Below are 263,827 nucleotides of genomic sequence, written 5' to 3'. Positions count from 1 at the left end.
CCTGCGCGTCCGGAGCCTGTGCTCCGCTACGGGAGAGGCCGCAACAGGGAGAGGCCCCCACACAAAAAAAAAAAAAAAAAAAAAAAAAAAACTGTCAAAGAGAAAAGCTTGTCAGGGCTCTCAGAATATCATAAGGCAGACAATACAAGAAATTTCAAAATGTTGTTGGGGTTTTTTAATCAACTCTCTCCTCTCCCCTCCCTTGTCCTTTAGGACAATGGTGTTAGTGGTCCCCTAACCATTAATGCATAATTCTAACAAAGACTTGCACACCCCTTTGGCTAAAAAGTAGCCAAATATCAAAGAGCTACTAATCTTGGGGTCAGCCCTTTTTCCAAAACGAGTAAGGGCTTCTGAATCCTTTTGGGTAAAAATCTGGCAAAGATCACAGAGAATTTAGTAAAGGTTTCTGATACATCAGTGGAATATCCTATGAGGATTCCACCCATGAGACTAATCCAAGCATGCTCTAGTTTAGTCCAAAAACCTATAAAGTCATAAATGCATGAGCGGGTTTCTTTAGTGAAAGGCTGTGGCCTGTGGGGTAAATTCGCCAAGTGCAGCAATCAGCTGTGATCCTGTCTACAATCTCATCTTCATCATGCTCTTAAGTACTGTGTAATTTGGTCTTGGGACCACTTAGCTAATTACAGATTAGAAGGATGGAGCTTGAATGTTACTGAACAACTGACAGAATTATTTAGTATTCTGCAGTTCAGTGAAAAGAGTATAGATGTGCTTGAGTATTTATGGAGTTTTACCTTCTCTTTTTGTTATAGAGGTCTGACAACAAATTAAAACAGCGCCATAATGATCTAGATAGACTCTTAAGGATTGGCTAGCCAAGACTGAATTTTATTCAAGCACTATTTCATTTGTCATATTGATGTAACCGAGCAAGGGCTCGTGTGCCCACAGTGCAGAAAGCCAAACTCTGACAGTGGGTGTTTGTGGCAAAGTAAGGGTTTATGTCAGGGCTCCAAGCAAGGGAGTGGGTGACAAGCCTCAGATCCACTCCCACTTGGTCTTCGAGCTAGAGGTTTTCTTAAAGGGGAAGAGCAAAGAAGCTGGGGTTAATCATCGTCTTGTGACATTTCTTATTCATAGTTTCGGGAGTCAGGATGCCTATGTTTTATGTCTCTGGTCTGGTGGTCCATGACGGGGGCAGTGGGGACGGGGTGTGTCTGTTAGCTCATCTTGCCCTGGGGAAACAACCTGAGTGTGTACGTCAATGATGTTACTGACAACAGCAATTTTAGTCCTCTGACTCTGGTGGATTAGCGTGCAGTTAGCAGAGGATTGAGGTCAGAGGGCACAAGAAAGGGAATAAAGTTTTGGATAGAGAGGTTAATCATAAACTCAGCAGGGGAACTTGGTTTTAGGGAGACTCGGTTTCACTAATTTTAAGTATCTTAGCCTATTGTATGGCTGTGATTGGTACTATTTAAACTGCCAACGTCTGTGCGTCCCTTCTGTGCGCCCTGACAATGCATCAGTGGCACTAGCTTGGATTTGTCACAGCTCTGGGCACAGTGGCAGTCCCTGGGGGTGTCTGGAGCTCCTAGATAGACACGGTGCATCTGCCTGGAGCTTCAGTTTTACATGAAGCCTCGCGGAAAACAAAAGTAATCAATTTAACCATTTATTTAATGTGCTGCCAATTCTTTAGTTAATTTGCTGTGAAGCAAGCAGAATTATGCATTAACTATGTTATGATTAAAAAAACTAAATATTGGCTAATACTTGCAGTGAGAGAATAACAACTTGTAAACCAAGAAGTGTGTCTGTTTAGCTGGTGGAGTTCCAGCCAGAAAAGAATCAGTGACATGCAGAAAAAAATAATATGATGACAATTGTCCTAGGAGAGTGACGGGCCATAGTCCCACCTGGCCCAAAGGTGAGGCAGCCCAAAGCCTGCTGCTCTCATCTCCCATCAAAGTCCTCTGTCATTGGACAGGAACTCTAAGGACTACTGTTTCCAACCCGAGGAAACAGGACCCGTCCTGTTATGTGAAGTCCTGAAAAACCTGGACCAGCTGAGCGTGGGCAGAGCCATTAGAGAAGTTCCCTCCCACCTCATCCTGGCCTGCACTGGGCACAAGGACATCCTCCAAGAATTGTCCCCATTACTCTCCCAGACTGGCTATGGCACCTCCCAGCTCCTGTGCCTGAGGTGCCATGGATGGCACCTTGAATGGGGACCACCCTATAGCACACCCTCCTTGTACCCCTGCCCTCACTAGTCTACCCCACTCTGGGCAGCACAGCCCCGCTCACATCCAGTCCTTGTCCCTGGTCCAGGCTTTGAGTTCCTGTCTTTGTGTGGTCCATTCCCAGGAATAAGGACTGAATCATTTAAAGCCTGATTTTTCTGTGAAAATAAATATGACTGCAAAATTCATATGACCGTGAAGACCTCAAAGAAGACGGGTGCTGTTTGTGGCCCCTTCGAGCGGCCCCTGGGGGTGCATTCATCCTCCCCTGCTGTTAGAGTGCCGCCAGTGTGCACATCTGAGAGGCACGACTCCAGGGGACACCACAGCAAGGTGAAGGACGCATCTGTGATGTCCTACCCTCCCACCCCAAATTGGGGACAGTGCTCTCCAGAGGGTACCTGTCCTGCTGGAGTCAGGGAAAATTCCATACAGTTCCAGATATCCGGCCTCCTAACTGAACACCTGCAATGCCTTTGTCCCCTCCTGCCAATCTGTGCAAAATGTCAGGGAAATAAACCAGTTTTCCTTCTTCATGGGCTCACAAGTTGTGCCAATTTTGTGCAGACTGGTGCTTTTCTCTCGTTTTCTGTAAATTTGTTTTCAGAAGTATTTGAAGTTGTTTTGGTGAAATTCAGCTCTACGTTGCTTGTTTTTCATTTCAAGAAAGACAAAGGCAGCTTTGGCTGGTGCTGGGGAAGCTGAGCTCAGAGAGCTCAGGTAGGATCAAGGGCTGTTGTGGTTTCCTTGTGATGATTTGTGCATCAGGGCACGTGGCCTGGGCTCCATCCTCTTCCCTGCCCCTTAGAAACTTGGGGAGCCCAGGCAGGAATGAGAAGCCTTTCTGAGCATGTGACTGTTTCTGGATGGAGAGGTCCTGGGATGACCTTTTCCTGGACAAATGACTGCTGTCCCTTACCTGGCCTTTCCTCCTTTCTCCTGCCCTGAGGGCTTTCAGGATGCATTTTGGGTGGGAAGTAGTGTACCATGGGAGTCACTCATTGGAGATCTGATTGTGAGAGTCTTTGGTTCCAGCCAGGCTGGTTCCAGGCCTAATTCAGTTAATTCTGGATGAAGATTGAGGGTCTGACCCTTCTCAGAGAGCCCTTCCCTCACAACCTCTTAAAACATAATTTCCCAGAGACTGATCTTTGGTTTGTGTTTCCTAGAGAATAACTGGCAAATTTGGAGGATTGTACTTCCGTATTCATTTCTACTCTGGTGGCTAATTAGTACGTTGGTTAAGAAGGATCTTGCGCATTTATTAGAATGGTTGCCTTAGCAGTGTGTCTCCAGGGTCTGGCTCTGGGACAAACATCCCCACCCTCCCAGCTGCACAAGGTTTGTGTATCCCTTTTTGTCCTAAACCAGAGTTCTCTCTTGTACCATAAGCATGAAGGCTTTGCAAATGGAAATTCATCCCTGAGACGGGGGCAGAGCATCTGCCTTCCCCCAGATGGCTTAGGAAGGGCAAAGAAAGATTCAGAGGAACGAAGGTAAGAAAGCGAGAACCACAGAATTGGGTCAGCTTAATTCTAGGGAAGAACTGGGAAGCAGGTTTGGGGAACGAGAGGTTACTGTCAGAGACTGAGGGAGATGCACCAGGGAGCTGCCTAGGAATGTGGAAAAGGGCCCTGGTATCAGGGTAGAAAGACCCATGACTTCAAGGAAGAGAGGCTGAAGAAAATCCTGGCTGGCTGTGAGCAGGGAGAGGGTGAAGGTGTGGGCTGTGGGGAAATGGAGAAAGAAATTAGGGAGAAATTCAGACAAGCCAGGTAGTGCTGGCCTGTACAGGAACATGTGACTGGCCTGTGTTTATTGGGTCCTAAATTTTCTCACACATCAATAAAGTAACTCTTCCACCTGCATTAGAATGGGATGCATGTATACCCCTTCTCTCTCCCTGCCACCCCCAAGAAGATGATATAAGGACACTTGTTTGGGGACATAAATTCTAATATGTTTGATTTTTAAAAAATTAGTTTCATCACCCCAAAGTTATGCTTGGTGCATTCATGGTCTGCCTTTATGGTCTCTGAATTTGCCTTTTCAAAGCCAGTCTCTTCTCCAAAAATCCACTCTGGCAGGAGATCAAGGGTAGGGCCCAATGTTCTTCAGCTAATGATAAAATTCCACAGTGAAGCTTTCCCAGCATCACCCAGAAAGGCCCAGAACTAGCAATCTGGCTCTAAAAACCGCAGCATATGTCCCTATACAGGCTGTGCATCTCGTCTGAGCAGCATCCCTGTCCCCGGCCAACAGGAGGATGGCTCGGTCAGGTGGGGGCAGATGGTGCCCAGAACAGCATGCCCCCAGGCTCATCTCTGGTGTCCCTTCCGAGTCTTTCCCGCACCCCATAGCCACGGCCCTGCCCCTTGCCCCAGTGCCAGTGCTGTGGTTTGCTTATTTTGACGTATTCATCCCCGACATGTCAAGATGAAAGGCAGGAAATGGGCAGTTCCAGTCCCCAGAGCAGGAGTGGTTAGACCACATTGCATCACATCTCCAGGCCGGTCATGGGATCCTGGAGGCAAACTCGGCGCAGGTTGACCTCAGGCACTGCATTCACTGGGCGCCGAACCCCCCGCACGGAACCCCTTCTCACCACGGACTGCCGGCAGCCTTGCTCACTCCCACTACTGCCTGTGGCTGAAGCCACCTTCTCAGAAGGTCACTCGCACTGGGGCTCCCCACGGCCCTGAGGGGCGTGCCCCAGAGCCAGCCCACTTCTTGCCAGCCACTCCCAGGCCCGGATGGCCTGACTGTCTCTGAGCAATTAATGTGGAGCTTTCCCTGCGAACAGGAAGTGCCCCCAGATCTTCAGGGCAGAAGTTTGGAAACCCCCAGGATTCTAAAAAAGTGGCAGAAGTTGACCCACCAAGACTCAAGCAAAGGAAAGAAAAAAAAAAAAAAAAAAAGCCAAGGCTTTGTTGTTTTCCCTGAGTGACTACTGGCTTTTCCTGCAGCCACCCAGTCAGCTAGAAGATTCTTCTGTAAACACGTCATCTTTTCCATGAGACATAAGTAAGCATCGCTTCCACCCACACTCAGGATGTTAAAACATTTGAAAAATGATTTGTTCTGGGTCAGAAAAAACCTTACAGGAAGAATTCCATTCCTCTTCCACCAGGTGTATACCACGTGTCTGGGTTATGGGGACGGTGGGGACTGTAAGTGTACAGTTCCTGGCTTTGGTGCAGTTACACCAAGCCCTCGTCAACAGGCCACAGAAAGAGCATTTGTGCACTTCATTTCCTCGGGGATGATTTTTGAAAGTGGCTGTAATGCACCTGATCACATTCAGATGTGTTCCGTGGGAAGCGGGTGATTTGAAAATGCCATAAAGCCAGCTTGCAAGGTGCCCAGATAGAGCGCCACTTCTTGTTCAACAGAAGCCATTAAAGATGAATACTCAGGGATGATAATATCCTTTTGTGCCTTTGTCTGGGGCAGCTTATTAAGGTAGAGACCCCTCAGCGTTGACAGGACAACCCCTTCCTGTGTGTTCTAGGAGAACATAATTGGCTACAAAACCTTTTCTCAGTGTCACCACTGCCACATACAAACCCAATTAGCAGCAGTGAACTCCGATGACTCCTGGGAACATGGAAATCGCACGTTATACAGCTAATCAGACCCGTGGAATGGTGGCACATATCCCTGTCCTCAGGAAGGTGGGATCCGGGGACCACAGGGGGCTGGGTCCTCGCAGAGCCCCCCCTTTTGGGTGAATTACACGGTCTTCAGGGATTAACAGTCAGAGACCGGCTTCTGTCTGCTCAAGGTGTCTGGGTCTGGGAGCACCACAGTTTTACTGTGAGGCCAGAGATATTCAAAAGGAGTCATCTAGGTCTTAATGCAAGCACAGCCCCTCAGTCCTCTCCACAAGTCCCTCCCCACAAATCTGGATGGATTTAAGAAACCCTTTGTTTCTTGTGATCTGACCCTCCTCCCAAGGACTAAGGAATCGTACATTCTGACTCCTGAGAGACGAAACAAATACATAATTTCAAGGCATGGAAGGATGCTCTGGCCCACCCCTATCTCAGTTTAAACAAATAACTAATGCTGGCAAGCAGGTGCTAAAAGCACGTGCAGAGAGAAAAATATTAATGCAAAAGGGCAAGACCAAAGGAAATACTTGCCTAGTTTTGGAATCCTTATTATGACGGGACTCTGGTGATCGTTAATCATTGCCATGTGGGATCATAAGCTGGAAGAGGCACACTAGACTCCGGGCACCTTGCTCCTAGTAATAAAATTCCCATTTAGAAATAAGCTTCTGACTAGAGCAGCTGGGCTCAAATCGACTGGCCCAGCAGCCATGCAGGAGGCTGACACAGAGCCTCTCTGGAGGTCATGCTTTACCCTGATTGGTGGTCTGGTTGTTTCAGGCGCTCTCCACTGCCCATGGGACGGGTCACTCCTCTTTTTCCCACCCAGTGATTGATGGGAAGAGCCCACTGGGTGGGGGAAGCCCGGCTATTAGGGTAGGACTGCAGGGCTGGTACCAGATTTGGAGGCTTTCTCTTTTTTATTTGACATGTGCTGTGCTGGGTTCGCCTCCGTCGAGTTGGGTCTACTCTGGCCTCTGGCAGCAAAGAACATTTGGAAGGAAGTAGGGTGGGAGTCTCTGGAATCAGAGACCTGGGGAATCAGCTGGAACTCTCACCTGTAAGCAACGGAAGCCAACTCTTAAATGGCAGAAAAGGCAGAAAAGGACTCTTAAATGGTGATGGGATGGTCCAGGGTTACAGGGGGGCGGGAGAGTGAGCTTGGAAAAACAGAGGCCTGAGGGTTCAGCCACAGGCCCACAGGCAAAACGACTCCCAACCCCAGTCTTTCCGTGACTGCGCCCCCTGCTGGGGATATCGGGGCATCGCAGCCCCCCAGGCAGCGCTGGGACTGGACGCGGCCACTGTGGCTGAACAGCTGACTTCGGGCCGCAGACACAGGACCCCAGAACGCGGCCACAGGGCTCCTTCCTGGCTCCTGCCACCGTTCTGGCTCCTCACTCAAGTCCAGAGCTGCCCCAAACGGTCAAGACCGGCCACTTGCCTGTGCCTCACAGATGTTTATCGCGTTGCTTGTACGCCTGAGTTCTGATGCCGGTTCTCCCACTTTTATTGTCAATGGGCTTTAATGAAGACGAAAGGAGACATCTCCTGAGCCCTGGAGGTTCCTCTCCTGTCCCTACACCCAATCACCTCTGGTCCAAGCCTCGTATTCTACTTGGTGGATATCCATGCCCTTCCCTTCTCTTTCTCAGGCTGTTGTCATTTTTATTTTTCTCCCTAGAAACCGCATCGGGCGAGAGGGTGGGTTGTGGGCCAAGATCAAATGTGCCATTGCTCTGCAGAAAGTTTAGGGGGGCAGGGTGGAACCAGTGGCCAACTAGCGGCCAAGGCAAAGGGCGAGACCTGATTAGACAATGCGAAGCATCTGTCAGAATTCCCAGCACGTGGAACAAAGCTTCAGCTGGGGGCTTCAGCTGGGGTCTGCGGCTTCCACGGGGAGGGCGAGAATCTCCGCGAGCAAGGAGATGTCTCTAGCTGCAGGATGGAGTCGGAGCCAGGAGAGCTCGTCCCCCAGCCAGGTAGGAAGGAAACGGAGTGGGCTGGAGAACATTGGGAGGTTTTGAAAGAGTACAAGACTCTCTGTTTATCTTCTCCCTAGCTTCTGCAGCCGGTCTGCAGTTGGGATAAATTCAGCACAGGAGGAAGAGGCAGCATTTCCTCCCCCTCTCTCCTCCCATTTTAGGTGAGAGGAGGAGGTGGCATGGGGGATAGAGAAAGATCTGGCGAGCTCACCAGCTGGTGCTGCGGGGCTGAGCACAGCGAGCTTGCTCTGTGCACCCACAGAGAGGGGCCCAGACAGGAAGGAGAGGTGCCCCCTCTCTTTATCCCTTCCCCCATCTCCTTGAAATCAGGATGGAGGGAGTAGGTAGCCCCCGACACGGTGGGATCCAAGGGTCTCCACAGCCAGCACGCCCCAAGCAGAGCCCCACCAACCAAACCGGGCCATGTAGCTTCTGATGGGGGCCGTGAGTTTGGAGAACAGCATTGCTTCCCGCAGACCCAGGTGAAATGCAGTCCTGCTGCCTGGGGACGGTAATGACTAGCTCCATCCCCTCTGCAGAGCTGGTTACTGAGGGGTGGGTGAGAGATTTCGATGCTAGTGAAGGGGAGGGGGGGAGGGTACACAGTGGCAAGTGCTCTGGGCGTAGGGGTCACTGAGGCTCTTGGATAACAAGGGGCACCAGGGTGATTGGAATGAGCGAGCAACAAGGGATTGGGGACAGGATAATCAACTCGTGGCCTCATGGCCACTAAGATGCAGCCCCACCTCTCTGTAGCTTGAGGAAGAAGCTAGAAAGCTTTGCTCCAGCTTCCCTAAGCCCTGTTGAAGCCTCTCACGAGAGCCTGGGTCCGGACAACATGCCCAGATGCCCCTCGGGCTGAGTGTTGGCTGTGGAGATGGTGGAGGGAGCATAGAGGCCAGTTCACTTCGCAGGGAGAAGTAACTCTCCCAGCCGGCTCTAGGGACAGACTTAAGCAGGATTTCATTTATTGTTTCTATTTTCTAAATGGTTTGTTTTAAATCTGGTTCAAGGCCTTGTAGTTATGGAGACGAGATACCCGGTCTCCACTTGGCTCATCTTGTGTTTTTTTCAGGAACCGTACAAGGGGCTGCCACATCTGGTCTTGCTTTGAGCTGCAGTGTCTGTACTCTGAGAGCATCAATGCAGGTTATAAAATTATAACGTTGATGATAACAGTCTAGCTATAGTGTGAGCTACTATGGAAACATTCTTGTCATTGGTCTTTGCTGTGGATTGGGCTAAGCACCTCTATCTATATACTGCTTATCACCAGAAGTAATGGTCAGGTTTGGCTTTGGTTTGCTTCAGGTGTGTACTGGTGTTTATGGCCAAGCTGAGAAACACACTATTGCCATTCACCATTAACAAGTAAGGGCTGATCCTTTGGTCGTCTGGGCTCCTTATTAGGAAGTGTGATATTTGGTTATTACTGAGCCCTGCCTGGGTGGGAGCGTCATTTTGAGTGGGCCCAGCTTGGGACCTGGAAGCCAGCATTGCCAGAGGGTGGCTGGCCACTGGGCAGTCTAAAAACCTAGAAGGGAGCTAAGGGAGGTGGGTGAGAGCCGTGCCTTGTTATGCTGTTTTGATGAAGACATCACAAGTAGGCGAATGTTACATCATATGTATTATATAGACACATGTATGCTGATATGTTAAAAAGTAATCTTCTGGTGGTGGAATGTGGGTGAATTTTTTTCTTCATGTTCTGTGATTTCCAGGTTTCTGCTCTGAGAATAGCTTACTATTGTGATTAAAGGAAGAAGGCCACAAATATTAGTTTGTAAAGAGGAGGAACGAATTTTTATTTTCAAGTAACATGTACAGTAGGATATTTTTTCTAGAATTATATGTATAACTTGTGTGTCCATCTACCTGTCCATCCACCCATCCATCCATTTATCCGCCCACCTACCCACCCAACCATCTTTCATTCATCCATCCATCTATCCTTCCATCTGTGTATTTGCACAGAAAGATATCTGGAATTCCGTTGACCAAATGTTTGTGATGGTTATTTCTGGGTGGTGAAATTTCAAATGGCTTTGTGTTCTTCATACTTACCTCTGTTACTAATAATGAGGTACAGTTTTTAAAAAGAGCGTCTCTGTTCTATTCCTGGGTGAGGCCTGGTCACAGAGCCCAGGTGAGCGCTCCCAGCAGGCAAGGCCAAGCAAGACTCTGACCTCGGACCCCTGCTCTCTAGTGACACTGAGGCTGCCTGCTGAAGCCCTAGTATGGCAGGTGTGCAGCTCAGCAGGAAGAGAGCCAAGAGGGAGATGCAGGTGACACCTGAGCTCTGTTTAAAACCCACAGCCAGTGGCATCCTGAGCCTTTGATGTACGTTTTATGCCCGGCTGACTGGGTCTGTAGCTGGCTAGGGCTTGTGGTTCACAGCAGGGTGGCAGCTACAAGCCCCCGGGTCCCTCTGCCCCTAAGAGTCTCATTCTTGTGCGGTGTCTCTCTCACCCCAGTTACCCTGAAATTGGCATAGGGGCTCCTGTGGAGGGATCTCCAAGGGTCCCTGGGTTTGGAGTTTGCCAAAGTCAAGGATGTGTCTGTTAAATGTTTTTAGCTCCAGTAGAAGAGCCAGGCAGGTGCTCCTTGTATATGGGTTTGCAGAGCATTTTCTGAGTACTGGGGAGCTGGGAAGCAGCAGACACTTTCTCACCTGGGGTGAGGGTGAGAACGACAACCACTTAGGAAAGCAGGCTGGCATTTATTATCTAGTAGAGGGGAAGATATACAGACGCTGTGACCAGTGAATGCTGTGCTTCTGGAAATGTATAACGATGATCATTGGAGTGTTTTACATAAGATCCCCAAACTGGAAACAACCCACCGTCCATCAACATTGATAGCATACATGCCCTAAATAAACCGAGCTATGTTTGTACAGTTGAAGGCTATACATTTGTAAAGATCAACTAACTACAAATAGGTGCGATGACGTGGATGTAACTCACAGACATAAAGTTGAGTGAACGGAGCAAATTCAAGAATGTATACAGCCTTAGTCCTTTCATGCAGAATTCAAAAACAAGCAAAACTAAACCATCTTTTTAGGGATTGCAATATAAAAGTGGTGAACATATGAAAAAAAGTCAAGAAAAATTATTATAAAAGTTGGGATAGGGTTACCCCTGGAGGAAGGGAAGTTAGAATCGGCCAGGGTTTCCCAGGGTGGAGGGGGGGCTCCCGGGGTGCCTGGCAATGTTCTCCTTCTTCACTTCGGTGCTGGTGACAAGGATGTTTGCTTTACAATTATTCATTAAACCCATCAATTACATCTCACGTGCTTCTTTGAATATATGTTATATTTCACAACAAAAATAGAAGAAAAGAAAAGCAAAATGTAGCAAAGGGATCTTCCAGCCTCCATGGCCTTTTTTTTTTTTTTTTTACCTGTAGGCTCCCTTTATTTCAAGGACCTCAAGCAGCATGTTTGTCCAAGTCTCTGACCAGGGTCAGACATCAGTAGGCTCTTATTCCCCAAGTTCTTCTATGAGCTTAGCCTTGTGTCAGATACTGGTGGGAGTCAGCGTGGGGAATGCGCTGCCTCTAAGACGACAAAACATTATAAATAACAGTGAAAACATCAGACCAGGCTACAGTGACTTCCAGTGCCAGGGCAATTGTTAGGAGACGGAGCTCTGTGAAGGCTTGACCATCAGATTCTGCTGCTCCCAAGGATGGGTTGGCTGGTGACAGCAGTGGGTGTGGGGAGGGTGGGGAGTGAGAGAGGGTGTTGTGACGAAGGAAAGGATGTCACGAAAGATGCAGGAAGTTGTGGAGTGTCGGGGAGGCCAAAGAGGCCTGCCTGACCAGATAGCCAGGTCCCCATGGGTGTGTAAGGGAGGCCAAGTATTGCTGGATTGATGGGGTGGCTCAGGAGGGTTTAGAACACCAGGATGATGAATTTCCCCCGCATCCCCACCTTATTGCTAGTCTAGGTCAGTCAGTCAATCAATAGATCATCACTCTGCTGCCCCCAGGCACATTATAGTCTAAACAATCAGTAGAAGAGAATTGAACTGAGAAGACATGTAGAAACCCTCAGAGAAAAATAGGTGAGTGAATATGAGAGAATTAAAATATAAATACAATGATGCTCTTTGCCAAACTCCATTAGGAAAAATTCTCATCTGCCCCAGGAAATACATTGATCAAAAGTCCACAGGGACTGGAAAACAGCATGACACTTCTTCAAAAAAAACATAAGAGTTACTATATGGTTGAGCAATTTTATTTCCGGGTATATACCCAAAATAATTGAAAACAGAGACTCAAACAGATACTTTGTAAAGCGATGTTCATAGCAGCATTAGTCACAATAGCCAAAATGTGGAAAAAACCCAAGTGTCGATCAGTAGATGACTGGATAGACAAAGTGTGGAATATACATACAACAGAATATAATTCAGCCTTAAAAAAGGAATGAAGTACTGATACGTGCTATAACATGCATGAACCTTGATTGCATTAAGTGAAACAAGGCAGACACAAAAGGACAAATACTGTATGATTCCACTTATGTGTCATCGTTTAATGGGTAGAAAATTTCTGTTAGGCATGGTGGAAAAAGTTCTCGAAATAGAGAGTGGTGATGGTCGCACAACCTTGTGAATGTTCTTAATGCCACTGAATTGTACACTTAAAAATGGTTAAAGTGGGCTTCCCTGGTGGCGCAGTGGTTGAGAGTCCTCCTGCCGATGTAGGGGACACAGGTTCGTGCCCCGGTCCGGGAAGATCCCACATGCCGTGGAGCGGCTGGGCCCGTGAGCCATGGCCGCTGAGCCTGTGCGTCCGGAGCCTGTGCTCCGCAACGGGAGAGGCCGCAACAGTGAGAGGCCTGCGTACTGCAAAAAAAAAAAAAAAAAAAAAAAAGGTTAAAGTGGTGAATTGTGTTATGTATATTTTACCATGCACTTGGAAAAAAAGCCTATAGGGGCTGTTATGAATGGAGTGTGTCCCCCTAAATTCATATGTTGATATCCTAACAAACAGTGTGATGGTATTAGTAGGTGGGACCTTTGCGAGGTAATTAGGTCATGAGGATGAAACCTTCATGAATGGGATTCATGCTCTTACAGGATGAGACAGGAGAGCTTGCTTCCTCTCTCTGCTGTTAGCCATGTGAGGATACAGGAGGGCAGTCATCTGTCAACCAGGAAGCAGGACTTCACCAGACACTGGATCTGCTGGCACCTTGATCTAGGACTTCCAGCCTCTAGAATTGTGCGAAATAAATGTGTGCTGTTTAAGCCACCCCATTTGTGGTAATTTGTATGAGCAACCTCAACCAACTTAGAAAGGCTCAAAAAATTGTTCCTGCATGTTGAGATAGAGGAGAGAGACCGGGGCTGTGGAATCATTTCTGAATAGCAGGAAAGACAGAAAACAAGGTAAAGTTTCCTCGTTGAAGGCTGAAGAAGGAGAAGAAAACACTGTCCTTGGTGGGTTTCTGGAGCTCCTCCTGTAGCCCCGTCAACATCAGAGATGACCCAAATGACCAATGACTGGGTAGACTTGGCCATTTCTTGAAAAGTAGCCCAGCTCTCTCCTTCCTGCACTCATGCCTAAATAAAGGCCAACCCCAGCTACCCTCCAAGGAGCCATCCCTTGAAAAAGTACTTTTTAGAATTCTTCTTTTAGAAGAACAAAAAACCCCCCAAAGTTAGCAAAAGGAAAGAATCATAAAGACCAGATCAGAAATAAATGCAAAAGAAATGAAGGAAAGAATACCAAAGATCAATAAAACTAAAAGCTGGTTCTTTGAGAAGAGAAACAAAATTGATAAACCATTAGCCAGACTTAACAAGAAAAAAAGAGAGAAGACTCAAATCAACAGAATTAGAAATGAAAAAGAAGTAACAACTGACACTGCAAAAATACAAAGGATCATGAGAGATTACTACACACAGCCATATGCCAATGAAATGGACAAACTGGAAGAAATGGACAAATTCTTAGAAAAGCACAACCATCAAGACTGAACCAGGAAGGAATAGAAAATATAAACAGACCAATCACAAGCACTGAAATTGAAACTGTGATTAAAAATCTTCTAACAGGGGGCTTCCCTGGTGGCACAGTGGTTGAGAATCTGCCTGCCAATGCAGGGGACACGGGTTCGAGCCCTGGTCTGGAAAGATCCCATGTGCCGCAGAGCAACTGGGTCCGTGAGCCACAACTACTGAGCCTGTGCGTCTGGAGCCTGTGCTCCACAACAAGAGAAGCCGCGACAGTGAGAGGCCCACGCACCATGATGAAGAGTGGCCCCCGCTCACCGCAACTAGAGAAAGCCCTCGCACAGAAACGAAGACCCAACACAGCCAAAAATAGAGAAAGAAAGAAAAAAAAAATCTTCCATCAAACAAAAGCCCAGGACCAGATGGCTTCACAGGTCAATTCTATCAAACATTTAGAGAAGAGCTAACACCTATCCTTTTCAAACTCTTCCAAAATATAGCAGAGGGAGGAACACTCCCCAACTCATTCTACGAGGCCACCATCACCCTGATACCAAAACCAGACAAAGATGTCACAAAAAAAGAAAACCACAGGCCAATATCTCTGATGAACATAGATGCAGAAATCCTCAACAAAATACTAGCAAACAGAATCCAACAGCACATTAAATGGATCTTACACCATGATCAAGTGGAGTCCTTGCCAGGAAGGCAAGGATTCTTCAGTATACGCCAATCAATCAATGTGACACACCACATTAACAAATAGAAGGATAAAAACCATATGATAATCTCAACAGATGCAGAAAAAGCTTTGGACAAAATTCAACACTGATTTATGATAAAAACCCTCCAGAAAGTAGGCATAGAGGGAACTTACCTCAACATAATAAAGGCCATATATGACAAACCCACAGCCAACATCGTCCTCAATGGTGAAAAACTGAAACCATTTCCACTAAGATCAGGAACAAGAGAAGGTTGTCTACTCTCACCACTGTTATTCAACATAGTTTTGGAAGTTTTAGCCACAGCAATCAGAGAATGAAAAGAAATAAAAGGAATCCAGATCGGAAAAGAAGAAGGAAAACTGTCACTGTTTGCAGATGACATGATACTATACATAGAGAATCCTAAAGACGCTACCAGAAAACTACGAGAGCTAATCAATGAATCTGGTAGAGTAGCAGGATACAAAATTAATGCACAGAAATCTCTTGCATTCCTATACATTAATGATGAAAACTCTGAAAGAGAAATTAAGGAAACACTCCCATTTATCACTGCAACAAAAAGAATAAAATACCTAGGAATAAACCTACCTAAGGAGACAAAAGACCTGTATGCAGAAAACTATAAGACACTGATGAAAGAAATTAAAGATGATACAAACAGGTGGAGAGATATACCATGTTCTTGGATTGGAAGAATCAACATTGTGAAAATGACTATACTACCCAAAGCAATCTACAGATTCAGTGCAATCCCTATCAAACTACCAATGGCATTTTTCACAGAACGAGAACAAAAAATTGCACAATTTGTATGGAAACACAAAAGACCCCGAATAGCCAAAGTAATCTTGGGAAACAAAAATGGAGCTGGAGGAATCAGGATCCCAGACTTCAGACTATACTACGAAGCTACAGTAATCAAGACAGTATGGTACTGGCACAAAAACAGAAATATAGATCAATGGAACAGGATAGAAAGCCCAGAGATAAACCCATGCACATATGGTCACCTTATCTTTGATAAAGGAGGCAAGAGTATACAATGGAGAAAAGACAGCCTCTTGAATAAGTGGTGTTGGGAAAACTGGACAGCTACGTGTAAAAGAATGAAATTAGAACACTTGTAACACCATACACAGAAATAAACTCAAAATGGATTCAAGACCTAAATGTAAGGCCAGACACTATCAAACTCTTAGAGGAAAACATAGGCAGGACACTCTATGACATAAATCACAGCAAGATCCTTTTTGACCCACCTCCTAGAGAAATGGAAATAAAAACAAAAATAAACAAATGGGACCTGATGAAACTTAAAAGCTTTTGCACAGCAAAGGAAACCATAAACAGGATGAAAAGACAACCCTCAGAATGGTAGAAAAGATTTGCAAACGAAGCAACTGACAAAGGATTAATCTCCAAAATATACAAGCAGCTCATGCAGCTCAATATCAAAAAAACAACCCAATCCAAAAATGGGCAGAAGACCTAAATAGACATTTCTCCAAAGAAGATATACAGATTGCCAACCAACACGTGAAAGGATGTTCAACATGACTAATCATTAGAGAAATGCAAATCAAAACTACAGTGAGGTGTCACACTGGTCAGAATAGCCATCATCAAAAAATCTACAAATGATAAATGCTGGAGAGGGTGTGGAGAAAAGGGAACCCTCTTGCACTGTTGGTGGGAATGTAAATTGATACAGCCACTATGGAGAACAGTATGGAGGTTCCTTTAAAAGTAAAAATAGAACTACCATATGACCCAGCAATCCCACTGCTGAGCATATACCCCGAGAAAACCATAATTCAAAAAGAGTCATGTACCACAATGTTCATTGCAGCACTATTTACAATAGCCAGGACATGGAAGCAACCTAAGTGTCCACTGACAGATGAATGGTAAAGATGTGGCACATATATACAGTGGAATATTACTCAGCCATAAAAAGAAACCAAATTGAGTTATTTGTAGTGAGGTGGATGGACCTGGAATCTGTCATACAGAGTGAAGTAAGTCAGAAAGAGGAAAACAAATACCGTATGCTAACACATATATATGGAATCTAAAAAAAAAATGGTTCTGATGAACCTAGGGGCAGGACAGGACTAAAGACACAGACGTAGAGAATGGACTTGAGGACATGGGGAGGGGGAAGGGTAAGCTGGGACGAAGTGAGAGAGTAACATTGACTTATATACACTACCCAATGTAAAATAGATAGCTAGTGGGAAGCAGGTGCATAGCACAGGGGGATCAACTTGGTGCTTTGCGACCACCTAGAGGGGTGGGATAAGGAGGGTGGGAGGGAGACACAAGAGGGAGGAGATACGGGGATATACGTGTGCATATAGCTGGTTCACTATGTTATCCAGCAGAAACTGACAACACTGTGAAGCAATTATACTCAAAGATGTTAAAAAAAATTTTTTTTCTTTTATTGTGTGAGCCCACCCTGGACGCTACTTGAAAAAGAAAATAAATTTAAAGATGCTGCAACGTGTTTACATATACCCAATGGAAATTTTGCTTCTCAGACTGCTTGAGCAGAAAACCTCACATCCCCATGGCAACCACATTCCACCGTGACCGCGCATCTCTGCTAGGTCACCCACCCATTTGTAAGCCTCAGCTCTTCAAGCCCCTCCTGTCAAACACATGGGGCCCAAATGATACCACCCACTGCGGTGGCTCCACGCCTCCAGGATTGCTGGTGAGGGCTTGTTCTAATCTGTAAGGGACATTCCCAGAGACCCATCTAACTTGGGGCAGGGACCAGCTCTTCTTGGAAGTCATTAAGAGACAGAGAACTCTGGGGGAAGCTATCACCCTGTGGAAACGGAAGGCCCTTGCAGCCTACTCAGGGGTTTGGAGCGTGGGGATGAGGGGTGTGCTGCTGACCGGAAAATCAGCCCCTTGGTAATCACAGGAACTGCGAGTCCCACATTCAGTAAAGACTCAGCTGATAATTAGATCCTTAATGCTTTATTCCCTTGAACAGAAATCATGACCCCTTTATAGGGTCTCCATGTCATCTTCCCTTTGATGTTTCAGAACAAGTACTTTTTTCAAATGTATGTTCTCAGTACCATTTTCAAATAGCATTTCGGAATGGCTGACGATAAGGCCACCTTCCCCTTTCTCAGCGGGTAGCCGGGGGCCTGTCTTCCCCCACAGTCACCCTTCCCTGCTGACACAAGGAAACCTTTGCAGGGGGTTGTGGGTAGAAATGAAAGCCTGCGATTTTGATGTTTCAGGGTCCCCAGCCCCTGACTGGCCAGCATTCCCCTCATCTCTCAGTTTTTATAATCAGCGAGTTTTGAGATTCCAGGCCTGAAGTCTCTTTCCCCACAAAATTGCAGAAAGCTTTGGGCCCTCCGAGAACTGACTTGGTATGTTTGCCCTTTGGGTTATATTTGATTGGGTCAGACTTCCAGTATAAGGAAGACATACATGAAAGAAAGCAACTGTTCATGTTGTTGGTGGATCACAGGGTTTTTTTTGTTTGTTTGTTTTTCCTTTACTACTTTCCCTTGCCTTTGAGAAAGTACAAAGTAGGGGAGGGGGAAGTGCTTCCTAACAGGCAGAGTTTCTCTGCATCTTAGGCTAAAGCTGGGCTGGGCTAGTCCTCTGCTGGGCCTTCCCTGAGGCTCCGCAACACCCGCCATAGAGGCGGGCACTTGGCAGGTATTCCTTGCGCAATGTCCCCAGCTCCCGGCTCAGAGTGACCTTCCACCAAACCCTTTGCTTCCCGCACCATAAAGCTGGAAAAAGAAGAAAGAACAGTGGTTTATGGGGTGTAGGCAAGAAAAAAAATCTTTGACATAACCCATATTCTGCTCAGTAGACATGGAGTGGTATGGACTTTGCAGAATGAGAATCTGAAAAAAAAAAAAGTATAACTGAATAACTTTGTTATATTAACATAAACACACTGCTATATATAAAATAGATAACGAACCAGACCTACTGTATAGCACAGGGAACTATACTCAATATTTTGTAATAACTTATAAGGGAAAAGAATCTGATTTTGCAGAATGAAAAGCTCTGGCTTTCCTCTGTAGACAGCTATCAAATAGAAGTAAGCAGCAAGACAAAGAAGAAAGCATGGAGGGGAAAGAGAAGCTGGGAGAAAGAGGGAGAGAGGATCAGTGTCTCTGGCATCCAGGCCTGACGCCTAGCCCAAGCATTTTTTAGGTGACGCCTAGCCCAAGCATTTTTTAGGTAACGCCTGGCTTTTCCTCCCCTCCCCACCCCTCCCTTTCTTTCTTTCTTGACAAGATGAAGCTTCTTCCCTTTGGCAGCTCTGTTTTATCTTGCTACACCCAGCCAGAGCTATAAGGATTCAAGTCTGTCTTCACAGATGTTTCCTTTTAATCACTGTAATTAATATTAATGGTGATTAATTTTTAATGAGGACATATCAAGGAACACACTGGCAAAAATGCCCACTGGTAATTTGAATAACCTTGATTTTGCGAGGCCATCGTCCTTTTGGCTTGGCCACCTGTTTCACAGACAATGCATCGGATCCCAGAATTCTCTGATAATGTGTTAATTTCTCCTCCTAGATCTGGGACAAAACCAGGGTGTTTCCAGAGCAGAAACAGTGGGGAAGTGAGCTGCCCTGACTGATTTCTCCTCCCACCTCTGAGGAGGCTGTGAAGGGACTTGGTGGGGGGGAATCTCCTCTGATCTTTCAGCAGTGCCACCGGGGAAGAGGAATTGTTGTTACCTGGTGAGCATTCACTGAGGCTCATTCTGTGCAAAGTCAAGTGGCTTTGGGAATCCAAAGCCAGAGGGCATCCTGGTTCCTCCTGCTTTAAGTGGATGGATGCCTTATTCATGGGCCTCAGGGAACGGTCCTCTGTAGACAGGCTGGTGGATGCCAGTGAACTAATCATGTAGAAACCATTCATAATGTGCAAACTACCCTCACCCGGCAGCCAGCCCAGCACCGAGGTGCTTATGGTGGGTGAGGACGCTTCCGGGCAGGGAAGCCTGGTGTCAGCTCCCTCACCAGCAGCTTCAAGATGTCAGAGTTATATATTATTGATACGTGCCTAGTAGTTCTTAATTTCTCTCCAATCATTCATGACTTTACCTAAATCAATGTTTTGAAAACAGATGTTAAGGGAGAAAATGTTCTTAAAGAAGTTAGTAAGTTTGCAGAAAAACAAGGGTTTCCATGTACAAGTTGCCAGTTCACTTGATCTTGTTCTTTTTTTTTTAAGGCAAATCTTTTCAGACTCATTATGCTAACGTGATTGCAATCTTTATTTATTCTTGGCTGCGTTGGGTCTTCGTTGCTGCGTGTGGGCTTTCTCTAGCTGTGGCGAGCAGGGGCTACTCTTCGTTGCGGTGGCTTCTCATTGCGGTGGCCTCTCCTGTTGCGGAGCACGGGCTCCAGGCGCACAGGCCCTGTAGCTGTGGCTCGCGGGCTCTAGAGCGCAGACTCAGCAGTTGTGGCGCACGGGCTTAGTTGCTCCGCGGCATGTGGGATCTTCCCAGACCAGGGCTCGAACCCTTGTCTCCTGCATTGGCAGGCAGACTCCCAACCGCTGCGCCACCAGGGAAATCCCGTGATTGCGATCTTAATAAAGGTGGCGTTGATGCTTGAACTATGCGGAGATTGGGGGCACCAACTCTCTGGCACAGTCGAAAATTTGAGCGTAACTCATAGGTGGCGGTATCTGCGCTTCCTCCATTTTCATGGTTCTGCTTCTGCTGATTCAACCAACCGCGAATCCTGTAGTAAGTATTTATTGAAGTGGACCTGCAGAGTCCAGATCCCTGTTGTTCAAGGGTCAACCATATAGTATCTCCCAAACTTATTTGACTCTAGAGCCCTTTACTCTTGAAATAACTGTTGAGCTCCCCAGTGTATTATCAGACTGCTTTGGCTGCTAATAAAACCAAACTAAGCTAACTGGAATTGAAGGCAGTAAGCAGAGCACCACGGCAGCCGAGCAGTGCTACAGAAGGGGGACGTCAGAGGCGGGGCTTTGCAGGGTTTTGGGGGTCTGGGCTCAAGTGTTTAAGACATGTATTTCAAGGTGGGGGAATAGAGTCGTTTAAGACTGCTGAACATAGCAAGGGTCTTGAGAGGTAGGCTGTGGTTTGATAAGCAAGCTGTTTGCCCAGGTGAGGAGTCCGTTGTCTCGGGTAAAGTGATCTGCAGGAATTTCCTGAAGCAAAGACTTATCTTCCTCAGGCAAAGGTCTCTTGGAACAAAGAGCTAAGTCATGTTGACACAAGCTCTTAGGCCTTCTACCTCTGTGAGGTTGGTGCAGGTTGTCGTAGTTCTGAGAGCAATTTGTATTTCTTACATTTTGTGAAATGTTAGCCTCATCAAATGTGGTCTGAGAAATATGGAGTCTTTCTTAAAGTGGTTTAATATGGTTCCTGTTAGAACTCATCATCTTCTTCTGACTTAATATCTAATTGAGGTTAGGCTATGCGATTTTGAACAAAATTTGAGTAATAAAAATATTGAGGACAGAATCGGACTTAGGTCAGAAACTAGGAGGTGAGACTCTGAAGGAGAGCACATGAAGCCAACTACATGTTGGACTATTCTTTCTTATTTTCTATATTCTTTTTTTTTTTTTTTTTTTTTTTTTGCAGTACGTGGGCCTCTCACTCTTGTGGCCTCTCCCGTTGCAGAGTACAGGCTCTGGACGCGCAGGCTCAGCGGCCATGGCTCATGGGCCCAGCCGCTCCGCGGCATGTGGGATCCTCCCAGACCAGGGCACGAACCCGTGTCCCCTACATCGGCAGGCGGACTCCCAACCACTGCGCCACCAGGGAAGTCCAATTTTCTGTATTTTTGATGTTCTGGCATTTGAGGCCTTCATCCTGGAGGACTGGTCTCCCCTACTGCTCCTGACGGACCCTGGTCCATCCCCATGTGGCCTTGCATGTCTTCTGTTCCTAGGGATCATCATTTCCATGTCTGTGTGTCTTACCATACCGATTAAAACAAATCCCAGGCGCGTTTTAACATACCAACAGGAAATGCAACAGTCTGAACACCAGGGACACATTAGAATCACCAGAGAAGCTGTCTGCCCAGCGCTTGCGCACAGAGGGTTTGATTTAATTGGCCTTTAGTAGGGCCTCAGGTGACTCTAATGTGTAGCCAGGGCTGAGAAACACTGAGCCAGTGGTTCTCAAAGGGTGATCCTGGGACCAGCAGCATCAGTATCACCTGGGACCTTGTTAGAAATGCAAATTATGGGGCTCCACCCCAGATCTCCTAATTCAGAACCTCTGGCGGTAAGGCCTTTATCAAGTTCTCCAGGTAACTCTGAAAGACGCTAAAGTTTGAAAACCATTGCACTGGGCTAAAGCAGGGCAGAGTCAGAGAAGCAGGCCACCAGTGGGCTGAGGGCCTGGAGCCCTTACATTTATGACTACATTTAATGCCATCTCCTCGTGCCGATCAGCCACTTCTTCGCTTCCTAGAATCACGGCGCACCCTGTGAATTTTGGTATGTTGTATTTCCATTTTTGTTTGCCCCAAGGTATTTTTTAAATTTCACTTTTGATTTCTCCTTTGACCCATTGGTTGTTCAGTAGCATGTTTTTTTGTCTCGCCATATTTGTGTATTTTCCAGTTTTCTTCTTATAATTGATTTCTAGTTTTATACCATTGTGGTCAGAAAAGATGCTTGATATGATTTGTCTTCTTAAATGTATTGACTTGTTTTGTGGCTTAACATATGATCCTGGAGAATGTTCCATGTGTGCTTGAGAAGAATATGTATTCTGTTGCTTTTGGGTGAAATGTTCTATACATGTCTGTTAAGTCTGTCTGGTCTAACATGTCGTTTAAGGCCCATGTTTCCTTATGGATTTTGTCTGGAATCTATCCACTGATGAATTAAAGTCCCCTCCTATTATTGTATTGCTATTCTCCCTTCAGGCCTGTTAAAATTTGCTTTATATATTTAGGTGCTCTTAGATTAGGGGCATAAATATTTATAAATGTTATATCCTCTGGTTAGACTGACCCCTTTACTGTTATGTAATGGCTTTCTTTGTGTCTTATTATAGTCTTTGTCTTAAAGTCTATTTTGTCTGATATAACTATAGCTATCCCAGCTTTCTTTTGGTTTCTATTTGCATGGAATATCTTTTTCCATCCCTTCGTTTTCAGCCTGTGTGTATCCTTACTTCTGAAGTGAGTCACTTGTAGGCAGCATATAGGTGGGTCTTGTATTTTTTTATCCATTCAGCCACTTTATGCCTGTTGATTGGAGAAGTTAGTCCATTTACATTTGAAGTAATTTTTGATAATTGTGTACTTATTGCCATTTTGTTAATTGTTTTCTGGCTGTTTTTTATTTCCTCTGTTCCTTTCTTCTACTCCTGCTCTCTTCCTCTGTGACTGGATGATTTTCTGCAGTGGTATGATGAGATTCCTTTATCTTTTGTGTATTTACTATAGGTTTTTGCTTTGTAGTTACCATGAGGCTTACATAAAACAACTTATATTTATAAGCCTATTTTAAGATGATAACAAGTTTAAGTGCATTCTAAAGCTCTACATTTTTACTCCCTCCCATGTTTTCGATGTCACAGTGTTCCTAGAATCTTGGGACAGAGCTGGCACTGATGTAGTTGAACTTAACCTTTGTATGCCCATATCATCTCCTCTCTCATATAGTTTGGATATTTAAAAAAAAACTTGAGCAAATTATTCCTCAAAACTATGAATTTTCTTTGGTAAGAATAAAAACTGTCTTAGGAAAATGTTCATTCCTATGGAGAGGCATCCAAATATCAGGCCAGGCCTTGATTTTTTGCACAGACAAGCCCCAGCCTGTGGCCACATTTTACCTACAGACACATCAGAGGAAACTCACTGGTCTGCGATTGGTACAGTGAAAATCAAAAGATTTTTCTGTTTTCAGAACATTCCAAGTTTACAACATTTTACCTCTGGAGGGCCCTTCTTGCTAATATTCTTCATTTTAATCTCTAAACATTACCTCCTCTGCTTTTTGTGTTACCACAGTGACACGGGCAGTTAAGTAGTTATGTTTCAGAACTAGAAATGCATCTTGCTTCACATGCTGACGTTACCTGCTACAATTAATCGTGACTGTATCTGAACAATAATAAACACCCTAACACTTTCAGAGCTCCAAAAACTCGGTCAGCAACATGCTTATGCTTCTTGTTTTGTGCTATCCTGTGGAATAAGCAATAATGGAAAAAATTTACATTGTCAAATATGCTATTACTATATGAAAGTAGTCTCTCTTCAGCAAAGAACAAAAAAACCTCATAAACCAGGAGTTTTCTTACACTGTGTGTTGATGAATGAATCATATTTTTAGCTTAGCTCTTTTGATTTTTGGTTTCAACACATGAAGTATCAATTGATGCGAGATGCCTGTGTGATATGCCAGACTGGTGAAATAATTTTACTTTAAAAGTTATTTAAGCATTTGCTGAGAGGCCCCAATGACTTTGATAAGGTGGAAGAATGTGTTGAAATCAACAAATATTTGAATCTATAATAACATTATTAATACAACCTTTTCTAGTAAAATTGCTAATTGGTCTTAAATAGGATTTGGTATACTAGTTATAACCTAAGTCCTTGACTATACAAAATCTAGAGAAAACTTCAGTTTTTTCCCTTCATTACTATTTGGGAAATGCTAGGGCTGTCACAGTCTGTTTTGGATAAATGGTGACTCTGAGCTGTCAGGTTGAGACAGCTTTTTCCTGAAAGACTGCCAGCTGTGCGTGGAATTGGCCAAAATGAGCTAAGTGCACTCAGCTGCTGTGGACTGATGCCATCACTGCCGAGCTCTGTGTGATGCGGCGGAATTAGAGGCTAGTGGAGCCACAGCGGAGGATGGCATGACAGGGCCCTTTCATGCTCTGTTGTCCCATTCCAGACTGCACACCCTCTTCACAGGGATAGGCAGCTAGTGCCGAGGCCCATAGGAGATAAGACAGTGAGGAAAAGGACAGGATTCAAGTTTCCCTAGGCCAAAATGATCTGGTAAGTTCCTTGAGAACTGGAGCTGACCTTGTTCCCAGGCTAGCACAGTGCCTGGCCTGTGGGGAGGCAGCAGGCAGGAAATGGGTGTGGAATGAGGCGTGCGGATATATCGGGATGCATGTCTGGGCTTCACTTGTTGAGAGAATGCAAGTGAGAACTAGATTGCTAAAAATTGGAGACGCTGGCCGATCCCTGACAACGCTATACTACTCTCAGCCTTCTATATCCTCACACAACGCGTGCCAGTCAAGGGTCAGAGCCGCCCAGTGTCCAGTGGAGGTGTGATGTGCGGTAATGATGTGTGTAAAGAGCATGGCTACTTCCGCTCATAAGAGTAATGCCTCTCACTTAACACTAGGAGACAAATGAATGCTGTACAGTTGCTACAGGCACATGAAGTTAAGACGCTTTAAAGAGTTCCATAAGAAGTTATCCTCCCAATGACAAAAATATATAGTTGGGAGAAGAGTTTGGGGTATTCTGCTTTTCCAATGTGCATTAAAAACAAAAACACTTTTGGCTTTTTAGGTGGACTCCCCAATAATACATAATCAGGTTTGGGACTATAAACTCTAAAATATTTTGTTAAAAATGAATAGTGTTGGAGCCCTGAACCTAATTTATTCAGAGGCCTTCTATTTGAGCTCATTAAGTAACCAGAAACATTTTGATAAATATCCATTTTTCCACTTAGGGACACGTTTTTCATCTCAATTCAGTGAAGAACTACTTCCTCTGGCCAGCTGGTATAACTGGCATTAAAAACTAACAAAGAATGTAGAGAAGGGAATATCTTCTGTTTCTCAATAATTTCCTTAAAACTATATACAGGGAGTTGAGAAGAAATGGACTTTATGTTCAGGGCAGAGGATCGGCAGTGCTGCCAAATCTGTGGGTGATGGTGGAGTGGCTCACTGGTCCCTTCTCCCACTCCTGATGGGATGGAAGTTGAAGCCTCTGCCTCATTTTATAAAAGGTCACGATTTGAGAAATCTCCAAGTAGTCTTAGAAAGATATGTATAAAAGACTCTGGTAAATTATTGAGTAAGAGCCTCCCTAAGTGACTGAAAAATGTTCCTTCATTTCAAGAAGTGTCACCCGACAATCCAAAGGTGCTCACAGATGACGTAGCTGTGATTTGTATCCACACGTCCTGGGGGAATGAACTACACATCCATCTGTTTAAAAACATGCCCAGTGCACTTGTTCACAAACCTGGTAAATAGTAACCTTGTCTGAGGACTTACTCAGAACTTTATCTGAACATCTGCTTCTTATGTACTATGATCAGGCACTGCTCCTGTAATACAGATACACCTGTAATTCCAGTAAGTAGCTGCTCTAAAGTCAACCATGTCTGTTAGTTTCAGGAAAAAATTAGGGTGATTATATTCTAATAAGACAACTGAATTCTCCTTCAGAAGGACTTTGTACAAAATGAACTTCAGTCCTGAGCACGTAGCAGTAGTTCAACAGATGTACCTAACCCAGGGACAGACCCATGTGATCAGATTTCCCTGACAAATGTGTTTCATGAGTCAAAAGCATCCCCTTAGTGTTTAGTGCTTTTCAGTGACCTCCATTTTAAAGAAAATGTCTATATTATATAAAACAAATCTCTGTACTTTATTAATCTATATATCCCATGTTGCTTAGTGCTGTGACATTTTTCATATAGGCGGCTGTGGTTGAGGAGATAGCTGTAATGAACTGCACCACCACAGTTTTCTGAATATAGACATTAATAAAACATACGATCAACTTCCTACTATAGCCTAAGGGTAAAAATATGGAAAAACTCCATATTTCTGTCAGTTTCCGTTATCTTTTTTTTTTTTTTTTTTTTTGCGGTACGCGGGCCTCTCACTGTTGCGGCCTCTCCTGCTGCGGAGCACAGGCTCCGGACGCGCAAGCTCAGCCGCTCCGCGGCGTGTGGGATCTTCCCGGACCGGGACACGAACCCGCGTCCGCTGCATCCGCAGGCGGACTCTCAACCACTGCGCCACCAGGGAAGCCCAGTTTCCGTTATCTTTGAGACAGTCTTTTTTTTTTTTTTTCTGCGGCACACAGGCCTTTCACTGCTGTGGCCTCTCCCGTTGCGGAGCACAGGCTCCGGACGTGCAGGCTCAGCGGCCATGGCTCACGGGCCCAGCTGCTCCGCGGCATGTGGGATTTTCCCAGACTGGGGCACGAACTCGCGTCCCCTGCATCGGCAGCCGGACTCTCAACTACTGCACCACCAGGGAAGCCCTTTGAGACAGTCTTGAAAGCACTAAGGATCGAAATGGCAAACATGGAAATGTGTCTTGTATTACTTTTTCAGTTTTTTTTCCCAAATAAATTTACCTATTTTATTTATTTATTTTTGGCTGTGTTGGGTCTTCGTTGCTGCATGCGGGCTTTCTTTAGTTGCTTCGAGCCGGGGCTATTCTTTGTTGTGGTGCACAGGCTTCTCACTGCAGTGGCTTCTCTTGTTGCAGAGCAGGGGCTCTAGGCGTGCAGGCTTCAGTAGTTGTGGCATGTGGGCTCAGTAGTTGTGGCTTGCGGGCTCTAGAGTGCAGGCTCAATAGTTGTGGCACACGGGCTTAGTTGCTTAGTTTCACATGAGCGTTAAAAGTCATTCTTTTTAGTTAACCCTTTTTCTTTTTCTGATGGCTCTAGAAGGAACTCCTGCCTGTGCTCCCCACTGCCCCAAAAAGTTGAGAAAATATTCTAGATTTTTGCCAGAGTATGCAAGAAGAAAAATAAATTCAATGAACGGGTATTCTGTTTCTAAGCAGTTTTAAATTATTTTTTTAGGAGCTCAACGCAAAACTTTCAACAGTAAACAAAAGAGGTGAGAGGGTGTACTCAGTATTAAATAAATGGCCAAACACATTTTTCCAAATACTCTCAGTCATGAGAAAAAAGTGAGCTATCAATATTTTTGATTTCTAAAAGCCAAATTTAATAAATTAATAATTGCATGCCAGATAAAAACACAAAATTACAACTGAAAACCAATAATAATTTAACAGAAAATGCTCTGCGTTGTACTTTTTTATTGGTAGAGATAATTTACTAAAGTAACAAATCTGAAAACACATTTTGCTTTTGCTGGAAAGAAAGTACTATGCTAGAGAAGAACTAAGAGAAACCAGAAATAAAGCATTTGAGAAAAGCAGGCATATGTTATAGTCTATGGCGATGCGGCAGCCAGAGGTGCTGGTTTCTCCATTTGTGTGCATGTTTATGGAAGCATCAGAAACCAGTGACGCAGGACCCAAAAGCAAAGTCACGACAGAGTTACCCTGTGAAACATGCTGGACTACAACCACAGGCGACCCAGGACGAAGGGGTGGCGCAGGCTTGGTGTCTCCTTTGTGTGGGGTTCCCTTGCCAAACAGGGGGCTAATCATGCACTAGCTTGAGTTTCTCTTAACGTGATAAACACCCAGGACTACTAGAACTGGAAAGCATGTGTTCACTGTTTTACAAGGACAGCGGAGCAGTGCTATGAAAACAATGGGAAGTTCCTTCATTTTAATCTGGTTATATGCCCAAACTTCTAACCAAGAAATAATTCAGCTATAAGAGCCAATTAAATTACTATAAAACATTCCTTCATCAGTAAAACATTTCTTTTTTCCTTCAAACTAAAAATTTAAAATAAAATGTCTTCGTTTTTGATAAGCAGCTCCACCACCAGTCTCTGATATCGTATATCGTTCAGGGCAGCCATGGCGTCTAGTTCGGGAGATCTCATGAGGGTTGGGCCGAAAACAATCCCAAGGTTCTCTGCATTCATCAGATTCTCCTTTTCGTGAAGGGTCACTCTGAAAAATACAAGGAAGGGAGGGTGACTTCACGTAGGCTACGGGGGTCTTTGGCGTGCTAAGCACTAAAACAAAAGATTCACAGTAAAGGTTTGTGCCCACTGATCAGCTCTTTCGCGAGGTTATTTCTCTGCACTTCTCCTTAACTTCAAAGTACTGACTTTCCTTAACGTAAATGATGTTAGTAAATAATTTAAACGTCTGGTGATCACTGGAGCTGAAGCCTGAGTTGATGTGCTGGCCTGTGTGGAGTCAGTTCTATTTGTGGATTCGCCTGCCACAGCCTAGAGCTGCAGGGGTGTGTTTGTAAACAGAGAAGGGACAGGGTCATCTTGCTAATTCCATCAGCTCTCCCTCCACTTTGGCGAGAGCTTGTTTCCTATAGAGCATTTTTGCCAAGTTGAATGGTTTATTGAGTAGTTAGGGACAGAGTGGTAGCCATATTAATAGGAAATGGCTCAAGCTAAGCAACCTCGTCAGGGAGTGTATTTATATTCTTTTTACTGCTACAGAAAAGGCACAGAGACTATAATTTGAGAGTTATTCCTTTGTTTTAGTGTGGAGTTCTTAACTGCATCCACATACACAGCAAACTTGAATTTACAAGTGAAGCATGTGAAAAAAAGTTTTAACTCATGGTGCTTTTAAGGAGGGAAACCATGTAAATCCTTAAAAGCACCGTGAGTTAAATATTCACTTCTGGGTAACTTGCACCTAAAGGCATACAAAATAGATGTCAAGTTCTGCTGGGCTTTTTGGTTTCTGATTGGTACTATAGTTGGAAATCCTAAAGCCACTAAAACTTGGTCATATAATTTTAAAAACCTTGCTTCAACTGGGAGAGATGGAGGGTGACCAAGCGGGGAAATAAAGCTGTATCACCGTCAATCACTTTAAAACATTCAACCGGAAGTAACTGAAGTATTTTATTTTCCATTCTTCTCTTTACTCCTTATTTTACTCCATCACTTTTTACAGCAGGTTTCAATATTGGCAACATTAATTCAATATTCTAAAATGCCAAGTCTGAAGTGCCTATTTTGGAGCAAGACATAAGTGAGCTTCCTTGCAAGTTGCTTTATTATACTAACGCTAGTGTCTTTACAGCTGCAACCTTTTCCCTTTCCACAAAAATTAATGCATGTCCTTGGCAGAATATTGGTATTTCTAACATATTTGGAACATATATTTGAACTGCGAATACATTTACGTTGGAATCAAGTCTGCATTCAGTATTGTAGTGCATTTTTTTAGCATTCCTTCTCAATGTGTGCGATTTTACACAAGAAGACAAGATACCTATGTATTTACTCATTCATTCAATAGATCATTTGTCCTTTCTTTCACCTTTGCTTTCATTTGATTCTTAACATTTGGATGTGGTACAAGTATAAGCGTCCGAGTTGGGAACTTGCCTCTTTAGATGCGCCATGAGATACCGGAGGGTTTCGCAGTGAGCGGGCGGCAGCAGTTTCAGTGCTTCATGAAGGGTTTCTAATTGCTCATCAGGATCCATAATTTCTATGGTAGCAAGATGAATACCAAGGAGAGAAATTTTAATAGACAACTGGTATAAATGGCCCATTTAATTCTATTCTTGTGGTGATCTTCTAAAACTGACAAGAAGTGCTTTCTCACAGGTCCTTGCCCACAGCCTTGGAAAGTATTTTTAAGGCTCAAGTCTCAGATTTCCAAGTTTAGTGTCAATGTGGCAATATCATTTACTTGGACTTTTGGGGGGAGCACCTAGTGTTTTCACTTGAGGGTCCTAAAGTCTGATAAATATGAAAATTGGATATTGGATGTATAGGATGTAACTATAAAAAATTCAGACACATAATAACGTATGCAAGGATAAAAACATATATTCAAATAAGGTCATCTTAGAACATTACAGACATACTGAAACAATGTTGCACTGTTCAAAATATTTTGAAAATCTCCTTTCAGCAATGGTATACAAGCGATGCTAGCCCAGTGCCCACTGCAACCCCTGCCAAAGTTTTATTAATTGATATTCATGCTTTTTTCTTTGTAGACCAAGAAATGTATCATCAAATATTTACTTCCTTTATTCATTAGACTGTTTTAAATTATTTTGTTATACAAAAAAGTCAATTCTACGCTCAAAGCACAATTCTTCTACTTAAGATATTCAGAAGAATGCAGTACAGAATTTGAAGGCAATTCCAAACGTTCTGAGTGACAACAGGACCCCTGAAATAAATGTGACTCTTACAAAGGTGTAACTTTGAGGGGGACAATCTTCATTTGGATATTTTAGTTCTGTTTTGGCCAAAAAACCACATTCCTTTGAGGTCACAGACTGCGTTTAATTCATCAATCACTTACATATTCAGAAACAATAGACATCTTCAGAATTTCATGCTCTCAAAAAGAGGACCATAGCACGTTCCTGCTTCTACCCAAACGTCAAGAAGATGGGGTGCCTTTAAACTCTGGGCTTCAGGGCAATTGCCTTTAAGTGTTGGTTAGCAGCCTTGAGATGCTGGAAGGCCATATCTGACCAGAATACAACATTTTAGACACAAGACCAAGAATCCTACTCTTTCTAATTTATAAAACAAACCAACTCAACGGCAATGTACTGGAGTCAGGTAAAAACCGATATAAGATGAAAGTGAAAAGTTCCTAGCATTGGCAGAGCAGATGTGATAAATTTCAGAATGTGAACAGTGACTGAAGCTTTTTAATTCAAAGAAACTTTGGCCATTTTACAGTTTCTGCCCAAAGCTTCCCCAGAGTTCTTGGTTCATTTCTTAGCAATAAAGAATGTATTGTTTGCCTTCTGCTATGATAAATAATGCATAGTCTTTGAACCATGGGGCATTAAGGTTCAAAGTGCCAATTCATCACAGCAGTAACATCTCAGATACTGAAATCCAATCATTTACTTTCTAGAATGAACAGAAGAAAATTCCATTTACTATAGAAAACTACTATTTATTTTTTACTTAGCTATAGTTTTTATGATTGGACTAATTAATTTGAAACTACAGTATTCTGGAAATTGAAAAAAAGAGTAACTTAGTCTCCTTTTCACTTCTATAGTTAATCTTTATAAGGAGACTCTTGAGATAGTGTGAAATTAAGGACAGTGCACGTGGCCTAGCAAAGAAACAAAATTCCCTGTTCACAGAGAGCTTTCTACTGGAGGCAATAGACAATAAATATTCTATCTTACAGTTTATACTAGATTAGAATGAGCGCTACGCAGAAAACAGCAGGGTAAGAAACACTGGGAGGGCTGCGAGGGTGCAGTATTACATGGGATGGTCAGGATAGGCCTTAATGAGAAAGAAAGTCTCGTGTACAGACTTTGAGGGAGGGAGGGAATGAAACCCATGGAGATCTGGGTGAAGATGGTTCCAGGCAGAGGGACATCTGAGCCATGGTTCTGAGGGGAGGGTGTGCCTGTAATGTCTGAGGAGAAGCGAGGAGACAAGTGTGGCTGCAGGAGGCTGAGCCGAGAGGAGCAGACGGGGGTGAGGTCAGAGAGGTAACAGGGCACTTTATCACGGCAGGTGCTGCGGGCTAGTCTAAGAACACGGCATTTACGGAGAGAAATGGGAAGGTTCTGCATGAGGGAGGGTCAGGATCTGATGTACACTTTTCACAGTATTGCTCCTCTGGCTGCCATGTGGGAAACAGGCTACGAAAGGGCAAGAGTGAAAACAGAAAGACCACTCTGGTCATGATTACAAAAATCCAGGTGAGGAATGACGCTCGTTTAGACCAGGTGGTGGCAGTGAAGGTGGTAAGAAGTTGCTGGATTCTGGGTATATTTTGAGGGTAGAGTCCAGAGAGTTTCTTGATGAGGGATGTATGAAAAAGAGAATAATCAAGAACGAGCCAAGGTTTGGGCTTAGACAATTGAAAGGATGGAGCCTCAATCAACTGAGATGGGGAAGATCACGGACGGAGGAGGTCTGGGGGGAAGGTCAAGAGTTCTGTCTGAGATGTCCTTCAGGCGTCCAAGTGAACATACCGACTGTGGACTGATCTGGGGTTTGGGGAGAGGTCCAGACTGGAGCTATAAATTTGGGAACATATGACAAAATGCATTTGAATATATGGATGTTAAATTGACAAAAATTCTTCCCTGGAATTCATTTCTCCTTTTTCCCCACTTAGAAGAGTCTTGCCCATGATCAATTCTTCAGAGAACACAAATCTTTAGCCTTAAGAAAACCACAGCATAATTTAAGAGCGAGACAGACACAGTGGAAGGTACTCTGAGATGAATGGCCACCATCAGTTCAAGTATACGAAAGGCTTGCATGTGGGAGAGGGTGACACTGGTACTACTGCCAATGGGAGGGAGTTAAAAGCAGGCAGATTTCCCTGCGCATCTGTCAGTGGACATCTGTCTACCAGCGGACGGGCTGCCTAGAGAAGCAGTGATCTTGCAGTTACAGGGTATTTAAAAAAGAATTTGTTGTAGAAGAAAGTCCAGTTATGTGACCTCCTTAGAGTATCTAAAAACTCTAAGATTTTACGGTTCTTAATATAAAATTATGTTTACTCAACAAATATTTTTGAGCACCTATTACGTGACTGGGCACTGAGGGAAAACAAACAGGAGAGGACTCCTGCCTCTGGGGAAGTTACAGTCTACTAGGGAAGACCAGACATGACTATAACTTTGGCAGGAAGGAACAAGGCTGTGAAAGAAGCCCAGCCAAGCGCGATGGGAATCCAGGGGAGAAAGGTGGCCTATGGCTGCGAGGTCCAGGGAAGGTCTGGAGGATTTGGGGATGTGGACATTGTGAGGGCAGGAAATGAGCGCTCTGAATCTGCATCACATCTAGTTACAAGCTCTTTGAAAGAATGTATTGTCTAATTCTTTACAGAGAAACTCAAATACAAGAAGAATAAAACTTAGGCAAGCAAAAGGGGTGAATCAGTGGCAGAGCTGAGGGGAAACTCAGCAAGCTACCAGGCTTCTCTTCAGGACATTTTAAGTTGCTGAGGACAAAGAACTCTGGGTTTTCTCTCTGAGTTGATCCGACTCGCTCAAGATTACACACCGACTGAGTCATGTAGCTTTTCTAAGATCTTCTGGGAAGAGCTCTTAGACTCCTTGGCCAGAGGAAGGTTTCTCCATTCAGCCTGACCAGGAGCTCAACTGTGGCAGTGCTGTTTCCACGGAGGTTGGGAAGCCTCCGTGCATGCTGGGTTATTGAGCATGGCCTGTGAGAAGCATCTGTCTTCTGGGCCTTTGTACTGTAGGGCACCAATTTCTTCACTGGGGAGAGGGAATGAGGATGAAGTGCTGGGTAGGCCAAGGCTTCTAGGTGGTTCATTAAGTGAGTTTCCAGGGGATCATGAAGCTCTTCAAGATTTTGGTTGGGTTGCCCTGGCCTCCTCCACCCTTGAATCTTTTTCTTCATTTCTTGCCACCACTCCCTTCCAGCTTTCACCCAGCAGCTTCTCCAAGGGAGGCTGCAAGAGCAGAGCTCAAACAGCTTTTGCAGGAGAAAGCTTGAACACAAGCTCTGATTTTTTTGTTGGCAAGGGCTGCTAATAAATGCCAGACACCTGAGACCTGAAAAACACGGCCCCAGTTGTTTTAGTGGCTGAGATACAAAAAAGTTCTGAGATACAAAAAGCTCATCGGGAGGGGTGAGCTAGCCCTGTCCTTTGTTTGGAAAGGGTTCCGCCCCTGCCCTCCTATCTTCCTCCTCCGTTTAAGCCTTCTGTACCCTGTTCCATCAGGCGAGCCAGGCTGTGTGTAGAGTGGAGACAGTACGGCTTTGACAGATGTGGGTTTGATGCCAGGGCCACCTCCTCTCACCATGTGTCCCTGGACAATTTACTTATACCTGTAACATCTCATTTCTTCTAAAACAACATCATGGGTGTAAAGTGCCTAGCACCATTCCTGACACCTAGTATATGCTCTGTAAATCTTAGCTTCACTCATCTTCCTTATCTTCTTATACAGATAAGAGAATGGCTGTATCTATGCATCTAAAGAATAAAACAGACTCTACTACTAGGAAAGACATGTTACAAGGACACAATGCTCCACAAACTTTTTGATATCCGTATCAAACACGTACAGTAAACGTTTATATTGTGTGTAAGTATTATGCCAGGGTTTTTGATGTCACACATCAAAACAGTTTTATATTAGAAGGAAATGGAATTTCTACCTTGATTTAGGAAAGTTTCTTTCTTACGATGTGCTTTCAAGAGACTCTGAGGGGTGACATAAGGGGGCTTGCTGATTTCACACCGGAGGGCTGTTTCAGACACAAACCCAAGAACAGTGACAAATGCTTTGGAAGAATAATAAAGAGGGGAGATTGTCCTCAGCAACTCAGGTGGGTGTGGGGAAAGAAGGTGAGGTAGTTTGGGGGTGTGGGGCAAAAGGCCTTGAAATCCGTAAGGAGTGCTTAGATTTTTCTTCTAAGTAGATAAAGGGGTTGTGTAGCGTTCATACCCGGGGTTTGAATCCTGGCTCTGTCCTGTGCTAATCGGATGCCCTTGGGGTAGCCACAGAGCTGAGTTTCAATTTTACTAGCAAGGAACAGGGGGCAGGAACACCATCCAATGGAGCCCCCAGAGTTGTGCCAGGGGTCAGAGCAAACCGAGGTCTGAGCAGCCCTTTGCGATACAGGTGTATGTCAAGTGCCTTCCAGGTTAGTGGCGATCTGACTTATCTCTCTGGGGAGGAAACCTCTGCCCCACCAAAGAAGAACCCGTAAGCTCCCTCAGACAATTTTCATGATCTGCCCTGAATCCCCAATTCCCATGAAAGAGATCTAGAGTCTTGTATGTTTGTAAACGTACAAACGTTTTTACGTTTGTAAAAACCAGTGTAATTCTCACAGCTGTTCTCTACATGAGAGCTTGAGCTGACCCGTGAGAAATCAGGGCTCCATGGAACTAACCACAAAAATTCTCAACACAAGCTCTGAAGGAGAAACTGAAAGTTAGAACAAAGCAAGTTTGTACTTGTGAAATTTCAAAATCAGAAAGCAAATCAGAGTTACTCAGGAAGTGATGTTATTATTTAAAGATTAACACAGCATATGGTTTTTAAGAGAGAAAAGTAAATGACAGAAATAGCCTATCTTTTCTAAAAAATGGTAATGCCAACACTTAAAATCTGTTAAGAATTCCCTTCTTTAAAAAAACAAGTGTAAATTACAGGTATGATTTTTGCACCATAAATAAAATTTGGCAAAAGAGCCTTTGCTTTTTCTCATTTTCATCTTAACTAAAACTTAAAAAATAACTTTTTGATCTAAGAATAGTGCTCCTTAAAGTATAATCTATGAACCCGTGCCAGTCTGCAAACTGCTTATTAACGGCCTGTCACAGGATAAGGACAGAAATTGAGAGTAAGAATTTATATATTTTATAGCATTCTGACAGTAATCTTCACGCTTGCTGAATCTAATAACAAATAGTTGGTCTTGTTTTTTCAATTTTATTTTTCTAGTTATTTTTATCTTATTTTACAAAAGTACTGGTCCATATCTAGGAGAACTGGTATAAGCCTTACTTTGGAAAATACATTGCAAAGATGCTTCTGATGGTAAAAGTCATAAACAACCTATGTTAGAGAAGAGTTCAAAATTCTTGTGAGTGTATTAGCCATGGAGAGAGGCCAGGGAGAAATATTTCATAAAATGCATTCAAGATACTCAGCAGAAAAAACAGGAGATGTGATTACCAAGAAGACGCGATTTGTCAGGTTACAAATGCACGCCTTCATACTTACTGGCAGACTCTATAAACTTAGGGTAGGCATCGTATGTGATGAGTGGAATTGGTAAATCTCTGAAGTACAGTTTCAGGGCACCAGTGATAATGTTGATATCTTCATACATGTTCACAGAAATATCTGCTTTCTCACCATCTTTGAAGGATGTTAAAAGAAACAGAAGTAAGTATCTGGATTCATAGCACTTTTAACAAATAACGTTTTTTTGTATACTGTTTTTAAAGATGAGCAATGCTTCAGTGTTTAACATCAAATTCACTGTGCTGAAATATATATATATTTTTCTGTGAAAGACAATCTATTTTTTTGAATTTTATATTCTGAAGTTACTTATTTTTCCATGTTTAATGATGGAGGGGAAAAGTAGGAGATGACTGAGGTTAACAGAAATATTTTTAAATTTCATGAGTACTTGAGAATTCCTAGGGGAATAATGTGGGGTTACTTTTTTTTCCTTTTTAAAATAAACACAGAGAATGTGAAAAATAACAGCTGAGCTCCTCCCAACTTAAAAAAGACCCAGCACAAGAGGCCACCTTTGATTCACCCCAGGTTCCCACACCTAATGTTAGATCTTGCCTGAGCCCTGTGGGTAGGAGAGGTAGTGAGAAGTGAAAAAGCAAAACAAAACTTTAGAGTGTTGATATAACAAGAGAAAAAATTATAAAATAGAGGAAATTTTAGAGTTGCTGGGCCTTATGACTCTCAAGCAAAGCTGGCCTTCTTTCAGGGTGGCCCCTTCTGCCCTCCCCCTGCACTCAGTACTTTGTTAAAACAGCTGAATTTTCATCTACTAAAGACTTAATTAGCGTCTACTCTGAGCTAGATCTTATACTAGCTTTCTTTTATTCCATTTAGCTTATGAAAGATTTTTAATGATTAAAAAGCAGCCTCTTATATTTGGTAGTGTATATATGTCCATGCCACTCTCTCACTTTGTCCCAGCTTACCCTTCCCCCTCCCTGTGTCCTCAAGTCCATTCTCTACGTCTGAGTCTTTACTCCTCTCCTGCCCCTAGGTTCTTCAGAAATATATATATATATTTTTTTAGACTCCATATATATGTGTTAGCATACAGTATTTGTTTTTCTCTTTCTGACTTACTTCACTCTGTATGACAGTATCTGGGTCCATCCACCTCACTACAAATAACTCAATTTCATTTCTTTTTATGGCTGAGTAATATTCCATTGTATATATGTGCCACATCTTCTTTATCCATTCATCCAATGATGGACACTTAGGTTGCTTCCATGTCCTGGCTATTGTAAATAGAGCTGCAATGAACATTTTGGTACATGACTCTTTTTGAATTATGGTTTTCTCAGGGTATATGCCCAGTAGTGGGATTGCTGGGTCATATGGTAGTTCTATTTTTAGTTTTTTAAGGAACCTCCACACTGTTCTCCATAGTGGCTGTATCAATACACACTACCAAATGTAAAATAAATAGCTAGTGGGAAGCAGATGCACAGCACAGGGAGATCAGCTTGGTGCTCTGGGTCCATCTAGAGGGATGGGATAGGGAGGGTGGGAGGGAGATGCAAGAGGGAGGGGAGGGCTTCCCTGGTGGCATAGTGGTTGAGAGTCCGCCTGCCGATGCAGGGGACACAGGTTCGTGCCCCGGTCTGGGAAGATCCCACATGCCACAGAGCGGCTGGGCCCGTGAGCCATGGCCGCTGAGCCTGCGCGTCTGGAGCCTGTGCTCTGCAACAGGAGAGGTCACAACAGTGAGAGGCCCGCATATCACAAAAAAAAAAAAAAAAAAAAAGAGAGAGGGGATATGGGGATATATGTATATGTATAGCTGGTTCACTTTGTTATACAGCAGAAACTAACACACCATTGTAAAACAATTATACTCCAATAAAGATGTTAAAAAAAAAAGCAAACATGTATTCAGAAATAAAATAAACCATGATAAATGTCAAAAAAAAAAAAAAAGCAACTTCTTTCCTACACAGCTATTAGAATGGCTAGAATCCAGAACATTGATAACACCAAATGCTGGCAAGGATGTGGAGCCACAGGAACTCTCTTTGGTTGCTGGTGGGAATGCAAAGTAGAACTGCCACTTCGGAAGACAGACAGGTTCTTGCAAAGCTAAACAAACGCTTACCATATAATCCAGAAATCACACTCCTTGGTATTTACCCGAAGGAGCTGAAAACTTTTGTCCACACAAAAACCTGCACACAAATGTTTACAGCAGCTTTATTCATAACTGCCAAAAAAAATGGAAGCAAGATGGTCTTTCAATATGTGAACAGAGAGACTGTGGTACATCCAGACAAAGGAATATTATTCAGTGATAAAAACAAATGAGCTCTCAAGCCATGAAAGACACGGAGGAACTTTAAATATGCGTTGCCAAGTAAAAGAAGCCGGCCTGAAAAAATTACATACTGTATGATTCCAACTATATGATATTATGGAAACGGCAAAGCTATGGAGTCAGTAAAAAGATCAGTGGTTGCCAGGAGTTCAGGGGAGGAAGGGAAAGAACAGGTAGAACGTAGGGATTTTTATGGTAGTGAAAATTCTGTATGACACTGTGATGGTGGATACATGATGTTATGCCTTTGCCAAAAACCACAGAACTGTACAACATAAAAAGTGAACTTTAAACTATTGACTTTAGTCAATAATAAGGTATCAATGTTGGCTCATCAATTATAACAGATGTACTGTATGAATGAGAGATGTTAACAGAGGAAACTATGGGCAGGGGCAGGAGAGGAGGGATTATATGGAAAATCTCCCATGGCCAGTGGCTGGGAATGGACATGCTCAGTTGCTACCTTTCAGAGAAAAATGCCTAACATTCAATCTGGCATAGATTCAGGGTTGTTCCTGATGCCATTACTTCATGTCATTTCCTTCAATCTTATCAAATATGTGGGCTGACCTAGATTTCCTCCTACTGGGTTGGTAATAATATCTCATTTATTTTGTCTTCTGTCTCTGTTGGCTGTAAGAAGTCTGTGATGGGAGGGGAGTGTAATGGAACTAGAAATTTGTACTTGCAAAGGAAAGAGGCTCTTTACAATCACAACTCCTATTCTGTTTCACTTCCTGTATTCAAGTTTACAGTTCCTTGGTACCACCTACTCCAGTGCTCAAAACAAAGACAATCTGGAGAACCATGGCAACAAACCTTAATTTAAACGTTAGTTAAAAGAAAAGTCCCATTGAGCTCTTCTTTGGCTGGGTCCTTCCTCCCACAGTGGGAGGTCTGATGCCAGAAGGTCCCCAGTTCCTCTCAGATTCCTGCCCTGACATGAGCTCAGACTTTGATAACGAGATGCCGGGGAGGCATGCACGGCAGGCAGAGTTAGGTGGGCAACCGCAAACCTGGAAAATCTGAGATCTGCAATGACTTAGATTCCCTCCCCTACCATCAACCTCCACTGTTTTCTCCATGGTTCTTGGTAAATTTAACTGCTATGTATACATTTTGGTGAACGTGGACCAGGCTTGGACACTCAAATGTTGGTAATACAGTTAAATTTTATGCTTATTTCTCACCCTGAAATTTAACAGTTTAATACTTACAACTAATACAAAAAATAATAAAAATTATAAGCTAAGTCTTTTCATTTGGCATAATAATCATTAATGATTTAGAAAAATAATGGAAAGAATAACATAAGAAACTGTGCCTTTTTTTGGCAGAGAATTATTGTCCTAAGTTAATGAACCTGCTGGAAAACACACCTCTGTCAAAAGCCATCTTGACATCTTCAATTAGGTCACTAAATCCTGAGACTCGGTACAGTCCTTCAGAATTAAGACCTGTAGAAATAAAGCAGGGAAGCTAATTAGTTTCTTTGGGATTATGCCTTTTCTTCGAATTTTAACTTCTCATACTTTAGGCTGGGGAAGTAATGTGTCAGGAAGAATGATGAAATATACATGTTTAGAAACCTCTTCGCACTTTTCCCCTAAAATAAAACCATTTCACTCACAGTTCTTTAATTCTGACCTACTGTGACTTGAATATCTGTAATTTGGCTCATCATTTTGTATAACTAGATCAAATACCTTAGGTCTTAAGGGAAATTATTTCATCACCCCCTTTACACCATAAATTCTTTTACATAACGGAAGACTAAGATAAACTATATTAATAGGCATATAGCAGTTTTTCCCAAGTGGCAAAGAATAATTAGGGTGCATGCAGTTCTGGTTTTTGGTTTTTTGGCCTAGGATAGTTTTAAACAGAGCATTTATACCTTCGCTTTTTGGACCTAAGAAAAAATATAAAAACTGAAAAATGAATTGGTACCTACATATCAACTTTTACAGACAGGAAGCATCAACCATAAATATATTTTAAGCATATTTCTTATAACTGGTTAAATGTACCTTGAAATCATGCTGGTTGATTATCTGTTAACTGATTTCAGACTTTCAGATCATTTGTTATCTGAAATAATTCCCCCTAAACTTGCAAAAGAAAACCTGGTTGTGCAGTGAGTTATGACTGCTCCGAACCTTGCTGGAAACGCCTCACCTCGAGATTCAATCTCCCTGATGCACATGTCCACCACCATGGGCCGCTTAGTGATGTGGGCTTTCACGAGTGTTGTCAGGTCACAACTGTACACCTTCTTGACATGTTTCAAGTCTGGCTTACAGTCATTTGGGACCATCTTGGAACACTGCTTATGAACATTCAATCCACAATCTAAAGAATAAAGAAAGGAAAAATTCATTATTATTTTCAGAATTTTGAGCATTCTGGAGGTTTATTTTGGCAAGACACTCCAACTTGAATTAGGTTTAAAAGGGGACTAGCTTCCAGCCTGCAGAGTGGGGGAAACATTCTTCTCATTCTTTAGGAAAATTCTGATTTTAAGTTAGAAGACTAGAATTCTAGCTCATGTTCTGTCATTTACTTGCTGTATGGTCTCAGGAGAATACCAACCCAGGCCAAACAAAATTAGTAAGTGTTCAATTAAATGTCTACAAAATGTAACATTACACCAACTAGCCAACTAAAACTTTAAAGTTCCATTTCTTTAAAGTTATATAAAAAATTATATTCAATGTGGATATAACTGCATTTTAATAAATCTGATATGAGGTGGAATTGAACCTCCAAAAGTAAGAGTATCCCAGGGCCCTCTTAAGTTGATGCTGCTCATATATGTATCTACTCCTAACTCTTTATATATATGTATAAGATAATGAATATAGAATACATCTAGTAGCTAAAAATAGCCACAGTTATTATTTGTTACTACTATTATCAACAGCTTACTAATGCCAAGCACTATTCCAAGTGCTTTACATTATTTACAGAAAACTCTATAAACCAGGTACTTTTATTCTTCTCTTTCATAAACCTGATGAAACCAAGCACGTACGTGTTAAGTAACTTACCCATGGCATTTAGTACATTTGAGCTGAAATTCAAGGCTACAAAGATTGTAGAGTCCACGATTTTAACACCTATACCATATTGCCTCTACTGAAGTTGTTCCTTTGCTTTGTCATTTTGTTGGGTTATAGCTTCTAAGATGCCAGAACCCAAATATTTTCTAGTTAATATTTTGAGGTATTTTATTTTCAACAAGAAGAGCACAATGGCATTTTAGAAGAAATAGAGAGGGATACAAATATTTTGCTAAATTGGACCTAAGAGACATGGACCATACCTGAATAATTTAACTAAAAATAAATGTCACCTTTATGTTTGTTTAAAATATTACCCATTTGTTTTTAAGTTCATGAAAACTTGATGCTGACCTCCCATAAATCCAATCCAACTGAGGTACACACAATTTATAGCCAGGTCTTAATGGATTTGAAAACCATACAGTCCCACGACCACTGTCTGTGGTCCTTGGGCAAGCTTCAGTTTTGCTTGCTGTTTGGGCAGAAACGGGAGCATAACATTTACCTCACAGAATTGTTATGAGAATTAATAAGCCAATGCATTCGAGGTGATTTGCATATTATAAAATGTTAGACAAATACCGATGATCATCATCATTATTATGACTTTTGGTAAAGCTGAAATCTAGTTATATATATGGCAGTAACAGTTAACAAAGACAAGGAAAATTAGCCAAAACTTATAAATAGAATTGTTCTTTCATTAAATATGTAGATATTACCAACTTGAAAAAAGAACTTAAGGCTTGTGGTGACTCTAAGGGAAGAAGTCATGTGTACTGAGCACCTCCCATGTGCAAAAACAGGCTAGGTGTCGAGGGAAGCTGAGTCTTTGAACATGTGTGTGTACGTGAACAGCACTGGCGATGGCACAGCCCATGCTAATAGTGTCCAAACATCGTCATCACTAAAGAAGAACAGGTGCTTCTTTGAATATGTAAAGGCTGCCAGGGCAAGGAGCTGAATCTGTACCATCTGAAGAAATGACCCAACACTGTTCTGTGTAGTTAAATAATGTCCAAATGAATACATAACCCGAACCCCAAATTCCTCTTTATTCTATATTAGATATAAATAAGATTTCTGATTCAATCATAAGGCAACTCAGTGGCAATGGCCACTTAAAGGACCTCATTTCCCCTGAAATTTTAATGTTTTGTATAACTTCCGTAATTTAGAGTTAGATCTAGAATCTATTAGCTGTGTGATTTTGAGGGGGTTACTTAAACCTTCTGTGCCTCAGTTATATAAAATGGGAATAATAATAGTATTTATCCATTAATATTAGATCTATTTTAGGTTCTATTATTATGTTAATGTGAGGCTTTAATATTAATGCACATAAAATGCTTGCACATAGTAAATTATAATTGTTTACCATGACTCTGTTATTATTTAGAAGAATGAAACATTCTGAGAGGCCTTTCCTAGGTAGTGCCCCAGGGCTCACTGTAAGGCAATGTCATAATCAGCTTAAGGTCAGGAGCTAAGCTGACTTCTAGGCCAATTCTGTGTTCGTCAGATGTGAATGCCAGGTCCTGAAAAGGACTTGGATGCTGGGGTTATAGCTGCTTCCTCATCTACACTGTTCTTTATACACTTCATTTACATAAACGTACCTCCAAATAGGTACATCATTTTTCTCTGACTGCTTTCACCAAATCTGGGGAGTCTTCAGCCACCAGTTTTTCAAATATCTTCCACCCTCTCACTCTTTATCCTCTCCCAGGACTCCAACAACACAAATGCTAAATCTTCTGTTCTACAGGTCTCTGAAGCTCAGTTCACTTTTAAAAATCTATTTTTGCTCTCATTTGAATTGGATAATATCTACTGATCTATCTTCAGCTTCACAGATTCCTTCCTCTGACATATCGTATCTACCAGTGAGCCCATCCCGTGGGTTTATTTGTTAATAAAATTTTCAGTTCTAAAATTTACATTTAGTTCTTTCTTACATCTTTATTTCTTTTCTGATATTTCCTATTTTTTTCATTTGTTTCAAGAGTGTTTCTAATTGCTTCTTGGAACGTTTTCATGATAGCTGCTTTCCTTGTCTGATAATTCCAACATCTCTGTCATCTCAATATTGGCGACTGTTGATTTCTTTTTTCATCTGAGTTGAGATCTTCCTGGTACTTGGAGAACAGGGTTCTACCCACAGCCTTCTGCTGCAGCATCCAGCAGAAGTCCGTGGGTAGGGGTAGCAATGTGGCTTTATCATGGTGTTCACCTGGAGAATGGTAGATACGGCTAAAAGACTTCTGTCCGGCTTGGGTGCCCTTTTCCCAGGGCTTTGGCTAGGAAGAGCCAGCTTTTCTTGGGATTTGTCTGTGCCTATTGGCATTTATGGGTTGTGGGTATCTTTAATGCTCAGGCTGGGATACACAGGAGTTTCAAAAAACCCCAGAATCCAAAATACCACCAGGCAACTCGCTTCTGGGTTCCTTGAGTCCTGAGGTCCCTAATCAGCCTTCCTTCCTTTACCCAACTTTCAGTCTTTTGATAATTGATGTATATATTCTGTCCAGGGTCTTTCGTTATCATTATTGTGAGGAATAAAACATATTTATTCAACTCGTCTAGAACTGGAAGAACTCTTACATAATATTTTAAAAGTATAAAAGTCAGCAGAGCTTCATTATCTAAAAATAATGTTGATGTGCCTCATATTCTGTGTACACAGAAGTCACAGGTCCAGCTGGAAATGGCTGTTAGTAACAACCTACCCCAGTGTCTTCTTTTCACAAAGACAACGAAGCTCAGAGAGGCTAAATGACTTGTTCAAGTTGCTCAGCCAGAAACTGGTAGAACTGAGATTTAAACCTTGGCTTCCTAATTCCCAGCCTCTGCTCTTCCCACTGAGTGATATATATACCACTTTTCACCAGCAGTACACCGTGTACGCTGAGTCATTGTTTTCAGGGTTGAAGATGAATTTGCTATTTTCAACCTCTTATTCAATAACGTATGTTGTACCTATTATTTGTTGTATATACTTGAGTTTAAAAGGCTCTGCTGTATCTTACTGTTACAGAAATCTATATGTGATTTGGCAAGCACTTTTAAAAAGCAGCGATAAAACCTACCCATTATATTCTTGTTTTGTCACATTCTTTCCTAAGTAAGTGGAAATCCACTAGAAGGTAAAACAGTAAAATTTAGATGCATCCACAGAATATCAAAACATCTGAATGGCACTAATGGTCTGATACTAATATTAATGTTTTTCCTTTGAACGTTTGCAGTTACCTCCCATTTTACACATCAGCAAATGCCTAATTTATTTGTGACTCAGTGAAAACTGAATAAAGAGATGACTGACCTCAGATTTAGGTATTTAACAAGAAGGGAAATGTTTCCTAAACTCATATTCTTTCTTACATTTGGATAAGATTAAACTATGGGACAATATATTATGCTCAATTTTAGAAATAAATTTCACAGGTCAAATTTTTTGGCAGGATTGGATATGAAGTCCTTCAAAAGACCAAAGGATAGGGTAAAGGCATTAAAATGAAGTATCGTTATACCCTTAAGTTCACAGTGCAATATACCAGCTCTGCGCTTGCTCTGAAAATTGCTGCTTCAGGGACTAGCAGTATATCAATATTTCAGGTTGCTATTAAGACTTTATTTGGTTTTCATACTTATTTATTAAAGTCATATAACTTCTATAGAGTTCAATTTTTCCCAGGGAAGCTCTACAGTATAAGTGAAAAAAAAAGTCCATAAAAAATTATTTCATTTGTTGCATCTCTTGGTTTGGTAGGTTATTTTTATGTTACAATTAAATCACATTGCCCCCTCCCAATTCTTCAAGTTAATAAGCACAGAATAAACACATGAAAGGAGGAATGAGAAATTCAAATCATATTTCATTCTGTCCTTATTAATCAAGTATTTCTATTAGAATATTAACTTGAGGTTACTTTCAGGTTTTTCTGGGCTTGATTTCCCTAAAAAACATGCATGCTTTATATCTAAAAAGCACAGAAACCTATTTTTTGAAATAAATAGCCGATATTATTTATATTCTATTGATAGGATTAAGGGGTAATGTTAATGTGTGTTTTGAAAGGAAAGGTAATCATTCATTCTTTTCTATGAGTGTTCCTATTTTAAATTAATTGCAGGTAGAAGTTTTATTTTAAAACATGTCTCTTAGCTGTCCCTACCTCCACCTCCACGCCCACCCAGGAAAAGTGGGACTAGCCCATTTCTAACATGCATCAGAAGTCATTATTTTCAGAAGCAAAATTAAGAAGAATACTTTGTTCTTTGGGATATTTATGAAAACATTGTTTTCAATTAAAAGGAGCTACATGAAAGTCGTAAGCAAGTCTAACCAATTTCTCATTGGGTTACAAGGACAAACATAACTTTTTAGGTACAATCAAAGCAGTAATTAAAATCGAAGACATTACTTCCCCTTCTCCAACCTAAAAGTTAAGTGCTTGTATACGCAAAGCAATAAATACATTTTATTATTAGGAAAAATACTGCTGCCATTTCCTTTTGGGGGCCGGCAGCAATGACAATGATACACTGGAAAAATGAAGTCACTTTCATAAATAACCAACACTAAGTTGATGTGTCTGATTTACAATTATTATCCGGCTTAACTTCTTAGAATATTTTGGGAAGGCTAAAATGAAAACAATTCAGGAATGCTGGTAGAATAATGATCTTTTTCATGAGAGAGATGTTTGGTGATCTTATAATAGATTACTTTAACCTATAAGCTTAAATTTCATAAAGAAAGGAAAAATGGTCTGGGAAAATTATTCCATCTGAACAACAATGATCCTTTGCACTTAACTTTTGAAGGCCACTTACTTTGCTCGTAAAGGAGCACCACTCCCAAGCTGCAGTTAGATGGTCTCTTGCAACGTCATTTTACTCACTTTAAAGAAGGCTAACGTAAGGGAGACTGTGGTAGGTGAGACATTTAACGCCGACTGTGGAACCTCATGTTGTGGAGTTTTGGGAAGATCATGTCTGCAATGACTGCATCCCCATGACTGTCCCTGCTGCTCCCTCAGTTGTCCTTGTCAGCGGTGGGCGTTGAGCAAGCCTAGAGCTTTCAGTACTGAAGGGACAGCTTGCTTGCTATTAGCTGGATTCAGTCTGATTCCTTCAGCTACTCTGCCACCAGCCTGGTGACTGGAACATCACCCAACACTTCGCATAATGTTAAAAAAAAAAAAAAGAGGGGGGTGGTGGGATACAAAACTGCTGCTTTTGGCAAACATTCCTTTAAAAATTCCTGACAACCTCTCTTCTGCCTTGGTGGATTTTGAAAAAAGAAACCAGAACAAAGCAAGCTGTCTTAGGGGTCAAAAGCAGATAAATACATCTCTTTTCTGATAGGCAGTATTACTTCCATTTTTCTTTGGAAGTAAAAGCTTTAATGCTTAGTGGCTAATGTATTAGTCTCCTGTTGCCGCTGTAACAAATAACCATAAACTCAGTGGTTTAAAACAACATGAGTGTATCATCTAACAGTTCTGGAGGTCAGAAGCCCAAAATCAGTTTCACTGGACTGAAATCAAGGCCTTAGCAAGCCTAAGACCTTCTGGAGGTTCCAGGGGAGAATCTGTTTCTTGCCTTGCCTTTTCCAGCTTCCAGAGGCTGCCTGCATTCATTGGCTCATGGCCCCCTTCCCCCATCTTCAAAGCCAGCAGCATAGCATCTTTGCTCTTTTCTGACCTCTGTTTCTGTTCTTATACCTTTTATCTGACTCAGCCTCTTTTGCCTCCCTCTTACAGGGACGCTTTGATCGTGATTACACTGGGCCACTCTGACAGTCCACAGTAATCTCCCCATCTCAACTTCGTTAACTTAATCACAGACTCTTCTTTGCCATGAGAGGAAACAGTCACAGGTTCTAGGCATTAGGATGTAGACATCTTTGGGGAGCCAACGTTCACCCTACCACAGTTAGTTCTCTCTCTCGAAGTTCTTAATTCTTTGCATTGTTTTATATAAAGTAGATGGCTCAAAGGTCAGGATGAGCCACTTCAGATGAAAGAATCCCACCGTCAATCTAAATGTAATTAGTTGTCGTAGAAAACAGAAGTAATTCAAATCCTAACCTTCCGTATTTTAAAAAAATGGGTTGACTTCTTCTTGTATTGCTCAGTAATAGGGTTGCAATCACATAGAATATAATGCTTTTGAAGACAAGATATAACATAAAGTGAAAAGGCTTTTCTTTACACTGTTGACATTTACTCACAATAAAAAGTGGAGGCTATTCAAGTGGGTGGCTATGGGATGGGGTGAATCATTTTCTTTCTTCTTTTCCTTCACATTATCACTATCATAAACATTCCAAAACACTTCTTCTAAACATGATATGGGGTTGTAGCATATGGCCAAAGATTATTCACATGTGCTGTGCTAGTTCTCTGCTAATAGCTGACTCAGAATTTCCATGTAGATGGCCTTCACTCTTTCAAAATGTAAACGATAAACATCATCACTCTAGTAAAAGAAAAGCTTTTGCATTAGTGACAGTCTTAAAATGTGTAAGAAACCGTTGCAGTCTCAGCTGGTCAAGGCTATGTCATAAAGGCAAACCAGGCTTATGAAGACGACCATTCTTCGAGCAGGTGATTTGTGCTTTGGAAAGGGCACTCCATTTGCCTTTGAAACACCACAACGATGTGGATGTTCTTAACTACACGACTATGTTCCGTTCAAAGGCTCAACCACAACCTTCCTCCAGTTCAAAGGCTCAACCACAACCTTCCTAGTGATGGGTCCTCATCCTGACTCTGGGTAACCACCAGCCAGAAAGACAATGTTGTCCTCATTTATTCTCTGGGCAGAGAACTGCAAATGGGGCTGTCAGCCCTCTAGGATGTTGGAGGAATTAGACTGGCTCTGAGCTGAGGCTCTCCTTGACGGACACCTCTGCACAGTTCAAAGTCAAGACGTGAGGAATTCTTCCCCCTCCTCATGGCAGCGAGGTTCCTGAATGGATCTAGCTAGTGATACATGCCTGGAACCTTATCATGCCTTAGTGGTGCTAAGGGAGTTATAACTGAAGGAAGGGCGACTTGGAACGTTCACATGCAATGCATACCACACCTTGCTATTCAAAGAAAAGGCAATTTAGAAATAAGAAAAATCAAACCCCAGAAGTTTCTGCACATAATGGACAGCGAAAATATTCCATTAGGAATCATGTCACAAAAGAAATGTGGATTTTTACAGTGCTAAATTTGACAGAATTACTTCAGTTACCATTTTGAAATACTTTACTCTTCACATACATTTTTAGAGTTAAGCTTCAGGCAAAAGACATGTAAGAAGGTATTTTTTAGTTTTACAATTTAAATAGCAGAAAGAAACTTCTATGACCTAACATTACACATCTGAAATTTAAATAACTATTTTTAAGCCTACACCAGAATTTAGAGCAGTTTGAATAAATGGCCAGTGCTCAGTATAGCTCTATACAAATGAATTTCACACTATGCGAATAACTACTTATTTCATAAAGCATTTCAATAAATCCCTGAGTTGGTTATTTCTTTATGTGGAAACCTTCAAGTTTCTAAATTTAAATCTAAAATACTATGGTCATATTTTATAAAGAGGATATGGCATATTCAAGATTTTAAAATGTCAGAAACAAAATATTAGTGACTAAGTGGTTTTTCAGAATTTGGTAATCATCTTTTAAGATAAATTCACAGATTTTTAAAGCTTCAATTTGATTTCACAAAAGTTAGTAAGGACAATTCAGCTTCACAAGTTATCTTTAAAATTCAGTTTCTAAGGCAACAATCATAGGTCCCTGTACACTGCTTTAAAAAAATCATTCTTATAAATTTAGTTGCTGCAACATCAAAGGCAAGGCAAATATAACTGCCTTACTTTTATCTCCTTTTATCAGACTTTCTGAACAAGACAGCTTCTCTCTTTTTAAAGGACCAGACTGCTGCCCATTAAGTACAAGAAGGTGAAGGGCAGATAAAATATCAATAGTCAAATTGGCTGCCTGAGAAATCCAGCCTGTTGCATGTTAAGAGCAAACGGGGGTCTAGCCCATTATATGTGCAGAATAACAAAGCTCCTCATGAGTTACTCCTTATAGCTTCGTAACTTACACAATCAGGCGAAAAGGGAAGAGCTCTTACCTGCACATCTCACTCCCTGAGCAATGAGTCCCCACATGAAGTTGGCACAGTATTCACACCAGTGCGGCCCCCTGAACGTGTGGACCTGAAAAAGAGTAGTGACAAAGTGGCCCGAGGGGAGATTACAGATGAGGAGATTATTTCCCTTCCAAGCAGTCATACACAAGCCATAGTCAGTATCAAGAGGCACAATATGGTTACAGTTAGAAAAACCTTGGTTGAGTAGAACTGCCAAGCAGTTACAATTTCCTTCAGAGCTTGATTTCCTCTTTGTTTTAGAAATGGTGATAAATCAAACCAATATTCTGCTATTTACTTTTGAAAACAATTTCTACAGTGGAATTTTCCAACTGGTCCCCTCCAGCTGGAAGCAGTCTCATCTATGCGCTATACAAGTACGGGCATATTCTGAGCGCTACGGCATGCATGGGGATGAGGAGTGATGTAGATAGAATCTGTCTGTAAGGATTTTGTCAGATGATCCATCTCCTGTCCTCTGTGACCACAGTCAGGGCCACGGGTAGTGGCTGGTTACAACAGAATCATCAAAAAGGGCTAATATCTGTTCAGAACCATTTGATACTATGTTAGCAAAAGAAAATGAATATATTTTAGAAACTGCAGAAGCTACAGTTGATCAGAAACCCTGTTTGAATACAGTAATTATTCACTCATCATTCCAGCTCATAAAGGTTTTACTGCATCTGATTCTTTTATCCCTAAGAAAGGAACCTCCAAAGAAGAAGGATTCAAATGCCAAGATACCTATAGACTTTATGGATAGGAAAGAGAAGCCATTCTAGCTTAACCTAAATGAAAAAATATTGGTAGAATAGAGAAGCAATAAATCCAAACCCCAAACATTAAAGAATAATATCTTGAATATTATCAGTAACACTTTAAGACTTCTGAGCAAATATTGGCTAAAAATGTACTCAAGAAATAAGTCAGGGCTTCCCTGGTGGCGCAGCGGTTGAGAGTCCGCCTGCTGATGCAGGGGACACGGGTTCGTGCCCCGGTCCGGGAAGATCCCACATGCCGTGGAGCAGCTGGGCCCGTGAGCCATGGCCGCTGAGCCTGCGCGTCCGGAGCCTGTGCTCCACAACTGGAGAGGCCACAACAGTGAGAGGCCCGCGTACCGCAAAAAAAAAAAAAAAAAAAAAAGTCAAGAGAAAAGGGAGGGACAGGGAACAAGGAAGTTACTGATCTGTATCAAATTGCATTTACTAGAGATAATTTCTTACATATATATGATTTCCTCCATCAGAAAACAGTAATACAAGAGAGGGAAAATCACAAAGTGTGACGAATATCTACCAAACCAGCTACGGCAAATAATGAAATTCACAGCTAAGACTGTCATTTTTACTACTGTTCTATTTATATAAGTGATTTTTTGTTTGTTGGTTAGTTATCTATTTTATACACGGTAGTGTGTATATGTTAATCCCAGCCCCCTAATTTATCCCACCCCCTTTCCCCTTTCCTCTTTGGTAAACATTCTGTTTTGGAAATAAGTTCATCTGTGTCTTTTCCTTCCTTTTAGATTCCACATATAAACGATATCATATGGTATTTGTGTTTCTCTGTCTGGCTTACTTCACTCAGTATGATAATCTCTAGGTTCATCCATGTTACTGCAAGTGGCATTATTTCATTCTTCTTTATGGCTTAGTAGTATTCCATCATGTGTGTGTGTATGCGTATGTCTTCTTTATCCATTCATCTGCTGATGGACATTTAGGTTGCTTCCATGTTTTGGCTATTGTAAATAGTGATGCAATGAACTTTGGGGTTCTTGTATCTTTCCGAATTATGGTTTTCTTCAGATATACACCAAGGAGTGGGATTGCTGGATCATATGGTAGTTCTATTTTTAGATTTTTAGGGAACCACCATACTGTTCTCTATAGTGGCTGCACCAATTTACATTCCCACCAACAGTATAGGAGGGTTTCCTTTTCTCCACACCCTCTCCAGCATTTATTGTTTGTGGACTTTTTAAAGATGGCCATTCTGACCGGTGTGAGGTGATACCTCACTGTAGTTCTGATTTGCATTTCTCTAATAATTAGCAATGCTGAGCATCTTTTCATATGCCTTTTGGCTATCTGTATGTCTTCTTTGGAGAAATGTCTATTTAGGTCTTCTGCCCATTTTCTGATTGGATAGTTTGTTTGATATTGAGCTATACGAGCTGTTTGTATATTTTGTCAGTCACATAGTTGGCAAATATTTTCTCCCATTCTGTAGGTTGTCTTTTCATTTTGTTTATGGTTTCCTTTGCTGTGCAAAAGCTTTTAAGTTTAATTAGGTCTTATTTGTATATTAGTGATTTTTAATATATAAATAAATAAATAAACGTACTTCAAACTTAAGAGGCTACTGAACATAAGACTTACCCTGCATGTAAGATACATATATTCCATTTAGAAAAACCATGACAATTAATTTATGACATGCCACTGATTATAAGCTTAATCCCAATTTCAGAGATGTTAAAATGAAAAAAAAAAGCATATAGTAGAATCAATGAAATATGGTATATCAGAATTCGAAATACTAATACTGGCCAAAATATCCATATATGGTAGCAGTGAATAACCCCGGGTTCATTCCAAGCAGGTATGTGCTTGTGACTCTGATCACTGCCAAGTAAGCTCAAGTACAAAATGCTGTGTTGATTTTGAAAAGGCGGCCATAATCCCTTCTATGTCTTTTATGGAAAAGGGTCAGGAATGCAGATACAGTTGCTTCTGGATTGTTAATGATGTTCACAGCCTGTAAACTGAAAGCATTTCCTGGAGTTCCTGAAGCCGAGCTCAAGATCAGCTTTCAGATAGTCTGTGATGTCTTTATTTTCTTCTGTGTTCCCCTGAGTGAATAAAACTGGATAAAGTATGTAATCTTGCTTTTAATCTGAGGCGAATGAGTGAAATAGATAGCACTGACTCGTATTTTAAAAGTTATATAATCATGAAATAGCTAGAGAATTGTGAAGTTATTTTTAGGGGAAGTCTCAGGATAATCCAGTTTTACTTAACTTGGTAAGGTTAATAAATTGGATTAGAAGTGTGGAGGAAGTCTGGCTTTGTACCTGCCAGTTAACTCATGATAAAGGGTGTTAAAGTTCTACTGGTATGTAAACCACTGAAACAGAGAAGGGCTCTTGGCAAACACAACTGGGTATTGAGATGTTGTGATAGAACCAATTCCCTTCCTTCACCTTCACAAAGCAGTAATGAATGTGGCCTTTTGAAAACCTTGGGGCATTTCTTCATATTACATATGCTGAAGGAAGGGTTTCACTGTCCGAGCGGCCCAATGTTCTCTAATCAGAGGATCACACACGTATCTCAGAAAGTAAATCTTCAGGAAATTGTTCTTTATACATTTCCTTCTTGGACAGGTTTTTATAAAGGCATCTCGGGGGCTGGTTTTAGTGGTGGTGGTGTTTTTACTTTCGTTTTTTTAAACTGTTTGTAAGGCAGGTTATGTAGCTCTCCAGGAAATGGTTCTAGAAGTAGGCCTTGAAGCACTGGAAGCTTACTAAACTTGTATTTGTATAACAGGATTTAACTGGATTCCCTTTTGAATTTTTGTATCTAAAATTTGTTATTTCTTAAATTTTGTTTGTTTTGTGACTTTCATGACGCTGGATTGTATTTGTAAAAATGGAGTATTGTAGTCTTTTTGTCTTTTTTATTCCCCTAGAGGTCATCAAAACAAATAGACGTCACTCATTAATTATTTTTATTCATTCATAAACAGTTATTAGGTGATGACATATACAAAGATTAAAGCAAATATTGGCCCAAGGAATTCACCATAGGTTTCTCCTGTTAAATATAATGTGAAAAGCCTCTTCTGAAAGTGTCTGCAAAGTGTGAGGGTAGCTGGGGTGGGCACTGCTCGGGTATTATGTGTGAGCTGCGGCTTCCAGGATGAGCAGGGTCAGCCAGGTGAGCAGAACAGGCCTGAATGGGGGTAGGCGTGTTGGAGCGGGGTGCATTAGGTGACCCTAATGACCGGCGTGGCAGGAGTTGAGAGGCAGACAGGGCTTCTTCCATGCCTACAAATGTATACTTTGTTCAGTCAGCAATGCAGGGCCACTGAAGATTTTTAAGGAAAGTGACACAGTCGAGGGGACAAGGCTGGAGGAAGACAGACTAGGGTACTACAGCAGTAGTCCAGGTAACAGATGACACGGATCTGAACTCAGACAGCACTGATGGAGAACATGGGGCAGAATCAACAGCGCTTGGTGACTAACTGAATCAGAGGCAAAGGAGAGAGGAAGAACGAGGGCTAACTCTTAGGGGGAAGATGGCATTAACAGGGGGAAGAGAAGTAGCAGAACAGGTTTGGAAGTGAGGTGGGAGGGAAACAGTGGAAGAGATGGAAATGGCTGACTGAAGATTCCTGAGAAAGAGGAGATAACCCATGGAGTAAGGTTCCTGAGGGCAACCAATGGAGATGGGAGCCAGGGCAGAGGGATTAGTTTTGAATAAGAGAAAACTCAACTCTTCCCCTTCCCTGTGTTGGCAGGGCCAAGGGTAAGGGGGAGAGGATGGCTGTGCAGTGCAGGAGTGGTGGGGGCTGGGGGGCAGAAGGCTAAGGCAGTTCATACCCAATGGTCTAGTTTCTGTGTGTTAGGAAGTAAGTTCAGTCATGGAGCCAATGAAGAGTTTAGAAAAAGTGGGGAATAGGAACTGAAACTGGCCAGAAATTCAGAGAAGGGCTGTTGGACTTGAAAGCAAGCTTCTTTCCTGGATGTCATTACAATCATACTATAACAGTGTCAAGTGCATTAAAGAAAAAGTGACAAATACTTTCTTTTAAAAAGGGTGATTGTGTTATATTTGAGCTTTATCTAAATGTTTTATTTTATATGCAGTTTTAAGTTATCAGTGATGTTTTTATCACATATTTTACCAATTCAGAAAAAGGTATCTTTAACAAGTCAGTTGCACAAATTGTACAACTTAGAATAGCTGTGCATTTGTTCTCCTCTACCTAGCACGACGGAAACAGGGCGCTGTTCCTGCAGATGAGGCTCTAGGGCACTGACACCTGCAGATAATTCTGCTTCCTAGATATGGTTGTATTTTGATTACCCGTCTCAGAATGATCAAATCAGAATGTAACAGGCATTCAAAACGCAATAATTAAAAGGTCAAAAGTTGCATCTTGGGGGTTCTTTCTGCTTAGGAGAATGCTAAGAAAGAGCTAGGGTGGGACCTGGTAGAAAGGAGGCCTGAGTGGTTCACAAGGAGTGCAGGAGCTCGGGCCAAGCCCTGGTTTATAAGACAGAGTGACTTGTGCCTGTGATTCCCTGTAGTGTAGCAGACGCCCTTAGACATCTGCACAGGTCAACACCCAGGGAATCAAGGTTACTGACGTCTTCATAACAGAACACAATGAACACTCATTAAGTGACATTTTCCATTTTTAGGGGATTTCAATTCTAAATTGCCCCAGATTTTTATGTTTTCGTAAGTTTGTGTTTTAGTTTTCCTGCCTCTTCTTATTCTCCAAAGTTGTTGGCTCTTTTTCTTTCCTCCTAACCCTTCTCCCTTTTCCATCCACCAGTTCTTAGTTATGGACCAGGAAATCTGATAACTTTGCTAGCACTGGATATAAATCAAGAAAATGTGTCATCTGTCTTCCTCTTGAAGGTGTTAAGAAACCAAACCAAACGAAACCCACCGAATTTCTGGTTCCTTGTCTGTGTTTCTTGTAGCTGAGGCTGAGGGACGGTGGTCTTGTGAGAAAGGAGGTGTTAGCACCTTGCTTTTTATTCTGTGACATTATTTAGTCTCTAGTTACTGTTTCGTATAAGCAGAAGCCACCTCTGTTTCTGTTTACTGTATGACCATAATGACATACATTGGCTTTATAAGGTGGGAAAATAACCAGTTCCTTTATAAACAGGACTGTTTCTTCCTTAGAGTTATTTAAACAAATCACTTGATCATTTTATAAAAAAGGGATTCCTTTGGGGGATGTTTTGGTGTCAATCAGCATCATCATATAACAGTATCAGTGAGGTCAGAGATGGTCCTGAGAAAAGTAACCTCGTAAGTTGGCCACAAGTATGTTTTTTCTAGGCCACCTCCAAAGCTTTTGGTACATCTCAACAAATGAAAGTGACAGAGTACACGGCTTGAATTATACCTTCATGAACAAAGGGCATAGCAACTTATTTTAAAGACCTCTTCTCTTTTGCAACTGGAAAAAGGACAACTTTATTACCATGGCATCTGAGATTGCTCTCACCTGTGAATACCTCCTGTCACATCAATCACCTTAAAACTGGAGATGAAAGACTGGATTAACTAATGGACCCAAAAGAGTCTGTCACAGGGAGGGCAATGGTCAGAAGCAGGCTGAAAAGGACAGACAGCGAGGGAGATGGGTGGGCTACTGAGAGGCCCACGTGGCACAGGCCAAGGGTCCTGTATCTCTGGTGTACTGACCTAGGTAAAAACTGAAGCCATGCTCACTGGGCCTACTGACCCAAACCCTGGCTTCTATAAGAAAACCAGCATGTCTGCTCCTCATGTTTCTGATGTTCACATCTCCAGTTTGAATGTCAGTAACAGAAACAACGGAAAAGAATTCCATGCTATTAGAAGAGAAAGAAAAATTCAGCACATCTTCATTATCCCTTCCAGGCCATAACACTACCTGTAGAAATAAGCATGAATGCAAACAGCCAAGCAGCATGCCTGCAAAGCCTGCTGCAAATGTAAACTCTGTTGGACGCAGTAAGAACGTTGGGGGAAATGAAATTGTGCTTGAGAAGGTGGGAATGACATTTCAGCTGCTGCTCTTAATTTGGGAGGCCCTGATGAGTCAGTTCTCCAGCGCGGTATTGGGCAATGAAGGGAGAGAACAGATGATCCAAATCGAAACGAAAGGAACATAGGTAGGCAGGCAGCTGGGCAGGAAAGGCTTTCTCGCTCTCTTTTTTTTTTCTTTTCCATTTTTATCTTTAGGGCAACCAGAATGTACTCTTTTAAGTAACCAATTTTAGCCTCACCAAGATGGCTTGATTTTGATCCAAAAGATTTGGAATTTAGAATTTGGGTCCTAATTTGACCTCTTCAGTTAAAGTATATGTTGATTTATACTACATAATGAGAAGAGAATGTAGAACATTGGCTATGATCATTAACAACAAATATATAAAATTGTATAGAGGTTCCCTACAGGAAAAAAAGGTAGGGAGGGGGCACTTAAAAATAGGAGTATCTTTAGTATCAAAGCAATACCTTCTTGCCTTGTTATTTAAACTATTACTGGCCTTAACATTCTTCAGGAAAAACCTATAACAAACAGTAAGGTTTGGGTATGGTTAAGCCAGCAGCACTGATATCACGCTGACTATGCCTCCCCCTCTTGTCCTGATGGAATGGACATGAAAGGTGGTGCCCACAGCAGGAAAGGCAGAAGGAATGCCCGGAGCACTTGCTGAAACATGGCTTCGAGCAGTACTTGGGGCTGGTGAGTGCCTGGTATAGGAGGGGCACACCCTCTGGCCAGCGGCAGACAGAATCTAGGAGGTTCTGTGTGCCTGGGGGCACTGGACAGCTGGCGAAGGGGCGCAGGTGCTAATAACAGCTTCTACAACTGGCCAGTACACATGGTTGTGCAGGGACTCTGTGAGGCACACACTTCACCTCACAAGTAGTTAACACCATCAGAAGTATTACTGTGAAAAGCATGACAAATGATAGAAAACTCAGTGACCTAATGTTTCAAGAGTGAGAAAACTGTTCAAAATTGAGGGAGATAACTATAAAATCCTGCTGGACATACCATGGTCATACCACAAATAAGTGGTATCCCCTTAAATATGAGAAATAACTACAGGAAAAAGCTGATATAACATGGTCAGGCTATGACAACACTACTCCTACTTTACTAGTAGAGCAATTACTAGGACAACATTAATAATTTAACTCTTCTTCCACATGAAAAACAAAAATGGTTTTTATTAATTGGCATATAAAACAGTACTTTAAACATGCACAGAATAAATAATGAATTATTATCAATTCTACTCACACAGTCCATTCACCATAATCCTATACAGGGCTTTATTAACAAAGTTTAAATTTCTTTATGGCTTCCTTCATGATCTACATTTCCCTATCAACACTAGCCCAATGAAGGGGAAATATCTCTAAAAATTACAGCTGAGGGACTTCCCCTGGAGGTCCAGTGGTTAAGACTCTGTGCTTCCACTGCAGGGGGCACAAGTTCGATCCCTGGTCAGGATCCTGTGGTGCGGCCAAAAGTAAATAAATAAATAAGTTACAGCTGAGCTGATGTGGTGCAAATGAACTTGCTCAGAGTCGTACACAACCACATTAACGCCGGAACACGAACGCAGTTTCTGGTGTCAAGGTTCTGTTCTAAGCTGCAAGAGTGGCCCCTTGCACAAAGCCATCGACTTGAAATCCAGGCATCAGGCAGTGGAAACACCAAAGTAATCAAGGCATTTATTTTATTTATTTATCACATTACAAGGTACAGTTTGTATAATAAATGATATAACAATAAATATCACCCAGTAATTAAAAAACACTTTCCATTTCAAAATACGGGTGTTTAAAGTATTAAAAAAACTATAATTTAATGTTTAGCCATTTTCCAGGTTTCAGAAGCAAATTTCTTTCTAATTTCTTTTCATCGGAGCTCTAATGAGAGCTTTACCTCTAAAGTGAATAACGGTTAAAGTTTAAACATGTCACATGCCATACCTAAAACACTTCTACTTTCACAGTTTAGTTTCATTACTTGGAATAACGTTTGCATTAAAATACCAGTAGTAAAAAAATATAGACACAGTGAATCAATACTTCAAAATACCAATCTCCTAAAGTTGTATTATGAAGGTATTGATATAACAGGAAAATAAAATCAATGAATCAACTTGGTTGTGCAATAAAGTCCACTGTATAATACACAGCTGAGTGACAGATAATCTCTATACCACATTGCAGTATGTAAACTGAACACTGAGAGACAAAAAAAGCCTCAGACTAATCCACATTATCTTATGATCCATAATTCCACAAAGCCTCCAAGTCTGTACTAATATTAACATTTCCACAAAACCAGATTTCAATTTCTCTTTGGTTTGGTTGTAAAAATGTCATCTAAAGCAGTCTGCTGTTAAAACATATTATATTATGAATAAAGTATTTCTCTAATACACCTGGAAAAAGGTTTGATTAAAATGTGCCAAAAAATTATTAAACTATGTAGTTCAAACCCTTTTTAAAGCTCTAGTAAAAGAGATCCAGATTTTCTCCATTGTTTTTCTATTGGTTTAATTGGGTTTTTTTTCTAGTTTCCTAAGGTGGAAGCTAATTGATTTGACCTTTTTTTTCTTTCCCCAAATAAGCACTTAATGGTATAAATTTCACTTTAAGCACTACTTCGGCCACATTCCACAAATTTTGATGTGTTGTATTTTTCTTTTTATTCAGTTCAAAATATTTTCCAATGTCCCTGTGATTGCTTCTTTAATTCATGAGTTATTTAACAGTAAGTTGTTTAATTTCCAAATACGTGGGAACGTCTTCAGGTATCTGTTATTGATTTTGAATTTAATTCTGTCATGGTAAGAGGATATACTTCGTGTGATTTCAATCCTTTTACATTTATTGACACTTGTTTTATGGCCCAGAATATTGTCTATCTTGGTGAATCTTTCATGTTCACTTGAATGGTATGTGTATTCTGCTGTTGCCAAGTAGAATACAAATATCAGCTAGGTCAAATTGGTTGATACTGTTGTTCAAGTCTTCTAAGCCCTTACTAATTTTCCATTTGTTCTATTTGTCTGTTTGTCTATTTGTCCTATGTCTGAGAGAGAAGTGTAGAGACCTCCATCTATAATTGTGGATTTGTCCATTTCACTTTTCAGTTCAGTTGTTGCTTTACATATTTTGAATCTCTGTTTTTAGGTGCATATAAAATTTAAATTATGTCCTCTGAATGAATTTTATTTATTTATTTATTTTTGGCTGTGTTGGGTCTTCGTTGCTGCACGCGGGCTTTCTCTAGCTGCGCAAGTGGGGGCTACTCTTTGTTGCGGTGTGAGGGTGTCTCGTTGCGGTGGCTTCTCTTGTTGTGGAGCACGGGTTCTAGGTTCACAGGCTTCAGTAGTTGTGGCATGCGGGCTCAGTAGTTGTGGCACACAGGCTTAGTTGCTCTGCGGCATGTGGGATCTTCCCGGACCAGGTATTGAACCTGTGTCCCTTGCATTGGCAGGTGGATTCTTAACCACTGTGCCACCAGGGAAGTCCCCTCTTAATGAATTTTAATGTTTTTACTGCCAATAATATTTATTCTGAAAACTATGTTTAGTATAAATATAGCTATTCTAATTTTCTTTGAATTACTGTCTATATGGTATATCTTTTTCTTTTTACCTCTCTGTGTCTTTAAAGTGGGGTTCTTGTGGACAGAATATAGTTGGGTCTTGGTTTTTAAATCCAATCTGACAACAACCTCTATCTTTTAATGGAGTGTTTAGTCTAGTTCCATTTAATGTAACTATCAGTATAACTGGGTTTAAATCTGTTATCTTGCTTTTTCTTTCTATATATTCCATTTGTTCTTTTTTCTCTTTTCTTGCATAATTTTGGATAAATTACATACTTTTTATGAATCCATTTTGCCTCCTCTATTAGCTTATAACTATTTTATTCTTTAGACTTCTAAGGTTTACAGTACACATCTTGAACAGTATTATAGTCTACCCTCAATATTATACCACTTCACGTATACTGCATCTTACAACAGTACATTTCCACTCCTCCCACCCTGTAATTTATGGTATTGTTATTTGTTTTACTTGTACAAACTACATATTACTATTTTTGCTTTAAACAGTAAACTTATGTTTTAAAAAACACTAAAATGAAGGAAAAGAAACATCTTACACTTACCTATATGTTTACCATTTCTGGCATTCTTTATTGTTTTGTACAGATCTAAATTTCCATCTGAAATTATTTTCCTTCTGTCTGAAGAACTTCCTTTAATATTCTTATAGCATAGGTCTCTTGGTAATGGATTCACTCAGTTTTTCTTTGTTTAAAAAACAAATATTTTATTTTGTCTTCACTTTTGAAAGATAGTTTTGCTGGATATAGAATTCTAGGTTATAGTTTTTGTTGTTGTCGTTGCGTACTTTGAAAATATTATTCCATTGTCTTGCATAGTTGCTGATGAGAATTTTGCTGTCATTTTTTTTTTTTTTTTTTTTTGCGCTACGCGGGCCTCCCACTGTTGTGGCCTCTCCCGTTGCAGAGCACAGGCTCCGGATGCGCAGGCTCAGCGGCCATGGCTCACGGGCCCAGCCGCTCCATGACATGTGGGATCTTCCCAGACCGGGGCACGAACCCGTGTCCCCTGCATCGGCAGGCAGACTCTCAACCACTGCGCCACCAGGGAAGCCCTGCTGTCATTCTTTATTCATCTGTATGTAACAAGTATTCTTCCCACTTCCCCTGCTGCTTTTTAAAGAACTTTGTAAAATATGTAAGAGTACCAGTGACAAAGGAAAATAATCCATGTTTCTCTGTTGACATATTTTTCCTACATTGAAATAATCTTTACTTAAAGATGTTAATAAAAAAGTAGTGTAATTTTCTTCTTTTATAAAAATGTACTTCTGACTCCAAGTACACTGAAGTTAGATTGATTGGCATTGTCCCACTGGTCACTGATGCTGTGCCCCCCCCCCACCGTGAACTTTTGATTCTTTCTGTCTTCCATTTTGGTTATTTTTTATTGCTATGTCTTCTGGTTCACTAATCTTGTCTTCTGTGGTACCTAATATGCCATTAATACCATCCAATGTATTTTAAATTTCAGGTATATTTTTCATCTCTAGAGATTCCATTTGGATTGTTTTAAATAGTTTTCATTTCTTTCCTCACTGCAGCCTTTAGTCTACTGCTAATTCAGTCATGTTACTAAGATGATGATACCATTTTGAGGACTTTTAAACAATGCCTTATGTTTTATGATGTCTTTCTACTCTGACTTGTGGGCAAAACTATACGCAGCCCAGGGACAATTTCAGTAATTATTCAGCCTATTGCTTTCTGGTGGTTTTCTGATAGTTTTTTCTCATGCAGGTGTAGATAAGTACCAAAGACTCATGAAGACTCCTATGCAGATCTCCAGAGCTCTTTCTGTGTACATCTCTGTCCCCCAGGTACCCTGCCCCAGAAATTTTAGCTGCTTTGTCTTGCCAAACTCCAGTCTCTGCGTCCTCAACTTGGTTAGACCAGCAGGTCCTCTTTGGATTCCCGCTCCATGTGCTGTGGCCTAGAAACTGCCTCCAGGCAGTGAGAGCACTCTTAAGACTCATCTTGTTTGTGTTCCTTCTTTAGGTATCACAGAACTGTAACACCTGTTGTTCAATGTCTGACTGTTGTTTTATATACTTTTTATGGTTTGCTAGTTGTGTAAAATGGGAAGGTATATCTATTTCTTCTATCATGGCTGAAAGTGGGAGTTCAGATTATATTCTTGTTTCTAAAACTGATCTTTCATGTGAGCTTGAACCTGATGTTAACCTCATCAGCAATTCTCAATGCCCTTTATATAGGCTGAACAGCTTCAGGATTCTTTTACCCTCATGCTCTACAAGCATGCTTCTCTCAGCAAAATGTTACATTAACATTGTTGTATTCAATAGGCTGTACAGTAGGGTCTTGTAACTGGTGATTTCATTTGTCATTTAATGCTGTAGTGGGCATTTCTTATTTTTTAGCCATGCAGAATAGATGTTTTGTCTTTGGATAACGGTCCTCAATCCATGTGAACTGTATGGAGCTGATCCTACTCCAAGCTCCAGGGGAAGGTATGTAACCTAGATCTAAGCCAATAAGCACATTCCATTCTCCTAAACCATAGCTAATGGTTCACAGATGGGCATATAAGATAACTGTGTGAATGCCTACCAGGCCTAGACCTTTTGCTCAAATAGTCTCTTTTTTGGAGCTGACTAGAATCTGAGAACATACACAGCTGGAGCCTTTGCCAGCCATCTTGTCACCATAGGGAGCCTAAAAAATGAAGACAGAGCTGGGAGGCAGGATTCTGGTAGCATTTTAAGCCCCTGGGCTAAGGGATACCTTCAACTAACACTGAACTTTTCCTACTATGTGAGTTAATAATTTCCCATTTTGCCTCCATGAGCATGGGTTGGGCTTTCTGACACTTGCAATGTAAAGTTTCCCATCTGTTCCATCAAATGGTAAATATCAGTCATGGGTTCCAAGTGGATTTTTTAAAAAGACACACTGAAGCAATGTCATACAATTGTGGAGTAATGAGCTGTAATAGCAAACCATCAAAGCAAAATCACATACCTCCAAGAGATGGACCTTCTCTTTATGAATGCACTGTGCAAGCTTGTAAGGCAGAGCCACAAGCAGCCATCAGGGTGTGGAACATGTAAGGGCTAGAACTCCAAGAAAAGGGAGTTCTACAAAAGAGAAAGAACGAGCCTGACATTTCAGGCCTGATCTGGGCAAATCCATTCACATAGCCAAAAACGTCATCTCTACTACAACAGTCTGTAGGATATCATCTACCATGTCAAGAATCCTCTGGCTCCCATGACCTAAAAATGAATATATTCTTTTCTTTTAAATTTTTGTCTGGACAACACTTTAAAAAAAACATCCAGTTCTACTTTTGCTCCCCCCAAAATATAAACATGTAGAAAATAAGCAGTTGACAATGTTCTTCAGAAGTGTAACACCACTGGGCTATTTCCCCTTTTCTTTTTAGCTCTCCTATTTTGCAGCCAGAAGAATAGTAAGATAATTTAATATGAGAAGTTAGTAAACCTGAAAAAAAGCTATTGGTATGGTATTTATCAGGAAAATAATCTGTAGTGGTTTTCAGATACCAGCAGTGCTGTGGTAAAATATCTAAGAAAGAAAAATCAATATCTGCATGTGTTCTCTTCACTTAAAAAATTCTTTCCTAGATTTATGTTCCATTTCCTTTGGTGTTTATACATATGTCTTTTTTTCTCTGCCCTTTGGGCAATGATATATATATATTTTTTGCGGTATGCGGGCCTCTCCCGTTGCGGAGCACAGCCTCCGGACGTACAGGCCCAGTGGCCATGGCTCATGGGCCCAGCCGCTCCGTGGCACGTGGGATCCTCCCAGACCGGGGCACGAACCCGTGCCCCCTGCATCGGCAGGCGGATCCCCAACCACTGCGCCACCAGGGAAGCCCTGGGCAATGATATTTTTGTGTCAGATACTATTACATACGAATAATGAATGCTGACTAATAATGATAATAATTGTACTGAGATACAGGGAAGTAAGATGTTATGAAATGTACATAGTCAAAGCATGTGCTTGAGGAATATTTTATTAAAGCCACAATAGGCTTCACTATTAAGTAAGACTCTTTGTCCTCCGAGGAACTTTGATATAGTGTGTCACAAAGAAGATGAAGTATAAAAGTATAATTTGTTGAACAAGGTTTTGGAAAACAGAAATGAAATATTATACATGTATCTCTCCTATTAACTTACAAAATAAGCAGAATAGAATTAAGACTTAATCCTCAGTTAAATCTGGGGGGCGGATGGATATATGATACAAATGACTATAAAAAGTTGCCTTTAAAGTACTAACATGTCCCAAATCCTTGAAGGTTAGATTACTGTGTGGACAAAAACTAAAGTATTAAGAGAACAGAATTCTGGAGGAGGTGACTTTTTAAAATTGTGTGCTCTTCCTAAGGATTTATTTATATCCTTAGCTTGTTATTGTGTCAGGAGTCACATGCCAGGCTGATTCTCTACTTTGGGATAAATTTTGGAGAAACCAAATTTTCTAAAACATTAAATCAGCAGGATATACATACATGATGGAAATCATCAATACCACATTAGAGGCAGTTGTCTACCAAAGGGTTTCAAATTAGGATACTGGTTGAAAACAAGAACTAGGATAGGTGCTGGTGAGAGAGAGTGCCAGGCTCCTCCTTAAGGTGTTTAAAAGTGGCAACCCTAACATCTTAAAGGCTGGCCTCAGGTTTTGTTTTATTTTTAAATTGTTTGGTTTTTAATTTCATAAAAGACATGGTACACCTAGTATGTTCCACTAACAGTCTCCTAGTGAAAACAAACTTGCAAATCTCTCCCCAAATGTTAAATTACTCTGTAATATTTTTTGTTTCTTAATTCCATAAGAGAAATAGGACACCTAATAAGTTCCACTAACAGTCTCCAAGTAAGAAAAACTTCCAAACCTCCCTCCAAATTTGAAAGCAACAAAAACAAAAATAGGCGAGACTACATCTAACGATAAATCTTCCGCACAGCAAAGGAAATAATCAACAGAGTGAAAAGTCAACCCATTGCTGGATCATAATAAAGTTTTAACTTTTTGAGGAACCTCCATGTTTTCCATAACGGCTGTACCAATTTACATTGCCATCAACAGTGTACAAGAGTTCCCTTTTCTCCACATCCTCGCCTACACCAGTTATCTTTTGTCTTTTTGACAACAGCCATTCTAACAGGTGTGAGATGATATCTCATCTCACTGTGGTTTGATTTGCATTCCCCTGATGATCAGTGATGCTGAACACCTCTTCATACAGCTGTTGGCCATTTGTATATCTTCTTTTGAAAAAGGTCTATTCAGGTCCTTTGCTCATTTTTAAATCGAGTTTTTTGTTCGTTTTTGGTTTTTTTGCTATTGCGTTGTATGACTTCCCTATATACTTTGGATATTAAGCCCTTATCAGATATATGATTTGCAAATATTTTCTCTTATTCCATAGGTTGCCTTTTCACTCTGCTGACTGTTTCCTTTACTGTGCAGAAGTTTTTAGCTTGATGTAATCCCACTTGTCTATTTTTTCTTTTGCTGCCTATGCTTTGGTGCCATATCTAAATAATCATTGCCCAGACCACAGTTAAGAACGTTTTCTTCCCCTATGCTTTCATCTACTAGTTTTTTGGTTTCAGGGCTTATATTTAAGTCTTTAATCTGTTTTGAGTTGGTTTTTATAAATGCTGTGAGATAGGGGCCAATTTCATTCTTTTGCATGTGGATATTCAGTTTTCCTAACATCATTTATTGAACAGACTATCCTTTCCCCATTTAGTGTTCTTGGAACCCTTGTTGAAGTTCAGTTGACCGCAGATGTATGGATTTATTTCTGGGGTTTCTAGTTCATTCCATTGGTCTACAGGTCTGTTTTTATGCCAGTACCATACTGTCTTGATTATTGGAGATTTGTAATATATTTTGAAATCATTAAGTGTGGTGCCTTCAGTTTTGTTGTTTGTGCTCAAGATTGCTTTGGCTATTTAGGATATTTTGTGGTTCCACATGAATTTTAGGATGTCTTTTTCTATTTCTGTAAAGAATGTCATTGGGATTTTGATAGGCATTGCATTGAATATGTAGATCACTTTGGGTAGTATGGACATTTTAGCAATATTAGTTCTTCTAATCCATGGAACGATGAGTTTCTCTTAAGTACAATATTTAAAGTTCTCTAGCTCCATAAAGTGACTATGAAGAAGTATAAGCAACTATGTGCAAACCAACAAAAACCTTGTGAAATGTTTCCTTTTGGAGTATTAATGTTAGGCAGTAACCCTTCCAATGACCTTAACGATCTAGATCTACACTCAAGGTGTCATAACCAGTTCCCCAGCCAGCATTACAAAACACAAGAAGGATAGACAGGACTGAGGTCGAGAGGGCCACAGTGCTGGGGTGCAGTGTACAGGCCTGGATGGAAGTGCATGATGAGTCTCTGTGGTCCTACTCACCACGAGCAGCGGCAGAAGTAAAAAGTGGAGCAATGTGTGTTCATTTTTTTTTTTTGGCTTCCATATCATCTGGTAGGTACTGTACTGGATAGCAACAGAAACACAGTGCCTACAGGGACTTTACAGATGATCTTGTCTAATCTCTTAGTTTCTCTCCATCACCCTTTACAAGTCTGACTGCCCTAGACAGAGAGAACCCCCCACTATGCTCTGATATTTATTTTTATCTTCCCTTGCAATGGACCCACATTAAGAATCAGGAACTCTGTGTGTGTATACATATCCATATCCATGTATAATACAGAAATTTATAATATAATTCAGTTTAATCTCCTACTTGGAGAAAAACATTATGTATTCTTTTAAAATGTTTGTTGGGCACTCCATGTTCACATCCACGGGAGAAGCAATGGTGAGTGACATTATTGCTGAAGGTTAATTATGAGACATTCCAGGTTTACCATTTCCATTTTGTCATGTTGCATTTAACGTCTTTTAAATTACTATTAATTCAAAACAATATTCAAATTTCTGAGAACTTAAAATGTGAACACAGATTCTCCAGTCAAATATAACATGATATTTTGGGTTTTATTTCATTTTAAAAACTCACGTGAATTTGATTTAAAAGATTTTGTAACAATATAGGTTTTAAGGTCATTAGAAAAATCTATTTTTGTGTCAAAATTTCCTGCTGCATGAAAGTAGTTTCAAAATAACTACTACCACCACCACAACAAAGGTCCCCCATCTCACACTGTGTGCTCATCTATTTAGTGATTCAATGGATGCTTCTTGAGCATCTACAAGTCATTTTACTAGATATGGGGACAAGGGAAGGAAGAACAAAGGGAGAAAAGATGGCGGGAGGTGGTGTTATGATGGTTGGTGGAAATAATACAAAGGACATGATAGATAACGGTCCTGGAATATGACATTTCACTGACTGTTAATATAACTAGTTAAACTATATATGAAAGAATATTTTTTTAACAATGGAAAAGAGAATAATTACATTAACAAATCTAATACTTCTCAATATAATTTAATCAGAGAATTTAAGAGCTGTTAGAGAACTTATAGATCATGTAGTTTAACTCCACATTTTATACTAAATCTATTTTTGTTGTTTCATCTTGTATTTTTTTCTCAAATGTGAATCAAATGAAGACCATAGGGCTCAGATTTGTCTGTGTCCTTTGAAGGAAAGGAAGGACCACTTTCCACAGGAGTGCTTGCCATTTCTAACCTTCAGTTTATCAAATAGCAGAACATCTGGTCTGGTGGCCAGGACTGACAAGTTAACTATTACCACTATATCCCAAGTCCTGAATCAGTAATTTTTTAAATATTATAAGGTTCATGTTATAGAGTTAATTTAATTACATTATCAATTAATATTTCAGGATTCATTGCTTACCTATTATCTTGGCAACATTAAATCTATTAATATGTCACATCTTTCATTTCTGTGTAGAATGCAAGTGTCTGAAACTCTAAATTCAACCAGTCACCACATCAAGACTACCTTAGAAAAGAACTAAACTCATATTTTAAAGTATCTATAATTCTTCAGCAGCCTTTTTGCCTGAGGAACTCTGGTCTGAAGTGAAGCATGCAAAGCCTCTGCATGCCACCCCCAATGAGCAAGTGACACTAGACTCAGCAAAAAAAAAAAGAGGAGACAAGACAGCGGAGTAGAAGGATGTGAGCTCACCCCTTCTTATGGAAACACCAAAATCACAACTAACTGCTGAATAACCACCGACCAAAAAATGCTGGAACCTATCAAAAAAAAAGACAAAGAAGCAGCCACAAGGAGAGGGTAGGAGAGGCACACCATGATAAAAACAAATCTCATACATGCCGGGTGGGCGAACCACAAACTGGAAAATAATTATACCACAGAAGTTCTCCCACAGGAGCGAAAGTTCTGAGGCCTGTATCAGGCTCCCCAGCCTGGGGGTCTGGCAATGGGAGGAGGAGACCCCAGAGAATCTGGCACTGAAAGCCAGCAGTAGTGTGATCCCACAGGACTGGGGTAAACAGAAACTCCACTCTTGGAGGGTATACACAGGGTCTCGTGCACACCAGGACCCAGAAGCAAAAGCGGTAACCTCATAAGAGACTGGGCTAGACTTACCTGCTAGTATTGGAGGGTCTCCTGCGGAGGCTGTGGTTCACTGCAGGGACAAGGACACTGGTGGTGGCAGTTCTGGGGAGTACTCATTGGTGTGAGCCTTCTTGGAGGCTGCCATTTTCTCACCAAGACCTGGCCCCCACCCAACAGCCTGTAAGCTCCAGTGCTGGGATGCCTCAGGCCAAACAACCAACAAACAGGGCAGGAACATAGCCCCACCCATAAGCAGACAGGCTGCTTAAAGTCCTCCTGAGTAAACAGCTGCCTGATAAACACACCCCCTGACCCAGCCCTGCTCACCAAAGGGACAAGACCCAGCTCCACCCACTAGTGGGCAGGTACCAGCCCCTCTCACCAGGAAGCCTGCACAAGCCTCTTAGCCTCATCCACCTGGGGGCAGACAGCAGAGCAAGAAGAACTACAACACTGCAGCCTGTGGAACGGAAACCACAATCACAGAAAGTTAGACAAAATGAGATGGTAAGGGAATATGTCCCAGATGAAGAAACAAGATAAAACCCCAGAACACCAACTAAATGAAGTGGAGATAGGCAATCTACCTGAAAAAGAATTCCTAGTAATGATAGTAAAGATGATACAAGGTCTCAGAAAAAGAATGAAGGCACAGATCGAGAAGATATAAGGAAAGTTTAACTAAAGAACAGAGATGAACAATATAGTAACTGAAATGAAAAATATACTAGAAGAAATCAATAGCAGAATAACTGAGGGAGAAGAACAGATAAGTGAGCTGGAAGACAGAATGGTGGAAATCACTGCCACTGAACAGAAAAGAAAAAAGAATGAAAAGAAATGAGGACAGTCTAAGAGACCTCTGGGACAACATTAAATGCACCAACATTTGCATTATAGGGGTCCCAGAAGGAGAAGAGAGAGAGAGATGACCTGAGAAAATTTTTGAAGAGATAATAGCTGAAAATTTCCCTATCATGGGAAAGGAAACAGTCACCCAAGTCCAGAAAGCACAGAGAGTCCCAGGCAGAATAAACCCAAGGAGGAACACACCGATACACATAGTAATCAAACTGACAAAAATTAAAGACAACAAAAAAATATTAAAAGCAACAAGGGAAAAACAACAAATCATGTACAAGGAACTCCCATAAGGTTATCAGCTGAGTTTTCAGTAGAAACTCTGCAGGCCAGAAGGGAGTGGCACAATATATTTAAAGTGATGAAAGGGAAGAATCTACAACCAAGAATAATCTAGCAAGCAAGGCTCTCATTCAGATTCGACAGAGAAATCTTTACAGACAAGCCAAAGCTAACAGAATTCAGCACAACCAGACCAGCTTTGCAAGAAACACTAAAGGAACTTACTTCTCTAGGCAGAAAAGAAAAGGCCACAACTAGAAACAAAAAATTAAAATGGAAAAGTTCACCGATAAAGGCAAACATACAGTAAAGGTAGGAAATCATCTGTACACAGATATGACATCAAAATGACCAACTGAGAGAAGAGGAGAGAACAAATGCAGTATATTGGAAATGCATTTGAAATTAAAAGACCAACAACTTAAAACAATCTTGTTTTTATACAGACTGCTGTATCAAAACCTCATGGTAACCACAAACCAAAAATCTACAATAGATACACAAAAAGAAAAAGTAATACAAACACAACACTAAAGTTAGTCATCAAATCACAAGAGAACAAAAGAGGAAGGGAAGAAAAACAAAACAAATCCAAAACGATTAAGAAAATGGCACGAGGAAGACACATATCAATAATTACCTTAAACTTAAATCTATTAAATGCTCTAACCAAAAGACATAGATTGGCTGAATGGATACAGAAACAAGACCCGTATATATGCTGTCTATAAGAGAACCATTTCAGATCTAGGGACACATACAGACTGAAAGTAAGGGAATGGAGAAAGCTATTCCATGCAAATGGAAATCAAAAGATAGCTGGAGTAGCAATTCTCATATCAGACAAAATCGACTTTAAAATAAAGAATGTTACAAGAGACAAAGAAGGACGCTACATAAAGATCAAGGGACCAATCCAAGAAGATATAACAATTGTAAATATATATGCACCACATAGGAGCACCTCAATATATAAGGTAAATACTAAAAACCATAAAAGGAGAAATCAACAGTAACACAATAATAGTGGGGGACTTCAACACCCCACTTTCATCAATGGACAGATCATCCAGACAAAAAAATCAATAAGGAAACACAGGCCTTAAATGACACATTAGACCAGATGGACTTAATATTTATAATGCATTCTATCCAAAAGCAGCAGAATATACATTCTTCTCAAGTGCACATGGAACATTCTCCAGGACTGATTACATACTGGGCCACAAAGTGAGCCTTGGTAAATTTAAGATAATTGAAATCGTATCAAGCATCTTTTCCGATCACAACACTATGAGATTAGAAATCAACTACAAGAAAAAAATTGTAAAAAACACAAACATGCAAGCTAAACAATGTGCTACTAAACAACCAATGGATCACTGAAGAAATCAAAAAATACCTAGAGACAAATGAAAATGAAAGCAGGACAATACAAAACCTATGGGACACAGCAAAAGCAGTTCTAAGAGGGAAGTTTATAGCAATACAAACTCACCGCAGGAAACAAGAAGAATCTCAAATAAACAATCTAACCTTACACCTAAAGCAACCAGACAAAGAAGAACAAACAAAACCTAAAGTTAGTAGAAGAAAGAAAATCATAAATAAATGAAATAGAAATGAAAAAAACAACAGAAAAGATCAATGAAACTCCTTTGGTTCTTTGAAAAGATAAAATTGATAAACCTTTAGCCAGACTCATCAAGAAAAAAAGGGATAGGGATCAAATCAATAAAATTAGAAATGCAAAAGGAGGAGTTACAACAGACACCACAGAAATAAAAAGAGTCATAAGAGACTACTTCAAGCAACTATATGCCAATAAAATGGACAACCTGGAAGAAATGAACAAATTCTCAGAAAGGTACAATCTCCCAAGGCTGAGCCAGGAAGAAATAGAAAATATGAACAGACTAATTGCAAGTACTGAAATTGAAACTGTGATTTAAAAACTCCCAACAAACAAAAGTTCAGGACCAGATAGCTTCACAGGTGAATTCTATCAAACATTTAGAGAACAGTTAACACCTATCCTTCTCAAACTCTTCCCAAAAAATTGCAGAGGAAGGAATAGTCACAAACTCATTCTATGATATGAGGCCACCATCACCCTGATACCAAAACCAGACAAAGATACTACAAAAAAAGAAAATTACAGGCCACTAACTGATGAGGATAGACATAAAAATCCTCAGCAAAATACTAGCAAACTGAATCCAACAACACATTAGAAGGATCATACACCATGATCAAGTGGGATTTATCCCAGGGATGCAAGGATTTTCAATATCTGCAAAATCAATCAGTGTGATACACCACATCAACAAACTGCAGAATAAAAACCATATGATCACCTCAATAGATGCAGAAATAGCTTTTGACAAAATTCAACACACATCTGTGACAAAAACTCTCCAGAAAATGGGCAGAGAGGGAACATACCTCAACATAATAAAGGCCATATATGACAAACCTACAGCTAACATCATTCTCAATGGTGAAAAACTGGAAGCATTTCCTCTAAGATCAGGAACAAAACAAGGATGTCCACTCTCACCACTTTTATTCAACATAGCTTTGGAAGTCCTAGCCACAGCAATCAGAGAAGAAAAAGAAAGGGAATCCAAATTGTAAAAGAAGTAAAACTGTCACTGTTTGCAGATGACATGATACTATACATAGAAAATCCTGAAGATGCTACTAGAAAGCTACTTAGGCTCATCAATGAATTCACTAAAGTTGCAGGATACAAAATAAATACACAGAAATCTGTTGCACTTCTATACACTAACAACGAAAGATCAAAAAGAGAAATAATCCCATTTACCATCGCATCAAAAAGAATATCAAGGTATAAATCTACCTAGGGAGGCAAAAGATCTGTAACTCCAAAAACTGTAAGATGTTGATGAAAGAAACCGAAGATGACACAAACAGATGGAAAGATATACCATGTTCTTGGAATGGAAGAATCAACATTATCAAAATAAGTATATTACCCAAGGCAATCTACAGATTCAGTGCAATCCCTGTCAAATTACCAATGGCATTTTTTACAGAACTAGAACAAAAAAGTTTTTAATTTGTATGGAAACACAAAAGACCCCGAATAGCCAAAGCAATCTTGAGAAAGAAAAACAGAGCTGGAGGAATCGGGCTCCCTGACTTCAGACTATACTACAAAGCTACAGTCATCAAAAGAGTATGGTACTGGCACAAAAGTAGAAATATAGCTCAATGGAACAGGACAGAAAGCCCAGACATAAACCCATGCACCTATGGTTAATTAATCTTCAACAAAGGAGGCAATATTATACAATGGAGAAAAGACAGTCTCTTCAATAAATGGTGCTGGGAAAACTGGACAGCTACATGTAAGAAAATGAAATTAGAACATTCTTCAACACCATACACATACACAAAAATAAACTCAAAATGGATTAAAGACATAAATTTAAGACCAGATACTATAAAACGCTTAGAGGAAAATACAGGCAGAACAGTCTCTGACATAAATCGCAGCAATATCTTTTTTGATCTGTCTTATAGAGTAATGGAAATAAAAACAAAAATAAACAAATGGGACCTAATTAAACTCAAAAGCTTTTGCACAGTAAAGGAAACCATAAACAAAACAAAAAGACAACCTACAGAATGGGAGAAAATATTTGCAAATGATGTGACTGACAAGGGACTAATCTCCAAAATTTAAAAACAGCTCATGCGGCTCAATATCAAAAAAACAAACAACCCAATCAAAAAAATGGGCAGAAGACCTAAATAGACATTTCTCCAGTGAAGACATACAGATGGCCAAGAGACACATGAAGAGATGCTCAACATCACTAATTATTAGAGAAATGCAAATCAAAACTACAATGAGATATCACCTTACACCATTCAGAATGGCCATCATCAAAAAGTCTACCAACAATAAGTGCTGGATAGGGTGTGGAGAAAAGGGAACCCTCCTACACTGTTTGTGGCAATTTACATTGGTATAGCCACTATGGAGGCCAGTATGGAGGTTCCTTAAAAAACTAAAAATAGAACTACCATATAATCCTACAATCCCACTCCTGGGCATATATCTGGAGAAAAACGTGGTTTGAAAGGATACATGCACCCCAATGCTCACTGCAGCACTATTTACAATAGCCAAAACATGGAAGCAACCTAAATGTCCATCAACAGATGAATGGATAAAGAAGATGTGGTACATATATACAATGGAATATTACTCAGTCATTAAAAGGAATGAAATAATGCCATTTGCAGCAGCATGGATGGACCCGGAGATTATCATACTAAGTGAAGTAAGTCAGACAGAAAAAGACAAATATCATATGATATTTATATGTGGAATCTAAGAAAAGGATACAGATGAACCTATTTACGAGACAGAAACAGACTCACAGACTTAGAGAACGAACTTATGTTTACGGGTGTGGGGTGTTGGGGAGGGACAGATTGGCAGTTTGGGACTGACATGTACACTGCTGTATTTAAAACAGATAACCAACAAGGACCGACTGTATAGCACAGGTAACTCTGCTGAATACTCTGTAATAACCTAAATGGGAAAAGAATTTGAAAAAGAATAGATACATGTAAAATATATGTATGCAATATAACTGAATCACTTTGCTGTACACCTGAAACTAATACAACATTGTTGTTGATCAACTATACTCCAATATAAAATAAAAATTAAAAAAATAAAGTGTCTATAATTCATGTCTTTTAATTTGCCTAAGTAGCCAGGTTTCTATTATTATATTATACGTAATCTTGATTTTGTTTTATAGAGCTGTTTGAATTAAACATACCAAATGGAACACTGAATAATTTGAAGGGAGTAAAAGAAATACAGAGGATTTCACTGTATTCTGTGGTGCGTGAAAATGCACTGCTCTTACATAACATCTAACTGTGCCTGGGAGCTAAGAAAGAAGCAAGAGCTTTCTTTAGCACCACAATCATGCCAGGGTTCTCAACTGCATCATGCTCTCTGCTACTGGGCAAGAAACAGTCTTGACATGGATTCAGAAAAAATACCCACTTAGGGGTAATTTGTAATAACAAGAACCGTGGGTACCAAGTACCTACACATACCAGGAATTCAGTTTTTCTGATGCAGAACCAGAGGTTCAGAGAGATGAAGCAGTCTGCCCAAGGTCATACAAATAGCAAGCAAGTTCCTTAGGGCAAGGGCTGGGTCTTAGTTATCATCCTATCTGGAGAGCCTCAGATGTAGGATGCAATCACTGTTGGTGGGGTGCCTGTGTCTGACTTTTAATGGCAGAGGTTGTCTTGTTTTGCTTAGTTTTTAAGTTGGTTTAGTTTTTAAGTTCGTTTAAGAAATTAGCACTTGTGTGCTCACACTCTCTCTCTGTTGTGTTAGGATGGGGCAGTTCTTAAAATGAGAGGTTGATCCAGGAGACAGTTAAAATTACTTTTACTCTAAGTTACACTGACAACTTACAGGGTAATCATTTTTAAAGGATGTGGTACATTTATTTTTAAAATGATGACCTCCCTGAGAGAGACAACTATCTTTCTTGTGATAGATGCTTTATCAAATCCTTGTAAGTAACAATAGGGGGAAAAAAAAAAAGACTGTGTTATATAACACAGCAAAATGGGAAGACTTCCTGGTTTTTTTTCTCCTTCTATTAAAAACAAACAAAAACAACAAAAAACAAACACCTGCCTGGAGTCTGGAGTTAGGCCCAGTTGATTTTTTTTTTTTTTTTTTGGATTTCACCTTGGTGAATGCTTTCACCAAAGGTATATGACACTCATGGTTTCACCTTCTGAAATGAGACTTGACAGCTGTTCGACACCACAGAGCAACGTTATATAACAAGGCAGTTCAAGAGGCAAAAAAGAAAACCACATTGAAATGAGTTTGGTGAGTGGGTTGGTGGTTAGGCAGAGTACACTTTCACCAACATAGAAAATAGTCAATGGCAAGGCCACGTGAACAATTATCATTTTGTAAATGCTCCAGATTTTTCCTACAATAAATCTCTGAACTGGACATACTGACATATCACAGGCAGTGACCTTCTAAGTGAGCATTTGTGTGGGAGAGCACTGCTCCTGCCACAGAGTCTGAATTCTTTTAGGGATGTGCCCGGAAGTCAAGTATGACCCCTCCTTCTCTTTTTTATAATGCCACCCCACAGAAACCGTTTTTAAGAAACAAAGAGTAATTTCAATGGAAAGAGTCAAATCGTTTTGAGAGTCAAAGACTTTTGACCTTATTAGCAACTCTAAAAAAAATATGTAATGCAATTCACTGTCCAACATGAGCTCTTCCTGAGCATAAATATTTTACTTTTTTTTAAACAGTGAGCCCAAGCTCGTTTTAATATCTTAGCTCCAGAGAAGGAAGCAGGCTTCTACTGTTTCACACGCCTCTTTAAAAAAAAAAAAAAAAGTATCTTTAAAACAGTGTGGGTACCAAGCTATGAGTCACAATTGATCCCATAGTCAGTACTTTCTGGTTATACAAAATTTGCTCATGAAAGCCATGTGTTAAATTAAAATTGAGAAATTACTGGAAGACACAACCAAAAAAAATTAGAGAATGTGTTTGTTTATGCAAATCCTCGAACAGCTCTACCCTTTGCTTTTTATCAATATTGACAGAAAGCATGTACAATGAACTTAGCACTAAAATGGCATCCCTAATAGGTCAATCTGTTCCTGCTTAACATACCAGAGGGATATATTTAAAAATCTCAGCCATTTCTAAAAAGTTTGCAGTTTCCTGCTTAGGAACCTAAATGGCTATTTTTGAGTCCGAACATGCACATAACTTGATATTTGCAAAAGGATGTATTTGGGGTCATTTTCCTGATAAAAATCCTGTTAGACCAGGTTGTATATCATGCAAGAAGACACTGAGGACTAGTACCCGCATGGACTGTTTAGGTCCATAAATGGAAGAGGTGGTTGAGACTGGATGCACACACTGAATGGTCTCAATTTCATTTTACGTCAAAGATACTGGTTGAAAGATCCGGTCTTTAATAATATGTTTAGAGAGGGAAAAGAAAACTCTATTTGGTTTACCTTGAAATATTAGCAATCTTTACACAGCCCATACATTTTGGAATGTATCCTTTATCCTCAAATAATCGGAAGTTCATAAAAATCTTTTTCACTATGGAAAATGCAGAGCATATTGGGGGCTGGGTATTTAGCATCTGAGTAAAATTAATGCTAGTGTTAAAAATCAGGATAAATTGCAAATTTGGAATGAAATGTCTTACTACAGAGCCTGGTGCATTCTATCTGCTGAATAAATGTTGAATAAATTAATAAATAAAAGGAAGATCAGGGTTTCCAGCTTTATCATCTTTTGAAAACAGATACCCGCTAACATCAAAACTAATGCCATTTTGTCTACATTAACAATATTCATGTCTCAGGAACTTCATCATAAAGTTGTATAACTATTGGGAAGTTACTATAGAAATGCCAGTGCATCTACCCATGAAGTGTAACTGGATCTCCTTACGCACAACCTCACATTGTATGTTCTCTGAATTAGGTTGCAAAGGACTGAACTTCAAGGTCTTATATCATGCTATAAATACAGGCAAGATCTACACACAGCTTGAATCAACACACACACACACATCTTGATGAAAAATGATTAAAGTATAGTTGGTAAAACACAGTAACACAATGATTAAGAACTACACACACACATACACACACAGAGTGAAAGAAAATACTCAAAAAGTGAAGAGAAGCTGCTAGTGTCAGCAGCATAACGGTCCCATGGTAGCCATCCTCCTTTCATCATGGTCAATTCATTAGCAGAGGAGAAAAGACAGAAACTATGGGAAATGCACACCATCTGCTCAATCCAGATGCAACAGCACATGCCTCTTATAGCCAAAGCTTTTTACCAGAAACGGAAGGAGATAAGATCTAATCCTCTCACAAAATATCCCACGAAGGTAGTTAGACATATTTGCATCACAAATAAATATAACACCCAAATCATTATTAGATGAGATCTTTTAAATATCAGTCAAGACTTTTACCACTCAGTATACACTGATCAAACAGAATACTAAATCAGCATCAGAGAAAATGGGGTTGGATTCTATCACCTTTATTAAGCTGTTCCTTAAAAAAAATCTTGCTTAAAACATCTTCATTCCCTGAATAGCAAGAACATTTTAGTCCAGTCGTCCTAGTTTTAAAAAGACACACTTTAATATTGTATATTTCAAGAAATGTGCATTTCCTTTCTTATAACAAAAGGTTAAAAATAAATATTCTTACCTTGAAATTGTGAACCTTTTCATATTTTGGAATTTGCTCGTTTTCTTTCAGAGTTGCTCTTCTAACAAGTGATGTCAACTGCGAATAAGCAAAGAGTTTCAGAGGTTGCCAGATTGTCACAGACGACTTTTGAGAACCCAGTTTCATTCCCAAGGCTGCTATCAATAAATCTTGCTGACGGCCCTCTTGTTTTGATTTGTGAACTGTAGCTCTATTAGTTTTCCTACCCGACCAAGACTCTTTGGATGGCATTTTGGAATTCACAGGAAATAAGGAAAACCTATATTGATCTATGTCTGTCGATGAACTCTATTCAGCTAACAAATGAGCATTCTGCCAGCCAGCACAGAACCCTACCCTACAGAGAGCTGCAGAGAAACATCACGGAGAGGTGGAGGAGGATGATGAAGCACTTCTTAAAAAGAGGTCGACTAACCAGAAAAATTCTTCTTTCTTCCTTTTTTTTTTTTTTAAAGGGCTCTATATTTAAGCTTCTGAAAACTTAAGAGTCTGAACAGAAATAGAGTCGATGCTAACATACAAAACATTCAGCATTTCTCTATCCTTTTTAAAAAGCCATGCAATTTTGACAAATGACACATTTCTAAAAGCTTTCTTTTCTAGTCAATATATTAATGTCCATTCTAAATGAAAGATGCCTACATACTGCCTGCAGTCAGTTTCTAGCAACTGACACCCTGTGAAGCCCCTGGCAGAGGATGGGGGAGGGGAGGGATTTGACAAGGAAGTCTGGATTAGACTGGTCACCGTTAAGAAAGGAGATAACCAATGAAAATCAAGCAACAGTATTTAAGTACTGTATTCCTCAACTCACTGTCTGTTTCTCCCTCCTCTCATGTAAGATTTTCTTGCTGGCTCAAGGCAAAAAAAAAATATTAGTGGGAAGACAATGAACACTGAATGAGTCATGCATCATTACAAAATGGATTTTTTTTTTAACCTATTAAAAGTAAAGGAAAATTAACACATACAACAGTAGGTTTTAAAAAGAATGCACCACTGCCAGGTAAATTATGAAAGGCTGATCTATAATCTACCTCCGTGCATATGGACTGAGGTTAGTTAACTAAAACCCCATTTTATTAAAGATGAGCAAAAGCTGATAAGTATTTTGATGAAAAAGAAAAGTTTAACTAGTTATCATTCTATTTTCATGGAGAGCAAGAAGCATGTACATAATGCTGCCAACACCCTGGGGTGGTCAGTTCTGACTTCCTACCGTGAGTAGTTTTGTTGTGGATCTATGCTTAAATAGGTCCAACCACTATTTTCATTCTTAGTCTCAACATTCTTCATTCAAGGAGCTTCAAGCCAGGTCACAGTGCAAGCCGGTTGGGAATAATTCCTCATGTTCACAGGTCCCAGATGTAGTGTAACTGTGCTTGTTGGACCTTAGGTGTTTGTTTGCTGATGTAGAAAGGCGGGTGCAGGGCAAGAGACTCAAATCCAGCTTCATTTAAGAGCAATACCTATACAATACTTTTTTACTAAGGCGCTATATAAGCTTAAGTCTTCTCATATTGGTTCCTTAAACACCTCCCATCTGCTTCCTCATGCTATAGTAATTAAGTTTAACCCATTATGATTCTAAGGTTACACTGTATTTAAAGAATCTAAAACTCTATATTGAAATGAATTCAGTCTATTTGCGTAGATAATTGCAAAGATTTTATCTCAGATTTCATAATCTACAGGGGTTATGGGCCCAATGCAGATTCTAATTTAATCAGGGCATGAAGTGGTCCTTAAACCATGCTAGATATTGATGATACTGAATGACTGATTTTCTAAACACCCCCAAATATTTTGAGTATACAGTTCCAACTTTTAAAACGGTTTATTGTTTTAAAAACATTTCTAAGAAAATAGAAGGCAAAAGTTAATATATACATCTACAGATGTTTCATTTCCACAAATTTATATCCTAAAGTGATTAGTATGAGACAAAAATTTTTTTTTTCCCAAGAAGAAATACGATGGAAAGAACTTTCCTTGCCTAACCTAAATTACTCTTCAGCTTAGACTTAGTTTGTCACATGATGACTAAAAATATAAAGGCCAGCCAACTCTTTAGTCACATATAACCTAAAGTGAAGTTTATCTGATTCGCAGTGGGCCCAGAAAAAAACAGATTCTGAAGGCAAATTTAACAGTAATTTTTTTCTCCACAACATTTAACACTGAATGTTAAAGTGACTAAGTTAAAGAAAACAATCACCCATGTAACCCAACTAACTTTTTTTTCCTGAGTATTTCTGATCAAGGTCCTTTATTATAGATCACCCCAGTCCTTCAGCTGTAGTAACTAAAATTCAACCAAAGCATAAAAATATTCATGGTAGATTTATCCAGAAAATTCATGGCTGAGTAAAAGTGAACATTTTGTCACTGAGAGGCCAGGTCTACTGCAGACTCTGCAGAGTCATACTGTCTTTCCTGAGTAATTTTTCTACCTAAGCAAGAAATACTGGAATAATTACAACTTGGGCAACAATCTAGGGCACTAAGGAGACAGGAAACAATGGTTTAGGATGAAAAACTTCTTAGCTCCCCTCAGGTGGCTGGGGGTTTGGTCACTATTATGCCTTCCATAACTGCAGCTGCATTTCTGCATTAATTTTGAGGAGCTCTCAAGTCAGAACTGCTAACTCTCGAATTCAGAACCAGTATCAAAGTTCTGACATTCCAAACAAATGTATACCACATTTCCTTATTTTTTTTCTGGCCATATCTATCTACTTAGATAGATACAGCATCTATTAATTATGCCTATCGTTCATTGATTATTAGGCACTTATGCTCTAAGCACCCAGCTAATCACTTCACATACAGAATCCCGTTAATTCCACAGAAAAATGTCTGTGAGGCATATACTATCCTCATTTTATAGCTGGAAGAACTGAGGCCCACAGAAGTTAACTTCCCAAAATTGTACAGCTGTTACATTAGGTGGTGGATAGGAGTTAGGCTCTTCAACACTATGCTATATCCACTCATGAGAAAATGAGAGGAAACCATGCAGTCTGCGGGTAGTCTGATTCTATTCAAGGTGGTTTCTCTAGTTATCTTCTCCTTTCATATTGAAGAGTAGCAATAGATAGTAAGACACAGTAAGCAATGAGTAACAATGGATGGTAAGAAAAAGTAACAGGCACTAAGATATCTAGATCTCAAGTTTACCGCAGAACCTGCAGTAAGAAATGCAGCCCTCAGGCTCCATTCAGACACGCCCTCCTTCATGATGCCTTTGACCATTTGCGGCAATTAGACGTGACCTCATCCACCTGTGAACATTGGAGTCCTTCACTTGTTCATTGATTATGAGATGTATCACCTTCTACCTCATATCACAGTTGCCTGTGTAGCTGTTTATATAGAACTGGGTCTTATACATCTTAGTATAAAGCCTGAATCTAACACAGTAGCTTGTACAAATAAAGGTTCAATAAATAAAAATAAAACCAAATGAAGGCAGCTATTTTTATTGGGGGGCAGTGTGTAATAATAAAAAGTGAGATCTGAAATCACAGACACTGAAATCTGAATCCTGACCTTGGAAGATTTGTTTGTTGCCTTGGTTATTACCTCATTTACATACTACAGACAGTAACACTTATAGGTTACTACTGGGCAGTTTAGAGGGGATGATATGTAAAAGAGGAGAAGACAGTGGGCACTCAATAAATGGTATTATTCCAGGGCGCTGTATAGCTGCAGGGCACGCTGTGTAGTATAAGACATAGGCTCCTGTCCAAGGAGCTAGCAGACTAATCTGCTTTCGGTTTATACACACAAACATGCCTAGAAATGCCTGCCCTTCCCTTTACACTGTGGTCTCTACCAAATTCCCCCAATTCTAGTTCTGATCCTATGTTTTAAAAGGCATAGAATGACACCTAATGTTAGCTGAGGGAGCAGGGTTGGGACGGGGTGAAAAGGAAAGATTATCAGCATAGGAAACCAGGAACAATGTGCGCTACTTCATATCCTTGTTCTATTTCTTGGTCATGTATCCTGAGATGTGCTGTATAATGGACATTTTATAGACGAAGAAACACTCACAGAATGAACTGCTCAAGGTCCCAGTCAGGAAGTGGAAATTCTGTGGTCTGAATCCCTGTCTTTTGTCCCCAAAGCCTGGCAGCTCTTTCTGCTACCTTGTAATGAGAGTAGGAGATAAACCCGAGGTGTTACAGATAGAGCCCCCTCGTATTCTGGTTCTATAAAAGAGAAGAAAACGGCTTCAGTGGGTGGGGGTCTGAACTGGCAGGGTACATGTCCCACGAGGTCATTCTAGCTAGAAACACCAGCAGTATTTAGCTTTTTATTCTGACTGGGAATCTTTGGCCTGTCTTGGACCTGACTCTTGCCATCCTCCATATAGGTATCACTTCTGTATTGTTTGCCTGGATGAGGGTTAACTGGCCTGGAAAAAGAGATGGGGAAGGAGCAGATTTCACAACGCTCTCTGTTTCCACCTTCATCCATACCATCTGTAGTACAGAGAAGAGGACTGGGAAAATAATGGAGGGGAGGGGTGTCGTGTGAGGAATAAGGAAAAGAAGGGGGAAACAGGTGACCTTGGAAAGGAATGCATATGCTGTTTTTCGAATAAAGAAATTTCCACCACTGACCCTACTACCCTGTTGTCTGTCTAGTAATAATACTGGATTTGTGCTGAGTTAGCCTCTCATTTTCACCATGTGTAGCACAACAGGATCATGGGCACCAGGGCCAGACAAAATCTAAAATCACATCCTATTGGCTGTGGTATGTCCTTGGTCAAGCTACTAATTTGTGTGTTTCCTTATGTGTAAAATGGATTAGAAGTACTTACATTACAGAATTATTAAGAATTAAATAAGTATTTTGCATCATTCCCAGCACAGAAAGTAATCAATAAATAGAAGTTTCCCGTCCTTCCCTTCCAAGACCCCATCTTTCCAAGATCAGCGTTAGTATAACATGTGACAGTGATACACATTAAAGGCCCAAGGCCACTGTCCTAAGCAATGTGAGCTTCAGGTCAAATTCTAACTAGGTGGTTTAGGGACACATCATAGGCATCATCGTTCTGCAATTTTTAGCTTCCCCTGTCCTGGTAACCTAAACCCCTGGGCTCAAACTCTGAGTAATCCTTGTCCTCTCCTCCTTCCTGCCTCAAACCCTGCTTACAGGGAAGGGTCTTATCAACTCACTTACACTAAGGTGCAAATGACCGATTACACTTCCCTCTCCATGAATAACTGGTTTTTAGTATGGGACCAAGACTTAAGTCAAAAGAATAAATCTCCAATTATTGAATGTCAGGACACACTAATAGTAAGAGTGTTCTCTAACTGGAGGGACCTCAGGCAAACAGCCACCTCCTTTGTACCATCATGATGACATCGCAGACTCATGATCTCAATGCCCCAGTTAACTAAGCTAAATCAACATTCCATCCAAAAAGCACCATGAAGGATTGTTATAGCTGGCATGGCCCTGAGGCTCCGGGAGAAGAAGAGTAGCTGGATTTACTTACTACTAGGTGATCTGAGTCACTGGTTCAGGTTTAGCAAATCCTGCAATTTCCATAAAATGCTAAAATTGAGATATAAACCCAGCTCTTCCACTATCAAAATTTGTAGATCCAAGCAAATTCAGCTCACTCTAGATACACAGATTATTCATACATTTGTCCCCTGAATTATCATTTGTAACCTAGTTTCTCACCATTAGAGCCAAAAGTAGAATATAGTCAAGGTACTTAACAACAATATGTCAGCTTACATTTATTAACTGACAACTACATGGCACTATACTAGTAAATGCTATACATGTATGATGTAGTTTAGTTGTTAAAACAATAGGGCAGGTGTCACTTTATAGATAAAGAAACAAAAGCTCAGAGAGATTAAGGTCACCTAACTAATACGTGGTGAGAACAGGAGTTGAGCCCAGGTCTACGTGACTTCAAATTCTGTGTCTTTCCTCTAGACTCTCCTGCCCCTCATATTACCTATAGTTAACATGCAATTTTGAAAGGCTATCATTTGAATAAGTTTCTGGATCATTTATATTCTAATACCTCTCTGATCACTAGCCAATTTAGTACTGCTTATATTTAATTTATAGCATCTTCCAGATTCATCACCTCCTCAAAATTTTCAAATGCATTTTAAGTCAAACATTAGAGATTTCTATACAGAACTCTATAAATTCCTTAAGTTAACATTGGGATAAATAACTTTTTATGTGGCATAGGAAACTCTTAAATCCGGCCAGGGCTCTAAATTTTTATGCTCCTGGCATCAGTCACATCATAATTCCTAACTCAGTCTTCATTACATAGCTGCCCTAGCCTTAATGTAATGTCTCTCTAAATAGGTAACAATAAGGCACATCAATGCATTCACTTCAGTGTATAATAAATTTAAATTACTCTATATTAACACTCACACTACCAAACTCTGTACACTCTAACATGTTCCCTGACTTACATGCAATAATTATAAACAGAAAACATTTGAAAACACAATGCGAACAAAAAAGCACAGCCCCGCATTCCCTACCCTTTCAAGAAACAAAAGAAATGATCAACTTCTCCAAGCAACAGTTTGAGGAAGTGTTTTGCACACCAGGCCCAGAGAGGAGGGGGCAGAGTGGCACACAGCCCGGTTACCAAGCCTGGTTCTGACAGATACCAACGAAGTCACTGAACTTTTTGTAAGTCCCAGCTGGACTAAATGAACTCCATGGTCTTCTTTATATTTTTAACAGAAATTCAAAACAAAAAAGGAAGGTTCACACTCATTTAGCACATAGGGATGTGAAGATGTGAGTGTGTCTAAGTAGGAAAGGCCAGCTTGGCTATGAGTGAGTCCCTTCAAGGTAGCTCTGGCTAATTTACTACAGGCTTTTGTGTGGTACGCAGTTTTGCAGGCTCAGAAACTTAATTTGTCAGCAAGGAGATCATGTCTATTTCTCAAGGGGAGAGAATGACATTATAATACCAAGCTCATGAAACTGATAAGTAAAAGCAGAATGATGGCTGTCTAGTTTATACTAAGATATGAGATATAATTATCATAAAGTGGGTGACCAACATGCCCTTTTTGGGGCAGCATATCTACACTGGAAACAAAAAATAATTAGGAAGCAAATGAGAATGGAATCAGACAAGTGGAGTGTGTTAGATGAACTGAATATTTAATGCATAGAATTAAGACATCCTTTGAGTCCTCTACAATTAGGATGGCCCTGCCACAGGACTAGAATGCTCAGTGCCCATTTAGTGAGAGGCACCTTCATTTTCAGTCAGTGCTTAGATGGGCATAGGCAGCTCTGAGCTCTTTGAGTCTCCTTTTTCCAGGTGTCTCTTTATGATGATTTTGCATATCTCTGTCCAAATATCTCAGGAGGTGATCTTAAAGTTAACTCATAGGACACAGTCTTATTTTTTCATTTACAAGTTCTTAATGGATACTAGATTGTAGCCCTGGTGTGCTAATAACAATTTATATAATAAGTGCTTTGGGAAGATAAAATAAAATAAATGGCAGATGTTTTCCTGCCCTGAATCATCTAACAAGTTAATATATACATGTAATTATATATAAAATTACATAATAAGAGTACAGTATTCTAGTCTAACACACTCCAGTATTTGGCCATTCGCAGTGATGGCTGTATGATCATGATCATAACATTCTTTCTCAGCTCTTCCGAATGAAAAGCTGAAACTGGCCCCCACAGGAACTTTTTCTCAATTTTCCCCCCTAAGTGAAGTTGAGGGCTAATTAGGGAAATGTCATTACCTTTTGGTTTTTGTTTTACCCAAAATTTTGATACCTATTACTTGCACGACTTAAAGAAACACTTTTATTGTTCTGTAACAATAGAGGAGATGAGATTAGAGAAGCTCTAACACTATATCAACAATTAGAGACTTTAAATCCAGTGCAAAACTCTGGGATCATAGATGTTTTCACTTTTTCGGAGAGCTTTTCACTGTAATATACATATGTATGTATATGTATACACATATGCATACATATACATATTAAAAAGCAGACTCAGACTGACATTAGGAGTATTTTCAGATTTTAAACTGCCATTAGAGGTTATTTCAAGTTATTGCAGTTCAGTGAACATATCACAATCACCAATTTAACAAAAGCAAGCCAGTGAATCAGAATAAAAGCCAGGCACTATATTTTCAGTTTTCTCATTCTACCACTGACTTCAACTGATTAGGATAAGATGAAGTCTGTGTGATGGGGTTATTTTAAAAAGGACCTGTTACCGAATTTCTTAAAACTTAAGTTATAAAAGCTATTTCCTATATGTGTAATTTGACTAGAATATTCCAAATGTAATTTATTTTAATATTTTAAGGCTCAATAAAGATAAACGTGGGCTCATGGTATAAAGTGTATTTGTGAAGTTCAACCATACTTTTGAAAGCCTATTTTTAATATTTGAAAATGGCAACGTGGGCTCACAGTATAAAGTGCACTTGTGAAGTTCAAACATACTTTTGAAAGCCTATTTTTAATGTTTGAAAATGGCAATAGTGGCCTGAAGGTAACAGATTTAACTTTCATAAATAATTTCCCCGAGAAGAAGTATAAGCATGAGAATTATTCATAGATGTGTTAATTGTTCACCTCACTGCCAAATATTGTCTTTTCTTTGTAATGACACTGCCACATGGAATGTTTTACATTAAGATAATGAGGTTGAAAAAGTAAAAATAGCTTGCATCTCGGCATTTTTCTAATATAAACTTTATATCGTGTCCATAGTATTTCATCTTACGAAATTCCTGTTAGTTCAAAGGTTCCTAATGAAATTGAAATTCCCCTAACTTGAATGTTCTTTTTCGTAGAAGAAATAATTAGATTCTTTCATATATATATCATACATATATATGATATATATGAAATCTATATATAATTAGATTCTTCCATATATATATACTGTGTTCCATTTGAACCTTGATATCTTATGAGTGATTTGAGGCATCTAGACCACCAGGCCCACAAATGATTAGCACATTAGAAAATAAGACACAGAAAGTCAGACTGCAATCAACTTCCTGTGAGAAGGAAGAAGGAAAGATTAAAGGATGATTTAACATCTATCTTTGAGTGACATTTTAATGTATTGAGAGGGATCTACCTTGCCATTTTCCTCCTTCACAAAGGATAGGTTAATGGGAGATAATTTAAGGAGCAACTGAAGATCTTCGGTTGATAAGGTCAAAAGTTATTTAAGGGGGCTTCCCTGGTGGCGCAGTGGTTGAGAGTCCACCTGCCGATGCGGGGGACAGGGGTTCGTGCCCCGGTCCGGGAAGATCCCACATGCCGCGGAGCGGCTGGGCCCGTGAGCCATGGCCTCTGAGCCTGCGCATCCGGAGCCTGTGCTCCGCAACGGGAGAGGCCGCAACAGTGAGAGGCCCGCGTACCGCAAAAAAAAAAAAGAAGTTATTTAAGGCTATCTGGCCAGCTTCAGCTAGTGCTTTACTACCCTTTCTACCAAAATGTCCCCAGTAGCAACCAACAGTGAACAGGGGTGTGCAGGGATCCAGGGGTGGCTCTTCAAGCTCCCCTAAATGTGCCCATATAAAATGTTTAAAATAAAAATGTTTTCGATCAATGACCACTGAGTAAGATCGATGCTCTGTGCAGATGGGTCACAGTTAATCTTTAGGTTTAGCATGTCCCTGCCTATTAGCAGGAAATTATCATCTAGTTTCAGGAAAGCAGGTTTGGGTGGCTGGGGGAGTCTTACAAAATCCCTTCCAGCAGCAGGCCTGATTCTGTCACCATGGTGCACAGCAAGAAGTAATCTGTGAGGTAAATGGCTTCATAATCCTGTTCCAGTCTTACAATAGCTTTAATTACTGTATTCTTCTGCTTGTTTTGTTTAAAAAAAAAACAAACCACCCAGGCCCAACTCTTTCACTGCCTCCAAATCAGGAGCACTTATTTAGTCAGAGTTTTAGATTCTACAAACTGCTTTGTCACATACACTATTTCACTGTATCCTCACATTCCCGTTTTTCAGAATGACAGTGCAAAGGTGTTAAGGTACTTGATCAGGGGCAGAAATCATTAAGCAAAGGAGCAATGGTGGGAACCCAGGCCTCCAGACTTCACACCTACTCCTCTGTCCACTCCACCTGCTTTCCTGGGACCTGGAGATAAGATTACTAGAAGTGTGAGGAAACTGACTCTAGTAAGGCCCGGGGCTGCAAACACCCAGGACCATCAGCAAGCAGAAATATTCGCAGTTGAAAATGACCTTCCCCAATTCACTGCTAAACCTGACAAATGGTTTACAACATCCAGAGAAGTGAGGTTAGCCTTGGTGATTAATTTCTGGCATTTTAAAAGCCTTTTTAATTATTTTGAGGGTAGTGGGTAAAATGATATGATGCTCTTTCTTAGATACATGCAGCTCCTTCATCAAATGCCTACCAGGGCTTCAAGGAAAGTTACTGAGCAGCATGCCTGGTTTTGTTTTTGCATTGACTTTTCCTTTTATATATATATTTTTAATTAAAAACAAATCAACAAAACTATCCTCCAAACATGAATTGAGAGAGGGGTCTCTTGAGCAACTAATTAAGCTGTCTTTAGAAACAGGTAATTAAACTTTCCATTAAAATTCACCAGACAAACATAATTTACAAGGTGGAAAGCCATTCCAATCTCATGGGTAAACAATCAACTAAGGCTTGTATTTATAACAGAGATTCCAGAATGGCCAATGCAGTAAGTAACTACATAATTAAGATGCATTTTATCTTTAAAAGAATTTGAGGTTCTGGACATGTGGTCTGAAAAAGTGTAAATACTTCATATAGCCCACAAATTCATTAAAATAAAGTACAGAAGGCTTCCCTGGTGGCACAGTGGTTGAGAGTCCGCCTGCGATGCAGGGGACATGGGTTCGTGCCCCGGTCCGGGAAGATCCCACATGCCCCAGAGCGGCTGGGCCCGTGAGCCATGGCTGCTGAGCCTGCGCATCCGGAGCCTGTGCTCCGCGACGGGAGAGGCCGCAACAGAGGCCCGTGTACCGCAAAAAAAAAAAAAAAAAAAGAAGAAAAGTACAGAAATGGTCAATGCATACGTGTACATTACAGACTCTCAAATAATTTTCATTCAATAAATATTTTATTGAGTATCTACTATGTTCCACACATTAGTGAAACTGGTGAACACCAGAGAATAGGGCACTATGCTATTTTCAACAGGACCTGTTATTAAACAAATAGATATATATTATTGAATTAATAATAATTAAGTGGTGGATGGGTGATGTATTTTTAATCTTAACAATCACATTTTCTTACAAAGGTGGAATTAATTCATGAAATTTATGTCTATGCCCTCTTTCCAAGCTATTTCCTGCTCTCATGGTCCTTCTGAGACTCTAACTGGTGACTTCTACACTCTCCATCCCAGCTCTCTCTTGCTCTCCTTCCCCTATGGATGTGCCTTCCTAAGCCTTCTAATGCCCAAACCACAGGGAATTTTGCTGAACACCTCATATAGTCTTTTTTATCAGAAATAATGCACACAGAGAGCTGCTGTTCTGTTTACAATAGCCAAAACATGGAAGCAGCCTAAATGTCCATCGACAGATAAATGGATCAAGAAGTTGTGGTATATATACACAATGGAATGTTACTCAGCCATAAAAAAGAATGAAATAATGCCATTTGCTGCAACATGGATGGAACTGGAGATCATCATATTAAGTGAAGTCAGAAAGAGAAAGACAAATACCATATGATATCACTTATATGTGAAATCTAAAATATGACACAAATGAACTTATCTATGAAACAGAAACAGACTCACAGACATAGAAAACAAACTTATGGTTCCCAAAGGGGAGAGTGGTGGGGGAGGGATAAATTAGGAGGTTGGGATGAACATACGCACACTACTATATATAAAATAGATAACCAACAAGGACCTACTATGTAGCACAAGAATCTCAAGGAACTATACTCAATATTTTATAATGACATATAAAAGAATCTGAAAAAGAATATATATATGTATCACTGAATCACTACGCTGTACACCTGAAACTAACACAACATTTTAAATCAACTATGCTTCAATAAAAAAATAAAAAAAGAGAGAGCTGTTGTTTATAAACTCTCCTCTTCAATCTGCCTAATCACCCTTTCCATAAAGCCTTAAAACAATTAAAAAAAACTTAAAGTTCATTGTTATCTATAGTTAGGTGGTTAAGAGCTTGTCTCCTCTGTAAAAGAATCTCAGCTTCACTTACTAGTTCCAGTATCCTAGGAGAAGTCTCAGTTTCTTCATCTGTAAAACTGGAATGGTAATAAAAACTACCTCATAGGGATGAGATAATGAATGGAATGTATGTAAACCCCTATCCTGAGTACCCAGCATAGAAAGCGCTCAAAGCTCTCAAAGACCAGGTGGTGGTAGTGATGTTGACACTGCTCACATCATTTGTTTTGCATCAGTCTTATCACCTAATACAATGCTTGGAACAAAGTAGGTGCTAAATGTTGAAGCAACCACCTCACAGTCATGGCGCATTTGCAATCCTTGCTGAATTCTTCAGACTCATAGACAAATGCCTGTCTGAATGGCTCCAGCTTCCTGCTCTTATGATATGGTCAGAATAGATTTAATATCAATACAAAGAAAATGGCCACTTTTAAAAATGTCTTAATGGTTTTAAAAAAAGTAATGGCTGGCCAGAGGTGCAAGGAAGCAGTGCATGTTAAATATTGTTTCCTCATTTGACGGCCAAAATGTATGCAAATATGAACTGAAAACATGTTAAAGAGAAAATGTGTGACAACGTAGGCATCTTAGCAACATAGCTGACTAAAGGATGAGACTGAATTGAAAGCATTTGTTGTGTGAAGAGAACAGGTGCCACCTGAAATACAAAGGATGCTTGGGATTCATGAATTGCAGTTTCCAATTCTAAAGACTGTTGAATCGTGGTTTAAATTAATATGCAGGACCAAAACAACTATTATGGGAGGAATAGTGCAAAGTGCCATGAAAATTTATGGATGAATAAAAACTCTCTGTATTGATGAGTTTCAAGAAAATGTTAGAAGGAAAAGGGAATTTGGTTATATCTACCATTTGTAAGCCTAAAGTTTGATTATTTTTCTTCCCATAAACTCAAAACATAACTTGCTGTAAAATTCCAAGATGAAACTATTTTCAAATGCATGAATTAATAAGGAAGACATTAAAATAAGAAGTATGATGTTAAAAAAATAACTTGCCTAAAATATCTCCTCCTGCAGGATCAGCTGTAGATTTTTTAAAGTGGATGCTCTGGTTGCATTTTTCAGCGTCAGAAATATTAAATCACATCATCAGTTGAACAGTGTTTCTCTTGTTTTCAGTTTCAAAAGAACATGGTCTTTCAGATACTAAGTATAGAATTTAATGCATTATTTTATACCAGTGGTACTGCTTTTAATGAACAATGGCATATTAAATTAGCTACTGTGGGTCACATATTTAGACAGTTTTTTCCTGTTTCCTCTGTTGTTTCTAATCTGGAGTACATTTAGAGATGTGCACCTCCACATTTGAAAAACTCTCCAAAAGAGGAAGAGTTAGCGTCACACCAAATGATGTAAAAGACATCTGGGATCCTTGTGGGGATCGTTTTCTTTAGGAGAAGTATTGTTTGAGGTGAAAGCTGAGCTGGCGGCTTTTCCCATGGAATACCATTTTTTTTTCTTGGAAGAACAACTAACATAAATTCTGGTTATTGAGACTGGGCATTTGCTCAAAAATGAACAAACTTGAGCCTGCCACCTGAAGGAAAATAACTGCCAGTGAGTGATAAAATCCAAACTTTCAAGTGAAAATAAGAATTTTGGAAATTCTGTATCTGCCACCCTGAACGCGACAGCTTCCCACTACTTAGATGAGTTTTCTGATGAAATTGATGATACTAACAAATGTGATTTTTTTCATCATTTACAGAAATGTTTCAATGTTTGAAAGACCTAAATAACTCACTGAACCAATATTTTCCAAATGACCAATGGATGATGTTACAGAATAATGCATAGTTGAAAGATCCATTCAGAGTTCAAGACAGACCAATGGATTTTAGTGTAACAGAATACGAAATGCTTATTTATAACATTTCAGATTCTACATTGCAAGTAGTATTTAAGAAACTACCACTTAACCAGTTTTGGTGTGATAGCAAAGAGAAATATCCAAATTATCTGTAAAGGGGCTTCCCTGGTGGCGCAGTGGTTGAGAGTCCGCCTGCCGATGCAGGGGACACGGGTTCGTGCCCCGGTCCAGGAAGATCCCACATGCCACGGAGCGGCTAGGCCCATGAGCCATGGCCGCTGAGCCTGCGCGTCCGGAGCCTGTGCTCCGCAATGGGAGAGGCCACAACAGTGAGAGGCCTGCATAACGCAAAAAAAACCCAAAAAACAAAATATCTGAAAAGTCTCTTAAGATACTCTTTACCAAATGTGTATTTGTATGAGGTCAGATTTTCTTCATATACTTCAACCAAAATAAGATACTACCAGAGATTGAATGCACGCAAGCATTTACAAGAATCCAGTTTTCTTAATATTAAGACATACATTAAAGAGATTTATAGAAATGTATAAATGCCACCCTTCTATATATGTTTCATAAAATATGGTTATCTTAATGCTAGTATGTTAACATGTAATGGGTTTATTATTGTTTTTAAAATGAATTAATAGGTATTTAAAAAAATCTTTTAATTTACAAGATAGTAAATATCACAGATATAACCCACATAAATAAAAGTTCTTTTGAGATCTTCAACAATTTTTTTTTTCTGGTACGCGGGCCTCTCACTGTTGTGGCCTCTCCCATTGTGGAGCAGAGGCTCCGGATGCGCAGGCTCAGTGGCCATGGCTCACGGGCCCAGCCGCTCCACGGCATGTGGGATCTTCCCGAACCGGGGCACGAATCCGTGTCCCCTGCATCGGCAGGCGGACTCTCAACCACTGTGCCACCAGGGAAGCCCTCTTCAACAATTTTTAAAGTGTAGAGCGATCTAAGTCCAAAAAGTTTGAGAATCATGGATCTAATCCATTAGTTGTAACCTTTACAACAGGATCTCACACATACACACAGAAAGACAATTATAGTAATAGATGTCTGGGCCCTGTGTTGATTCTACTGAATCAAAATTTCTGCAGGTATCTCTATTGTATATAAAGCATAATTGGTGAGTGCACTGATCTGACTTGGCCCTTTAATAAAAAAACTATTCATGACTGCATATTTTATTTTATTATTTTTTAAACATCTTTATTGGAGTATAATTGCTATACAATGGTGTGTTAGTTTCTGCTTTATAACAAAGTGAATCAGTTATACATATACATATGTTCCCATATCTCTTCCCTCTTGTATCTCCCTCCCTCCCACCCTCCCTATCCCACCCCTCTAGGTGGTCACAAAGCACCGAGCTGATCTCCCTGTGCTATGCGGCTGCTTCCCACTAGTTATCTATTTTACGTTTGGTAGTGTATATACATCCATGCCGCTATGACTGCATATTTTAGAACTTTCCCAAAAGTTTATTTTACATTAAAGTTATTTAAAAAAATTTTCTTCATTATTCTATTTCTCAAAAGTACTAACATTAGTAATAGTATCTTTGATTTTTTCCTTTTATAGTTCTGAAGCAAATCTTTATTCATTGTTATTGGTTTCCCTACTTCTGAGAGATACCATGAAAAATGGTAAACTTGAATTGCGTTAAAAAGCTGAGAGGGTTTTTGGTTTATTTCTCTTTTTGCCTCTAAATCATAATAAACTCTCTTCAGTAAGTTTTACATATAGTCTCTGGAGTACTGATTTGAAAGACACTTCAACTGCCTTCAAAATCTTGTTTATTTAGGAGATGACTGTCAACTCAGAGGTCTTTTGTCAGTTTCAAAGAGCTAACTAAGCTTCAACTTTGAAAATAAAATGCTAATAAGCACTCTGAAGACTGAAATGATGAAAACCTGAAGATGTCAACCTAAATTTAAGTCAACTATTGAAAATGTATAAGTGTGCTGACATCTTAAATATAATTCATTTATATTATTATAAATATGCTTTATATTATATACATATAAGCATATACATGCTTTATTATATTATAAATCTTAGTTACCATTATATATCATTAATACTCAGATAAATTACGTTAATCGTTTAATATGGTTCCACTGTAAAAACTTTAAAGAAATTAATCCAGATCTCATTCTATTAAGTGTACTGCGATTTAAAATACACATGCTCAAGTCCATTCTCTACGTCTGCGTCTTTATTCCTGTCCTGCCCCTAGGCACGGGGACAGGAGGACATGGTTGGGGGAAGGGTAAAATGGGATGAAGTGAGAGAGTGGCATGGACATATATACACCTCCAAATGTAAAATAGATAGCTAGTGGGAAGCAGCTGCATAGCACAGGGAGATCAGCTCGGTGCTTTGTGACCACCTAGAGGGGTGGGATAAGGGAGGGTGGGAGGGAGATGCAAGAGGGAGGGGATATGGGGATGTATGTATATGTATAGCTGATTCACTTTGTGATACAGTAGAAACTAACACACCATTGTAAAGCAATTATACTCCAATAAAGATGTTAAAAAAATAAAATAAAATAAAATAATTATTCACCCACATAAAAAAATAAATAAAATAAAATACACATGCTGTGGGGCTGTCTGGTGGCACAGTGGTTAAGAAGCCGCCTGCCAGTGCAAGGGACACGGGTTCGAGCCCTGGTCTGGAAAGATCCCACATGCTGTGGAGCAACTAAGCCCGTGCGCCACAACTGCTGAGCCCACGTGCCACAACTACCAAAGTCCATGCGCCTAGAGCCTGTTTTCCGCAACGAAAGGCCATTGCAATAAGAAGCCCGTGCACCGTGACAAAGAGTAGCCCTTACTTGCCACAACTAAAGAAAGCCCATATGTGGCAAGGAAGACCCAATGCAGCCAAAAATAAATAAACAAATAAATTTTTATAAAGAAGCCTACAGATAAAAAAGAAAGAAACAAAATATACATGCTGAATTATTGGCAGCTTTGCGCATTTATAATTTACACCATCGCATAAGTATAAATCCTTTCTTATTTATTTGTGTTGTTGTTGTCCCTATGAAAGGAACAAGACTATTTGGATTTGTACACTTCTGTGGTACTTAAAGAAGGGAGGGTAGCATTTGATACAAGCAACCATTAGAGAACTAAGCTACATTATAGGAAAAGATAGTTTTAGTTTTTTATATTTAAAATTTGAACATAGGCTTTCTTATTCTGTAATCTGGAATCTTCTTTTAATATTTGATAAGGGTTTATTTTAAACACTGAACATAAGAGTTGCAGTTCTAGAGTGGCATGCCTCAATGGGTGAAGGGCCCATCTGAACTATGCTGCAACTTCCTTTGGACAGATTCCAGGATGTTTTAACTTCTCTCTTTTGAGTAAGCCAATTACTCAAAATACAGTGATCCACTTAGTCTAAATACTAACACAGTCCAGTGTTCAGTCTCCACAATGACACCAAAGGGCATCTTGTGGAAGGGTCTGGTTGTCCTCCGTGATTTCATATTTAAAAATAAAGGACGCACTATTAAAACACACCCATAGAATCCCTTGATAACTCACCATAAACCTATCATCCCCAAAGATACCCATGTTACTATAATACCTACTCTCAAAAGGATTGTTACAAAGATTAAAGGAGATAATCCGGTAAAGTACTTAGCTGACTTTCTCACATAAAGAGGTTCAATAAATGTTAGTTACTACTGTTATTATTCTTAGTTTTACAACTTTTAGAGGATCTATACTGAGGAGCAAGAGGAGACCTTCAATCTCCTGAGGCCAAAAAAAATTATATGACCAGCTCAAAGACTTAAAATCCTAGTCAGCAGCAGAGTCAAGCCTATACTTAAATGTGCATGTTTAAACTTAAAAGCTTTTGCACAGCAAAGGAAACCATAAACAAAATGAAAAGAAAACCCACAGAATGGGATAAAATGTTTGCAAACGATGTGACCAACAAGGGATTAAATCCGAAATACACAAACAGCTCATGCAGAAAAAAAACAAACAACCCAGGCCTTCCACCGCCATCTTGAGCTGCAGTGTCAGGGCAGCGCTTCTGCACAGGGCTCAACCCACCGAGCTGAGGTGGCAGTGCAGCCATTTCTCACTAGGCACTCTAATCTGAACTGCTGGGTGCGAGGCCTCTGCATGAGGTACCCTGTGAACAAGTGAAACTAGACAAAGCACAAAGGAAAAGAAAAAAAAACCAAGTTGTAAACCCTCTGAAAAAATGCCTATGTACCTCTAGTTCTTGAGGGGGTTGGTGTCTTCAGTGGAGTTTCCTATTGTAGGGGGACCTTCAAGATGGCGGAGGGGTAAGACATCACCTTCCTCCCCATAAATACATCAAAAATACATCTACATGTGGAACAACTCCTGCAGAAGACCTACTGAATGCTGGCAGAAGACCTCAGACTTCCCAAAAGGCAAGACTTCCCAAAAGGCAAGAAAATCCCGGACCTGGCTGTGTGGCTGACAGGGTCTTGGTGTTCCGGCCTAGTGTCAGGCTTGAGCCTCCAAAGTGGAAGAGCCTAGTTCAGGAGACTGAACTACCAGAGACCTCCTAGCCCCACATAATATCAATCGGCGAAAGCTCTCCCAGAGATCTCCGTCACAACACTAAGACACAGCTCCACCCAACGGCCAACAAGCTCCAGTGCTGGACGCGCCATGCCAAATAACTAGCAAGACAGGAACACAACCCCACCTATTAGCAGAGTGGCTGCCTAAAATCAGACTAAGTTCACAGACTCCCCAAAACACACCGCTGGACACGGCCCTGCCCACCAGAAAGACAAGATCAAGCCCCAACCACCAGAACACAGGCACCAGTCCCCACCACCAGGAAGCCTACACTAGCCACTGAACCAACCTCATCCACTGGGGGCAGACACCAAAAACAATGGGAATTACGAACCTGTGAAAAAGAGACCCAAAACACAGTAAGTTAAACAAAATGAGAAGACAGAAATATGTGTCAGATGAAGGAGCAAGGTAAAAACCCACCAGACCAAACAAATGAAGAGGAAATAGTCTACCTGGAAAAGAATTCAGAGTAATGATAGTAAAGATAATCCAAAATCTTGGAAATAGAATGGAGAAAATACAAGAAACAATTAACAAGGACCTACAAGAACTAAAGAGTGAACAAATAATGATCAACAACACAATAAATGAAATTTAAAATTCTCTAGAAGGAATCAATAGCAGAATAACTGAGGCAGAAGAATGGAAAAGTGACCTGAAAGATAAAATAGTGGAAATAACTACCACAGAGAAGAATAAAGAAAAAAGAATGAAAAGAATTGAGGACAGTCTCAGAGACCTCTGGGACAACATTAAACGCACCAACATTCAAATCATAGGGGTCCCAGAAGAAGAGAAAAAGAAAGGGTCTGAGAAAATATTTAAAGAGATTATAGTTGAAAACTTCCCTAATATGGGAAAGGAAATAGTCAAGTCCAGGAAGCACAGAGAGTCCCATACAGGATAAATCCAGGGAGAAACACGCAAAGACACATATTAATCAAACTATCAAAAATTAAATACAAAGAAAAAATATTAAACGCAGCAAGGGAAAAGCAACAAATAACATACAAGGGAATCCCCAAAATGTTAACAGCTGATGTTTCAGCAGAAACTCTGCAAGCCAGAAGGGAGAGGCAGGACATATTGAAAGTGATGAAAGGGAAAAACCTACAACCAAGATTACTCTACCCAGCAAGGGTCTCATTCACATTCGACAGAGAAATTAAAACCTTTACAGACAAGCAAAAGCTAAGAGAATTTGGCACACCAAACCAGCTTTACAACAAATGCTAAAGGAACTTCTCTAACTGGGAAACACAAGTGAAGAAAAGGACCTACAAAAACAAACCCAAAACAATTAAGAAAATGGTAATAGGAACATACATATCAATAATTTCCTTAAATGTACATGGATTAAATGCTCCAACCAAAGGACACAGACTGGCTGAATGGATACGAAAACAAGACCTGTATGTATGCTGTCTACAAAAGACCCACTTAGCATCTTGGGACACATACAGACTGAAAGGGAGTGGATGGAAAAAGATATTCCATGCAAGTGGAAATCAAAAGAAAGCTGGAGTAGCAATTCTCATATTAGACAAAATAGACTTTAAAATAAAGACTATTACAAGAGACAAAAAAGGACACTACATAACGATCAAGGGATCAACCCAAGAAGAAGATATAACAATTGTAAATATGTATGCACCCAACACAGGAGCACCTCAATACATAAGGCAAATGCTAACAGCCTTAAAAGGGGAAATTGACAGTAACACAATAATAGTAGGGGACTTTAACACTCCACTTACACCAATGGACAGATCATCCAAAATGAAAATAAAAAAGGAAACACAAGCATTAAATGATACATTAAACAAGATGGACTTAATTGATATTTATAGCACATTCCATCCAAAAACGACAGAATACGCTTTCTTCTCAAGTGCTCACGGAACACTCTCCAGGATAGATCATATCTTGGGTCACAAATCAAGCCTTGGTAAATTTAAGAAAACTGAAATCATATCAAGTATCTTTTCCAACCACAATGCTATGAGACTAGATGTCAATTACAGGAAAAAAACTGTAAAAAATACAAACACATGGAGGCTAAACAATACACTACTAAATAACCAAGAGATCACTGAAGAAATCAAAGAGGAAATCAAAAAATACCTAGAAACAAATCACAATGAAAACACAACAAGCCAAAACCTATGGGATGCAGCAAAAGCAGTTCTAAGAGGGAAGTTTATAGCAATACAACCCTACCTCAAGAAACAAGAAACATCTCAAATAAACAACCTAACCTTACATCTAAAGCAATTAGAGAAAGAAGAAAAACACCCCAAAGTTCGCAGAAGGAAGGAAATAATAAAGATCAGATCAGAAATAAATGAAAAAGAAATGAAGGAAACAACAGCAAAGATCAATAAAACTAAAAGCTGGTTCTTTGAGAAGAGAAACAAAATTGATAAACCATTAGCTATACTCATCAAGAAGGGAGAAGATTCAAATCAATAGAATAAGAAATGAAAAAGGAGAAGAACAACTGACATTGCAGAAATACAAAGGATCATGAGAGATTACTACAAGCAACTATATGCTAATAAAATGGACAACCTGGAAGAAATGGACAAATTCTTAGAAAAGCACAACCTTCAAGATTGAACCAGGAAGATACAGAAAATATAAACAGACAGATCACAAGCACTGAAATTGAAACTGATTAAAAATCAGTTTAATCAGTGATTAAAAATCTTCTAACAAACAAAAGCTGAGGACCAGATGGCTTCACAGGTGAATTCTATCAAACATTTAGAGAAGAGCTAACACCTATCCTTTTCAAACTCTTCCAAAATATAGCAGAGGGAGGAACACCCCCAAACTCATTCTACAAGGCCACCATCACCCTGATACCAAAACCAGACAAAGATGTCACAAAAAAAGAAAACTACAGACCAATATTACTGATGAACATAGATGCAAAAATCGTCAACAAATACTAGCAAACAGAATCCAACAGCACATTAAAAGGATCATACACCATGATCAAGCGGGGTTTATCCCAGGAATGCAAGGAACTTCTGTATATGCAAATCAATCAATGTGATACACCATATTAACAAAATGAAGAATAAAAACCGTGTGATAATCTCAATAGATGCAGAAAAAACTTTCGACAAAATTCAACAAAACTCTCCAGAAAGTAGGCATAGAGTGAACCTACCTCTACATAATACAGGCCATATATGACAAACCCACAGCCAACATCGTTGTCAATGGTGAAAAACTGAAACCATTTCCTCTAAGATCAGGAACAAGACACGGTTGCCCACTCTTACCACTATTATTCAACGTAGTTTTGGAAGTTTTAGCCATGGCAATCAGAGAAGAAAAAGAAACAATAGGAATCCAAATTGGAAAAGAAGAAGTAAGACTGTTACTGTTTGCAGATGACATGATACTATACATAGAGAATCCTAAAGATGCTACCAGAAAACAACTACAGTTAATCAATGAATTTGGTAAAGTAGCAGGATACAAAATTAATGCACAGAAATCTCCTGCATTCCTATACACTAATGACAAAAAAAATCTGAAAGAGAAATTAAGGAAACACTCCCATTTACCACTGCAACAAAAATAATAAAATACCTAGGAATAAACCTTCCTAAGGAGACAAACTATAAGACACTGATGAAAGAAATTAAAGATGATACAAACAGATGGAGAGATATACCATGTTCTTGGATTGGAAGAATCAACATTGTGAAAACGACTATACTACCCAAAGCAATCTACAGATTCAGTGCAATCCCTATCAAACTACCAATGGCATTTTTCACAGAACTAGGACAAAAAATTTCACAATTTGTATGGAAACACAAAAGACCTCGAATAACCAAAGCAATCTTGAGAAAGAAAAAGGAGAAATATGTGTCAGATATATATTCCATGACTTGAGACTATACTATATAGTCTATATAATAATCTATATAGTCTACTATATAGTCTATATAATAATCTATATAGTCTACTATAATATATATATATATTCCGTGACTTGAGACTATATTACAAAGCTACAGTAATCAAGACAGTATGGTACTGGCACAAAAACAGAAATATAGATCAATGGAACAAGATAACAAGCCCAGAGATAAACCCATGCACATATGGTCACCTTATCTTTGATAAAGGAGGCAAGAGTATACAATGGAGAAAAGACAGCCTCTTCAATAAGTGGTGCTGGGAAAACTGGACTGCTCCATGTAAAAGAATGAAATTAGAACACTTCCTAACACCATACACAAAAATAAACTCAAAATGCATTCAAGACCTAAATGTAAGGCCAGACAACACAAAACTCTTAGAGGAAAACAAAGGCAGAACACTCTATGACATAAATCACAGCAAGATCCTTTTTGACCCACCTCCTAGAGAAATGGAAATAAACCCAAAAATAAACAAATGGGACCTAATGAAACTTAAAAGCTTTTTCACAGCAAAGGAAACCATAAACTAGACAAAAAGATAGCCCTCAGAATGGTAGAAAAGATTTACAAACGAAGCAACTGACAAAGGATTGATCTCGAAAATATACAAGCAGTTCATGCAGCTCAGTATCAAAAGAAACCCAAACAACCCAATACAAAAATGGGTAGAAGACCTAAATAGACATTTCTTGAAAGAAGATATACAGATTGCCAACAAACACATGAAAGGATGCTCAACATCACTAATCATTAGAGAAATGCAAATCAAAACTACAATGATATACCACCTCACACCATTCAGAATGGCTATCATCAAAAAAAAAATACAAACAATAAATTATGGAGAGGGTGTCGAGAAAAGGGAACCCTCTTGCACTGTTAGTGGGTATGTAAACTGATACAGCCACTATGGCGAACAGCATGGAGGTTCCTTAAAAAACGAAAAATAGAACTACCATATGACCCAGCAATCCCACTACTGGGCATATACCCTGAGAAAACCATAATTCAAAAAGAGACATGCACCACAATGCTCATTGCAGCTCTATTTACAATAGCCAGGACATGGAAGCAACCTAAGTGTCCACTGACAGATGAGTGGATAAAGAAGATGTGGCACATATATACAATGGAATATTACTCAGCCATAAAGAGAAACGAAATTGAACTATTTGTAGTGAGGTGGATGGATTTAGAGTCTGTCATACAGAGTGAAGTAAGTCAGAAAAACAAATACCACATGCTAACACATATATATGGAATAATAAAAACGAAACGGTTCTGATGAACCTAGGGGCAGGAATAAAGACGCAGACATAGAGAATGGACTTGAGGTCTGGGAGTGGGAAGGGTAAGATGGACGAAGTGAGCAAGTAGCACTGACATATATACACTACCAAATGTAAAACAGATAGCTAGGGGGAAGCAGCTACATAGCACAGGGAGATCAGCTCAGTGCTTTGTGACCACCTAGAGGGGTGGGATAGGGAGGGTGGGAGGGAGATGCAAGAGGGAGGGCATATGGGGATATATGTATACATATAGCTGATTCACTTTGTTATACAGCAGAAACTAACACAACATTGAAACGCAATTATACTCCAATAAAGATGTTAAAAAAAAAGCAAATAACCCAATAGAAAAATTTGCAGATCTAAATAGACATTTCTCCAAAGAAGACATACAGATGGCCAAAAAGCACGTGAAAAGATGCTCAACATTGATAATTATTAGAGAAATGCAAATCAAAACTACAATGAGGTATCACCTCACACCAGTCAGAATGTCCATAATCAAAAAGTCTACAAACAATAAATCCTGGAGAGGGTGTGGAGAAAAGGGAACCCTCCTACACTGTTGGTGGGAATGTAAATTGGTACAGCCACTATGAAGAACAGTATGGAGGTTCCTTAAAAAACTAAAAATAGAGTTACCATATGACCCAGCAATCCCACTTCTGGGCATATATCCGCAGAAAACCATACTTTGAAAAGATACACATACCCTAATGTTCATTACAGCACTATTTACAATAGCCAAGACATGGAAGCAACGTAAATGTCCATCAACAGATGAATGGATAAAGATGTGGTATATATATATATTTATATACACACACACACACACACACACACACACACACACACACACACACACGGAATATTACTCAGCCATAAAAAATGAAACAATGCCATTTGCAGCAACATGGATGGACCTAGAGGTTATCATACCTAGTGAAGTAAGTCAGACAGAGAAAGACAAATATTATGATGTCACTTGTATGTGGAATCTAAAAAATGATACAAATGAACTGATTTACAAACCAGAAATAGACTCACAGACTTAGAAAACAAACATGGTTACCAAAGGGTCAAGATGGGGGTAGGAATAAATTAGGAGGTTGGTATTAACATATGCACACTACTATATATAAAATAGATAATCAAGAAGGACCTAGTGTATAGCAAACTCTACTCAATACTCTGCAATAAACTATATGGGAAAAGAATCTGAAAAAGAATAGATATGTGTGTACGTATAACTAAATCACTTTGCTGTACACCTGAAACTAACACAACATTGTAAATCAACCATACTATAATATAAAATAAAATTTTTTAAAAATCTGCATGTTTTCAGTCTGTTCTACTTCTTAAATAATAAGTTCTCAGAAGTACAGAATCTTAAGTCTGAGAAACCTCTTGAGGGTTAACGAAAATTTATGGGTGACAGCTAGAAGGGACCTCAATGACATATGTGAAGCTGAGTCCTTCATTTCACAACTGAGGCTCAGAGAGGTTGATGACATGCTGAAAGTGACATCATTACTTAAAGTCATAAGATGAGGATTCTGATCTTTCCCAAGGAGATGCCCAATTAAAAAAAATTGTTTTGGGGGTGTGTGTGGTAATGACTGAATAAATAGGAGACAACATGTGATAATCAAAGCTCCTTTTGAAGTGCTTTTATTTGAGGAGTAAAGGTGGATCTTTGTGGAAAACAAATCTCAAAAAATAAGGAATTAAGAGAGAAAGGGAGTAGCCTAAAGAGAGCATTTGAACTAGATGCTGTGGACTGCTCCAAAGCTATGACCAAACACTAGCCCAGAGGGGTACAGAATTTCTTTTATGGTTTAAGACCAGATCAAATGTTAAAGATCCATTATTATTTACGCATTCTGTCCTAGAGCAAAAAAATTAATTTATCTTAAAAGTTTACAATATTTTTGTATGAAACTCAAAGTGAAAGATTAAAATCCTTTGTTTACAATCCAATATCACTATGAATTTAAAAATATGAAAAAAAATCAGCCCCTTTGCAATAACTATGAACACTGCTTCCAAATAAAAGTAGCTGTCATAATCGTTAATTAGGCAAACGCATTTTGGTGAGAGGGCTTTATCTAAAAGGAAACAGTGGAAATGTACTACTCACACTGAAAATAAGTGGTAATTAGAATGTTACGTCCACAAGATAGCAAAATAGCTCTGGTTTAAATAATAATTCCAACTAAGTCCCTCTGTGTACGCTGCAGATGGAACTTACGGAAATCCTTTCCTCTCAAAAAGCTTTGTTAATTTAGAACTGGGTAACTGTAAATGATACACAAGCTTGGTGTGCGCTCTTGCTCTCTCACATGTGTATGTGTGCGCGCGCACACACACACACACACACACTCTAGAAGGATAAACAGCAGAATATTATTGTTATGTTATCCGTCAATAGTAGGATTTGGTGGGATTTTTATGTTCTTATTATTTTCCACTGTTTTCTCATTCACTCACATTCCAATAGGCTTTTTTGAGGGAGACAGGAGAAAAGTTATAACCATTTCTCCAGGAATTTTATACGACCCATAGTCCTCCCATGGGAGCTTGTTACACAGAGAATGTCACTCTTCACCTCGGACTGGGCAGAGAACTCTGGTCTACAGGATTCTTGAGTGGCTTGCACCTGCATGCTTTCAAGGATTATAGGGAGAGAAATATAAATGCTTTAGTGGTCTCAATGAAGCTGAGAAAAAAAATGCTTTAGTGGTGTTCCACAGGAAATTCTGGAATCATATCATTGCCACAAGGAATGCCTTTTTCCCTTGGAGTAGACTGGGAGGATGAAGCAGAAATGGTAGCTTTTCTCATTGTGATACCTGGTACCATGTAGTAACAGTTCACATTCAGAGAGCAGGGGACACCCTTCTTTTCCATCAACTTGACCGCGACTAACACCGTGCCATGGGACCTAGCCCAGGTCAGAAAGGAATGGCAAGGAGAACAGCCAGTGATTAAAGGAGGGCTGACTGAGTTCTTCTGGCTCAGGTCCAAGACCCCAGCAGATCTCTCTCCCTGCACCTAAGAGCCCTCTTTCATTGTGCACCCAAATTTATTAAAGTCCTTATTACAGATTAAAAAGTGTAGAGTCCAGTGATAGGGCTTAACTTCAACAAGTTATAGTATTTTGCGAGCACTACTAGATACCAACAATTCCTTTGTTGCTCATATTTCCCTAAAAATACATGACCTGAGAAATTTTACGTCTAAAATCAGGGATAATGAAGATAGGTATTTAAAGATATTAAGATGATGTGTTTATAATAAATAAGGAGAAAAAAGATGGAGGTCAGAAGTGCTATAAATATAGAAAGTTAAAACATTAAATAGGATGTCACTTGTCATATCAACCATTAAACAAATTTCTTGTCAGATGGAAATCTAATCAGTAGTTGCCTTAGGCAGGGGGTAAGAGGTGGGATTTTCTACAAAGGGGCACTAGGGAACTTTCTGGAGTAATGAAATGTTTTATATTTGATTGTACGTGGTGGTTACACAGGTGCATACATTTGTCAAAGCTCATCAAACTGTACCTGTAACTGTATACATTTTACTGTATGTAAATTATACTCAATAAATTTCACTTATAAAGAATTCTCAGAAAACAAGCCTATAAACAGGTATGGGCTCATTTGTAGAGTTTTCCCCACTATATAGAAAAACAGAACTTTCTCAAGGGATAGGGCACCAGTTTCTTCCTTACTATGAACTTGGGCAGCAGCCCAAAATCATTCTAAAGTTATGAAGCAACCTATATCCACAATCAGGGATCCCTTCCTGCTGAGTGCGCAAAAGGAAGGGAGGTATAAATCTCTTAACAAGGTGCTAAACAATCTGCAGCTTATATAAAAGCTTCTGCTTTTGGAGGGAAATTTTACAGCGAAGGTGAACTTTTATCAAACACTGCTGGTAAATAAGTATAGTAACTTAGAAATTATCAAGGAAAATGTTTAAGCTGTATGAGATGTAAAATTTAATAATGTAAAATAGGTCATCAGCAAACCTACAGCATCAGTGGATTTTCACTGGATGGTTTCAGAAGCTAAGGAAATAGAGGATAACAGGGCTGATTCATCCAAGTTACTGAACAAACCACAGTGAAAATAATGTAGCAGCACTAAACTTAAAAGGAGACATATAAATAAGGGTACAAATAGTAGCCACTAGAGATGTCTATAATTTCTTACTGAAAGAATCTAATTATTGCAATATAAAGTTCAGGTTTGAACATTTTTGACCAGTTATAGTAACTTGAAGGAAACCCAAGAAGAGTTCAGGACTAACTTATGAGGCCAGATAAAACCATTAAGTTGGGCTTCCGTGGTGGCACAGTGGTTGAGAGTCCGCCTGCCGATGCAGGGGACACGGGTTCGTGCCCCGGTCCGGTCCGGGAGGATCCCACATGCCATGGAGCGGCTGGGCCCGTGAGCCATGGCCGCTGAGCCTGCGCGTCCGGAGCCTGTGCTCCGCAACGGGAGAGGCCACAACAGTGAGAGGCCCGCGTACCGCAAAAAAAAAAAGAAAAAAAAAATACCATTAAGTTTTCATAACTTACAAAAAGGCTCAGGGCATGGCTTTGACTTATCAGTCTCTGAGAGATCTAAATATTAGGGGGAAAGAGAAATGACTCCAAATATAAGGGGGAAATATGGAGCAAAAAGCAGAAGATGAAAATTATAGATCCAAGTCATTAAGCATAAGATCTAATGTAAGGATTTACTAAAACTAGAGAGCTGATTCTTTTAGAATTGCCCACAAAGTTAGTTTGTGAGCAACATGGAAGGCCAGATTATTGCTTGCTAGTCTCTACTTGCTTGGGACCCCAAAATGCTATTACCATCATAAAGCCACTAGAGTTTATTTCTGTTTCACAAAGTTAATGGATGGGGATCTTGCCATCAATGATTATTTTCCCACCAAAATGCTAAAGGCTCTGAAATAGCAACTATGAAAGAATTTCTAACAGCTTCCTTTTCCAACCCTCAAACCAGTAAATTAAGAGTTATTTATTTAATTGGTTTATATACAGAAATCTTCCAAAACTGTGGCTGGCTTGGAAAATTACGATTTGGTCTTCTGTTGGCCTGGTTCTTTGGAGCTAAGGAACTGATGTTTATCTTCCATCTTCCTCTTTCCATCTGGTTTTCCCTAATGGCTTTCAATTACTAATCCTTTTTGTGGGTGATAAGATGGAAGGACAGCTGAGATTCATGCAAACAATTTCCTGGGCCCCATTTGAGTCTTCATTAATCACTTCAAGTATGATTCTCTGATGGGGTCTAGGTTGTCCTGACACACGACTGACAATGTAAGTTTGGGGAGATGCCCTCTGCCACGTTGGGTTCTTTGAGCATATCCCTAAGGAGGTGCAGCTACCCACCACCCTTCACAAACTATTGCATATCACAAAGATAATTTCTCTGTAACTCAAATGGTATATCTGTGGAAAGAGGAATGGCCCTCCCTGCCTCACAGGGACATTCTAAAGATTCTTAGCTCTTAAAGGGAAAAATATAGAGTATCAAGTTGAATTAGTATACTTTTCTTTCTCAGTCTTAGGACTGAATTATATTAGGGCCTTGGATTTGGCTGAATTCATAAAATATAGTAATTTATTCATTTGTTCATTTAGTCAACAACTGTTTATGTAAAACTCAAGGTGCTGATTCAGAAGTGAAACGATATTGAGGGATTAGAGCCTTTGAAACCGGGGTAGATGCCAGAATGTCATATTAATTTCTGATTCATGATTCTGAAAAATTAGCATTCTTATCTACAAAAGTCTTTCCTGTGATCTGTTGGGCTATTATAGTAGCAAGCTCAAATCAGAGTAAGTCCAACTTAATATTTGATGAACACCTGTAATATTACATAGATTATACAGGTGGCTTGCCTCTTGCTATCAGGATGTCTGTGTTAAATAGGGCAGAAACAATGAAAACATTAAAATATAAGCTCTTTGAGGCAGGGCTTAAATCTTGTACATCTTTTCTTACTTCCAGAGCCTGGCCTGTTTCCTTACAAATAGGAGGTTGAATTAAATGCTATTAATTTTGACAGGAGATGACTTAGTTCATGGAAACCAAAGAAGAAATGGGGATGATATTCTGCTGTGCTCTTAACTTGCTTAAGTTCCAAGACAACTTTTGACTAACAGAATTTCTTTATATAGATAGCTCGTGAAAGACTACTTAGAAAATAAAGTGTGAAGACATTAAGGCAAAGGAAGGAGAGGGTTTACCCAGCTGGAGTTAAGAGAATAAGCAGATTTATAAGTTAGGGGAGATTTGAGAGATCCTAACAGTCTCAACAAGGAGTGCAGGTTCAATAATAGTTCACTGACAGGAAGAGGACCAGGCGGCTTTACTTGTCTTACAATTAGGGGAAGCAGAGTTAAAATACTGGTCAATACTAAAATGTAAATATGACAGGCAAATAACATATTTTAGCCTTAAAAGTCATTAGCACATTATTGGGCAAAGACACATGCTTCTTAATCGGACACAATTAGAGGTATCACAGTCTTTGTTAAGAGAAACTCCACTTTTTGATGAAGCAAGTAGGAACCTTTTGATGTTATCTTGTGAACTCAGAGGGCAACTGAAGCACTGAAAAGACAGATCTTGAAGAGAAACCTGAATATGCTGTTTCTAGCAAAGGCGGGGGAACAGTACTGAGACCCATGAAGGGACATCTGGTTGGTGATCGCTCTGAGCCTAGAGTGCAATAATGCATCACATACAAGGAAGGCCACTTTACAAAATCTCATTAATACTCATAACCACCAGTGCAATGGAATCCATAGACCTTATTTTAGAGATGAGGCAAACTGAGACCCAGGGTGGTTAAGGGCTTGCTAAGAACACAAAGACTAATATATACTTATGTACTGACCATGTAGGCTTTTCTTTTTTTTAAAACTGTATTTGATTTCTTAAGAAGGACAGTTACAGAGGAGGACAAACCCACTATTAGAAGCTCTGTATGGAAGTTGTAGTCTCCTCATAAATTACTAAGTTGATTTTTTAATACAAATAAGTGAACTTGGGCACATCTAGCAGTTCTCTAAGGGCCTGTTCACCCTGAACAACTGATCCTAACCTTGAACAAGCCACAGAGGAGCGAGACTTGGGCATGTAAATCTGACGAAGGGCAAGAGAGATGGATGTGGATAAAGGCAGAGTTAAGGAGAACAAGAGGAGCACAGCTTGGGGAGGAACAAGGAAGGAGAAAAAAAAGGCCCAAAAGACTGGGAAAACACAAAATCCAGAAACCAAACACAGTTCTCTTCAGACTGCTTCATGCTACCCACTCCTCTGGTATTGCTATTTTTATATTGATTAAATTTAAGTATTTTTCTTGGTGATTTCTACATTGAGATGATACAGAAACAGAAAATGTGTTATATGTATTTTTAAGCAAAGTAAAAACATTTAGAAGAGTGGCTTTGTGGGAGACTAAGACAATTAGCAGACAGACAGCCCGTGCTCCTTTGACAGGGATGAAGACTCCTGTCATTTTATGGAGGTAACCAAAGAATTCCAGTAGTTATGGCAGTTTTTGACAGGGCTTTCATTTCAACTTCAAGTTTCACAAGGCTTTTCAATACATATGCAGTCTGGTGATCCCCAAAGAAGTCTTTGATAAATGAAATTTAAATGTACAGGAAACTCCTTAAGAATAAATTAATATGAAAATATGCCAAGAATTGCATTCATTCCAAACTTCCAGGGCAACAAAACATATATACACACACACATAGACACACGTAGCTTATTTAGCTTGGTGAACTTCCATAAAACCAACAAGCTGATGTTGCCGCCCCTCGCCATCACAGGCCATTCTTACACGTGAGACAGGTTTGGAGCTTGGAGGACTAAGTCTGAAAGTAAAGAGGCTTTGGCTAGAGTCAGAGTTCTGACTCACAGTATGGTTTCTGAAATGCAAATTATATATTTTATTTGACAGTTTATATTGCTAACAGTCACGTGAGACATTTTCAAAAGCATGGTTTTGGCAGATTTAAAGTTACGTTACTAATAAGTGTAAAATTATCATAAAACCATTGCATCCTGCCATAGGTCCAGTATGTGTTGAAGCAAGTGTACTATATTCACTACTTGGAAGAAACTATTCAAATACAGTTCCAAGATAAATTTTTAAAAATTAACTAATAAAAGTTGGGCTCTTGGCCAATCTAGACTGCCAAAGGTAAGCTGTTCTAGAAGAGAAGGAAGTCTGGCTTTTCAACATGCTACAGCTTCATGATTAAAAAATATTTTCAAAAATGTTGAGAGACATTTAAAGTTCCTAATTGACTGTAGAGCAATTATACTCCAATAAAGATGTTAAAAAAAAAAAGAGAGAGAGGGATATCAAAGAAGGAATTTCAACATCAGAGGGTATGCTTAAATTGCTTCTGAAACATGGTAACCTTGAAGGCCCCTTCCAACTCCATGATTCTTTGATTTACGATTAGGAATCACAACAAATTTTATGAGTAAACAAGAGAAGAATGTTTTGAAAAAAGCATTCACACACACACACAAGTTTCTAATTGATATTGAAGCTGAAGAAGCAACTTTAATAGTTAATGAGAGGGACTTCCCTGGCGGTCCAGTGGTTAAGACTTCACTTTCCAATGCGGGGTGTGCAGGTTCGATCTCTGGTTGGGGAGCTAAGGTTGGGGAGCTAAGATACCATGCCTCGTGGCCAAAAAACCAAAACATAAAACAGAAGCAATATTGTAACAAATTCAATAAAGACTTTTAAAAAAATGGTCCACATCAAAAAAAAAAATCTTAAAAAAAACAGTTAATGAGAAAAATGACACAGATAACTCTTGGAAAAAATTTTTTTCCCCGCACAACAGGCCACCAGATTTCCTAGGGACAACAAAGAGTCTTCAGGATTCACTTTCTGTGGCAAAAAAACTTTATGGCCATAAAACCTGCCAACCTTCCACAAAAGCTCAGACACTCAACTTATACCTTAAGGACTGAAAAAAAAAAAATACGCGTAGAATTCTCATCCCTAGATTTTAGAACAAGGGAAGACCTTAAGAGATCATCTGGTTCAAAATTTCCCAAAGCTGGTTTCATGAAACATTATTTTCCCAAAATGTTCTGAATAGTGGCGAGGTGATTCAGATAAGTTTGGGAGCACTCTTGAGAGTCGTAATGCACATTAGGCATTAGCAAACCTGAGAAGCCTACAGAAAAGAAATGGTTACATTTTTTTAAAAAAACTTAATTTTTATCAAGCCTATTTGAGCACAGAACCCTTTTTGCAGTAAGTATTTATTAAAATCCTGTAAAATTAATGTTTTGTAGAAAACCCCTTGTCTTATATATGGAGGAAGTGAAGTCCAGACAGGCTAGGGGATTGTCCCAAGGTCATACATTTAGTAGATAAAAAAAAACAGATCTCTCCTTTCTAGACCCCACCTCAGTGCTCTTCCTCATGCTGTGTTCTCTCTCCTACAAAATCTGCACTCCCTGAAGGATCACAGACTATATAAACCAGACCTTGGATGTCATCTAGTCCAAAGCCCTCCTATTTAAAGGTGGGAAACAGTCTCCACAGAGAGACTGAAAAGTGACAGAGAAGTGAAAAAGAAAGTGACACAGAAAACTCAATGCCTGTAGTAGAACCTAGCTCTTAATTCCAACGCTACTATCCTTTCCACAACAGCATACTAGCTCCTGCAAAGCCAACACTTTTTGCCTCTGAGGAAAAGGACTGATGAATGAGAGGGGATTTAGCTATGCAGGACCCAGTAAAATATTTATTAAACCACACTTGTGTCAGTAGGTATCTTAAATCAGTTAAACATGATTGTCTTTACTTACAAATGTCATCCACTGTGACAGGGAATCAATGTTTCAAGCTGTTGAACAGGTCATCATCCCTGTCCTGTTGGATGACACCTGTAAATAAAATAAATCTAGTTTTGAGTGAGTAGATTTTAAGCCAACTAGATTTAAGATGCATGCAGTTTAAAGCAAAGAGTAGTTTTTAAGAGATGATTCTTAATCAAGGCTTGCTGAAGAGAAACACTTTCTGGGCTAGCTACTTCACTCTATGTCACTGGCCTTCAGCACAAAAAAATCCAGGTAATTTAACAGGTAATGTTGCCAGAATACATAGGGCATCATGGATCCCAGAGTTAAAAGCGTCCTCTAGGCACTAGCTACCTCAGTCTCTTGCCTCTGTGAATATTTATTTTCATTTTGTAGGAGGGACAACTAAGGCCCTGTGAGGTTAAATGACTAGCCCAATGTTAAATAGCTAAGTGTCTGTAGCTTGAGTCCCTTAATGTACAAAAATGTATACAGAACACATTAGCAAAGGTTATCATTAGATTGATCAAATTTGAAAGACTCACAGGTACGTATTTAAAAAAATATTTCACAGATGTTAACTTAGAATATTCAAGGCACATCTTCATAACATATAATATCAGTATTAATTATTTAAATACAAGCATTACTGAAAAATGCCATGAATGAAAAATAACCAAAAGTGAGAAAATGGAAACTAGAGTGAAAAGAACAATATTAAATACAGCATGCATTTAGGACTCTAAATTCTGTTTACTTCCAAAAAAGATGTGTAGTTCCTAACAACTTTAAGTGTATGAAAAACTATTTGCTACAGACTATAGTTTAAAATGTTGGTTTCTCTGCAGCCACAAAATGCCATTCTAAGTAAGATCTGTCAGAAACTAAAATTTGAAATGGACAATGAACATTTGAAATTTCCATTCTGTACCTAAATACTCCAAGATAATGGGAAGTATTTTAGGATGCTACCATGAGGTAATATGACTGTCACAGTAACATTACCACCAAACTCATATTGAGTGCTTACTTTGTGCCAAGCCCTCTTTGATTATTTTATACATACTAACTCATTCAGTCAATCCTCAGAAGTTGATTGTTATTACAATTTTACAAATAAGAACATTAAAGCACAGAGTCTCTGTAACTTGATGAAGTCACTCAACTGGTAAAATGATAGAATTTGAGCACAAATCTGTTTGGTGACAGAATCAAGCTCAAATGACTATATAATACTACATTTCTTTAATATGGCAACTTAAGATACTCGAGAATATAAGAATTAGCTAACACAATTACAATTAAAATACATAAAATTATCCCAACTAAATCCCACACAATATGAAACATGAGAAAATTCTCACTTTTTCTTGGGGGATGAAAGGGAGGCTCGGGACAATTTTCCAAGTAAAATTATCTTAATGCCAAGGAATTAAAACTTCTGATGTTAACCTTAAACACATTACAATTAAAATATGACAAATGAAAAACTTAAACTGTCTTTCATAATTAAAGAAAAGTATATCTTCCAGATTCAGTTACTTCATAAGTCCATAAAGAGATAAATTCTCCTGTTACTCAAGACTGACTGATTCTCAGAACAGTATAACAGTTATTGATAGACTGAATTTAATCATGTGTATTTGAGAATACATATTATCTATCAATTTGCTAAAGAACAGAACTTTCATAAAGTAAATTATCTTTAAGGGAAACAAAGTAAGTTTGATAGATAATGTGACCCCCTTAATTCTTTATGTAATATAGCTAGTGTAAGTTATGCTTCTGACCAAAACCCCTGAACTTCTTTACTAGGAGTCATTTTTCCAACAAATTTTTAAAACTGTGAAACTGATACAATAGGAAATAATCAGGAGTACAAAAATATACCTGACATATTTTAACTGAACAAGAATTAGATATATCAAAGCTCAGCATCACAGAAACTAGACATTAAGGAAAATGCATATCCTTTCCAAAGCACTGTGGAGAAGTCAATTTCTTCTGGCAATAATGGCTTTCTTATAAGAACCCCAAACAGAAGAAGACAAAGTGTGGTTTCATGGTAGCTTACCCTTTTCTCTGATACCCCATCCTGGCCTGTAGAATCTTTCTCATCAAGTGTCTCTTTCGGGACTGGCATATGTTTTTGGTATGCTGGCTCTCTGTTTAAGGTTGTGTATCCTATGTGCTCATAAATTGGGTTTATCGTCATCTTGGCAATGTATTCTGCTGCCTTGGTTTCAATATAGAGAGTAATCAATCCATCAGTCACCAGATCGTGGATGGACTCAAAGCGCTTCTCCCCAACAAAGTGCTTTCCATCGTAGTAGAGCCTGAAGTTTCTGGTTTGACTTCCAAATCTGCCTCAATGAAATGGGAAAGATGTTTTTAAGAAAAGTAAGCAAGTGAATTCTTTCTGAAAAAATATTTAAAACTATTGCTTTGTGTGTGTCTTCTTTGTTTAAATAAACTGTGGCTAATCTCTATGAGTCGTCTGGAATATGGAAAATTACACTTTTGAACACAAAGAATGAATCTGCAACAACTAGGGATAACTAGCCAAAAGCATGCCTACCCTAGAAGGAAAACCTTGCTCTTATTCATCTTTTTTAAGCCACTTCATTATGCTGTAGGAAAAACAGGGGAAAATAAACCTCATATACTATTAGAACACATTCAATAATCAACTGGTCAACTACATAATATATGAAATTTCTATATTAGCATGTTCTCTCCAAGTTGATCAATAAAAGTATTCAAGGTACTTCAGACCCCAACATTCATGTCTTTCAATGGGAAAGCTCCCTTTAGGGCTCATCTGAGTGTGATGCCAGCAATCATTTAAAGTAGAGCTGATTCCAGAACCTGAGTCATACAGTAGAGCAGGATGGCACAGAAACACACTTTTGCTATTTCTAGCCATGGGTCAAGGACTTGCTCTTCCCTCTTACATAGTCATTCTTCTGTCTGCTTGTTGAGTTTGGGCAAGATATGCTTGCAATATATATAGGGCATATAAGTTATCAACTATTAAACTCTAGAAATTCTGTTCTCACTTTCGAGTCATCTTTCAGTGACATTTTTAAAAACCTGAAGAATGATTTACTTTTATGATAATTTCAGTATTTTGCTTCCTGCGGCAAACCTTGGAAATGGATCCAAGTTGGCATGACTAGCATCAGCGTCCTTCCAAGATGACAAAGACAAGAACATGCACTGACTTTAATAAAAGCTGACGCCAAAAGGCACCAAGGGCCAAGTCACAGTCTCTGGAAGCTAGCTCCGAGTGAGCCTAATTTAAAACTAAACAAATCAGACAGGATATATTTAATTTCACTGTTAAAAATACACAGAACAGAGATGAACTAAAATACTAAATTAATAGCTGTTTAAGTAAAGTGTTTAAATAGAACTGCAAACTTATGCAACAATACTATTCTGGTATAGGTTACATTTCAGGAGGACAGGAGTTGGAACCTTCTTAAGATTTCACTTTAAATGTGCCGTAAAAAAGGGAAACAAAAAAAAATTTTTAATAGTGACCTGAGGTATCTCTGTTTCTGTCGTTCAAATTAGACTTTAATAGTTATTTAATCTAGAACCCAATATTCTATCCATGCTGGTTCTTCTTCTAAAATAAAATTGATCTACCTTTTGGTTCTTTAAAAGCAATTAAATTTTGATTTATACTCAAGTGAATGATCCATATAATTCCACTTTCCCATTCTCATTTTCCTCTAATGTTAAAGACATATTTCTCCTAAGTAAATTTTCATTATAATGCAGGTCTAAAAAGTTGGAAGGTAAAATTTCTACACCAAAGTTAAACATAAACTTTTTCTCAGTTTAATATACTACTATTTCCTTTTCACTGATTTTCCATCATCTGTTATTGAGAAATAAACATAGCCACTTCATAAATTTTATAAGGTTCATATAGCAATAAACACAACATTGTTTAACATTAAGTTCCTTTATATTTCAGTTGTATTCAGAGGCATTTCAGTAAGGGATTTAGACCATTTTACTCCTGCAGGGGCTTAAGATTTTACAATAAGCAGTTTCACAATGGGTATGGCACTTAAAGACTATCTAAGTAATGGTGGCAGGCATTTGTCACTCAACTGTCTTCTGAAATCTGAGAAGTATGGGAGCAGAGGGTGGAAGGGAAGATGGCTGAACTGGCCTACATGGGTTGGGATGGTTAATCAAAAGAGTGGAAATCTAAGGTTACATTTCTTGGCATTTGACAATGGAGCTGTTTCTAAGCCATCCAAGAAGACAGTTTCCTGGCTACCTCTAGGTTATTGGGCAAAAAAGTCTAAATAAGTTTGTCCGTTTCTCTTTCTCAACTCAGTGACTTTAAGAGACCCTATGCACAATTCCCAGTTCCTCTTCAGCCTGTACTTGAGCTCTAGACTTCCAGTCCAACCAAGCTTCCAGCCTTAAGGAAGCTGATCAGATAACTAAAATAACTCATAATATGGGTTGATTAAAACAATGTCAAAGGACAAGAAAATGAATTTCCATTTTGGAACTATGACAATTATGATTGAATTTTTAAGAAAAATTGCATTATTTTTACTAAAGGAACTATAAGCTTTGTATGCCTACTCTGAACATCCCTCTCTTTTATTTTGGAAGCTACATAAAAAACAGCATCGCCCTACAGACTGACAGAGAGATTTCTCCCCTTCCTTGATCTGAAAAGGCATGACAGAGAATCTTTGAGCAAGGTGGGGAATGAGTGTGTCTATTCTACAAAAAAGAGCCATAAAAAGGAGATGCCAAATCTAAGGGCAAATAAAGAATCCTTCCTTATATAACTTATCACTCACAGACTGTCATTTATACAACAAACATTTAACAAGACACCCAGGAACTCTTAAATGTTAGCTAGTTCATAATAAAGTTCCTGTTTCCTCGATAATCTCAATGGGAAATAAACAAACATAAAAACAAGTCAATACAAAGACAAGATGAAATTGCTGAATTTTAAAAAGTTCATCCTTAGATTGATTTCTAAAAAATGATTATAATAATGTGTATAACCTTGTTCATATACAGAAAAGTTACATTTCTCTACAGTAATACATGAAACCAAGTAGATCCAGTATCTCCCTCACATTAAGAAAACCAAGAAACTCACTGTTTAACTAGATCTGACATATTACACTTAAGCCTACATAAGATCTCAGAGCTACTGTTTATGTCCCAGTACAAAAGACCTTTGCAGTCTTGAAATACAGTTTGGACAGGGACAGGCAAGTCCTGGGTCCTATGTGTTTTAACAGAAAACCTCAGGCTTCAGCATCAGACAAATTAAGTTTAAATCCTGGATCTGCCACTTAGCTGCGTGATTTTGGGAAAATCATTCTTCAGATTCTGCATCTAGAAAAGAGGAATAACATTACCCTATACAGTAATAACATTACACGGCTGTGAAGATTACATAAGAATATTTAAGTTAAAGCTAAGTACAGCTGACCCTTGAACAACACAGGTTTGAACTGCACTGGTCCACTTAGAGACATGGGTTTTTTCAACAGTAAATCCTACAGCACTACACTATCTGTGGCTGGTTGAATCTGCAGATCTGGAACCATGGATACAGAGGGCCAACTATAAGTGATATGTGGATTTTCCAGTGTGCAGAGGGTAGGTGCCCCTAACCACCATACAGTTCAAGGGTCAACTGTATATAGTACGTTCAACAGTAGTCCCCTTTCTCCTCTGTTAGCTTAGACCCCTGCAGAGAATGACAGAATGATTACCAAACAATAAAGTAAAACAAAAGATGTTCGATAAATATGCACTGAAGGCAGCTGAATAAATAATTGGTAATGCTGGTTGTATAGGAACATCTCTGCGCGGGCTGACTTTACAGTCAATGAAAGACAAGGAGTTCTTTGTGACTTTTTTTTACTCAGGATACCCCTGAGTATGTTTATACTACGTGGTTAACTGAGTGGAAATACAACAGAGTGCAAAGAGGGGAGGAGAGAAGCTGGGAGAGTCCTTCCACAGGAGCTTGGGAGTCAGGTTTCTGATTTCAAGAAAGAAAGGTCAGTAAATATACTTGTATTAAAAGCGGGACATATTAAATGGATCTAGTGACGACTACTGAACTCTTGAAGGCAGAGTACTGATTTGTAAAAACTGTTAATGCTAAACCATTTTCCCTGCATTTTTATAGGAAAATATTCTTTTCACTTTTTCTTATATTTATTCCCTGCTTCTGCCCTTTTACATATCTGTTCATTTTTTTGATGAATATGTTTGAAGCTGTATAGGTATAGGTCCAACCCTCACCTAGATGGAGTTCAACAAGATGAAAATTCATTTTCTCCAAAGTGGTACTGTAGCTAACAAATAGAAAGACTGGGATAATCTGCTCTGAACTGCTACTGTTGTATATAATTACCACTTTCTACAAAGAATGTCTTTTTCTCCAGTGATTCCAGGTTTTGGTTTTCATGTTTTAAAAAATTGTTTAATGCTGTGCCCAGCTGCATTCAAATGAATTTCAAAATACATAATTCTAACAGCTAGCTTTAAAAAGTGAACAAAACCCTAAATACCATCTTTTCTATTTTTTAGCAAGTAAATCGCACTCATAAAAAACTCAATCTAGAGGTACAAAGTGATGAAAATATATACAGAGAATAACCTTTGGGATCTTACTTTACTTTTTCTAAAACCAAGAATTAGTTCTGATTTGAGACCAAAGTATTTGGAAGTATCTCCAAAGGAAAGCTCCAAGCTAACAGAGGTTTTCTGTTAACAAACTGAAAACAAAACATATACAACACACTTGTCTAAGTTAACAATAAAATGTTAGAACTATTTCCAGAAACCAACACAGGAAAACAATTTTATTTATCACAAATATGTATTTGTGTATTGTTTAGCAGAGTCAAAGAAGCTAACCTAGTGGTGAAAAAAAAATGTTTCATAAATTCTTCTAATCATAAACATACTCTCGGAACAAGGGTTAAAACAGAGACAAGAATATGATGAGGCATTCACTTAAATACTAAAAAATGAATTTAGATTGACTAAGAAAGGCTAAGGGAGACAGAACTTAGCTATATACAATTTCACAATATTTTCTCCATCTAAAATTTTGTTAGGATACTACTTTTTTCTATCTTGCTGTATAATTTTGGATGGCAAAATGGGGCAAAATATTAAAATATGTGAACTCATGATGATATTCCCTTGGCAAAATAAATCATCTTCAAGAAAGAAGCAAACCAATGTACCTAACTAAACGTTCAAAGGTGGCACCACAGGCAGCTCTGCAAGGTGGAACTGATACGGAAGAAGAGTTGAAGAAAGTCTGTTTAAGAAACAGTTAGACACCCCCCCACACTCCCTAATCCTGTCCCCAGTGCAACCCCTTCCCCATTCTGGTGGAAGACTTGAGCTCTATTCTCTGGATAGTAAATCAAGGAGATTTTGAACTGAGGAATGCCAGACAGAGTTGAAGGCAGAGATACCATCCTGAAAACTAAGTGAAAGTTTTAAATACTGAAGATTGAGACTTCATCTCTCTACACCACCAGGTTAGAAGGCTTGTACCTTTCCTTATAAGAGTGGAAGATTCTTCTCTGGGAAATCCTATCAGCTCAACTGAAAAGACTTAAGAATAGAGACATCGCCCTATAATTGGGAGGCTTCTCTCAAGCTCCCAGAACTACCAGTCAACTTTTTAGTTTTTATTTGCCTCAAGAAATTTTCTAATTTCCCTTGTGATTTCTTCTTTGATCCATTGGTTATTCAAGAGTTTATTGTTTAATTTCTATATATCTGTGAATTTTCCAGTTTTCCTACTGCTCTTGACTTCTAATTTTATTTCATTGTGATTGGTAAAGATATTTGATATGATTCAATCTTCTTAAATATATTAAGACTTGTTCTGTGACCAACGTGAATGCTCCCCTCTTCTCAATGCACACACACCAATGTGTGTGCTTGAGAAGAATGTGTATTCTGGGGCTGTTGGGTGAGTGTTCTGTATATGTTTGTTAGGTCCAACTGATGTATAACATTGTTCAAGTCCTTCTTTTCCTTATTGATCTGTCTAGTTCTATCCATTTAGTGCCAAATAAACTTAAATATGAGCAAGCAGCTAAGGACCACCTGACATCTGAGGAAAATCTCTCTCATGAAGGACAAAGATAGATAAACAAACAGAATTAAACCAAGCTGAAGGAAACAAACCATGCAAAGAGATGACAATATTTTTTTAAATTATCAATGTTTAAAGAAACAAAAATGGGATGTTTCCTATTTCCATTCTTGAATAGGATTCAGCAAGAAATGTTAGGATGCTATAAGAAAAGGAATAAATATAGAATACATAGAAAAATAAGTTAAAAAAAGGAAATATAACATAAGTGAAAATTTTAATGAAGAAATGAAAGATAAAGTTGAGAAAATATTTAAGAAGAGCAAAAAGATGAAAAATAGAGGAAAAAAAGAAGATAGAGAATCAATCCAGGAAGTCCAACATCTAGATAATAGGAGGTCTGGAAAGAGAAAACAGAAGGGGAAGAAATCTAAAAGGTAATTCAAGAAAATTTATCACAATTGAAGACTATAAGTTTATACAATAGACAAAAATAGGCCCACACCAAGAGGGTAAACATGAAAAGATGCTCAAAGAGTAGTCCAGTAAATAGAAATTATATCTTTAGAATGATGAAATTTTACAAGTCTGACAATACCAAGAACTGGCAAGGATACAGAACCACTAATATAACCAACACCAGGCATACTGTTTAACAAAATGGTTTTAAAATATCTAGTAAAATTTAATACATGCATACCTATGACATAGCAATCCTATTCCTAGATAATATTCCAGACAATATGAGTGATTATGTGGATAGATCACATCTTGGGTCACAAATCAAGCCTTGGTAAATTTAAGAAAACTGAAATCGTATCAAGCACCTTTTCAGACCACAACGCTATGAAATTAGAGATCAATTACAGGAAAAAAACTGTAAAAAACACAAACACATGGAGGCTAAACAATATGTTACTAAACAATCAATGGATCACTGAAGAACTCAAAGAGGAAGTCAAAAAATATCTAAAGATAAATGACAATGAAAACAGAACAATCCAAAACCTACAGGATGCAGCAAAAGCAGTTCTAAGAGGTAAGTTTATAGCAATACAATCCTACCTCAAGAAACAAGAAAAAAACCTCAAACAAACAACCTATCCTTACACCTAAAGCAACTAGAGAAAAAAGAACAAACAAAACCCTGTTTCACTCTCAGACATCCTTCAGTTTCCAAATCAAACTCTATTTTTTCAGAATAGCCTTCCCTGACTGTGATTCCTTGGATTTAAATCAGATTCTCCTTTACACAGTGATAGCACCTGTGCTTTCCCTCCACAGTGCTCACCTCAGTTTTTAATTCTATATTTGTGGGACAATTTCGTTAAAGTCTAACCCTCTCACCATCTGACAGACTCCTTAAGGCCAGGGATCTTGACTGTCCTGTTCATCCTTGTATCTCCAGCACCCAGAAGAGTATCATTACAATTTTTTTTAGAAACAAAACAATAACAAAATACATTTTTTTAAATGCCAAAAATGTTACCTATTTTGGGGGCAGTGAGACTATAGGTAATATTTTTCTTTTCTTACTTTTCTGCATTTTACATATTTTCTGTAGCGCACACGTTAATAAAAAACAAAAGTTTATGATGGACCTAAATTTAAATAAACAAATACAACTAGTGAAAACCAGAGTTTTAAAAAATCAGGAGGTGAAACCAGACCTTATGAAGAATTAATTCAAATAACAAACTTCTGACATATTTATTGACATGGAAAATGTTCATGATATACAACTAATTGAAAACATATGCCAGAAAATAGTGTACTTGGTATGAAACCATTTCTATTCAACCCAGAAAAGTACTAGAATTTCATACACTTCAATTTTAACAGTAATTAGCTCTGACTAGTGGGATTAGAGGTGATTTTTTGCTTTTCTTTCTGCTTTTCTGTTTTTTCCCAAATATTGTTTTCTGTATTATATATATATGTTATGGAAAACTAATCTCTTTAAACAGCTATGCACTCTTGTGGATTTACAATACGGTTCAATTTGCAACCCATTTTTAGGAATACACCTATTTTTTTCAAGTAAGGGATGCTTTATATTAAACTACCCATTCCCTACTGTGCCATATCAATTACTTTCTATAATTTGTTTTAATAAAGCCTACTTGGCCAGAGAGTCCTTGATAAGAATTATTACACCAATATTTTTTTAAAGCTTATGGCACTGACAACATGGTATTACATTTTAAAGTAAATCATGCTATTGTTTTCATCAATTTTAATTTTCTGACATTGCAGGACTACTAAATTCTATGGTTGTTATGTGTTTTGTCACCTACTCTTATATTCAGAAAATATCCCCAAAAGTGATTCACAAGCTTAACTAAGAGAAGCAGAAAAGCATTTTTGAAAAATTATTCTGCGGAACACTATTTTCCACTTATTCCAAATAGCACAACAAGGAGGCTTGCAGGAAATGAAATGAAACCATGGTAACCAACTAAACCTATCATGAGCTACCAGATCAAGAGAACACATAGTACATTACACGTCAACGCCTACCAGAAGCATAATCTTTCCCCAGTTCCTTTTGATCCTTCTTCCTAAATGTGAAAAAAGCTTTCAACTAATTTTCATATTTTAAAAATGTGAAAGCCCCTGTACCAATGACTTTACCCAGGAATTCTTTGGCTGGGTTCACTTTAAAAGTCAACCTAATGATCTGAGATTCAATTAGAAATTGTTTTTTTCAATCATTAGCAAATTACATTTCCTACTTCATAAAATGCTTATCATTTTCTAATACAGTAGCAATAGTTTCTTCATACTAAATTTCAGAGTTGCAAAGATTAAGTAACATTCTCTCAGGAGTTCCTTAATAGAATCTTACCAGCATTCTAAACTCAAAGCCATAATAAATTAAATCACAAATGCATTTACATAATAGGAAGGAGCCCATTTTATCATCTTGTTGCCCATTCTACTACCAATCATCAACCCCTATCATAGAAACTGAAGCTAAACTCACAGAATATAGCTCATCGTGTTCTTAAACTACCAACCATCAGCTAAGACTAAATAAAAAGGTATTGATGGCTTTTATTACATAATGATACAGCCAGGCAGACAACAGGGCAAAACTTCTGGAAAGACTAGAGATGATCTTTGCTGCTATGGTTAGCCACTACCAAATAACTGTCACATATAATAAAATACAATGTACATACATGCCATAAAAATATATGTATATTTTATGCACAACCAATTTCTGGAAGGATAGACAAATAATTGTGAATGGCATTATCTCTATGGAGTGGAACTAGAAGTATGTGGAGGGAAAGTAATGTAATTTATCATTATATACAATTCTCTTATTTGAAAAAAATATTTTTACAACAGCCATGAATTGTTTTCATAGTCATAACAGAGATGTGATAAATGACATGGATGCAAGTATACTATTATTTTTACAGATTATTATTGCTGTTTTTCTCTGAAAAGTTGTCCAAACTCACTACAAAATTATTTTTATAAGCACATATGATCACCAAATGATTTTATAATGTAATTTTAGCTTAAATAATTAAACTTTACATATACTTAATTTGGCTTTTCTCTTTTTGGGGAGAGAGGGGTGGAAAGTTAACCCTTGAGAATTAGTTGGAGTAAATTTCATCCTTAAAGGCTTTAAACCAAGGTTTATCTGCTTAAAAATGGTACTGTATTGATAACTTAAAAATCTTTTTAATAAACTCACTGACTTAAAAGCTAAGGGTTTACTCTTGTGCCACACCCCTTTTCAACTTACATAGTGCTACATGTTTTATTATTATTTTGGATGTTGTTTTTAACAGGTTATATTTTCTGTTTCTTAGCTTTTTCTTCTTGAGCAAGTTAAGCCTCAGTTTTCTTGTAAAACGCAGAAAATATAGTATCTACTCCATGGGCTTATTTTGTAGATAAAACTGAGTTTTCCAACCTGTTTGTCAGGAACAGAGGTTAGAGGCTACACAATATCAAATCTGTCAGCCCTTTCAGAGGCCGGGACGGTCTAATGCAGCTCAAGTCCTGGCACTGGCCACATTTGGCCACAGTCAGCCCCCTGCATTTACTCTCAGTGTGCCACGTAACAGCATAATTTTCAATGGGTGCCACACATGAAAAAGCATTAGAAAATACTGAAAGATAATCCACATAATGTATTTACCACAGTGCATGACACAGTAAATATTCACTAAACATTAACCATTATCATATGTATAAAACCAGTAGGCCCGGGCTTCCCTGGTGGCGCAGTGGTTGGGAGTCCACCTGCCGATGCAGGGGACGCGGGTTCGTGCCCTGGTCTGGGGGGATCCCACAAGCCGCGGAGCGGCTGGGCCCATGGGCCATGGCCGCTGGGCCTGCGCGTCCGGAGCCTGTGCTCCGCGGCGGGAGAGGCCACAGTGGTGAGAGGCCCACGTACCGCAAAAAAAAAAAAAAAAAAAAAAACCACTAGGCCCATTAATAAAATACGTGGGTACGCAACTCGTTCATAGGAAAGGAGGCACATTATCAACACATTCTGGAGCTGTCTCTGGTTACCAAGAAACAGACCTTACATTAAAAGAACCTGGTATGTCTCCTACTGCACCTTAAAGTAGATAGATATACAAGTCAGATTCCAGTTTCTCTTTCAGAGTAGACAGCCAGAGAGTTGGAATTTTATCTCCTATATCAAAGTTCCTGTTGATTAGCCAGAAAATGTACTTGAAACTCAATTCCACCCTAAAAGAACTGCTTGGTGGAATCTGCCTTATGCTGTGCCTTAAAAATGCAAAACCCAAAAATATCTTGAAATCCGCTTTTTTGATTTCTCTACCTTCTGCTTTAAACCCATTGCTATAGATGCATACTTTTTGAGAGGGAACTGAAGTTTGAATAGAAAGAACATCAGTTAATAAAAACCATGCTGTGCATAAAATCTGAAAAATGAAGTACCATTTGAGAGTAAAGTGCAAATCAAAACCACAGTGAGATACCACTTCACACCCACTAGGATGTCACACCCACTGTTTAAATCAAAGACATGATAACAGGTACTGGCGAAGAGTGGAGAAATTAGAACCCTCACACATTGCTGGTGGGATTATAAAATGGTAAAACCACTTTGGAAAAAAATTTGGCAGTTCCTCAAAATGTTAAACACAGAGTTACAATATGATCCAGCAATTTCACTCCTAGGTATATACCCATGAGAAATAAAAACATGTACACACAAAGCCTTGTACACAGTATTATTCATAGTAGCGTTATTCGTAATAGTCAAAAAGTGGAAACAACTCAAATGTCCATCAACTGATGAATGGATAAGCAAAATATGATATATATCCAAATACTGGAACCGTATTCAAATATTATTTATTAATAAAAAGAAATAAAGTACTGATATGTGCAACAACATGGATGAACCTTGGAAATATGCTAAGGGAAAGAAGCCACTCACAAAAGAACACATATTATACACAATTCCACTTTTATGAAACGTCCAGAATGTATAAATCTACAGAGATAAAAAAGTAGGTTAATGGTTACCTGAGGCTGGGAGGGTTGGGAGAAATGGGAAATGACTGTAAATGGGTATGCAGTTTCTTTTTAGGGTGATTAAATGTTCTAAGATTGATTATGTTGCATAACTTTGTGAATGCACTAAAAACCACTGATTTGTACACTTTAAATGGGTGAATTGGTACGTTATTTATAACTAAAAGAAGGGAAAAGTTAAAAAAAAAAGACTAAGATACAACACATGCAAAAGCCAAGCTTGGGAATAAAGTTAGAAAAAAAGAAAAAGGCTGAATTTTTGTTAATACATAGAAACAGTGCTTGGTTGCCATAAGTACATGTTTCAGAACACTCTTAGGAGAGGAGGTAAACCTTTTTTGGTACAGGGGAAAAAATCAGAAAACAGGAAGAAAAAGAACTGGTGAGGTAACTACGTCTTAAAATTTTTTTCCTCTATCAATTAAACACTTTAACAAGAAGTCTTTTAGGTTCATTTATCAAAAAGGGGCCTGAAAAAAAAAATGGGGAGGGTGTCTATCTGACTTACCAAACAGAAGAAACCTGGTAAATTTTTATCCTTCTTTTCTCCCCTTTACTCCCAACATTTAGTTCTAATTTATTAACTGAAAGTGAGAAATAACTCAAAGGCTCTTAAGAGTCAGCCTATACATTTTAAGTTTTTTCTCCCTGTAGATGAACCACATCAGAAGCCATTACTCAGAAAGTTAACATTCTATGAGGCCACCATCACCAATACCAAAACCAGGCAAGGATACCACAAAAAGAGAAAATTACAGGCTAACATCACTGATGACTACAGACGTAAAAATCCTCAACAAAATACTAGCAAACCAACTCCAACAGTACATTAAAAGGATCATACATCATGATCAAGTGGGATTTATCCCAGGGATACAAAGATTCTTCAGTATCCACAAATCAATCAGTGTGATACACCACATTAAAAAATTGAAGAATAAAAACCATATGATCATCTCAAAAGATTAGAAAAAGCTTTTGATAAAATTCAATATCCATTTATGATTAAAGAAAAACAAAACTCTTCAGAAAGTGGGCACACAGGAAACATACTTCAACATAATAAAGGCCATATATGACAAACCCACAGCTAACATCATAGCCAATAGTGAAAAGCTGAAAGCATTTCCTCTAAGATCAGAAACAAGATAAGGAGGCCCACTCTGGTCATTTATATTTAACATAGTTTTGGAAGTCCTAGCCACAGTGATCAGAGAGGAAAAAGATATAAAAGGAATCCAAATTGGAAAAGAAGTAAAAACTGTCACTGTTCACAGATGACATGATGCTATACACAGAAAATCCTAAAGATGCTACCAGAAAACTACTAGAGCTCATCAGTGAATTCAGTAAAGTTGGTGGACACAAAATTAATATACAGAAATCCTGCATCTATACACTAATGACAAAATATAAGGAAGAGAAATTAAGGAAACAATCCCATTTACCACTGTATCAAAAAGAATAAAATACCTAGGAATAAACCTAGCTAAGGAAGTAAAAGACCTGTACTCTGAAAATTGTAAGATACAATGAAAGAAATTAAAAATGACACAAACAGGGCTTCCCTGGTGGCACAGCGGTTGAGAGTCCACCTGCCAATGCAGGGGACACGGGTTCGTGCCCTGGTCCAGGAAAATCCCACATGCCGCAGAGAGGCTAGGCCTGTGAGCCATGGCCACTGAGCCTGCGCGTCTGGAGCCTGTGCTCCACAATGGGAGAGGCCACAACAGTGAGAGGCCTGCGTACCACAAAAAAAAAAAAATGACATAAACAGATGGAAAGGTATACCATGTTTTCGGATTAGAAGAATCAGCATTTTTAAAATGACCATACTACCCAAGGCAATCTACAGATTCAATACAATCCCTATCAAATTACCGATGGCATTTTTCATAGAACTAGAACAAAAAATTTTTAAATTTGTACAGAAACACAAAAGACCCCATATAGTCAAAGCAACCTTGAGAAAGAAGAATGGAGCTGTAGGAATCATGCTCCCTGACTTCAGACTATATTACAAAGCTACAGTAATTGAAACAGTATGGTACTGGCACAAAAACAGACATATAGATAATGGAACAGGATAGATTTGAAGTAAGTCAGACAGAGAAAGACTAATATCATATGATATCACTTATATGTGGAATCTAAAAAAATGATACAAATGAAATTATTTACAAAACAAAAATAGACTCACAGACATAGAAACAAACTTATGGTCACCAAAGGGGATAGTGGGGGCTGTGGGGGGAGATAAATTAGGAGTTTGGGATTAACATATACGCACTACTATATATAAAACAGATAAACAACAAGGACCTACTGTATTGCACAGGTAACTATATTCAATATCATGTAATAATTTATAATGGAAAAGAATCTGAAAAGGAATATATATATATGTATATATATAAAACTGACTCACTTTGCTGTCCACCTGAAACTAACACAACACTATAAATTAACTATACTTCAATTTTTAAAATAGTTTAAGAAGACCCTCAAAAAAAAAGAAAAGAAAAGAAGAGAAAAGAAAGTTACTTGGTGAACATGGAGTCCAGAGCAAGAGGAACTGAGTGAATCGAATGTTTAATAGACTATTTCTCAAAGAGTGTTTCACAGAGAGATTCCACAAAAAGAGGGTCTCATAATCAAATGAGTTTGGGAAATGCAGCATAGTTCTATTAAAAATACTCACAGGCTCTGAGAAATACTGCATCAAAGAAACCCAACTGATTATGGTTAGTGGCAGGGAGACTCACACAGCTCCTTTACGAGCATCTCCATACTAGAGATAGTACTGCCAATGTTGGTCAAGACTCCCCTCTCCCACAGACCCTGGACTCTAGAACACACCTCTGTGACTTCCCTTTCTATTGCCCCCAAGGCTGTCCTTCTCCTTCTGATCAATGATTTAAATAAGGTGACACACTTCACTTGGAGTCATATCTTCAAAGACTTAGGAGGTACTGTCTTTCACTTTGACCCAAGGTCGCAGCTAGTGTCTTCAATTTTTCCCAAAATGAAAATAACCCTATTGATTTTTTTTGTCTGGTTGTAAAAATGATACACATGGCATTGTGAAAAAAATCAGGCAACTCAGAAAGGTACAGAGAAGTAAAAATTACCTTTAAGTTCAAACTCAGAGACAACACTATGAACACTGGCAATCATTCTTTTAGACAGCTGTCTACTTACATATATACCCTATACATACAGACAGACACACACACACACACGTATATTAAATAGTATGATACTCTACATACTGTCCTGTATAATGAATTTTATTTTGTAGATTAACATAGGGTATACTTCAGAACTTATCAAATAAGAAATATTGTTTAAAGAACATATATGTCCAAACATCATGCTTTCTCAGTTTTTTAATTCTCATTTGTTTTCCAGTACCTAAAATTTTTCAAAATAATTCTTATTATGGTCAGCATAAAATCAACAGGAAGTTCCAAGCACTGTGGGTATGAAACATTCTCTGGAATATTTCCAAAATCTGTTCTGGAATATCTAGACACAGGACTTGGAGATTATCAAGACTCTTACACGTGTGTCATCTTGCTCTTCTCCAAGTTTAGAGAAGCTAAAATGAGTCAGACTCAACAGAAATGTCCCCAGGGTTGCCAAATTTGGAGTTAACATTTCTCCTCAAAGGGAACCCTTTAAAATCTATAAGGTATCTAGAATCTCTTTTGAAGATCACTTTTCCATTGCCCAAGGAAAACTACTTACTAAATTAATTATCAAATAATTCTGGTAAAACTTAATTCCCACCACCCTATCCACTTATTTATTCTTATTGCTCCCACAATGATCTTTTAAAATTACAAATGTTCAACCATTAGTCTCTTCTATTAAAAGTCTTCAGTGACTCCCATTTCCTACAGATAAAGTCCAAATTCTTAAGCATGAAATACCAGCCTTTCCTGGCATACTTACTGCTAAAACTTCCTGCACCCCCGAGTCCTAGCAGCCTGCCATACACCAAATGTTCCATGCTGTTCTATATATTCCTTCCTTGGCTTTTTCTTCTTCCCCAAATGCTCGTTTTTTTATAATCACATCCTATCCTCTACCTGGCAAACCTATATTCTACCTTTATGAGGCAGCTTAAATGTCTTCCTTTTTGACCCATTGGATAATATCTGGCAGAATTCAAAAGCTCAATAAAAGCTCCTAAATCATATGTAATATTATTTCTTATTGATGTTTTTAATCTGTATGGGTTCTCTTTTATAACAGGTTCTCTTTTATTTGATTTTGCTATGGTTTCTACCATGTGAAGAAAATTCCTATTTTCATAGTTACAAAGTAAATATTTTGGGATGATGTGCTGTTGTTTTTGATGATGCAGTTACCTGTGCTATACTGTGTAACTGGTATCCATTTTCCCTCCTCACTCCAACCTTCTTCCTTCTTTTAAAACAGGAAAAGAAAACCAGATTTTTATCTGATAAGAACCAGATTCTTATCAGGTACAGTGGTGGCAATGAGAAAACAGATACCAAATATTTAAAAGGTCATTTCACATGATCACTTACACTAGCTCTCCACTAGTCTTTTCACCTTCTTATTTCACTATTTCCAAGAATTCATGGGGTGCTTACGTAATTCTAACAGTTACTTATAGTGAACAACTGTTTTGATAGGTTATAGTTCAAGATTATATAGGAAAAGATGGAGAAAATGCAGGAAACGATTTCATCAGAGGATTAGAATCTTAAAAAAAAAAAAGTAAATGGAAATTCTGGAAATAAATAACACAGTATATGAAATTAGGAACTCAATGAATGGATTTACAGCTGATCAAAAAGAGCAGAATAAAGGACTAGTGGACTGGAAGACAGGTCAATAGAAAATGTCCAAATTGAAGTTCAGAGAGATGAAAGTCAGAAAGTGAGAAGCTCAGAGGAAAAAAAATTTGGAAAATTCAGGAAATAATTTATGATGAATAAACCTACAGTTATAGTATCATGATATTTAATAATTTTATATTTCTTATAACTATTCTTTTGTATACACTTAACATTTAATAAAAAGGATAATACAAAACATGCACAGTCCTATCTTTTTCACTTGTCACTCCATATGTACAACACTGAACAATTTTTCCTTCTAGTGAGAAAAATTACAGAACATAAAATTTTTTTAAAAAGAATTAGTTCTAAAACTATGAAAATCATACAAAGAAAAATGTTTTCTACAAAACTTCTTAAATTATTTTAGGTTACTTGCAGCTAATACATGCCATGATACCTCATTAAACTATAACTAATACAAATGTTGTCAAAATCAACATACAGAAAATCCCGAAGTCATAGGAAACACTTCATGCTTCATGAGGTATAATCTAGTGCCTGGGAGAGCATCTTATCTTCAACTGCACGCTCCAACTATGTGGGTGTCTGTCTAGTGTTTCATTGTATAAAAGACTTTGAGCGACAATCATTTTTTCTGAACCAAGGGGTCCCCGTGGGCAAGGCAGAAAAGCAGAACAAGGCCTTGCCAGAAATTCAGGCTGAGATGGCGTGTAAGAGAAGATGATGGTGAAGAAGAAAGTGAGATGTCAACCACAGACGACCTTCCATGCCATGCAATGAAAATCTCCTTGCTGACTGCAAAAAATTGATACTGTGACACCACATATACAATACATCCTTGCCGAACTGATACCTCACATTATACACAAAGATCATCAGTAAAGGTTAGGCTTCCCCAGGTATGGGGGAGATGCCAGTGACAGAGGGAGGTGTGGCCTTCGAAACCTTGTGTCCTACTCAACATTACGACTTTGCTGATCACTGCATCAGATTTTAAGATTGATCACTCATGATACCATGGAAGATACATTAGAGGGGATAAGGCTGGATACAGGTAACTTCCTCATGAAACTAATCCAGGAGGTGGCTTGATTGAAAAGAAGGGGAAATTTTTTTTTTTTTTTTTTTTTTGCGGTACGCAGGCCTCTCACTGTTGTGGCCTCTCCAGTTGTGGAGCACAGGCTCCGGACGTGCAGGCTCAGCGGCCATGGCTCACAGGCACAGCCGCTCCGCGTCATGTGGGATCTTCCCGGACCGGGGCACGAACCTGTGTCCCCTGCATCGGCAGGCGGACTCTCAACCACTGCGCCACCAGGGAAGCCCCAAGAAGGGGAAATTTTGAAAATTACTTAAGAAATAAAAGATTGTTGGGCTTGGCTGTGTGAGATGAGCAAGAAGAAAAAGTTCTTTTAACCATTAGATAATATAGGTACAGTACCTTGGGCTTTCCAGAGTCTATGAAAAGGTATAAAATATGAATAAAAAGGTGTGGCTCCAAAGCATAAAAGGAAATCTAAAGTTAATTTCAAAAGCAATTTATATTTAAAAAAACGAAGTTAACAGCAAAATATATATATTTGATATGGGATATAGTGTTTGATATGGTGTAAGATGGAGGCCTCGAAATGAATAAGGCCAGGCCTACAAACATCTTAAAACAGAACTGAGAGAAAAGAAAAATGATGTCTTGCTTTCGGTCTTGTGAACTGGCTAAATAACAGTGTCACCAGCTATTAAAGGGATACAGGTGTTACAGCGTATTTGGGAGGAAAACTGATCGAGTTCAGTTTTGGACATATTGTGAGGCTGAGGTGACTATGGAACAACTTGAAATCAAGGACTTATTCGTAATTTTAGGGCCTTTGTTTAACACAGCAAATGCATAATAAACAATGATGGCTGTAAATTCAAACTGCCTCCCTACCGCAGTGGATCATGAATTCTGTTAAAAACAGACTGATGTTAACTGGGAGAATCATTAGTTGAAATGGGGAATATCAGATAAGATGAAGAGATATATCAATACAACTTCTATTTCACATTCTGTTTAACACTTCCCTACCATACATCTAGTTCAAAACAAAGAAAATCATATTTCAGCATGTAAATTACTCACGCATACTCACAAATTCCCTACCTCCACTACAAGCCCTTTTACTCACTATTTCTTTTCCATGTAAAAACTTTATGATGCTTTTCAAAAACAAAAGGAAAGCTGCATGTTACCCCAGACCTATACATTAAAAGCACTGTCATCAATCCCATGTTGCTCTATTCTTCAATCCAATTCTAGGATTTCCTGGGCCAAAGTGGACAGTGAGTGATTATAAAGTCATGAGTAGCATGAGAGAGGGTGAGAGGGTGGGAATGAGGAAGAATTTGGAAGATCTGGGTGCTACTTTTCTCCACATTGAGTCCTTGGCCCTAGGGCGTTTGCTGGTGTTATTCAGTAAAAAACAGCGTGGTGACCACATTATGAAGCGATGTAGTATAATAGAAAGTACCTGAACTTTGCAATGAGGCGAAACTGAGTTAAAATTCCAGTGATCTCAGAAGAAGGTGGGGAGACGGCAACAAAGGGAAAAGGAAGAGAGTATACAGATTGCTTTGTTTCCTTTCACCCCACCTCCTTCTTGCTTATTTTGGCCCACTAGCCTGTACATCAAGGCTTATCTACCCCAGACACTCAGATGACCATCTATTTGGATATGTGGAATTGTAGAATCCTAGAATTATAAAATGTTAGGAACAGAAAGATGAAGCAGCTGGCTTCAAGAATACCTGTGATTTGCTCCAAATTAGTCGTCTAGCTCATTTAGTGGCAAAATGAATAGGTATTTAAATTCTCAGCCCAGATTTTTTCCCCTATATACCAAAATTTAAACCTGAAAAAGCAACATAATTAAGTAACTGAAGGGGGATTTATGCTTTATAATTTTCCATAAAAGCAGATTTCCATGAACTCCTGTTAACAAGCTCTGTTGTCCAAGTATGCTATTGATTCAGAATTCAGCATGAAGAAATACTGAATTATACCATTCTTTTGCCAGAAAGATTAATAATAAATCTGGTGGATGGGAGTAAGAACAGTCCCTGCTCACTCACCTAGGCATAAGTGATTGGAGAAGGAGTTGGACGTGGTCATATCAGAGTCCTAAGCAATAATATTACCTTTCTCTTCTCTCTCTGTGGCTACCAAAAGAAATGTTATTTCTTTGACCTCTTTCTTCAAAGTTTCTACTTTTAAATCTTTTCCAAACAATGCATAAATGAATGCATGAATTAACAAATGAAGGAATGAACAAAGACAATGGATAATTATTCCAAGCCTCTAGAGAGGCAGCAATGTAGAGTGATTAAGAGCATAGACTCTGAAGCCAAATTGTCTGGGTTCAAATACCAGCTACACGAATTATTAAATGTATAACCTTGGCCAAGTTACTCAACCTCTAGGTCCTCTGTTTCCTTATCTGTAAAGTGGAGACAGAAATTGTACACACATCCTAGACCTGTTGTAAAGATTAAATGAGGTTAGAGTCCTGGCAGGAGGTTAGCCCAATGGATAAGCGTGCTATTGTATTATTGCTCTGTTATTATTGCAGGGTTAATGGAAATACTTGTTTCTGGCCACTGTGTTGTAAGCTAAGAACAGCCAAAATGCTAGGCAAAGTTCAGTAGATAGGAAAGAGCCAGGAGTTCCCAAGGAAAGCTGCTTGAACCAAAAGCCAACCCAAGAGAAATGACATCGGCTTTAATTTTACGAGTTACAAAGGTCTTTTCTCTTTAGTTCCTTTCCTTATTCAAGAAATAGATGGGAGCTGATACACCAGGACAGATGGGAGGGAATGGGTAAGATGAAATAGAAGAAAGCAGCTACAATAAAAATGCCTTAAAAGTTTTTCAGTTCTTAATTACTGAGTCTACCATTCATGAGGAACTTTTTAAGAGTCTCAAAGCTATTAAAATGGTAATTAGGTCCCAAGAAAACAAGAACCAATTCAATTACATGCTGGATGCTTTTAAAATTGAAAGCCCTCTATTAAGAGGGTTTTAAATGAGGCACAGTTATAATTACAGGTCCATGACCAACCTTAAAGCCAAAGTGTAGGTTCCTGGCTGACGCTGGCTCTCCCGAATGAGGTAGCTCCCCTCAGCTACACTTAAGAGCTGGTCTGCTGCTTCTCGGGAGATCATGCCATGAAACCTAAGAAACAAAGTCAATTCAGAAGCTGCATGCTTTCCACCTTTTTCAATAAAACAAGATAAAACAAAACCTCCCACCTTCTCTTGTTGATTTCTAGACAAAGTACTGCCATAAAATTGAAGGGGAGCAGTTGGGTTTAACTATGCTTGTGTTTCTCTGGGCCTGGCCCGGGGCCAGCTTCTCTGTGGTGACAAGAACAGCACCGAAGTAGCTCTCCAATCCATTTAACAATCACGGAATCAAAATTCACATCCATCTACCGAAGACCAACCACCTGTCTCAAGAGGACAATTCCCTTCTTATGTAGCTGCCTGACCATATGGACATGCTAAAAAACACTCAGCAATGTGTCCCACTTCCTTTCTTCACACCAGTGGCATTGCTCCAAAAATTTTGGCTCAGAGTCTAAGTTGGCAATTTTCCAGGTACCCTGGGTTGCCCTTAATTGGCATGATTGCTCAATAATGTGCATAATCTGCACCACCGCATACTCAAGCCAAAAGCAAACAACTGTAATACTCGCTTTCACTCCCTGCTAAAACCCTATTTTTGATTAACAGAGAAAAAAGGAGGAAGAAGAGTAAACAAAAATAACACACTCCTTATACAAACACAGTAGATTCAACCTATAACATTCTGACATAAAACACTGAAAAATTAAAAAACAGCCGTGGTAACTAATGATTAATATTAAAAATATAAAACCACCTTATATTCGTATGATGATGTACAGTTTATAAAGAACTTACACAAATATTATGTCCTTTCATTAACTTAAAGAAAACTGAATTGAACAACTGCTCACATGAGACCGTAGCTTTTAAAGGTACAAAGAACCCAACAGTCCCTTGAATTTGGAATGATATTTTGAAAAGGCCCTGAAATAGCACCTTAATAATTTAAGAACTTTACGAGGGCTCAAGTGGCAACTTTTTGAAATTTTACTCATGGGAGAGGTTCGGTCTTTCTCAATTTAAGTCTTAAAGCAGTTTGTAGTACATACGCTCAAATCATGACAATTAGAACAAGGAGGTTTAACAATGGGCTCCTAGAATTTCTTATCTCCTTAAATTCCTCAATCTTTCAAAACCAGGTCCACTCTGATTCTGTAGGAGTAAGAAGACAGTAACCTATCTGTGGTAATAACACATATATTAGATTAGCATATTGGTATATTATTTTAAGTTTACATGACACCAACTAATAAAGTTAGTAAAATTTAATATCTCCTTGTTTTTAAAAACTCAATTAATTCAGAAGAAAATCTCATTCAAGGAAACAAATTTTGGAACACAACTTGATGATGGTATTTAAAGACTCTTAAAACTATTCATACCAGCTGACCCAAAATTTCCGCCCCAGAAAAAGATTAATGCACTAAGGTATTTCTTACCGTGTTACTTTTAATACTATCGTTTAAAGTCAACCTATATGCCAAAAGCAGAGAAATGACTAAATTATGGTATAACCATAAAGAACACCAGTGGCTCCCCTCAACTCCTAAGCACCTAGGTTCTACTCATAAGAGTCCTGAAAACTTAAACAGAATTTTAGATAATTTAAAAATATTTGTTATATACATTACTGTTTATCTGATATGATCTTCAGCCATGAAAAACAAATGATTTTATTTGGGGAATGATGGGATTATAGGTGATTTTTATTCTTTTCCTCGAAGGGTTATATTTCTATTTTTTTAAAATAATCAGAAGAATTAAGGACTTTAAAAATTATTACATTTTTCATAAAATAGAAAAATGCTCATTATTAATATTAAATGGAAAAGTCAGGCTATAAAAAGTATATGTATAATAACTCAATTTTGTAAAAACCATTAAGAAAACAGATCTTCAGAAGATAATACTTCAAACTGTTAACATTAGTTATTTCTGGGTAGCATGAATTTACTTACAGAAAATTTGGAAAATAAAAGTATAAATGTAGAATAAACCACCATACCTTACTACATGCATACATGTATGTATATGTATCTATATGCTTAATAAACACATACAATCAAATATATACTTTTCCTCATATATATACATCTAGCATTATTTATTTACATATATGGCTTGCATCTTTAACATTATCACGTACACATTTTCCCATGCTATTTTCTTCTCTACACTTATCTTTATTTTCTATATTTTCACCAACTACAACAATTACATTTACAATCAGAAAAATAATTTTACTCATTCAAACTTGAATACCTCCTTCCTCTTGCTTTTATTTTTTTACTAAAAGCATCCATTTACCTGTCTCTCTTATACATTCCAATCTACAAAATGTTTTCTGATAATCCATACTTACTCTCTTCCGTAATACTTTGGTCTATTTTCTACCTATTGGGAAAGAGAAAAAAGGATATTTGTGAAAATGGAAATGTTCAGAACATAACTCAACATTCTGAATATGTGACAAACTAAAGCATATATTAAGAAAAAGAATTAGAATAAGATTAGAAAAATCAGAGTCTGGGGTCCCAGTCCTATCAGCAGATTGACTGTGCCATTTGGACTGGTCACTTCATCTCTCAGACCTTTTTCTTATCTATAAAACACTGTGTGTGTAAAAAGAGTCAGACTAAATTATCTTTCATTTCTAGGATTTTATGAATCTGAAAAAATACTTACATCACTTTATCCAAAAGGTAAAATGAAACATCCAAAAACTTAATGCCATGATTGTGTCAGAACAGATTGTGGCTTTCTCTCCCATCCTCTCCCTTCCTGTTACACCATATTCTCCATTCTGTTAACATCTCCATATAATCTTGCCCTTCTGTTCTCCCATCAGCTCTTCCCTCACCACAGTTTATCTCCCCTAGCTTTTCATGGCTGGTGTGCTCATTGTACCTAAAGAAAGGTCCAGGAGAATAGATTCTAAGGAATTTTTACTAGGGTAGACTTAAAATATTTGCCCTGTTCATTCAAGAAACATTTATTTGGTGGCAAATAAGTGATAAGCATTGTCCTACCTGTAATATGACAAAAAGTCATTACTCTTCTGAGACTTTCTAATGATGACAGACAATAAATAAGTTTAAAGAAATAAAACAAACGAACACAAATAAGTGCTGTAATGAAAATAAGAATGAGTAACAGAAAAGTGAGGACTAACGAGGTATTTAAGTTGGATGGTCAGGAAAGACCTCTCTGAGACGACATTTAAACTGGGTCCTGACAGGAATGGAATAAGCTTTCCCGAGGAGGTACCTGGGTGACACCATGGACTACATTTATTGAGTTTGTGCTTTGTGCTATAATTACATTTGGAGATCACTTAATCCTCACAATGTATTCTACTGCATCCTCATTAAGATAGTATTATCATTCTCATTTTATTGATGAAGAAAACTGAGAATCAGAGAGGTTAGAGAACTTGTTCAAGGTTTCTTGGTAGAGCCTAAGGTAAAACTGGGATTCTTATTCAGGAATAGCAAGAAGGGCCCAAACCCTCTGTCTATTTGACACTGACTCATCTGAATTAGTTAAATATGGCAGTTCCCAAAGCTAAACTCAAAGTCTATCCTTTCAGTGACTGTCTTCCCTTCACCTCTACACAGAGCCTGACTACCAAGTCTAGGTTACCTATCCACAGGTCATCAAGGTCTGGTACTGCTTCAGCAAACCTGAGATATTTATTCGTCTTGAATAAATAAATTTTGTATTTCAATGAAATGCATGATATATAGCATACACTGCTGGCTTTTGTAGCCCAGATCATTGTCTTTGAGCTATTTTGGAACTCTGTAAGACGTAGGTAACTGATACACACACACACACACACACACACACACACACACACACACACACTTTTCCTGTGTGGTAGTGGTTTTACTGACTTCTTCCCTACCCCTTCTCAGGGGAAAACAGGTTTTGTCTTTAACTACAATTCATCTCAACATTCCTTGAATTCCTATAAATTCCTATTTTGACTTTTCCCTTTGAACTGATTATTAACATCTGCCTGGTTTCCTCATATCACATGAGAAAATACATTTTTATGGCGGGGGCGGCTGCGTCGAGTCTTCGTTGCAGCTCACGGGCTTCTCTCTTGTTGTGGTGAGAAAATACAGTTTTAACACATGTTCATCTTCATTTCTGTAGGAGAGACACGATTTTACCTCTTCCTGAACGTTATATTTAAATAATACTTTACCCTTCAGGAATCTTCTGTTGTCTGCTGAGGTTGTAGTCAGGTTATTTATATTCTCAAAGTAAATTCCACCTGATTTGGTCTTATTGCATAATTTCTCTGCTCATAAAACTCAGTGCACTAAAAATATACCAGTTGGTCCCTATAGCTACGGAGGATGGCTATTCTATTTTTAGGTCCAGAGCTTATTAGAATAGGGTCATGCATCTACTTTTGTTTGAAAGCAAACTTTTGCTTTTGAGAAAAAAATTCAATGTTTAGGTCATAAATAATTAATTTACGGTTCTACAGTATTATATGGTGAAATGTTATCCAGAAGAACAATTTTGCAGTGTCTATTCAAACTAAAAATGTGCAAACCCTCAGTATTTACTGTACAGGAACACTCGCACATGTACACATGAAAACATATATAAGAATGTTCACTGAAGCACTGTTCACAGTCATTTTAAAAATGGAAGTAAATATATACCAATAGGGGAATAACTAAACTGCTTTATAGTATAAATAACATGCATGGTTTTAAGGAATGATGTAGAACTACAGGAACTAACATGAAGAGGTCACCAAGACAAACTATTGAATAGTATAGTTATAAGCTATAAAAGAAGTAATACAGTATGACACCACTTAGGAAAAGCACATGCACATGCAATAATATATATTTATAGCATAGAGAGATATCTGGAAAAATATATACCAAATTCAAATGGTACCTATAGGAAGCTGGGAGGTAACTGAACTGAGGGGCCCAAGGGAATAGCAAAAAAGGGACTTTAGTAGTGTCTGTAAAAAAATTTTTTTAATAAAGAACGTCACCTTTAAAAAAACAGAAATCAAGATTAACTTCCATACAACCTAACAGTGGAGTCTCAGACACATTAGAATGGGGGCCCCCAACATTTTGAGAAGACGAGATCATGGCCTTTCCGTCAAATCACGAGATCTTTGCAGGTGGTTGAAGGTAAAATACTTTATCAGGCCTATGTGACTGAGGTAAAAAGAGGAAAGTTCTTGAATACACTCTACTCATTGATGAAAATCCTGGACAAGTAGTGAAGGCTGAGGGGCTGGTGGTGGCCCCAAGTGGTGTGGCAGTCCAATGGTGTTGAAACCGAGCAGGGCCCTCCCAGGTACAAAAGCTTCTCCATAACCCCCATTTCTTGTTTGTAGAAAAAGGCTTCAGTCTCCCAGGCCCTTTCCTGAGTTCCAAGGAACAGACTCAAACAGTTACTAATTAGGGATGTGAAGAAATGCAGAGGAAAAGCAGTCAACAAACATAGTTCAGCAATAGAGTCCTAGTTCCTCCTCAAAGGATATACACAACAATCTGACATATATTTTTGAGTTGTTCTGCAGGAACTAAGACCCATACACAGATGGAGGATGGTGACTATGTGCTGACCACAAGCATGCAGACCCTAGACTGACTGGAATCAGAGGGTTGATGATTAAAATTCTTGAAACACCACCCCATGACCTCACCACCAGCCAATCAGAAGAAAGCCATGCACCCTGCAGCACTCACCCAAAATGCTGCCTTTAAATTCCCTGAAAGCCATCAGCGAGTTCGGTTCTTTTGACCATGAGGTGCCCGTTCTATTTGCTTAGCCATGCAATAAACGTTGTACTTCTCTTTACCACAACCCAGTGTCAATAAGTTGGCTTTGCTATGTGGGTGAGTGGACCCAAGTTTGGTTCAGTAATAGTGTTACAACCCAAGACAAATACTGATTATTTATTTGATACTCCTGCATTAGTCCACAATGTTTCCATTGATTACCTAAGTAATCATCTTGATGACATAATTGATTTTGGCCTTATATTGCTGAATAATTATTTTCCTTTACACAAAAGAATCTTGAATTAAAAGAAATTAAGTAAACACTGTTGATTAATACAGTACTGTTACAATAAGCAGTAAGTCCAAAATAAAATTCACACACCAATTATACCTTTTCTGCATTTTTATAACGGGAATGTCAAATAAAACTCAAATTTAAAATAATTCTTCTTTCCTCATATCTAGATAGTGAAGGGGATCAGAATATGCCACCCCAAGATATGCCTCTTTAGCATAAGGATTATTTTGAGCTGAAGGCAATTAAGAAAGAGCAAACACAAGAGGAGCAATCTGCCCTCCACATTTCAGCCTAAAAGTAGGGCACAGATTTAATTTCCCCTTGTAAAGGTGTCCTCCTCTCCCAAAGCAGAAGGAGGAAAACAGAAGGACTTGAGAGACACCCAAGATGACTTGAATCTGCATAATAACCCTTACTAAACAACCCTTATTTACTATACATTTCCTAATCACCTTCCCACAATTTACCACCTCCCTCAGAAGCCTAGACTCCCTTTTCCTTTGTCTCTTGTGCACACTTTAACACCCTTTATTAAAATGGCATAAAAGCCCCTGGGTGTAACTGCCTCTTTGGGGCTTTTATTTACCTGCTGTGAGCCCCTCCTTACCCAAATGCATATGAAATAAATCTTTTCTCCTGTTAATGTCTCTTTTGTAAGTTTAATTTGTAGGCCCCAGCCACTAAACTTAAGAGGGTGGAGAAGTTTCTCCTCCCCACCTACAGCATTTGGATGTCTTAGATATCATTATTTAAGAACTGACTTGGAATAGTCTTTTCAAACTCACAGACAGTGCAGCATTACACTAATAATCAAAATAAAGGATTAGTCAGTAATATAACCACCTTACAACCAATTTGAAATTGATTCAATTGAAATCATACAAATAATGATTATGAATTATCACAAACGAGTTTACCTGCAAATAGATCAAACTAGGAATTTAAATGTTATATGCAATAATAAAACTATGCTATGTGCATATAAACATTAATACGCTTATTTCTAAGTTTTTAAAGTGCATAATAACAGTCAATGAACTTTTTTCAGACTAAAACTGGTTGAAGTCAATATGACTAAGTAAGACATGATTTTACATTAGTATTGTGCTGAATGATATGCTTTGCTTTCTCTAATTTTCTATATTTAGTAGGTAACATTTCTTTTATGATAGCATATCATGGGTAGAAAAAAATGGGAAATGAGGAGAACAAAAAATTCCTAAATAAAAATAAAAGGTGACAAGCCTCTCAGCCTAATCCACCAGAGGGCAGACAGCAGAAGAAAGAAGAACTACAATCCTGCAGCCTGTGGAACAAAAACCACATTCACAGAAAGAGAGACAAGATGAAAAGGCAGAGGGCTATGTAGCAGATGAAGGAACAAGATAAAACCCCACAAAAACAACTAAATGAAGTGGAGATAGGCAACCTTCCAGAAAAAGAAATCAGAATAATGATAGTGAAGATGATCCAGGACCTCGGAAAAAGAACAGAGGCAAAGGTCAAGGAGATGCAAGAAATGTTTAACAAAGACCTAGAAGAATTAAAGAACAAACAAACAGAGATAAACATTACAATAACTGAAATGAAAACTACACTAGAAGGAATCAATAGCAGAATAACTGAGGCAGAAGAACAGATAAGTGACCTGGAAGACAGAATGGTGGAATTCACTGCTGTGGAACAGAATAAAGAAAAAAGAATGAAAAGAAATGAAGACAGCCTAAGAGACCTCTGGGACAACATTAAACGCAACAACATTCGCATTATACGGGTCCCAGAAGAAGAGAGAGAGAAAGGACCCGAGAAAATATTTGAAGAGATTATAGTCAAAAACTTCCCTAACATGGAAAAGGAAATAGCCACCCAAGTCCAGGAAGCGCAGAGAGTCCCATACAGGATAAACCCAAGGAGAAACACGCTGAGACACATAGTAATCAAATTGGCAAAACTTAAAGACAAAGAAAAATTATTGAAAGCAGCAAGGGAAAAATGACAAATAACATACAAGGGAACTCCCATAAGGTTAACAGCTGATTTGTCAGCAGAAACTCTACAAGGCAGAAGGGACTGGCGTGATATACTTAAAGTGATGAAAGGGAAGAACCTACAACCAAGATAACTCTACCCGGCAAGGATCTCATTTAGAGTCGATGGAGAAATCAAAAGCTTTACAGACAAGCAAAAGCTAAGAGAATTCAGCACCACCAAACCAGCTCTACAACAAATGCTAAAGAAACTTCTCTAACTGGGAAACACAAGAGAAGAAAAGGACCTACAAAAACAAACCCAAAACAATTAAGAAAATGGTCAAAGGAACATACACATCAATAATTACCTTAAACGTGAATGGATTAAATGCTCCAACCAAAAGACACAGGCTTGCTGAATGGATACAAAAACAAGACCCATATATATGCTGTCTACAAGAGACCCACTTCAGACCTAGGGACACATACAGACTGAAAGTCCGGGGATGGAAAAAGATATTCCATGCAAATGGAAATCAAAAGAAAGCTGGAGTAGCAATACTCATATCAGATAAAATAAACTTGAAAATAAAGACTGTAAGGGCTTCCCTGGTGACACAGTGGTTGAGAGTCCGCCTGCCGATGCAGGGGACACAGGTTCGTGCCCTGGTCCGGGAAGATCCCACATGCCACGGAGCGGCTGGGCCCGTGAGCCCTGACCGCTGAGCCTGCGTGTCCGGAGCCTGTGCTCCGCAACGGGAGAGGCCACAAAAGTGAGAGGTCCGCATACTGCAAAAAAATAATAATAAAAATAAAGGCTGTTACAAGAGACAAGGAAGGACACTACATAATTATCAAGGGATCAATCCAAGAAGAAGATATAACAATTATAAATATATATGCACCCAACATAGGAGCACCTCAATACATAAGGCAACTGCTAACAGCTATAAAAGAGGAAATCAACAGTAACAATAATAGTGGGGGACTTTAACACCTCACTTACACCAATGGACAGATCACCCAAAATGCAAATAAATAAGGAAACAGAAGCTTTAAACGACACAGTAGACCAGATAGATTTAATTGATATTTATAGGACATTACATCCAAAAACAGCAGATTACACTTTCTTCTCAAGTGCGCATGGAACATTCTCCAGGATATGTCATATCTTGGGTCACAAATCAAGCCTCAGTAAATTTAAGAAAATTGCAATCACATCAAGCATCCTTTCTGACCACAACGTTATGAGATTAGAAATGAATTAAAAGGAAAAAAACGTAAAAAACACAAACACATGGAGGCTAAACAATACGTTACTAAATAATCAAGAGATCACTGAAGAAACCAAAGAGGAAATCAAAAAATACCTAGAGACAAATGACAATGAAAACACGACGATCCTAAACCTACGGGATGCAGCAAAAGCAGTTCTTGGGTGGGATAGGGAGGGTGGGATAGGGAAGGTGGGAGGGAGGGAGACGCAAGAGGGAAGAGATATGGGAACATATGTATATGTATAACTGATTCACTTTGTTATAAAGCAGAAACTAACACACCATTGTAAAGCAATTATACTCCAATAAAGATGTAAAAAAAAAAAAAACAGCAGTTCTAAGAGGGAAGTTTATAGCTGTACAAGCCTACCTCAAGAAAGAAGAAAAATCTCAAATAAACAATCTAACCTTACACCTAAAGGAACTAGAGAAAGAAAAACAAACAAAACCCAAAGTTAGCAGAAGGAAAGAAATCATAAAGATCAGAGCAGAAATAAATGAAATAGAAACAAAGAAAACAATAGCAAAAATCAATAAAACTAAAAGCTGGTTCTTTGAGAAGATAAACAAAATTGATAAAACATTTGCCAGACTCATCAAGAAAAAGAGGGAGAGGACTCAAATCAATAAAATTAGAAATGAAAAAGGAGAAGTTACAACAGACACTGCAGAAATATAAAGCATCTTAAGAGACTACTACAAGCAACTCTGTGCCAATAAAATGGACAACCTGGAAGAAATGGACAAATTCTTAGAAAGGCATAAGCTTCCAAGACTGAACCAGGAAGAAATAGAAAATATGAACAGACCAATCACGAGTAATGAAACTGAAACTGCGATTAAAAATCTTCCAACGAACAAAAGTCCAGGACCAGATGGCTTCACAGATGAATTCTATCAAACATTTAGAGAAGAGCTAACACCCATCCTTCTCAAACTCTTCCAAAAAATTGCAGAGGAAGGAACACTCACAAACTCATTCTAGGAGGCCACCATCACCCTGATACCAAAACCAGACAAAGACACTACCAAAAAAGAAAATTACAAACCAATATCACTCATGAATATAGATGCAAAAATCCTCAACAAAATACTAGCAAACAGAATCCAACAACACATTAAAAGGATCACACACCATGATCAAGTGGGATTTATCCTAGGGATGCAAGGATTCTTCAATATACACAAAGTCAATCAATGTGATACACGATATTTACAAATTGAAGAATAAAAACCATATGATCATCTCAATAGATGCAGAAAAAGCTTTTGACAAAATTCAACACCATTTATGATAAAAACTCTCCAGAAAGTGGGCATAGAGGGAACCTACCTCAACATAATAAAGGTCATATACGGCGAACCCACAGCAAACATCATTCTCAATGGTGAAAAACTCTGTCCACTAATGTGGACACTCTCACAACTATTATTCAACATAGTTTTGGAAGTCATAGCCACGGCAGTCAGAGAAGAAAAAGAAATAAAAGGAATAAAAATTGGAAAAGAAAAAGTAAAAGTGTCACTGTTTGAAGATGACATGATACTATACCTAGAGAATCTTAAAGATGCCACCAGAAAACTCCTAGAGCTAATCAATGAATTTGGTAAAGTTGCAGGATACAAAATTAATGCACAGAAATCTCTTGCATTCCTATACACTAATGATGAAAAATCTGAAAGTGAAATTAAGGAAACACTCCCATTTACCATTGCAACAAAAAGAATAAAATACCTAGGAATAAACCTACCTAGGAAGACAAAAGATCTGTATGCAGAAAACTATAAGACACTGATGAAAGAAATCAAAGATGATACCAACAGATGGAGAGATATACCATGTTCTTGGATTGGAAGAATCAATATTGTGAAACTGACTACACTACGCAAAACAATCTACAGATTCAATGCAATCCCTATCAAATTACCAATGGCATTTTTTACAGAACTAGAACAAAAAATCTTAAAATTTGTACGGAGACACTAAAGACCCCAAATAGCCAAAGTGGTCTTGAGGGAAAAAAACTGAGCTGGAGGAATCAGACTCCCTGACTTCAGACTATACTACAAAGCTACAGTAATCAAGATAATATGGTACTGGCACAAAAACAGAAACATACATCAATGGACCAAGATAGAAAGCTCAGAGATAAACCCACACACCTATGGTCAACTAATCTATGACAAAGGAGGCAAGGATATACAATGGAGAAAAGACAGCCTCTTCAATAAGTGGTGCTTGGAAAACTGGACAGCTACATGTAAAAGAATGAAATTAGAACACTCCCTAACAACATACACTAAAATAAACTCAAAATGGGTCGAGACCTAAATGTAAGACCAAATACTATAAAACTCTTAAAGGAAACCATAGGAAGAACACTCTTTGACATAAAATCACAGCAAGATCTGTTTTGATCCACCTCCTAGAGTAATGGAAATAAAAACAAAAATAAACAAATGAGACCTAATGAAACTTCAAAGCTTTTGCACAGCAAAGGAAACCATAAACAAGACGAAACGACAACCCTCAGAATGGGAGAAAATATTTGCAAAGGAATCAATGGACAGAAGATTAATCTCCAAAATACATAAACAGCTTATGTAGCTCAATATTAAAAAAACCAAACAACTCAATCCAAAAATGGGCAGAAGACCTAAACAGACATTTCTCCAGAGACATACAGATGGCCAAGAAGCATATGAAAAGCTGCTCAACATCACTAATTATTAGAGAAATGCAAATCAAAACTACAATAAGGTATCACCTCACACCAGTTAGAATGGGCATCATCAGAAAATCTACAAACAACAAATGCTGCAGAGGGTGTGGAGAAAAGGGAACCCTCTTGCACTGTTGGTGGGAATGTAATTTGATACAGCCACTATGGAGAACAGTATGGAGTTTCCTTAAAAAAACTAAAAATAGAATTACCATATGATCCAGCAATCCCACTACTGGGCATATACCCAGAGAAAACCATAATTCAAAAAGACACATGCACCCCAATGGTCACTGCAGCACTATTTACAACAGCCAGGACATGGAAGCAACCTAAATGCCCATCGACAGATGAATGGATAAAGAAGATGTGGTACATATATACAATGGAATATTACTCAGCCATAAAAAGGAACGAAATTGGGTCATTTGCTGAGACATGGATAGATCTAGAGACTGTCATACAGAATGAAGTAAGTCAGAAAGAGAAAAACAAATATCGTATATTAACGCATATATGCGGAACCTAGAAAAATGGTACAGATGAACCAGTTGGCAGGGCAGAAACTGAGACACAGATGTAGAGAACAAACGTATGGACACCAAGGGGGGAAAGCGGCAGGGGGGTGGGGGTGGGATGAATTGGGAGATTGGGATTAACATGTATACACTGATGTGTATAAAACTGATGACTAATAAGGACCTGCTGTATTTAAAAAAAAAAGTGACTTCTTGATAAAATGTTTAAAATAAAAATAATAAATTAAAAATAAAATTAGTAACATGAAACACTTTATAATTACTGAGACGAGACTGCCTACAAAAGCCTTTAGATTCAGAAAGATCTTTGATTTAAGAGCATTTTGAAGTGAACACAGATAACTTTTAATACAGAAACAAGATAAGGCAGAGATTATTTTAATGATGTAGTTTCATGATAGATTATCTTTCTGTAATACTAATCACAGAATTGCTTTAAAGCACTGCAAAAGTTATGGATCTCCCCAAATGCTTGGCAGGATGCCTTTGTGCACTCATTTACTAAAGGTGGCTTTTGGACCTTAAAGCGTCCTTCAGAAATATTAATTTCTAGTTATTTTAAATAACTCTCTTAGAAGATTCTGCTGTCTTTCACCAGTATTCTTATCAAATAAAATAAAATGTAAAGTTAAGTTTATCTAAGAGGCCAGGAACAGAACAGAATTAAATGAACTGGCACTAGAAGAGGGGAAAGGAAACAGGAAAAGACCCAGTTTCAGACAAGTGATTATGATTCAGGTCTTTGCCAACTCTCTCAATAACGTATTTGGTTGTGATTGGTATGTCTATTCTGGGAAACAGTGCTTACGAGTAACTCATTTTGTAGCTTGAGAAGAGAAATTTAGGTGCAGCATCAAGTTTCTAAAGGTTGAAGTTTAAGTTTCCTAAGGTTGTTATGTGGGGAAGGATTTGACTGATTCTGCAAAAGTCCAAGGACAAAACTAGAATTGAAACTAGAAGGTTCAGAGAGAGAGCATTTAATACAGCTGAAGAACAAACCTTCTTTCAGCTAGAGCTCTTTGAAGACAGAATGGCTACAACGAAGTCATTAATTCCCCTGGAAGGCACAAAGCTATCTCAGAGATACGGTATAGATGTTGGACTGGATGGTCTCTTAAAACATCCTATGATTCTACTGAAACAGGACCTTTGACAAACTATTGGTATTCAAGCTTCTAAACTTGTCCTATACAAATCACAGCCCTCAATACATGATAGTTGACAATTCTGACAGTTCTCTGAAACAGAGAAAATGGTGGATCATCATAGTGAACTAAGACATGATTAAGAAATGTAATGGAGGGCTTCCCTGGTGGCACAGTGGTTGAGAGTCCGCCTGCCGATGCAGGGGACACGGGTTCGTGTCCCGGTCTGGGAGGATCCCACATGCCGCGGAGCGGCTGGGCCCGTGAGCCATGGCCGCTGAGCCTGCACGTCCGGAGCCTGTGCTCCGCAACGGGAGAGGCCACAACGGTGAGAGGCCCGCGTACCGCAAAAACAAACAAACAAAAAAGAAATGTAATGGAAAAACACGAGTCCATTTCTACTAATCGTCTCTCTTTATGCCCATGAATAAAGAGCTCATCTTAGTTCAAAGATGAATATTTGAGAGGATGAGTAAAGTGAAGTCATCAGAACCTGTACAGGTGGAAAATGACAAGCATTTCTAGCAGACAAGGATAAATGAAGAAGAAAAACTTCAATTTGCTAATAAGCAGATAAAGTAGTAGCACAAGTAACTACCTAAAGCAAAATCAGCAATGTAGAAGCTTAGTTGAACAATCTCTCCTCAGAAACTCCTTGGAACTTTCTTTTTAACTCTCTCAGGAATAACTCAAAAGTCAAATTTATTTGTCAAAACATCTTCAAGATGTTATTTTTTGCAATATCATAACTAAAGACTTGCAGTGCTAAACATATACCAGTCTCAGCAGCAGTGGGCAACACAGCAGAATCTTCAAAGATGAGTAAAGGGCCAAATGGAGTCTGGTCTCTGTGCTGCCTCAGTACCTAGCTGGTGATGACTCACCTGTGGGAGGGCTGAGTGCTCCAGGTCTCCCTCCAGGAGATTACTCCATACCAGGGCATGCATGAAGTATCCTCTTTTTTCAAAGATTTAAAAGAAAAGTGTGCTGACTTAACATCTCTGTAGGTCAGAATCATTTGTGGGCTTCCTATACATACAGATTTCTGAGCTCCGTTACCAAAGATCATACTTCAAAAGGTCTGAGAAGGGGCCTGAACATACGTATGTTTTTAAAGGATCTAGAGGTGATTCTGATGCCCTTCCAGGATTGAGAAGGAGTGGTTAAGGAGGTAGGTGCGGGGGGGTGGAAACAAAAAAGGTAATCTCGGGACTTCCCTGGTGGCGCAGTGGTTAAGAATCTGCCTGCCAATGCAGGGGACATGGGTTTGAGCACTGGTCCGGGATGATCCCACATGCCTCGGAGCAACTAAGCCCATGTGCCACAACTACTGAGCCCGCATGCCACAACTACTGAGCCCTCGTGCTGAAACTACTGAAGCCTGCGTGCCTAGAGCCCGTGCTTCGCAACAAGAGAAGCCACCACAATGAGAAGCCCGCACACGGCAATGAACAGTAGCCTCTCGCTCACTGCAACTAGGGAAAGCCTGTACGCAGCAACGAAGACCCAATGCAGCCAAAAATAAATAAATAAAAGGTAATCTCATGAAATCCCTGCCTAATTTTGTAAATTCATTCCTTTGTGACTATGTGCTTTCAGAGTTATTTAATGTTTTTTTAAACCAGATGTCACAATAACAAAATCCATTTCAACATTTTTTTAAACAATGAAGACGCAATTCTTTTCAACAGTATATCATAAGAAAGTTACCACGACTTTATATTACCTAATATATAGTCCACATTCAAATTTCTCCAACTGTACCCAGAATGTGTAGCTTTAAAAAAAAAAATATATATATATATATATATGTATAAAACCAGGACTCTATCGAGGTGCATGCATTGCATTTGGTTGGCATGCCTCTTTGGTCTCCTTTACTTTAGAATGGTCCCACAACTGTTATTTCTTTTATGAAAATGAAATTATTTAAAAGCCCAGAACAGTTGTCTTACAGAATGTACACATTCTGGATTGGTCTGACTTATACTTCATAAACAGATTTAAGTTAAACATTTTAGGCAGAAATACTACATAAATGATGCTGTGTATGTTTCATTGCATCGTTTAGGAGACACGTGTCAGTCTGTCCCATTGCAGGTAATGCTAAATTTGATCACCTGACTAAAGGTGTGACTGTTAGACTTCTCCACTATAAAGATGAAAATATTTTTCTCTTTGCAGTTCATAAATAATCAAGACCATGTGATTATTCTGTTTACCTACAACCTTTTATTCAATGTTTTAACGTCTAGTGGTGATCCTTGCCTGACTCAATTATCAGTGCAAAATCATTATCATTCTTTCTACATTTTTAGGCACTAGTGCTGGAAAGAACAATTTTCTCCCCTTTCTTTTCCCTCTTTGTATTGGGATAGGTTTTTTTGTAAGTATCATTATAGACTTACGCATTCTTTTTTCATTCAATGTGTTGTAATTCATTACTATCATTATTCTTTTTGATGTCAAATGGTCCCAAATTTTGCTTTTGGGAACTCTTCAAGTGGGCTCCTATGTGTTTTTGACACATCCTCATCCATTTTTGAGCCCTTCTTGCTTTCTGACATAAGATGTTCCTGGACCTCTCTGCCCCATATTCTACAATCAGGAATTTCTCTAAGGAGCACTGGCTCCTTTTAGTAGCAAACAGTATTTGGAAACTAAAATTTGGACACTGGGTTTATTCGTTCTTACTGGGGCATCACTGCTTCTAAGCCCTTTCCATAAACTGAGATGGAAAATACATTTTAAAAAATCTATGATGTCATAGGTATTTATTAATACCTCCAATTCAAATTCAATACCACAGTGTGCCTCTCAATTTCCCCTATTCCATATTAATATCTCCTAAAAACCTTGGTTCCCTAAAATCCAATATAATTACTTATTTGCTCTATCCTATAACAAAATAACTGCAGAATTTCTAAACAAGTACCACTAAAACAACAAATCTAATAACTATAGTTAAAAGATCTTTTTGTAGGCTAGGGATCTTAGAATATTTCCCTCTATATTTGTATAGCCAAAATAATATGTTTTAAAACTACTTAAATTAATTTTGAGTGATTATGTTATGAATTTGTTAGGTTCATTTGTTTCTATTTGTATTCAATTTTAGGGTTTTTAAAATCATTTTTATTTAATTTGGATATTTGAATATGTGAAACACTTGCATAGTTCAAAAGTCAAAACTATATAAAAACACACCCTCAGAGGAATCTCACTTCCATCCTTATCCCCTCTACATTGATCCTCACCCACTCCTTATGGAAAACTATTTCACTCGTATCTGGGTTAACTCTCCTGTGTTTCTCTTTTGCAAAAATAAGCTTTTTCTCTTATTTTCCCTTCTTTATTACTAAAAAGGGACCATAATTACTATATATACATTTTGCATATGGAAATCATTCCATATCAGCTTGTAGAAATCTTCCTTCTTCTTTTTAGTATTATAATTTATTCTATCAGTCGCCTATGAGCATTTAGATTTTTTCCAATATTCTGCTATTACAAATAATCCTACAATGAAAAACTTTGAGTGCATGCTATTCCATATTTGTACAGGCAATTCATCAGAGTAAATCTCTAGAATTTGGACTGGTAGGTCAAAGGGTAAATGCAGATGTTAGATATTACAAAACTCTCGTAAAGTTGTAGCATTTCACATTCCCATCAGCAATACATGCGTGCCTATTTCCTCACAGGTTTACCAGCTAAGGGGTATATTCTATGTTTTTGAACTTTTGCCAATCTGAAAAGTGAAATTTTTCACTGTGTATTTTAATTTGCATTTCTATTATTAATGAAGTTGAACATCTTTTCATATACTGTCATGTCATATATGTCATATCTCTTTTGGTGAACTGTCCATGATTTTGCTTTTGACTTTTGCTTTTTAAAATGATTTAGATCTTTTTTTAATGGAAAAATTACTTCAATAATGCTACAATGATGCCTTCAAACTCTGTTTTAAAATGTAAAGAATAAAACACTAAAAAATGCAAGAATGTAAAAATTCACTGGAAAGAATACTAACGTCACTTAAAACTATACTGTCTTATTCTATCCTGTGTTCCAAACAGTCCATTAAAAAGTGGTAGTTATTTCAAGTGAGAAGAATGTTAAGAAAAATGCATTCAAGTTACAATTTTATGATGCTAAGTAGCATCAAAAGTTAATCCCACAAATAACCATGTCACTGAGGAAGGTCAAAGTTTGGGAAACAAATGATTGAGAGACATTTCGTTGTAATGGTTTCATTACACCCACCTCATTAGTACAGGTAATTCTCCGAGGATGAGGGGCTTCTTGTTGCAGTTGATATACTGGGAAGTTAGAAAATAAAACATGTCAGTTTCCCTTATGTAGAGCATCTGAATATATTAGGAATCAAAACCTGCCTGCTTTTTTATGTTCATAAGAAAACTGTGGTACAGTCCTATTTGTTATTAAATTAAATTTTGCTATGAAGCAAAGAAAGTAAACCAAACTAAATTTAGTGAAAGCCCAGGAGCAAACACAAATAAGAAAATCATAATCCACAGAAGTGTTATAACAAATCAGTATTGGATATTTGGCTCTGTTCTCCATAATCTGGTCATTTAGTTTCCCCAATTTTTGTGGATATATTACATAAAGCATGCCTCTGCTATAAACAAATACTAGTTGTATATTTTAAAAGTACATTATTAAGTGTCAAACTTGAAACTAAAATTAGGATTAATAGGCTAGATGTAACACATACACTGTTTTTCTCCCCTATTTATATTGCGAACATCTATCTTCAAAGATAATCTCCCCTAGAAACAAAATTTCTGAGCCAAAGTTACCACCACTTATTCAACTAGGGTAAATGCAGCAAAAGAGAGAATTCAGACACTTGAATAGCTTGCCAGAGGATAATTTTTAGGGTATCTGAAAATGGATTGGTGAAAATTATACCAATACCATGTCCTTCTAAGACCCACTTCAGGCTTCTTGACTTAAAATAAAGAAAAAATGAATAGAACGTGTAGTTATCAGAGAAAGTGTGTTTACGTAGGTCTGAGTTTATCTCTTGGAGAAAATCTGTTTTCTATTTCTACACATATAATCACATATAATTGAATTTAATGCTGTATTTAAATACATAGACATTTGGTCAATATAACATCAAACTACCCAGCATCTGGGGTTGTCAGACAATGTATGGCTCACATTTCAGCTGTCATTATATAGACTCCACCTCTGATCATATTCATTCATATATAGTATAGGGACATATATAAACATATACAATTAGACTATGTATATGTATATGTGTGTATACATACACTAAATATACTGAGAACATACACAGACACACATCGCTGTTCTGTATTGCTATGTAAAGGCAACAGAGTATTGCAGTTGCAAATCTGAATTCCTGAACTAGACCACCTGGGGTCTGAACACTGGGGCTCTGCCTCTAACAATGCATACTGAGCCTTGGCTTTCATCATTTGAAAATGGGGATAAAAATAGTTTCTACTTCATAGACTACTGAAAGGATTAAATACTATATGTGAAAGACTTAAAATAGTCCCCGGCACATGGTAAACACTCAATAAAGACTAGCTATTATTATATGTAGGTGACTAGCTATTATTATATGTAGGTGACTGATACTAATACATAAAATTCTTTACAATAATATTTGGGTACCAGCATGCATCCACAGTTCATCACCAAAACATAACAACATGGTAATGCTATAATTTAAAAGGTGCTAAGAAGATACAGCTTTACTGTTTAAGAAGCAAAAAATAAACAAAACACTTCTCATTTAATAATGTTTGAAATCTACTGAGAGAAATGTATTCCTTTGCCTTATCCCTGGTTGCAAAAATCCCTACGAGACGTAACATATCAAAATAGTTTTAGATACCCATATTTTACTGTGAGAGTTAGTTTTTCAAAAATACTACTGTGAATATATTTGTATGGATTAAAGAGATGATATGAAGGGAATAATTTTGAGATGGGGAAGGGAAGAAAGAAAGCACTGAAACTAAATTTGTCTGGCCCTGACTTTGAAAGCACATGTGTACCACTCAGAGGTATTTGTAAATCTCCATCCTCCCAAGAGAACCAAATCATGATATGCAAAAAGGTCCATGCTTCAGGTCCATTCCTCCCTGTTGGTAACTATAACTCTAAGATGTGAAAATTCAGTTCACATTTCTGTTTTGACCAGCAATTCTCAAAAGATCAATTGTTTCCCTTTGTCAAGCAAATGCTTTGGAAAGTAGGGTCACCTATAGAAACTGAATTACGAAAACTGAATGGTGGTCAAGAAGGACATTAAAAGTTACTACAGAAAGTAAAATGTTGATTTTGATTCAAAGCACAAATACTGTAGTATCTGGTTATCACCAATAATGCATTTACCTATTCAGCAAGCAAATATTAAGCCAGTATGAAAAAAAGAGCAAAATATCATCACATGAGAATTTCACCCTTTGTTTTCATCAGAGTTTCAACGAGTATAGTTCTATTTCATGGAGAGGAGTAATTTTTAGACAAATGCCTCCTTATTGGCTACCAATGGTTAGTCTATCTTTAAGACTCATTTTTAATAAAAATATATATAAAGGGAGGGCCTTTGGATATTGTATAACTGAATATAACATATGAATTCAGGGAATACCCATCAAAAGGATCATTAAAAAATCATACATTGTAATAAAGAGTAATTAATTCAGGCCCTTCTCAATTTATAGTTTTTTTGTCATTTAAACCAGAACTCAACTGAAAATTTAAATTGCACAATCATTAAATGATTCACCAAAAATTAATAGCTAACTTCAAGATGAGAAGACATATAATTAAAGTACTCAACATTTTTCAATCACCTTAGAAGTGTCAATGTTTATGCACTTATTAATGAAATTCTCAGTATCTAGAGACAATACATTGTTAATCAAGTTCAGAGATCACAAGTTGGTATCTTGAGGTCAAAACTGGCTCAGTTTTGTTTGGTTTGCTGTTTTCCAAATTCAAATTTGTTTTTAACATTTAAAAATTAAGAGATTTAACAACAACAACAAAAGCAAAAGAGAGTTCCAGCTTCTCTTGAAAACTTAGAAGATGTGACAACACTGGACTCAGAGTGTTAGATACCCACAGTAAAGGGGAGCTAACTATGAGCTACTCCCTACGTACAGGGCATCCTCTCTCTGCTTTCTCACAGTCCCCACCTGCCTCACTTGCCTCATTTATTACATGTTTGGCCCCTGGTTTAATTCAAGCAATACATATTGAAAAGCAACAAAACTGTACTTGTCTTAAGAGTTCTCAACTTAGAATCTTGCTAATTCTATTTAATTATTGGTTTGAACTTGTAAGGTTTTAGAATTATGTTTTCACAAGCTCAACTAAACCAAAATCAGAAAGCACAAGAGAGGCATGGGTAAAATAAATTTCTTATAGAATCACAGTGAAAATAAGTTTCTTATAGAATCACACTGTGAAAAGCTGTTCAGACCCCAACAAGCTAAAGACAGAAAAAAAAAAATCCTTAACATGCTGCAACTTTTGACATGAAAATGTAACTGTCCCCTTCAGTTTTACAGATGTAGTACAGAATAGAAGTGAACAATCAGAACATTCTGAATAGCTTTCATTCTGCTTGTATCTCCTTATGTGGACTGACATACCTGATTTTTTAAAAATCTCAATCCATTTAGATTTTATCACCATTTTGAGGAGTATTTTAATTACAAAAATTTAAGTCACAATACAGAGAAGATGACGAATGCATTATGGTTTGTCAGTCCCAAAGACGATCAAACAGAATTTGTTAACTATCAACTCTGATCAAGGCATATATAGGAATTAAACAAAATGTCATGGCTCAATTATAGAGGGTACTGGGCAGGGCCTACTACTCCAGTAACTTAAAATTTCAGTCACTATTGATGAAATACGGGTGTCACAGGTTTGTCAGTTTAAAAATTTTTTCCTATTAAAACGTACAGACTCTGGGACAGATGAACTTCATTAATAAAGATGAATTTTATTAATAAATACCTTACTGGAGATTATTTACAGCTAGCTAGACATAAAACTATAAAACTGACTGAGTGGTAAAGGCAAAACAAACAAACAAAAAGAAAAAAGAATTCAACCTACATCCCAATTTTTTCTAGGATCAGAATTTTGACAAATACATTTAACAATCTAAATGATCATCACAACAATTATTTCAATGTGACAATGTAACTTTTACATGTTTTCTCGTTAGTTAAAATTTGCACATATACAAATTCTTAGAAGACAACATCATGATTTCATAAGGAAATTTCACATGACCAGTTTTAAATATGGACCTTTCTGCGTGGCTTTAGCACAGTTTAATCATAAAATTTCATTGAACTGGAAGGTTTTGCATTTGATGGTCAGAAAATAAAGTCTATTCTAATAATTTCCTCCCTGTTTCTACTGTTAAAATGATGGGGGGGGTGGCAGTGTTCTTCAGGCACTGAAGTCACTGAAAGAAACTATAAAACTCAGTATTATCACACAAAAAAAGAAATATGCCATTTTTAAGACAAATGGTAGCTACTATAAGACATAGGAAGATACAGAAAATACAAATTGCATACACCACATTTAGTAATCAGTATTCTTCAGGGGAAAAATCACCACGATTCAATAACAGTCTGAGGTTTTATAAATGCTCTTACATTAAAATGTGCAAGGCACAAATCAGAGCAAAGAGAATAAAGATAAACTGAAAACCAGAAAATGCAGAGAAGAATTTTAAACAGGCTTCCCGCCAATGAGGTTATGAGACAAAATCTTTGAGAGGTAAAGATCATCAGTCATTTTTATACATTCTTTGAACTATACTCCCCAGAATCAAAACAGAAGCAGCAGGGGTGGGGGAAAACGCATCTATGGCAATATTTTTAGAGACTGTTCATATTTTGCTTACTATAATTAGCCCCCAGTGGCAACCTATTACAATAAACTATCTGTTGCTCTGGGAACATAAAAACAAGTAAGAATCTGAATTGCTGCTCTTTCAGTCAGCAAATTTCAGCAACTTACAAATATCAAAATTCAGAATAACTCAACATTTACAAAGATGCTAATAATCTGTATTTAAAGTACAGGTTTTTTAGGTTGCTTATTTGACTCTACAGACAACAAACAAAAGTTTACAGTACTGGTTTCTGCAACAGTGCATTCATGGATTTTTAAAAAACAACTCTGATTATATTAACCCTATTTCCATTTTTTAAAATTCTGAAGTAGCTTTTACTTGATGCAATAATATTCTCTAGGCAACAAGGAAGGGGAAATAAAGGACTAAGAACCTAGACTCTTCAGAAAAAATCTGTATTCTAATGCCAAGTTTAAAGAACAATATAGATTCAGTGTCTCTCTTTTATATTTCGGAAGGCAATTCCTAAAAAAGAAGATCACTTTTTACTCATTCTTACTAGCAAGATAGCCTCCTGACTTATCATTATTTATTTAATTCCTTTTTTAATATAAAAAACAGGATCTAAGAATATTAGATTCCTTGAATTCTTAGTTAGCTTCTCCTTGCATTAGTTTTATCAGCCACTGTCAACAAGTGGTCTCAAGTTCCATAATACGGAATTCCATGCGAGTTCAGAGGGATGAGATGCATTCCTGACATGCAAACCATGACAGACTTTGTGGAAATGCTCCTATTTCCCCAGTTTCTTTTTCTGTGCTATTCACAAATTCTGTTGTGAATTAATTTTTCAATAATGGACACAAAATGGAATGACTCTTCATATCTAATGTTCCTGATATTTTTATATTACTTATAAAGCACTATAACCCACCCAATTTATTTGTATACTTACAGTAAGATTTCCAAACAGGAGGTCTATATTCATCTGTATCTGAAAGAATAAACATCAAATTAACATTACTGAATAGTTATATTTTAAATGAGATATTTTAATCATTAATTCATTTAGTACATATTTGTTGAGGTTTATTTGTTCTAGGCATCGTGCTAGGCACTAAAGGGCATTCAAAGGCTTTTTAATTTTGGTCCTCCCTTCCTTGGAGGACAATTTCACAAAGATGTTCAAAGAAAGTTACTGTATTTATTCAACTGCTTATCACATAAAAACGTCACGCTTAATTTTTACTGCTTTTACAGTCACTGAGGTAATATCAACAAGGTCTTTGGGCTTAATTCTATGATCATTCCACTGAAAGATCCCTGAAATCATTGGAACTTTTCTATATTTCCCTCCATCACATTTGGGGGAGTCCAGTGAAACTTTTACTAACATCAAGAGAGAAGAACAGCAAGTACAGACCTTAGTCCTCATACATCCTGGACAATCAAAACCAGGAAATGAGCAACACTTCAATGTAGGACAGTGTATCTAGAGAGCCACAAAGAACATGAGGTGAACATGTGCTCTCCAGGTCCATTTCCCCTCACTCTGCTTGAATGTGAATTAGGAGACAGTGTGAAGAGGCAGTGGAGAGAGATGGAAATACAAGCACACGAGGGAGACGGGGGAAGTGGAGAAAGGAGAGGGGACAGTGTGGTCTGGCTTCTCATCTGTGAAGCACAGCTGAGGAATAATCTTGCCAGCACAAAGCCCTGCCTGCAAGGTCATGTAGCCAAACCAGCAGACACAGCATTTTGGTGTGGGGAGGTGTGGCCAGACACATCACCTGGCTCTGCTGGCATCCAACAGAAACCCACTAAGGAATCTGATCCTAAAAATCGTGGTCTCCAAGGAGGCAAGAAAACTGGGAAGTTTATTGAGGAGGGTGATTTCTTGTATAGGTAGCTCACATTAAAATGGTCACAGACTCGAAACATTCAGCGCCCAACTCCCAACCTTTAAAATGCAATCTCACACTTCATTTATGATGTGTTATCATAAACCACACAAATACTTTGAGTCAGAGGGCTACAGTAAGACTACTGATGATGGGCAAAAGAACATAAAAGGGAAATTCTAAGTCATGTAGAAATTGCTTGGCACCCAGGAGAAGTTTTCATATATGTTTTCTCAAAGAATGAATAAAAGATTACATGAATAAATGAATGAAGTAATGCAGCAAATACAGCTGACTCTCATTATTCTCAGTAGTTATATTCTACAACGTCACCATAAACACTGAATTAACCAATACTGAACCACTGCACCTGGGGAAACACAAGTTAGGTTCCTGTGAGCCTCTGGTCACAACATTTTCATCAACCAATCAATACATAACTTTGTTTTCTGTGTATTTTTGTTTAAACACACCTTATTTAGTATATATTGTTGATTCATAAACATTGAACTCACAGCCAACTGTACTATAACTCATGCCTCAGTGAAACTTATCTGACACATGTATTTTCCCTGCAAGATAACATTACTGTCTTCAAGATAACATTACTGTCTTCTTGCACTTAGAAGCACCAGACAGGATTTTGACATTATGCTTAGGGACCATTTTAAAAAGTAAAATCACCAATAAAAAGTCACAAAAATGCAAAAAATGTGGCACTAAATAGGCTATGAAAAGAACACTTGTTAACAGTATAAGAGCTAAAACAAAGAAGGCAGAGTGGCCTTGCTCAACCCCAGCCGGGAATATTCAGGTCATGCAACTCAATTTGCCACTCTATAAATGTTGGCGAATAACTATGAAAGTGTCACAGATATTTATTTTAAAAGGGTTACAAATAAATGCTAGCAAGTAAGCAAATCTGCAAACACAAACAGAATCAAGAATAATGAGGACTGTCGGTATATGAATGAGCAATTATTTAGGAAAACTACCAACTCAGGTAAACTCACATAGGAATGATATAACATTAGGATGAAATATGACCTCAGCACAGTGACATATAGATATATACATATTTACTTTACTAGGGGGTGGGGGTGGGGTGTGTGTATGTTTGGAGGGTTAATTATACTGACATTTATCTTAATAAGTTAATTGAATTATATATTTTTAATACGAGGAAAAATCTGCCTCTAAGCATTCAAGTCATTTAATGATTTCATTGATGCCATATGGGTGCTGTTATATTGCCATTCAATCCTAGGACAGTTCCAGGTTTAACAGAGAGTTCACTCTCCTGGCACTCACCCATATTCATGTGTGTGTCTCAGCCTCCTTGCCAGCGTCCAAACAGCATAAGCTGCAGTGACCAGGCACCTCGCGACCCACCACGCGGAAGATGGCACATGCGGCCAGGAAGAGGAAGGGCCCTCGACAAGGCTGAGCCCCAGTGTAGTAAAGAATTGAATCTTGCGCCCCAGAAGAGGTCTGACTTTTGCCTTCAGCTCCTAGGAGGTAATTTTCTTTGTCTGGGAGCCTTGGGCTAGCCAGAGAGTACCAACGTGACTTAGGGTGGGGTTTTGGGTCACAGTGTCAGTCAAGCTGGAGAATGAGATCAACCATGTGGGCCATCAATCATAAAGCCCTCATTAAAAACTCTGAACTCAGGACTGGGAGAGCTTCCTTGGTTGGAAATATTCCATGTGTATCACCACGCATCAATGCCGGAAGAGTATGCGTCCTGACTCCACAGAGGATAAGAGAAGCTCTGCATTTTGTACTTCTCCCGGACCCTGCCTTACGTGCTTTTCCCTTTGGCTGATTTTAATCTGTATCCTTTCCCTTTAATAAATCATGACTCTCAGTATAACGGTGTTTAGTGAGTTCTGTGAGTCCTTCTAGAGAATCATCGAACCCAAGCGTGATTTGAGGGAACCCCTTCCAACTTGCAATTGGTGTCAGAAGTGAAAGAAGTGTATAGGACTGTGCCCTCTCCCTTTGCAGTTGGCCCTAACTCCTTGCAAACTCTGCGCAAAGCCTGCACCTATGAGCAGGAGGCCCTGGAGATTGTTTTCACTTTGGAGATGGTAAGAGAGTAAGAGGCTAATAATCAAAGTTCTTTCTCTGGGGGATTGTTCATCTAGTCCTAGATAGGGCTTTCTTGGAGGAACATCAACCTTTACTTGCTGTGTGACTTTAGGAAATTTACTACCTCTCTTTTCTTTATCTATAAAATAGAGTAACAATATCATCTAAAATGGGAATAGTAACAACACAGGTGTGTTGTGAGGATTATATTAGGTATCATAAATTAAGCACCTTGCACTCAGGAGACCTTTAGTAAATGAGTACCCTCTCCTGCCTTCACCAAAAGCGAATTTAAAAACACAATGAGGGACTTCCCTGGTGGCGCAGTGGTTAAAAATCTGCCTGCCAATGCAGGGGACACGGGTTCGAGCCCTAGTCTGGGAAGATCCCACATGCCGTGGAACAACTAAGCTTGTGTGCCACAACTACTGAGCCTGTATGTCACAACTACTGAAGCCCACGCGCCTAGAGCCCGTGCTCCACAACAAGAGAAGCCACCACAATGAGAAGCCTGTGCACCACAGTGAAGAGTAGCCCCCGCTCGCCACAACTAGAGAAAGCCCACGCGCAGCAACGAAGACCCAACACAGCCATAAATAAATAAATAAATAACTGGCTGGCTGACTGACTGACTGACATTATTTGAGATGCTACAGATCACAATTCTGTGGCCAAATAAAATGAGTATCTGGCAAATAACCAAGAAATATTGGGATTTAAGTTTGTGTTTCCTTTAATATTAAAACAATTCTAATTATCAGTGACATTTAACAACACAGTTTGGGTTTTAAAAGTCTTTTCCTAGCAATCTATTTTTTTCTGGTGGAAGTGTAAACTGGTGCAACCTCTCTAGAGAACAACTGGCAATACATACCATAAGCCCTAAAAGTGTGTAACAGGCATCTGTTAAGGCAGAGATTAAATGAGATGCTCTTTGAAAGGGAACGTTTAAAAATTATGACAGTCTCTCTTATGTTTAGGGGTGGAGACCCGAGGTCACCTTGGTATGGGCCATTCTGTTGAACAAGTTAGGCAAAGGGTAGGCACCACCGTCCTCAGGGCTCAGGGAAAAGGGACTCACTGGGAGGGGGAAGTTGCATGGCTTAGAAAAACATACCTTACACTCTTGATGTGCAAAATTAATTGCTAGAGTTGCTGAGACCAATTTTCCAGTACCCTAAATCCTTCTGGAAGGGAAGAAACATTACCCCAATCTTTGATTCCTCAGATTCAAATTTAAGGAGTTCTATCATAGAAAAAACTTATAGCCCAAACCAAGTTCCACTGGCAAGAACAGGCAGAAACACTCCTGAAAGAAAATGACTTTGAAGATGGATTAATTGAAACTGGTGATCCAGGGTCATACAGAGGGCTTATGCGTTTATTAGGAAGGACAGATTCTGGCCCAGCATGAGGCAGAGGCCAGAAGTGTCTCTGACCTCAGCCTCCCTGGCACATGGAATCGTTGAGTATAAGCGTGTGAACTAATAAACTGCAATCTTAACCTCCAACTGGGGTCACTACTTTGACCTGGGCCAGGTCTGACCTAAACGGGTATCCTAGTAGCACTCAGACAAGCAACTATCGACAAAGGGCTGTTCTTCAACACTGACAGAAAGTGATAAAGAGAAGAAGGATAAACAGTGTAAAATTATACTTACTGCACTTTTCTTCTGGGTAGTTGTAAGAGAATGGGACCACTCTGGGACTGAGTAAGTCTCCTGAAGTTCAAACTTGGAGGAGGAGACTGCCTAAAGAGGAAGGTACTAAATTTCCTGCTAACTGGGGCAGTGATTAAGAGGAGAAAGCATGGGAGCATATTTGGCTCCTGCATTTATGTAACAGGTCTTCAGTTCCTTCTGCATACTTTTGACCCAGCAGCTCTATTTCTAGGAATTTATTGTAAAAATAATTAAGGATATTAGAAAAATATTAACATAGAAGAATACCACTGAAATATTTCTTTTTAAACTAAAAAACTGGATTCAACCTAAATGCCTAACAATTAGAAACTGATAGAATCAATGATGGTAGATTCCAGTTTGAAGACACCTTGACTACATCAAGAAGATTTCACCTTTTAATCTGTTAGAAAGTCTGATAGATATTTTAAATATTTTTAATCTTTTCAAACAGTGTCTCTCAAACTTTTTGGTTTCAAAAACATGGATTCTAAAGAGCTTTTAATATCTACTGATATTAACCATATTAGAAGTTAAAACAGAAATTTTAATAGTATATATTTGTTAATTTATTAAAAATAATAAACCGATTATATCTTAACATTTTTATGAAAAAATAACTTTAGCTTTCAAGACAAAACATGTTTTAAATTTTGTACATCTCTTTAATGTCCGGTATAAGTGAAGACAGCTGGATTTTCCTATCTGCTTCTGCATTCAATCTGTTGTGATATCACATGCCATGTACAGTCTGGAAGATCCAACTAGCCATTTGTGAGAGAATGAGAGTGAAAAAGGCAAAAAATGTCTTATTACTATTACTTAAAATAGTTCTGACTTCGTGGAAGCTCTGAAAAAACTTGGAGACTTCCAGGAGTCCCTAGAACATGCTGTGAGAACAACTGTTTCAAACCATGATTTCCTTGGCACACTTAGGGTATGGGGTAAGGTGGGATAAGATACATTTCATCTAATAGAAGAAATACAAAAGTTAACTAAGACAGGAAAAGAGAGGAAATCATGAATTCCTTTAGCAGAACAAAGTCCTTTCAGCTCGTTCAAAGGAAGTTAGCAAGAGCCTTCAGCTAGGGGTCTCAAGGACTCCCATCACTTCTTTTTGATTCTGTCAGAAAATCCACCCAAGCCAAGCATATCAACATGACAGACTTCCATCTCTAGAGCATGACTGAGAACGACAGCCTGACAACCTATAACTCAGTGACAGCTAATTTTAAAACCAACTTAAATTCAGGGACAGCTGCTTAAAATAATCTTCACGTGGTATAGATGAGTGCTTAAATTAAGTACATACCCACAAAATCCATTTTCTCCATTGCCTTTACGTGTCAGTAATACTTTTCATTCACTACACAAAAGAATTTTATATAAATATCAAAATTATGCTGCCATACAGAAACGTTAAAACAATCAGAAAGTTCCATTCATTCAATAAATATGTATTAAACACCTTCTATGGGTAAGAATGTCAGTTACAAGGTGGGTCCAGATGTAGTTTACGCCTTTAAGGGCGGTAAGAAAAATAAGATGGATATGATTACTTACTAACAAGGTAATATAATAAGAGTAATACATAAGAGTATAAGAGTAATACGTAATACTCTTCTACATAATGAGAGTTTCATAAAACATCATCTTGTCAAAATGCTTGACAAGAATAGGTCCCCAATAAGTATTTGCTGAGCTGATGAAAGAATGGAAGGGAAGAAGGAATCACTTTTGGCCAGAATGTCAAGAAAGACAAATCAGAGGTGATATCATCTGACAGTGGCTCTGAAGACGGATGATTTTTTGTGTGTGTGTGGCACGCGGGCCTCTCACTGTTGTGGCCTCTCCCGTTGCGGTGGAGCACAGGCTCCGGACACGCAGGCTCAGCAGCCATGGCTCACGGGCCCAGCTGCTCCGCAGCATGTGGGATCTTCCCGGACCGGGGCATGAACCCGTGTCCCCTGCATCGGCAGGCAGACTCTCAACCACTGTGCCACCAGGGAAGCCCAGGACGGATGATTTTTAAAGTACAGGGGCCAAGGGAAGAAGACTGGAAATAAAAGAGAGAACAACTTTCTAAACAGAGGGAACACAGTGAATAGGACACAGGAACAAGAAAGTTCAGAATGTGTTTGAGGAACAGTAAAAATGCAGAGTGGTTGAAATAGAAGACATGTTGAGGAAAGCTTGAGATTCAGGTCCTGGAGGGAACCTGGGCTGTGTTGTCCAGGAGGCATCCGTAAGTAATGCACCATGTGTTTTCCTCTGCTTTGTGTATTAAATGCTCAGATGTCTGAGAGGAATACTATGTTAGGCCCAGGTCAATTCTCATGACTCAGAGAAAACAAGCCAAGCAGCAGGAAGGCCAAAGGTAAGAGAAAAAATTGATGGAGCAAAGACTCGGAAGAGGAGAAGTAATGGACTCAAAAATCACAGGTGGTGGACAAGGCCTGGGAAGGTGGAGACATGGCTCTATGTCTAATCAACTGGGGAGGTAAAAAGGCGGGTTCTGTTTGAGACACTCTCTTCTGTGACTCTAAGTAAAAATCTAAACAAATAATTCAGGAAAACAAAAGAAAAAATGAGATTGTTAAACTATATGGAAAATAAATAACGGCCTAGTTGATTAGCACATATAGTATAATCTCATTTTTTTAAACAAAAGATATAAATGTGTATGTGAATGTGTACATTGGGAGGGGCACAGAGACAAGGAGAGAGAATATGAAAGATTCAGATGACATATGCTAATTTAAGTAATATTAGTGATCTCTAGGTTGGCCCTCCTCACCCAGGCTCCTCACCTGAACCACAGAGCACATAAAATGTTTTGAGTGGTATTTTCTCAGTTCTCCCTTGTATGGTAGATAACCAGAGTCTTTCTAGAAGCAGGAGAGAAGTTAACTTATTACATATAGTGGATGTGCTGGGCCACTGGGACATCATTCTCTCCCCAGAACCAGGAGAAAGCATTCTCTTGATGCTGATTTTTACTTTTCTTATATATCTGTGTATTTTAAAAAATTATATAATGCATATATTCATTTGTGCTAAGGAGGAAAAAAAAACTACTGAAAACAAACAGTATATAAACGAACCAATCAAAAGATCGGCAGGAGACCTAAATAGACATTTTTCCAAAGAAGACATACAGATGGCCAACAGACACATGAAAAGATGCTCAACATCACTAATTATTAGATAAATGCAAATCAAAACTACAATGAGATACCACCTCACACGGATCAGAATGGCCATTGTTAAAAAGTCTACAAATAACAAACGCAGGAGAGGGTGTGGAGAAAAGGGAACCCTCCTACACTGTTGGTGGGAATGTAAATTGGTGCAGCCACTATGGAAAACAGTATGGAGGTCCCTTAAAAAACTAAAAATAGAATTACCATATGACCCAGCAATCCCACTCCTGGGCATATATCTGGAAAAGATGAAAACTCTAATTCAAAAAGATATAAGCACCCCAATGTTCATAGTAGCACTATTTACAACAGCCAAGACATGGAAACAACCTAAGTGTCCTTCAACTTTATTCATGAATGGATAAAGAAGATGTGGTCACACATCTTCACACACACACACACACACACACACACAGAGGAATCTTATTCAGCCATAAAAAAGAATGAAATATTGCCATTTGCAGCAACATGGATGGACCTAGAGATTATCAGATTAAGTGAAGTAAATCAGACAGAGAAAGACAAATATATGATATCACTTGTATGTAGAATCTTAAAAATGATACAAATGAACTTATTTGCAAAACAGAAACAGACAGACATAGAAAATTAACTGTTACCAAAGGAGAAACGGTGCGGGGGGGATAAATTAGGAGTTTGGGATTAACAGATACACACTACTATATATAAAACAGATAAACCACAAGGACCTACTGTATAGCACAGGGAACTATACTCAGTATCTTGTAATAACCTATAATGGAAAAGAATCTGAAAAAGAATGTGTGTGTGTGTATAATTGAATCACTTTGCTGTACACCTGAAACTAACACAATATTGTAAATCACCTATAAATTTTTTTAAAAGTATAAGTTAACTATTTATAAGAAGAGAAAAACATGGAAACTGATTCAGATAGAGAAAAGCACCGTTTAACAAACTCCATAGGAAATTATAATTGTTTTGAATGGGCTCTTGAAATAAATACCTTACCAGAGAAATAATATCCCCAGTCTGAGAAGCTTAGAAATCAACTACAAGCTTTGTGGCAAACATATAAATAACACCACCTCTTCTAAAGTCCTCGAATTCCCCCTGAGAACCTCTGTGGAGGTCTTCATTTACCTCTTCTCCCTGTTCTAAATGAATTTGCTGAATGAGAACAGCTTCTTAATTAAATGTTTTTCACTACTGGTTAACTGCAAGAATTATGAGCCAAGAATATCATCAAAAAATCTACAAACAATAAATGCTGGAGAGGGTGTGGAGAAAAAGGGAACCCTCTTGCACTGTTGGTGGGAATGTAAATTGATACAGCCACTATGGAGAACAGTATGGAGGTTCCTTTAAAATTAAAAACAGAACTACCATATGACCCAGTAATCCCACTACTGGGCATATACCCTGAGAAAACCATAATTCAAAAAGAGTCATGTACCACAATGTTCATTGCAGCTCTATTTACAATAGCCAGGACAGGAAGCAACCTAAGTGTCCATCGACAGATGAATGGATAAAGAAGATGTGGCACATATATACAATGGAATATTACTCAGCCATAAAAAGAAACAAAATTGAGTTATTTGTAGTGAGGTGGATGGACCTAGAGTCTGTCATACAGAGTGCAGTAAGTCAGAGAGTGAAAAACAAATACTGTATGCTAACACATATATATGGAATCTAAAAAAACATGGTTCTGAAGAACCTAGGGGCAGGACAGGAATAAAGACAGACGTAGAGAATGGACTTGAGGACACGGGGAGAGGAAGGGTAAGCTGGGACGAAGTGAGAGAGTGGCATGGACATATAAACACTACCAAATGTAAAACAGGTAGCTAGTGGAACCAGCCACATAGCACAGGATCAGCTCGGTGCTTTGTGACCACCTGGAGGGGTGGGATAGGGAGGGTGGGAGGGAGATGTAAGAGGGAAGAGATAATGGGGATATATGTATATGTACAGCTGATTCACTCTGTTATACAGCAGAAACTAACACACCATTGTAAAGCAATTATACTCCAATAAAGATGTTAAAAAAAAAGAATTATGAGCCGAGAAAATCTTAGTTTTACATATTTTATCATGTTTATGAAAATGATTTCAATTTTTTCTTGCTTTTTTTTTTAAACTCAAAGATAAAGATTTTAAGCATGATTTAGTGTTAAACTTGTTTTTGCCTATAAGTTTCCCTTCTGCTACTTTTTTCTGTAAATACTAATATTTTCAGGACATTCATTTTTTCCTTGAATATTAAAAACTTCAAGACACTTATCTGTACCTTTAGGCAATGACTTTAAAAATTTTAGTAAAATATATCTAGGATAGTATCTTAGATATGATAGATTATAATGTATACTATTAGGACTATTTGGGAGGTACTCAAAGCATTCACTTATTGATTCACAAGGTTAAATCTGCTCATAAATACCCTAATGTTCTGAATTTTTAGATTAACTTAAAACATTATATGACTGAGTAAATGTTTACGCTTTCTCCAATTAGATCCTATTTAGGTCCAGTCTAGCTATGGATGTCACTGAAAACAACTGATCTCTGAAAACAGAAAAAATTTTATTTCCTTCTTTCTATTATACAGTTTTGTGTATCATTATATAGTTATGTCTTACAAATTCTTTGATTAGGATAATATTCCACTGATGAAGTTTAAACCTGCTTAACTTTTTATTTTAAAAAATAAATAGGGCTTCCCTAGTGGCACAGTGGTTAAGAATCTGCCTGCCAATGCAGGGGACATTGGTTCAAGCCCTGGTCCGGGATGATCCCACATGGCGCGGAGCAACTAAGCTCATGCGCCACAACTACTGAGCCTGCACTCTAGAGCCCGCGAGCCACAACTACTGAGCCCGTGTGCCCAACTACTGAAGCCCGCGTGCCTAGAGCCTGTGCTCCACAACAAGAGAAGCCACCACAGTGATAAGCCCACACACCACAACGATGAGTAGCCCCTACTCGCCACAACTAGAGAAAGCCCACACGCAGCAACGAAGACCCAACACAACCAAAAATAAATAAATAAATAAATTTATATTAAAAAATAATAGAAATAAATAAATAGTTCATTCTAGAACAGACTAGAATGTTACATTTAAGCTGTTTATTGTTTTAGGCTCAAAACAAAAAGGCTTTTACAACTTTTTAACAATATGAGTTTTCTTGAAAAGGATTATGTTGCATTTTAAATGAGGTTTAGACTAATGACATACACTCAAAAACTATGTGATTAATGTTTTAAAGCATGTTTCAGATTGCCTTTGGTTTGAAAATTAACAATTTAGAATTCTGTAAAAAATTGACATTTATTGATAAGAAAAAGCCATTTTTCCCTTGAAATGAAGACTCAACTTTCAACCTACTTGCATGAGATTCCCTGCCCTGCTTTAATCAGAAAATACAAGGCATTAATGATTAATCCCCACCTGTTGTGTACCAAATTTTGGCATACCAAAATAATGAGATGCTTGTGACCATAAAACTCTATTTTACTATAAAGTGATCTTCTAAAAGAACAAGGGCATAAAATTCACAATAAAAACCAAACAATTACTACAGTTAATATTTGCAAGAGTCATAAAGAAAACAACCCAACTCCTCACTCTAAAAAAAATACATTTCTTGGAAACCAAAAATTCACAGTAAAAATTAAAAGGCTCACATTCACAACTCTAAACTAAGGAGAAACCAAGTAAAAAAGAGCTTTGCTAGGTTTCTAGGTAACTCATATCTGTAAATTTCTTTCTTAGAAGATGCTTCAAAACACAGTGAATAAGCATTTTAACTAAGATAATTAATATTCACTCTGCAAAGTCATGGCCAAATCAGGTCAGTTAAGTTCAACCTTAGAAGAAACAAAGTCATTTAAAACTGCTCCAAATTGAAAAGTGATGTGTCATGATACAATTCTGACAGAAATAAACTATTTTTAAAACCAAAGATAATTATTTTTAATTCTTCAGAGAATAGTGACCCAGAACTGTTAATACATGGGAAAAAGAACTTCTGAGACTGTGCAACTAGAGTGCTCACATGTAACTTCATCAAAGATCTCCAAAAACAAATATTCTGCAAGTGCAGTGCTCAACTCTTCACCATGGACCCACAGCATAGGCCAACAAAGCCTCCTAAATTAAATGCGAGCCAAGCTTGGAAATCTCTTCTTTCGAAAACTCAAGCTTGGCCTTTAATTAAAGACCTAAGCAATGGTTCCTCTAACCAACTTGGCAGACCCAGCAAACAGACTACACAAACAAAGCCTTCTGCTTACTCAAATCTTTTCACAATACAGTACTCCTGGAACAAAAAGCTATACACAGGAACTGGGTCATTCAGCTCAATTCAAAGGTAAGGGCTGTCATTTTCCAACCTACTATTTCTCCTCTAGACAAGTCATATCTCTCTGAAGTTTTCTCTTTAAAAGGTTTGGTCATTTCTGATCATGTTTATCCTAACATGTTGGCATTTTTAAAAAATAAATTTTATTTATTTATTTTTGGCTGCGTTGGGTCTTCGTTGCTGCGTGTGGGCTTTCTCTAGTTGCCGTGAGCTGGGGCTACTCTTCGTTGTGGTGCGCGGGCTTCTCATTGTGGTGGCTTCTCTTCCAGCACAGCACAGGCTCTAGGTATGTGGGCTTCAGTAGTTGTGGCTCGCGGGCTCTAGAGCGCAGGCTCAGTAGTTGTGGTGCACGGGCTTTGCTGCTCCCCAGCATGTGGGATCTTCCTGGATCAGGGCTTGGACACGTGTCCCCTGCACTGGCAGGAGGATTCTTAACCACTGTGCCACCAGGGAAACCCAACATGTTGGCATATTAACAGAAAGCCCTCAGGCCCACTTAACACAAGGTTTCTAACAGAAAACTTCAAGAAGAGATTTAGCTCCTATAAAGCCTCTCAACATGCCCAAATGGCTCCCATTTGGATTTTGTTTAAGTGAAAATATTCAGCTTTACTAACATGATAGTTCCTAAAACCCTCTACCACAAAAAAACTAGAATACACAAAACTCAACGAATACAATAGAGTATATACCCTTCTACTTGATTTCTCTGCATCTCACATATCTAAAATTAAACTGCAATAAGTTAAGAAATCCTTATAATTCTACATCCTTAAAAGAGTATATCATGTGGTATATATATTTTACCACACACAAAACAAGAATACACCTGGGGAACACTTTTTCCAAATCCAACAACTCCAGTGCACTTGAAATTACAGATATTAAAAATGTAACCATGAAAACTCTTCACAGCAATTTTACTTTTTATAAATACAAGTTCTAGAAAATAATCAACTAAAACTACACTTTTAGTGGGGATCTTCTTAGTCAGTTATTTAAGAACTATAACTCAGTTGTATCAAATGCCCTCATCTCCTTCAGTATCCTCCTTGTTCTTTTCTTAAAGGAAAAGTTGCAAACAATGTTTTTTCTCCTTGTTATTCATCCTTTGGGACAAATTATTCCTAATCCATACATTTCCCATTACTACATAGTTTTATAGCAATGTCTCGCTTGGATACTTGCCCTTGGAAAAGGAATCTCAGGCTTCAGAGTATGCAGTAGAATGTGTTTATTAGAATGTGCATTATTTTTTGACGCAGATTCATAGAATAATTAGGATTCCCCCATGCCAACAAGCAACCTTTCAAAGTCTTGCCTTACATCAGCGTTTTCAAGCTTTATCAAGAGGACAGCTACTCAGAAAATAGGATATACTAACCCTAACATTTAACTCTATGGGGAAAAGAGGGATAATGTTCCTATTACTAATACTTTGACATCACAGGTAAGTGAGACAGGAAAAAAAGGTCACAGCATTCCTCATCTTATCATGATAATTTCCAAATGTGCTTCTTTTAAACTGGACTTCTCTGGGAAAACCAATCAAAGTCTGTCTCTGTCTCTGTCTCTCTCTCTCACACACAAGTAGATTCTGAAGAACACAAAAAAGTTTGCTTTAGATTACAAGATGTGAAGCCAAATGTGGAATAAGGCAGCTCACAGCTGTAGGAAGAAAACAGAGTCAGATATGGAAGTAATATTGTATAAACCACAAATGAGCAGAGTTGGGATAATTCTAAGCACATGCTAACTGTCCCAAGGTATAATAAAACGCTCAGCATGTTTTAATTAACTGTGCTTTGACTGCGCACATGACAGTATGGACTGCCAAGAGGCAAAAACTCTTTGGAAATGAGAACTTGTGTTCCAAATTGATAGGTTACCTATGTTTCTTCCTTTGAGAGCAGAACCCAGGGCATGAAAGATCTGGGGCTGTGGTGTCTCTTGCCAACAACTGCATCCAGCAATGCCTAAAATGAACATGTAATGGACTTCTTTGTTTTAAAGAAGTTCCTGCAGTGTGAGGACACAAGGAGCAACTAACTGAAAGTATGATAGCAACAAAGACCCACTTTTCTCAGTTCTCAAAATCTGAATGCTTTCAAGAGTAGAAGCATTTTTATAACTCATCTGGCAGCAAACTCTAGTCTGACCTGAACCTGAGAGTATTTTTATAGTTTTTTATAACTCATTTGATGGTAAAAACCTCACCTTAATGTATGTGAGAATATTTAGTCCTTATTAATTATATGGAATGTGACTTCATTTCACTGCAGAAATATTAATGTGTGATTATAAAGTGATGTGTCAGACACTGCTAGGGTGTTATACATATAAGTATATATGTATATATGAAACGTATTACCTTTCTAAAATCTGAAAAATTCTGAATTCTAACATACATTTGTTACCAAGGGTTTTGGATAAAGGATTCCAAACCCATTACTCTTATTAATATTATGGCTGATCATGTTACAACGTTAAGTCAGAACATAACAACACTCTCCTGCTAGATTCTCTCCAATGGCTTCCCATGTCACTCAGAATTAGAGTCAAGCTCTTTACAACAGTCTACAAAACTGCTATTCAAAGAGGACCACAACACTGACATCACCTGGTAATCATTAGAACTGCAGAACGGCAGGCCCCAACTCCCACCTGTGAATCAGAATCTGCAGTTGCACAAGATCCCCAGGTGATGTGCATGCACCTGATTTTCCAGAAGCACTGACCTCTAAGACCCTAGCTGATCTGTCCTTCTTACCTTGCTGAGTCCACCTCCTACTCCTCTCCCCTTCACCCATTCTGCCAGTCTCTTTGGTTTCCTTGCCATTCATGAGACACAAGAGAAACATTCTCACCTAGCTGTTCCCTGGGACTGGAATGTTCTCCCCGCAAGAATCTCTGTTGACTTGCTCCTTTACCTGCTTCAGTTCTTTACTCAAAATGAGGCCTTCCCTGTCACCCGAACTAAAATGCTCAAAACCCCCTGACAATTCATATTCTCCTCTGTTTTCATTAGTTGTCATTGTATTCTTTCTCTTTAGTACATATCACTGTCTAAAATACTAACATTTTGCCAAACTATGTTGGTTTTTGTTTGTCTCTTTCTGCTAGGATGTGAACTTCATGAGGGCAGGGATTCTTTTGTCTGTTTTTCACATTGCTGTATCCCTTGGTGTGGTTTGTGAACCTCTGTGCCTCACTGAGGCTCTTTCAGGGGGGTACACAAGGTCAAGCCTATCTTCATAATTAATACTAAGAAATCTGCCTTTTTCATTCCACTGACATTTGCTCTGGTAGTGCCAAAGCTCTGGTGGGTAAAACTGCTGGTGCTTCAGCACAGAAAGACGCAGTGGCACCAAACTGTATTAACTGTCATTAGCCAACATACATTTATAGTTTTTTTTAAAAATTCAGTTTCACTTAGGAATGTCCTTGATGAAGCAATTTAAAAAGTATTAATTGTGTTCAATATTTTTTTTTTTTTTTTTTGCGGTACGCGGGCCTCTCACTGTCGTGGCCTCTCCCATTGCGGAGCACAGGCTCCAGACACGCAGGCTCAGCGGCCATGGCTCACAGGCCCAGCCGCTCCGCGGCATGTGGGATCCTCCCAGACTGGGGCACGAACCCGTGTCCCCTGCATCGGCAGGCGGACTCTCAACCACTGCACCACCAGGGAAGCCCCTGAGCTTTCTTCTTTTAAGCTAGACATTAAAGAACTGTAAAAATGTAAAAGAATGCCACTTTTCTCACTACCCTTAAAAAATAGTTATTTTTCATAAAATACATTATTTATGCTAACATGCAATGGTTTATTCTTATTTTTAAATCAACGGATAGCTTTTTAATTTCTCAATTTTATTTTCAAATACAATAAACAGCAATATATATAACCCACATAAACAAATGCTCCTTAGGTTCCTCAATAATGTTTAAGAGTGTAAATGGGTCCTGAGATTAAAAAAGTCTGAGAACTGGGCTTCCCTGGTGGCGCAGTGGTTGAGAGTCCGCCTGCCGATGCAGGGGACACGGGTTCGTGCCCCGGTCTGGAAGGATCCCACATGCCGCGGAGCAGCTGGGCCCGTGAGCCATGGCCGCTGGGCCTGCGCGTCCGGAGTCTGTGCTCCGCAATGGGAGACGCCACAGCAGTGAGAGGCCCGCGTACCGCAAAAAAAAAAAAAAAGTCTGAGAACCACTGGCCTAAAACAATAACTAGTAAATAGTAGTAAATTTTGTCACCCTGAACACTTACCATGTGCTGGGCTCTTGTTAAACACTTTTACACTGATTTATGCCTCACAACAATCTTATAAAGTAGGTATTATTGCTATCACCATTGTACAGGTAAGTAAACTGGTACTTGAAAGAGATCAAGGCATTTGTTTAAAGTCACAAACAGCAGCTGAGATCAGGTGACTCCAGATCGCATGCTCCTAACCACTACTGACACTAGGATAAAGGCATGCTGGGTTAGAAACAAGGCAAACAGTGCAAAGCCAGGTGACTATTTTAAAACTTTCAAGGCATAAGAAGGAGCCAAAATACAAAGCCAAATGGTGTGAGGATTGAAGAAAGGCAATCTAAGAAGGTTCATGCGAGCAGAAGAAAGACCATAACAACTTCTCAGAGGCAGAATCAGATGTTTGAGGAAATATTTCAAGCACAGCTCACAAGGTTACAACAACCACCACTAGGCTGAAGAACAGACAATAAAAACCCTAAGATGTCTATTTAGCTTCAAGACCAGCTTCCAAGGATAGTACAGACAAGCTGATATCCCTTATGGTCAGGTTCATTCATGATGCTGTTAAAGTCTTCTTGCTGCTGTTGGTTTCCCTGTATCTCAAGCCTGAGTATAACCTTCAATGAAATTCTGCAGTTCCCATGTCCAAAGAGAGCTTCCGCCTCATTAAATCTACCCACTCTAAGAAGTGGCTCCTCTCTGGCCCACAGTAGGGTGATACCCTGAAGCTTCATCATCCTGACTGGATTAGTGACAAGAAGGGCATTAAGACATTAAGATGTCTGCATTTTACGAAGGAGTCCTATAAGGTCAAGAACAGTAATTCCTTTCTAATTTCAAATTTCCCTAAGCTAAAAATTCCTGCTAGAATATGCAGACATACCTCTCAAGCTTCTACATCCTGTAATATTTAAACCATGACTCACTCTTGTTGTTAAGGATGATTTAAAAATGAGTGATATGGGACTGGGGGAAAAAAAGGAGATGAAGTGGGTGGCAGAGCAGTAATCCTAGTTTTAGCAATGCACCATTCAGACAAATAATGGAAGTTAGGGCAAAGGAAATAAAGTGAGATCTTGGAACCGTTCTCCTCACGCTATTGAGAGGGAGGCCATAACGTCAGGTTAGAGTGTTCACCTATGTGTAATGTGTTCAGTGCTGAGACCATGAGGAATTAGGCTGTATAACCCTATCAGAGAAAAATTCTGACTCAGCTATGCATACAGAAGGTCAGAAATAGGAAAATATAACCTCTTGGTATGCATAATAACTGTGGCAATGGAAAAAATGAATTTATAAGCACAGTCTCAAAACTTGGGATGAGGGAAATCCTGAAAAGATTCTAATATACAAGGAATGATAAATGATTACGGACATTCTCTTTCTCTAGTCTTCTGTCTTCTTTTTCTATCAGTGAATATAAAAAGAAAACTATAAGGGCTTTCATAGCTTCACTAGTGATCCAGGATTACCCTAACGCTATTTTTGCCTGGAACCCTTAAGTTGCTCAACCACAAGTTCTCCTACACGGGGTCATCGAAGTAAAAGTCTAGGTTTTAGAAAGAGAATGCTAGGTGAGGATTATTATGCTCACCGGTAGGTTCCAGAGCTGAGCAGGCTGTCATCCGATCATCATGCCTCCTTCCCACCACAGCCCATGCTTTGACATATGGTATACCCAACTACAGTGACTCAACATTTTGCTAGATCATAAAATAGAAAACATGTATATGAAACACATTTATTTGTGTTTTAGGTTCCTCAGTGTTCTGTGGTCTTTCTGCATGACAGTAATGCACCAACTTAGACCACTCAAAGCCCGGAACACAATTTTCTTAAGAAGGGCAGAAACCTAGAGCAGAAGTTGACAATATATCCAACTGGGTCAGAAAAATTAATGATGGAAACAATGTTCTGGGATATGTCTCTGTAAACATATCAGACAAGTGAAAGAACGAGGATGCCCGAGTGCTTTACCCCTGGGTTCTTAGGAGGAAGATGAATGATACATTGTGTGCCAGGCTGGCATGAGTTTTAGGACTGACTGTGAGGACCTGCCCCACTCTGTGCTACCAGCTTTGGCAGTGCAGGGTAGTGGTTACAAGCGTGGGCTCTGGGGGTTTGGATACCTGCCTCTAGCAGCACTTACTAATTGTGAGTCTCACATTGGGCAAGTCAACTCACATAATAATCTGTTATTATTATTAGCAAAAAAAATTTTAACTTGATTCCTTAGGTACTTGACATTAAAGAAATTTCCAGGGAAAGAAATGTAGATATCACTAGTAAGACATTTCAAAGACATTCTTCAGAACATGTTATATGCCATAACCTAAGCCATTACAGAATGACATTCCTTTTTTGTCATTCCACAATGAGCATTTCCTATGCTACTAAGCATTTTCTGTAGAATGAATGGCAAACAGTTTAATAAAAGTGACTGATGTGGAGTCAAAGTTGTCTAATTTGATTCCAGCCAACATTTATCCTCCATGCACATAACAATTATATATAGATGATATATATATATATATATATATATAAAAAACAATACATGGCATATCTGACAATTTTACGTTTATGTATATACATATATATACACATATATATGTATAAAATATCAAGCATGGGATGGGGAACAGTGGGAAAAAAGGTACTGGTTAAAGCCTTATGAAGAAATATATGAGTTAAAGCAGTACAAGAGATCTCTCACATGAACATAGCTAGAGCTCTATGAAGTCCGACCAGCTCTAATGGGAAGTGAGGACTACCATGTAAACAGAATACGTAGAAGTCTCTCAAGAGACCATACTTTAAAGAATGTTCCAAAATATCCTTATTTAAAAGACATCAATTCTTTTTTTCCCCAATTCTACTTCAGTACTCAGAAAGAATGCTGTGCTAACGTCTAACATACTTCAGACATGAAATGTTACAGTCCAATAGTTCTACCAAAATAAAAAGGTAGATAATCAGTTTACTTAAGACATCTAAATGGAGTTTTCTTTTGTTTAACTCCAGACTTGATGCACCTTACTAATAAGCAATATTATTTGTTATTCAAAAAGCAGACTGAGTGATTTATGTCATGCAGCTGTGAACAAGCATTTTGTTTAAAGTACTGTCTGCATGCTTCACTGCACTAACACTGTTAGAATGCCCTCAAGGATGCTGAATACTACAATTGGAGAACAAAAGGTCATTGTCACTGGAAAATGAAAAAAGGCTTATCAAATTCAAACCAGCATCAACCACAGAGAAATGACAGCAATGGAAAAACATTTTCATGTGCCTTTATCAGTCAATAAGAGAGAATTATTTATCTCTAATCAGACTTAAAATTCTTATATATATCATAACAAAAATAAATGAATTTTTACAGTTCATGAGTAACAATTAGATCAAATTCTGTTTCCTCATAAATTTTTAAATATAGTGTACTCTTGAAAGTCAATGCAAATATGCTAGTAGTAAATGTTTTCCCAGCAACCATGAAATGCCAAAAACAGAGGTAAAGTAATATAATTTCATTCATCATTAATACCTACACATACATGAGACAGGTTTCTTTCATGCATATAATATATATATGGGAAGTAAACAATTTCAGAAAACTTGAGTTCTCAGTACAAAACATATGCCTGCAATTTTAGATAAAATTCTCTTGATTTTCTATGTAAACAGGCCATAAGAAATGATAAAAATGACACAGAACATACTGACGCAATCTGGATCACCCACTGGGGTTAACTGTTTTAACAAACTTGCCTAATACATAACAAAAATAATTTCTGCATTTTATTGGTAAATGTAATATTTTCTGAAAGCACGAGAAATTCTAAGAAAAGCCCTGGTGGCAAACAAATGCATATTATTAAATTCACCATTTTATTCCTTTATTGCTCAGCAGTAAAATGCTGATACAGTCAGAAGCAAGCTAAACTAACCATTAAAAAATAGGTATTTATAGTATAAATGCAAGTGTCCCCTCTAAAAGGAAAGTGTATTAAGGGGAAAATGTTCTTTTTTTCACCTATCTGGAAGCCAAATTTTCATTTCTGTGATTTTTTCTCTGTTTTTTTTATTTTGAAAATATCCAAACCTACAAAAAAGTTGAAAGAACAGTACAGGAACACCATTGTATCTTTAATCTAAACTGACTAATTGTTAACATTCTGCCCCTCTGTTACCTCCTTCTCCCTCTTCTCTCTATATAACAGCCCCAAAACAATTTCAGAGTAAGTTGCAGGTATCACAAAACTTCACTCATAAGTAGTTCAGCATGTGTCTCCTAAAAATAAAAACATTCCCCTACCCAACCACAAGATCATTATCACACCTGAGAAATTAACTCTCTGTGAGCCAGGAAAAAAGTCAACACCGTTTACTACCCAGGTCCATGAAACTTTATTTTTGTATATTTAAGTCACTGTATGAATAATTTATAGATGTAAGAATAAAAGGATGGTGGAAAAACAACATATTAGAAGTTTAATAAAAATTTAAACATGCAAGCCCAAATTTTACCCTGTATTTTTCTCTTTTGAAGATAATATGGCCAAAATAGGCAGCATTCTTTTGAATGCAACCAACTGCTCACCAACTGTCGTGCGTGAACCTGCGACATATCCATTTTGTGAGTACTGATTCCAGGTTTCAAAAACATCTCTAATGGATTCTAGCTTATCACTGCTCTGGTTCTTCTTGCACTTATACTGTCTAAGTGCAATAAATATTTCATATTTCAAAAACATTTTGTTAATGTCCTAGCTTATTGTTATTTCTGGTTTTTCGTCTTGCACCTGCATCTTCAAAACGTAACACTTGAAAACTTGGATGGCCCATACATTTTGTCAAAGAGAGGACAGCCATCTTCTTTGCTCCATAATTGCAAAACATTTTCATTTTTAGGTTTACAGAAACTAATTAAAATGGCCAAGCCAATAAATTTGTTCGCTTCTACATCACCTATTTCCTGCCTGTCACTTTTGTAAACATACCTGCCTTTGGCATTTGTCCACTTAAGAACTGTATCAGTCATATTTTGGTGCAAAAACATCACGAAAGACGGAAAAATAATGTCAATTATTTTAAAATTAGTAAAATAAGATGGTCCAGATTCTTGCTGCAAAATATGATGCCATGAAATCCTTCCTGTTGAATGACTAACTGAATTTAAATACATTATTCCCTTTTTTCCTTAGACATATTGTTCACTGTCAACTTTTCAGGTTGAGAAACTTCACCTAAGACATTAGCTGGCAAAGTTTTTCTGTAAGGAGTCAGTAAGTATTTTTCGCTTTACAAGCCAAACCACCTCTCTCAACTAGTTACCTCTGCCATTATAGTGGGAAAGTAGCCATAGACAATATGTACATGAGGGGGCACGGCTTTCAATAAAACTTCACTTATGAAAACAGGCGGTAAGCCAGCTCGCTGACCCTGGACCTATCATCATCTAATGATTTATATTGACTTCTTCTGTATGATAAATTTAACTGTCATCATTAGAGTCTAGAGTGCTGTTATCTGTTCATCTTCTGATTTAAATAATAATTGTGATACGTCTTCCTCTGGCAAAATAAAAAGATTTTGAAAACTCTTTGCCATTATAGGCTGAAAATAAAATATTCTAAACTTTCAACTGTGTTCAATGAAATGTGTGCAATGAAATTTTAATAAAACACAACTACAAAGATAGTGTCTCTGAGCTTCTTTTATACCTTCTTGAAGATGATGCAATACTGTTACCTAACCAAACTTGGGTCCACTCTCCTGCCACACAGCAAAGCCAGTCTACTGACAGTGGGTCGTGGTGAAGGAAAGCACAGCATTTACTGCAGGGCACCAAGCAAGGAGAACAGGCAGCTAGTGTTCAAAAGGCCTAAACTCCCCAGTGGCTTTCAGGGAAGGCTTTTTTTAAAGGCAATATTTGGGGTGGGGGCTGCTGCTTGTGGACTTTCTTCTGACTGGTTGGTGGTGAGGTTACAAGATGATGCTTCCAGAATCCTAATCATCAACCTCTGGTTCCAACCAGTCTGGGGTCTAGTGCTTGTGGTTAGCATGTAGTCACCATCCTCCACCTGGGTAGGAGTCTTAATCTATGCAAAACAACTCAAAGATATGTGTCAGATTGTTGTGTATGCCCTTTGAGAAGGAACTAGGACTCTGCTTTTCCTTTGTTCCTGCATTCCATCACTTCTCTAATTAGTAATTGCTTCAGTCTGCTCGTTGGAACTCTGGGAAGGCCTAGGAGACTAAAGCCTTTTTCTACAAATAAGAAATGGGGGACAAAGAGGGGCTTTTGTACCCAGGAGGGCCCTGCAGGATCCTGCTCAGTTTCAATACTTTGGACAATGCAATAAGAAAACTGAAGGATGACAAAATAGAGATCATGTATTTCACAACTGCAGCATTCTTCTGTTTTCTTATTATTTTAGTTTTTTTCTTTTAGCATAATTGGGAATAACTAATAAGTAATAATGAAATAATTCCCAGAATGATGAAGTGGCAAAACGTTTCAAGACACAGGAAAAGTAAGAACATAAAAATCCCTTAATGTACCTTAGATTTATAAAGAAACAAACTATATGATAATTGCAAGATATTGTTCTATTTAAAAAATTAGCTATCACAAATAGTTAGAACTGCTCAAAAAAGAGATTCAAAAATCAATAGTGAGTAAAAAAGGACCCTCATGGTATACCTAGGGTTAAACATGCTATCAAATATCCCCAATTATGTGGAAAATGTCCTTTTGTTTTGTTTTGTTTTGCTTTTTTGATGCAGGATGCAATTAAGGTTCATGCATCACGTTTGGTTGCCATCTCTGCTTAGTATTCTTTAACTGAGAACATTTCCTGCTCCTCTACCTTTTTAAAAAGCTTCCATGGGGGCTTCCCTGGTGGCGCAGTGGTTGGGAGTTCGCCTGCCGATGCAGGGGAAACGGGTTCGTGCCCCGGTCCGGGAGGATCCCACATGCCGCGGAGCGGCTAGGCCCGTGAGCCATGGCCGCTGAGCCTGTGCGTCTGGAGCCTGGCCCCGCAACAGGAGAGGCCACAACAGTGAGAGGCCCGTGTACCGCAAAGAAAGAAAAGAGAAAAAAAAAAAAAGCTTCCATGACAATGACATTAAAAAAAAAAATCAGGAGAATTTTTCTTACAGAATTTTGACATTCTGTATTTCTGTGATTATTTCCCCATGATTCAGGTCAGGACCTGCTACATAATTTTCAAGTCCCTCGTTAAAAAGTTATTAAGAATTTCAACATGGCAACAGCAGAACATTAAACTAAAAACAAGGTTTTTCTGACTGCAAATCCTGTGTGACCACATGGGTCACACCCCCATGAAGCCAGCCTTGATTCAGATTAAACATTTCTGCAAGCCTACTACATAGATGATGATTCATAACTCCCACTGCACCACATGAGGACACATACCATTTTGTAAATGCTAATTCCAGGCTTCAAATACATCTCTAATTAGTGCTAGTTTATCATTACCTCTGTTTCTTCTTGCATTTGCATTTGCCAAAATACAATAAAGAGTCTAGATTTCAAATATATCTCAAATAAATTCTAGCTAGTGGGAAATGTAGTTAATGATACACAATAATTCGAAACTGTTTCCAGAATACTATCTCCTATCCTTCCAGACTGGCTACAACAATAAAATGTTTTCAAAATACCCTGGAAATCAACATGGTATGTAAACTTTTAGTGACTCCAAAGATGAAAATCTATATTACCATCAGATAAAATCTCATCTATTCATCCACCCACCAAACATGTATCAAGTACCAACTATCGATGGGACCTTGGACTTCATTATATAGAAATAAACAGGCGTAAGACACTGTCCCTGTACTTGAGAATTCCATAGTTGAGGGCTGAAGAAAGACATTACAAAAATCATAAAGCAGTATGAGAAATGCTAGAATAGAGTTGCTAATGGATACCAGGAGAGCCAATTTCAAGCCCAGACTTTGCCATTTACTAAATTTTACAAACACCCACAGCACATTTCACAGAGGATTCAGTGGAGTTACAATGAAAGAGAAAGAGCTTTGGAAACAAAATTATTAAGTGATGTAGAAAAATGAGAGGTATTATTATCAACCATAATAACTTGTTCCTGATACACAGAGTAATTATTTCATTTGATAAAATACTCATGAGCAATGGGAGGTTTTGTGGATGATAAGCTAAGTATTTAAGTTAAAAGAAGGCAAGATCAACCTAATAATATCACTCAAGCCAAAATCTCAGTCCTCCATTCCTTTTTCCCTACAGTCAACCCAGGAAACCTGTCTAGTGGCAGGCTCTGGCCACCTGTAGCCCAAGGGGTACAAAGCAACACTTAGGATGCACACAGGATTAACACGGTGCATCCTTTCACAGCAATTTTATGCCAAGATTTAAAATTCTGGAATTTTTGTATTACCAGCTGACTCACGCTTTTCTCTGGGATGGGGAAGTTATGAAAGCCCTAAGAGTAGAAATGCTTCTACTCAAAAAAATAAAAAACAAAATTGGAACTGTTGGCTGTTATTAGCATAACATAACTTTTATGTTATTAGGGCATTATTCTTATTGTCAAGTCTAAATACACTTAATAAAAGTTAATGCTTTTTAGCTAATGCTCTGAGAAAAAGACAGGCTAGTAACACTGACCAACACAACTTCTGCAATCTTCATTTCACCCAGAAGGGAGAAACATCCAACATGAAGATTTAGAAGGAAAAAATAACTTTCACCCTAGGAACAAATGTTTGGTTTGTTTGCTTATTTACTTGATATGCAAAAAAAAAAAGGCCACAACCCCCCACATATCAGTTAAATTTCCTGCTGTAGTTGTATTTGATCACATTTGTAAGCACTACATTTAGTTCTGTTTCCTCTGACATTATGAGTCTCCATAACATAAAAATACCTGATGTCGTGTTCTTTCCATGTGAAATTTTACAGCCTTTATTTATTATGATTTTAAAACTGTTTTCAAATGGGAGCATGCATCATTGGCTTAAAAGAAAAGGGTTGAATAATCAAGCTTAAAGTACATTGGAAAGTACAAATGATTTAAAAAAAAGAAATTCACATGAGGTATACCTGGTTTCCTAAAAGTGATTAGGATGCTGTTTTTCCTCAACCACAACTAATGAATCAGTAACAATTAGCAGTCATCATCCAAAAAGCATATCATGTACTAAAATAATAATTTTTTTAATGGGTTAACTGTTGTGAACTAGCAAATGAACCTAAGCCTTTATATATATATATATATATATTTTTTTTTTTTTTTTGCGATATGTGGGCCTCTCACTGTTGTGGCCTCTCCCGTTGCGGAGCACAGACGCGCAGGCTCAATGGCCATGGCTCACGGGCCTAGCTGCTCCGCGGCATGTGGGATCTTCCCGGACCGGGGCACGAACCCGTGTCCCCTGCATCGGCAGGCGGATCTCAACCACTGCGCCACCAGGGAAGCCCCTATATTTTTTATATAAGAAATACCTGTAATGAAATTATCACTCTTCCAGTGATTTGTAATCATGTAAAATTTGAAGGAAAAGCCCCAAATACATTTTGCAACTAAAAAGAAGACACGTCCTAGGTGGGAACAGTAAAGTAAGCAGCTCGACTTCAAACTAATTTGCAAATTGAAAAAAAGCTTAAAACTTCCATGCAGGTTGGTTTGAGAATCACCTTGGAATGTGAAATTTGGCCGAATTTTGCACCTTGGATATAGGTTAATCCACATCCGGCAAGAGGAGAGACCCAATTGGAGAAAGGTGCCATCATCAAATGATATCTCTTAATGTGTTCTAAGATCTATTTAAGCAACTGACTGAGGAAGCTAATCTGGCTCTTTAACTTCAAGTTGGATAAGAATTCTAATAATTTGGTCTTTGTTCATATATTTATAATAATAACATCTATGTAGACATGTCATTTTGCAAAGTGATGATAAAGCAACAGTTCTGAGATAAACTAAAAAATTCCACAGGTGGGGCTTCCCTGGTGGCGCAGTGGTTGAGAGTCCGCCTGCTGATGCAGGGGACACGGGTTCGTGCCCCGGTCTGGGAAGATCCCACATGCCACAGAGCGGCTGGGCCCGTGAGCCATGGCCGCTAAGCCTGCACGTCCGGAGCCTGTGCTCTTCAACGGGAGAGGCCGCAACAGTGAGAGGCCTGCGTACTGCAAAAAAAAAAAAAAAAATCCACAGGCATATATCCAAGAGACTGGGCTAAAAAGAAGACAGGTAAAATTATGTGAAGGTTCTCAGCATCAGGGCTATAAAGCACTGCAGAAGCTACTGTATCATTCACAGGACCATTATCTTTGGTCACTGAAAACGTCCCTTTAACAAATATTTTCATATGACAAAGCAATTTAACTTCTCAATAAGGTCACACCTACTGAAACTCCCACTAAGTAAAGTACAAAAACATTGCCCAGGCTATTCAGCATCCTTTCTATGACTGCCTGAACATATCTCCCAAAGTAATAAAAAAAAATTCTTCCCATTTGTGTTAACGAATTTATGAGTCCGAACACTCCTTAATTCAACGCAGTTTTCCAAAAGTGACATCTCAGTTCATCAGCACTCTGTCCATTAACTAAGGAAAGCAGTAATAAATAATTTTTTCTCAGTTCAAAGAAATGCCACGCTTATGGTTGTATCAGTTTATGACCCTCAAATCTCCCCCAGCAATCCCTAACCCCACCTATTTATTCTCCTCTGCCTTTGGCAGCAAGTGTGAAAAACAAATGTGAGGTTGTGTTACCGTAGGTCCCTTTTTCTGCTGGCAACAGCACATACCTTCACCTGCCATTGACATCTTTCAGCAACTTAAAATAGATAGTGGGTTTCCCTGGTGGCGCAGTGGTTGGGAATCTCCCTGCCAATGCAGGGGACACGCGTTCGAGCCCTGGTCTGGGAGGATCCCACATGCCGCGGAGCAACTGGGCCCGTGAGCCACAACTACTGAGCCTGCGCGTCTGGAGCCTGTGCTCCGCAACAAGAGAGGCCTCGACAGTGAGAGGCCCGCGCACCGCGATGAAGAGTGGCCCACACTCACCGCAACTGGAGAAAGCCCTCGTACAGAAACGAAGACCCAACACAGTCAAAAATAAATAAATAAATTTAAAATAGATAGTTATATACCAGGAAATACCATGTTCATTTTTTAAATTTATAATTTAAAATGTATTTTTAAAATACAGTGTTTCCCCACATACACAATTCCCTCCCCTTCTATGAGATTCAGAAGCATTTTACCAGGTTGAATTGGACTCTACTAAAGACTCTAGTATGAAAAAGCATTTCATCCTCACCACCAAAAAGAAAAAATGCTGTTAAAAAAAAAAAAAACAGGCAAAATTAAATCTATAGTGTTAGACATTGGAATAGTAATAAACTTTGGGGAGGCTGGAGGGGATAGCGATTAGGAAGGGTTCCAAAGGGGACTATCTAGGATGCTGGCAATGTTGTATTTCTTGACCTGAGTAGTCGTTACACAGGTATGTTCACTTTGTAATAATTCATCAAGCTTATGACATCTATATTTTACTATTTTTATTTATTGATATTTGTGCATTTTACTTAAATATGCTTATGTATTGTACATTTTTCTGTATGTATATGACACTTTAAAATGAAAAATAATCCTTAGGGAATAAATAAATATGGCTCCTTACAGTTCCACTGTTATTAGGATAACGTCAGTAGTTCTACTGATCAAGTACAACTTGATCAGAGGGTGCAATAATTATCTCAAATAGTGTTTGTCATGGGCCAAAAAATCTCAGGGCCAAAAATCTCAAATTTAACAGGCCATTGTTAGAGATTAGAAGAAGAAATGAGTAAAATGTATCTAAGTCTAAATCAAGCTTTAGAACTCATGTGTTCTAGAAACAAAAAAAAAGTCAATCAGTCAACCAACTGAAAAGACAAATCCTTTCCTTGACAATTATGTCCATGTCTACATTTTCTAAAGATGTGATGGGAAAGACCCACAAAGAACACATTTCAGTTTGAGCTATTTCATTTTCACTTGGTCTCAAATGTGGACTGTGAATTTAAAGACATAAAGAAAGAAATTTTATTGCTTGATTTTTTTTCAGAACTTTTTTAGAATTCTAGGAAAAAACGTGGAAACAGGCACACTTGAAAGCACAATCTTCATTTTATCAATGGAAAAACAATCTAAGCACTTTAAAAATGAAATCTTAAGATCTCAGCATTCAAAGATGCCAATGGATGAATCAGCCCTGTGTGCTATGTGTACATCCCCTACATCTGTTCCCATGTTACATTTCTCTGACCAACGTTTCTCAGGAAGCCCCTTAGCTCAGAAACTAATTTAGCTTAGATTCAATGTTTACGTAAATTCAATGAAAACTACTGAATTTTAAAGAGATTGTGTTATATAAGCCTTTTTAAAGGAGATCCTGTGCAAAACAGTAAGATGTAAATGATGGCAACCTGAAACCGAACACTGAAGCCTTGATATAGGAAAGGGAAAGCTGACAAAGGAATGGTCTCAATGTGCAGCCTACCCACGGAACACATTCATTATGCAAGCTTAGCAGCCAGCACTTATGATAATTGTTTTTGAAAAGAAACCCTTAGTGATTCTTTCTCCATATATACAAGATTCTTTTTCCACAAACTTTCATAAGAATGGTGAAAAATGACTACTTTCCCAATCATCTAAAGTATTTGATTGTAAGCTTTAATTTAGATTTTCCAAGTTTGACCTCGTTTTCAACAGAAAATTCCTTTTACTGTTCTTATTTCATGACAGGCCTTTGATCCTACTGACGACTCTTCTGATTCTATTGACTACTTTTATGATGAGGCTAAAAAAAATCAGACTTATGGAATGCTACAGACCTAAACCTAATTTGCTCTAAATTTTACTGGATATACTTTCTTGTCTTAAGTTTTTTATGAATATAGCTCTTTTCTTTGAAATTATGCACAGGATTTCACAAAACAATAAACAAATATAAAACTTCCCTTACCAACCCCAACATAATTTTAATACGATTCCCTTCCCTAACAATGTTAATGTAAACAGTAAACATGTAAAACAGTATTAATTAAATGCTAAAGGCACAAGAGTAAAAATGAAGCCTAATGTAATCCATATTATGACTGGGTGGATTCCTGTTACCCTTCATTACTGTTCCACTTATTAAATCTCATTCATAATTAGAAATTCTAAACTATATTCCAACTACACCTTCCTGTTTATTTTAGAACAATTACTACTGGCCAGGTCATTATAAACATCAATCGCTTAAGATGTCTAGACTAGATGTCTCACAAATCACATATTAAAGAATCACATATTCTTTAAAAATAGGTGTGAATAAAAATAGAGGTGAATGGAGGCAGCCCTTGTATTATACAGATCCCAGTGTGTTTTCAAAATAAGCTTAAACTTTAGCAAAGACTCTTAGTTCCGATATTAGAAATGAGCACTTTTCAAAACGTTAAATTGAAGCTCATCAATTTTAAGGAATCAAGCTTTCTGGAAATCTAAGCTTTAGCATTTAAAATACATTAATATTTAGATATTCCTTCTTAAATTTTTGCCAAATTTCCTTAAGATAAGGAAAAACCAAGGAAACAGGTTGGCAAGCGCCATCTTGTGGACTCCCTAGAAAATGTTTTCACTCTATTCATCAGTACAGTTCCAGAAGCAAATCATTCTAATATTCAATACAATGTTCTCAATATTCAAAATGTTACTTTAATTTAAATCAAAGTATTCAGTTTTCCAGGGCCCAAATACCAATAACTGTAATAAGTACAGTTTGTGAATTTATGATCCTTCTTCTAAAGCACTTGGAATATTTATAGCCAAACCATCACATTTGATCTTAAGAGCATCCTCAGGAGTTAGGCTGGAAAGATATATTATGCAATTGTGAAGCCTGAGAATCTTATATACCAAAGGAATTTTATGAGCATTTAGTCAGTGGAGAAGTTAGAATAATTCTCCTAATTTTGTAATGTAGCAAACAGTCTTAGGATAGTACCTTGCAAAATAGAGGCCTTTTGTTGTTTATAAAAACTAAATCGCAAAAGTTAACAAGAATTCTAAAGTTTAGTGGAACTAATAAATAGATACATCCATAGATCCGCTGTGTGTGTGTCTTATAAGCAAAAGTTTACAAGTTGAGTTAGGAGTTAAGGTACATACTATGTGAAGATGCCCCCAGAGTCATGCTCATGTGATCCTCTTTAGACTTTAGAAACAGCATCGTTTTATTTTTTCATATAATATTAAAGATGAAATATTAATATTCTAAATTTACATAGTGGCCTAGAGTTGCTTCACCACCAACCCCAAAATATGTTTTCTTTGGCCCACCACGATGACTTTTTTCTTATTAGAGTTTTATAAATGACTATTTACAACATAACTACCATAATATTTTAGTTGCCTTGTGACAATATGATAGACAACATTATTTCTACAGCAGCTTTCTCAGGAGCTATGAATCTTTTTATAATAAGGCACTGGAAAATAAAACGTGAAGACTATTAAATTTCATCTTTGGTTTGCTTTCTTTAGAAAAGAGTATGTAAAATGATAATACAGTGTTAAATATACCAGTTCATTCAAGTTTTCAGCATTAACAGTGTATTTTTATAATTAGGAAAAAGTTTCAGATGGATATAACTTAAGGAAATAGATCGGAAATATAGAACATGAGAGTTTAAAGTGGTAGACTTCACTCATTTCAGTTTATATTACCATTTCTAAGTCTGCCTTAAAATCATAACGTAAGTTTGAAAAAGTGCTGAGAGAATTTATTATTAAAAGTGGCTGCATTTTCTCAATAAAAAAAATTTAGATATTATAAATTCTTGATCTCTCAATCTAGGGATTACTAATTAAATGGAGCTTAATTATATTTCCATAAGCCTTCTGTTTAAATTCTAAAATAAATAAAAATTGTACCTTGCCATCTAATTATGGCGGCTGAAAATACATAATAAGCAACATATTAAAAGTGCCCATTTTGAGCAGAGTTCCCTGTGCCATACAGTAGGTCCTTGCGGTTACCTATTTGAAATATAGCAGTGTGTACATGTCAATCCCAAACTCCCAATCTATCCCTCTGCTCAGTATTCTGTAAGAACCTAAATGGGAAAAGAATTTGAAAAAGAATAGATACATGTATATGTATAAGTGAATCACTCTGCTGTATACCTGGAACTAACACAGCATTGTTAATCAACTAACTATACTTCAATATAAAATAAAATTTTTAAAAATTTATTTCATCAAAGAGTTGTAGTTTACATTGTAAGATCTCTCTCATTCCCTGGTTAAAAAAAAAAAAGTGCCCATTTATTTTAAATGTAAGCTTACTAATGAAAAAGACTACTTGGGACAGATCTTTTGCAAATTATCTAACATTAATAAACGTAGCATATGTTAATGCTCCTTCTTCTCCTGGTAACGGAAAATGGCTTATTACAGGACCTGAAACGTTGGATATTTTCTGTAGAGACTTTTATTAACTTTTGATTAAGTGAAAATTACTTCAAAGTATCATTTTTAAGTTTTCAAACGCCTCTGTTTTCCCTAAGGTCAATTATGATAACTGAAAAACAAGATAAAATGAGAAAAGTTTTTTTGATTAGAGGAGTGAAATCAAAAGGCACCTGGAGCTGAATGAGGTCTCACCCCAGAGAAACAAGGAATCTGCGTGTGCAATCACTGCTCCTTCCCTCCCATCCTTCCCCAGGTTGTGTGAAAGACTGAGAAAAAAGAGAGAGCAAGAGCTCCTCTGTCTGGAGAGACGCAGAACAGCAGGTGGGGCAGGGGCGGCCCAAGAAAGAGGCTCTTGTCTCTCCAGAGAACTGCAGAGCCATCTGTCTGGAAAATTCAGGATGACAGGCCTCGACGTATTCTGCAAGTCTCCCTACTGTAGAGCAACGTCTGTTTCCTCCTTTCTTTTTATTACTGTATGATTAATCCATTTTGTTCTTTTTTCTTGTTCTTTAGAAATAATTTATCCTTTTAAGTTCAACTAAAAGAGTGAACTGACAAGTTGAGAATCATTTCTCATTCAAAAAATATAACTTAAAAGTCTCTGGTTCACTTTTCAACGTTATGATGAAGAAAAAGCACACGAACTTTGCTTTTATGGCTCTCATCTTTAACTACATATTTTGCACACATATATAATGAGCATTTTTATAACATCTAAATCTGAGAATATTAACAAATGTCATCCAAAGACTTCAATAGGTAGGCTCACCAAAAGCAACTTATAGGAGTGGCAAAATCATTTTCATAAAAAAATTTTTCACAATTAAATGAAGTATTACTGTCAATACATGAAATGTCCTATAAACCACAGACTTCATCTTTCTTTTTGGGTTTCAGCACATTCTGAAAAACAATCACTAGCATTAGCTTTTTGGTCCACTGCTTAGTGACTTCTATTCAGCAACTTTAGAAACACTTAATAAGCCAGTTTCCAAATAGCGGACTAATATACAAATGTCCTGTGAACTTGGCTAACCCACCGAGTCCTGAAAGGGAGCTTGAACAAGGTAGGGCTCTTCACCATCTCCTTGCTAATGGCCTGAGAAAGTCTAAAAGAGCAGAGAACATTTATGAAATCAGGAGAACCCATCATTTCTCTTACTTTTAGCACGGCCTCTCCACAAGGAGGGAGAGTATTCTGTTTTCAGGTGAATATTGGACACAATGCAACATTAAAGGAACCAGCAAAACAACCTAAATTAACAAGCCCTGTGTGTGTAGTATCTACTGTTTAGTGCCCCTTCTCCAGGATTAAGAGGATTTTTACAGAATAAAAAGCAGTATAAATTCAACCAGAATTTCACCAGAAACTTTTGGAAAAAGTCAAGCTAACAAAAGCAACCAATCACAAAGTAAATGACATATCTGCCCTTGACATGTATCAATACTGCAGGAATATATGCATTTCTTCCTTTAAAGACTGAAAATAAGATCATCAGACAACAAAAACAATATATGAGAGATTCTGAGATATGCTTACTATTGTTAACTTGTTTAAAGTATTATAAAGTTATAGAAAAAATTAGAGAATGCTTTATATTTCTACCCTGGAAACTGTTCAACTATGGAAGTACTGTGGTTTAATAACTCTTTTATTCACTTAAATATTTTTTGAGCACCTGCTATATGTGAAGCACTGTGCCAAGCATGGTAAGGAGTACAGAAATGAGAATGACTCTTCCCTTATAGGAACCATCAGCCTAGAAAACATATGATAAAGATACATTACTACTGTGAAAGGAACACATTGACAAATGTCACAGGAGATTCATGGATAAAATGATAAAGAATTCAGAAGATGAAGAGATTCCTTCTGAATGGGTGGCAGGAGGCGGAGGGTATGGATTGCGGTACTAAAACGAAAGGCAGAGCAAGAGCTGGAAATAGAGAAAGGAACAGAACGGAAGCTATTGCAGAGATCAAGCTGCAAGAGTTAGCAGCTGATTGGGTACTAGAGGCAAGGGGAGGGAGGACAGAAGGACAAAAGCTAAGGATTTGGGGCTGGGAATGTGTGGAGTCAGAAATGTCCGCAGGAAATCCTGATAGCGATTTGGAGGGTACGGAAGGGCAGAGCTGGAGATGGAGACTTGGGAATCACCCACACAGTACTCACTGCTGAAGTCTATATATTCCCAAGTGAGAAAGGAAGGTCCATTCCTGAAAAGCAGTAACAGGGGAGCAAACAAGAGAGAACTGAGGAACAGTGAAAGGGAAGAAAAGAATAGCTAGAGAATACAATGTCTGAAAGACGAGAGAAAAGTTTCAAGAAGAAAGAGGCAATCAAAAATAGCAAATAGTGCAAAAAGATCAAACATGACAACAATGGAGAAGCCACTGTTTACTGGCTATGAATTGATAAAGCACTTCCAAACAGAAGCAGAATGGAGGCTCTTCTTGACCAAACTTTAGTTAGGCTCCTCTAATCCCATTTCTAAAGGGCTCAACCTTGACCCCTGGCCTTGCCAGGCCTGCACTGCCCAGTTTTAGCAATTCTAAGTCACTTTAGAAAGAATCCCACACCCTTGATACCTGATCCCTCCTGATACCTAATCAAATTCCTCAACCCCCCCCCCCCCCCCGGGACTTCCCTGGTGGCGCAGTGGTTAAGAATCTGCCTGCCAATGGAGGGGACACAGGTTTGAGCCCTGGTCCGGGAAAATCCCACATGCCACGGAGCAACTAAGCCCATGCACCACAACTACTGAGCCTGCACTCTAGAGCCCATGTTCCACAACTACAGAAGCCACCATAATGAGAGTACCTCGCACCGCAACGCAAAGTAGCCTCCACTCAACACAAAGAGAGGGCTAGACTAGAGAAAGCCCATGCACAGTAACGAAGCCCCAACACAGCCATAAATAAATTAATTAATTAATTTTTAAAAAATCCCTCACCCCCGGCCCTTGATATTTGACCACCTGGCCTGCCCTCAGCAAGAATCCTGTTAGGTCAGTTTAACAAGAACTCCCCCTATCCTTGTCTCCTCTTAGTAATTTTCCATCCACTGATCACCCCCCCACCAATCTGCTCCTTGACTATAAATCCCCACTTGTTCTTATATTTGGAGTTAAGCCTGATCTCTCTCTCCTATTGTGATAGTCTTGACACCTATTGCAATAGTCTTGAAGAAAGTCTTCCTTATTTCAACAAACGTCAGAAAAGTTTCTCCTTTCACAGTTGTCTTTTTTTCACTAGGGATTAATGACATTCACAAATGTCTCATAACCAATAATGATAAAATATGGTGGCTGAGAAGAGAGAGTGGGGGGGGGTGTATACAGAATGCCATTACAACAAACCTCTGGTAAGAAGCGGGCCACTAATAACTCAGGATGGCATGAGAGGGTTCTAACGCCCTCATACAGAATAGGAAAGCATGGCTGTAATCAGAGGGAAATGATCCAGGATTCAGGGGAGAGGAAGGAACTAATGATACAAGACAGAGAAAAACGAATTCCCACACTTACTGTTTTTAATCCTCTTGCATTGTATCTTTTTGGAAACCACCTCAAATTCTTTCTGGGACAATGAGAGGTGTTAATAAGTAATAAGTAAAATTTTCCTTTTCTTTCCACTTAAAAATATGAATGCTGAAACAGTTGCTTTTATCTGCTCTTCTAATGAATATACGAAAACTAATAGGAATGCTCATGTAGCACACAAATTTATTATTATGAGAGAAGGATTATATTGTTTTTATTTTCTGACCTCTAAAAGGTTAAGTTAGCCATTTTCATACTGAATTCCTATTCAATTTGATTACGTTCGCTACTGTGAGGGTAAAGCACAAACAAACCAAGCTAATTTATGTGCAATTCCTTTGTACTATTGAAATGAAAAGGAACAATAGTTTAATGAAGCGGGATTTGTTATCTAATTACACCAAATAATTTAGAAACATCTGCGGATGCTTAGTAATACTATATTTAAACCTCAAAGAATCTGCTCCCAGAGAGATTTCCATTTTATTCAAGCCTTTGCGAGCTTCCAGTTGGGGGTTCCATATTAGAGTATGGAACCAAGGGATGGTATGATGGCACATTTACCAAATTTTTTTAAAAATGAAGAAATGAACAAAAGAATTATGATAAATAGAGAGTGTGTATCATATGGATTTGGGCCTTAAAATTAACTTCCAAATTTAAGGAATACAGTAGACTACTGTAACATCATACATTCATTGAAACCTTCATTGTTTAGCTATTGAGTGGCTGCATCACAGTGGCAGTTGTTAAGGACAGAAAGAAATCCATAGCTTTCCCATTAAAGAACTTCACCTAATGGGGAAGATAGGACAATATAAACTAACCATTATATCACCACATGAAAAGTGGCAGGGCAAAGACATATATACAGCACTATGGATGCAGAAAAGGTGTAACTAACTCACAAAGACCACATAGAAGAGATGACTATTCAAGCTGAGTTTTGCGAGATGTGTAGAGGGGAGTGGGGCAAAGAAGGGCTTGAGCAATGATGCCAAAGCCATGTTGGGTACAGTCCCTTCTGGAAACTTCAAGTCCTTCAGCATGCCTGAAGCACAGCCTCTGAGGAGGGGATAAGATATGAGGCCAAATAAGTAGGTAAGCAGCAGTCCTACCCTTTTTTGTGGCCTCACTGAGTGGCTTGTGGTTGGGATTGAACGCAGGCCACCGCAGTGAAAGCCCGGAATCCTAATCACTAGGCCACCAGGGAACTCCCAGCAGCAGTCCTATCTTGACAGCCTTATATGCAAACTAGGGAATTTGGACTTAATCTTAATGGTGATGGGGACTCGCTGGAAGATTTCAGGTAGGGAAGTGAATTGTTAGACTCATAAATTTCTAAGAGGCAGGTTTGAATTTCCAATTATGGACGCTAATACAATAAGCAAGAATAACCCAAAATAATAAAGGAAGAAAAAAGATAAGTGTTTAAACTGATTCAAGGTTGTTCACAGGATAAGTGTATAGAGTGACAGTCCACTGTCACACGTTTATTCTTCGCTCATTCACTTATTCACTCAATAAACTTGGATTGAGCACCTACTACGTGCCAGCCATTGAGCTCACAGTCCTTGATATACTTTAAGTGTCATGGGGGCTGGGGCTAGATCTGACTATATTCTGGATTACCTCCCAAGAGAGAAGTAAGCCTTGGCCAGTGTATTTTTTACATTTTCAGAGTGCACTAGAAAGTACCAAGTGCCCAGCACTATCAGAAATCTCTCTGCTCTTCCCTGTACCTCCCTGAACCAGATCTCTACCAGAGCATTCTCAAAGTCTACAGTGGCATGTGACATATATTTAGCCACACATACAAACAGAAATATTGCAGAACCACTTTTTCAAGTGGGTCAACAGACTTGTGAAAAAAACAGAGAAACTCTGTTGGTATCTTGGATCTTTGCTAATAGTTATCATAATAATATTAGTAACAATATTAGCTACTATGTATCTTCAACCACCATGTTAAGGGAATTAATAGCCCCTGTTTACATATAAGGAAAATGAGACTAGGATTTAGAGCTGACACTTGGCAGAGAAAGGACTAAACGTAGCTCTCTTACTCCAAAATCTAAGCCCTTTCCTCTGCACTTCATGCTATGGAAGTATCCTCCACGAGCTTCCCATCTCACTCAGAGTAAAATCTGAAGTCCTTACCATGCTTTACGGTCAGGGCCCTACATAATCTGTGACCCCAACACTCCTCCTCCCCCAGGTGTCTCTTTGCCTTCACCTCCTAGCACTTCCCCAGCTCACTCTGCTCCAGCCACGCTGCCCTTCTTCCTGTTTCTCAAAACTGTTGAGCACATCCCTGCCTTAAAGCCTGTTCCACGAGGTGATTCCCCATTTTCACAGGACTCTTTCTCTCACTTCCTTCTAGTCTCTGCTCAAAATCCACCTTTGCTGTGAGGCCTTCCCTGACCACTCTGCTGCATAGCTAGCCCCATCCTCTTCACCCTGCTTCATTTTTGTTCGCAGCATTAGCCCCCTGGCACATGATACATTTTTCTCTGTCACCATCCACTGCATATGTAAGTTCCTTGAGGACAGGAACTAATATATACCTCGCACATATTAGGCCCTCGATTCATCAAACAGATGAGTAAACGAATCACTAAATAGGAAAACACACCCCAGGCTACACAGCTACTCCTTAGGAAAATTATGAAAGAGTAGGCTTCTTGTTTCTGCTTCCTTCTCCCACTGCATCATCCCCTCCTTCACCCTCACCCCAGATGTCCTGAGCTTTTATACTGCTTTGCTTATTACACCGCCACCTACAACACACGTCCCTCTTAGTAGTGCCCCACCCTCCAAACAAACACTTCCACCACTTTCTTTTCTCTTACAGTGTAGCTCCCTCGGTCAAATCACTTGTTTGTCTTACTACTTTAAGATCTTCAGTCCATAAATTAAAATCATTCTTCCATGCTATATGAAGATAAGTATCTATATTTAGCATGTTATTCTTTACAGGTAATACGCTAAAAGAATCATGCTTTAATTTTAATATAATGGTGTAAAATTCATTCGCCATAAAAGGCCTGCAGGGGAAATATTTCAGTCAGGCAGATGTTTACATAACCCTCAAATGCACATCTACCCACATACCTGTTGTCTGTCCCACCTATTACAAGCTACTTCAAATCCTAAAATCATCTCTGACAAAGTAATCTCACAGCCATTAAGGAGCTGAAAAACATTCTGTATAAAAAGTATATGACAGAAAGAATAAAGGCTGAAGCTACGTGTTAATCGCAGAAATGGGAAAATCAGGAAAGATTAGCAGTTTAAACAGGACACATTCCGTTTCTGAAATGTCAAGTTTGTGGTCATAAAAATCTATTCCAGTGGAGATCATGTTTCTTGGACAACATCCTTTTTCTGCTTGCTTTACACCGTGAAATATACAAGGTCCAATGAAATACAAAGGTAAAATGTCCGAGTGGAAAGGGAAAGGAACCACTTTCAGCACAGCTGGATGAAACACAATGAGGTGGTCCCACGCCACCAAGCTGCTGGCCGCAGGCCTGGCCTGACTCATCTTCCCTTCTTCCCCAAACTACTCCATTGTCTGTCAATAAGTCTTTCCAAGAAGTGCTTGCTTTTCTAAATTTAAAACAACCGTTCAAAACAGGTAGGGGTATCTTAACGTATTAATTTTTAAGTTTGTTATTTGTTCCTTGGGGAATTAAAAAAAAAAAAAACTTTCTAAAAACATGGAGAGTTCTAAAGCTCCTGTATGTAAAACCACTCTTTTAAAAATAGTATTTTCTGAATGAAGCTTTTTCTATTTGCAATCCACGGTGTCTGGCTCTTTTAATCTAACGGTTTGGCGTCAGACATTATTTTATGGTTTTGAATATAATATAGAAAGTTACAAGAGAAACATTAATTCAATTTGGCAAGTATCTTTTGACTGCCTAATGTGTGCAAGATTCTGTGCAAAAGAAGATGCTGGAACAAAAGTGATCAGCTTATATCCTGAACAAATTAGCTGTTACTCAACAACAATAGCAACAAATTAAAAATAAATAAAAATAGTATTTTCTGTTTTTACAGTTTAAGTGAAGTAAATTTTCCTTCTATTCAACCTGATTTCCTACCCTCCCCCATCATTTTATTAATACAATCTTATATTGAGATGAAATCACATACCATAAAATTCAACCTTTCAGAGTACACAAAGCAGTGGTTTTAGTATGTTCACAAAGTACTCATCCTGCTTTTTAAATATAAGGAGCTAAATTAGGAATGTATATTTGTAACTTTATTTTGACAGACATGATTTTTTTAATATCAGTTTTCAGTATAAAATATGGTTACATCATTCTGCTTTCTTAGTTTCTCCTACTGTTTTTTAAGTACAGTAGGATATTAATAAATAAAAAAATCCAAGTTTATGGGAATCATTTTCCATGTAAGAATGACTTATGACCGGTAATTGGTTGGTAAGGCCAGACTCGAGAATTTGTCTTTCATCGGGTTTGCAAAGCAAGTTCACTGACTTCTTTTAGATTATATATTGCAGACAAAAAGTTCTTTAAGGGTGCTGTTACTGATACTTTATAAGAGTGAGAAAACATCAATTACCCATATCAAAGGATATTATCATTACTAGAGGGACTTTTGAGAAAAGCTGCACACAAACCCCAGCCCCAGCAAGGAACTCTGTGTCACGGCTGCTCTCAAGATGAACCAAACTGGGCTTCCGTGGTGGCGCAGTGGTTGAGAGTCCGCCTGCCGATGCAGGGGACACGGGTTCGTGCCCGGGTCCGGGAAGATCCCACATGCCACGGAGCGGCTGGGCCCGTGGGCCATGGCCACTGAGCCTGTGCGTCCGGAGCCTGTGCTCGGCAACGGGAGAGGCCACAACAGTGAGAGGTCCGCGTACCACAAAAAAAAAAAAAAAAAAAAAAGATGGACCAAACTGTTAATACTTAAGTTAAATCAATCTGGTGAAAAACATATAGCTTACTGTCCTTAAGTCATTCCTTCAGAACTGTTATTATATGACATATAAAGCACAACCAAACAGTATTTTTCTGCCTAACTAATTATCTTATGATTGCTTTAGATTAGTCTAAAACATGTATTCTCAATGGGGGTAAGATTGCCCTCAAGGGAGCAAAACTTAGCTTCTGGGAGTCAAAAAACTTTACTCTTTTTATGCATAAAGCAGACAAACATACAGTCCATAAACAGAGTCTCATGGAGAGAACAATTAAGAAAAAATTCTAAAAGGCTTCTTACAGAGGGTGATTTTAAAGAAAGGTTGAAAAATACTGATCTAAAAGAAACTGAAACTCTTCTTGACAACTGTGTCAAATATTTGTAATTACACATATCACTATCTTCTATCTTCAAAGATTAGAATGCTTGTAGGATGGTTATTTGCAGGGGCAGATGTGCCTCAAAAGACTGCATAACCAACATTCCTCTTACACTGTACACAGATGGTGACTATCAGAGATATAACAACTATAATTCTTTTATCTCTCTTACATAGTACCAAGTCTGCAAACATTAAAAGAAAAAAAATTTAAGCTGAGATGTTAACTTTTTGACACCAGTTAAAGAAGGAATATGCACAAGTACTTAAATAAGGATGGTGATTTTAATGACAGCTGAAAAGATGAAACATTCTAAAAAAAAAGTAGCTGGGCTCTCACCATCGGAGCACCCTGCTGCTTAGGTAACTCCCTCTCATATTCGTTGATGAGCAATGTCTGAAAAATTAAAATTTCAGCAGAGAGTGTATTCAAGTGGGAGTTTCCTATAAAATTAGCTTTTTGTCAAATAAATCATACTGAAAATATACAGCTGTCTTTTTAAAAATACATTTTAATGCCAGGACAGTAATGGAAATCAGAACATTTCCTAACTATACCACAAAGAATACTCCATTCCCATTTAACTGTTCCAAAGGATCTCTGCCAAGATGCCCATGGCAGGTGTGTCAGGATAGCGAAAGATGCCAAAAAGAGCAGCATAATGAAAGGTTTCCATGGCAGTATAAAAGTGTGAGGAAAGAATGTAAGAAATTACAGTGTAATCCTAAATATTAGAAGTGATCTATGGCAGTGATGACAGTAAATAAATGGTAAGAAGAAAAAAAGGCAGAGAGCAGGGGCAATGGCAGAGCCAATTCTACCCAGGTGGAGAAGAGAGTTATTCAGGTTTAGCTAGCCTAGCTGAAGTGCAACTGAGTTCCCAATCTCATCAGTTGGCTGGGCTATAAACCAGAGCTCTGTTTAGCTATAAATGACAGAAACTCCTGCCAAGGGATGACCCGACAGGATGCTTTTTCCTCAGCTCTGGCAGTAGTTACTTTGGGGAGGCTTAGGTAGAAACTCTATGGAGCTCTGACCTTGATGGCTGAAAAGTCACACCTGTCTAGTTTCTTGTTCCTACCTTCTCTTCACCACCTCTTAGAACTTTATTTCATTGTTCCTCGGTTCTAGGTTGGTTATTAAGAAGGGATATGAGGTACTTCTGACTAAGACCAATTAGTTAAATAGTAATATCTAAAACAAAATCTATTTCTTCTAACCCTTGGGGACTGCTCTTAACATATTCAAAAAGCTATTTTGAACTGAGCAAGTTTGAGCAAATCTAGTATTTATCATTAATATAATAGTCCTTAAACTTGAATGGGCCTTAGAATCACAGAGGAGTTCCTTTAAAATCCCCTTCCTCTAAAAATGCAGATTCGTGCTCACTTCAGCAGCACATATACTAAAATTGGAATGACACAGAGATGTTCATTGCTGCTCTATTTACAATAGCCAGGACATGGAAGCAACCTAAGTGTCCATCGACAGATGAATGGATAAAGATGTGGCACATATATACAATGGAATATTACTCAGCCATAAAAAGAAACGAAATTGAATTATTTGTAGGGAGGTGGATGGACCTAGTGTCTGTCATACAGAGTGAAGTCAGAGAAAAACAAATACCATATGCTAACACATATATATGGAATCTAAAAAAAAAAAGTTATGAAGAACCTAGGGGCAGGACAGGAATAAAGATGCAGACGTACAGAATGGACTTGAGGACATGGGGAGGGGGAAGGGTAAGCTGGGACGAAGTGAGAGAGTGGCATGGACATATATACATAGCTGCATAGCACAGGGAGATCAGCTCAGTGCCTTGTGACCACCTAGAGGGGTGGGACAGTGAGGGAGGGAGGGAGGGAGACACAAGAGGGAAGAGATATGGGGATATATGTATATGTATAGCTGATTCACTTTGTTATACAGTAGAAACTAATACACCATTGTAAAGCAATTATATTCCAATAAAGATGTTAAAATAAATAAAAATAATAAAAATGCAGATTCCGTAGGTCTCTGGGCAAAGGAATCTACATTTTTAACCGACATCTCAGATGACTGATGAGTGGTGTGCAGCCACACTCTTGAGATCAACTGCTGCTCTATCATTACTGAGAAAATAGCCTCTGCACACAGATATACTTTGCTTTACAACAGAGGAATGTTCTTAAAAATTGCAAATTGGATTTTGCAAACTAAATTCTATATTCCCACAAGATGACTTTAAAATTTTAAAGATATTTTATTCATCCTGAGGGGTGGGAGTGGTTTCTTATACCTTCTTCTAGAGGTCAAATTCCATGCTCTTCCATTCCTCACCTCTACCTCAGTAGTTAAAGATTTAATAATTTAGGAATCCATTTAAAAGAGCCTCATCACATACTCCATGTCTCCCCAATTTATCTGTTTTATTCATCGAGAATGTCAGTCTTTTAAAAGTCGTTGATTCGTAAATCTTATCTTTGAAAACAAACCTTGAAAATGCAGACTCTCTTTAGAAAGGAAAGTCAAAAACAGTTTTAAAGAGAATTTACTGCAGTAGATTTTACTACTATGTATTAGCTACAACAATGTAAGATAAATGCTTCTTCAAAAGAAAATATCAACTACGAGTAAAGCCATCATTTTTAACTTCTATACCAAAAAAGTCCACACTTAAGGAAATGCTTCTACTAAGCAATGCATATTTGATACAAGGTATTGAAAAACAAGAGATTTTTTATTTCTTTCAGAGAAAGAAGAAACATTTTTAAAACACTCATGGAGAACCACCAAATAAGAAATGTCATTTCTAGTACTGTGGGTATTTGGGCCAAGTAAGCATAGTCCCAGACTGAAGATTGACAGACTATGTCCTAGGCTCAGTTTTGCCACAAAAGGGCCATGTGACCTTGGGAAATAACCTCTCTGGGTCTAAATTTAATTTGAAAAATAAGATTGTTAACTAAAAGTAATTCTTTAATTTCAGCAGATTAATTCACTCTGAAGTATTTACATCAAAAAGCATTGTGGTATGTGATGCCTGTAAAGTGCTTGATCAAATGACATTATTAAAATGTAACTGGAAACTTGATATTGTGAGTAACTCACTAAGACTGTCCTTGTAGCTATCAGGTACATATCATTGGACTTTTCTCCTTTGAAAAACTGAATACTTTGATCATCTAAATTTTCACATACTGAGTTTTCTTAAAGCAAAGTACGTAAGTACCACAGTTTGTTTCTGTAAAAGAAAATAAAGTATTTTTTCAGTCCTTCTTTCCAACCCATTGTCATTACAGACTCTGGGGAAAAACAAAACAAAACAAAAAAACCTTTAAGTCTTAACCACTGAAATAATGTTACAGTAATTACACCACAGAAATAACACTTCCGTAAAATACTCAAAGATATTCACCTGAGACTACTTATCTTCAGTACCAACTTTCTTCTGTCTACTCTATTTGTTAGAGCAACATTTTCAATTTTAGCAAATATTAAAATAAATTCACCACTCATTCTTGTTTCCAAAGGAATATACCGAGTCCAAAAAATTCCCCCAAAATCCAACAGGAATCAACACAGGCATTTGACAATTCCAGGGAGGCTGGGATGCACAGACATCTTGTTCAAAATGAATAAACTTTCCAGGACCTTTATTTACAGACTTGAGAAACATAGGTTTGGAAACAACCAGCTAACTTCGCTCCCAAGTTGGCATCTTAGAGAATCCTCCGTTTACAAAACACCCAGGACCTCAGAGCCTCCCTGCCCAGAATTGGCAAGGGGAGCACACGCCCATCGGCCCTGCCTGGAGAGGAAACAATGGGAGAGGCGCGAGTGAGCGAGCCCGGCGCCCCGAGCGGCCCAAGTCCGCGGCCCCGGCCCGCGCCCGACACTGCCTGCGGCGTCCCCTCCCCAGGCGCCCCGGCCCCCGCCCTCGAGCCCCGCGGCGCAGCCCACCTGCGGCGGCGCGGCCAAAGGGCTGCACTTACCAAACAGGGTCAGGGCCATTGTAAAGGCGCTTGGCAACTGCTCGCCGCCGCCCGCCGGTCCACGCGCTCCTCCCAGGCCGGCCGAAGATCACCGCATCGGCCCGATGCGCTCACACCTCGGAGGGAGCGGGTAGTCGGAGGGGCGTGGTGGGGGTGCTGGCGCGCGAGGAGGCTGCAGGCCGGGAGGCAGGGCACCGCTGCAAGAAAAAGTTATTTACGCGTTATTGTCAGGCGCATCCGGACAAGGGGGGACCCGCTAGCCCTCGGCGAGCCGGCACTTGTCGCTGCCATCTGTGCACTACGCGGAGCGCGCGCGGGCGCCCATACCTGCGAGGCGGGGAAGCTTGGCCGCGGCGCAATGGCAGGAGGAGAGGCGGCGCCGCAGTGGCGGCGGCGGCGGCGGCGGCGGCGGCGGCGGCAGCGGCGGCGGCGGGGAGAGGAGCAGTCTCGCAGAGCCCCCGGCGGGGCGCGCTCACTCTGCATCCCGCGGCCTCGCAGACGCCATCTTGCGATAGCGTCTCCCACAGGATCTGCCGCCGCGCCTCCTCCCGTCTCCCCCTAGGGCGGCGTAGCCCTGTGCGTTCCCATGGCAACGGGCGCGCGCGGGCGCCGGGGACGCGCGCCCCTCCTGCCCTGTGCCGCTGGGAGCCGCCTGGGCCGCCCGGGAGGCGGCCTCCTGTAGCCAGGGAGGGGCGGGGCGGTGTGCGTTTTAGCCGAAATCCCCGGTTTTTTCTTGAATGGGATTTGTGGAGGCGCAGAGAGGAGCTGTTACTCGAAAGAAGAGTCACTGGAGGATGCTCCGTGAACACAAGGACCCAGCCAGGGTCATCTGGGGATCGGGTTCGTTTGAGGATATATCTCTCCCTCGGCGCCTCCGGGGTTAACGGAGAGTCTGGAGCCCTTGACGTGAAGCTATAGGACTCCAGGAAGGGAGCCTAGAGTCGAACAGAAGCACTGAATGTTGCTTTCCTCTCCATTGGGACTTAGGAGTCAGTAAGAATAGTTCTGGTCAGACTGTCGTCGGTTAAAAAGCATCTGAGAATACCTAAAATCATTTGTTTTAAGTGCTTAAACCTAATTTTCTTCTTTTTACTTTACACCTCTTTGATATTGCCTCAGCAAAAAAATCAACATTTCTCGCCGATTGGCACTTCTTTACCACAAAAGATTGTTCCCCTGAGCTTTTTGCATTTATCTGTTAATCACTGGCAGCATCCCTCTTTCTGTGATGTTCTCTGATCGCCTCTGTCCTTGCCTTAATTAAACGAGAAGCCATATAGCGCCTTGAGATTATCAGGCAAAAGATGTTACTGAAAAGCTCCGTTATGATGGTTTTTGTCGTTTTCATTGAATGTATTAAAAAATTCAGTATTCCCTAGTTGCTATGATTGTTTCCTGGGGGGTTTTGTTTTGCTTTTGTTTTTGTTTTTAACCCTCCTTTTTTCTTGTTTCTCTGCTTAGGGATTTGATACTATTTCAGCATCTAATCATGTAGATTTTCCCTTTGGTTCTCATTTCTTCCTGGCTGCATCTTTCCTCTTTCAGTTCCTCAGGTTCCCTAATGTCATTTTCCTCTTCTCTCTACTTTTCAACTAATTCTTTTAAGAATATTATATCAATATCTTCTATTTAATTTATCTTGAGGATCAAAATCGTTATAAAAATGAAAATTACTACTTCAAATAGAACCACAGTTAATTCATCATCCTTTCACAGCAGACTCAAAGATCAGAAGAAAAAGAAAAGCAGGTTGGAAGGAGGAGCCAGCCTTTTGTTTCACGTCAGTTACCTCAAGAGAAAAAGAAATAGTAAAATAATTCAACATCAGTGGGCAAATATTTAAGATGCTATATGTCTGAAATTTTCTGGTGTAGTAAATGGGCTCTCCTTTAGCCACTAATATCAGAATAAATCTTGAAATCCCCAGAATTTTAAATCTTTAATGAAAAGGACTCGATTTTGAACAGGCTTTCTGCTCGTGAAAAATTACAAACACACAGCTCATGAAGATAAATGAGACACTCAAGAAGGCTTTGTGGGACAGACTTTAGAACCGTGTAAAGCTTGCTGCTGATCTGCTCACAACTAGATAAAGCAAAAACTAAAAACACCATTTACTCTCTCAATCAGAGGTTCCCAAACTTTTGGGTACCTAATTTTCCTTTGAGGGTCAATGAAAATACTGTCTCTCTTCCTAGAAAAATGTTTATGTGTATACATACAGCCACCAAACTTTTTTCACACAATTTCAGGGGGATTATAGACTATTCAGGGACCTTAGGTTAGCTTCCAGATATCCTTTTTAATCTAGGAAAGTTTTTGCCTTTATAATTAAATTTTTTAAAAATTCCCCTTTCATATAGAAGCATGGAATTTTGAACAGAAAGGGACCAAACCCCTCAATATACAGGTAAGGAATCTGAGGGTGCAGTGGTCAAAAGAGTTTCCCAGGTGTGTACACCTATATAGTGGCAAAACTAATAGGAAAATCTTAGGCATCTGGTGTTCTCCCTGACCACCTCTCCCACTCTCCACCCCCCACCTATGTACAGGGTACATGGTTTGAATTTTAAAAGAAAAATCTGTTTAGTATTAGAAGCAGAGTTGCAAGGGGGGTGTTTTTTCCTCAGCCATTTTACATGTTTGGGTCTTCTTGTAGTTTGGGAAGTTGAATTTTGTCCAAAAGAATCTTTCTTCATGTGCTCTTCAACTCCCAACCATATGCCCAATCAGGCTAAGAGGCTCTTTTCTCCCTCTTTGTTAAGCTCTCTTTGAGAGGTAACAGAGCATCAGGGTTTTGATGCTACAGCTCAGCTTGTTGGTAATTCTCTCTATGCTTTGGAGAGATATCCTAGGGGTGAGTCAGAGGGAAATTAACAGTCCTGTGCTCAGACTTAGCCTCCCATCGTACAGCCAAGCTTTGGCTGGACCACCTTTGCACTCACTAGTTATGGCTGATCACAGCTGAATCCTAGTGACAGTCTCAGCTTGGGCTCAGGTGGGGACCATCTTCCCCTCCCCTTCCTCTTTTCCATACAAGTCTTATCACCCCCACACCCAACACACACACACACACACACACACACACACACACACCCCAAGATGTTTTTAGGATACTGTACTATTTAAAACAATACAGCTGAATGTTGCCGTGTTTCCCTTTTTAAGCATCTAGCTTTCCACAAGTCTTTCTTTCAATTGACTTCCTAATGGTTTTATCCTCTAACAAAATGCTTTCTATACTTGATCAAAGTGCTATGTCTTGAAAATAGTATTCATTTTTATAATATTGTATTATCCAATGAGGAATAGAGTGTGTTTCTTTTCTCACTTAGCTGGAAATTAAGGAGTAGGCTTTCTGCTACAGATTCAATGTAAGGAAGGGTGTTAACCACTTGGGGGTGATTATTATGGGTGGTGCCTTAGACTGTTTATTAACAGGGCAAAAAATGAATTGACTTTTCAAAACATTTATGTTTCCATTCAAAGATTTAATTTTGTGCTTAAAATGTAAGCACCTAGAAGGGCCAGATTTGTCTGCTCTGTTGCTAAATGGTTGTTCGATTTTCAGACCTATGTTATACTCTTTCTGGTTCTTACCTTCCTCATTTGTAAAATAAAGGAATGGGACTAAGTTACCTCTAATGTTCCTTTTAGGTTTGGCTGTCATTCTATGACATTTTAAAAATATATAAATCAACTGGATTATGGATAAAACAGAAGAGTTTTTTATTTGAATATTCAATATATTTCAGTGTTGGTATATCTAGTGAATTTAAGCATCTTATGTTACAGTTTCATAAATACCTAGTATGACTAAGAAGTTATATTTTATTAAAACACTGATACTGTGATTTCATCTGCACTGTGTTATACTGACGTTATATTTATTGTATAGAGAGCAACCTTTTTTTCAGGTTTAACAAGATTAAAATTAAAAAGATGCACCAAACAATCCATTTCAAATCTACTAAAAACGGTTTCTCATTTTTATTTAAGTTTTGTTGACTAAACAGAACTTAGACAACCCTTGAAAATTTTTTTCTACATTTTAAACTAATGACTTATCACAAGTGTTTTGGGTTTTCTTTTTGTTACTCATTTAGCTTCATTCCCATTGGTAAACATTGATTTGTTCCTCAGTTTTGAATGAAACAGAAATTAATTAGGCAGTTTCTGCCTCACAATAACAAGTTAAAATTATAGCACTTTATCATGTCAACACAGCTTTAAGCACTAGGAATACCAGTGCTATTAGCACAGTTCCCAAAATAGTGCAGAAGGTTTGCTGTTGAAAAAATCAGAGTGTATTTCTGCTGTGATAGAAAATTCTTCTATTCCTCCTCAGTTATACTGATTAAGGTTTAAATTATTTATTTAAAATATTCACTATAGGGACTAACCTGGCGGTCCGGTGGTCAAGACTCCAAGCTTCCACTACAGGGGGTACGGGTTCCATCCTTGGTCAGGGAACTAAGATCCCGCATGCCATGAGCCACGGCCAAAAACTTTAAAAAATAAAAAATTCACAATATGTGACATTCTCTCCTATGTTTATGTTACCAGTTGAAGTATTTATTTCCATAGTGTGGATTCATTTAGAGTAGATTTGGTCTGGGGTTTTTTTGTTTTGTTTTTTTGCGGTACGCAGGCCTCTCACTGTTGTGGCCTCTCCCGTTGCGGAGCACAGGCTCCGGACGCGCAGGCTCAGCGGCCATGGCTCACGGACCCAGCCGCTCCGGCATGTGGGATCTTCCCCGGACAGGGGCACGAACCCGTGTCGCCTGAGGCGGACTCTCAACCACTGCGCCACCAGGGAAGCCCTGGTCTGTTTTTAATAATGTTTTCCTTAAACACTTAATCTGGATGAATCCCCCTCCCTTTTATCTGAGGCTTACCTGATGTTTGCATGGAATTTCATGATTCATAAATAGCACTTTCACTGGGCAAGGCCATTTGCTTTGTAACAGAGGCAGCATTTACTCTGAATTTAAGGATTTAGACCATGAAGCTATTTAGGGAAAAAAAAGAATATTTATGTCATAAGCTGTAAAATTGGCCTTCAAGCTTAGATAATTCAAATTAATGTTTACGAGAGTTAATTGTGTTCTACTGACCACCAGAGGGTGTCTAAATTTTATCCATAAGAGTAATTTTGGATCTTAGAAATGAAGTAAAATTTGAAAAATACATAAGTTTCCTTACGAATTGAAAACTTTTTCAGTTCCCCTCCATAGTGCTTCTTATAGTAGCAGAAGATAATCCCACCAAAATTATGCTAAAAGGGGAGGTGGCTATTGGCCGGTGGGGCACCAGTTTGGAATTGCATATTACTGAAGAGTTGCACATTACAGAACAGTGTTTGCTCAGTCTTCATTATATCACTTCCAATGTTGTAGAAGGGCCGTGTGTGTGTGTGTGTGTGTGTGTGTGTGTGTGTGTGTGTGTAAGGGTATGAAGAGAGAGGAAATTGAAATTCAAAAGCAGAATGAAAAGGTTTTCTATCCCTAACCCAGGGTAATGGATTTCTTGTTAATTGCTCAGCTTGAAGAGGAAATTTTAGTTCAGTAGGTGATAGGACCACAGATATTACTATGAACCCTAGGTTAGAATCTTCTGAAAGCCACTGGTCCTATTTTTTAAATTTTGTGGTAGAATTTATTTTGACAGATCAAAGTGACCACTGGTTTCAAGTGATCAGGAAAAAAGAAAGGGTAAAAGAGGTCTGTTTTTAATTTGTTTTGAAAACACGTTTAAAAGAATACTTATTTCCTGGTAAATAGTATAGCAGAGCTTTTGGAAATTTTTTTATGGGTTTAAAATCAAATACGTTTTCCAATACACACCAGATAAAAAGTACAGCAATTATGGCTCCTCACAAGTAAAAGTTTTTGTTCTGAACTATAATCATGTTATAGTACTTCAAGCCAGCATTTCCATTTGTGTGTATTTTTCTGAGGTCACCAGGCATAACTAATGCACAGTGTAGCTAAAAGTCTATTTGACTTGAGCAGTTGGATTTCTGCCAGATTTTGTTTTCAAGGGGGTATAAGAAGATTCGGCTACAAATCAAATATCCCTAACATGGCCATGGTTTTTCGGGTTAATGTGGGTGTCCACAATAAGATGACTTATTCAAGTTGATTACATTGTGAGTTATAAATCAGCAAAATAGCTATGAACTCTGGGTGAGAATTACATAATCTCTAATTGAATAACAGAGCTGAAAAAGAGGGAAGTGTATTTCCATGATTAAAAACACAATCTGGGCTCAAACCTTGTCTACCCCAGTGATGGATATTTCGCAAAGCTCCTTTGTATACTATTGTAAAATAGGACTTGTATTAAACATTTAAGACAATGTACTGATTGGAATTTATCCATCCATCCTTCATCCAATCAACAAATATTTACTGAGTACTTGTGATATACCAGGCATTATGCTAGATTCTGGCAGAGGAGTCAACAATGTATCAAACATGTATCCAGATCTTTAAAAATTTGCAGCCCCTGGGGATGAGTCATAAATGGGACAATGACAGGGCCACAAGAGGTGTACAGATAAAATATCATGGGAGTTCAGAAGAGAGAAAGATTATTTCCAGCTGATGTGATAGATGAAGTCTTCGTGAGGAAAGCAGCTTTGAGGTATGGACAGGAATTAGGCAAACAGAAGAAAGAAAGGGAGAGGTGAGGTTTAGATAAGAGGAAAGAGGTAGGCGATCATAAGAGAAGAATGGCAGGCAGGACAGTTTAGCTGTAGCAAGGACTCACGGGAGAAGAGGCTAGGGACATATGTAGAAGGCCAAGCTGTTGCACTGATGCTTATTATGTTATCTGAACCCTGCCAGCTTTTTACAAGAACTTGAGGCAACAAGAAGTTTAAATGCATTATGTAAAACTCTGGTCTCAATTTTTTTTTTTTTTTTTTTTACACTTTTTGGTCGTGCTGCATGGCATGTGGGATCAGAATCTTAATTCCCCAACCAGGGATGGAACCCGTGTCCCCTGCAGTGGAAGCATGGAATCTTAACCGCTGGACCATCAGGGAAGTCCCTGGTCTCAAATTTTTTATTGCCTTATTTTCCAGTAACAAATGAGTACCCACCAATGTGTGTGTGTGTGTGTGTGTGTGTGTGTGATATTGCTGTAAGCTTACAACTTAAGGCGTAATAGCACAATATACTCTTAAGGTGAGGTTTATCATTAATGATATAAATCCATATTTTAAAGTCTTTTTGAGGGACTTCCCTGGTGGCGCAGTGGTTAAGAATCCCCCTGCCAGTGCAGGGGACACAGGTTTGAACCCTGGTCCAGGAGGATCCCACATGCCACAGAGCAACTAAGCCTGTGTGCCACAACTACTGAGCCTGCACTCTAGAGCCCACGAGCCACAACTACTGGGCCTCTGCTCTGAAACTACTGAAGCCCGCGTGCTCTAGGGCCCACGTACCACAACTACTGAGCCCATGCACCAAGACTACTGAAGCTCACGCGCCTAGACCCCGTGCTCTGCAGCAAGAGAAGCCACTGCAATGAGAAGCCCGCTCAACGCAACAAAGAGTAGGCCCCGCTCGCCACAACTAGAGAAAGCCCGCACGCAGCAATGAAGACCCAATGCAGCCAAAAATAAAAATTAAAAATAAATAAAGTCTTTTTGATAATTTCTGATTTTTTGGTCAACTTCCAGTGAGATCTTACTATGTCATCATTATTTTACTTCTGGCTGACAAAGGGCTTGCACCAAGTATAGGAGTCATGTAGGTTCTGCCATTTATTTTATGTTTACTTGTGTTAGTATTGTTAGTATGATTTTCAGAGCATGGTTTCTTTGAAAGGATTTTTTAAGACAGCTGTCCACTTGGTAAAGCTTAGTTAAAAAGCATATAACAAACCCATAAATCCAATTAACTTGGTCACGTAAATAGTAGTAAGTTGCAATGAGCCAAATGAGAAAAGATGAGTCAACTGCATTGTCAACCCCACCTCATCATGGAACTCCCTTTCCTCCCTCAGGATAAGTTGCACATAATGTATGTGATATGGGGTTTTCCAACATACAAACTGAGTAAGGGAATCTGTGTTACTCTGTACATAAAATACTAATAAAGCTTAATTTTCTCCTCATTTAGAAAAATAATACCTATACATAGAAGTTCTACTTTTTCTTTCCATGAGACAGTGGAAGTCTTGCATATCCCTTGGGGTATGCACACTCTACTTTGGAGATTGCTGGTATAGATACTGGGAAACCAGGGTAAATATCTGTGCAGTGCTATGGTCAGTGCTGACCTTCAGAAGGATGAATCTGAGCTCTGTGTGTAGAATAGGTTGAAGACAGAGAGAGGAGAGTGGCTCCTAGTTCAAGCTCTACCCACCTGATATTGCAATTGTCAATTCCAACTTCTAAGATTTCTGGTCTCAACTTTGAGCGAGCCTAGCTTTCAACAAGTTCCAGGAGATATCACTCAAAACCCCTAATATCCAGGGGAAATGAGGCTAAACTTTAGAGAGTTAGGCCTCAGAGAGAGGCCTTAGAGAATAGAGAGAGAACACTAGCCATAAAAAGATGAAAGACTAGCACTAGAGTGGACCCTTCCATAACTAAGGAACTAAGCATGGTAGAAGAAAGTGTTTTTTAAATATTTTGTTTACTCTTGATAATGAGTGGAAGCATAGCCTTATAAAACACATAGCTGTTTAATATGTATTTGGGGCAGACCAAATAAAAGAAATATTATTGAATTAGAGTGGGGTTAAATTTTTTAAATGCTGGAGGTGGGTGAACTTGTACTTCTTGCCATCAAATCTCTATGGGGAGACAGCTGGCTAAGCAGGAGAGAGAGGAAGAGGAAGGGGAAAAGGTCCTTAGAACTTTCCTGTCATGGGACCAATCAGTGCCACCACAGTGCCCAGACACTGCTCGCCCAGGAATTGCAAGGGGTCGAAATATAATAGGTTCTTCAGAAGATGAGTGCCAGGAAGAAATTTATTTTACTGACAAGATTTTAAAATTGCAACCTGAGGTAGAATAATTAACTTCCTGTTGAGTATTGATTGTAGCGATGAGTGACTTCGTTAATACTCCTTATTTTCTGGGCTTGGGTTAGCCTGATTCCTAGGCTTTAAAAACATTGGAAGTGCCCAGTACCTTTTAAGCTGTTAAGGGAAACCAGCTGTCTTAGGGTATGTCTTCCTGTGTTTCCTGTGTTTCTTCTGAGGAACAATGCAAATTGGAGAATGATAACCTCCAGAGACAGGGTGAAATAAAGTGCTAGTCCTAACAAAGAGAAGAAAACATCCAGAATGAGAAAAAGCCCTCATACCCGGTCTTCACTCACCTTGACCCTGCCTCTGTATTCTCCACCCCTTTCCAGTCTCAGAGCACTAAGGTAAATTTGTCCCTCCAATTTCAACTGAAGTCTCCCAAAGTCCAAAAAGCCTTTTCCCCAAAAACTATAATGGGAAACATTCGGCTTTCTACCATTCAACATACATTTTTATCCCATTACTTAATGTCACAAAATGACTAATTGACTTCTCCAGCTGTTTTTTCCTTTTTTTAACAATATAATCTCCTTCAGGGAAGGGGTGGTGTTTGCTCGTCTTACTGCAATCAGGGTCAGACTCAGGCACCTCTTAGAGTGAGGGGGTCGGGCTACACTGCATGTACATTCTATGGTCCTTCCCGGCCATCCAGACCTTCAGGGCCTTGAAACTGCACGCGTTCTTTTCCTCCCCCAAAATTGGGAGTTAGAGATTCATTTAATTGAACATATTTAATACCAGTTCTTCTTTAGGGCCTCCTATTAGTTTTCAAGTGTGTGTAGCCCATGGCAGTATAGGGATACGCTAATACAGATGCTTGGTGAAAGCAAAACCTGTGTGTGTGTGTGTGTGTGTGTGTGTGTGTATATATATAAATGTTAAAATATATAATGATACATTAAATACAATAATAATAATATATATATTTTATATATATATATAATGAAATTATTCAGCTGAGGTCTCAAAACAATCATTTAAACTGAAATTCTCTATGAAGTCATCCCAACCAGAAGTAACAATCCTTACTTCCAGAGAACTCTGTGCTTTAAGTTCAAGTGTGGGTCTAAAATCACTTTACATTTTATTATAATTATTTGAATATATATATGCAAATATATAAAATATGTACTTGTGAATATATATTTGAGAATAATACACACACACACATATTCTACCTTTCTACCCATTGGATCCTTAGTTCATTAAGAGTAGGGTTCTGTTGTGTTTTTCTTTATATTTCCCAGCACATAGATACTCAGCAAACGTCAGTTGCATATATTAATGTAAATATAAAAGCTAGTACAATGATTTCAAATAGGCTTCCTCCATGCTGGACCTCTTAGTGGGGAGCATGCTAGGATATTGATGACATTCTGGTCAATGGTGTACATTGCCCTGCTCCACGCTGTATCTTGGCAAAAGCAAATGGACGGTTTTGTTTAAAGTTTGCACTTACAGTATAGACTCATGATAGAGGATTAAGGAGCACCAGAAGGTAAGAAGGTTAATTGTAACTGCTGAATATTTGGCTTTTCCATGTTTCATTTGTTTGCAGTTCAGTGGAATAAGCTTTGCAAAGTCAAGCCAGATTTTCTTCATACCAGTTCTCGGAAAATCTTACTTTATATGAGGTCTTTCTATACCCTAAACCTAGTGGCCTTTTTTGTACAGAGGGCCAGAGACAGGTGCCTACTTTTTCCTTTTAAAAAATATTTCAGTTACAAAAATATTGTTTTTCTACATATAACAATTACAAAGATATATATGCAAAAAGAAAAAGAGGAAAGAGAAACCATTGTTAATTCCACTAGCAAAAAATAGCCACTAACATTTTAGTTTATATTCTTTGAAAATGTTTTTCTGTGGCTTTATAGATGCGGCACGTGCAAGCATGGATTTGCACCATTCTTTGCCTCCTCGAATGCAAATGGTTACAACATGTTAGTACCGTGTGACTTTACCCTCTACCATAACTGTTTGGTAGGTCTATGGATGAACACCAACCCAAGCTGGGTCATTCAGAATTACCCTCTCTCTGAGGATGAAGTTAAAATGTTTAAATTAGGGGCTGCTGGAAATAATCTTTGACTGTGTAGAATAAGAAACAGAAAACAGTACAGCATTTAAGAGTTGCATTAAAAAAAAAAAAGATAAGAGAGACCCTGACAGCATCCACGTGTCTGGTTCCAATTATTCTAAGTCTTGGAAGAACATAAACTTTCTTTAAATTCTGTAGGTAGAGTAGATGCTGTGGTGTGCTGACCAGATCCTTCCCATCAGGAGTGCAGTACCCATTCCCTCAGATGCCAGGAATGTCTGTTGCTGATGGCTCAGAGCTGAGTCAATCCCAGGACCTGTCCTTGGACTAAAAGAGCTGCTTGGACCAAGGTCACACACCTTCTCCACACAGGGGCAGCCTACATCCAATGATTGGTTGATATGTGGGTATAAAGGCCTGGGCTCCTTGCCTCAATATGGGACAACTCCAGAGCTCTCATGGCATTGACTGTGGCATTGATTATAACTTCACAGTTCAACTTTGCCCTCTGCCCAATCCTCCTTTCCTCACTCCCTTACAGGTATTGATTCAAAGAGCACCCTCTGCTGAACTTTCTGCATGCAAATCCCTATCTCCATCTGTTTCCTGGGGAGCCTAACTTAAGACAGTGGGTGTGGCAGAGATGTCTAAACATTCCACATAACACATTCTCCCTTTCATCCTTGTAATAAATCACTCCACCATTATTATTTGACCTAGAAGTGGTTTCTTGGTTTTTGTAACCAAAAGGGTTCTAACTAATATATTATTTCTTTATAATAAATTTCTAGAAGTAAAGTTAATATTACACAAGAGATACACATTTTTAAGACTTTTGATCCCTATTGCCACGTCATTCTTCAGAAACATTGCACCACTTACAGTTTCATCGATAGTATATGGAAGCAATCATTTCCCAGACTCTGCACAACACTGATATTCTCTTTTTATTCATTTATTCAACAGATGTTTATTGAGTGCCTGCTATGTGCCCTGCTATGTGCTGAGGGCTGAGGATAAATCCCTCATGAAGCTTGCATTCTAGGTATGAAAAGATAGCCAATTAACAAAATAAGTGAGTAAGTTGTATTGTATACCAGAAAGTGGTTAGGTGCTACAGAGACATAGAAAACAGGGGAAAGGGGAAGACAGTGCAGGGGGTAAGGTTGTCCATTTCAAGTACAGTGGTCAGGGAGGTCATCCACTGAGATGGTGACTTTTCAGCAAAGACTTGGAGGTGGTGAAGAAACAAGGCATGGGGACATCTGGAGGAAGAGCATTTTTGGCAGAGGGAACAGCAAGTTCTGGAGGTTGGATAATACTTGTATGTTCAAACAACCAGGTCAGAGGCTGGAGCAGGGAAGGTGGGAGGGGCAAAGAGGAGAGTGAGAGGAGATGTGGTTAATGAGGTAATGGGAGCTGCTATGTGGTCCTAGGGATTGTGGCTTCCTCTAGACAAGATGGAGAGCCACTGGAGAGATTGGAGGACAGGAGTGACACATTTCAACTTATGATTCAAAAGGCGCCCTCTGACTGCTGTGTAAAGAAAAGACTACAGTTCCCCACCCCCCGCTGGCCCCCTTTTCCGGCCAACCATCCTCAGGGGATATGGTCCAGGACCTGCAGTGAATACCTGGAACTGCGGATAGTACTGAACCCTATATATACTGGGTTTTCTCCTATACATGCATACATACCTAGGATAAAGTTTTATAAATTATGCACATTCAGAGATTAACAATAACCAATAATAAAATAGAACAATTATAACAATATACTGTAATAAAAGTTATGTGAATGTAGTCTCTCTCTTAAAATATCTTATTGTATGAATTTAATGCTTTTTCCATCTTATCTTAGCACCGATCACACACTGTGGCTGTAACTTTGCAGTCTGAGGTGCAACCGCAAAACTAGCATACATTTCTTGTTTTCCTTCTTACCATAGATCTTAGCAACCTCAGCATATGATTTTTTTTCTTTATTAAGTTGAGAACGTCTACCTTTTCACTTAAAGGAAGCATTTTATGGCTTCTCTTTGACATATCCAGATTGCCAGCATCCTTTGCACTTTGGGACCTTATTAAGGAAGATAAGGGAGACCTGGACACAAGCACTGCGATATCCCAACAGTTGATCTGATAAGTGAGCCAGCTCCTGAGTGACTAACAGGTGGGATATGCTGGACAAAGGGATGATTCCTGTCCCAGGCAGGACTGAGCAGCACGGAGCAGGATGGCGGAGATTTCATCACAATACACAGAAAGGCATGTATCTTCTCCAGACCTTGGTGGAGAAACAGTTGAATTCAGAAAGGCAGTCAAATGACTGCCACATCTTTCCCATGCTTTTTTTCTGTGAAATGGAGTGTCTCTAGATTGGATAAATCACAGATTATTGAAGAAGCAGAAACTAGCCAAACAAATGAAAACATCTGGCAAGATTAATGTTAGTATTTATTTTGAGGGGGATTATCATTTGCCCGGTAAGATAAATTTTAAATTAATTAATTGTATCATGATTTTTTAAACTAGACAAATAAGGCAAATTCTTTCTTCGAATCTGAATTTTTTCATTTACTAAACGTCACAGTTGAACTAGATGATTTCTAATGTTCCTACAAATCTAAAAATTATGATTTACTAATTTACTAGTTTCCTGTGTACAAATGTATTGGGCTGTATGAAACCATTAATAAAATGCTGTATTCCCCCAAGGCATTTCGCATCCACTATAACCAACACCGCCAAAGACTAACTTACCAAAGACACGTTAAGAAATTAGCGTACATTTAATAATTTATCCAATAGTGGTGATTGGGAGAGGAGAGGAATTATCATCTCTTTTCCAATCTTTAGTGGAGACTTTGTAGAGAACGTTGTTAACAGCTTTTTTGAGGTATAATTAACATATGACAAACTGTACAGATTTAAAATGTATAGTTTGCTACATTTAGAATATACCTGTGAAACCACCACGATCAAGATAATAAACATATCCATCATCCTCAAAAAGTTTTCTTCTTCTCCTTTGTAATTTCTTCTTCTAGCTCCTCCCTCTGGAAAACTACTGATATCCTTTCTGTCACTATAAATTTGTTTGCATTTTTTTAGAATTTTATATAAATTGAATAATACACAGTGTAACCCTTTTTGACTGCCCCCTTTTATTCAGCATAATTATTTTAGATTTATCCATGTCACGTGCATCAACAGCTTGTTCCTTTTCATTGCTGAGTAGCATCCATCGTATGAATACTCCAGTTTGTTTATCCATTCACTTTTTGATGGGTTTTGGGGTTGTTTCCAGTTTGGGGTGATTCTGAACAAAGTGCTAGGAACATTTGTATACAAGTCTTAGTAGACACACATGCTTCCATTTCTCTTGGGTAAATGCCTAGGAGTGGAGTGGTTGGATTAGATGATAGATGCATGTTTAACTTTTTAAAGAAATAACCAGACTCTTAGGGCTTCCCTGGTGACGCAGTGGTTAAGACTCTACCTGCCAATGCAGGGGACGTGGGTTCGAGCCCTGGTCCAGGAAGATTCCCACATGCCGGGGAGCAACTAAGCCCGTGCACCACAACTACTGAACCCGCGCTCTAGAGCCACAACTACTGAAGCTCACGGGCCTAGAGCCCGAGCTCCGCAGCAAGAGAAGCCACCGCAGTGAGAAGCCCGCACTCCAGAACGAAGAGCAGCCCCCGCTTACCGCAACTAGAGAAAGCCCGCACGCAGCAACGAAGACCCAACACAGTCAAAAATAAAAAGAATTAGGGCTTCCCTGGTGGCGCAGTGGTTGGGAGTCCGCCTGCCGATGCAGGGGACACGGGTTCGTGCCCCGGTCCGGGAAGATCCCATCATGCCATGGAGCGGCTGCGCCTGTGAGCCATGGCCGCTGAGCCTGCGCGTCCGGAGCCTGTGCTCTGCAACCTGAGAGGCCACAGCAGTGAGAGGCCCGCGTACCGCAAAAAAAAACAAAAAACAAGTTCTTTTGCAAAGTGGTTGTGCAATCTTACACTCCCACCAATAATGTATGAGAGTTCCTATCCCTCCACATGCTTATCAACACGTGGTACAATCTTTAATTTTAGCCATTGGTGTGCAGAGGTATCTCATTAATCTCATTAATCTTGAGTGGAGAGACATGAAGGGAAAAAAAAAGATTGGTGCAGATTCATCTAGGGAAGGTGCGTGTCAGTTAATCTCATGCTACTGGGATCCCTCGAGCTGCCCTAGTTCTTGTGTGTGGTGAGCCTGGATCTTCAGTTGATTTTATAATTTTAAAAGCTACCCCATGCCTTCTAAGACTTCCTTTGCCTTTGAGGTAGCTAGAATAGGCCTCTGTTGCTTGTAACCAAAGACCTCCATCTGCTACAGGTGGCTCTTGTTTACTTCTGCCTGGTTGGCTGCTTCTCATCTTCTATTGAGAACAAATCCTACCCATCCTCTAACCACTTTGCCTCTAGATTCTATCTCCTGTAAACCAAGATCTACTCCTCTTACACTTTGGATTTATGAGCCAATAGACCCTCCTTTTTGGCTGGCCTGAGCCAGCTTTCTGTCACTTATGACTGAAATCACCCTGTGCCCAACCTCCCCTTTGTCTGTTCTGTATATGCGTATCAAGTGTCAAGCATGAAGCCTGGGAGTCAGCAAGTGCTGAGTAAATAAATTACTACATTCTTAAAATCAAGACATTTTTATAAATCTGTAGATGACAGAAAAGTGGAAATGTTTCTTTGCACAGCACAGTGGTTAAGCACACCTCTCCTGAAGCCAGACTGCCTGAATGTGAATCCCAGCTCTGCCACGTATCAACTCTGTGACCTTGGGCAAGGTATTAATTTCTCTGTGTCGCAGCTTTTTCATCCATAAAACGTGGATGATAATAGGACCTATCTCATAAAGTGGTTATGAGGATTGAATTAGTTAATTTACAAAAAGCGTTTAAACAATGCCTGATACATGCAAGTGTTTTAAAAAATTTTTGTTTTGTTTTGATGCTGACAGTCTTTTGAATGATACAGTCAGGAATGAAAAAGATGTTGATGTGCTCTCAAAGAATAATATGCTAACACCTCAGTTACTAGTTGGAATCTTAGATGAAATGGCTACTTTCCCTGAGAATCCATTTTTAACTATTTAACCAGGCATATAGAAAGTCCCTTACTCTGGCTCAAATAATTAAACACAGGTGGTTTAACAGAAGTTCATATAATACAGACCCTGAGTTTGGGGAGTGGCATGGGGTTAGCTGACCACAAGCTCATTTTGAGCTAGGAGAAAGGCAAGGCTGTCATAAAACTTTCAAAGATTAGACAGCCTTGCTATCAGCAGTGTCAATTAAGGAAGTACAATGTTTGGGTCTTCGTTCAGCTTTCAAGTAGGAGTACAGATTCAGCACTTGAACAGGCTGGAGAGCGTCTGGTGGAGAGTGAGCCCGAAGTGAGGCATGTAGCAACCCGAGAATTTGAAGGACAGTTGAGAGCCTTCAAGATGCTTGTTCTGAAAAACAGGAGACTCAGAGAAAATGAAATAACAGAGACTTGAAGTGCTGTCCTGTGGTGGAGGGATGGGAGGGATGGGACTTCATCTGGCGTGCTCCGAAAGCCTGGGGGGCGGGGGAAGGCACCGGTGGCAGACCCCAGCTCAGAATGAGTACGCGCTCTTTACCCAGGAGAGCTGTCTAGTGATGGAGAGCGCCGCCTTGCAAAGCTACAAGCCCTTGACCCTGAGAAGAGCCGGGAGAACATGAGTTTAGGGACATATTAACAAAGAACCCAAGAAGGGATGGGTCATCCATAACTACGCTATTTCATTTCACATTCTGCAAAAACATGCCTTTTTTCTAAAGTTTAATTTTTAGATTTAAAGATCAAACACTCGACCGATGAGTTGCGACTTTGGAAAAGTAGAAGCAGCTGCATACATTGGTTGCCTTTTGCCCTAATGGGAGTGGGAAGAGCCACGCCTGCCCCCACGGCAGATTGCCCCCAGCTGGTCCTGTCTTCAGGCCCATGACGTGTGGTTAGCAAGGAGTCTGCTTTCCCCGCCGCTGACGCTTGTGGCCACAGCCTCGAAAGGACCCAGGGGAAGCCCCGCCCCAGTGTGATGTTAAGGTGAGGACTTGCGAATCCATCTGAGTGTAGTTTCTCACTTTGGTCACTTCCTTTTCAGCCCTGGAGGCCCGGAAGACAGGGTTGATTGTGCAGATCCTGTCTGCAAGTGCATTTCTTTCTAAAGAAAATGTTGCCAGAATGCTTGCTCACAGAACAACTACTGGCTGAAGCAGAGCCCACACTAAGTAAACACAGGGGATTAAAATGAATCAGGGGGACCAGAATTACTCCACAGTGAAAGTGGTGGTTTACTTTTTCTTTAAAAAAAAACACAAAAACTTTCATTCTATATCTAAACGCTGCTCTACCTCCATGCTGCTTTTTCAAAAAGAAAAATCTATAGAAAGATAGTATATTAAAAGACTAATCAACTCGGTGCTTTGTGACCACCTAGAGGGGTGGGATAGGGAGGGTGGGAGGGAGGCTCAAGAGGGAGGGGATATAGGGATGTATGTACACATATAGCTGATTCACTGTGTTATAGAGCAGAAACTAACACACCATTGTAAAGCAATTATACTCCAGTAAAGGTGTATTTTAAAAAACGACTATTGTTTAAAAACCTATTTCTTCTACATCGTAGATTCAAATAGCACTGAGAAACAGCCCGTGGACACTTTCATATATATGTGTTTGTAGGAAGAAAAGTAAATGTCTTGTAACATAGAAATTCTTAAATACAGCTGTTTATCCAAATAGAGGCAGCAAGAGGTGTCAGTCAGCGAATCATTTAAACTCCTGGGATCTCTATTGTTGCTTTCCCTGGAAATTTTTTATCTGGGAGTGATGAAATGAAATTTATATTTTAAGGCAGGACATGAAAAAAATTAAACATAAAATTCTCTCTGTGTGTTTGTTTGGGCCTCCTCTCTCCGTAATGTGCAGTGTGCATCTGCCTTACTCATTAACCAGAGCTCCTCAAAGATGGGAGTGTCTGCTCAACCATAAAGATCAATGTTTTTTCTTTGTTCTGAGGCTAGCAATGTAACTTCTTAAAAGAATAGTGTTCTTTCCCAGCTCTGTAGGGGGTCATGGTGACTTGCTTCTCACTTTTTACAAGCTTACCTGGACTATGTACCCTTGGTGACCTTTATGTAAGGTATCAGTGTGTCATTTTGATGTACTATCCTTTGTCTCAAAAATGTATATGACTGTGCCTTTGACTTCTAACAGGTGGAACAGTTTTCAGAGATTTCTGAGAATGTTTTCCAAGTCATAATTCTCAGTTTGGCTTGAATAAAATTCCCTTTTTTCTTCTTTATAGTTAATTGAATTTTTGTTGACAGGGTTTTTTTTCTGATTATAAAAGCAATATATAATCATTGTTTAAAAATCTGGAACATATGGAAAGTCCTGAAAAACTTTCTAGGTTCAGAAAAATGATAATGAAAACAAAACATGAGCATTTTAGGTGGTTGGTGTCACATTAAATGTGCTTGAGCTGTCCTTAATCACACTTTTCAAATTTTTTTTTAAGTTATTTATTTTTGGCTGTGTTGGGTCCTTGTTGCTGTGTGTGGGCTTTCTCCAGCTGCAGTGAGCAGGGGCTACTCCTCGTTGTGGCGTGAGGGCTTCTCATTGCGGTGGCCTCCCCTGTTGCAAAGCACGGGCTCTAGGCGTCCAGGCTTCAGGAGTTGTGGCTCATGGGCTCTAGAGCTCACGCTCAGTAGTTGTGGCACACGGGCTTAGTTTCTCTGCGGCATGTGGGATCTTCCCAGACCAGGGCTCGAACCCATGTCCCCTGCACTGGCAGGTGTATTCTTAACCACTGTGCCACCAGGGAAGCCTAATCACAACAGTTCTGACACCAGATGTGTTGGATGTTTCTCTACACCAATCTATTCTTCTGCTCTCCAGACACCAACTGGGTGTCCTACAATTCAATTCAGTTCTGACCCTAACTATTCAGAGTTAGCACGCAGACCCTATAGGACTGCCCAGGCAAAATCCCAGACTATCTGTCACCTGTACTTTTGACTAACCATCTGGCTATTAATACGGGATTCTCATGATACCCCCTCCTCAGGTTCAATAATTTGGCAGAATGGCTCACAGAACTCAGGAAAGCACTTTACTTACTATTATTGGTGTATTATAAGGATACAACTCAAGACCAGCCAAATGGAAGAGATGCATAGGGCAAGATCTTGCACAGAGCTTCCATGCCTTCTCTTTAGGTCACCCTCCCAGCACCTCAATGTTCTCCTCAACCAAGAAGCTCTCCAAACCCCTGGTTTAGGGATTTTTATGGAAGTTTAACTATGTAGGCATGATTGGTGAAATCACTGGCCACTGGTGAATGAATTCCATCTCCAGCCCCGCTCCAGTCATGGGTGGGGAGGTTGGTGGAACTAAAAGTTCCAACCCTCTACTCATGCCTTGGAGTTCCATCCAGAAGCCATCTAGGGGCCTCTAGGTACCAGTCATCTCATGGGCATACAAAAGATACTTATCCCTCTCCAGAGTTTCCAAGGGTTTTAGGAACTGTGTATCAGGAAATGGAGACGAAGACCAAATATTGATATATATTTCTTATTATGCCACAGTGCTCCTTTAAAAAATGTTTTAAATGCCCTAACAGTAGGTACTGACTGGTTAATCTCCTTCTAAGGATCTCAGAGCAATTTGTCAATACCCTTTCTCTGACTGTAAAAGGGTATAGTGAATCTTCTAGATTTTAAAAGCATATGATCCAGGCTTCCCTGGTGGTGCAGTGGTTAAGAATCTGCCTGCCAATGCAGGGGACACGGGTTCGAGCCCTGATCTGGGAAGATCCCACATGCCGTGGAGCAACTAACTCGTGCACCACCACTACTAAGCCTGCACTCTAGAGCCCGTTAGCCACAACTACTGAGCCCACATGCCACTACTACTGAAGCCCACGTGCCTAGAGCCTGTGCTCCACAACAAGAGAAACCACCACAATGAGAAGCCTCCGCACCACAAAGAAGAATAGCCCCTGCTCGCTGCAACTAGAGAAAGCCTGTGTGCAGCAACAAAGACCCAATGCAGCCAAAAGTAAATAAATAAAATAAATTAAAAAAAAAGAAAAAGCATACGATCCTTTGAGCTCTTTGGAGTGATTAATTCCCTGGTAAGTAGTCTCAAGAGGTAATGTGCTGATGCAATCTATGCTTATAACTTTGGTGACCCCTTTGCTGGAAACAAAGATTGGATCAAAGTGTTCTGGGCCAGACAACTGAATGCCAGAATTTAAAGACCACCTGCTAAGCACCTGGCTGATTCATTTTAATCAAAGTTATTCTGCTAATGGACTTTCCTTCTTTGTATGGTTAACTAACACTTACTGGCAATCCTTGATCCTGGCTTGGGGTGGTGTTCTCTAAGTGTGGCCTTGAAGAACGGCATCAGCAGCTTCTGGGAACTTGTTAGAGATGCAGATTCTCGGCCCACCTCACACCTGCTGAATCAGAAACTCTGGGGTGGGGCCCAGCAATCCGTGTTATAACAAGTCCTCCAGGTGATTCTGATGCATGTTAAAGTTTAAGAACCACTGCCTTAGGCGGCCCCATCCCCCAGTGGGGAATTGGCTCTGACTCACCCTCTCAAGTCCAATCACATGTGTATCTGGATCTGGGTGGCAGTTACACAGGGACATAAATTCATAAAAACTCTCCTGTACACTTAAGATTTGTGGATTTAATTAGGCCTAGATTTTTTTAACTCACAGCCAAACTGTATTTCTAAGAAGGCTGGTTGGGGCTGGGCTTGTCCCCATAAATGAGGGTGTCAGACCCAGGGACCGTGGCCACAGAAGCACTGTTCTCTAACCAGTGATCCCTAGATGGTACCCACAGCCAAGGAGGCCTGTTCACAGCAACCCCAAAGGGACTTATTGACATTGCTTAGCAGTGAATTAGTCCCCAGGCAACAATCTAAACTTGTTCCATATCATCCTGTGTATGTCTCCGAGATGTGTGGCACAGACACAGGAAGCCCTAACGTGACACCTGGCAGCAGGTGGGAGGAAGTTCTGGTCTTTCAATCTGGAGAAGGGAAGCAGGGGAAATCTAGGAAGCAGTGATAAAACTCAGCTGATCCGGGCTACATGTATATACAAGTCTTGGGCAAGAGAGAAGACATGGCCAAAAAGCCATGAGTCACACAAGTGGCGAGAACAGACCTGCTGAGAACAGCCTCTCTTCTGCTGACAGATGCTGGAGGAGCGTGAGAAAGCGGGAGGAAGAAGATGGGCCAGGAAGGGCCCTGCAGGGCCACAGCGTCTAGCAGGCATCTGTCCCCTGTCCTGGCCATCGGGGTAAGGGGCAGACTCCTGAGAGCTACAGTGTCAGCTCTGCACCCAGTCTCAGGACCACAGAAATTCTCTGCTTCAGCCCTGAGGTGTCTTGTGCATCCTGAAATGAAAAAACACCCAGCTTCCAGTCCCCATCCCGACCCACCAAGAACTGCGTTCTTGATTAACCACCCCTTCTCCACTCTTATTTGGGGAACCCACGCTAGACTTTGCAGCTGGGCCCACTTTTACCAATCCCCAGGCTGCTGGGCACTGTGAGCCCTGTGCACTGAAGGCTCAGCGAAAGGGAAGTTGGAGAAAATCCGCGCCAGCAGGGGGACCCCGAGTCCACGCCCCGCGGTACGCATGCGCACAGCCGCCTGCCCCTTCCCCGGCCGCGCGAGTTCTGAGAGCTGCGTCTGCTGTCCGGGGCCTCGGGAGCGTTGCCAAACCTGAAGTTTTTCATTCAAGTGCTCCCTACAAGGTATTGTTTAGTCCGCCCTTGCCCAGTGAAATGGAAACAAATTTACAGTCATTCCTATCTAAATCAATGAAGTTTCCCAGACCATTTCAGCTGAGAAGCAGACCTCCGCATTTCTGGTTCCAGCTCCTACTCGGTTTTGTTTCTGATGCTTCCATTGCATAGTTTCACTGTGGGGGCTGCTTGTTAGTTCCTTTGCCCACTCAGCATCCAAACTTTATTTCTATGTTGGGTGAGTCTTCCACTGCATAAGGCTGGGTGGGAAAAGGCCTCCCTCCCACGACAGAACCGGGAGCCGACAGGTAACCTCTCTCTCTCTCCATCCCTCAGGAGTTAGCATGGGCATCTGGGGACCTGGGCTCAGCCAGTCAGATGCTGCCACCTGCGGCTTTAACTCTTGTGCAATAATTCAAAGATGAAGGGACCACTGAGAAATTATTTACTGGGACAACAGTGCAGTGTTAAGTGTCCAGGGGTAGCAGAACCAGTGGCAGCTTCCTAGCCCCATTGTTCTAAAGTGTGATGTTGTCAGCTAACTAGCCAGGGCTAGTTTCTGTTCTTGGTCTCCTCTGGCCACTTTAGTGCTTTCTGTCCACTTTCCCCTTCTGTGAGACTTGGGCTCCTTTCCCCAGGTCCCAGGGACAGCAGTCCTCACTACTACAGCAGGCTCTGCACCCAGCACGTCGATCCTGCTGTGGGTGGCTGAGCCTGGTTGTGCAGGAGCTGGCTTTCCTGGTGACCCCTGCATGTCTGCTAAGAGTCAGCGTTCAGGTTACTTTTTGGCGATTTTATCCCAGGTATGACAGTTTTCAGCCAATTCAGAGGAGCTTCTGTTTGTGTGAATGCAGCACTTTTGGCCACACAGGTTGTGCGATAGGGCTGGCCTAACAAATTACTACAGACTGGGTGGTTTAAAACACAGAAATGTCTTCTGTCGCTGTTCTGGTGGCCAGAACTGAAACAAGGTATGAGCAGAGTTGCTTCCTTCTGGAGGCTCTGAGGGGGGAATCTGTTCCGTGCCTTTCTCCTGCCTTCTGGGGTTACTGCAGTCTTTGGCATTGTTTGACTTGTAGCTGCAACACTCCACTCTGGCTCGGCTTCCCATGGCCGCCCTCTCTGTTATCTCTATGTCTTCTCTTATAAAAAGGGAACATCTGGACACAGAGAAACACACAGAGGGAAAACAATGTGAAGACACAGGGAGAAAGCCATGTGAACATGAAGACGGCCATCTACAAGCCAAGGAGAGAAACCTGGAACAGATTGTCCCTCACAGCCCTAGGAAGGAACCAGACCTGCCGACATCTTGATTTCAGACTTCCAGCCTCCAGAACTGTGAGACAATATATTTTGTTACTTAAGCCACCCAGTCTGTGGTAATTTGTTACACCAGCCCTGGCAAATGAATAGATGCCCTTCCCAAACTCTCCCAGGACCTACTCAGCAGCCATTGCTTTCTGTATTATTGGAAAGAATTTAGTCCATCACTAAACTAATCACTGGCAAGAGGCCTGGGATTATAGGGATTGATTTAGCTAGGGACCAGAGTTCCCTGAAGCACACGTATGCGTGATTCCTGAACAAAGTCAGGACCGAAGGGACCAAGAAGAGGGTTGGAATGCGAGTGGGTAGAAAACCTTGGTGTCTACTGCACCACCTGAGGGGTCTGCTCCTTATGACGTGCTCAGTATGCTGGTTTCTGTGTTCTTATCACTCAGGTTCCACTGGGTCTTGAGGAATGCACACACACACAGATTACACACATTAATGAAAAATTTGGTGAGGGTACCCCAGAACATAACTAGAAGAGAAACTTCGTGTTTTAGGGAAGAACTCAATGGGCACTGAGGGAAGGAGCCTGTCCCTTCTACTTTATCCTGAGTTGTTTGATTATATCCAGAAATATTCAGCAAAGACAAACTCTCACAACCATGGTTTCAAATTAATTAGCTTTTAAACATTATTTCTTACTACTCCCCAAAGTATTTTTGACCCCCAATCTGCCAAACGAATAAAATGAGGAAAAAAGCAAAAATAATATGAGCAGCAGTGATGAGAGTCCCATTCCAACTACGTCCAGGCCGGTTGGCCACCAGGCTTGCTGTGACCAGTCGCTCCAAGGGACAAAGCAGAAAAACAGAGACAACTCCAGGGGACATGTGACATGGGGAACTTTTCCATGACTTGGCAGTTCTGTGCCTAGACTCTCACCTCACTCTTTCCTAAATTCCTCTCTCCTAAGCCCCAGTCTCCGCTAAGTTTACTAGGTTTCTTTGGTGTGAGTATTCCATCTTTCAGGGGATGTGCCTGCTTCCATTCTGTTTTTCCCAAGTGACATTTTGGCTCAGAGGGAACCTCAAATTACATAATAGCAATGAGGAAGGGTGGCCCAGACCCCAAGCTGTCATTCTGTCTTTGCTGGTATCCCTTGAAGTCTAGTCTCTCTAGTGGGCTAGAGCCACCTGGATTTTGATCGCTGTACACAGGCTTCGCTGCTGATGTCGGTGAGTCTTGCCTCCAGCTTTTTTGAGGCCCCATTGTCCTGACCCTATATCTCTTCCAGGCTCCCAAGTCTCTCAGTACTTCTGTGCCCCTCCTTTGGAGTCCAGGATCTCTTAGCTGCATTCCCTGTCCCATTCTGGAGGGTCCAGGCCTCTGTGAAGCTATCCTGGGACACATCCATCTAAACAGCTCTCACATCTACCGCTAATCCAGCTCCTGGGGTCATGTTGTTCTGGCACCATTCCAACACAGGACATCTCTGGGAGAATTGCAGACTTTCTTTGCCATGTACTAAAAAGCAGGAAACAAGCCCATCTGCTTTGAATTTCCCCACACCTGTCTCCTGGACATCATCACTCCCTTATATCAGAATGTTGGCCCCAAAGTGGGGTTCAAGGAACAGGCTCTCACATGTCTTAAGTACTCATCCCCCCAAATCTTCCCAAGTTCCTCCCCAACTCAGGAAGCCTGACCTGTATGTCACATTCTGCAGTTTCTCTTCTCGGTGGTTCTTGGTACATTCTGTAAATTTCCAAGCTTAATTCTCAGTGTTTGGAGGTATAGCAAGAATCCTTGTCTCATTCAAATGCTTAGTTCTTACAGTAGAAAGCCAGGCCTCTCATTACTTTTTTTTTTTCCTACCACAGGCTTTAGAAATGTCTGTTTTGATAGGCAAAATTGAGCTATAACTTCTTTGTTCTAGACTGTTTCCATAAGTCATGCACCTAGAAAACAATGACTGCTTAATGGTTGGGGTGAGAGGAGTAGGGTAAAGAAATAAAAATTGTATAATTTAATATTAAAATGTTACCCCATTGTAGAATCCTAGTTCTATTACTTTCTAACTGTATGACCTTGGAAGAATTATTTATCTGCTCAGAGCCTTGGTGTTTTAATTTGCAAAATAGATGAAAGAAGTAGAACCTGATTCATGAGTTTGCTGTGAGAATTAGATGAGATAAATCATTTAAAGCTGTTGGGCATAATACATAGCACATAGCTCTTGCTTTTATAGACACATAGTTACATTTCAATTCCATTTTGCAACAAGGCAGAGTATAAATGAACAATTAAAAGAATGTACTAAATACTTTGAACAACAATGAGGTAGGTGTTTGGGTGGCAGACTCCTTCAGTCCACCAGAAAATTAAGCCGAGGGAGTAGGTTAAACGCCCAGAGCTGAAGGCCATCTCCAGGGCACACCAACGTTTGAAGGGCAAGCAGATGAAGAGGAAAGTGGGAGGTGAGGGTGGAGGGGAAACCAGGAGAGTGCCATAGAAGCCAAGAGACAAAAATCACTTCAGTGAGGAAGGAATGACCACTGGAGGTCAATGCTGCAGAGAAGCCTTAAGTGCCCAGATTCCATTTGGTTAAGGAACAAATGGCAGATAAAGAATTGGGGACAGCAAAGGCAGATAACCTGTAAAGAAGGAAAATAGGACTAAAGGTAGAGGCAGTCACTGAATAAGTTTGAGGTTTGTCTGCTTATAGGATGGGAGAGACAGCCCATTTTAACGAAGCTGGGAATGAGTCAGCAGGGAGGGACCTGGACACGGCAGGAGGGAAGTGTGTAGCTTCAGTGGCAGGAAGTTGAGTGAGTTCCCATGTGACAACTCCCCTTTTCTCTGTGAAGTCGCAGGCAGAGGATCTCTTTCAGAGAGGTGGGCACATGGATAAAAGTTTTGAGAAGAGTGGAGGTGACTCTTGGGGCTACACAGAGAAGGGACACTGCAGGGCTCATTGGTACCTCCAGTGAAGCAAATTATCATCGCCTGCTAGTTTTGAAAATGAAAAGTTTGAAATGTGGGGAGGGTATTTTTCTGGGCTTCCAAGCAGAGACTGTGTCCCATTGGCTGTGTATACTGCACCGGAACACATGCATTAAGAAAGGAGTATTCAGGGATATTTGGTGCAACAGGAATTTATCTGCCCGACATTTTACAGTTATAGCCCCCCAAAACCCGAATTATGTAAGCCCTTTTTTAATATTTAACTAAAGTTACCTGGTAAAATAAGCTGATAGTGAATTGATTCCAAATTTTCTACAAGGAACTTATGTTCTCTTCACTTTTAAAATATTTTTGACTGCCCCAGGTGGTGTTTTGTTCAATTCATGCAAAAGTAAAATTCTTTTGATTCACCTTTTCAGAAGGAAATGTACTGTAAGGTAAACATGCTACCAGCTGCAGTTCAGTCCTAATATTTGCTTTCCAACTTATTCCAATTCTCTAGACCAGCTATGGTAAAATGAAAACTTCGCTTTTCTCGATTGTTACACAATGTCCTGCTTGTCCTGAAAGGAAATGGAGATGAGTAGGTCTTTCTTTTCTTCCCCTCAGAAGCACCCGGGGAAGGTAGTGATGCAGGAAGCAGGTCTTATGCGAGAGAGAAGTATGAATGTTTGCCTGACTGAGAAGTCACTTTGTATTTGCAATTCTTGCACCCTTTTTTAAAAAAATTAAAATTTCATATTTAAAAAATAATCAAATTCCCCTTTAAACTAAAGGTGCTTACTAGCCTTTTTTAGTCCCATTTAATAGTGCCTATCACTCCTATGCTAGACATACCAGGTCTTCTGCAAATTCATTACTAAAAACACTCTGTTAACAAACGAAATTATCAATCTCTTATGATACTCCAAGCTAGTAGAACAACTATTTAAGTAAAATAAATACATTTTTTCTTTCTCATTAGAAGCGGTAAGATAGGATTTTATGTATCAACCCAAAGCCTTCCTTTCGCTCTCTATGCATCTTGGGTTTGAACACTAATCCTGCTACTTATCACCTCTGTGACCTTGGGCACACCTCTTGACCTCTCTGAACCTTGGCTTTCTCACCTGTAATACCAGTATCTTCCCCCCACCCCTACCCCCAGGGTTGTTATGGCGAACAGAACATTTTTTTTTTTTAATGTTGTGAAGTTTTTGGTACAGAATGCTTGATAAATAGCAGAGATTAAGTACAAGTGCATTCTTTCAGGTTCATTGCTATTTCTGTTAGAAAACTAAATAACATACAGGAGTTGTGCAGGACATCTGCTGTTGGCTCTCCCTCCCCCAGCCCAGGCCCAATGTCCACCCGTCTCCATCTTGTTTTGTGCCCCGGGGGGTTGACTTGTGTAGATTGGATGGACAGTTTCCTTTGTCCTCTGGCTTCCGTTTGAGTCTGGCCAGTGGACAGGAGGTTGGAGGGAGGTGGAAAAAGAGGTTGGGATATTTGTTCATCCAGGTCCCTTCCTGTGGGGTCACTGGGGGCTGGCTGCAGCTCTCAACTGAATTTCCCAGGATCTGTCAGGCAGCCCTCACCACACAGCTGTCTCTTTCTCTGGGTTTCAGTAACTACTCACTGTCTTTGCCCTCGCAGTGACTAGCCCCAGTCACTGAACTTGCAGAACCTCCACACCCTGCTCTTTGTATATAATTCCTTTATTAAATGCTCCTCACATTACGTAATTTAAGTGTGCCGTCTTTTTCCTGCTGGGTCTCTGTGATCCAGGACCTCTGCTAATTTGGAGGCCACTACAAGAAATATCCTTAGACTCTTCATTGCTTGAGGCCTCTGTGTTTCTCCAGAAATCTTGATGAAACTTGGACCGAACCCAAATTCGGGAATCTGTGTGTACTTGAAAGCCTCCCCACTACTTCCACTATGTTCTCCTGCTGCTTTCTGTGCTCGTGAGTCCAGCTCTCCTTGGTTCAGGTGTGGATCAGACCCAGACGTGAAGCTCTAGCCCTCTGCATTGTCCTAAGAACTCCGAAAACATTCAGTATTGCGTGATGCTCTTTGACTTTGCTGAAGAGTGAGGGTGACACAGCAGGGACCCCATGGCATGCCACCCAGATTTCAGCCATCTGTACTGCCTCCCAACACCTGTCCTGCTCCCAAATGAGCCCCCATTAACTCTCATCGCACGTCATCCACCTCACCTGCTCCCAGTGTTTCTCTGATTGGAGCACCCATCACAGCTCAAAATCATCTCATCTTGTGACCCGTGGGAAAACAAACAGGCTCAACAAAGTCCTGAAATCACCCAGTGGGCTCCACATTTAGGCCAACTCCTTACCTAACCCCACTGACCATTATCCCCCTAAGATCCCATAGCAGACATTGGAGCAGGGGGCAATTTGGGATCAGTTGGCAAGAAACAAACCAAAGAACCTTGGGAACCAAGTGTTTAACCTAGGACTCTGCTTGATGACCACAGCTTGGTAGTCTTGGGGCTTTCCCTCCTGTGAACCCAATAGCCATTTTTACACAGTTTAAAGAGCTCCTCCAAATCAATGATTAAAGATTACCCTCCCCCACCTCCCTGCAAAACAAGCAAAGAACAAAATCTGGCTATAGGAGGAGCCCCAGCCCAGGACTGTGGGCACTTAGCCTGGGGGCTCTTCCTCTTGGAGTAGGAGGTGGGCTAGTAATGAGGTCCTGGGCCTGGAGCCTCGTTGGCCAGGGTGATGGCAGGCAACTGCAGACCCAGCGTACACAGGCCCAGCCAGCTGCCAGTGGCAACCACATCTGGTTAAGGAGCCCAAAGAGTGCTGAGGTGGTGTAGGAGCCGAGAGGCCGAACAGACACTCTGATGGTCACTGGCCACTAGCCTGCTGTGCTGGACTGTGCTCTCAGGCTGCTGATCTCCCTGCACCAGCTTTGCCTCAATCACCCACAGTGAAAGCTGAGGTCAGGGGGAACATTTAAAAAGACTCCAGACGTCCTGAAGGCCCACAGGGATCATGGAAAAAGTACCATACAGAAATAAAAAAGCACAAAGGAACAACAACAACTTCTAAATAGGCCAGATCTTCCCAGGGTCCCTAACCTGCTTCACTCTCAGACCACCTGAGCAAGGAGTAGCTCACACCAGGCATCTCCACACCCCAGATCACGGCCTCCTCTCTCCAACCCAAAGCCTTGTCTCTGCGTGGGCTGAGCTGTTCCCAGAATGACTGACAGTGAAAGTATCCATCCGATCAAGGGAAAACCCAATCTCCTCACAGAGGCTTCATAGGCTCAAATGAATAATTACCCGATAATTATGAACACATCTCTCAAATTCTGGACTGTTTTATCTAATATAAGAGTATGTTTCGAACATCAAAAGCTGAATTGAATTTGGGTTGTGTGACAACCTAAATCCAATTCCTTTGCAGTCTCTCTTCAAGAATTAAAAAATTCTTGGGATCCAGTTTAGTTTATCCATGGTTCACTTTGCTACAACATATTTTGGTGATGTGTTGTTCAGAATAGAAGCCTTATTTATATTTTAGATAAATTTTTACCATTTTAAATGTTTTTGTCTCATTTAATACTTTAGACTTTGAACATTCCTCAACCCCCAATTTTATTAGTTTGCTTTTCCCTAGCATACCTTTTTTTTCATGTCTTTATTGTCAACCTTCTCTCTTTTTGTTTTATATGCATCTCTTGTACAGAGAATAAAGTTGAAGGTTGGTTGCTATTTCACCCAACTTTCTGTCTATTATGTAGTATTATTTTTTTCCCTTTTCACTCAATTTCACGATTTCTGCCGAATTAACATTTTTCTGCGTTAATGTACTATGGCTCTGTGATTTCAGGGACTCAGCCCCTTTTAATTTATTACTCCACCACCTGTAAGTTGTTAACCTCATCTGCATGGTCATCATGGCTCACCTCCATGTGAACATCGCAGCCAGGGAAAAGGGAAAAAAGGAAGGGTGTGACCAAACAAATGCACATGTGATCTCCATTCATTCAGTGAACCAGAACGTCCTCACCTGCCCGCCCCAGTAGCAAGGGAGGCTGGGAAAAGCAATTGTGCGGCTGTTGAATGCTTGTCTCTCAGATCCATTTCCACCCTTCTAAATTCTGGGGTTTTTTTGTTTTTTTTTTTTTTTGCTGTACGCGGGCCTCTCACTGCTGTGGCCTCTCCCGTCGCGGAGCACAGGCTCCGAATGCGCAGGCTCAGCGGCCATGGCTAATGGGTGCAGCAGCTCCGCGGCACGTGGCATCCTCCCAGACCGGGGCACGAACCCGTGTCCCCTGCATCGGCAGGTGGACCTCCAACCACAGCGCCACCAGGGAGGCCCCTGGGGTTTTTGTTTGTTTGTTTGTTTTGTTTTGTTTTGCGGTACGCGGGCCTCTCACTGTTGTGGCCTCTCCCGTTGCGGAGCACAGGCTCCGGACGCGCAGGCTCAGCGGCCATGGCTCACGGGCCCAGCCGCTCTGTGGCATGTGGGATCTTCCCAGACCGGGGCACGAACCCGTGTCCCCTGCATCAGCAGGTGGACTCTCAACCACTGCGCCACCAGGGAAGCCCTAAATTCTGGTTTTTGATGCTGGGATTGGGACTCTGCACACTACGTTTCTTCTTTGTCAGCTGACTTTGTGATAAGTTCCATGAAGAGGATGCCGTGCAGGGACGCTGGAAGGTAGGAGAAGGGGAGAGGGGAGTGTTTCTTCCTTATTTGCTGGCTATCCTTTTCATGTTACTCTGGGAATGGTCATGCACCCCAGTAGCACCAATTGGTTCTAATCTCCAACTTCTTTTGCCACTCCCAGAACCAGCCTCATCGCCCTCACCTCAGAGGTCTGAGTCACAGCTCCAGGGGACCCTTTCTCTGAACGTTTAGGTTCTACAACTTCAATTTCTTCTCTTTGTTTCTCCAGCCCAAGGACTTGTAGCTGCTTCCTGGAGTTATTACCTCTGTTTTACTGCCACATTCCCTCTTTGACTTTACAGTCTTCCAACATCTGTTAAACTAATTCCCTATATTAAATTCTCTTTGTTTAAATACCTAGTATGGTTTCAGCTTTCCTGAATGGACCCTGCCTGATATATTAATCGGTAGCTTAATGGCCAAATGCCACTAAAAATTCTAATGCTATTTAAGTCGGGGAGAATGGATATTGGGGAGAACTATCAGTCTTCAGAACAAAACAAGAATTTTAGTACAATTTCATTCTTGTGGGTGCATAACCCCACTGTAGCTTTCAAGATTTGTTGAAACCATGTTGAGCTTTTGTTCCAGTTGATTAATTTTTTTTGTAGTTTATGCCTATAACATTTAAAGACTTCTTTAAACAGTTCTACTTAAATTCACAGACATAGTATCAATATTTGGACTTAACACATTTTATTGGTTTTATTTTTCATAACTCTTTGATATAACAGATCTTCATGTTTTGTAAGTTATTTATTCTGATTCTTTTTCCTTCCCTAGGTAATATTTTTTTAGAAAAAAATGTATGTGTGTAGCATACGTTCTGGATTCCTGGGTATTCAAAAATGTGTCTTACAGTGAATGGGTCCACATGTCACTAGTGTCATGTAATATAGATTTAAGATTATTTTATTGAGAAAAACTTACAGAGAAGTAGCACAGGGCACCAGTGCCCTGAACACTCATTACTCCACAGAAGGGTGATTACTCCACAGAAAGGTGGACTGCATGCATATGGACCAGTTTTCAGGAAGGGAGGCCCCAAAGTACTTTATATATTTATAGGGAAGATGGGAGGAAGTGAGGAACACTTAGTGGGTATAACAGTGGGGTTTCCTGGTTGAGGAGGCTGATAAAAAGCCTCCAGAGCTCAGCCTTTGGTTTTAACTTGTTCTACTGGGCTCACTTAAGCCTGCTGAATAGACTTTTTTTTTTTTAATTTTATTTTTTTACACAGCAAGTTCTTATTAGTTATCTATTTTATACATATTAGTGTGTATATGTCAATCCTAGTCTCCCAATTCATCCCACCACCACCACCACCCCCGCCACTTTCCCCCCTTGGTGTCCATACGTTTGTTCTCTACATTTGTGTCTCAGTTTCTGCCCTACAAACCAGTTCATCTGTACCATTTTTCTAGGTTCCACATATATGCATTAATATATGATATTTGTTTTTCTCTTTCTGACTTACTTCACTCTGTATGACAGTCTCTAGATCCATTCATGTCTCTACAGATGACTCAATTTTGTTCCTTTTTATGGCTGAGTAATATTCCATTGTATATATGTATATATGTGTATATATGTGCCACATCTTCTTTATCCATTCGTCTGTCGATAGGCATTTAGGTTGCTTCCTTGTCCTGGCTATTGTAAATAGTGCTGCAGTGAACATTGGGGTGCATGTGTCTTTTTGAATTATGGTTTTCTCAGGGTATATGCCCAGTAGTGGGATTGCTGGGTAATATGGTAGTTCTATTTTTAGTTTTTAAAGGAACCTCCATACTCTTCTCCACAGTGGGTGTATCAATTTACATTCCCACCAACAGTGCAAGAGGGTTCCCTTTTCTCCACACCCTCTCCAGCATTTGTTGTTTGTAGATTTTCTGATGATGCCCATTCTAACTGGTGTGAGGTGATACCTCATTGTAGTTTTGATTTGCATTTCTCTAATAATTAGTGATGTTGAGCAGCTTTTCATGTGCTTCTTGGCTATCTGTATGTCTTCTTTGGAGAAATGTCTATTTAGGTCTTCTGCCCATTTTTGGATTGGGTTGTTTGTTTTTTTAATATTGAGCTGCATGAGCTGTTTTTGTATTTTGGAGATTAATCCTTTGTCCGTTGATTCGTTTGCAAATATTTTCTCCCATTCTGAGGGTTGTCTTTTTGTCTTGTTTGTAGTTTCCTTTGCTGTGGAAAAACTTTTTTTTTTTTTTTTTTTTTTGCGGTACGCGGGCCTGTCACTGTTGTGGTCTCTCCTGTTGCGGAGCAGCAGGCTCCGGACGCGCAGGCTCAGCGGCCATGGCTCACGGGCACAGCCGCTCCGCGGCATGTGGGATCCTCCCGGAAAGGGGCACGAACCCGTGTCCCCTGCATCGGCAGGAGGACTCTCAACCACTGCGCCACCAGGGAAGCCCTGCTGTGGAAAAACTTTTAAGTTTCATTAGGTCCCATCTGTTTATTTTTGTTTTTATTTCCATTACTTTAGGAGGTAGATCAAAAAAGATCTTGCTGTGATTTATGTCAAAGCGTGTTCTTCCTATGTTTTCCTCTAAGAGTTTTATAGTGTCTGGTCTTGCATTTAGGTCTCTAATCCATTTTGAGTTTATTTTTGTGTATGGTGTTAGGGAGTGTTCTAATTTCATTCTTTTACATGTAGCTGTCCAGTTTTCCCAGCACCACTTACTGAAGAGACTGTCTTTTCTCCATTGTATATCCTTGCCTCCTTTGTCATAGATTAGTTGACATAGGTGCATGGGTTTACCTCTGAGCTTTCTGTCCTGTCCCATTGATCTATATTTCCGTTTTTGTGCCAGTACCATATTGTCCTGATTACTGTAGCTTTGTAGTACAGTCTGAAGTCAGGGAGTCTGATTCCTCCAGCTCAGTTTTTTTCCCTCAAGACCACTTTGGCTATTTGGGGTCTTTTGTATCTCCTTACAAATTATAAGATTTTTTTTGTTCTAGTTCTGTAAAAAATGCCATTGGTACTTTGATAGGGATTGCGTTGAATCTGTAGATTGCTTTGGGTAGTATAGTCATTTTCACAATATTGATTCTTCCAATCCAAGAACATGGTATATCTCTCCATCTGTTGGTATCATCTTTAATTTCTTTTATCACTGTCTTGTAGTTTTCTGCATACAGGTCTTTTGTCTCCTTAGGTAGGTTTATTCCTAGGTATTTTATTCTGTTTGTTGCAATGGTAAATGGGAGTGTTGCCTTAATTTCTCTTTCAGATTTTTCATCATTAGTGTATAGGAATGCAAGAGATTACTGTGCATAATTACTGTGCAACTTTACCAAATTCATTGATTAGCTCTAGGAGTTTTCTGGTGGCATCTTTGAGATTCTCTAGGTATAGTATCATGTCATCTTCAAACAGTGACACTTTTACTTCTTCTTTTCCAATTTGTATTCCTTTTATTTCTTTTTCTTCTCTGATTGCCGTGGCTAGGACTTCCAAAACTATGTTGAATAATAGTGGTGAGAGTGGACCACTAGAGTGTCTTGTTCCTGATCTTAGAGGAAATGCTTTCAGTTTTTCACCATTGAGAATGATGTTTGCTGTGGGTTCGCTGTATATGGCCTTTATTATGTTGAGGTAGGTTCCCTCTATGCCCACTTTCTGGAGAGTTTTTATCATAAATGGGTGTTGAATTTTGTCAAAAGCTTTTTCTGCATCTATTGAGGTGATCATATGGTTTTTATTCTTCAATTTGTTAATATGGTGTATCACATTGATTGACTTTGCGTATATTGAAGAATCTTTGCATCCCTGGGATAAATCCCACTTGATCGTAGTGTATGATCCTTTTAATGTGTTGTTGAATTCTGTTTGCTAGTATTTTGTTGAGGATTTTTGCATCTCTATTCATGAGTGATATTGGTCTGTAATTTTCTTTTTTTGTAGTATCTTTGTCTGGTTTTAGTATCAGGGTGATGGTGGCCTCGTAGAATGAGTTTGGGAGTGCTCCTCTGTAATTTTTTGGAAGAGTTTGAGAAGGATGGGTGTTAGCTCTTCTCTAAATATTTGATAGAATTCACCTGTGAAGCCATCTGGTCCTGGACTTTTGTTTGTTGGAAGATTTTTAATCGCAGTTTCAGTTTCATTACTCGTGATTGGTCTGTTCATATTTTCTATTTCTTCCTGGTTCAGTCTTGGAAGCTTATACCTTTCCTAGAATTTGTCCATTTCTTCCAGGTTGTCCATTTTATTGGCATAGAGTTGATTGTAGTAGTCTCTTAGGATGCTTTGTACTTCTGCCGTGTCTGTTGTAACTTCTCCTTTTTCATTTCTAATTTTATTGATTTGAGTCCTCTCCTTCTTTTTCTTAATGAGTCTGGCTAATGGTTTATCAATTTTGTTTATCTTCTCAAAGAACCAGCTTTTAGTTTTATTGATCTTTGCTATTGTTTTCTTTGTTTCTATTTCATTTATTTCTGCTCTGATCTTTATGATTTCTTTCCTTCTAATAACTTTGCGTTTTGTTTGTTCTTCTTTCTCTAGTTCCTTTAGGTGTGAGGTTAGATTGTTTATTTGAGATGTTTGTTGTTTTTTGAGTTAAGCTTGTATTGCTATAAACTTCTGTCTTAGAACTCCTTTTGCTGCATCCCATGGTTTTGGATCATTGTGTTTTCATTGTCATTTGTCTCTAGGAATTTTTTGATTTCCTCTTTGATTTCTTCAGTGATCTCTTGGTTATTTAGTAGTGTATTGTTTAGCCTCCATGTGTTTGTGCTTTTTACGTTCTTTTCCCTGTAACTGATTTCTAATTTCATAGTGTTGTGGTCAGAAAGGATGCTTGATATCATTTCAATTGTCTTAAATTTACTGAGGCTTGATTTGTGACCCAAGATGTGATCTGTCCTGGACAATGTTCCGTGTGCACTTGAGATGAAAGTGTAATCTGCTGTTTTTGGATGGAATGTCCTATAAATATCAATTAAATCTATCTGGTCTATTGTGTCGTTTAAAGCTTGTGTTTCCTTATCAATTTTCTGTTTGGATGATCTGTCCTTTGGTGTAAGTGAGGTGTTAAAGTCCCCCACTATTACTGTGTTACTGTCGATTTCCTCTTTTATAGCTGTTAGCAGTTGCCTTATGTATTCAGGTGCTCCTATGTTGGGTGCATATATATTTATAATTGTTATCTTCTTCTTGGATTGATCCCTTGATCATTATGTAGTGTCCTTCCTTGTCTCTTGTAACATTCTTTATTTTAAAGTCTATTTTATCTGATATGAGTATTGCTACTCCAGTTTTCTTTTGATTTCCATTTGCATGGAATATCTTTTTCCATTCCCTCGCTTTCAGTCTGTATGTGTCCCTAGGTCTGAAGTGGGTCTCCTATAGACAGCATATATGTGGGTCTTGTTTTTGTATCCATTCAGCAACCCTGTGTCTTTTGGTTGGAGCATTTAATCCATTCACGCTTAAGGTAATTATTGATGTATGTTCCTATTACCATTTTTTAAATTGTTATGGGTTTGTTTTGGTAGGTCTTTTTCTTCTCTTGTGTTTCCCAGTTAGAGAAGTTCCTTTAGCATTTGTTGTAGAGCTGGTTTTGTGGTGCTGAATTCTCTTAGCTTTTGCTTGTCTGTAAAGCTTTTGATTTCTCCATCAAATGTAAACGAGATCCTTGCCAGGTAGAGTAATCTTGGTTGTAGGTTCTTCCCTTTCATCACTTTAAATATGTCATTCCACTCCCTTCTGGCTTGTAGAATTTCTGCTGAGAAATCAGCTGTTAACCTTATGGGAGTTCCCTTGTATGTTATTTGTCGTTTTTCCCTTGCTGCTTTCAATAATTTTTCTTTGTCTTTAATTTTTGCCAATTTGATTACTATGTGTCTCAGCGTGTTTCTCCTTGGGTTTATCCTGTATGGGACTCTGTGCTTCCTGGACTTGGGTGGCTATTTCCTTTTCCATGTTAGGGAAGTTTTCGACTATAATCTTTTCAAATATTTTCTCTGGTCCTTTCTCTGTCTCTTCTCTTTCTGGGACCCCTGTAATGTGAATGTTGGCGTGTTTAATGTTGTCCCAGAGGTCTCTTAGGCTGTCTTCATCTCTTTTCATTCTTTTTTCTTTATTCTGTTCCGCAGCAGTGAATTCCACCATTCTGTCTTCCAGGTCACTTATCTGTTCTTCTGCCTCCATTATTCTGCTATTGATTCCTTCTACTGTAGTTTTCATTTCAGTTATTGTATTGTTCATCTCTGTTTGTTTGTTCTTTAATTCTTCTAGGTGTTTGTTACACATTTCTTGCACCTTTTTAGTCTTTGCCTCCATTCTTTTTCCGAAGTCCTGGATCATCTTCACTTCAATCAGTATTCTGATTTCTTTTTCTGGAAGGTTGCCTATCTCCACTTCATTTAGTTGTTTTTCTGTGGTTTTATCTTGTTTCTTCATCTGGTACATAGCCCTCTGCCTTTTCATCTTGTCTGTCTTTCTGTGCATGTGGTTTTTGTTCCATAGGCTGCAGGATTGTAGTTCTTCTTGCTTCTGCTGTCTGCCCTCTGGTGGATGAGGCTATCTAAGAGGCTTGTGCAATTTTCCTGATGGGAGGGACTGGTGCTGGGTAGAGCTGGCTGTTGCTCTGGTGGGCAGAGCTCAGTAGAACTTTAATCTGCCTGACTGCTGATGGGTGGGGCTGGGTTCCCTCCCTGTTGGTTGTTTGGCCTGAGGCGACCCAACACTGGAGCCTACCTGGGCTCTTTGGTGGGGCTAATTGTGGACTCTGGGAGGGCTCACGCCAAGGAGTATTTCCTGAACTTCTGCTGCCAGTGTCCTTGTTCTCACAGTGAGACACAGCCACCCCCCACTGCCTTTGCAGGAGACCCTGCAACACTAGCAGGTAGGTCTGGTTCAGTCTCCTGTGGGGTCACTGCTCCTTCCCCTGGGTCCTGATGCGCACACGACTTTGTGTGTGCCCTCCAAGAGTGGAGTCTCTGTTTCCCCCACTCCTGTCGAAGTCCTGCAATCAAATCCCGCTAGCCTTCAAAGTCTGATTCTCTAGGATTCCTCCTCCTGTTGCCGGATCCCCAAGTTGGGAAGCCTGACATGGGGCTCAGAACCTTCACTCCAGTGGGTTGACTTCTGTGGTATAAGTGTTGTCGAGTTTGTGCGTCACCCACCCAGCAGTTATAGAATTTGATTTTATTGTGATTGCGCCCCTCCTACCGTCTCATTGCGGCTTCTCCTTTGTCTTTGGATGTGGGGTGTCTTTTTTGGTGAGTTCCAGTGTCTTCCTGCCGATGATTGTTCAGCAGTTAGTTGTGATTCTGGTGCTCTTGTAGGAGGGAGTGAGAGCACGTCCTTCTACTCCGCCATCTTGAACCAATGTGATGGTGAGTTTTTTATGGTAAATTTGGCTAGGCTATGGTGCCCAGTTGTTTGGTCAAACACCAGTCTAGATGTTGCTGCTGTGAAGGTATTTTGTAGATGTGATTACTGTTTGAATGGACTTCTTGTTAAGCTACTGAGAGAGGTGAGGGAATGAACCTCCAGAGCCCTTGGATGTTTATCCTCTTGGTAATGTTGGCACTAACACCTATAAAAGATAATTTGGCTGGGTGTGCAGTTCTAGGGTGAGAATACTCTTAGATATCAGCTAGGTTTCTTGCGTCCTTGAGATCAACTTGAACCCTGATTTCACATCTTGTGCATGTCCAGAGCAGTACCCAAGATTTCTTCAGATTCCCAGGGGATTCATGCAGTGTTTAAGAGAACAGGCTCACGACCTAAACTGCCTGTGTTTAAATTCTGACTCTGTTGCTTGTGTAACCATGTGACCTTGGTTTCTTAAACTTTCATTGCCTCATCTGTAAAATGGGAAAATAACACATCAGTTGTGCTGACCACATCTTTCCAGTTCTCCAGCTTTGGTCCCCTTGTGCCTGGGTTAAGCTAGGTGACTAGTTCTTGGTTGTGAGTAGAAATGACATTTGTGATATCTGGAATTGCTGGTTTGAGACCCTCAAGAGTTCTCTCCCCCGACCTCCCCACTTTGGCATGGTGATAAGCAATGTATAAGATGATAAGAGTTGTCCAGTTTGCACACATAAATGAAAGGGAATAGAAAGCATCTGAAATTTGAGGCCTTGTGGGTAGGCCTGCCCATAACATTTCTGAGGTCTGGAGCCAGAGCACAAAGGAGGTGTGTATACAGTTGTCTAGATATTTGAAAGTTATAAACTGAGATAAAATATTAAATAAAATCTGTTCTACCCTCCTGCCTTGACAAATATATTTCCATAACAAAAAAATTAAAATAATGTAAAGCTATTTTTATGACTGAGAATCAACAAAATATCACAGATGACTGTATTAATAATTACTGCACATATTTTAGGTGGTCTTTGGTGGGTCAGTAATATTTACATGAGTAAGAAAATTAAGAAACAAAATTTATGACATTTGATATAATTTTATTTTAATGAAATCACTAATTATGTGAATATAAGAATTTACATTATTTCTGTTCTCTTGACATTAGTGGTATTAAGTGTTAAAAGCAAAGTAATTATTCAAAGTATACAAAATTTAAATAGAATTTTATCAAAATGGAAAATTTTATAGATGCAAAATCAAAAATTAAAATTATTTTATTTTCAAAAAACATTTTCTCCCATAATAGTAAAATTATCTATGAAAAGGTAAAATAAAATTATAATTAATGAATATCAAACTTATACATCAAAATTAAGTAAGCATAAATTTAATATTTCAAAACTTTAATATTATTGATACTTTATACTTTTTATTGCAATTTTAGTGTTCAGTTTCCATCTAGTTGCCAATATAAAGGATATTGGTATCACTTTATGCATGCATCTAGACCTTATATTTACAAATTCAAGAGTAATATGAATTATTAATATTGTAAAATGTTTCTCTGACAGTATGTGCAACTTTTGACAATACTACAAATTGGAACAGGAAAAAAAATGGGCATTTGACATTACTGGGAAATGATACTTTGTTGTGCAAGAATCTACTGCATTCATGTTGAGAGAAAAGATTTGACAAATTAGTCTTTTTTCTTTCACTTCAATTACTCCAGTCTTCTATCCACTACAAATTAGTGTTCATCTCTGACATCAGCAGTGACAGCCCGTGGGCTATGAAGGTACATTACACTCCAGTGTAGTTACTTTGTTCTTTCGTTGGTTGGTTTGTTTTGGCTGTGCTGCACAGCTGCGGGATCTTAGTTCCCTGGCCAGGAATTGAACCCAGGCCCTCGGCAGTGAAAATGTGGAGTCCTAACCACTGGATTGCCAGGGAGTTCCCTAGTTATTTTGTTTTGATGACATATGAAAGAGATATAGAGAAGTGTATTCCTGGGGCCTGAATGGTGTAAGATATGAGAGCAGCTGTTTGTGTTGTGCCAGGGCTGAGTATCAGATCTTGAGTGACACAGAGGCTCTCTAAAATATGGAGCTAAGGGCAGTAGCTCCTTCTGTCTAGGTCTGGGGGAACTAGAGTGGCAGAGTTGGAGAAGCCACCTGCTCCTAAACTTTAAAGAGTAAGAGAATTAAGAAAAGGTTTGAATATCAAAGGCCAATCAGTAATAAACCCAGCAATAAAGGATTGAGTTCTTCTCATTTAAGTCTGATGGCTTCAAACTGCCAGTGATTAGAGAGAGAGAGGGAGGCCTGGGAATGAGACATTAATATAGTAAACTAGACTTGATGTCTTTGGAAAGATATGAATAGTAATGAAAGTTGAGTGTGCCTACAGGCTCATGACACTAAAGAAACAAATAGATCATAAGCCAATTGAGATTTTGAGAAAGTTATATTGCAGAAGAGTCTGTGAGCCTAGACTAAAATGCTTTTAACAGGTTGAAACAATCTCTGGCCCCCAAACTTTCATAGGCAGGAAGTAGGCTGTGAAATCTTGAGGCTCCCAAGGAGGACATAATCTCTAACACACACCACAATGTGGCCAAGGAGGATAATGGACGTGGAAGAACCTCCAGAAAGGTGATGCAGGGGCCACAAAGAATCGAGAAATTCTTCAACAAGTGGAATCAGGTCTAATCAAGGAAATTCCCCAACTGGCAGAAAAGAGAATCCTCATAATGCCTGTCCCATCAGATTTCATAATTGCTACAGACCAATGATTGCTGTGTGTCCTCCATCAGGCCTTCTTCTGGAGGGAAGTTTCTGTCATAGTTATCCTCTCCTTGATCTGCAGTGGTACAGTGGGAGTGTTAGGGTCTGAGGGAAGATAGCATGTCCATTAGTTCATGTGTTGTGAGGTCCCACAGAGGCACATCCACATCTAAAGAGGTCTGTGCCTCATCAGCCCTGGACTTTGAACTGGATGCAGTAACTTGATGGGACTTTGGTTTTTCTTCCTTTGGGAGATGACAGCATGTTCAGTGTGGGAAGGAGAGTGTGCCCAATATCTGGTAGCCAAAGGGGTGGACTGCTGTAGAGATGGCCACCTCCCATTGAAAATTGTGCTCTGATTCCATAGTGTAGAGATATTGCTGGAAAGACATAGAATCAGTTCTTCTGCCAGGCATGAGTTTTACTGGGGTTATGCTTTCCTGGCTCTGGCTTTATAAAAGAAGCCCAGGGCAGCCTCTCACTGCCAAGGAAATCTAACTTCAAATCCAACTCTGCTGTGGGTGTCCTCTTTATTTATGGCACTCCTCTTGCTTTATACCTCAGCTATATATTAAAATATTTCAAATATTATATATAGCATTTTTATGTGTTTGGAGGAAGTAGGGTTGCATTCCACATTAGCTCTGTCTGCCATCCTGAAGTTCTCCCAAACAACAGCAAACATCCAAAAAATAAATTCCAAAGTTCCAAAAATGTTGAATTAAATCATTGAGGAAGGAGAAGCATTAATTTTATTTATTATTCTTTAAAATATATTTATTTCATCTTATCCTATGCATCTCTTTACATTGTTGTAATTACTGTATAAATCATGATCTTAATGTTTGCATAACATTCATTAGGTTCCATACAATATTTTTGTAGTGAATTTCTTAGTGGCCTCTGCTTGCTATTCATCAAGTAGAACATAAATATAATATACTAATTTACCGTCAGATACATCTGATGGTAAGATCTTAAAAATTTTTTTTAAATTCTTAACTATGACTTTTCTTCTAAATACAATTTTCTTAATAGACTTTCCATTTGGGGAGATACAATATTCTTTTAGTTTCAGAAAGAGGTTCTGGTATATATTGAAGATGAATTGCTTAAATTGGGTCCATTTTGGTTTGTCTTGAAGGAGTTTATCAATATCTTTTCTCTATCCAAAAGAGTATTTCATGCAAATGTATGACCTAGAATCTCAGAAGCATAATGGATATGCGAAAAACTGGTCAGCAGTGGCATTTTAGGGTATAAATCACTGGCTACTTGTTTCAAATACTGGTCAACTAAATCTGCTCTTGGTGTAAATATTTGCCTATATTTAAGATTCTGAATAGCCTCAAGAGAAGTAACACACAGGGACTGGGATTTGATCACGGTATTTTAAAAAGCAGGTTGTGGGCGCTCCTGGTGGCGCAGTGGTTGAGAGTCTGCCTGCCGATGTAGGGGACACGGGTTCGTGCCCCGGTCTGGGAAGATCCCACATGCTGCGGAGCGGCTGTGCCCGTGAGCCATGGCCGCTGAGCCTGCGCGTCCGGGGCCTGTTGCTCCGCAATGGGAGAGGCCACAACAGTGAGAGGCCCGCGTGCCACAAAAAAAAAAGCAGGTTGTTATGAGAAAAACTGGCAATGAGCTACTCCAAAAAATTCAGTGCAATTTTAGTAAAATTGTTTTTATGCAATATTTTATTTACATTATGAAACATTTATAGAAAATTAGACAAGACAAGTGAAATTGCTGAGCAGTAGGATGTCAGCTTTATAAAGTGTTATCAAATTGCTCTTCAAAGTCATGGTACCAATTATGCTTCCACCAGCAATGTGCGGGGGTTCCAGTGTTCTCACATGCTCCCTCAATACTTGGTCACATCTGATTTATTTTTCCAATCTGATGAGAAATTTTTATATCATTGTTTTTATTTACATTTCCCTGGTTATTATTGGGTTGAATCTTTTAAAACATACTGTATTTGTTTGCTGTTTGGATTTCCTTTTGTCTTTTTTTGTCCTTGTCTACTTTTTGTTGTAACATTTGTTTTTTCCTATTAATTTATAGTTTATAGAAGTTACTTAAAGAGGATTTTACACATTTTTTTTAGTAGTTGCCCTAGGATTTACAACATTTGTCTTTATGTAGTCACACTGTATCTTTAAACAGTGTCATCCTACTTCATATACAGTATAAGAACCTTACAACATATTATTTCAATTTCTCCTTCCATCTTTTGTGCTGTTGCGGTCATATATATTATTTTTGCATATGTTATAAACCTAACAATACATTGCTATTATTTTTGCTTTAGACAGCCAATGATCTTTTAGAGTGATTAGACATAAGAAAAAATGTCTTTTATATTTACCTTCATTTTAACCATTTCTGGAAAACTTTGTTTCTTTTTGTCAATACAAGTTTCTGTCTGTCATCATATTTCTTCTTCTTGAAGGACTTCCTTTGACCTTTCTTGCAGTGCAGTTCTGAAGTTAATAAATTCTCTCAGTACTTGCTTGTCTAAAAAAGCCTTTATTTTTCCTCCAACTTTGAAAAATATTTTCGTTGAATATAGAAATCTAGATTCATCAGTTTTCTCTGCAGCAGGTTAAGGAGACACTAAGGAGGCTTGCTTAGTTGTGGACAAGAAGTCTGCTGTGATTCTTATCATTTTCCTCTGTATGAAATTTTTCAATTGAATTTGTTTGCTTGTTTTTTGCTGTTGAATTGTATGCGTTCTTTATATAGTTTGAATATTAATCTCCTATCAGGTATATGATTTGCAGATATCTGCTCCCACTTGTTATGTTGCCTTTTCATTTTGTTGTGCAGAACCTTTGTAGTTTGATGTAGTCTCACTTGTTTATTTTTGCTTTTGTTGCGTTTACTTTTGGTATCAAATTCAAAAAATTGTTGGCAAGACCAATTTCAAGGAGTTTACCACCTATGTTTTCTTCTAGGAGTTTTATGGTTTCAGGTCTTACGTTCAAGTCTTTAATCCATTTTGAGTTAATTTTTGTGTATGGTATAAGATGGTGGTCCAGTTTCATTCTTTCACATGTGGCTATCTAGTTTTCCAATGCTGTTTATTGAAGAGACTATCCTTTCTCCATTATATGTTCTTTTTTTAAAAAAAATTTTTATTGGCATATAGTTGATTTACAATGTTGTGTTAGCTTCAGGTGTACAGCAAAGTGAATCAGTTATACACATGCATGTATCTGTTCTTTTTTAGATTCTTTTCCCATATGGGTTATTACAGAATGTTGAGTAGAGTTCCCTGTACTATACAGTGGGTCCTTATCTATTTTATTTACAGTTAATCCCAATCTCCTAATTTATCCCTCCCCCCTCCCTTCCCCTTTGGTAATCATAAATTTGTTTTCTACGTCTGTGACTCTATTTCTGTTCTGTAAATAAGTTCATTTGTACCATTATTTTAGATTCCACATCTAAGCGATACCATATAATATTTGTCTTTCTCTGTCTGACTTAGTATGATAATCTCTAGGTCCATCCATGTTGCTGCAGTTGGCATTATTTCATTCTTTTTTATGGCTAAGTAAGTTCCATTGTATATATGTACCACATCTTCTTTATCTACTCCTCTGTTGATGGACATTTAGGTTGCTTCCATGTCCTCTCTTTTGTAAACAGTGCTGCAGTGAACATAGGGGTGCATGTATCTTTTCAAATTATGGTTTTCTCCGGATATATGCCCAGGAGTGGGATTGCTGGATCATATGGTAGCTCTATTTTTAGTTTTTTTAAGGAAACTCTGTACTGTTCTCCATAGTGGCTGTACCAATTTACATTCCCACCAACAGTGTTGGAGGTTTCCCTTTTCTCCACACTCTCTCCAGCATTTATTGTCTATAGATTTTTTGATGATGGCCATTCTGACCAGTGTGAGGAGATACCTCATTGTAGTTTCTTTTTAATTTTATTGGAGTATAATTCATTTACAATGTTGTGTTAGTTTCAAGTGTACAGCAAAGTGAATCTGTTATAGAAATACATATATCCACTTTTTTAGACTCTTTTCCCATATAGGCCATTACAGAGTATTGAGTAGAGTTCCCTGCGCTATACAGTAGGTCCTTATTAGTTATCTATTTTATATATAGTAGTGTGTATGTGTCAATCGCAATCTTCCAATTTATCCCTCCCCACTTTACTCCCTGGTAACCATAAGTTTATTTTCTACATCTGTAACTCTATTTCGTGTAGATAAGTTCATTTGTAGGCTTTTTTTTTAGATTCCACATATAAGTGATGTATGATATTTGTCTTTCTCTGTCTGACTTACTTCACTCAGTATGAGAATCTCTGGGTCCATCCATGTTGCTGCAAATGCATTATTTTGTTCTTTTTTATGGCTGAGTAATACTCCATTGTATATATGTACCACATCTTCTTTATCCATTCCTTTGTTGATGGACATTTAGGCTGCTTCCATGTTCTGGCTATTGTGAATAGTGCTGCAATGAACATTGGGATACACATTGGGATTTTTTCAGATTATGGTTTTTTTCTGAATATATGCCCAGGAGTGGGATTTCTGGATCATATGGTAGCTCTATTTTCAGTTTTTTAAGGAACCTCCATACTGTTCTCCATACTGGCTGTACCAGTTTGCATTCCCACCAACAGTGTAGGAGGGTTCTCATTTCTCTACACCCTCTCCAGCATTTACTGTTTGTAGATTTTTTGATGATACCTATTCTGACTGGTGTGAGGTGATACCTCATTCTAGTCTTGATTTGCATTTCTCTAATTAATTAGTCATGTTGAGCATCTTTTCATGTGCTTTTTAACCATCTGTATGTCTTCTTTGGAAAAATGTCTATTTAGATCTGCCCATTTTTTGATTGGGTTGTTTATTTTTTTGATATTAAGCTGCATGAGCTGTTTGTATATTTTGGAGATTAATACCTTGTCAGTTGCTTCGTTTGCAAATATTTTCTCCCATTCTGAGGGTTGTCTTTTCATTTTGTTTATGGTTTCCTTTGCTGTGCGAGAGCTTTTAAGTTTAATTAGGTCCCATTTGTTTATTTTTGTTTATATTTTCATTACTCTAGGGGGTGGATTGAAAAAGATCTTGCTGTGATTTATGTCAAAGAATGTTCTGCCTATGCTTTCCTCTAAGAGTTTTTTAGTGTCCAGCCTTACATTTAGGTCTTTAATCTGTTTTGAGGTTTTTTTTGTGTGTGTATAGTGTTAGGGAGTGTTCTAATTTCATTTGTTTACATGTAGCTGTCCAGTTTTCCCAGCACCACTTATTGAAGAGACTGTCTTTTCTCCATCATATATTTTTGCCTCCTTTGTCATAAGATTAGGTGACCACAGGTGCGTGGGTTTATCTCTGGACTTTCTATCTTGTTCCACTGAGCTATATTTCTGTTTTTGTGCCAGCACCATACTGTTTTGTTTTTTTTTTTAAATAAATTTATTTTATTTTTGGATGTGTTGAGTCTTTGTTGCTGCATGTAGGGTCTCTCTAGTTGCAGTGAGCGGGGGCTACTCTTCATTGCAGTGAGCAGGCTTCTCATTGCGGTGTCTTCTCTTGTTGCGGAGCATGGGCTGTATGCGCACGGGCTTCAGTAGTTGCAGCGCGTGGGCTCAGTAGTTGTGGCTCGTGGGCTCCAGAGTGCAGGATCAGTAGTTGTGGTGCACAGGCTTAGTTGCTCTGCAGCATGTGGGATCTTCCCAGACCAGGGCTTGAATTCGTGTCCCCTGCATTGGCAGATGGATTCTTAACCACTGCGTCACCAGAGAAGCCCATACCGTACTGTTTTGATTACTGTAGCTTTGTAGTATAGTCTGAAGTCAGGGAGCCTGATTCCTCCAGCTTCGTTTTTCTTTCTCAAGATTGCTTTGGCTATTCAGGGTCTTTTGTGTTTCCCTACAAATTGTAAAATTTTTGTTCTAATTCTGTGAAAAATGCCATTGGTAATTTGATAGGGGTTGCACTGAATCTGTAGATTGCTTTGGGTAGTATAGTCATTTTCACAATATTGATTCTTCCAATCCAAGAACATGGTATATCTCTCTATCTGTTTGTGTCATCTTTTATTTCTTTCATCAGTTATAGTTTTCTGAGTACAGGTCTTTTGCCTCCTTAGGTAGGTTTATTCCTAGGTATTTTATTCTTTTTGATGTGATGGTAACTGGGATTGTTTCCTTAATTTCTCTCTCTGATCTTTCGTTGTTAGTGTATAGGAATGCAAGAGATTTCTGTGTATTAATTTTGTATCCTGCAGCTTTACCAAATTCATTGATGAGCTCTAGTAGTTTTCTGGTAGCATCTTTAGGATTTTCTATGTGTAGTAGCATGTCATCTGCAAACAGTGACAGTTTTACTTCTTTTCCAATTTGGATTCTCTTTATATCATTTTCTTCTCGGACTGCTGGGGCTAGGAGTTCCAAAACTATGTCTTGTTCCTGATCTTAGAGGAAATGCTTTCAGTTTTTCTCCATTGAGAATGATGTTAGCTGTGGGTTTGTCATATATGGCCTTTATTATGTTGAGGTATGTTCCCTTTATGCCCACTTTCTGGAGAGTTTTTATCATAAATGGGTGTTGAATTCTGTCAAAAGCTTTTTCTGTATCTATTGAAGTGATTTAAAAAAATTAATTTATTTTATTTTTGGCTGTGTTGGGTCTTCATTGCTGGGTGTGGGCTTTCTCTAGTTGTGGTGAGTGGGGGCTACTCTTTGTTGCAGAGCATGGGCTTCTCATTGCAGTGGCTTCTCTTGTTGTGGAGCATGGGCTCTAGGTGCATGGGCTTCAGTAGTTGTGGCTTGCAGGCTTCAGTAGTTGTGGCTTGCAGGCTTCAGTAGTTGTGGCTCGCGGGCTTTAGAGCACAGGCTCAGTAGTTGTGGTGCATGGCTTAGTTGCTCTGTGGCATGTGGGATCTTCCTGGACCAGGGCTTGAACCCGTGTCCCCTGCATTGGCAGGCGGACTCTTAACCACTGTGCCACCAGGTAAGTCCCTGCATTTATTGAGATGATCATGTGGTTTTTACCCTTTAGTTCGTTAATGTGGTGTATCACAGTGATTGATTTGCAGATATTGAAGAATCCTTGCATCCCTGGCATAAATCCCACTGGATCATAGTGGATGATCCTTTTAATGTGCTGTTGGATTTGGTTTGCTAGCATTTTGTTGAGGATTTTTGCGTCTATGTTCATCAGTGATATTGACCTGTAATTTTCTTTTTTTGTGGTATCTTTGTCTGGTTTTGGTATCAGGGTGATGGTGGCCTTGTAGAATAAGCTTGGGAGTGTTCGTTCCTGTGTAATTTTTTGGAGTAGTTTCAGAGGATAGGTGTTAACTCTTCTCAAAATGTTTGATATAATTCGCCTGTGAAGCCATCTGGTCCTGAACTGTTGTTTGTTGGAAGTTTTAAAACCACAGTTTCAATTTCAATACTTGTGATTGGTCTGTTCGTATTTTCTGTTTCTTCCTGGTTCAGTCATGGAAGGTTGTACCTTTCTAAGAATTTGTCCATTTCTTCTACATTGTGCAGTTTATCGGTGTATAGCTCCTTCTAGTAGTTCCTTATGATCCTTTGTATTTCTGTGGTGTCACTTGTAACTTCTTTTTCCTTTCTGATTTTATTGATTTGAGCCCTTTCCCTTTTTTCTTGATGAGCCTGGCTAAAGGTTTTTCAAATTTGTTTATCTTTTCAAAGAACCAACTTTTAGTTTCATTGGTCTTTTCTATTGTTTTCTTCATCTCTATATCATTTATTTCTGCTCTGATCTTTATGATTCTTTTCCCTTCTACTAACTTTGGGTTTTGCTTGTTCTTTCTCTAGCTGCTTTAGGTGTAAGATTAGGTTGTTTATTTGAGATTTTTCTTGTTTCCTGAGATAAGATTGTACTGCTATAACTTCCCTCTTAGAACTACTTTTGCTGCATCTCATAGGTTTTGGAGTGTCATGTTTTCATTGTTATTTCTCTCTAGGTATTTTTTGATTTCCTCTTTGATTTCTTCAGTGATCCATTGGTTGTTTAGTAACATATTGTTTAGCCTCCATGTGCATGTGGGCCCCCCACCGGCATCTGCTCCTGATGCTGTCCCAGAGCACATGAGCCTGCCCAAGCAGGAGGGGGCAGATGTGGTGACCTAGGGCATGTGAACCCTCTCTGGTGGGAGCCCCTCATAGGGCCCACAGAGGCAGGGGACAGCGTGTGGGGAAAGAGGCTGCAATGGCAGCCCCACCTCTCACGTGTTACTCAACAATGGCACTTCACTTCTATGGCACCCTGTGCTTCTTCAACGAATATTTCTGGTTGCGGAGCTCCTCATTCCTGTCCCTTCAGGCTGTCTCCTCACAGCCAACAGCAGTGCTTTTCCCAGGTCTACTCTCCAAACCTCATGTTCCAGCCCCCAGCCCCCATGCACACCAGCAGACACATGTCTCAGGCTGGGGCGCGCAGGGCTGTGGCATGTACTATCTGTGTAGGTGTCACTCTGCCCTGCCTGCCACAGACTTGTTGCTGTGCTCTCCTCTGAGCCCCCGAAGCTCCCCTTCTGTCCCAGCTGATCTCCCTGCTGGTGAGGGGGCTTCCCTGGATGCAGGAACCTCTCCTGTCCTTTACCTCCCCACCCCCAGCGGCACAGGTACCATCCTGCTTCCTCCTTTCTTTTTTTTCCTTTCTTTCATCCTACCCAGTTATGTGGCGATATTTCTTGTCCTTTTAGGTGTCTGAGGTACTAGGCTATTGTTCAGCAGGTACTTTTGTGAGAATTGTTCCATTTGTAGATGTATTCTTTTTTAAAAAAATTTATTTATTTGTGGCTGCATTGCATCTTCGTTGCTGCGCACAGGCTTTCTCTAGTTGCGGTGAGCAGGGACTACTCTTTGTTGCAGTGCATGGGCTTCTCATCGTGGTGGCTTCTCTTGTTGTGGAGCATGGGCTCTAGGTTTGCAGGCTTTGTAGTTGTGGCAAACAGGCTCAGTAGTTGTGGCTCGTGGGCTCTAGAGCACAGGCTCTGTAGTTGTGGCGCACAGGCTTAGTTGCTCCATGGCATGTGGGATCTTCCTGGACCAGGGCTTGAACCCGTGTCCCCTGCATTTTCAGGCAGATTCTTAACCACTGCGCCACCAGGGAAATCCCTGTAGATGTATTCTTGATGTATTTGTGGGGAGAGGTGAATTTCATGTCCTCCTACTCTGCCATCTTGACTCCTCCCCCTCCATTATATGTTCTTGACTCCTTTGTTGTAAATTAATTATCACATATGCATGAGTCTATTTCTGGGTTCCTTATTCTATTCCATTGATCTACATGTCTATTTTTATGCCAATACCATACTCTTTTGATTACTATAGCTTTGTAGTATACGGTTGACCCTTGATCAAACTGGGGTTAGGGGCAGTGACCCTCTGTGCAGTCGAAAATTCACCTATAACTTACAGTTGGCCATATGTATCCAGGGTCCCTCATATCCACAGTTCTGCATCTGTGGATTCAACCAACTGCAGATCATTTAGTACCACAGTTTTTACTACTGAAAAAAATCCGTGTATAAATGGACCCATGAATTTCAAGTTCGTGTTGTTCAAGAGTCAAGTGTAGTTTGAAATCAGGGATTGTGATGGCCTCCAGCTTTGTTCTTGTTTCTCAAGAGTGCCTTGGCTATCTGGTGCCTTTTGTGGTTCTATACAAATTTTAGGATTGTTTGTTCCATTTCTGTGAAAAATGCCATTGGAATTTTGATTGGAATTGCAATGACTCTGTCGATTTCTTTGGGTAGTACATACATTTTAACATTAACTTTTCTAATTCATGAGCATGAAACTTCTTTCCATTTATTTGTATCTTCAACTTCTTTCATAAGTGTCTTATAGTTTCCAGTATACAAGTCTTTCACCTCCTTGGTTAAGTTTATTTCTAGGTATTTTATTCTTTTCGATGCAACTGTAAATGGAATTGTTTTCTTAAATTCTCTTTCTGATAGTATATAATTAGTATATGGAAATGCAACAGATTTTTGTATATTGGTTTTGTATCCTGCAACTTTACTGAGTTCATTTATTCTAACAATTTTTTTGTGGAGTCTTCAGGGTCTTCTATGTATGATATCATGCTATCTGCAAATAGTGACAGATTACTTTTTCCTTTCCAATTTGGAGGCCTTTTATTTCTTTTTCTGGCCTAATTGGTCTGGCTAGGACTTCCAATACTATATTGAATAAAAGTGGCAAGAGCGGGCATCATTGTTTTGTTCCTGATCTTAAAGGAAAAGCTTTCAGCTTTTCACCACTGAATATGATGTTAGCTGTGGGCTTATCATATATTGCCCTTATTATGTTGAGGTAGGTTCCTTCTATACCCACCTTTGTTGACAGTTTTAATTATAAATGGATGTCGAATTTTGTTAAATGTTTTTTCCGCAGCTATTGAGATGATCATATGATTTCTATCCACCATCTTGTTAATGTGGCATAAATATATTTATTGATTTGCAGATGTTGAACCATCCATGCATCCCTGGAATAAGTCTCACTTGATCAAGATATGTGATCCTTTTAATGTATTGTTGAATTCAGTTTGCTAGTATTTTGTTGAGGATTTTTGCAGCTGTGCTCATCAGGGATATTGGACTGTCATTTTTTTTTTTCTTGTGGTGTCCTTGTCTGGTTTTGGTATCAGGGTAATGTTGGCCTTGTAAAATGAGTTTGGAAGTAGTCCCTCCTCCTCTATTTTTTGGAAGAGTTTGAGAAAGATTGGTATTAATTCTTCTTTAAATACTTGGTTGAATCTACCAGTGAAGCCATCTGGTTGTAAATTTTTGTGTGTTAGGAGGTTTTTGATTACTGATTCAATCTCCTTACTAGTAATCAGTCTCTTCAGATTTTAAGTTTCTTCATGATTCAGTCTTGGTAGGTTGTATGTTTCTAGGAACGTATCCATTCCTTACAGATCGTGCAATTTTTTGGCATATAATTGTTCATATAGTCTTCTTATGATCCTTTGTATTACTGTGGTATCAGTATTAACATATCCTCTTTCATTTCTGATTTTGGGTCCTCTCTTTTCCCTTTGTGAGTCTAGTTAAAGGTTTTTCAATTTTGTTTATCTTTTCAGAGAGCCAGCTCTTTCTTTCACTGATTTATTTTTAGTATGTATTTTGCTCTGATCTTTGTTATTTCCTTTCTTCTACTAATGTTGGGCTTCTTTTGTTCTTTTTTTTCTACTTCCTTGAGGTATAAAGTTAGGTTGTTTGAGATTTTTCTTGTTTCTTGATGTAGGCATTTATCACTGTGATCTTCCTTCTTAGAACTGCTTTTGCTGTATCTCATAAATTTTGGTATGCTGTATTTCCATTTTGTCTCAAGGTTTTTTTGTTGTTGTTGTTTGTTCATTTCACTTAGATTTCTTCTTTGACCTGCTATTTGTTCTGTAGCGTGTTGTTTAATTTCCACATATTTGTGTATTTTGATAAGTTAATTCTCTAAAAATTCTCTTTTTATCAAGTTTTAAGTTAGTACTGTGAAGTTGGTATTCTACTATGTCTTATGTCTCTGTTGAATTTAATCCCCCTTCCTGTTTATTTGTGTTTTGGTTATAATTTTAAAACTTTATTGAAATATTATATACAGAAAACCATGCTGACCATACCCCTTCTTTTTAACTTTTAAATCATTTGTCCCTCAGGAGCTTGTCTTTTCCTCTCTCCCTCTCTTCCTCCCTCCCTTCCTTCCTCAAAGCCAAATTTGGGGTGTTATTGCTCCTCTCTCCTGTCCTTTTTAAATATTAGTTTCTACTTGTATTTTCCTTTTTCTAATCATTCCTTCTATTATCTTGGTTTTTTGTTACTGTTTTTATAACTTGAGTTACTTAGCTCATTTTCAGCCTTTCTTCCTTTCCTATTTAAGTTTATGAAATTCCCTCTGTACATGTTTTGACATGTCAGGCTTTTATTTTATTTTTTAAAGTTTATTTATTATTTATTTATTTAAAAAATTTTTGGCTGCACCGGGTCCTAGTTGCAGCACACTGGATCTTTTGTTGTGGCGCACAGGCTTTGCTCTAGTTGTGGCGTGCGGGTTTTCTCTAGCTGTGGTGTGCAGGCTCCAGGGCACGTGGGCTCTGTAGTTGTGGCACGCAGGTTCCAGAGCGCATGGGCTCTGCAGTTTGCGGCATGCAGGCTCTCTAGTTGAGATGCACAAGCTCAGTAGTTGCGGCACTTGGGCTTAGTTGCCCTGCAGCATGTGGGATCTTAGTTCCCTGACCAGGGATTGAACCCGCGTCCCCTGCATTGTAAGGCGTATTCTTTACCACTGGACCACCTGGGAAGTCCCGTGACATGTCAGGTTTTTAATCTCTTGTCTTTGTCTCACTGTTAAACAACAGTTAAATAACAGAATTCTGGATTGACTGTTAGTTTTCCCTGAGTGATTTTAAAGGTTTTTAACATACACTCTTTCGGGGGAAATTTTCAAAAAACACTAAGTAGAGAAAATAATGCAGGGTTAACAATTATCAATATTTCTTTAGCATTGTTTGGTTTTTTGGGGGGAGGGTGGGGGATGGAGGGTTCTTAGTCCTTTGTGTATTAGTATCTTTTCTCTGCTTTTGAGATTTTCTCTGTCTTTGAAGTTCTAAAGTATTCACATGATGTGTTCAGGTAGAGATTTAGTTTTTTTGTTTTTTTTTTTAAACATCTTTATTGGGGTATAATTGCTTTACAATGGTGTGTTAGTTTCTGCTTTATAACAAAGTGAATCAGTTATACATATACATATGTTCCCATATCTCTTCCCTCTTGCATCTCCCTCCCTCCCACTCTCGCTATCCCACCCCTCCAGGCTGTCACAAAGCACCGAGCTAATATCCCTGTGCCTTGCGGCTGCTTCCCCCTAGCTATCTACCTTACTACGTTTGTTAGTGTGTATATGTCCATGACTCTCTCTCGCCCTGTCAAAGCTCACCCTTCCCCCTCCCCATATCCTCAAGTCCGTTCTCCAGTAGGTCTGCGTCTTTATTCCTGTCTTACCCCTAGGTTCTTCATGACATTTTTTTCCCCTTAAATTCCATATATGTGTTAGCATACGGTACTTGTCTTTTTCTTTCTGACTTACTTCACTCTGTATGACAGGCTCTAGGTCTATCCATCTCATTACAAATAGCTCAATTTCATTTCTTTTTAAGGCTGAGTAATATTCCATTGTATATATGTGCCACATCTTCTTTATCCATTCATCCGATGATGGGCGCCTTAGGTTGTTTCCATCTCCGGGCTATTGTAAATAGAGCTGCAATGAACATTTTGGTACATGATTCTTTTTGAATTTTGGTTTTCTCAGGGTATATGCCCAGTAGTGGGATTGCTGGGTCATATGGTAATTCTATTTGTAGTTTTTTAAGGAACCTCCATACTGTTCTCCATAGTGGCTGAACCAATTCACATTCCCACCAGCAGTGCAAGAGAGATTTAGTTTTATGTAAACTGTTTCTTGAATCTGAGAATTCATGTTTTTCATTTATTTTAGATAATTTTCAATCATTATTTTTTAATACAATCTCTCCCATTTTAAAAAGTCCTTCCTTCTGGATCCTGTTAAACACATGTAGGAGCTTCTTATTCTACTGTCTCTTAATTTTTCTCCTATATTTCCTTCTTTGTCTCTCCTTCCTACATTCTGTGTAATTTCTTCAGGTCTAATTTGAGTTTACTATTCTCTATGGTTCTAGTCTACAATTAACATATTAATTGACCTTTCAATTTCAATGTGTGTATTTTTCACTTGTAAGTTTTGTTGATTATTTTTCAAATCTCCCTGTTCATATTTCATAGTACAGTCATCCCTTGGAGTCCAGTCCACAGTGTTGGTTCTAGGGCCCCTCTTGAATACCAAAATCCATGGATGCTCAAGTCCCTTAAATAAAATGCCATAGCATAGTCAGGCCTCTGTATCCACAAATGCAGAACCTGCAAATATGGAGGGCCAACTGTATCTTATTCTTTCCTTAGGGTTTTGATTTCTTCTTTTATTTGTTAATCATTTCAACATACTTATATATTTTTTCTTTTCTGATTGTTTTATTAGCTCAAGTTCCTGGTGCTCTAATCCTCCTGTTTGTTGTTTGTTAATCCTGGTTTATGATAGTTTTTTTTTTTTAAACATATACTCATTTTTAGTGGGATAAACTTTTTTCCTGTGACATTTAAGTATGACCTGGATTGTGGGAATGTTTGCTTGTAGAGACTCTGCATTTGTGCCCCAAAGATATCCCATTCATTTTTCAGCTTGGATTCCTAGATCATGTGGATAATGCACATTAAAACATTGCAACCAGGGACTTCTCTGGTGGCACAGTGGCTAAGAATCCTCCTGCCAATGCAAGGGACATGGGTTCGAGCCCTGGTCTGGGAAGATCCCACATGCTGCGGAGCAACTAAGCCCGTGCACCACAACTACTGAGCCTGTGCTCTACAGCCCGTGAGCCACAACTACTGAGCCCACGTGCCACAACTAATGAAGCCTGCGTGCCTAGAGGCCATGCTCAGCAACAAGAGAAGCCACCAGCCCCTGCTTGCTGCAACTAGAGAAAGCTCGTGTGCAGTAACGAAGACCCAACACAGCCAAATATAAAAAGATAAATTATTTTAAAAACCCAACACATTGCAACTGAACTGCACAGGGCAGGAGGGTTCCATTTTTTTTCATATATATATGTGTATATATATATATGTGTGTGCGCGTGTATATTTATATATTTTTATTTATTCATTCATTCATTCAGGCTGCACCAGGTCTTAGTTGTGACACACGGGCTCTTTGTTGTGGCATGTGGGATCTTTTAGTTGTGGCATACGGGATCTTTTTTTTTTTAGTTGTGTCATGAGGATTTCTTAGTTGCAGCATGCATGCGGGATCTAGTTTCCCTGACCAGGGATCGAACCTGAATACCCCCTGCATTGGGAGCGTGGAGTCTTACCCACTGGATCACCACGGAAGTCCCAGGAGGGTTCCATTTTTCAGGGGAGATTTTTTAAAACTCAGAACTTAGGCAGAAACAAACAAGCTTCCTTTTGTATTTCTTTGTGGGTACAATCCCACTTTAATGTAGGGGTCTAGCTCCAGAAATCAGAGAGCCCAAGACTTTCCTCCTATCCCCAGATGAGAAATAAAATCCAAGTGCCTATGCAGGTTATTGTCACTTACCTCAATCATTGTACTGAAAATGTTCCCAAAGGTCATGAAAGACCTTTATATTGCCAGATTAAGTGGCATTTTAAATCTTTACACCCCTTGACATTTTTGTTGCATGTAAACCACTTCTCTTAAATTTTGCTTTTCTTGTTTGTGGTGTACACAACACATTCATTTGGGGTTAGGAGATGGGTGTGCATGTTGCTGCCACTTACTGGTTGTGTGACTTTGGTCAAATAACTTCTGAGTTTGATTTCTTATCTAAAATAGGGATAATGCCATCTTTATAGCATTCAGAGGTTCTAATAAGTTAATATCTATAAAAGCACTTAATAAATTATAGACCACTATAGAAATTATCATACTATCTTGGTTCTCTTCTGACCATTATGCCTTTTTTATTATAATCATTTGGTATGATTCAAGACGTGATTTTCTGCCTGTCTCCCATTACATCTCCTTTCAAATAATTCAGTCTCATGACTTTAATGACCAACTTCTAAATCTTTCATCATTTCTTTCTTCTTACTAAAACAATGCTACTATCATAGGTTGCGATGATGATTAAATAAATGCAGGCAACTTAGTAAATAATACATACTCAATAGAGGCTATTACATTTTTATGTGCTTCCTGGACATTTGCATTTATCTTCGAAATATGGATCATCTTTCCTTTCCAAACTGGCTTCCTTTCCAAGCTTCCTTGTTCTTACAAGTGATAACCACTACTCCCCAGTCTGTCAAGCCTGAGAAATGGAGTCTTCTGACCTTTTTGCTTTTCATCATCTTCCTTACTAGTCTATAAATTCTACAGATATTTCTTAAAAGACATTCCTTCCACCTATTCCTTTTGCTCCTAATTGGCTCTCCTTCCTTAGTGCTGGTTACAACTCATGCTTGGATTAGTGCAATTTGTAGGCTGGTTTCCATGTGGGCCAGCCTTCCTATTGTTGCACATTCTTTTTTTTTTTTTTTTTTTTTTTTTGCACAGTATGCGGGCCTCTCCCGTTGTGGAGCACAGGCTCTGGATGCCCAGGCTCAGCAGCCATGGCTCACGGGCCCAGCCACTCCACGGCATGTGGGATCTTCCTGGACCGGGGCACGAACCCGTGTCCCCTGCATCGGCAGGCAGACTCTCAACCAATGCGCCACCAGGGAAGCCCTGCTGCACATTTTTAAAGCCACTCTCATGTCCCTCTTGTGAAAGTCAACAGTTTCCAGTTTCCTAGTCTAAATCAACTTTTAGGACCCTGTATAATCTAGCCCTATTCTAGCTATGCAATTTTTCTCATTCCTAACCCTCTTCTTCCCGTCTTTCCACTGTCTTATGAACGTAATACATTTGTTTACTAATCTTTTGTCTTTACCTTTGTTTCCTTTCTCTCCCAATCTCATTCATAATTTAAGGTGAAGTTCAAATATGTGGTTTGTCTCCTTTGGTGAACTTATAAAACCTGTTTCGGAAGTTGTAGATTGTGATTATTTCCTGTCACAGGTATAACAAGTACTTTGTCTTTCCAAATGGATCCTACTTGAGGGTAAGATACCTGGTCTTTTTATTTTTACTGTGGTCCCTACAGTCCAACACCTCAGCGCAAAGTAGGTGCTCACTATGTATTACTAACCAAATTCTCATCCATGGCCTGTCATTTTAGTGGGCAAATACTCCTAAGTACTTTCACCAGCAAGAGACACCTAAATTAATTCTTTTATGTTAGGAATTCTGATAAAAAATTGGGGGAAAACTTTAAGCATGAGATTAAAGTATTTTAAAATTATAAATAATTTAAAATTATACATAATTTTATGTACTACTAGTTACAGCAACAAATACCTTTTATGCAAGTTCTTAAATTATAGATCAATAATATTTTCAATAGCTCACTACTTTTGAGGCACTTATAACAGCTTCTACAGATAAATAGGACACATTAATGAAAATGACAGTGGAAGCAAATCTTATTTTCAAAATTGTTATCTAGTGTTACCTTGTCACAAACTCTAGTCCATAGAAAAGAACTGCAATCAGTTTTATTTGAATTGGTGTTCAGTGTCATGAAAAAGATCTGAAGATCTTTGCTTGAAATATGTTAATGTAGGCTATTAACACGATTGTTCATAATTTAGCAGATTGCCTCACAGTGCTGGAAGTCAATGACCTCAGAAAACATTAGCTGAGCCAAATAAATTAAGATGTAATGTTGAAAGTATTTTTCTAAAAATTTAATAACTGGGGAAAGTCAATAATTATCTGTTGAATAATTTTTAAATGTTCAAATTAATTATGCTAGGATAGTTGTATTACCTAACTCATTTTATTTTTCACTGATGTTATTAGACCCTATAACAAAGAATTTTAACAAGCACACCTCCCCAAAATAGAGGAACTTAGCTACATGTTTAATTACACAGAGATAAAAAAAAGTTATTGTTGAGAAAAAAATAAACAAAATTCATTATCCATTTAACACTGTATTGTGCAAAAGGGTTTATTTTTGAGGATAATGGTATTCACAGATTTTCTCATTTCCTCAAACATCACATAATGCATTTCTTCCCAGTTATGAGAAGCTCATTATAGACAACTCTTTCATCTTAAATTCTGCTAAGTAAATGCTATTAAATATTTTTTGTGTCAAGTTATAGAAAATAGCATTTCTTAATTTACATGCTTTTAAAAAATTATTAAAGCAAAAATAATTTTAAAAGAGCTCTTTTGAGGGAACATTCTCTCCTGTCTACTTTCATAGAAAGCAAAATCTACTGTAAAACTAAGTGAATAAAGTAAACCTACCTTTATTTGACCTAACTGATAGTTAAAAATGAAATTCATAATGAGAAATACTTTCTCAAATAATTGAGGTAACACATGATAAAACCATGGTTCAAAAAATTCTAGCTCAATGAATTATTTAAATGTAAAATCTAATGTAAAATGAGGCAAGGAAGGCACTGTGACCATGACAAGAGTGTACTAATGACATCCTCTTCTCATAAAGCCATTGGAAAAATTTGCATGTGCATTTGAGGAAAAAGATACAACTCACTGGCCCATTGTTGAATAATAGAATCCTCCTAGTTTGAGTACTGTGACATGTTTGATAATTTTACTATTAACATTTGGTGCTTTGGATTGCTACAGTAGAATGAAACTATGCATAGCTTTTATTGTAGGTTCCAATGTCACATGGCCTTGGTTATTTCAGAACGAATAAATCCTTTAGTTTTAGAAACATTTTCACTGATTTTACTTTTTCTATGGCAATGTATAATTGGCAACTCACCATTTACTTAAATGGCAGGGCTATTTATTTCTCCAGAAAAATCTTTATTCTACATTTTATGATTTTTTTTTCCCCACACAGAAGGATCTTAATACTTTGCTTCAATGAAAACCCGTCTCAATCTACAGTTACACATAGCCAGAAAGACCTGCACTTAAAAAAAAATAAAAAGTATATGAGAATTACAGAAAAAATTTATTTGTATTTATTGATAGTTTAAAGAAATGATTTTTCATAATTATATCAGACATAAAATGGTAATAAAATTTTAATTGCTTCAAAAGTATTATCTTGTGGTCAAGGTAATCTATTTAGAAATGTCAGATTAAAATTTTCTTCTAAATGTCTTTTAGAATTGCTTTGATAACTCTGTGTTCTTTAGGTATTTTGTGTGTGTCTGTCTGTGTGATTGTACATGTGTATATTTTTATAAGATGAAGTCCCAGCAGTTAATAGGATTCTCCCATAATTAGTCTCACAAATAAATTATTAATGTCAAGCATCAAACTCTATAGTTTCAGAGATGGAGAATTAGCAAAACTACACTTAACGGTAAGTACATGCCATAGACAAGAGTTTATCTTTCCTGTCCTCTGCAATAAGTCAAAGCAGATGTGGTCTTTCAGTGTATCATTAGTCAAACTTTGTTACAGAAACACATCAGTTTGTCTTCATGAAATCTTTTATCTAATATCATGTAAGTTAGATTAAGCACACTTGTTGAAATGTATACCTTAAAATAAAAAATAACCATGTGATTCTTTACATCTTTTCAGTTTGGTTCTATCTATCTGAGAGAGAAGACTGAAACGTCACTCCAGTGCTCTCCAGCACAACTGGTATGTCTGTTTCTTTACTTAGCACTTCTTATCGTTTCTAACATAGTAAGATGTACTTATTTACTGTGTTAATTGTGTTTCCCAGCACCCCCCCCCTTCCCCACTTAGAATGTAAGATTCACAAAGGCAGGGGTTTTTGTCTTTTGGCTATTGGTGTATTCCAAGTGCCTAGAACAAAAACTGACACCTAGTAGTGCTCAAATATTCACTGAATAAAACAACGTGATTGATAGAAGATGAGGTCAGAGATGTGGATGGGGGAACAGATCATCTTGTAGGCCACTGTAATGACTCCAGCTCTGAATGCAATGAGGAGCCACTCTAGAATTCGGAGCAGAGGAGTGCCATAACCTGATACGTGTTTGAAAAGCTTCACTCTAGCTGCTGTGTTGAGGATGGGCTGTA

The 263,827-nt window shown here is 39.1% G+C and overlaps 1 protein-coding gene across 2 annotated transcripts; it reads right to left on the bottom strand.

Annotated features, from left to right (window-relative positions):
• Nucleotides 1-27,524: 27,524 nt before the first annotated feature.
• On the bottom strand, nt 27,525-203,493 carry CHN1 (chimerin 1). 2 transcript variants are annotated; one of them, XM_029225827.1, is made up of 14 exons: nt 203,462-203,493; nt 203,135-203,331; nt 158,231-158,269; nt 152,637-152,692; nt 137,001-137,032; nt 134,571-134,684; nt 114,039-114,327; nt 78,112-78,189; nt 49,682-49,766; nt 40,642-40,815; nt 39,843-39,920; nt 36,123-36,260; nt 29,782-29,887; nt 27,525-28,366 (listed from the first exon to the last, which is right to left on the bottom strand). In XM_029225827.1, the coding sequence occupies exons 2-14, from the start codon at nt 203,151-203,153 to the stop codon at nt 28,195-28,197; spliced, it is 1,380 nt and encodes a 459-aa protein (XP_029081660.1). In that variant the 5' UTR covers nt 203,154-203,331; nt 203,462-203,493; the 3' UTR covers nt 27,525-28,194. The 2 variants fall into 2 exon arrangements, with proteins under 2 accessions (XP_029081660.1, XP_029081661.1); XM_029225828.1 differs by lacking the exons at nt 114,039-114,327; nt 134,571-134,684; nt 137,001-137,032; ... (2 more) ...; nt 203,135-203,331; nt 203,462-203,493 and adding an exon at nt 111,974-112,002.
• Between the last annotated feature and the right edge of the window lie 60,334 nt (nt 203,494-263,827).

This window comes from Monodon monoceros, unplaced genomic scaffold, assembly GCF_005190385.1.
Source record: "Monodon monoceros isolate NGI ecotype Baffin Bay Population unplaced genomic scaffold, NGI_Narwhal_1 Super_Scaffold_16, whole genome shotgun sequence".
Lineage (NCBI taxonomy): Eukaryota > Metazoa > Chordata > Mammalia > Artiodactyla > Monodontidae > Monodon > Monodon monoceros.
Note: the sequence above shows the minus strand (reverse complement) of the source record. Positions and strands in the feature narration are given on the sequence as shown.

Coding starts and splice junctions, on each gene's coding strand:
- CHN1 (XM_029225827.1), bottom strand. Junction 134,685..137,000: donor CCAAAGTATTACGGAAGAGA/GTAAGTATGGAT, acceptor TTTGTTTCTTAG/GTTTCATGGCATGATCTCCC. Junction 114,328..134,570: donor ACCTACACTTTGGCTTTAAG/GTTGGTCATGGA, acceptor TCATTGAGGCAG/ATTTGGAAGTCAAACCAGAA.